Source organism: Caretta caretta, chromosome 8 (assembly GCF_965140235.1).
Source record: "Caretta caretta isolate rCarCar2 chromosome 8, rCarCar1.hap1, whole genome shotgun sequence".
Lineage (NCBI taxonomy): Eukaryota > Metazoa > Chordata > Testudines > Cheloniidae > Caretta > Caretta caretta.
Genome location: NC_134213.1, coordinates 10,866,937 through 11,120,814, shown reverse-complemented (window position 1 = coordinate 11,120,814; position 253,878 = coordinate 10,866,937). Strand labels below are relative to the sequence as shown.

Genomic DNA, 253,878 nt, shown 5'->3' with positions numbered 1-253,878 from the left:
ACTACCGTTTTGGCTGGCTCATAAAGCTGCCGGGGCATGACAGAGTGAAGTGAAAGTTTGGACAGAGGACTTTAGCCTTACAAGCTGTCAATCCAGAACTTTTCATGAGTATTAAATTCATTTAATTGTACATGAAGGGGCAACATTGGGTTACGAGATATCCTGTAGAACCAATATGTAACTTTTTGGTATGACTGAACAGATAAAAATGGCTGGTTAGTCAAAATAATTGAGCAGCTTACATGTTGCGATTGGTATAGGATTTCTAAAAGGAAACCTTGGAATTCTTGATGTTTTGCCTGAAGCTATTGGGGTTTTTTTTCCACAGTATTACAATGTAAAAGTTGTACAGTATACCTGTTGGGCAAATACTCTTGTAGTCTAGGGCTGGCAAACCCATGTGTAAATGTGTCAAGATTTTCCTAGCTTGAAATACTCTGAAAACTAATGTTTTAGTTTCCCAAACAGTGATTAGGTAGCAGTTTTCAATAAGTACAAGCCATTTTACATTTTTTTTTGCCTCAAAGAAAAGTTAGTTTGTGTGTGTTTGTTTGTTTATTTATTTATTTTGTAGTCATGAAGTTTTTCCTTACGGAGGAAACCCATTTTGAATTCAAATTGATAGACTAAACTATTGTGTTACATTGTAACTGTGCTTTCTTATGCTGTTCCAGAAATCTACTTTTATGTTTATTGCTAGCATAACCTTTATGCTTCTGTTTACACGGTAGGAAACATGTTTTTTTCATTTTACATGGTAGGAAACATGGTTTTTTTCATTTAACTCTGTTATCTTCATTTTATTAACTTTATCTTTAAAATGATTAGGTTTTGTTATGTTTTTAAAAATATTTTTTTGCATACTGCTGCCCATATTTGAATAAACATGAAAAATTCCCATTCAGAAAGGCTTTTTTCCCTGTTTTGCTCTAAATATAATTCAGCGGATGCCTCCCAGTACTTATAAATGTATGTCTATATAGGTATGTTTTAAAAAGTATAATTTGAAAGTCCTACAGGATATAATGACCCATAAACTCTTAATTATTCTTGTAATTGTCACTATTGGTGTGTTTAGTTATCTAGGTATTGCTCCTTATTGAAGTGAGAACAGGGAATTTCATTCCATAGGCAGTTTGCCTGGAACACTTGAGGCTATAATGTAGGGTTGGTTTGTATTTTTGTTTGTATTTTTTTTAAAGATTTTAATTAAAAACTTAATGTATTTGAGAATTCTTTTGTCAGCTGGATTGTGAGGTCAGTTTATTAAAACATATTAAGGTACATCACAATCACAATAACAATATTGGCTTATATGTACAATGTATTTTTGTATATCACCCACCATACTGTGGACAACGAATACCAGCAATTTGACAACAGTTGTTTGCCATCCATAAAATCTTAGCTGTACCACCTATTTAATGAGATTCTGGCAAGTAATTTTTTGAACATACGCATGGCTAGCATAACAGTCTTAAACAACCCAGCATCCTGCCTAAGCCCTGTAGAACTTGAAAGTAGTGACTGACAGCTTCCTAATGCGAAGAAGAAAACTGAGAATATTCCTTTTGAAACGGTTTCCTTAAATATTTCAATAAAACTTAATGTCAGTGTTTTTAGGATCAGAGCAACTGCCTTCATTATAGTTTGACCTGTTTTTACAAACTTTTTAAAGCAGGGGAGAAGTTAACATTCTTGTTCTAACTTCCACATTATCTTGGTAATTAGAGCAAAGAGTAATTAGAGTTTAGGGTTTTAGGGTAACACTTGGAGTGGTGAGGGGAGGACAAGTTAAGGGAAAAGTTAAAGCTTTTGTAGAATATACCCAAAGATACCTGCAACATAACATTTTTTTGCTGTGTTAATTTGGTTGTGGACGGGAGAGTTGGATTGCAAAGATCCTGAATGCTTCCTGTGAGCTCTATTCAGCAAATACAGAGGGGTGGAGGAGGTTGGGATAACTTTAATAAAGTCAAAGAAACAAGTTTTCAAATGTTTGATTTTTTGAAAACATGCCAGTTTAATAATTTTATTAAGATAGTTGAAATAAAAAGGAAAAGGTACAGAGTTCAAGCATAGAAGTTTCTGGTTATCAGGGAATGAGGTACAGATTATCAAGGGGTGCGAAATTCAGTTAGGAGCTGGTGGTGTAAGGAATACATAATCTGCAATCTCCCTGATTGGGGGTAAAAGTTTAACCAGTCAATGAACAGACCTTGAGATATGAGGTTATGTTGTCCATATAATGGCTATGTTCAGGTGTGGAGTATAATGAGCGGATATGATGATGGGGATGGATTTACCCTCATTTGGTGGGATTTAATGTTCATTGAGTTTATGGTTCCAGTTCATACGGTCCAATGGAAAAAGCCTCTCAGTCCCTTTCCCATAGTGGATGCATGATGTTGTACCGGCTCACTCCTCCTGGTACTGTCGGTGGCCGGTGATGTGTTCGATGGAGATGTCCCTGGACCATCGGATGGCGTCCGAGACCATGAGGCGCTGCATGAGCTGTGCGTAGCGTCGACCGATCCCACAGGTCCGCAGCACACGCTCGTTGCAGGGGTCCCAAGCGCCCAGGGCTCCGACGATCAGGGCATCCATCTGCACCTCGTAGCCCTTCGCTCTGAGGGTGTCGGCCAGGGGGGCGTATTTTTCCAGCTTCCAAGCTCGGGCTTCTCGGAAGGCCGGGGTCCTGTTCTCGAAGGGGACACTGATGTCAACGAGGATGATCTTTTTCTGGGCCTCGTCGGTGACTACCATGTCGGATCACAACGGGCTGTCAGTACTAAGGATGGCACAGTTCACGGCGACCTCCCCCAGGCGCGGTGCGATGGCTTTCACTAGGCGGTTCTGGATGGCGTTATGGCACAGCTGCCAGGCTCTGGAGTGGGGCCTGCAGCTGCACAGGACATGGGGCAGGGTCTCGTTGGAGCAGCCGCACTTCCTGCAATGCTTGTCTCGGTTCCCGTGGCGGACGGCTCCGTTGAGCAGGACGCAGTTGAGCCGGGCGCGGTGGATGAACCACCAGTCGGCGAAACGGATGAAGCCGCCCCCCCGGCGAGGAAGTGGTTGCTGGCGTCCCACTTGCTGGTCAGTTCGAAGGCTATACCCTGGTCCGGTTTACGCTTCAGGGCTTCCATGTATAGCGATGTAGATGGCTGCCTTCAGGGTCCTCTCCAGCATGCCCCTGGTGCTCAGGGTGATGACGGTGTTGTCCTCAGACCTGATCTGCGGCACCAGGATTCCTAGCTCCTGGCGCTTCTCGCACCACTCCCAGCGGCAGCCAATGCGCTTCCTAGAACCAAACTTTACCTAGAAATAAATGCTAATACTGGGAAAGCAGATCTAGAATATAGCTGAAACATGCATCCTTTAGCACAGTTGTTTTCAACCTGTGGCCCACGCACCCGTGGGTAGCCGTAGACAATGTCTAAGATTTCCAAAGGGGTCTGCACCTCCCTTTGAAATTTTTTAGGGGTCTGCAAATGAAAGATTGAAAACCACTGCTTTAGCGCAACACAGACTCCTCTGAGCCTTTCATAGAGTTTGACCTGATTAGCATTTTACTCTCTGAATTTATGCAGTTCTGATCATACTCAAGGGTACCCAATAATTTACAGGAAATAACAGAGAATTTATTATCAAGGTAATGTACAGAGTTACATGCTATGCCAGTCCACATAAAAGCAACAGGAGGGACCCATTATTTGATTAGTTAGTACAAAGCTGAAACAGTAGTGATGGCACTGCTTGATCTTGTCAGCACTTCCTGCTTAGGGAATTGCTGTGGGCAGGCACCAAGCTTCTTATCTTCAAGCTGCCTATGATTTTCAAAGGCTTTCTCAATTGAAAAAATTATTGGAAAAAAAATACAAAACCAAGCTGATAGCTATGAAAGTATGAGAACTGGTGTAGAAAAAATCTTGGGCATTTTTAATACCTTCACACAGCTTTCAAACTTGATAATACAATAAAATGACATTTGCTCCAGTTTCTCTCGGCTATCAGAAGTCAGGATCTGATGTTACTATACACAAAGCCAATAACAGTGCCGTTTTCTCTTCAGAAACCTTGGAGGAGTAGAGCTGGTGGAGAATTTTTCAACCTAATGTGTTCGTTGGAAAATTGCAACATTTCCCGGAAATGTACTGTTTTTCAACAAAACTTGTCTGGATGTTTTCTCACGTGCAGGATACAATTTTAGTCAAGATGAAACCCCCTCATCCCAGAATAGCCAGTAGCCCAGTAATTAAGGCACTCCCTTGGGATGTACCCTTTCCTGTCTCAACCTACATCTCCCATATCTCAGGTGAGTGCCATAACTGCTGGGCTAGTGGCTGTTCCCATTTTTTGCAAAACTTTTTGGAAGGTCTTGGTTTTGTCCTGCTGTGGATTAAAAATAAAACGTTAAAATTTTTTGCCAAACAGAATTCTTGTTTTTTAGCAAGCCCTATTAAGGAGTCTATTAAAAGGCAGTTAGAACAATGTCAGTTTGGGACAATGTACAGAAATATCAAACATCAGGGTTAAACTAAAAACAACTTTAAAAATGTCCACCTGTAATATGGTGTGGTCTTGCCATAGCTATAGCTGAGACTTGCTGTGACAGGATCCCCGGGGTGCAGCTTGGGACTGTGGGACCACTGTGTCTCATGAACCTCTCCAGCCTGGGCTGTCTCTCACAATGCCTTGCTCGTGACCAGCAGCAAAACCCTATAGGTGCTGTGATCACTCAGTGTACAACAGCATGTGGAGACCCACACCCAGCTATATTGCATGAATGCTCCCAGAGCCACTCATAAATCACACACGGAAAGGCACCAGCCAAATCCCTCCCAGCACTGTACTCCAGGAATATACCATCTTGCACTGCTTAAGATGAGCAGTGCACATTTATTAATTGGTTCACCACTTCATCAAGGGAAAGTGGACATACACCAGCCTTTGCAAACTTGAGCAGATTTGCCACACACTTCAAGCAAACTCACTGCTAAAGATAAACAGTTAAAGAAATGTATTGATTACGAAAGATAGATTTTAAGTGACAGGCAAAAAGTCAGTCAGTTACCAAATGAAAATAAAATATAAGCACGCAGTCTAAACTTCACCCTTGAAATCTGGGCCGGTCTCCTCTGCTTAAGTCTTCCCAGTGTCCTTGTTGCTTGCAGCATGGGTTGGGGCAGGAGGAAAGGCCAAGCATGAGGCCCCTGTGTTGTTTTATATCCTCAGTCCCATGTGCTTGGAGAATACAAGTCCAGGCATGTCTGGTGGGCATTGCTGAGTCCATAGGCAAGGTTGAGCAATTCCTCTGGTGTGGCCTCATGCAGGTGAGTCACTGAGTTGTAACTCCCTTGCTGGACAATGGCTGGTGATGTCTGTTCAGCAGCACCCACCCAGCTGTTGGTTACTTCCCTTGTCATTGTGTCTGTAAAGCTCGTATCTGGGCAGCTCCCAAACCCACAGTGTATTTTAGTGAAAACTGTACAATGCAATTCTTATAATTTCATATGCATTGATGATACACATATTTAGATGGGACAGTGACTTTCAGCCGATCATAACCTTTCCCCTGATGATACCTTACAAGGCATGCTTTATATGCAATATCACAATTACATAAAAATGAGGAATATGTGCGTTATAGGGTGCTCCCACAAGATATAGACTTGCTTTTGTCCCACTTCCTCCTAAAATCCTCAAAGGTCATTTCTAATTTCACATTTTACATGTATAGCTGGTGGGTAGATTTCTTTGCCCAAACGCTTGTCATTTGAGAGAGACAAGAATTTGTGGTGAGAGAGGAAGCAGTTGCTGGTTCATGTTTTGGACTTTCTTCTAATAACATGTCTTTTCATCTTTTCCCCTCACCCCCTTCCAAAAAAAAAGGGGAAAAAAAAAGCCCTAGAAAGTTCAAATAAAATTTAATTAGATCCTACTGCACAGAAACGTTTCTGAGCCAGGGGCAATTATTTTTGCAAGTGAAGAGCTAGCTTTCCAAAATAGCAATGTCAACATGGCCTCTTGGGCTCTAATGTACTTTTAAAGGGTGTCAAATGAATGAAAACCTAAGCTTTCATTTAAAAATAAAATAAAGCCTCTTCCTGGTGAAGACAGCAGTCAAATTAGAAACCTTGCTATGTAATTTGTTGCAGATCTTTATTTTTAAAAGATCGGAACCCATTTCTCTATGGTAGTTGCTCTCTTGAATGATAACCCATCACCATAACTTCAGAACTTTGGGTTACTTTTAAACTTAACCCTAACTTTAAAGTTTCAGGGATTCTAATATTAGTATCTGTAATAATTACCACCTTCTTGTAAGACTTTTTACCCTTGATTTGCTATGTTTTTCTCAAATTGCAGCTGAATAAGCTTTTGTCTGGAAAATAAGCTTTTGTCTTTAGGCTCTCTGCTACAGCTGATATTACTCTCAGTTGAAACTTATATGTTGTTAGAACAAAATGTAAAAGCTTTATTATTCCTGTCTGTTTTTTTCCTGTGAGGGAACTGTAACAATGGATACATTTCATACCTGCTCATTAATAACGATCCAACTAAACATTGCTCATGTAATAGCTTTAGTCTGAAGACAGAGCTTTAAACAAAAATACTCCACATTCTGGGTTAAGTGCCATAGTTCCTATTCTCAGTCCTAATGGAGGATGACAGCCAAATTTTCAATTGGCATATAAAATAAAAATTAAGTACTTATGAAACCAAGCTCTTAAATGTGTCTGAAGTCTTGCTTGTTTTGGCTAATCCATGTAACTTGAACACTCACATGTCAAATATATGAATACAGGTTCTCTTGAAATTTAGCTAAAACTGTCACTTATGCCTGTAGCATTTCATGTCGTGTACAGCTTACAATTTTCTATTTAGTATAAATATAAGCGACATTTAGAGTCTATTTTCTATAGCGATTTCTCTAGTTAACCCATTGGATGAAAAAGCTCACTGAGTGGAATACTGAAACAAAGAACACATGCTCAATAGCATTCTCAAATTCAGTAATGAAGGTAACACTGTCAGCTTTCTCTAAAAGGGGTTTAATTTTCTAATGCACCTTTTAAAAAGATAAAATCTATAGAATCGAAGCTTTTAGACTGTTACTAGATATCAATTTTTTGTTTGCATTGTTGAATATTCAAATTTCTGACTCGGCTTTGAAAATTTCTGCCATACTGTGCGTATTGTCAAGGAGACTAGCAGCTTCAAATACTAATCGAAAGGAACTTTTCAGAAAGTGAAACTAGTACAAAGCTGCCTGTTTCTTGAGTGCTGCAGACAATAGGGCTACAGCTAGAAATGAATCTCACCAATATGAAACTGAACAATCTGGATACCAAAGTGGAAAAAGAGTTGGCAATTAATTGAAAATAGGATTCTGTTTGTGAGAGAGAAAGAATGGGAGGACCCTTGAAAACACTTCTGTCTCTGACCCCTACCCATCTGGTGTACTCCAGATGTACCTTCTCCTATGTTCTCCTTGGGCTGACTGCCTTCTGTGAGGCAGAAGCATTAGGAAGAACTGCCCATCTAAATCCCTGTTAATATGCTAAGGTAACCAGAGCTGAGCCCTATTACATTTATAAAAGGGGGGCCCTGCTGTGTCAGTCCTATACCCATGCTCCTGTTTGCACCCCAAGGATCATGCTGTCTAGGTTTTCCCAGAGGTACCCAATACCTCTGGACTAACCTGTCTCTAGAGTCTGCATGGAAACAGAAGAGAAGAGTCACTCCGTTTTCTTATCAACGGGGCCCAAGGCTGCAACTCCCACTTAACCACAATGTTCGCTGAGGCTTTTTCTTCACTCCTAAAAAGAGCAGGGGTTTAAATTGGGGTGGCGTGTTAGCCATCCTGATGTCAAAACACAGCGAGGACAAGGCACTCTAGTTTTAATGCAAGGACAACCCCAGCCACCCATCAGACGTAAAGTGTGTATGTGTGATGTCCTGCCACAGCTGTTGCCTCTCTGGCACTGCAGCGTCTGTCCCAGCAAACGCTGAAGCAATCTTTGCTTGTACCTCCTGGCTTGGCCCTGCCACACTTGCCTTTCTTGCAAAGGTTTGTGCACTCATTTAATTTTAAGCATGTGAGTAATCCTATTTAGTTCAAGTCGACTCATGGTTTGCCTTCTCGGGACTGGGGGCTTAGATGGCCTAGGCGGTCTCTGTGCCGTGGTGCCTGTCTGTCTTTGACACGCCCGCTGCCTATCCCATTGTCACATGCCCATCCTTCAGGGCCAGCCCCAGATGCTGGCAGCATGCAGAAACCTGTTTGTGACTCATATTAAAGGGGACCCTAGGCACGTGTTCCCGCTTGCGCCCCAGGGATCAACACAGGTTTCTGTGCCCATGCAGAGTTTTGAAAATTTAGCCCTTTAGGGAAAAAAAGGTAGAAATAATGGATCAATAGTGTAACATATTAAGACACTCCAGACACGTCTTACTGAGACATTAATCTGTTGCTTGGCTTTATGCCTTAAAGCATACCTGAGGCATGTTCTAGTGAAATATATCCTGCTTTCTCTTAATCCGGCATTCAAAGATTCCCCCTTCCATAGAGAAAACAATCTTAAAAAAGCTATTCAGTAGCTATTCAGTTATTGCTCCTGCCCTTGCGTAATGGTGCCCTTTGTCTGTGGATCCATTCAGCAGGTTGCATACGCATCAGTCATGCATGTTGCGTCAGTGCACTAATTTGGGCTTTTAAAAATTTGCTTTCATGAAGAAAGCACTTTGTGTCACAGAAATGCTGGTTTTTCCATTTAACATGTCATCTTCAGTATCTCAGCCTATAAGATTTAGTATTCCATTGACAAAATATTTACAGAGCTTTATATTCATCAGGCAAAAGTTTTATGTAGAGCTAAATAATACATGCAGTCAATGCGTTTTGTCCAGAAAATGAATAAACTTCATTGCATACTTAAAATCACTGAACTTTCCATTTCCACAAGACTCTTGTGGTACGTGGTCAAGATCTGAGGTACGTGGTCACATTTTGCAAATGTGTATGGAAAAGCAGCTGCTGTGGCTCGACAGGGTCAAGAAATGTGATGAGTTAATGCAGAACCTGACCCATTGATTCTAATTTACTCTATCGTCTGCTAATACGTAGCTGAAGTCAGTCACCTTGGCCCAGAAATCAGGTATTTTGCTTTTGTTCAAAAAGAAAAGCATGTTTAGTCATCAGCCCACGCTGTGACATTGTTTTAAGGTTTAAAGGGAAACTGGAGACCATGTTAATCTTCCGATTTGGGATGCAAAGCAAGGTGTTTTCCATCTTATTCTGCTAAAATGGATTCCTGAAAAAAATCCCCAAGCAATGCAAATTCTAATTCATTTGATTAAGCCTTGGTGTATTTAAATCCTGGGTGTTACCATAATTCTAGATGAGTATTAATAGGTTAATGGATTTATCGTGTGGGTATCTTTCTTCAGGAGACAGGCAATAGTGGTTTTGGATGAGACCATTTACAATGTAACATTTAACACAAAGCATGCCAACTATTTCATGGGCAAAGATATGTACTTAGATATCATCTTGCTGGGTAGGTAACACACAGAGAAAATATACTTTTCTATTAATTATACATTAGGAATCCCCACTCCAGTCGTTGAAAATTTTTAGAGGGAGGACAAATCTTGAAGAGGAGTGGATCCCCAAGAAGAGCAGAGAGAGGGTGGCAAAAGACTTTTGAAATCTGTGATGTATCCATCCCTGGCTTTGCTCGTGTGGCTCGAGGATCAGGTGAAGCCAAAACTGAAGTGAAACTCATGGGGGTGTAAATCTCTACAATGCAAAACCACCAGCAACCCCACATGAATCAGTTTTTCATATAGCCTCATTACTTCCTCAGTCCCTTTTTTAGGCAAGCCACAACTCTGTACTTTTTTGGTGGTGGGTTGTTGATTTTTTTCCCCCTCTGCTAGCAAAGCCACTCAACCCAAATGCGGATATTTGGCACTCTGTGTTCTGGTGAGTCCCATACGTTTCACGGTCTTCTGAGTCTGCATCCCTCGTTCATAATCAGTTGCCAGCATTTACTGAAAGGAAAACTTTTCTGGGCCCGATCCAAAGCCCAGTGGAAAGACTCCCACTGCCTTCAGTGGACTTTGGAGAAGATCTTCTCAAAGGCCAGTCTTCTAGGAGGCCATATGTGGGGAGAGTTTAAGCAGCTGAGTACAAATGCCAAAAGAGAGAATGCAAATCTCAGTGCTTGTGTGTTAAGTAAGTTGTTTGATTGCACCCACAAAGAAGATCTGGCCCAAGCATTACCAATCAACACATAAAATGCCAAGAAATTAGGTCCTTCTGCACTTGACTACTCTCACCCTTTCCAGGCAGAATGCACCCACTAGCCATGTCTCGTTGAAGATACCATCCATTTGTAAAGTGTTCTACAGGGTCTCCTGCCTGAAAATTGCTACACAGCTATTAAAGAACTATATCAACACATGCACTCTTGCTGATGAAAAATGCCACAGGAAATTGGTTAGAACTGTCTAGCCTTGTATCCTTCCTCTGAATGGCCTGTATCGGATGTGTCAGCAGAAGGTGCAAGAAGCCCTGCAGTAGGCACCTATGGAATAGCCTGCTCCCAGGGACAGTGTCCTCCTAACATAAGCCAGGGAGAGGCTGCCTTATGCCCTGAAGCATAAGACCGAAATCCTAACCCTGTTGACATTAATGAGCGATTTTCCATTAACGATGATGGGACCAGGATTTTATCTTGAGGGTTTACATCCCTTGCAGAACCCTTGGATTTTAATTTTCTTTTTAGGGATTTTAAAAAAAAATCTTTACTGGATGTATCTCTGGCTGTTCTTAGTCATATCAATCTCTCGTCTTTTTTGAATCCTGATGCTATAGCATCAACCTTACTTTTGGTTAATATTTTTATTATTTGTACTGTGGGAGTGCCTAGGAACCCTGGTCGTAGACCAAGAACCCATTGTGCTAGGTGCTGGTACAAACAGAACAAAAGAAAGTTCAGCCTCCCACAGCATTTGTGGTATTTTTATTTAACGATATTTTAAAATGTAACTTTTTAAGAAAAAAGTGTCCCAGGTTTATTTTTACCCGGTTATTTTTCCGATGCCTAGGAAGCCTGACATACATTAAAAAAATATCAGGGCATGGGGGGAATTTTCTTTCCTCATTTTTAAAAGCTGAATTTCAAATGTGCAAAGAACACGCTTTATTTCCAAGACTGAATTTTTACAGCCCATTGAAACTCATTTGCGCAAATTACACAGGATACTTTTTGTACGATGCTCCGTTTCCTCTTCTGCTAAGGAGCTGATTTAAAAAATGAAGTTACTAAATTATCAAGATAGCTTTATATTGTGCGTTGGGCCCTGCTGAATTACCCGTTTGCAGGAAAACAGATCTGGAAGTGCAATGCTGTGTGTATGTGTAGAAAATACTCCAAAAATGTACAAATCTTGCATGCAATGTATTTCACACTTTCAAACTGAAACTTGCTTAAAAGCATCCAGTCGTGTAGACCACTCATAATGCCAGCTTCTTTTTGCTTGATTGAAAATGGTGCTTTTGAAGATTCAGTGAAAATAGTGAGAATCAAATAAAACACTTTTAATATATCACAAATTGCATAGTTATGTGTCATAATCTTTTAGTTAGCTAGTTAAGAATGCACCGACTTGGAGATGGTGGTGTGGTAGGAACCCTGTTCTAATATATGTAAAATAAGAAAGGTCAATTTACTACAAAATGAAGAGACAGATTTTTAACTAGTGCTTAGTATGATCGGAAGGGGAACATGGTAAATTATCCTGTATCCAGAATTTTGCTGTGCAAGGCCCAGTGCTTGTGTAGTTTTCTTATTAAATGTAACTATGTACTGACAAATAAGATAGTATATTTGACAGGTGTGGACCAGCTCTGTAATAATATATGAATACTGCCTCTTGAGTTGGTTATTGGGATGTTCACTCTGGGAATGTATTGGTTAATTTCATAGCAGGCTGTAAGAGAAACGAGCAGGATGGAAGAAGAATCGTTCAAGATAGGCCACCCCTCTGCAAAAACTTGAGGCTTGTTGCAGGGCAGTGGCAGAGCCAGAGGCCCTGAAAAGTCTTTTTGTAGGAAATTCCAATATTTCAAAAATAAGTTTTCATTCCGATTCGGAACAAAAACTAGAACATTCAAAATTTCCCGTGTCAAGGAAATTCTGAAAAATGTTCTGGAAAAATCCAAACATTTGTTTGATTTCTCTGAAACAAAATGGAGCATCTGGCTGCCCTAACTCTCAGAGACTCCTTGAGTTGCCCCGGACACCAGGAAACTCATTGGACTTCCCCTGATATAGAGCAGCTACCCAGAAGACCTTAGGGAGGCACAGGTATGCCACTATAAGGTCCGTAGCATAGACATGGTTGCACCTCCAAGGCTGTATCTTCACTAGGAAAAAGATGTGTTCTTAGCTTGGGTTAATTAGCTCAAGATACAATCCTAGTGAAGACAAGGCAGTTTGTAGTTTTCACAAGCCAGGGAAATCCCTAAGCTGCTCCATAGTCCTTATTGTGACCTGCTAACTCATGTGAAAACTACAAACTGCCTTGTCTTCACTAGGATATTACCTTGAGTTAGTTAACTCAAGTTAAGAACACACTTTTCCCCTCTAGTAAAGACAAGGCTATTCCTGTGATGAGGTAGAGATCTGAAGAATTTGGTAAAGATGGGTGTGTGATGTTTGGTTCTATTCCTTCCAAATAGGGTGACCAGATGTCCCAATTTTATAGGGACAGTCCCGATTTTTTTTATAGGGTCTTTTTCTTATATAGGCTCCTATTACCCCCCGCCCCGATTTTTCACACTTTCTGTCTGGCCACCCTACTCCCAAACAATATTTAATTCAGAGCAACTGAGGGTTATCATAGTCATCCTGTATTTCTGTTCCCTCTGTGAAACTGCCTTCATGATATCTGGAGCAGCTACAATGTTGGGTATATTGGGAATGTGCAAAGTTTTTTACCTGGCAGGTCTTGATTTTAGGGTTTTCCCCTCTAACACTCATTGGCATCACTAATATTTAAATTGGAGTAGGCAATTCTATTCTTTGTCATGCTTTCAGCATTATTAAGGCTGTTACTCGTGTGGCATGGAAAACGAACATCATACACTCACTTTTCAGGAGGTAAGGGAAAGGAATGCTGACTGTTGTTTTTCTTTAAAAAGTATGTATGTATCATTTTATGTCAACAGATATTTTGTCCTAAGGGTTAAAAACAACTGTTTTCCATTCACCTTTTGAAGGTGCAAGCCTCTTGTTGTAAACAGCACAGTTATTTTGGACACTACATAGAAATTCTCTATATAATCCAATCATTCCCATGAAGTCTTTCTTCCTAAAGTCTCTCCAAACCCAAAACATATTCTCAGGAAAATCATGAACCTCTCAAGAAAGCACTGGAGTGAGAAGATTAGTTGGATATTGCTTTGGAGTGGAGATTTTAAAGTTACTGCAAGGTAAAATGAAGCAAATACTGTAGCCTCCAAAAGCCAAATAGAGGATTAAGTCTTGCGGCTTTTTTGGTAGATTTCAAATCTTTGGCGAACAGTTCATTGCAGCTCTAAAATTATCTTATTATCAAGTCAATGGGGAAAAAACATCTCATTAAGCTTCCAATAACAGCTGCAGTTCCATCAAACACTAAGAGAAACGTAACCCTAGGAATGAACAGATCATGTTTTCAGAGAATGTTTGCTAATGGTTGCTAACACCACTTCCTGTTCCCATGCCAGGAAACAGATAGAGAAATTCCTGATGTTGCAATGAAAATAGGAATGGAAAACGAACCAGTTGCAAGGAAAGGATAAAGGTGATAACTTTCTCCCTAAGATGTTTTGTAGAGTGTGCTCTGTGTGTGTACTTTTGCATGTTAAACCAACTTCCCATAAGTTTCTTTGCATAAACCTGCAGCTTGTAAATTACTTTGTAATTTGCAGTAATTAACTTCAGGAAGGAGGGGGATGAAGCCCCCAAAGGATACACAATCCAATCACGTCTCCCTTGCACCTTTTCAGACTGATTTATTTGGCAATGTTTCCAGGTTGAATGTGCTTCTAAATACCAAACCTTTAAAATGATAGATTTTCTAAAGGTTTCTGAAAAAGAAGACTTTCATCAAAACAGCATCTCCCCCCAACACTTCAATTGTGTTTAGATCAATCCACCCACTCCTATATAAATATCGAGTCCCACTGTACAATATGTTGCTGCAGGAAATCAGGGCTCTTTCATCTTATTCAGCCTCTCCAGCTGCTCTTCATTAAAATCTGCTTTTATAAATATGGAAGCCCAGAAACAACCCCTAAGCAGCACAATTCACAAGTGACTAAACTTGGCTATTTTCAATAGTCTCTGCATTATTTACAAAAATCCCTTTTTTCATCATGCAAATTAAACTGTGGAGGAGCCTAGCTCTCTACGGTTTCCATTTTGAAGTGGTGGCTCGGGACCGGGCATTTCCTTTCCTTAGAAGACACAAAAAGATGAAATCCCAGAAGAAGTGGTACAACTACAAAATGCTGTGGCTCTGGAGGTTTGACATCCGTTCCAAGTGTATGATATCACAACTCAGTTTAGATTAATAGACACAGACACTGCATTTAACAGCCCAGAGCCTTCTCACATGTAGCTGAAATACTGAGCTGTTGTCTTTTATCCCTAGCCCTCGTATTTTGTTTTAATGACAGGCTTATGAGGCCTATGAAAGAATCTTCTCTTCCAGGTGTAAATCACAATGGCTCTATCACACAATTATCCCACTATGAGGCAAGTACTCTGCATATTTTCTTAAAAATAAATAAATAAGGATCGGGGAAGGTCTCTGATCGCAAACACCGAGCTACTCCTAGGCTGGTTGCTAATTCAGGGCTAATTAGAAGGGCAAACAGGTATCTATTTAAATTCCTAACAGGAGCTATAGGTGCCCATCCTGTGCTGTAGGCACAGATCCCATGAATCAAAATCATACACCCGTGCAAAAGAAGTGACTCCACAGCTCAGCCACTCCTCAACAAAGATGGGCACTGTAGTGTGCTTCGAATGCTAACGAACTTGGGCTCTGATAGACCAAGCTCCAGAACTAAAGGCCTCATGCAAAGATCACACTGGCGGCAGCTCCATCTTGACTATCCAGCCCAAGCACTCTCGCTGATCTGAGCTGTGGCACTGTGTCACAGGGCGAGAGGCAGTTGGTCAGGTAAGCAGGTCCCAAGCTGTAGAGGTTAAAACCAACAGCTGGAAATTAACCCAGAAGCTTTTTGGAAGCAAGTGCAGAGAGCAAGGAGTGCTGGTCCAATGTGCTTCCAATAGGTAACTCCACTTAAAAAGCAGACTGCAGCATTCTGCACCAGCTGCAGCTTTCCAATGTTCCCATTGTGTAGCCCCCTCAAGAGCGCATTACAGCAATCTAATCTTGCAGTGACAAAGGCAAGGCTAATTGTAGCAAGAGTGGCCTCAAAGATCAAAGGTGACAGTCATTTTGCCGGGGCAAGGTAGGAATACTGGATCATGTCCCTAGCTTTATAAGAAGAAGTACTCCAACCCTTTTCAGCACATAGGCTCTGAGTCACAGGGCATATAGGCATGTACTTAATTTCAGCACGGGTACCTCTATTGGAGTTAATATTCACGTACTTAAAGTTAAACATATGCTTAAGTGCCCCTCTGAATCAGGGCCATATTAATTGTTACAGAATGTGTGTCAGACTTCAGATGGTTATTAAGGACAGAAAGTCATGGCCTTTTTACAGTCCTACACCCATCTTTGATATAAAGTATAATCTCCTTTGCAGAGAAGTTGAAATTGTATTGCCACCGTGAAGCAATCATATAGGAGGCCATAGTATGTACACAAATACTATCCATATGCTTTTTTGAGCGAAGTAAGTGTGAAAAACTTGCCCAAGGAATATTTACTGTCATGCTTAACAGGAGCCGTGTGCTGACATAAGAAAACTGAATTTATGGTCAAGAATGCTTCTAAATAATCCTTTGTTGTCCCCTGTAGGTGGCCTTGCTGCCAACATTTTGGGCTTAGTAAAAGAGACTATATCTGATCGCTCCCCAACATTTGTTAAAATTGCGCTAAGACACGGGAGATGTGTAGCATCTTTGGGGGCTGATAAGAAAAATGCTGACATTCAGTCCACTGTTGTTGCTACCAAGTACCATTGTAAATCTCATTGTAAGTGAGCCATATTCTTTTGATGACCCTCCTCTTGCCATTAACCCTTTACAAATAGGATTCTGCTGTATTTTTTCTTGTGTGATGGAATATTTTAATACAAATGAATTACAGTACAATGGAAAACACACTTTAAAAGGTCTTAATTGTTGTGCCAATGGAAATTCTTAGACCAAACTTGTTACTTCTGATCAGTTAAAACAAACTATCATTGTTTAAAAGCCATTTATTGCCTAGTCTGATTACTTAATCTTTACATTTAAGATGTGTTGCGCTAAATGCAGCTCCCATATAAACGCTGCATTTACACTCAAGTGAGTCCTAGGAGTTACATCAGGGTTAAACTGGTTTACGTGAGACCAGAATTGCTCCCTGTGAAAAAAGTCAGACCTAGTTATATGGTAGCTTTGTTCTTCTCTCTGATAAAAGCATAAAGTGTTCACTACTATGAGAGCATAAAAGGATAGCTGATTTGTCAATGGTAACATTTCTTGTAAGGTAAGAGAGCTTGCAAACAGGTTACACACACACACGCATTTGGTTGTGTCTTTGTATTTATCAGCTCACTGCGTGTGTGTGTATGTGATCTGTTTGTAAGCTTTTTTCAGTTCGCTTTAGAAGACGTTACATACACACAACGTTCCCACTATACCCTGTATGTTAATGAATTGAAACATGGGTACAACTTTTGCTCTTAGTGACACCAACTGAATCCCATTTGTTTCACTTGGATTGTGCCAATGTCACCGAGAGTCGAATCTGGCCTTATGCGTCTAGATACATACACCTCTATACCTACAGCCTCGACCTTGGTGAGCCACTGCGTACGTGACGCTCGTTGACGATTAGTTGGAATGACAGTGCATACCAGTCACTGTGCAGTTTTTCCTCTGCAAAACTGGGATTACAGAATAGAAGTATGCAGTGCTCTAGTAAATCACATTTTTGTACACGTAAAGTATCAAGTCAATTAGTAAGTTTAAACAGACATTTTCATGTAGCTCTTACAACAGCACCTCATTGCTAATTAATTGCAATTTAAATTTGTCACCAGTGACCACTGCTGAGTAAATGGCACCATCCCCCACCCATGCTTCTAATTTTCCCAGCAGTATACCAAAAGCATGGGATGAAAATAATTGTTAGCATTAAAGTAACCATTCTATTAAAATTGTGATTCCTGCATTTCAATTTGTTACTCATTTTTTTGCACCAAAATGGGACTGATATTAGCCTCTCATAATTAGTTTCCATGCCACAGTGGCTTTTTTCCACCCCTAATGATCCTTTTGGTTTGATACAGTGGTTAATGCAGCTTTTTTTGTTGTCAATAAAGTTTAATCCAAGTTACCTAAGTCTTAAGTGGTCCATTTAGCAGAACTGGGGCCTGAAAATCTGACCAAGATACACTAGAGCAGTGAAACTCAGACTGTGGCTCGTGAGCCGCAAGTGGCTCTTTAAGGTGTCTCCTGCGGCTCTTAGCAGCACATGATATTGAAACACTGTGATTTAATTATTAACCAAACTAAGTTATTTACCAATCAGGATGTTTTACTATGTTATGAACAATTAAGTTATGAACTTCCACTAAGTTAATAACTTAGTTTATATATATTATTCTCACAGCAAATAAGTATTTCCCTGCCATGCTGTTTAAATATGAATAGTACTATAGTAAATGAAAGGAGGAATTAACACTACGGTGGAACTTCTGGGTAATGTTGATCACGAAGGTTTGGCTCCTGAACCACTGAGGTCTGAGAATCACTGCACTAGAATACCAAGAATGCTGGTTAAGAGAACCGCAGAAGAGATGCTAAATAAAACTAGACGCATGTTTGGCTTACAGTCTTTATCAGCAATATCTCCCATTACGTTGCCACATGGTTCTAGTAACAATAAAGCAAAATGGGTCTGTAAAGTAAATTGATTTCCTCCTTGTGGCTGTCAAGTAAATATATTAACATTTCTACATTTGCTGCCATGATTTCCCAAACACAGGCTACAGCTCCACCAGATGTACAAATTAGAGATTATTGTCAAGGCAAATGCCATTGTACCTTGATTGAATGGGTCAGTGATGAAATTTGCATACATATAGAGTTAAACAGAGGTTTCTACTATAGGCAATGCATTTCTTTTGTATGTATCTCTGTACATAAATTAAACATAATAATGCTTTGTCTTTTTAATTCATAAAAGGGCTTTTTATTTACATCTACTCTAATATACATATGGCAATTTTTTTCCCGGCAGGGAATTTTTTCTCTTAATACTGAGACTCCGAATATTATTTAAAAGGGGATTGGATCCACCTAACAGCGAATGGAAATAACATTTGATTGCACAGGTTTTCTGGCTCATGCTCGTGCTATATATCAAAGCAAAACTGTATTAAGCAAGGCTTCCCTTTTTGGTTTTAGACAGCTTGTGTCCTCCATGTACTCCTTGCTTCTCTGAGTGATCTGTCATAAGGTAGAGTAGCAAAAAAAGAATTTTTCAACTGACAGTTAATAAAGAGCACAATTATTATCACAGTCAAGAGCAGGAAGAAAAACAGAACAATGTAAGTCACCAGATCTGGCTTATTTATTTCCCCTTCTTTTAACACCCTGGCTGTTGACATATAAAACGCAGAGGAGCTTACTGATCTCTGTGTGCTGTTCAGGTAGGGTGTGTTGGTCTGAATGATTAGGTGAGCTTCAGTGGCACTGGTTGAATTTAACAATTCACTATACATGTTCTTGCTTAAATTTTCTTCCCCTGTAGGTGTATCAGAAGAGAATGAAAGTGTCAGTGTGTGGTGTGGAAAAGGAATGTTCCCATTCGTAATGGGCTGAAATCCAGCCACATTCTGTATAAACGTAAATGCAGCAATTCCGTTCACTTACATGGCTCAGTGAGTTTGCTTCTTTCAATCTCCCTGGATCACATTTACATCATTAATCCTCAAATAGAAATCAGGAAAAAAATGTGTATTTATATATATATATACCTCTTGTTCGGGCACTTGCTCTCTCAGCCAAAACCAGGGCTTATGCCCAATGGACTGGGTCTTCTGTGTGAACTGAACTGGTTATCTAGGATGAGTTGACAGGATCTTCTTCATTTTCCTGGGAGTGGAATGTGGCAGCCTCCCGTGCATAGAAAAAAAGACTCTCCTCTTTAACAAAACCCTGTACTGTAAGCCAAATAGAGAAGAAGAAGAAATGCTTTGTATAGCAGCACTTGCTTGTTTTGAAGGGAAGGCACAACAGATTTCCAGGTGATTATCTGAAGAGCGATGCACACAAATCCAGTGTTAAATAAGATCCACGTCCACCAAAAGAAGCAGCTTCCTCTTTGACATCTAGTTGAATTCCCAGTTGCAATTCCCTCCCTCAGGGGACTCCTCACTGCTGGAATGCTGGTTCTGTGTAGCATTAGTTGACTTTCTTGATCTGTTAACTGTGCACTTGCAGCTAGCACTGAGATGCTTTCGCTTTCTGGATCAGCTTTTTCAGTTGCTTTAAAGAAAAAAAAAATCTGACCAAAGCCTCCTTTGTTTAAAAGAAAAATAAGTTCTTAGTTCTTTCAAAGCCTCTTCCTCACCCCTGCTCCAGCTAAGCTGTCAGCTGGAACTGGGGTCTGGGCATAAATATGTGAAACGTGACTTTTCCCTTTAAACAGACACTCCACCACAGCGTCACTTGCTACTATGTGAAGCGAAGAATTACACAGTGGTGCTGAATGTTTCTAGAGCCTGGGATATCTTGCATGCTAAAAGGGAAGAGATCTCATGATAGAGCCTCTTGAGTGTCAAGGCTCTGGGTGCAAAGCAGGTGTGGGGGGGTGTGTGGCAAAGAAAAGGTAAATTGCATCAGAGTCTCTCTCTCTCTCTCTCTCTCTCTCTCTCAGAGTTTTATTATTAAAATGAGTCTCTCTAGGGTAAATAAGAAAATGTCTTTTTCCCCCCCTGCATAGTCCCCAGCACCCTCTACAGCCTGACAATTAGCATGTTAATTCTTTTTCATCAAATTGCTTATATACTGCCATTAGCTGCTGGCTGGCTGGCTGCCAGCTCTCCTTAGCAATCCCGCACGTCAATACATCAGATTAACATGGTTAATACTTTATTGTAACCATCAGAACTAAAAAATGGGATGTGGGGAGCAGCCAAGGGGGACGAGGGAACATTTGTTAGCTTGAGAGCGGAAACTATGAACCATTCTCCCCACCCTCAGGACATGGACAGATACAAGCAAACCTTAGAGCACCTTATGAAGATTATCACATCCCAGTTCTGGATGGTAAAGCATTTTAATGAACATAATAAAATACTTTTGCCTTAAAAGAGAGGAAATGTAAAAGGAGGAATCTTATGTACAGTGATTTTTTTAAAAAAAGTTTCTGTTCAGGAAAAGAGATTGGTTTAGGCCCTGCTGCCTTTTTGGCCAAAATATAAGAGCTAAGAAGAAGCCCGGGAGTAAGTCAGTCATGTTTTGGGCTAAAGCCAGTGAATTGAGGCTTAATTTCAAGAAGGCTAATTTGCTATAAATAAGTCCTTAATTACAAAATTAAGAGCTGATCCTTTCCCTTTATTATCCTGAAGAAGGGTCTGGTTCAAAGTCGAAATAAAGCTGTAATTTTTCCTCATTCACTCATCTCTTGTCTGGTAACATGTTTTGAATTCCCATCACTTGACAACATCAGTAGGATTCTAAAATGTCTGGAAAAGGTGCACAGATGGCATGTGTGTGGCCCCCTAACACCATTGGAGGGGTGTCTTGTTATGCTTAGCACTTTTCATCTTTAAAACTCCAAGTGCTTTATGAAGCTGGCAAAGCATTATTATCCTCAGTTTAATGGCTGGGGCAAAAGAGAACCAGCAAGGATACAAACAGGATCATGCTCCCTATGCAAAGCAGTAAGGACAAGTCGGACCACACCTCCACTCCACACTCTTGCATGACCTACCCAGATCTTGGGTGCCTGCCTATTCCTGTTCGCTCCCTCAAGAATTCCACCAATCCACTACACTCGGGCCAGAGCAGCAGACCTGGTATAGGTGGTAGCATAGGCCAGCAGCAAATTATTACCCCCTGGAGCAAGGTGCAGATGGGAGGAATCCTGACTTAGGGGTGTGGTGTCGCCTTGACTGATGCAGGTTGCAGCATGGTCTGATTGCTGCACCCTACTCCCAGGGGTGAACAAACACCTGCACAAGTAAGGCCCCTGAAATCAGTGGGACTACTCATGTGAGTAACTACTCACTAGCAGGAGTAAGGGGTTCTAAAGCTGGTCCTAAGTATTTTGCCTAAGGCACAATACAATATGTCAATGGCAGTTCTAGGAAGAGAACCCAAGTCTCCTTACTTGTGGTCCAATGCCCTAGTATTAATCAAACACTGACATGAATTATTCATAGTTTTTATAATGGAAAACAGGGATCATTCCATTTATTATGAGGGTGCTGCATCAACAGTCTCCTACTCGCTTTACAGCCTGAAAAAATAATAGTATTTGCTGTAACAATCACTCAGCCCCCACTATAAATAAACAGGACATAATCTTGGTGGGTAATGGGTCATATAGGGTACAGTCCCTTTGTGAATGGCTAGAGTCTTTCCCCAACTCTGCACTGGTGGATAGTACATGATCCACCCTTTGTGTACATATCAAGCTAAATATCAGCTGAGTGAAATGAAGAGGAAATAAAATATTAGCTTTCTCAATAATATAACCATTTACAATGTGTATTACAATCCTTCTGCTCTTAAGCGTTAACTGCAATTCAGGGGAATTGTTTCTATTAGCAGAGTAAAATGTATCGAAGCATAGGCTGTAACCGAGCACAGCCTACAAACTGCTATAATGACTCAAAATGTTATAAAAGAAAGAAAACAGAAAGGAAATAATGAGTCTATATATTTTTTTAAAAGGTCACTCTAAAGGAAAACACTTATTATCTGATGTCATAGAATCATAGAAGATTAGAGTTGGAAGAGACCTCAGGAGGTCATCCAGTCCAACCCCCTGCTCAAAGCAGGACCAACACCAACTAAATCATCCTAGCCAGGGCTTTGTCAAGCTGGGCCTTAAAAACCTCTACAGATGGAGATTCCACCGCCTCCCTAGGAAACCCATTCCAGTGCTTCACCATCCTGCTAGTGAAATTGTGTTTCCTAATATCCAGCCTAGACCTCCCCCACTGCAACTTGAGACCATTGCTCCTTGTTCTGTCATCTGCCACCACTGAGAACAGCCGATCTCCATCCTCTTTGGAACCCCCTTCAGGTAGTTGAAGACTACTATCAATTCCCCCCTCACTCTACTCTTCTGCAGACTAAATAAGCCCAGTTCCCTCAGGGTCTCGTCATAAGTCATGTGTCCCAGCCCCCTAATGTCTTTGAAATAAAAATTAATGTGCCTAAAATGAAGTCTCCAACCCAAGTTTTATGCCCCTAATCAGGCCATTTTTAATTAGGTGCCTAAATGTTCTGCCTAAAAAATATGAGCCTCATAGCTTGTGTACAACATTTAGAATGCTGCTCCAACATCAGTTTTTGCCGTGTGTATCTTCACTAAGGTATCTTGCAAGTTGCCATCAGAATGTGTGCATCACATTATGGAGTAGCTTTTTGCCAATGACGTCAAGGTGAAATTCATCCCAACACAGTGGCCATTTTGCTCTGCCAAATCCTCCCCTCTTCTCTTTGTCTGCACAGAGCCACTGATTCAGTGGTATAATTCTGTCTCCCAATGTGTCTGGAAGGAGAGGCAAGGAATACTATAAACCAGTGCAAGAGCCCTGCATGTGCTGAGGACTGTGGAGCCTGGGGGTTCCTGGCGTGGATCCTGAGGACCACAATTATATCGATCCTCTGGTTCGCCCCATCCAAAAAAATGTGGGAGACAAATACAGGAGAATAGTCAAGCCAATGGTTTGAGTAGTGGCTACAGAGTGGCTCCACTCCAGTTCTACTTGAGGGGAGGACATTCCCTTCCCTTATGCCCAAAATTACTCAAGTTGTTTGGCAGAGGCATGATTTGGCCCTTAGCAGGGGCTCCAAAATTTCAGTGTGGCGAGTTTCACCCTTAATAAGGAGAGGGGTTTTTTGAGGTGGAAATATGATCTCCTAGGTGAAAAAATAAAGCAAACTTTCCCCTATTTCTCCCAGACAATGATCAATGATTCCCCTTAAGCTGAACAAAACTGGTGTTTCCACCTCAGTAATTCTGTGTGTGTGGGTTCCTCTTGGACAAGTTATTCCATAAATGTGTGGGGGGTTTTGGGTTTTTTTTAGAAGCATTTGGTGTTAATCAAAGACAGGCAGTTTGGACTAGATTGGGCACTGCTCTAATCTGCTATGGGCAGTCTCCATGTCCTAATATTTAACCCCACAGCTTTATGAAATGGCTGCAATGTAATTTCCAGAAAGAAAACAACGGAAGAGATGCTCCCCTTCATGGGCTCTAGTGATTCTGAGCTTAGATTTGAATACCGTCATCTGGTGCCACCAACACTTTTTAATCAAGTTACAGATTAGGTAAAAGGTAATTTCTGCACTGTTCTGAATAAGCTCCTCTGTGATTCTTTGGGGCTATAAAGTAGAAAAAAAAATCTTTCCCCCTTTCATGTATCTTTTCAAGTAAAACAAATCTCTTTCCCCACTACGGCACATAATGCATCCAGACTAAATGTAACCATCTTCCTGAATGTTCCCTTGTTACACTGTAACACATCATCACACTTACTGTAATTAAATGTATGAGCTGCATTGTAGGGAAGTCTGATCACTAGGGAATAGCCTTACCACTCACCTATCCTTTATCATTCAAGACAATATCTAACTCTCGGATCACAATACTTTGTGTGAGCATTAAGGCATTGCCCTAGTTTTCCTTACCCTACTTTGCTAGCATTAGGATTTGGGGATGATGAGCAGTATTGCTAGGGGAAAACTTTACAGATCAGCCCAGGATTTTTATATCAATAGAGCATGTCTTTCCTCTGTCATTTCTTGGTTGTTTACATCCTCCTTTGTAGGCAAGATACTGCACAGTTCTGAGAAATCCAAATGGACTGGCACTTACGAATTGCGATGGATTCCGTTCCTGCTGCAGATTTAAATGATAACTTTGAACTCAAGTGTTCACATGAGTGAGCAGAGTAGAGCAGAAATCAATAGGAATGATACAAGCATTTGATGTGCCAAATAAAAAAATATCCCAGTAGATAGATGGCTTAGATGGTTGAATGCTGGATTAAAGAATCTGCAAATCTTTGCTTGAATTTAGAAATGACCTGCCTCTGGCTATGCTTATGTGCCCTTTGCATTTGTTTATTGTGAACATTCAAGTGAGCATGGTTAAGTCACATGAACACTCACAGAAAGTGCATTTTAAATCTGCACACACTTGTGCAATGGTATATTTTGTATGGCATGGGATTGTTTGATTACCACAGCAGAGGTAAGCCCCTCACTGGAGTCCTGGTGCAGCGACAATGAAACAAACTGGACAGGATCTAATGCCATCTCTCCCAGGATGGACTCTGCTAACTATGAAGGGAAGAGAGGGGGCACCTTAAATTTAAACCCTCCCTTAAACCACTAAATCTTACAGGAGTGTGTTTTTTCTATGCAAGTACACACAATGAAAGAGCAATTGTTGGGCATGAAAGATGCTGATCTGCAGGCTGCTCAGTCATTGTGTGACTTTATGGCCATATCTGCACCTGTGTGACAAGAGTTTTGTACCTCGTACAGGGCATGTATGGGACAAACCCAGCCCAGCCTCACAGGAACAAAGGACGCTGGCCTAGGCAGCAATAAAAGGATCTGTTGGACTCTTGAATGAGTCACCCCCGTTCCTTTGATCAGCTTGGGACTGTGATGAGGTAATGCTCACCTCACTCCAAAGGCGGGTGTTGGGGGGGCAAAACCAAGAGGGAAGAAAGAACATAATAAAAGGGAGAAACTTCGCCATGCTCTTCCTCTCTCGTCCACCTACATCTACAGACACCTCCACCAAGTGACTGAAGCGCTGATCAAAGGGGAGAGCCTGGCTGAAGGGCAACCAGCCAGCCTGTGGTGAGAAGCATCTAAGTTTGTAAGGGCACTGAAAGTGTTAAGAACAGCTTAGAAAGTGTTTTGATTTTATTTCATTTGACCAAATCCGACTTGTTATGCTTTGACTTATAATCACTTAAAAATCTATCTTTGTAGTTAATAAATTTGTTTGTTTATTCTACCTGAAGCAGTGTGTTTGGTTTGAAGCGTGTCAGAGACTCCCCTTGGGATAACAAGCCTCATACATATCAATTTCTTTGTTAAACTCATAAACTCATATAAGCTTGCAGTGTACAGCAGGCATAACTGGACACTGCAAGATGGAGGTTGTGCCCGGGACCAGAGACATTGGCTTGTGCCATTTGGTTGTACAATCCAAGGAGCAGATTGCATGCTAGAGGCTGTGCGTGAACAGCCCAGGAGTGGGGGTTCTCACAGCAGTGCAGGGTAAGGCTGGCTCCCATTAGGATTGGAGTGACCTCGCAGATCACCGGTCCGGATAACACCAGAGGGGAATGTCACAGCGTGCCAGATCATCTTTGCAGTAGGAGCATTGACACAGGTCAGCTTTTCAGCAGCAACACTAAAGAGAAGTGTAAGACACCCCTTACTTGAGAAAGATTACAAAACACTTCATGTGCTTGGCAACTACTTTAAGGCATATTTTATCTATGACTAAACAAAATGGAAAGACCAGTGAACATGCTATTCCTCTGCAGGCAAAGTAAAGATACCACCAGTTTAATTGTTTGTCTGCCACTTGCTAAGATGAATTGTTTTATAATTTCTAATTTGTAATGCCTAAGGGTTCAGCTCTAAAAAAATCAAATATGTGTACTTCTTCTTCCTGAAAGATCTTCCAAGTGATGAAGATGGGTGCCCACAGAAAACAAAAAGAGCATCTCTGAGCCATTGACCAAGATTCTAAAGTTTGAGTCTTATGGATTGAACTCTCTAATGTTCCAGGGTTACTAACTATTCCCATCAACATAGACAAAGGGCTGGTTTTCACTGAAAATTTACATTGGCATAGCTATGTTTCCCCGGGGTTTGAAAAATCCACACCCCTGAGAAATGTAGTTAAGCCAATGTAACTCCTAGTGTAGACAGGGCAAGGCTGATGGAAGAATTCTTCCATCACACTAGCTGCCATCTCGCGGGGAGTTGGATTAATTACAGTGATGGGAAAACTGCTCCTGTCGTGGTAGTGAGTGTTTATAGTGAAGTGCTATAGAGGTGTCACTGTAGCATTTTAAATGTCTGCATAGCCAAAATCTCCCTCCCCGGATGCTGTGGGAGGAAGTTATAAAAACTTCTGTGCCTCCTTCCTGCAAAAGTCAGGACAAGGGTGTTTCCCAGATGGACGAATTGGGAAAGCCCAACTGCCAGGCAGTGATGAAAGATGAGACACCTGCCAGGAGAGCCTGACCACCAGAAAAGGTTTGCAAAAAGGGAGATCCCCTCCTCCCTCAGTCTCTAGATTCCCAATGATAAAATGACATCACCTCCTTCTAAGGCTGGACTCTTTCCCCCATCCCTGACTTTGTGGCTCAATGACTTTGGCACACCACTACTCATCCACCAAGACTGCAGTAATTATTGTTTGTGATAACATCTCGTGATCTCAAACGAAATCAGGACCCCACTGTGCTAAGCACTGTAGGTATGCATGAGCTCCTCAAGGAGGTTACAAGCTAAATAGACAAGACAGGCAGAGAGTGGGCATGACTTTCCCAAAGTCATGCATCCGGTCACTGGTAGGGCATAGATCTCCTGATGTCCTTTCCAGAGCTCAGTCCATTAGACTCATTAACCTTTTGGTAAAAAAGAGTAGGCTGGATTCTCTTTGGATGTTTCCAGTGCCAATTCTTAATTGCCTATTGTCTCTCTCTCTCTCTCTGTGCCCCATGCAGGGCTCTCATTCTGTGCCTGCTTGGGGAGCAAGAGTCTGGGAATAAGGTCAGGGACTCATGCGTGGCATGGCTGGAGTGCAGCCACCAGGCCTGTGGCTGGAAATAAACCCAGGCATGGATCCGCAATGGGACATAGATGTGCTCTAAGCATGTCTTCCAGATTGGTGCCCACAGGCAAATTTGGTGGAGGAACATCCAGCTTCACCTGGTTTGGGCAACATGCTGGAGCTTAGGTGTGAGATATCCATCTGGCTGCCTAAAGCGAGGCAGAAACTTAGGTGCCTAGGGGATTTTTAAAGAGAAAATTCAGGCACTGAGGGATTTTGAGTGCCTACAGACAGAGGCGCTGACTTCTATTTTTCCTGGTAGGTGCTATACCCCTGCTCCGCCCCTGAGGCTCCGCTCCCACTCCACCCCTTCCCCTGAGGCCCCACCCTTGCTCCGCCTCTTCCCGCCCCAGCTCTGCCCTCTCACCCAAGACCTCCCTCGCCCGCCTCCAAGTGCCTCCCGCCAGCCACCAAACAGCTAACTGGCGGCTACACCAAACAGCTGTACCTGCTGGGTGCTGAGCCCCCATTGTTTTTTTCCTATGGGTGCTTGAGCCCCAAAGCACCCACAAAGTTGGCGCCTATGCCTACAGGTTTAGGTGGCAGCTATTTTAAGGATCTCAATGACAACTACATTTTGGTCTAAGGTGACTAAAGTGGGAAGTTAGGTTCCTATGCCCTTTTGTGGATCTGAGTCTCAGCCCTTCCTTTCCGAACCTTGTGTCCAATTTCTGCCAGTTCTGGTATTTCTAAACATAGCATGCATCTGGGTGACAGGATGATAAAACTCTGTACAAATATGGAGAAGGTGTATTCCACTTGAGCCATCCAGGACGCAAACGAGAAGACAGAGGTCACCATTTGAGGGGCAAAATAACATAAACCTGGCGAGTTTAATCTCAGAGAAACAGAGTGGTGAAAATTAATGCAATTTTCTTATGAGAAGGGGTGGCAGGGCACAGGCTTTTAAAGTTCTGCTCTTCTGATGTCTCTGCATCATACACATCAGTAATTGAGTGTCACTATTCAGCTGGTTTACAACAGTCCAGCAGGAAGGCATTCTCTTGAAAAGGCTGATTTTTAGATTGTGGATCAGCAGTCTTAACGTTCACGATTTTGCAGAATGGTGAAATTCTTTGGCCATCAGCTAAAAGAAGGAATTATAAAAATACCCTCAGGAGCATTGACATGAAACGTATGCTAATGGACTGCACTGATAAAGAAAGAAAATCTATGAACACATGAGACTGATTATACAAATAATCTAAAAATTTATTAATTCGTGAATGTCTGTGATTTAATGGAGTGAATTATTCTGGCTCCAATTTCATTGCCATCACTTGATCATGGAAATGAATTTCAAAAGGGCAGTGAGTGGTATTAGTTAGGATAACATCATTAGCCTGTTCGCCTCTGTATTAGTGGTCTAAAATGAAATCTGTATGAAATATGAGGCCAGGAGGAATAGACTACTTCAGCACTCAAAACCCCTTAAAATGTTTGCCACTAATGTCCCAGATTAGTAAAATTCCAGCTGAGATTTAACTTTAAGGAGAAAAGGCATAATAAATATACTGTAGGTTCTTTCAGGGCTATGCAGAAAGTTACTGTTGCTCAGCAAAGTAATGTCTCTGAGAAACATTTTGCTATTTTTAGACAAATAATTTCCAGTTTTATAATAATAAGGTTTGAGTATATACTTCTGCGGAGTACAGTACTGTGCTTTATTAAATTTCATACTGCATAACATAAAAACCTGGCACTATCTCTGACGACTGCCAGCCACAGGATTATTAACTTGAAATGACTGAAATGTGACTATTGCTTAACCCATTGGTAAACTTTTAAGGAGATTGCGTAAAATGAACGATTGTCATGATTATCATAAAATGATTGAATAATTGTGAATACCCATTAACTTTAAAGCATTATGTCAGCCATGAAACCTCTCAAATTGAATTTCTTACTAATTAGCAAGGGAATTTTAACAAATATAGTAGGATCTACCACATAAATTGTGTTGATTTTTTCCCTACTTTTCAGGGGGCCACACACTGAAACAGAGAGAGGCTAGTTCTTTGAGTAGCATCCCTTGGGAGCTCCACTTCAGGTGGGCATGTATTTCTTGAGGGCATGATCAGAGATTTTCAGTTAGATGAGTCTTGTCAGCCCACGCCTGTGTGCTATGCCTCCTTGTGCCAGACCCCAAGGCTATATAGAGGTGCAAACTGCCCTCAGTTCCTTTTCAACTGCCTCAGCCTGAGACGGAGCCCTAGTGTGTCCACCTTGGCATCTACTTTGGTACATCCACCATCAGTTTCACTGACCGTATCCTTGGCACCGATCCCCCATTCAGTACCACAAGCATTTAGATGTACAAAAGACCTCTTGATAATGGATGACTGGCGTCCTCGCTCCTCAAGCATCTCTGGTACTGAGACCCCGATTTCTGGACCACCCCTGAGTGTTCCCGTATCTCAATTACTGGCTGGCTACTCAAGGACTGTTTCTACAAGGTTACTGCTATCTTCCACCCAGATGGCCCTTGCTCTGTTCCAGGAGTTGGGTCTGCAACTGAATGTAAAAAAAATCCATGTTAACCCCTGTGCAGATGATAGTTTATAGGAGCGTATTTGGACTTACTGACAGCCAGAGCCTACCTTTCCTTAGATTCGTAACATTGTCAGGCCTGGCAGGGACGATTCAAAGGAGCCCTCGGACCACAATAAGGAACTGCCTTCAGCTTCTGGAGCACATGGTCCCTTGTGTCTTTGTGACCGATCACGCAAGGCTATGCCTCAGCTGCTCCGAATGACCTGTTCTCCAGTCAGAGACACCCTGGACAGACAGGTGATAGTTCCTCTACAAGCAAGGGACTCCCTCACAGGCATTTCTTTCTACCACCCAGCTCCATCAGTGACTATAACAACAGACACATCACTGTTGGGGTGGGGAGCCCACCTCAGTGCCCTTACAATTCACAGTAGATGGACAACTCAGGAAACCAGTTTTGACATCAATCGGTTGGAGCTCAGAGCTATCAGGTTTGTATACTACCCCTCATCGGGGAAAATCAGTCAGGGCCATGATGGACAGCGTATCCTGCATGTTCTATATCAACAAGCTGGGAAAAGCAAGATCACCCTCCCTATGCACCGAAGCCATGAAACTGTGGATCCGCGGAACTGGTGTATAGCTCATCAGATCCAAATCTCTGCACTCATCCTACCAGGTATTCAGAACACCATAGCCAATGTCCTCAGCAGGCATTTCTCAAAGGACTATGAATGGGAGCTAGATACCTAAGTTCTCCACAGTATATTCCTAAGAGGGGGACTGCTAGAGGTGAACCTCCCTGCCACCTCCAGAAACAGGAAGTGTCCTCTTTTCTGCTCAATAGGAGGTCTGAGACACCACTCCTTGGAAGAAGGGGTTTTTCTATGCATTTCCCCCAGTACCACTGATACTGTGATGAACAAAATCAGACAGATTAGGCCAAAATTATCGTTATGGTACTGACCTGGCCGAGACAAACTTGGTACACTTCTTTGCTTCACCTATGTGTCCAACCATCATTCAAGCTCTGGATCTGAACTTGAGCGCTCACTCCCATCTCTAGGTTTCATTTTGTTACTGTTGCTTTTATCTTTAACCCTTGCCTCACCTTCATCCTCTTCCACCTCCATCCCTGATGGTCCTTCAAAGCAATGCTACAGTTACAATTCACAATACAAATATATTCACTTAATGAACATAGGAGCTGCCAGCCTGGATCAGACCAGAGTTCATCTCATCCAGTGGCCAACACCAGATATTTCAGAGGAAGGTATAAAAATCCCTACAGTCAGCAGTTCTGGGATAACCTGTCCTTAAGGAGTTTCCTCCTAACCCCTAATAGCTAAAGGTGGTCTTTAGCCCTGAAGCATGATGGTTTAGATCTCTTCTCACCAACTGTATTATATAGTAAAACATTCTATACAGGGCTAGCTAATGTTTTGCTCTCATTTACCTTTGTTCTTTTTGGCTTGTTGTCCTCTTTTTAACAAGTATAATGATAGGTGCAGGAGGCCTAATTTCCCTCAGCATTTCTTGTTTTAAAATGTGTTGAAATCATGCACATAGTGGTATGAAGGCCTAACAATAACTCAAGGAGTCGTACATAAATGTAAAAGAAACGAGCCAAACTTGAATTCTATTAGAACAGAATGGCATGCTGACATTCCTGGAAGAGAGGCAGGGGGCTGAGTTAGCTAGCAATTCCATCAGAATCTAATTGACTCAGAAGTAATTGGCAATACTATTTGGGTGCTAGATCGGCAATTATTGCAGTAATAAAGCAAGAGGAGCTGTGAGGAGAAGGTTATAAAAGGAAGCTAGCGTAGTACAGGGGAATATTTGTACAGAAAAGATAGTTCCTCGGTGGTTTTAACAGGAAATATTTATGGTGCGTCTATGGCTCCAATTACAACGCTATGTGATCACCTCACAGTCTGTTTAATGCTTTTTAAGCCTTACAAGAGGCCTGTGAGATAGGAAAGCATTTTACAGATGGCAAGTCAAGGCACAGAGACCCAGAGCCTCAAAAGCACTTAGATGCCGAACTCCCACTGAAATCAACACACAAATCAGCATTGCAGCCCTCAAGTCCCCTTTGTGAATCCCATGTTTCGGCAAGCAACCAGAACAGCTGCAGTCCTCCACTCTTTAGAGTGGCCACTGGCCATGTACATTATCGACAGGCATCCTGGCTGATCACAGCAGATATGAAAATAAATAAGCTCTGTTCACTTATGAACAATAGTATGCAAAGCAGATTAACAGTTCTGAACTGCCTTCTAAATATTGAGTGTTCAGACCAACTTTGCGGGAGCAATTCAGAACTACAGTGTCACTCGGGCTTTTACTGGGAGTGAGGGGGGAAGCCACACTTGTGGTTCCTGACAGGTCAGCAAACTAATTCCCCGCAACGTGTACAGGGTGATTATCTTGACAATTATGGTTTTTAAATGAAATTAAAAGAAAAAATCTTAACTATGTTTCATAATGTGGTTTGAAAGGGAATTAAAGATAGAGGGTCATTTCCCACTTTTTAGAGCCCTTTGCATAACCAAGTCCCACATGTGAGGAGCTCATCTTGGGCAGCACTCTCCACAAACAGGTATGAGGATAATTAATTAGGTAATTGATGGCTGCTGAGTTAATTCCCTAACTTGTGCATTGACACCCACACAGAAATCTACATCTTCACCCACATATCAAACTCACTGACACCATCAAAGGCATGTAACACATACTGCAGCGCGAATCATGTTAAAGAAAATAAGGGCTTCTCTTCTTGTCACACGAGGGGAAAAAACGCAACTCCCTTAACCAGGGCTGGCCTTAGGGATGGGTGACATGGGTAACCACCTAGGGTGCCGTGGTCTGGGGGGTGCCATCAGTGCTTAATTTGTGCTGGGGCTTGCCAGGGCTGAGCCCCAGCACCTCCAGGCTTGGCAGTTCATAGCCCCAGCACCTCCGGGCTCCCGGCTGTTCTCTGACCACCCAACTGTAAAGTTTCAGAGTAACAGCCGTGTTAGTCTGTATTTGCAAAAAGAAGAGGAGGACTTGTGGCACCTTAGAGACTAACCAATTTATTTGAGCATAAGCTTTCGTGAGCTACAGCTCACTTCATCGGATGCATTCAGTGGAAAATACAGTGGGGAGATTTATATACACAGAGAACATGAAACAATGGGTGTTATCATACTCACTGTAAGGAGAGTGATCATTTAAGATGAGCTAATACCACCAGGAGAGCGGGGGGGGGGGGGGGGAGGAGGGCGGAGAAAACCTTTTGTAGCGATAATCAGATAATCGTTCTTGTCAACTGCTGGAAATGACCCACCTTGATTATCACTACAAAAGGTTTTCTTCCTCTCTCCCGCCCCCCCCCCCCGCTGCCCCTCTCTTTCTGGTATTAGCTCATCTTAAGTGATCACTCTGGTTACAGCGTGTACGGTAACACCCATTGTTTCATGTTCTCTGGGTATATAAATCTCCCCACTGTATTTTCCACTGAATGCATCCGATGAAGTGAGCTGTAGCTCACGGAAGCTCATGCTCAAATAAATTGGCTAGTCTCTAAGGTGCCACAAGTACTCCTTTTCTTCTTCCAACTGTAAAGGCAGCACTGGTGCCAACAGAAGCACAGATGAGGATGGCACAGGATGGTATTGCCACCCTTACTTCTGCGATGCTGCCTGCAGAGCTAGGTGCCTGGCCAGCAGCCACCGCTCTCCGGCCACCACGGTCAAGGGGAAAGGAGTGGGGATGGCCTGCGGGGTGAGGCCATGGAAGGGAGCTTGGTGCAATGAGGAGGAGGCAGCAGGGCCTGGGGGGATGGATGCGGAGGCAGTGGGGGCCGGGGGCACCAAAATACAAGTTCACCCAGGGCGCCATTTTCCCTAAGACCAGCCTTGCTCTTAACTATATAATCATTTGCTCCAAAATACATCACTCTATCTGTCTTAACACTGTCACACTCCCCGGCTTCAGTGATCTGCTTTTAATCTTCTAGGCCATTTGTGGGGAGATTTGAGGCGGGTTCTCTTCTCATTTTTCAGGGCTTCTTTGAGCTGCAAGAAGGGCAAGAGAAGCCCCTGGCATATTTGTTACCTAAATCTTGCAAAAGAGCTTGTCCACAGGTTCACTTTTGAGCCAGCCCTCTGTAGGTTACATTATTTATATAGATCTTTTTTTGAAGTACAATAGGAGATAAGAAATGAGATTAATCAAAACAATTTGAAAGGGCATTTGATGCACAGAATGATGGTCCACACTGCATGATGCTCTGGGGAGAGCTTTGTTTCAGTTTATTTTTAACTGATCTGAACCTTTAATGTTTGCTCTTTGTCAGAGAAAATAATCTCTCCTGTGAGTCTGTGGTAGACACCATATTAGACTTGGGGATCACGGTGTGGTTTCTTGGGTAGCCAGGGACACTCTCACAAATAAAGTGCTCGCTTCTGCAAGATATTGTAATTTACCAAGTATCTCCCAAATGAGCAAAGTCTTGCATCCAAACAACGAGCCCCTTCTACATCTAGTGCAATCGCTCTCCTCGCTTGGGCCATTATAAAAACACCAGGTTGACTCAGGGATTATTCCCATCTCATTTTACTTAAAATATGGATTCCATTTGGCTAAACAAAATGAATGCAACAATCATTCCAGAAGCTATGCATCTTCACAGTTTATTTTGACAATCTGCCTCTCCTGCTGAGCTATGACCCAGTTCTTTGTTTGCTCACAAATAATTCTTTCATTACTTTCCCCCAAACTCAGGATTGCAGGTGCCTCGAGAATTTCTTCAGCTCAGGAGCCCAAAGAGAAGGGTCTGGCTCTGAAAGGAACTATTTAGTATCAGTTTCCCTTGTGAGTCATTCTGTCAGACTCTGTATTAAACTGAGCCAGAGAAGAGAAATGTAGCAAAATAGGAATGACAAGAGAGAATATTTCTTGTCTCCAGCTCAGTTGAAGACTGGTGCACATAGAATTTGTATGTGTAGTTACAAATTTGCCTCATCTTCATTAGTATACCTCTCAAGAGTTAAAGCTGACTATGGAGACACAATCAGATACCCAATGAACTTTCTCCATACCTCACTGTTGGTTTTGAGAGTCAAGCTAAGCTGCAGGCATGAACTAAACAGGTCCTAGTTCTCATTAATATTGTCCTTTTCAAATAGAACTACATTAATGCAAACAAGAACCTTTTAGTTCGCGCCTGCAGCATCCACATGGGGAGTTACACGGGGAAGTTACAGCGCTTTGGTATGCACTGCCATTCACACCCTGTAGTCTGAACTGCGGGACAGTGTAGACAAGCCCTAACACTGGCTTTTTTGTGTGTGTCAAACACAACAAATATTATGATGTATAAATGATGGCCAGGGAGTCATTATTAGTGACCAGTCACCATTAAAATAAGCCTTTTGTTTAATCGTTGCTAAATTATCAGTAGTTAGTAAATTGGATTTTCTTTGTCTACCATGCTTCCTACATCACAGCCCCATCTCAAACAGTCCCCCCTACATTGTCAATCTCTCCCTATGTGTCCTTGTGTATTTTTTTCAATACTGTCACCAGCCTCATGCCAGTTTCCCAAGCCACTGGCCCCTCCTCATACGAACCTCTCTTGACCCCCCACTTCTTCCATAGTACAGATTAACTTTTTCCTTTGGTCTCGTCTACCCACGAGTTGAACCTCTTTATCTATATCGGAATAGTTACAGGGGTACAATCATATAGTTGTGAAGCTGCTTATACTGGTATAGCTATACTGGTCTCAGGGACCTTTATGGTTGTATAAGCATGTTTACCCTAGGGGCTTGTCTACACTGGCAAGTTTCTGCAGAGCAAAGCAGCTTTTTGCGCTCAAACTGCAGAGGTGTACACACTGCCAAGCCCCCACGTTGTGCGCAGAATCTTCTCAGTTGCAGCGCTGCAAAAAAACCCACCTCGACGAGAGTCGTGAGGCTATTTGCGCAGACGCTCCCGCGCTCTATTGCCAGTGTAGACACTTGATTGCTTTCTGCGCTGTAATTGGCCTCCGGAGCTGTCCCATAATGCCTCTGCTCACTGTTGTGAACTTGGCTGCCCAGGAGACATGCGCCTCTCCCCTTTCAAAGCACCAAGCCCTTGGGTGCTGTGCTGATCTGCTCCGGGACACAAAGCAAACCATAAATGGGGAATGCTCGAGCTGCTGAACACAGAAGCAGGTAGGGGTGTGTGTGTGAGTGAGTGAGTGAGAGAGATTGCTGTCCAGAGAACCCAGGGAGGGAGGCAGGGGCTGATGTCAGGGTTTCCCCGTCCCCCTGCCTGAGGACTGGTTGCTTCCTGCTGCTGTGTGAACTTACAAGACAGCATGCTGACACACTCGCTGTCCTAGAAAACACACTGTCTCTACCCCCCCCCCGCATACACACACACACACTCACTGTCACACACCCTCCCCACTTCAGTTGAAAAGCAGCTGGCAATGTAGTGGCATGCCCATGGAACAGTGGGATTGGGAAACCTGCATCACGCGATGCTGTGCCCGCCCCATGAGGCGTTGCAAACACTTCCCAAAGCACCCTGCGGCCAGTTGCACAGTGGGATAGCTACCCACAATGCACTGCTCTCTTTGCCGTTGCCAGAGCTGCTAATGTGGATGTGCTCCAGTGCCACAAGGAGCACAGTGTGGACACGCAACAGCGGTTTAACTCCAGCGGTTTAATAAAAGTGGTATAGCTTGTGGTGCAGAAACTTGCCAGTGTAGACAGACCCTAGGTTTGTACCCATATAACGGTCAGTAAAAAAAAAAATAAAAAAATCACACCCGAACCAAAATAGTTATACTGATATAAGATCTGTGTGCAGAGCAGACCGCTGGTCTCCTATCCACTCTCCTGCTTCAGGGAACTTTGTCCTACATGTAAACCAGCTGCAAACCCTCTAATGCATAGAAAAGACATGGGAGAAGTGGTGAGGCCTGGATGTGATTATAGAGAATAGCCCTCTTTTCATACTCTTGAGATGCTGATTGCTTGAGTGATTAATTAGTTCACAATGAGTGGGAGAGTAAATTACAAACCACTTTACGGTTAATTTACATTTTCTTTTTATGGTGGAAATTAGACACTGTGCCTTTAAAGTAGTTCCTTTTAGTGCTTGCTTTCTGGCACTGAAAGTTCTAACATCTCAGTTCCCTCTTGCAACACAGACAGCACATGTAAGCAAATGTCACACACACACACACAAATCGTTCCTCATCTTCAAGAGAAAATGAACGAGAGAGCCAACGTCCATCCCGAAGCACGGCTCCTAGTCCTATGGGGGTGGGTTGGGGGTCAGTTCAGCCTCCCTGTCTATTCCACCCTGGGCCTGTCGGCACAGAACTCCAGGGGAGAGTCTGCGTTTTCTAACATAGACACTTGAACTCCAGGAAGGCTCCCAGACAATCATCAGAGGTAGTGATTTACAGCCCTCTATTGAAAACCGTAGTCCTGACTCTGTGCTCTCATCTCCAGTCATCAAAATACAGACCCCCTTATGTATGTGGCCCAGTGTTTCTAAATAACGCTACTGGATGACTCCAACGCAGCTTTTCTTTTCTGCCTGAGAATCTTGCTTCAAAACTGAAGTTTCTATTCTGATCCTAGGTTTCAGAGTAGCAGCCGTGTTAGTCTGTATTCGCAAAAAGAAAAGGAGTACTTGTGGCACCTTAGAGACTAACCAATTTATTTGAGCATGAGCTTTCGTGAGCTACAGCTCACTTCATCGGATGCATACAGTGGAAACTGCAGCAGACTTTATATACACACAGAGATCATGAAACAATACCTCCTCCTTTAGATAGATCACTTTAGATAAGCTTTTACCAGCAGGACAGTGTGGTGGGAGGAGGTATTGTTTCATGATCTCTGTGTATATAAAGTCTGCTGCAGTTTCCACGGTATGCATCCGATGAAGTGAGCTGTAGCTCACGAAAACTCATGCTCAAATAAATTGGTTAGTCTCTAAGGTGCCACAAGTACTCCTTTTCTTATTCTGATCCTAGATAGTCTTCCATGCCTGAGACACAGTAGGAAGTAATACACACAACAGATCAGAGTTCATAGTTGTACCTTAATTATTATTGCATCCAGGGTGGGTGGGCTGGGTGTTGATTTGTGTAGATAAGCAGGGCATTAGAGATTAAAGGAATATACGGTACATGATACAGTTAGCAATGAATCTGTTTGTATTACATGAGACATAAAATTATGCTGCTCTACCAAAATATGTAAACAGTGTAAAATAAACTCTGATGGAAGGTGATTCTCTGTTGCCAGAAAACCCTTGTATTTTAAGATTTCCTGGATGTGCTTATAGTGCTGAAGAGAAGCCAGAAAACCTGTTTGGGGAATTAAAGTTCTTCATATAATAACTATACATAGGCTTGGAAGGATTCAATTTTTTACCCTTCAACTTTGTCATACACACCCAAACTGATGAAAAAAATATTTCCATCAATAATAATCAAAATATACAAATAGGCAAAAGAAGACAATGCTGCTTAAGAACTCACTGAAGTTTGGTTTCAGAATGTTTACTTTGTATGTTTTGAATGTGATGTTGACAATTTGTGTTTGAACAGTTACAAAGTTGAACTTTTTGAATCTCAACATTTACTGTCATTGAAGAAAGAACGAGGAGTACTTGTGGCACCTTAGAGACTAACAAATTTATTTGGGCATAAGCTTTCGTGGGCTGAAGACAACCTGGCACTGAAGACTTATCTGACCCTGCCCATAATTCTCACAACTGTGAAAAAGTGTTAAAAATAAATATTGCTATCTGTCAAAATTATAAACAATAAAAATCAAATTCTCTCACGCCTAGCTATATAGTGATTGAAGTGAGGCCAAAGGAATAGTGAAGATTTTATTATATCAGAAGGAGTTATTTGGCAGAATAAAGAAAGTTTGTAATGGAAATATTGAAGCATTCTTAGCTAAGAGCAATAGCCAACAGGGAAGGTATGTGACCATATAGGGTGGGATTGTCTAAAGCACTCAGCATTGACCCAGCTCTGCTCCCTTTGAAGTTAATGAAAGTTTCCCCATTAACTTTAACTGGCACAGAGTTAGGCCAATGCTTGAATGCTTGAAAAGCCCACCAATACTGAACAGTATAGGATGTCATCATGTGTTAAGCAACCTACTTCCCTAGGTCTGAAGCCAATTGAGTTAAGTAGAGTCACGCCAGTTGGGAATCTGGCCCATTACCATTATGTACAAAGTATACCTTCTAGTTCCCACTAGTTTTGCAAAATGTGTTCTTGCCTTTATCTTACCTCGGGCCCATCCCAGCTTCTACTGACTTGTAGAAGTTGGTTCAGGCCATTAGCAGATTCAACTATGGGGGACAGATATGCAAAAGTGTTTAGCACCCAGAAGTCCCCATTGTGACAATTATGGCCACATCCCTGAGCTCAGTTGTGGTTGCTGAGCTCTCCTGAAAATCTGCTTCTAAGTCCACAGGATTGCCCTGCAAATACCAGTGCAAATCCTTGTCTTCAATGGGAGTTGTAGCACCCAAGAATATGGCTGAATTTGGCCCAAAGAGTTTTGATTAAAATTACTCACTTACAGTTGTTGTTCTTCCTTGGTATGAAATTGATGCTGTTGAACTCAAAAAGTTGTGTTTGAATAACAGCATATCTTTTAGAATGCCATCCACTACTGATTTAAAGGCAACAAGCACTAATGAATTTACCACTTCCCTTTGTAAACATTTAATTACCCCACTGAAGTTGAGTCTTAAAAGTCAAAAGGGGCTATGACTTAAAAGTCACAAAACACCATGGTTAAGGTTGCATGTCCCTGTGTGCATATGTATTACAATAAAGAATTTAATTGTGCATTCACATACTCTAAGATACGAATCTAAGGCGATCAGAAGATATTATATTGTACTATTTGAAAATAGCATGCAATCAGGTAATTAAAGAATGAAGAAGAGGGGAGAGTTAATATGGTGGCATTATAATTGCTGAACAGTAGAACCCAAATGTTCTATTTCGTAGTATTTTGCAATGAAGTTTAATTTTCAGTGTTTTGAATGAAGTGAAGCCACATTTTGCAATACTTTTCTAGCTTTCTTTGTTTAGCATATAATGTCTCTTTTTGTTTTAAGCTTTGCCTGCTCCTTACCATAGTGCTTTGCTTGGGATTAGCAGAACTCAGTATTGCATACAGAAAGAAACTGCCTGTCCTGTATTTCTTTTAGGAATGAAATATCCTAATCCGCTGTATTCAATTTGAATAACTCTTGTACTATCTGCAGTTGCCAATATCCTTCTGGAAAACATTAGCAGACAGCCTCTTTGAAAATAATAAGGTGATTCAGTGGCAAAAATCTGCTTCAAAATTGGGGGAGATAAAGGTAACCCCCTTCCAAATGATTACCTGTCTGTGAGAAATGATGGGTCCCCTCCCGCCCCGCATCTCTGAATATTGGCCCTGGGAGATCACTCGGCACTGCCATAATCCTGATCATAATGTGACTATTTTATTTCAAAAAAATCAGTGCAAGTATAATAAACTCCTTGGCATTAGTGGGGGCCACAAATGCTGCCATTATAGTAAAACAAAACCTCTATAGGCCCAATGGTGATGTTAAGCTCAGCCCTGAGCAAGGGGTAACGTGAAAGCTGCACCAACCCAGGAGCATCACCAGGAGGCACTGTGAGTTAGAGATACCCCTCTGAGGCACAATTCTTCCCTTGCTTCGTTGCTCCCCAAGGGGTAGCAATTTACCACTGGAATAAGCCAGCAGTAAATTACTACCTACCTTTCCTTCCACCAGCTCAGCTATTCTGACCAGTGAATGGTGTGTGCGAGGGGAGCAGTACACCTTGGCAGAGTAGCTGAACCAACATGGGGTGTGTGTGTGTGTGCGTGTGGAGTCATTTAGTGCATGCTCTGCCTATTCCACACCCATTTGTTCTTGGGAGTAGCCTCTCTGAGGATATGTCTACACAGCGTTTTGGAGCTTTGAAGCCTAGGGGATGGGTCGGCTTTCAGCCTGAGCTGCAACTTCAAAATGCTGTTTACACAACTGTTCTTAGAGCACAAGCGTGAGCCCCGCTAAATTCGCTAACCTGAAGCCGTTGGCCCAGGCTGGGAAGCTCACTCCAAAATGTTGTGTGGACAGACCTTACGTGCCTGGATCCAAAATCTGGGTGGCCCATCTGAGACGCAGAAAGGGGCAAAGGGGGATCTTACAGGAGCCAGTCACTCTCTTGCATGGGAATGTAGCCAGAATCACAATCTAGCCCTACAATGGATTTATGATTCGACCTTGCTTATTCACTTTGGATTGCTCCTTACTCTGGCTTCAATGGGACCACATAGAATAAAGTACAATTTAACATAGCAAGAGAATCATACCCTCAGTTCCCAAACTGTAGTCCAAACATTTGCCCATCTCCTAAAATATTAATGTAATCTAACCACAGAGAGACTGTATCATCTTCAAAAGTTCTGCTACCTTGGGTAGCGAAGAGTTTTTTAAGAAATGAGAAATGTACCTCTAACAATAGTTCAATTTAAATACCTCATGTGTCTCAAAATGCTGCAAATTCACACTTAGGATAAGCAATTTTCATTCTATTGAATTTTTTGACGTTTGATTTTGTAAAGCATGTAATAGAAAACTGTACCCATTTACTCATTGCAGAAGCCAGAAACTTCAAAAGTTAATGCAGAATTATTTTTAGTGTGTATTTGAGTTTATTCATGCTGAAAGGTAGTACTTATCTTTTGTAATTTTACAGCAGTGATTTGAATAAAAACATGAGTATAGTTCCACTTTAAATGCCATGTGACATGTGGGAGCAAGATTAAATCTATCCCAAGATGCCAAAATATGAGATTTTTTTCACAGTTCCCCAGGGATCCACATAATATTTCTGAGTGCTCATATTTGTGATGGGACCTATACATTCATATGTGTAAAAGTGCAACTATCCAGTCATCTCCCGAGGAAGCTCGTAGAAGGAACGTAATATGAATGGGGAGAGTTCAGCTGTTGTGACCTGCACTGGATGTGCCATGTTTGTCTTTCTTCCACAGGACAGAAGCAACTTTGTCTGTACAAAATGCAAGCTGGTCTCCATATTGGAAGAGAAGGTTCAAGGTCTGGAGTAACAGGTATCGACCCTGCATTGCATAAGAGAAATTGAAGATTTCCTGGACAGACGTCAGGATATGCTTCTACGGGCAAAACGTTCTGAAGATTCAGAGCAGGTTGCACAGCGGGGACAGGAGGATGGTGAAGAAATTTGGCAGCATGTGACTTCCAGAAGAAGAAAGGGAAGCGTCCATGTGCCAGTAACCCAGATACAGGTAAGTAACTGTTTTCATGTTCTCTCCATAGGTACTAATGCGGAGAGTGGACTAGATGATACATCTGAGGGAAGGGAATAGAAGGAGACTCCGCCGATTGGAAGGCATGAGATGCACTGTCCTAGAGTTGGAGGTTCCACGACCACCGCTCCCAAGAGAAGGATGCGGGTGGTGGTGGTCAGGGACTCTCTCCTCAGGGGGACTGAGTCATCTATCTGCCGCCCTGACCGGGAAAACCGAGAAGTCTGCTGCTTGCCAGGAGCTAGGATTCACGACGTGACGGAGAGACTGCTGAGACTCATCAAGCCCCCAGATCGCTACCCCTTCCTGCTTCTCCACGTGGGCACCAATGATACTGCCAAGAATGACCTTGAGCAGATCACTGCAGACTATGTGGCTCTGTGAAGAAGGATAAAGGAGTTTGAGGTGCAAGTGGTCTTCTCGTCCATCCTCCCCGTGGAAGGAAAAGGCCTGGGTAGATACCATCGAATCATGGAAGTCAACGAATGGCTACGCAGGTGGTGTCGGAGAAAAGGCTTTGGATTCTTTGACCGTGGGATGGTGTTCCAAGAAGGAGGAGTGCTAGGCAGAGACAGGCTCCACCTAAAGAAAAGAGGGAAGAGCATCTTCACAAGCAGGCTGGCTAACCTAGTGAGGAGGGCTTTAAACTAGGTTCACCAGGGGAAGGAGACCAAAGCCCTGAGGTAAGTGGGGAAGTGGGATACCGAGAGGAAGCACAAGCAGGAGAGCGTGAGAGGGGAGGGCTCCTGCCTCATACTGAGAAAGAGAGACGGCGAGTTATCTCAAGTGCCTATACACAAATGCAAGAAGCCTGGGAAACAAGCAGAGAGAACTGGAATTCCTGGCACAGTCAAAGAATTATGATGTGATTGGAATAACAGAGACTTGGTGGGATAACTCACATGACTGGAGTACTGTCATGGATGGATATAAACTGTTCAGGAAGGAAAGGCAGAGCAGAAAAGGTGGGGGAGTTGCATTGTATGTAAGGGAGCATGCTCAGAGCTCAAGTATGAAACTGCAAAAAAACCTGAGAGTCTTTGGATTAAGTTTAGAAGTGTGAGCAACAAGGGTGATATCATGGTGGGAGTCTGCTATAGACCACCGGACCAGGGGGATGAGGTGGAAGAGGCTTTCTTCCGGCAACTCACGGAATTTACTAGTTCGCAGACCCTGGTTCTCATGGGAGACTTCAATCATCCTGATATCTGCTGGGAGAGCAATACAGCGGTGCACAGGCAATCCAGGAAGTTTTTGGAAAATGTAGGGGACAATTTCCTGGTGTAAGTGCTGCAGGAACCAACTAGGGGCAGAGCTCTTCTTGACCTGCTGCTCACAAGCCGGGAAGAATTAGTAGGGGAAGCAAAAGTGGATGGGAACCTGGGAGGCAGTGACCATGAGATGGTCGAGTTCAGGATCCTGACACAAGGAAGAAAGCAAAGCAGCAGAATACGGACCCTGGACTTCAGAAAAGCAGACTTTGACTCCCTCAGGGAACTGACGGGCAGGATCCCCTGGGAGAATAACATGAGCGGGAAAGGAGTCCAGGAGAGCTGGCTGTATTTTAAAGAATCCCTATTGAGGTTACAGGGACAAACCATCCCGATGTGTAGAAAGAATAATAAATATGGCAGGCGACCAGCTTGGCTTAACAGTGAAATCCTTGCTGATCTTAAACACAAAAAAGAAGCTTACAAGAAGTGGAAGATTGGACAAATGACCAGGGAAGAGTATAAAAATATTGCTTGGGCATGCAGGAGTGAAATCAGGAAGGCCAAATCACACCTGGAGTTGCAGCTAGCAAGAGATGTTAAGAGTAACAAGAAGGGTTTCTTCAGGTATGTTAGCAACAAGAAGAAAGTAAAAGAAAGTGTGGGCCCCTTACTGAATGAAGGAGACAACCTAGTGACAGAGGATGTGGAAAAAGCTAATGTACTCAGTGCTTTTTTTGCCTCTGTCTTCACGAACAAGGTCAGCTCCCAGACTACTCCACTAGGCAGCACAGCGTGGGGAGGAGATGACCAGCCCTCTGTGGAGAAAGAAGTGGTTAGGGACTATTTAGAAAAGCTGGACACGCACAAGTCCATGGGGCCGGATGCGTTGCATCCAAGAGTGCTAAAGGAGTTGTTGGGTGTGATTGCAGAGCCATTGGCCATTATCTTTGAAAACTCATGGCGATCGGGGGAAGTCCCAGACGATTGGAAAAAGGCTAATGTAGTGCCCATCTTTAAAAAAGGGAAGAAGGAGGATCCTGGGAACTACAGGCCAGTCAGCCTCACCTCAGTCCCTGGAAAAATCATGGAGCAGGTCCTCAAGGAATCAATTCTGAAGCATTTAGAGGAGAGGAAAGTGATCAAGAACAGTCAGCATGGATTCATCAAGGGCAAGTCATGCCTGACTAATCTAATTGCCTTCTATGATGAGATAACTGGCTCTGTGGATGAGGGGAAAGCAGTGGACACGTTATTCCTTGACTTTAGCAAAGCTTTTGGCACGGTCTCCCACAGTATTCTTGCCAGCAAGTTAAAGAGGTATGGGCTGGATGAATGGTCTATAAGGTGGATAGAAAGTTGGCTAGATTGTTGGGCTCAACGGGTAGTGATCAATGGCTCCATGTCTAGTTGGCAGCCGGTATCAAGTGGAGTGCCCCAAGGGTCGGTCCTCTGGCTGGTTTTGTTCAATATCTTCATAAATGATCTGGAGGATGGTGTGGATTGCACCCTCCGCAAGTTTGCAGATGACACTAAACTGGGAGGAGAGGTAGATACGCTGGAGGGTAGGGATAGGATACAAAGGGCCCTAGACAAATTAGAGGATTGAGCCAAAAGAAATCTGATGAGGTTCAACAAGGACAAGTGCCGAGTCCTGCACTTAGGACGGAAGAGTCCCATGCATCGCTACAGACCAGGGACCGAATGGCTCGGCAGCAGTTCTGCAGAAAAGGATCTAGGGGTTACAGTGGATGAGAAGCTGGATATGAGTCAACAGTGTGCCCCTGTTGCCAAGAAGGCCAATGGCATTTTGGGATGTATATGTAGGGGCATTTCCAGCAGATCGAGGGACGTGATCGTTCCCCTCTATTCGACATTGGTGAGGCCTCATCTGGAATACTGTGTCCAGTTTTGGGCCCCACACTACAAGAAGGATGTGGAAAAATTGGAAAACGTCCAGCGGAGGGCAACAAAAATGATTAGGGGACTGAAACACATGACTTATGAGGAGAGACTGAAGGAACTGGGATTGCTTAGTCTGCGGAAGAGAAGAATTGTAGGATTCATACAGGGTTCATGCACTTGGCAACATTCAGGGCACACCCGGAGTGTTGTGTAGGATTTGTGCACACACAGCTCCTCTCAAGGGCATGAACCTTGGAATCTCGCCCAGATGACATGAACCATGGGAAGCCTCCCAGGACTGGGCTCAAGGCCCAAGAGCAAAAAATGCGGTAAATAAAAATGTTAAACAAAGCCAATGTATTCCTTTTACCTGTTGGAGAATGTAATGCGCAGGGGGAAAAAAAGAATAAAGGGAAGGTGGAAAGCTGACAGGAAAAAGTCCGTTGGCAGACCAGCCTTTTTGCTTGCTTAAAGCTTTGTGCTGTCTTGTATTTAAACTGCAACAAAGAATGAGGGGGGATTTGATAGCTACTTTCAACTACCTGAAAGGGGGTTCCAAAGAGGATGGCTCTAGACTGTTCTCAGTGGTAGCAGATGACAGAACAAGGAGTAATGATCTCAAGTTGCCGTGTAGGTGGTTTAGGTTGGATATTAGGAAAAACTTTTTCACTAGGAGGGTGGTGAAACACTGGAATGCGTTACCTAGGGAGGTGGTGAAATCTCCTTCCTTAGAAGTTTTTAAGCTCAGACTTGACAAAGCCCTGGCTGGGATGATTTAGTTGAGGATTGGTCCTGCTTTGAGCAGGGGGTTGGACTAGATGACCTCCTGAGGTCCCTTCCAACCCTGATATTCTATGGTTCTATGATCTCCCATATGCAGAGAGGCAAAAGTAACTTCTGATCCAACACTGAGTATAACTTTCAAAAAAAAATTTAAGGAATAAATAATTTATTGTGTTTAAAAATGCTCTCTTTGGGTCCAAATGCCTCATCTGAAGTATCAGCATCAGAAATACAGAGGAGAGAACTAAGTTTTTAGGTAGAATTCTGCAGATCTCCAGTTAAATGTTTCACCTGGAGCTGAATGAATATTTTGCAGATATCTGATGAATTCAGCCTCTTTTTTTGTTCTCAGAACATCCAGGAGCAGATTGCAATTTTCTCAAATTATTTATGGCTGGTCAGATAAGTTTCATTTTTTTATTATTAATATTTTTGTAAAAAGAAAAGGAGTACTTGTGGCACCTTAGAGACTAACAAATTTATTTGAGCATAAGCTTTCGTGAGCTACAGCTCACTTCATCAGATGCATTCAGTGGAAAATACAGTGAGGAGATTTATATACACACAGAACATGAAAAAATGGGTGTTATCATACACACTGTAAGGAGAGCGATCACTTAAGATGAGCTATTACCAGCAGGAGAGCGGGGTTGGGGGGAGGGGAGAAAACCTTTTGTAGTGATAATCAAGGTGGGCCATTTCCAGCAGTTAAAAAGAATGTCTGAGGAACAGTGGGGGTGGGGGGTGGGAAATAAACATGGGGAAATAGTTTTACTTTGTGAAATGACCCATTCACTCCCAGTCTCTATTCAAGCCTAAGTTAATTGTATCCACGTATTGGACAGATACGTATATAATTGTATATACGTATTCTTTTATGTAGAGACTGTCCAGTTTGACCAATGTACATGGCAGAGGGGCATTGCTGGCACTTGGTGGCATATATCACATTGGTAGATGTGCAGGTGAATGGACAGTCTGTATGTAAAAGAATAAATGGACACAAATCAGATGTCAAGAATTATAACATTCATAAACCAGTCGGAGAACACTTCAATCTCTCTGGTCACTCGATTACAGACCTAAAAGTCGCAATATTACAACAAAAAGACTTCAAAAACAGACTCCAACAAGAGACTGATGATCTGGAATTAATTTGAAAACTGGATACAATGTAGTATAATATAATATATAGTATTATATGGATACAATGTAGTATATTATAATGTTATACTGGATAACTTAGGCTTGAATAGAGACTGGGAGTGAATGGGTCATTACACAAAGTAAAACTATTTCCCCATGTTTATTTCCCACCCCCCATCCCCACTGTTCCTCAGACATTCTTGTTAACTGCTGGAAATGGCCCACCTTGATTATCACTACAAAAGGTTTTCTCCCTTCCCCCCAAGCCCGCTCTCCTGCTGGTAATAGCTCATCTTAAGAGATCACGCTCCTTACAGTGTGTATGATAACACCCATTTTTTCCACGTTCTGTGTGTATATAAATCTCCTCACTGTATTTTCCACTGAATGCATCCGATGAAGTGAGCTGTAGCTCACGAAAACTTATGCTCAAATAAATTTGTTAGTCTCTAAGGTGCCACAAGTACTCCTTTTCTTTTTGCAAATACAGACTAACACAGCTGCTACTCTGAAACCTAATATTTTTGTGTTCACCAATGAGAAGCATTCAGAATTACAGTTTGGTTTCTGCAGACACAACTGGATTGCTTAAACACTTACAGCAAGAGAATGGGCAGGCAAATGACCAGAGCAAAATCATTTGAAAATGACAGCAAATGTGTGCAGAAAAACCTTTTGCAAAATTGCTCAGCTCCAATTTCAGCCCACAAGAATTTGCATCTAAATTTTGTACTTGGAGATAATCCAGTGTGCATCTGATGCTAGAAGGAGTTATGCTATAAAAATAATGCTAAGTGACTCATTATGCTAATGAGGCTATCGTTATGCAACAGATAAAACCTGCAACCATTTTACCTTATTTTCTTTGTATGGTTTGCAAATTGTGTATGCTGGTATTCAAGATAATATGGGTTGCCCCCACCTACGGGCCTATACTTGTATTGTTGTGGAAGGCTTTCTTATAGAGCAAAGTGTGAATTGACTTTTCAAAGTATCTGTCACAAACAAGTGTCATTAATAGTTGTGCTACATGATTCTTTTATAACAACATTTAAGGGGAAATCATTCTACAGTGTATTTCTTGTCCTAATTTATTTCCTTACTGAGAACATTTGGAAGGAGTTTTCCAGATATGTGAGTCCTAATGAATGAGCTTCTTTGCATTTGTGTGTTTACTTCACAATGAAATCTCTTAGCCTCCAAGCCAGACTTGACATTTTAAACTGTATGGTTGCTCCGGAGCTTTGGAGGGAAAGATTTACAAGGGTAATTCATTGTGGCAGAACAAATTTAGAAAGGAACAGAAAAATTTGTTTTGAGAGGCCAGTATTTACATATGATGCTTCCCTTTCAGTAGTTTATAGAAATGTGAGATTTAAAAGACCTGCCTGTGTGGCTGCAAGGTTCCTTCCCCACTCTGAACTCTAGGGTACAGATGTGGGGACCTGCATGAAAGACCCCCTAAGCTTATTCTTACCAGCTTAGGTTAAAAGCTGCCACCACCGAAGTGTTACACAAAGAACAGGGAAAGAGCCCACTTGGAAACGTCTTTCCCCACAAAATCCCCCCAAGCCCTACACCCCCTTTCCTGGGGAAGGCTTGATAAAAATCCTCACCAATTTGCATAGGTGAACACAGATCCAAACCCTTGGATTTTAAGAACAATGAAAAGCAATCAGGTTCTTAAAAGAAGAATTTTAATAGAAGAAAAAGTAAAAGAATCACCTCTGTAAAATCAGGGTGGTAAATGCCGTACAGGGTAATCAGATTCAAAACATAGAGAATCCCTCTAGGCAAAACCATAAGTTACAAAAAAACACAAAAACAGGAATATACATTCCATTCAGCACAACTTATTTTATCAGCCATTTAAACAAAACAGAATCTAACACATATCTAACTAGATTGCTTATTAGCCCTTTACAGGAGTTCTGACCTGCATTCCTGCTCTGATCCCAGCAAAAGCATCACACAGACAGAGAGGACCCTTTGTTTCCCTCCCACTCCAGCTTTGAAAGTATCTTGTCTCCTCATTGGTCATTTTGGTGCCAGCGAGGTTGTCTTAGCTTCTTAACCCTTTACAGGTGAAAGGGTTTTTCCTCTGGCCAGGAGGGATTTAAAGGTGTTTACCCTTTATATTTATGACAGGCTGTGAAAAAGATCTGCTTAGAATCTTGACCTAAAATCAGAGTGGGTTTGGATTTAGCAGGATTTGCAAATGTTGACCTCGGTCCAAGAGTATTTGTGTCTTTGTGATCTTGGACTGATGCTATTCATGGAGTTCTAGGACTGTCCAACTCCTCATCCTTCTTCCTATCAGCTAGTTGCCCTTGGCCAGGTTGCCTTACCTTAGATAGCCTGTCTATACCTCTTTGGAGTCTTCACAGTACTTTAAACAGCTGCAACCTCAGACCTTGTTGGGGCTGCCAGTTGTGAACCACTGCCAACCCCAGCATCGAATGGTCTTTGGTGGTGTCAGAAAGCAGGAAGTGGAAGCTCATAAAGGCTTTAACATTGTTTCAGTGACCTGGGGAGTATGGGTCTTCCCCTAATCCTTAGCTTGACAGGGAGATTTCAGTGGTTAATGGAATTAGTCCCTAAAATGTCATAAAGCAGAGATTCTAGGCTGAGATGAATAAAATAATTAATTAGAATGAAGCTTGGAAATATGCATAGATGGAAAGCAAAGTGAAGATTATTTTTTCTCTCTTAATTAGAGGAGTTTTTCATGCATATGTCAATGTGAAGAAGCTCTAGGAAAGTTTAAATCTCGGTACCTTTAATGTTATCAAGTGAGAAGCAAGTCTTAGGGAAATTGTTTATTTAAATGAGGGAACCATTATATGCATTCAGCTCTTAGAGATGCATATGGGAGTTTTGTATGACATATCTTCATTCCAGCTTTATGATTTCCTTGTGTTTATGTACCTTAGTCAAAGCAGATTACTATGTTTTCTATTTACTATGTATTCATAAGGAGCTCTTTGTGTTGAACTTTTATTTGATAAGGTATGGTTTTTATATTGGAATCTTCTTGTCAAAGTCCTTGCTGTATAAAGAAAAGAAGCGTAAATGACTATTGAAATGTAAAACCCAAACCCTCCTTAGAACTTCTTAGGATGATCAGGAATCCAAAAGCCCATTAAAAAAGTTATGTTCTTTGAGACAGATTGAGAGTTTATCAGCCTTGCAGAAAGGATGGTCCATAACTGCTCTCCTCAGGAGAAGCTCCAGAAAGGAATTAGAGTAGCAGCCATGTTAGTCTGTATCCGCAAAAAGAAAAGGAGGACTTGTGGCACCTTAGAGACTAACCAATTGATTTGAGCATAAGCTTTCTTGAGCTACAGCTCACTGCATCAGATGCATCCAATGAAGTGAGCTGTAGCTCACGAAAGCTTATGCTCAAATCAATTGGTTAGTCTCTAAGGTACCACAAGTCCTCCTTTTCTTTTTGTAGAAAGGAATTGTGACAGAAAGGTTGTCTACCTGCTCTGTTGCACCAGCATAAATTAAGGTGTGTTTGTAAAGTAATTCAGTTAAACCAGTGGCATAGGTTGTGTGGACACACTTACTTCAGTTTAATTTAGGGCTAGTTTACAGTGGAAAAGGAGATCGATGTAGCTGTATTGAATCAGAAATGTGAAAAAGCCATGCCCTTGAGCAACATAGCTAAGCTGACCTAAGTCTCCATGTCGGCAGTGCTGGGTCAATGGAAGAACTCCTCTGCCAACCTTGCTACCATCTTTCGGGGAGGTGGATTTTTACCACTGCCTACTCTGCATCACGACGCAGATTCAGCCTCATGGAGTGGCCATGGAGCCAGTCACTTTAATTTGTTCACCCACCAAGAGTTTTGACTGACTAGCCAGGAGGAACCCGGCTAATCACCACTCAAACGCCACCTCCAGGGGAGACATGCAGATCGAGCAATTAAGTGCTACTAGTCTCAAAAGGCGTCCATTAGGATATAGCAGAGAACATGGAATAGAGCAAAATCTGCGCTAAGTACCATCTCCAGCTGGCAAACTCCTGCCTTAAATTGACCATATGAAAGTGTGAGAATTTTCCAGTTTGGGTCTGTTGGACTTGTACCTCATAATGAGCAAGTGTTGAGAGAATGCGGAATCGGTCACTGCTACGCTCGGCCCCGGACATCGGCAATACCAGGAGGGATGAGCTGGAGTTCAGATGAGAAGTGCAGTAAGAAAAATTACTGAAATACTTCCTTGATAGATTGTACCCTAATTCTCAATTACTGAAGGACAATCTTCACTCATTGATATGTTTTGCTTCCCACAACCAACTCTCTGTACAACTTTTCACGAGTGAGATACCCAAATATTTGGATGCTAATATCTAAATTGTATTCTTAAATTTATCCGCCTAAATCTGAGTCATTGCTGATTATGCGCTGTATGTACCACATGACTTTTAAAAACAAACGTATTTGTGGATAATCTAAGCACTATACCCAGATGTACAGACACTCTTTTCTCAACCTGTGTATTATATAATTTTAACATTAGCTTTAATAACAGTTTTAAATCTGTAAAATAATAAAAGGATGCCCGGGTTTGCTATTCACTTTGTTGGTCATGTAAGACTAGATCTTTTATTTTTACATTACACTGAACTTATTTTCTAGATAAAGTGCCTCCTGGTTCTGTTGCAATTTTACATTACACTGAACTTATTTTCTAGATAAAGTGCCTCCTGGTTCTGTTGCAAAACAGTCCGACACTTTAAACAAGTAAAGAAGCACTTAATATACTAATTAGAGGAGCAGCTGTTTTCAAAATCCTGGCGTTACCTTAGAAAAATGATTCCAAGCTATTGAAAATAGCTGCTCCTCTCCTTAGTACGTTGAGCGCTTATACTATTTTCTTCTTGAAAGTATCAAGTGTCAAACTTTTTCATTACAACGCAAACAAGCCATTTCAACAAGACAATAAAATACGATGTTTCAAGCTATAATAAGTAGAAACTGCTCTTAATTTTAAAAATAAAATAGACTATTTTGACCATTATGTCATAATATGACATCATGATATGACATGACATGTCATATTATGCATTACAACTGCTGCCACCATGAAATAATGTAAAAATAATAAAAATAAAATAAAAAATTGAATCAAATTTTGTTTTAAAATGAAATTTCAAAAGTTTCCCAAACAAAAACTTTCTGAAATGAAAAAAGTTTCAAAAACTTTTTTTGTGGGAACCTGTCAAAATCAATATGATGTTGCAAAAATATTTGGTTTAATCTTAACAGAATTTTCCAAAGAAAAAGTGGACAAAACTTTTCCAACCAGCCCTACTTAAGACATGTTTCACCGGAGATCAATACAGAGCAAATAATTGTCTGCCCTGACACTCCCCTCCCCTTAACTGATATTGTTAGAAAAAGCTCATCAGCATCCTCCTTTCCTCTCTTTGTCCCTTTGTCCTGTTTCATTTTCCCTTTCCCTCTTTATTTCCTCTCTTCTTTACCTCATCGCCCACTGCAGTTTAAAAAAGTATCCTATGGCAAGGACAGCTCAGATGTTAGATCATTGGGCTACAGTACTAACTGCAGGAGGGAAGTTTAAGCTGCTGGCCGGGGAGATCATGAGAGCGAGTTATGGCAGGCACCTGCTTGCAACTGCACCAGTGGGAGTCAAACCAAACAGCACTGTGGAATGTAGGTTTTGGATTCACCTCTCAAATACTTGCATTGTCAGCATTTTTTAGCTCTGGGCACATGCTAAACTTCTATGTCTACTGCCTCATCTATCTTATCCGGCCAACTGTCCATCAAATCTATCCATCTAACGAGCGATATTTACAGATTACTAGTCAGCATAGTATCTAGGCTACATCCTACGGTTAGAGGACTCAAAACAAGGCTTTGGGTGGGACTTACCTGATGCGTAGGCTTTGTGCATGAGGGTGAATCTCAGCCCTCCCATCTGTTAGAGAAACATGTTAAGAGAAGTATCTTTTTGGATGACAGAGTTGGTTATGAAAAGCCTGTAATACATATTTGTTTTAATGTGTAAATGTAGGGCCAGATCCTGGGAACAGGTGAGCACCTGTATAGTTTTGTTGCTTCCACCAAAGTCCAGCCCCTCTCTGGGATCATCACAGAGGTGATTTGTTTTTAGGTTTATTGCACCTAGACAGCAGAGTCTAAATGCTCCTTTTATTTAAACAGTTACATGGAAGAATTCTGAACAAAATTTACCCAACTGATTCCTTGTTTAGTTATTTTTTTAAACCATTCTCCCTTCTCCCTGACTAGGGCCCAGTAGGGTGGTACAGGAATATTATCTCTCAGTCCTTCAGCCCTGCCTGTGTTAATTAAGTCTCTGTCACTTTTGTTCGCTCCAAGGAAGAAGAAAACAGTGGCTGCTGGCAATAACACTAGCTGGGTAAACTCTTATCTTCGTTGCTAATCTGTTCATGACACTAGTGAGTTATAAACTGAGTCACTCTCTCTCCCTTCCTCCCCTTTCCTTTCCACTCCTTTCTTCAAGTTCCTTCTCCTTAACCTGAGTCCCTATATGTAGCCTTTAAACACATTTCTGTCTTGTGAGCAATTACATTTCCAGCAGGGTGTATCAATTCTACATATCCTATAAGTAGAAATTTTGTTAAAATGCTTAAAGCCTCCTTTAACTGCTACCATTTGTGTTGGTTCTCTATAGTCAAATCACTTAGGCCCCGATCTTCAAAGATGTTCAGGCACTTTGAAGGATCTGGTCCTTAGTTAGCTGCATTAAGATGCCTGGTCTGCATCATCACACACCTGCATACTATCGGCCTGATTGCTATGCTCAGGTTACTCCATTTCTATGGGGGTGATTTCAAAGGTGTTACACCACCCCCAAAGCTAGAGTAACCCAGCAGTGGCTCAGGCTTAGCGTGTTGCTGGTGTTTTACTCTTCTGCTTGGCTTCTGTTCAAACATATTTCATGGAGACACGAGAGTTGTGTAACCAAAAGTAACTGAAACCTAAACTTCATAGACTAAAGCCCTGCCTGGAACAGCAGCAGAACTATATGCCCTACAGTAAATACTGTGCTTTTCTCTGGCAGGCTCCCCTCCTCCCCTTGCTTCAGTGCTTCCGACAATTTTAAGTCTGCCAAGAATGAGAGACGTTACAGGAGATACAGTAGCTTGTCTCTGGCTCAGCTATAAACATCTCACTACAATAAAGCATATTTCTAGCCTCGGCTGACTCCTAACACAACATACTCATCTGAAATTGCTGGCAGCAGGTGTGCACGGGTTCCCTGGGGGATGTGGAGCTGTATAGAACCTTATTATGTCTCTCTAGTTAGAGAAATCCATAGACCCACCAAACTTCTGCACCCGCCATACAAATGACAAGTTCTGGGGGCAGAGTTGCTGGCCCATGGATTGAGTCTTTTTTTTTTTTCTATTCCCTTTAAGCCTCAGGAGGAATGTAGTTAAGTGTTGTAATTTGTTTGTGAAATTAACATACAGTGGCTGCATAGATAGAAAAGGTCTTGGTAGCTTATCCCATTATGACTTGTGGGCAAATAATTTCATTACTGGGAAACATTAATATACAAAGTGTGTTCTAATACTACTAGCTGGATTTGTGTTCCACACGCCTTGCAGTGCCAGCTGCGGGGTTGGATAATGGACTAGGCACAGCTGTTCTCAAACCTGTGGGTCGGGACCCCAAATGGGTCGCAACCCCATTTTAATGGGGTCGCTGGGGCTGGCGTTAGGCTTGCTGGAGCCCAGGGCTGAAACCAAAGCCTGAGCCCCTCTGCCTGGGGCCAAAGCCCAAGGGATCCAGCCTGGGTGGTAGGGCTCAGATTACAGGTGCCTGCACCTGGGGCTGAAGCTACTGGGCTTCGGCTTTGGTCCCCCGACTTTGAAAGGGAGGGCTTTGGCCCCCCTGCCCAGAGCAGCAAGGCTCGGCAGGCTCAGGCTTCAGTTTGGGGTTGTGTAGTAATTTTTGTTGTCAGCGGTCAGGGGTCAGGGTCAATGTCAGGGGTCGTGGTGCAGTGAAGTTTCAGAACCCCTGGACTAGGGGTTCCAATGTTCCCCTCGGAGGCATACAGCTCCTGTTGCTGAATTTGATCTCAGGTGTCTTCAAGGTGACTCCATCTTTCCATACAGAAGGAAACGAAGGACCTGGGTGACTATTATAAGATCACATGGTTAATCAATAGGGCAGGGTTACCTTTCCACTGCTTCTTACTTCTCATAGGCAAGATGGCAGAAGGGCGTTCTTAGGAGGGATTTGAAGGAAGTGAGGATACTTCTTCATAAATAGTTTTTTTTTCCTCCTGTGTGGAACCTACATATCTCAAAATGATTCCTTTAATTCATGTGTGTTTTGGTAAATTAAGGGAGGAAATATAAATTGCTGTCTCTTTTTTTTTTGTCTTTGCAGCTGGTATTTTATCCATAAAATCCAACAAAAGATATTTTGCCAGCAACGTTATTTAAACTGCAATAGGAGGCTAGTTACTCATCTTGAAAATGCATAAGATAAACACATTTGGCATTTAATTTGTTGAGGCCAACAGGAAAATAAATCACCAGGAAGTCACTGTGAAGAAAATATTTAAGTAAGGTAGATATTTGAATCCATTGTGTATGGTCTCTCTTACACCAGGACAATATATTTTGTATGAATGGTTTATTTTATATCAGGATAAGTAAAGTGTTTGGTTCATATTGTTTGTCATACTAACTTCATTTTAAAATGGGTTTTTGCTGGGGAAGAATTTAAACATAGCGGAAGATGAAGCATCTGTCTAGCAGCTACTAGGTCAATAAACATTATTAGATATATTTGTATTAAACAGATCCCAGCCAACCCCCCTTCACTTTCCCCAGGCAGTGGATTTTAGGCTCATTAATTATCTTCAGTAAAACACACCAGGCTTAGTAGCGCATGAATAAATGACTGCTTTGTTCCAAAGCTAAGTTTATACCTAATTTATTAGAGCCACAAAGATAACAAATGAGACGGGAGAGCGGAGACAGCTGGAGTCCTGAGAACCTAATCAGCCCAAACAAGGGAGTGTCTGGAGTACAGTAGTTCAAAAAGAAAGTTGAAGTAGGATTGAGCATTAAGGAGGGGATGTAAAGGCCCTGATCAAATGCCTATGGATGTTAATGGAAAGACTTCCTATTATTTCCAATGAGTGTTGGCTCTCATGAATGGCTATCAGTGGGTCCTTATACATCCTTTACGTGATGTATAAGGTATCTATTTATGCATGAAATGTAGGAGGGCTATACATATATGCACATCGTGAAGGAAAAACTGAAAAGAAGCTGAACTGGGTACATCAGAGCACTCCATGTACTCTGTAAGTTGAGCCCCTGGATGGGAGGGATAAGAAAAACGGTTAAGTGTGTGGTAACAAACAAAGCAAGAAGGGTAATCTGTATGGAACCTCTCACCTTAGACAACAGCAAATATTCCATCCTTGATGAATCAGAGGATGATCCAACTGAGAAGAGGACAAACCATGCCAACCAGCTACTTAAAAGCAAGGACTGCAAGGGAACCAAGCTATTGAAGGAGATATGTGATTTTGATTAGTGACTTCAGGGGAGCATAGCTAGAGCGTGTTATGAGACATCCCTGAGTTACCTCTGAGCCTGCCTAAGCCTGATGAGTCATCCCTTAGCCAGAGAACGTGATGTCATTAGAGGCAGCTACCTGCAGATATTGTGATAGGCCTCATGCCATTCAAACAGGGTTCAGCCCATCCCCAGGTGAAGACCCATCCAGGTGATCCCCAGGCAGGTATATAGGCTCACATAAGGGAACCAGTCTCTTTAGTCTGTTCTAACTGTCAGAATCACCCATATACCTGTCTGGGGATGACTAATCAGGCTCTCGCTCAGAGGTAACTCTGGAAGGACTCATCAGAGAGAGAAAACATGTGCCCTGGGATTTGAAGAGATTTCAGACTCTGAGACGGAGGCGTGGCAAGGGAGGAAGGTTGATTTGTGGTTAAGGTACTGGACTGGGGCTCAGGAGTTCATAATGGGGATAATCATTTCTCTCATCCTTTATCTGTCTTATCTATTTAGACTGAAGGTTCTTCAGAGCAGGGACTCTCTCTTATGGTGTTTCTGTACGTTGCCTGGCACAACATGATCCCAGTCCCAACTGGAGCCTCTAGGTGCTATTGTAATGTAAATAATAAAGGAAATAGATGATAATAAAAATCCTAGAAATTTTTTATATAGGAATATTGTAATTTAATTGTTATTACTTCTGTTAAAGCACCCAAAGGCCTGTGAGCTTGGGTACCTATACATTTGGGGATGTATTAACAGGAGCATCGCTGGGATAAAACAGCTGGGGGTGTATTAACAGAAGTGCCATATGTAAAACATGGGAGACAATTGTCCCACTCTACTCAGCTATGGTGAGGCTTCAGCTGGAGTACTGCATCCCACTTAAAGAAAGAGGGGAACAAATTGAAGAGAGTCCAGATGAGAGTAACAAAAAGGATAAAAGGTTTAGCAGACCTGACCTGTGAGGAAAAGTTGAAAGAATTGCGAATGCTTAGTCTAGAGAACAGAAGGCAGAGTGGTGACATGATAACAGTCTTAAAATAGGTAAAATATTGTTATAAAGAGGATGGTGATCAACTGTTCTCCATGTCTACTGCGGGTAGGACAAGAAGTAATTGCCTTCGTTTGCAGCAAGGTCAGATATTAGGAAAAACTTTCTATCCATAATGATAGTTAAGCATAGAAACAGGTTACCTCGGGAGGTTGTAGAATCCCTGTCAATGGAGGTTTTGAATAACAAGTTACACAAACACCTGTCAGGGATGGTCTAGAGATATTTAATCCTACCTCAGCGCAGGGGGCGGAATGAACTAAATGACCCCTTGGGGTCCCTTTCAGCCCTACATTTTATTATTAAAATTTATTATTGCCATTTCCAATTGAAATAATAATGCATAATCAGAGACTAGGCTGGGACTGAGCAGCTCCTGTTGGAGACAGAAGATGGAACAGATGCTAGAGACTTTGGTGAGAAGATCCGATTTGACTATTTTGAATTGTGAATGCTGTAACTTTGGGAACAGGATGGGTTGGTCTAACAGAAAGGTGGCAGATGGGATGAGAGGAAGATAATTAATAGAAATGTTAGCAAGCAGCCTTGTAGTTACTCGGGGTATTTATTTTGAAACATGAATTCTGAAAATGGAAATAGTGTGAGGTTGCACAGATGGGATGATAACTGCACGGGGATGGGTACTAAAGGCTAAGACAAAGGACGAACTAAAAATACATAGAAATGCAAACACTTAAACATGCAGTCTAGGTGGGATCAGGTAGTTGGGATGGGCATAAGTGTGTGCTGGCATTGCTTGGCTGATGCGGGTGAGGTCACAAGAGAGTGAAGATGCCTATGGCTTTGTGTGGTTTTGTAAATATTAAGAATTTCAGATGTAGGCTCGGTAGGTGCTAACGAGAGATTAAAAGATTTGGCAGCGTTTTGTGCTAGACGGAACAAGAATTTTTCAGTGGTAGAAACACATAGTGGGTGTTGCAGTTGAAGAGCAGACTACAAGAGCTGCTTGGAACTTGTCTGTATTAAAAGCAAAAAAGGATCAACCACCATTTCTCTGCCTCTTCCTACCAGACACTACCCGCTAGCAGCAACAATGGCTAGAGACCTTTCAGGAAGAGGCATGTTTTATGGCACAGCTCATTTGCACAGTGATGACCTGAGGTGGTAGAGAAAAACACAGGAATGGAACACATGAAAAATGCCTACCGTTAAAGAAAAGAAGAGCAGAAAGTTCCATGAAACTCACACTCCTGTACAGTCTAAATTACTTGGTAAGTACTGAAATACCAAGAGGCACTACAGAAAACCATAAGACAGATAACTTTCAGACATATGATGAAATCATGAAGATAAGGTCTACCCAGGCGTTCTCAAACTTCATTGCACCATGACCCCCTTCTAACAAAAAAATTTCTACATGACCCCAGGAGTGGGGACGGAAGCCTGAGCCTGCCCGAGCCCTGCTGACCTGGGCGGTGGGACCAAAGCCAAAGCCCAAAGGCTTCAATCCCAGGCAGGGGCCTGTAATCTGAGCCCCACCACCCAGGGCTTCAGCCCAGGGCGGTGGAGCTCGGGCTTTGGCCCCAGGCCCCAGCAAGTCTCATTCCAGCCCTGGTAACCCCATTGAAAAGGGGTCACAACCCACTTTGGGGTCCCAAGCCACAGTTTGAGAACTGCTGAGTCTATGCTATAAAGAGCTTACAATATAAAGAGAAAACATTCAAAGGCTAGTATGCAATCAAAAGTAGCATTACATCACAGAACAAAAAGGCCTTCCTTTTCCCAAAGACATTACAATGGAAGGCAGGCAGGATTAGGCTGTCTGAATAACAGGATGTGGAGGAGAAATGTAGGTGGGCAATATATTTGTCAGAGAGTTAATAGGTTTCTAATAACAAGGCAATTTACATATAATAAAGATTAAAACCTCTCTTTGTATCAATCGAGTTGACCATCAGTTGAGTAGGTTACAAACAGCCCTGTAAAAAGAAGTGGGTTCAATGGGGGGTGGAGGAGGTGAAGTCAGGTTCGTGTTAATGGGTGGAGGGGTTACTTACAGAAATATTGCAAGTGCTTTAATTTCCATATGAGTTTTGAGTTTCAGTAGATTCTAAATCTCAGCCCAAACTGCCATGCACTGCACGATTTGGTGGCTCCATATGACTTTCACTTGAAAGCAGGCAAAACTTGGAAGCTGCCTTTGCTTTGAATTTTCGGGTTCAATGCAGAACTTAAAACAAAATTCAGGAGGTGATAACTAAACCTGAAAAAAAAAAGATGCACATGGACTGCTCTGATCCAAAATAATCTGGTTTCTCAAAACCCTATGTCACAGGAAGTGTGTAACAGAATGACAGTCTGGAAATAAGGAGGAGGAGGATAGAATGTAATAGAAGTCTGCAGGTGGGGATGAATTCATGATGAGACTGATCTACCTTTAACTTACCAGCAGGTGGCACTTTTGGATTCCTTTAAATAGTGAAACCTCTGGAAGGTCTATGTGATGCATACACAGCAGGTTAAGTAGCCAGTGCTCTTGGTATTATATTTCAGCAAACAGAGAACGTGAAAGGTACGATCATCTTGGAGATGATAAACTGATTTTAAGATAAATAATGGACATCAGTTTCTTTGCCCTGGGTACAGGAAAGCTTGCAGACTTATTCTTGGTGTCAAAAGAAGATTGTTTGGCTCAGGTGGCATGAAGCATCAGCTGCTGGATGTTAATACTAATGCACTTAGTGTCAGGAAATCTAACTCCCATCTTCTTCCAGACACGGAGGAGCGATTACTGTCAGATACAGGGCTGGTACTCGCAGGAGTGTACAATGTCAGCATAATGAAAATTCATTCCAGACCTCAGACAACATAAGCTAGTCAAAAGGCTGCTGTCATTCTGAAAAGCACAGTGTTTTTGTGAGACGTTACAAAACAAGGGAAGGGAAGTTTCCTCTATATCCTTCTGGTTGGGAGGGGAGAATGGATTTGCCCACTCTTTGGCAGAAGGAAAGAAAGGGTAAGTCCCCCAAATCAGCGTTCTCTCTGCATTAGCTCCATGGCCCTTTCCCAGTTCCATCATAACAGAACATTCCCAATGGAAAAATGCTAAGACTTCTTTACTTGTTACAGCCCCTGGCTGTCCAAAGGGTTCCTTTGTGCAGAGAGGGTGTGTGGGATGCTAGTCATTATCTTACCTCTCCAGATCAGTCTCTCTTAGTCTCATGGTCGATCTCCATGAAGCCCACAGGGGAGTTGCTTTAGAAGAGATGAGGGCAGGTTATATTAGACCAGTGGTTTTCAACCTGGGGTCCACGGACTACGTCTAAGGGGTCCGCAAAAATCTGTCAATACCATAGAAGAGTGGTGGTTTGCAACCTGTGGTCCGCGAATACCTGGGGGGGTCCACAGACAATGTTTAAGATTTCCAAAGGGCTCTGCACCTCCATTCAACATTTATAGGAGTCTGCAAACGAGAAAAGTTTGAAAACCACTGATCTAGTCAAAGTCTGCAGCATGGGAAAACAATTGTTCACTTCTCGCTCCTTTTTTCTGATGATATTCCACCCTTTCCCACTTTGCTTGTTCCAGACATTGGATGTGTGCCTGTCTGAGCCAACCTTGAACACCCCATTTACACCTGAATAGATCATCATTATCATCTCTTTACACTGTCCTGTGATCATCCTTGAAGATGAAAGCATTGGGCTCTGTAGGATACCTGTGCACTAAAGGAATTCAATGAAGATAGGAGCAGGGAAGTGCTTTACCAATGAGGGCATTACTGTGACTCCAGCACTAAAAAAATATGATCTCCACTCACGTAGAAAGGAAAGACTAGAGGTTACCAAGGAGTGTGTCTAGTGCAAGATGTAAATGCTGGTCATGAAACACTTTCTCTTTTTATTCACTCCATATCTTCTGATGACAATGGTTCTGTATCCTGGGAGGATCAGAGTTGGGTGGATACTCTAATATTTTATTTGTTGAGTATTTCTCTTTTTTCCCTCCGGTTTGTGAATTAGTCACAAAACAGGTTGAAGTTTCCTGGAATTTATTCATTCTTTGAATTTATTTGCAAATTTCTTATTTGCCAAGTGTCAGTATTTTGAAATTATTCCCCAAACTCTTGGTTGTGAGCAATTCTCCATGGCTATTTCATCTTCATAATACGAGCTGTTGTGACTGGGCACAAAAAATCACATGTCATGTTTCTGATCTCATTACTGTCAGAATTAGGATTCCCCAGTGCAAGCAGTTGTGATTATAAATTTGAAATTTGCTTGCTGTAGGATTTTCAAAGGAGTTTAAGAGTTCAGCACTTGCTTTGAAAATTCAAGCCTTAAGCTCTGCTTTTTGAGAAAACTTTTCATCTTTGCGAGAATATTTGTGCAAAGCAAATGCAGGGGGGATGAGAAAACAGTCAATGCAGATTAATTGGTATGACTGTTTGCATCTTACTATACTTGCCCAGCTCCACAGGGTCTGATCCAAGGCTTTGAAGTCAATAGGATTCCTTCCATTGACTTCAGTGGGCATTGGGTTGGGCCGGATCAGATGAAAATACAATGCATAACTCAATCACAGGAAGTCATACTCACCCAATTTCCTGAACTAGTTTAAGTTAATTGGCTTTACTTAGACCATTTGAAGTTGGGTCCTATACTACAGACTTTTCACTGTGTTCCTGTAAAGTCCTCACTATCCTGAGAGCATTCCTTCTTTGTCTTTGTTAGATTTAACTTCAGAAGAGAAGTAGTTTTTCCTCCCTAGATGGACGGATTAACCATTAGTTTGTTGAAAAATACCATCCACCAGGGTCAAGGCATTCCACTTGGATGGAATTTGACTTTGCTACGCCAATTATTAATGTATGAATTTCAAAATATGTTTTATGCTGATAAAGCTTCTTACAGTTTTTCTTCTAAAACCGTATGAAAGAAAGTGGTGCTGACATAAGTACTTTGGAATAAATAATGTGCAATAGCTTCTATTATAAATATATGCCAGTTCATTATTTTCTCTAAACTTTTAAAGTAGCTACATTGATTATTTATCTAGTTGTGAGGAAAGTCACTTGGGAATGCCATGAAATCTGAATCTGCTTGCAAAACTATTTTCTATTTTAAATCTGGTCAAACTGGAAATTATTTTTCTAGCCTAACTATCCCCTCTTCATCAGTCTGTAGTTTCACACTGTATTATCCCCCCTTTTGTATTCTGAAGTGGAATTTCTCCTTGTGAAAGGTGGCTGAATGACAGAGCTGGAATGTTTACTCTCAGGATAGGCCCAGCAGTCGTCTCCTACTAACCCTACTGGTGTGCTTCATTCCAGACTTAGAGGGACTGTTTCCAAGGATGAAAAGCTTACAAAAGAAGTTCATTCTTCCTATCCCTTCAACCGCTGACATCTTCTGAGGCTGCCAATGAATATGCCAGTTGTAGCTTTTGTGATCCATATGCTAGAACTGGAATGAGACCTCTGATGCATTTTGTGCAGGTCACTAGGCAGCTGTTAGACGATGATGGAGATGTTTGGTCATTACTGAGCTGTGCTGGATGGTGTTTCTTCTTTATGTGATCAAGTTTTTGGTTGCTAGCATGGACAACCTTCTCATCTCTCTCTTTTGAGTTGGGAATTATGTAGAAAAGGTCTGAGCAAGAAAACAAACAGAGGGCAAGTGTGGGTCAAGGAGAGCCAAACATGCATCATTTAGATTAATTTTTATGATTAGAGGCCACGTCATCTAGCAGTGAGAGACCAGAGCTGGGATTCAGGAGATCCAAGGGTGTGGTCAGGGCAGTCCTGTACCCTATCTATTCCTCAGTTGCCCGGGTCCATACAAATACAAAGAGATGGGCACAACATAGAGAAGCCTCCAGGGCTGCCTCACCCAGAATTGGGGGCTGAACTGGCTCCTAGCAGTCCCAGGACTGGGTGGGGAGGGGCAAGATGCTCCATCCCCTTCAATTCTACAGCAGGCTCAGCTCCAGCACCGGGACAAATTTGACCCAATGACTATGTGATGATTATGCTCCTTGTGGCAGTTGAATTTCCCCCTCTTCCCACTGCTTAAATTTTTACATGGCATCTTGATGAGTGAGACAGCTTTATAACCATTGTATTAGTATAAGCATCTGCCTCAGGGAGCATTTTAGTTCACAGCATTCCATAATTTTCATTCCCCTTCATAGCTGATTCGCTGCTAACCAACTTTAATAGACCTATAAAAGAAAACTACCCAATAGCTGTCAGTCTGGGAACATTTCAGAAGCCTTGGAGCAAATGATACCTTTCTCAGCCCTTCATACATTGTTAATGGAACCACTCATAGTTCAAAGATATCATGGATATCACACTGGTGACATGAAACATGCTATAGTATAATCTTGTTTATCAATTTTCTTTTGCCTGTCACGTGAATCACACAGTGTTAATTTCCTATCTGGGTTACCAGGGTCTCATGTTCCATTCAGTTTATAAAATTAGATTCCTTTGTTTAATATAGAAACCAACAGCAAATCACCTTTTCACACCAGGCATTCCTCCGTGCATTCTCTATATACATAGTGGGCATCCTAAGTCTGAACTCGAAGGATGTCTGAAGTTTCATAATGAAACATTTCCCTTATTTTTGATACCACAAATAAGTGTGCAAATTAAGTGAAGTATTCAAAGGCTGTCATCACAGGGAATATTTCAAATCAGATCTCAAACAGGGTACAACATACTCTGTTATGACAAAAGAGACATAACGGTGAAATACCTGTGAAAACAGAAAAGAGATGCCAAAAGCCACTCTGGACCCTGCATGCTAAAAGGCCTAGAAAGAGCTTGCTGCACATTTTGGTGGTTTCGGAGGAATATGGGGAAAATGTGCATGTGATTTGTTAGTTAAAAGAAGCAATTGTGGGTGAAAGAGGGGGAGATGCACTCTCCTAATTTAAAATGGATTAACTCTGAAGGCTCAGATTATTTTACTCACGGTGAGTAGCTCCATATTCCACAATTAGATGCACTGACTCCAGTGAGACTATTCAGAAATTATGGCATTCAACGTGAGTAAGGGGATCAGAATCAGGCTGGAAGTAAATGGGAACAGAGTAAGTCTGGAAACTCATCCAAATGCTGGGGAAGGGTGGAGTCGTTTTCAGTGCGTGATGCACCCAGTTTTGCCAAAGGAGATTAAAACCCAGCAACATTTATTAACATATTATTTACTGAATGATGAATCAGTTCTAATTTATTTCCATCATAAGAGGTTATGAAGCCAAGTCTGGCCCATAAATAAGGGTTACATTTTTATTGTATTGAATATCTTTATCCTATAGGAAAAATAAATCCTAGCCTCTCGTAACTATTTTTGTATTTTCTTTTCTCTTCCATCGTTTTAATTGCACGCATACATATTGCCCTGGCTTGGGTTACGCACCTTCAGTTCCTATGCAGTCATTTATGGGAAGACGACAGCATGAGCCATACTGTGCCTTCCAATCCACCCATATCCCCCAGTCTTCCAGTGAACCCCATGCGGGTGGACCTCTACACCTATGCAAAGCTTCTTTGAGATCAAGGGGGCTCCACATCATTGCAGGGGTCTGCTTGATCAGTGCCAGAAAGCCCTCTTCACATGGAGCTCAGCTATTTCTGTGCCAGTATTCCCACTCCCTTCAGACCCAGCAGAATGTTCTCGCTGCCTCCATGGTCAATGATGATAGGAGGCTGGGTGGGCCAGGGAAATGTACATCAACCCCCGCCACACACACACACACCTTTGTGCCCCACCTACCTCACTCAGAAAAGATAGCACCGCCTTAGGGTGTATTACCTTTTCCTCATGGTTCACCTACCTCTAGGGGCTGCTACAGCCACAAGTCGGCTCCAGTTACCATGGCACTAATGGATCTGTGTGCTGCCAGAGAGCAGAAGGGGGTCCCCATTTGGATCGGATCAGAGGCACAGATGCTGCAGTACCCAATGATGAATTTGGGTAGATGAGATGATAGATTAGACAGACAGAGAGGGCCTTTGTTTGGAAGGCCCTAGCCTGCCCAGCATCTTCAGAGGTCCGCCAGATTTGGGGACAAACCTCACTCATTTCCACAGGAATAGGGGCAAATCTCACTGCCCTCAGGGGACAATAGATGAGTATCTCCAGGAAAGCCGCTTCATGGAATTGCCTTGGAGATAATCTGCCTTTATATATATTTCACTAGGCATACAAACTGGGGGATTTCCTCTCTGTACCTTACGTGAATATTAATACATACATACTTGTTCAGTTATTGAATAGAACTAACCCCAGAAGACACAGAACTTCCCATTTCTGACTCATTCAATTATTTCTAATTGTCTCAACTTGGGGCATGAAGGTAAATTAACAATAGAGGTTGTAGCTGTCAGATACTGTGGTATGTGCAGTGCTGTGCCATCTACTTCCCAGCACTAACTGTCATTCGTGTTCTCTTTGTGCAGTAATGCGTGTGGCTTCATTACTATGCTGATGACGTTTACCAGGCAGATTGTCAGAAGTGATGGTTCCAACTTGAAGATGCCCAAGTCGAGAAGTGTGACATAGAACCACAATAGATTCCTGGGAGAACGGCAGGCTTGCAAATGCATCCTTCAGAAATTTCTCTTCTTCTTCTGACCGCTTGGACCACAGTGGATACAAATATTATTCTAATGATTTTAAAAACTGGAAAGCTGCTTTTTATGCACAACATTTAAGACACTGACTGGCTATTACACCTGCCTAGGAAGCAGTTTTAATTATTTATTTGGCGGGTGCAATCTGGTCAAACCAAGTCACAGCATTCTTATCAACAATGTTCAAGGCACAAAGCTCTCCAGGAAGCTGAGTCATTTTGCCATCCTCAGCAATGTGTGTCATGGTTTGTGGGTGCCCACCTTGACATAGTGGACTAAAATGTCACTGAAATTCTGCAGTACAAATTCCATGTCTGATCTGAAACCGGTTCAGAAGACTCCATTGCCTTCACAGTAAATCAAACTAGTGAGATTGGATGTTAATGGGATTTGTTTAAAAAGATTAATTTTTAATACAGTTTGGCTCCTGATGGCAGCAAGTTAATCTCTTATATTAATATTTAAGTTAATATATTATTGTGACAAACCATATATAATTTTACAATAATTCAACCACAGGCCTTGATATCCCTTCATATCTGTGTAACTGGGATGTATTTTCTGAACAGTCAACAAAGTAACATTTGATGTTGAGTGATGATAGAAATCTGACATGATACCGTGTCTCAGCTCTTAGGGATATGGCAAGTAGCCGAAGACTGATTTGAAGTTTGGAATCCAGATCTTATCTTTTAAGCATAGAAGCATAATATTAATGCTGAATCCAAGAATTTCACTTACATACATCATGCAAGAATATTAATGATCAGTGAGTTATTAGTTTTCCAATGACATGTCACATGCCGCCTTTTGGGCATATATCATGACTAGTGGGTAGGGGTAGTGAATATGTCAGGCCTGCTGACACAGAGCAGTGAACCACAAATGGGCCTCTGTATCACGATTTCCTACGACAAAGATTGAGAAATGATTGAAACCTGAGAAAAGCAGAATGGGAGTGTTGTGCATCCTTTCTGCACAAGTTTAAATGATTGCACAAGAGGCAGAGCATTGGAGAATCAGACCCAGATAACATCACTGGAGTTATGCCAGACTCACCCTAAGGTCAGAGGAGAATCAGGCCTCCAGTGTTGAAGTATTTGTGCTATTCTAGATGCCTCAAAGAAGAGAAGGACACTTTAAGGTACCTGAGTAGCCACAATGGGACAAGCCAAGAGCCTAATTGACATGCCAGGACAACCAACAACTGGTCCCAGATAGCCTGCGTATGACTGGGCCTGCTCACACCTGTGCACTGAGCCCTGCAAGACACAGCATTAGGCTGGCTACAGTGATTTGCATTCCAGCAGCATGGGAAGATGCAGCCATCAATTGCTGTGTGAGGGAAGAAGAGCCAGAGCACCAAGACTCCATTACACGGCAGAGGACAGACTGCCGGCTTCACCTGAGAAGCCAGGACTTGCAACCACTAGCACATCACTCTACCTGCAAGGCTGCTGTTTGCTCAGGGAGATACACCACAACTTTCCACCAAATGCCAACCCCACCCTCCAGTGAAAGCTTATTGGGAGACCCTGGGTCTCCTGTAGATCTGCGGGCTGTTGATTATTTGAGGCAGAGAGTGTTTGATTATTGTTATGTGATGGGTTCGTTACTCATTTGTTACCCTCGATTCACCCTGCCTTCTCCCTTTCATCCCTGGTTCCTACCTTTACCCTTTCTTTTTCATTTAATCTTCTCTTTTCCTGGAGTAAAGCATGAGTTTCTCCTCCATTGGTTCTTTTTTTTCTTTTTTCTTTGTAAAAATAATATTAGTGCCCTAGAGATCATAGGAGTTATATGTTGGTGTATTCACACAGCCATTAGGCAGAGGTACTGCACATTGAGAATCCAGGTAGGTCCAGTAACTGGCACGCTAAGATCTGACACCTACCATTAGCTTAAAGAGCACAAGAAACCTGATTCTAAGGTAGCCCTACAAAGCCACTTAGGAGAGGGAGCAATTGAACTCTACCACCCCAGAGGTGCACTAGCAGGGGCTTACATTTCATTATTTTTCACAGGTGTCATTGCTGAGGCAGTGTGAGAATCTAGATAAACAGACTGGTCATCACTGTGGGCACAATCCACCTCACTTTAAAGTAAATGGAAAGCAGAACTGACATTAACTTCAGTGATAGGTGGGTCAGGCTCTGAAGTATGACCAGATGGCTATGTTCAAGTCTAAGAGATAGGATTCTACCACGTTTATCAATCAGAAAACTAGCCACAAATATTGTAGTAAGGGCTAAGCATTCCTCTACTAGAAATTACCTTAGCAGCCAAGTAGTTTGGCTTAACAAATGCATTCATTTTTGGAATGCTAATACAGATGAGACAGGTTTACAGAGCTGGAGGGATAATTTTTTAAGGAAAAGCACAGGAATTTAAATTTTTGTAACTCTCATTATTGTCAAGTTAGAAACCCTGAAAATAATGTGTGGAAAAGAAATACAGACATAACCTTAACTACAGCTGTGTTGCCATAATTATGGCTATAATGTGCAGAACTAAGTCTGTTTTGTGATTTTTTTCTCTTCTTGGATTAATGAAAGAACCCAACAGCCCCATTGACTACACAAATCAACAGTAAATTAAGTGCATCCTGTCAGCTGAAGGTAATTTTAATGGTAGGCTAGGGGTCTCTCACTAATTAAAAGAAACATTTATTACTTGCTTCTGGGATTCGTTCCAAGAATGGAAAATACAGTTCCAAAAGGCTTTCAAAACAAATTGTTTTCCCCAATCTAGTGCCATACCTAAGACCAGCAGAAGAAAGAGTGCATGAGGGGCGAGAGAGGTGGTGAGTGGGAGAAAGAACAAAAATGAATAGAATGGACTAGTAGGGAACATACCGAAGAAAGAATAAACAACATGTCAAAGAAGAAGCAAGGGGAATTAGAAGCTTTCTATCACATTAAGCAAAGTGTCAATTCCCTCTCCCCGCACACACCGCTTCTCAAGTACAGTATCACGTATTTTGGCTATAAATCCTCTTTCACCCAACCCATAGCTTGGGCTGGTTGCTTAATGTAAATTTCTGTTTTGCAAACCACCTTGGACCCCAATCCTATAATGAGTTCTCTGCAAGCCTGGACCCGCATGAGGATTATTGCGGGATCAGGGCCTTAGGGTGAAACCTAGGTCACTGAAGTCAATGGGAGTTTTGCCACTGATGTCAATGGAGCAAGGATTTCACCCTTAGCACTGAATTGGTACAGACACATTTTCAAAAACCCTCATCTAGCTTTTTCTATCTAACCAGTTTTCAGTGTCTCCCATTTTCAGGAAGGGCTCCAAAGCTGGTGGAGCTCATCGAAAGCTTTTGAATTTTTGAAGGTTCAAACAACTGTGGGGGTTTTCTTCCCCCATGGAATTTTTTTTTAAGTTTGAAAAAATGAGTTGTTTTGACCAGTTCTGACTGGTGGTCCTCATGTCTCTGTGGGACAGAGAGCCTTCTCCGGGGTCCGGTCCAGCACTGTGGAACACACTTCCCCAGGAACTAAGAACCATCACAAACCTCCCTACCTCCTGCTCCAGGTGCAAGGTGAGGTGCACTTCTGTGACCTGCCTCCTCTAACAAACATAGAGCAACATGTAATTATATAGATCTATAAACAATTCCAAACCAAAAACACTCCACTGCACCACCTCTCCCCCTGGGGAGAGGAAGAGAGAACAAACAGAGGTAGTCATGTCACTAAGTGCACTGCTATAAGGTGCTCAGATACTACAGCAATAAGAGTGGCAGAAGAACTTATATAGAATAGGCTAGGTGGTGAGACCTGAAAACACCTGTCTGTGGGGGAAATGGAGGCACGCCTTCTAGTTTCTTGATTGGTGTTAATGGAAACGGTGGTGCTGTGGTGCCCCAGAAGCCCTGGTAACGCAGCTGGACAGAGGTGCTCCCATGCTACCACAGACAGCTCATTATTTCTTGTGCAGGTAAGTGTGGCAGGAGTGTGTCTGTGGTAACGGGTTGGGACTGAAATCAGGAAAAGACACTCTCCCCCTCCCCACCTAAGGTGAAAATTGTGCATCTCGTATGCACTATTTTGGTTGATCGCTTGGCTCGACCACAATAAACATGATTAATAATAAATATTGGTGAGCGCTTACTCACAGGAGTAGCCCCTTTGATGCCAACCAACATGAGTAAGAAGTGTTACAATCTAACCCTAAATCGTCAACCTTAACCCACAGGGCTGTACTTACAAATGTCTTGCCAGCTTCTGCAGCAGGAAAATTCTCCCCCTAGCAGGAACCAGGATTTTTAGGGCCCCTGTACATTGTGCCAGCCCTTTTTAGGCAGTGGAAAGGGGTTGGAGCGTGAATAAGGATCTCATTCCAGGTTTCTGGTCTCTTTGGGCCAAAACCAACATCAGTGTAGAGAAAGAATTAAGCTGCTTTATACATGTGTGTTTGTGTTTCACTGCTTTCAGAATGGAAAAATAAGTGTCTCTACGTGTCCTTTACAGTCTTATTTATTCAGCTTCTGCAACTAATGCCATTCTAGAAAGGTTCCTTTTGTTTGTATTGAATGTTCTAGCCCCCTCCCTTTTGTTTTTTAGTGGGGAGAGCAAGGACAAGGAGGTGGGTAGGGGATGTTTCATGTTGACAATGACTGGTCAGTGGTGAGTTTTTTGCCTTGTTTTCACTTTGCCTGCTCCAGCCACTCACTATTGTAACTATTGTGAATAGCCCCATTTTCCCTTTGCTGAAACGTCTTCTTTGTCACAATGTCATTCCATAGCCGGCCCTCTTCAAAAGAGTGATTCTATCACCTGACAGGGATTCTGCTTCTTTTGTTCAACCTCTTTGTTCTGCATGGTACCTTGTCTGTTTCCCCATCACTCATAAGATACAAGCCTGGGTTTTAACCATATTCATCACTTTCAGTTCAGTGCACAGCAGAAAAACACATCTCTTTTATATTCCCTCTCTAGGTTGGGTTGATCTGTACCTCAGTAATGGGAATGGGGGAAATGAAGCTTAAGCAGCTCTTCCATCTACCTCTGTAGATGAGGAGAAACCGGTGGAGTCGAAGAGCTGCCCATGTAGAGATCAGTGGGGATTTTGCCAGTGACTTCAATGGGAGAAGGATCTGGCACCCACAAAAAAAGTTCTTATTTGGGGGTCAGGAAGGCTAATGCACTTAATTTGTTTTGGGCTATTTTAGATGGCTTCTATTAACATTAGGATTTTTGTCATGCCTCTGCAATGCTCTCAGCAGCTGTTGGCTGGGCCATGGGAGAGACCGAGAGCAGGACATGAACTTTGATTTCCTGTGAGACTTGGCTGCCTCTAAACTGCTGAGCTAACCCAAAGCAGGATATTCCAATTAATTAGGTTACGGCTGTATTGTGTCTTTGCATGAGTCACTGGGAGCAGATTTTGCTTTGCCTGGTTGAGTCAGTACAATGGGCAGCTGCTTCCTCCATCAGGATTAGAAATGGGATGATTTGGGGTGGCTTTGTCCTTGGCAAACTATCAGTGGCATGTCTTGCCTTTTGCAAACGGAAGGCATAATCTTTCCTGGATGTCGGATTTGGATTGGCTGGTACTAGATCTGTGGGATATTTTACCCCCTCCTAAGTTCGCCTTCTCATTTGTGAGTTTCTAACTAAAATAATTTTGTTCCTCTTGAAATTGTGTTGATCCTGCTTCTAGGCTTGCTGCCGGAGGAATGAAACAAATAAAATCCATGAAGACCCCAGCATGTAGGAGCACACCGCAGAGTGATCTAATCAAGCGTACCTGTTAAACTAATGATACAAGAGCCTCAAAAGGCCTGGAGTAAACTTCAGGTGTCAGGCTGCCATGTAAACCTAACTAAATACCTTCCAGGCTCCACTGTTCATGATCCACACTCCTTTTATCAATGGGATAACATCCATTGCTTCCTAGCTGGTGCTGTGCTCTCGGTAGGGAAGTGTGGTGGATTGCTGTTCTCCTCACACCCTCAGTGTGATGGAGAGTAGCCTTGCTTTTCCTCTGGCATCTTCACCAGCTAGCTGTGCTTCACGAGCCTGGCTCTGGCCCTCCTTTTTTGTAAGCATGTTACACTTCAGACCTGCCCTAGTGGCCAGGTTTTCCCAGAGCTAAGAGAGAATCGGCATGATGAGGGGAATTGACTTTGTTTGACAATTCATGGCTATTCTCCTATGTTTCCTCTGTAATCCATGGGATCCCTCATTGCAACACCATTTGCCTAACCAGAGAACATGGATGCATAAGTTCAGCAAAAGAATGTTGTTTACATAGAACTTACATTATCTTAGGCAAGTGAAATAATAACGCTAATAATAACATAATAATTCAGCTATGAGGCTCAGTGCATCTAACAGCCGGTATGTGAAATACATCTTTTAACAAGGCGATTCCTCTACCACTATTTCACTCCAGCAGGATTTCTAAGGGAGAATCGTCATGAGCAGATGGATTCACAAAGTCTTATAAAAAGATCAGAACAAACCCAGGACTTGCACAGTGGTGGATACAGAGTTACCCTCATCTCAGGTATTTGGTTGAATGTGCTGTGCATTCTCTCCCTGTACCCCCTTCATTTGTTGGGAATACAGAGTATTCCAAATTCACTTTGAAACAATGCTAGACAATATCTCTTGTCCAAGGGGCCTGATCCTGAGAGAAGTTAGCACCTTCCGTGCGCTGCTGTGCTCCGTCAGCTCCCATTACAAGATGCATTCAGCACTTTGCAGGATGGGCCCTCTGTGTTACCATGGTACCCAGGAAACTAGCATCTGCCATGGAAACTGAGCATCTGTTTCTATTAGTAACAGCAGCTTGTGAATATGTTTAAGTGGGTGCGTGTGCCTCTTGGCTGTGGCAAATGAGGAGGAGGTAGAAAACAATGCAAGGAGCTTTCCTTTACTCATCCCACACAAGAGCTGGGACAATCTGTCCTGTAACATGCATGTATCCTTTCTACCAATGATCACTATTACTTTAAAAGCTCTTCCTATGCAATTAAACATGGGCACATGTCATTTTGCCATTAGCCGGATACCCAAGCATTATACCCCCCGTAGCCTGAGAAAAGGCTCTCTTTTTGTAAGTATGAATACCCAGAAGGTTTCTGTTGAGGTGTCAATGAAACAGGTGCAGCATCAGACAGAGAGGAAGCAGCAGCAGAAAGCTCTTTTGGGGCAGTTCTCTTTAACAACAACAGGATGTCAATTCGTGCCCGGCTGCTACATGGAGACAGCGACTATTTATCTATTAATGAATAAGTAGCCCATAAGAAGCCAAGTTATAGTCATTACCTTTTACAACCCAAAGAAATGGTCTTCCTGGATCTGTGCTTTCACTCTTCAGGCAAACTTTATGTGCTTGATCCAAAACCTATTGAAATCCACAGGAATTTTCCTATTGACTTCAGTGGTGTTTCGGTCAGGCCTCTGCTGCACAAACCTACCTGTACATCAGTGTTTGGCATGTTTTCCTGGATATCAGCATTTTGAACGCTGTGCCACGAGAGGGGGAAAAAAAGCAACACGGGGAGGAATGAAATACTCAAAAAGCAGCACAAAAATGGTGAATTGTGGATCGATGTTTGTTCTCCCCAGTCATTCCAGAGTAGCCAGGTCTCATTTGAGAGACCTGAAATTAATTTGAAGGCAGTTTTGAAAGTCTTTCCCTTCTTGACGCCATGGGGAATTTTGCTGTATGTTTCTATGAGACGTTTACAATTTCCCTCATTGAAGTAAACTCATCAGCCCTGAGAAGTGGTGTGTGAAATGAGTGCGATAATAAACGTCAATGAATGAACTTTCTCAATAAGCATATTAAAAAAATGAATATCATTCTGGGGGTAAAAAAGGTACTGGCACATATCAGTATAACCCCCTGGGGAATGCGTGTCATGGGGCCCACGCTCTGCTGATGCCCAGAGTTGGAACAGCTCGGGTCCCCGAGTAAATGGATTTTTTTAAAAATAGACAATGCTGAAGGAACATACCTTTCTCACAGTCATGATCTTGGATTCCTGCCTTGTTTTCTTCTGGTCAATACAACCAAAGTCAAAATCATTTCCCTCCCCCTCACCAGCGTTAAAATAGTTTGTTAGTGCTGCCGAGTGGGCAATATTTATGAACAACTCCTGCAATGGGTGCCCTGCTAAATAAATCGTACACCAGATGGGAGCTAAGAAAAGCACATTTGTGTGCATTCTGCTCCAAAAGAGAAGTCACAAGCCATGCATAGCTAGCTATCCGGACTGCAGGTTTCAGCAATGGAGGGCCTGACCCTGAAAAGTCTATTATATACAATATATAATTATATAGAATATACAGCCTATTTGTAACGGCACAAGTGACTTTGGAAATTTAATTATGGAGGCAATTCTTGGAGATATAGAGTGGGATTGGCCACACCGGTAATTGCATAAAGGGTTCTACCTTCTCATACGGAAGTGGCAGTCAGTCACCTCTCTCACATTGATCTCTTTGGTTAGCACCTGCCTAGGGGAATGGGGTGGACACTGGGTGGACTCAGAGTAGGGATGGCTGGGCCGGGGGTAGGACTGGGATGGATGCACATCTTTCCCTCTCTGACCTGCCAGTGAGTCCCTAGAAATGATAATATAGCTTCAGTCTGCATAATCTTTTCAGCAGAGCACTGCCCCACCCCAACCACTACCCGCTGGGATTCCAGGGACAGGCAGAGGCCCTAATAGCACACCTCCAGTGGACCCGTGCTGCTAGGAAACAGGGAATGGAGGACGTACCGCTGTCTCAGCTCTGGGACGCAGCCTCTCTTCCAGAGGTCCTGGCAGCTTCCTCTTGATTCCCTGGCATCCTCCAGGTTGGGGATGGACCCACAGACTAGTCCCCCTGAAGGGAAGGAAGCATTGCAAACCTCACTCTTGTGGGAACTACGTGAGGGGACTCTTCAGAGATTTCCCTCACACGCAGGACGCGGCACAGGACAGTCCTCTCATTGAGGAAGAGCCTGATTTTTGCCATGGCAAAAATGTCGTAAAGTTATGCTTAAAGTAAAGGCTTGGGTGTCCTATCCTCATGTCACAACGCAATTCTTTTCTGAGAGCTCTACTAGAGAGATCACTGGAGTGGTCTTCCTGTGGCCTCTGCTTCATTCTTCTGAAGATGCTTAGCCCCAGCTTCTACACATGATCTCATTGGAGAACAGAGCCTTTTATCCGAAGAGGAAAGTGGCATATTGTATGGAGAACGCATCAGCAGTGAAGAGAAACCCACCTGGATGGAAATGATCCTTGACTAAGTAAGATCATTCCTATTAATCCCAGACAAATTGTTATGAATGTATTTATAATTGTTTGCCTAATTACAGGTACTTCTCAGATGGTTTCAGCAGAATGAAATGGAAGTAAAATAACTACTGAAGCTGCAAATATAATGCAATGTATTATTACTGCTCTTATTATGTATCTGTATTAGGGTAGTGCCCAGAAGTCCCAGTTAGGAACAAGGATCCATTGTGCTAGGCACTGTGTAAACCCATAGTCAGAGTCAGCCCCTGCTCTGAAGAGCGTACAATTTAAACAGACAAGGTCGAAGAGAAAAGGCTAGATCTTAGGAATATTATGTAGCTGCAAGATTTGGATAAGGTCTGAATGTGTGAGGTAGAGACAGTGGGTGGAATTAATGAGGACACTCAGGTTAAGAGCATGAGTGACTGGGAGGGAAATGGTGTCATATGTAGAGGGGATAGACACAGCCGGTAGGAAAGCACAGATGGATGGATATTCTCCCTCTTTCAAACACACTAAGGAGAGATTCTGAGCAAGACATTTTTATGAGGGTTTTAGGATTAATTTAGAATTATGGGACTGATCTTTAATGGGGACTGCTCATAGGTGCAGGGGGCTGCCCTAGAGGAGCCATTGCAAGATGCGGATCTTACTTTGCTTTTTTCCTAGAGATAAGCAAGGTGTATTGCCAAAATGAATACAGCCCTTTAAAACTGCAGAAGAGCTGTTTTTGGGCTCTGGAGGGATGGGTACTCAGGATGCTGCCATTTGTATGAGGAATTAAAACACACTGCAGAAATACTGGTGTACCCTGAAGCAACATGATCCCCTGTCCAGTGTACTACAAGGGGAGCCCCTGTGCATGTACCATCTACAACTCAACTGGACCGGTACATTAACTTCACCAAATGAGAAAATTCTGCAGATTAGCTGTACATAATTAATATTAGTACAAATATAGGGCATGGGGTTTCATTTCAAAAATTGGAGCTTACGGGAATATAGTCAGCAGGTTTCTATTTATGGGAAGATGGGGGCTTCAGGGAGACACTGACCGTGGCAAGTATTTGGCTTGTACAATTTCAGGTAGCTGCAGAGTCTGGATAGAGTCTGGGTTTTGACAATTGAAATTGGACTGTGACTAATTTTGAGCTGTAAGTATTTTGGAAGCGAATGTGACATTTTTGTGACAGATCTTTGTTTGACTGTCAATCTTTTCGGGAAGCATATGCTAATTTTTTTAATTTGTTATTGCAGCCCCTCCAGGGTTTTTTAAAGTGTTCTCAAACAGCACATGAGCTGGTGAGTTTTCTAAAATTTGTTATTTTAAAATTCCTGATTGAACAATTTCTGCAAATATATTTCCCCTGCTGATGGTGCATGAGCAATCTATTGTGAATATTCCATATTTTAAAATTGAGCTTTATCGGTGTGTTTGGATTGGATACACAAGTCACAAAAGTGTGTTTCTCTTTCTTGATTGGATGAGCATTTTTCTTAGATTCAGTGTGGAAAGTGGGGTGGTGTTCTATCAGAACTGTTGATACTTTATCTGGATCTGTTCACCCAGCACAGATGAAGGAAGAAGCCCTTTCTGATCATCACCTAACCACTTACACTTAAGAGTCCTACCTTCCCCAGGTCTGAGGAAGAGCTCTGTGTGGCTCAGAAGCTTGTCTCTGTCATGGTCCAATAAAAGATATGACCTTACCCACCTTGTCTCTCTAATATCCTGACACTACTAATGCAACACTTCATAAGCAATGTCAGAGTGAGTAGTTTTAATGGTCCTAGCCTGCTCTCCTTTGAACGTGGAGGTTCATAGAGAGAAACAAATTGAGGCCATGTCTGCGCTACAGTGGAGCTGTCATAGTCTCGATGTTTCCTACGTCGACTGGAGGGTTTTTCTGTCAAGTAGTTAATCCATCTCTGAGTGGTGGTAGCTAAATTGATGACAGAATTCTTCTGTTGACCCAGACGTGTCTGTCTACACAGGTTTCAGAGGAACAGCCGTGTTAGTCTGTATTCGCAAAAAGAAAAGGAGTACTTGTGGCACCTTAGAGACTAACCAATTTATTTGAGCATGAGCTTTCGTGAGCTACAGCTCACTTCGGTCCACGTAACTGGCAGCGAGGACATCATTTTCCACAGGCCTGAGTGACATAGCTAGGTCGCTCTAATTTGTAAGCGTACAGGCCTAAGAGTTCCACAGACGTACAGGTTTCAGAGTAGCAGCCATGTTAGTCTGTATTCGCAAAAAGAAAAGGAGTAGTACTAGTCTGGATACTCACACATCTGCTTTGTGCTTCCAATTTCTTAGTGCCCACCTAAAGGGGACTGCTAGAAGATTTTGTGGAGACTGTGTCATTGAACCTCCTAGAGCTTACACATACAGCCAGGGACCTGTGTGTAAAGTTCAAAGTGTATGGACGCAAAGAGTGTTTTTACATTGGCTTTTAAAGATTCAGTGCTGTAAGTCAAGTCAAGGATACTAAAAGTGATAAAAGCTAACGTGTCTAAGTGACATTTGTTTCCCTGGAGTGAGGGAAGCTGATGAGCCACGAGATAGCAGGGCATATTTTCTAATATCTTTTCTCCCCATTATTTATTTTTAGTTTTGCTAAGTCTGACACTTGTCAGAGAGAGCAGAGAAAAGGAAACAGCCTGGAAAAGTCAATTTGTGCTTGGGAGAATTGTTTTGTTTTGTTTTTAAGTGTACACCAACATCAGTTAGTACTCAGGAAATAGGAGCTAGTCAAGCCGTGGCTACGCAGCGCTTTCTGCAGGGAAAACATTGCAGAATCTTATTCCATACTGACAGAGACATAATTGCATTCACATGCTTTCGGAACGCTGATGTGAGGGTTCTGTGCAAAAACCAGATCTGGTGGTTATGGTGAACCTCTCTAGCCAAATATTCCCATTGGCTCAACTGCTTTGCTTACCTGAACTAGCAACTCCAAATATGTGAATTAGCTCGGTACACTGGGCAGGCATTCAGTGTCGAATTCTTTGCTTGTATTCTTCTCATTTGAACGTTCTGACCATTGGGACAGATCTCCAACTGGTGCAAATTGGCATAGCTCCACTAAAGTCAGTCGAGAATCCAGCCTAATGTCCACGTTCAGTATTTAAGTGGCATCTCTCAGCATTCTGCCACAGGCTGCCCCTGAGAAACAAGGCTGAGATGATGCTCGGAGGAAAGAGAAGAAGGAGAAATCCTAAAAGAGGAGGTTAGTGGGCAGAGCTATTTTTATGGGTTCTACTGCTTCCGGCTCTGTGACATCACCCAGAGATCAGCGGTAGGCACCATGATTCTAGGGTGTGGCTAGCAGTCAGAAATACCCTTTGTTTAACAATGTCCGATTACCCTGAACAGAGCATATCCTTGCGCAAAGTGGTGCAAGCTCAGAGGAGGAAAGATTTTACAGATGGGCTGCTGTGTGTGCTGAAGAGTGTTCTGCACGATCGAAACATGACGGCGAGATGAGAGTATTAGAGGAACAGAAAACTACGGGAGTTCACGGTGGAATAGTTTTAATTACAGTTGTCTTTCACTCCCCAGGACATTCAAAATAGCACCAGGAAAATGCAAAGACCAATAATACAATGGTAGAGAAGGCTTGGTATAAATGCCAAAGAAATGCCTCTCACCGAGGTTTAAATAATGAAATGCAGGGAACGTACTGAAAGGCTTTACCAGGGGAATTAGAACAGATATGCTAGGGGCAGAAGAAAGGGAGAAATGGCTGTGGAAAGAGCAGTGGAAGAGCGCTAGTTTGTTTTTTCACATTTGAAAGAATAATGCCAACCATACAGGAGACAGTGACACCTAAAGAACATGTTATACATGAAGAGTTTTGGAGCCCTTAGGTGATAACTGCTATGGAAATGAAGAGAACTGTTGTTACTGATTATGCGCCCTATGTCACGTAGGCACTTACTGAGGAGGGATCCATTGTTTAATCAATTGTCCTTAGAGGCACCCGGCACTCCTTCACTGTGTCTGGTGAATTCAAATGTTCAGCTATTGCATCGTTAAAATCCCAAGGCTCTGGGCCTGGAGGAGGGACACCAGGCACTGGAACAGGAAAAAGCAAAGACCCAGAAATCTGGCTGCCATCCTAATTCAGAATCCCTTAGGGCAGTGTTTCCCAAACTTGGGATGCCACTTGTTCGGGGAAAGCCCTTGGTGGGCCAGGCCGGTTTGTTTACCTGCCAGGTCCGCAGGTTCGGCCAATTGCGGCTCCCAGTGGCCGCGGTTCACTGCTTCAGGCCAATGGGGGCTGCGGGAAGCGGCGACCAGTACGTCTCTCGGCCCGCGCCGCTTCCCATAGCCCCATTGGCCAGGCACAGCGAACCGCGCCCAGTGGGAGCCGCGATCAGCCGAACCTGCGGACACGGCTGGTAAACAAACCGGCCCGGCCCACCAGGGGCTTTCCCTGAACAAGCAGTGGACCACAGTTGAGAACCACTGATCTAAAGGATTCAGGAAGCCAAATCAATTACCTTCCTCGCCATGTATTTTAATTATGTGCCTTTTGAAATATAGAAGATTATGGCCTTACTTATTTTTCCTCAGCTAGCTATTCCTCTACAGTTTGCATACAACCTGATAACTTTCTGACATGGTTATAAAACACCTGCAAACTGTCATGTATTCTTAAATTGTCAGATTTCCTAGCACAGAAGTTCCACCTGTGTCCAGCCAATGATGGTTGTTGATAGCCTGTTAAAATGCCCTTCTCTTTCTTCTCTGACAAGTTTCGGGAAAATGAATGAAATCTGTAATCCTGCATGGGAACGCAAAGGCATTAGATGATTAATTGGTTTCAAGGGTGCTACCCAGCAGTCCTTTAGACACGGCTTGAGTTGATTAATAGGTAGTTTGCAGGGGTGGGAATCACTGCTGTATTTTGTAGTGTTGTTCTATTATTAAACTATTGAAAGAGTATTGAGCCACAGACAGCTTTATATTAAACCACCAGTTCCTGTGTTTATCTGTACTGCCTGGGGATTAGAACAGTGTCTGCCACTCTGAAACGCCAACTTCCAGGCAGGGAAGAGATAATGAATACTTCATCGAAGGATCTTTAGTTCTTCCCCTTGTGCAATAATTATAGACTGAAATATTTTCTAAACAGGAAGATTTGGCTCAGCCATTGAGAGGGAATAAACAATGTGGAGCCCTCACTCCATATGGCCAAAACAGTACTGGGATGTCCAGCCAGGTCCCTGGAGCCTAGCTCGGCTAGGGGATAGGAAGCTAGGAAGAGTTGGCCTCTCCAGCCCCTCAGAGCCCTAACTGGCTTCAGAGCTGGCAGGAAATCACACCCCTAACGCCAGTTCTCCCCACATTGGACGATGGGGATGCCGGTTGAGAAGACACGCGCAAAGTGCAGGAAAGGGCATGTGCTCCTGCAGCTGAAGGGATGCGGCAGGCTCAGAGTCTGAGCCCAGGGCTGGCAGAGAGGCATCAAAACAGAAGCAAGAGGAAAGAAAATAAACATCTAGGCAAGAACCTCAGCTGGAGCAAGCACTGAGTAGGGCTGAGACAATGATTATTCAACTGAAACACTCCCAGCTTTGAAGAAATGAGCACCTAACGTTACTCCTGAGCAACTGTTCCTGCCCATGGGAGCTATTACCGGCCTGTGTCTGTTGGAGGGAGGGCTACTGTGGGAACTTTTCAGAGTGGTGATGAGCAAAATATAGTAAATAAAAATAAAATAAAATCGGCGAGTGGGACTCCAAGAACTCCTCCCTCCCTACAGGGCCCATCAACAAGACACCAGACTTCCAAATCACTTTGTAAAACAAATCCTCCAGATGGCCTGAAGTGAAGAGCTAGCTGCCATGCTGAATAATGCATATTTTGAACACATCATGCATGTAATTTCGCTGTGTTAGTGAGTATAATTCAACACCCAGCCAAGGAGACTATATAAACATTCAGAAGCAGGAGTACCAAACCCCATTAACTCTGCTTTTTGCTCACACTTGCAAGCAGCAGCATGACAACTGGACAGCAGTGAGAACTGTTCAAAGTTGTCTAGATACTTCACCACCTACAAAGCAGGTAGGATCAGAGGGGCAAGACTGCTCTTACCTGTGCTGCTCAGATAACTAGTAGCTTGGAAAGCAGAGTGAGGGAGATCAGTAAAGCAGTGGGGCCTTTCCACCCACCCACCACCCGCTAGCTGTCTTGTCTTTCCCACTTTTTTATAGGAACAGAAACACTAATGCAGAACAAGTCCAATTATTTTATGCGAACAAAAAAACCCTCGTTTCTCCGTTTTTTGTGAGAGGGTGGAGAGGAGCGGTAGGTTTTGTCACATTCAGTGAGAAGCAAGTTATTTGACATTAGTTCTGGGGGGCAAATATGAATATCTTTTTTCAGAAATGTCTGAAGTATCCAGGATAGAGTGCAAATCAGCTTTCCAGACTGTGTTACTGTATCTTCTGCAGCCTTGTTTTTCATGGTGAACAAAGACATAAAAATACCAGCTCACTAATGGGACCACCCATACACTCATAGGTTTGGATAGGTACATTCCATCCCCCTCTGCCCAAACTAACAAGCCTGGTTAGTACATCTGCTGATATGCCGGTTCTGGGCAAAGGGCCTGTTCAATATCTTCTAAAGGGTGGCAGTGTGGCCTCGGGGATAGCACACCAGACCAGGACTTGAGACCAGCGCTCTATTCCTGGCTCTGCCACTGGCTTGCTGGGTGACCTTGTGCAAGACACGTCACCTTTGTGCCTCAATTATCCCCATTTTACAGATGGGGATAATGATACTGACCTCCTTTCTAAAAGTGCTTTGAGAGCTACTGATGACAAGCAGTGTCTAAGCGCTAGGCATTATTAATTATTATTAGTATAATCAAGGGAAGCCCCCAAACTGATGGCTATGGCCTGTGCATACTGTAGGCTTGTACAGGTAAATAGTGTAAGGGGTTTGCTGTACCACTTCATCATTGTCTGCTTCGTGTCTACAATCTTCATGTCTATACTGAAATGCCTTTGATTATAAACACATCACCACTCCACTGAAAATCTCCATGCCCATGGATGTGTTGACAGGCTCAATGGATTTAGATCAAATATCTCTAGCATTGATTTGATGTGTTTCTTGCAGGTGTCTGCTTGGAAAGTTAAAATGGGAAAATGTTTGTCCATTGCACATATTTATTTTTCTCAGGGCTGCCGGGTGTCTGGTTTTCGACCGGAATGCTCACTCAAAAAGGGGACACTGGCGGCTCCGGTCGGGACGTTAAAAGTCCCGCTGGTGGTGCTGCAGGTCTAAGGCAGGCTAGTCCCTAGCTGTCCTGGCAACACCCTGCCCCGGTCCTGAACGCAAGCTCCACACTCCCATTGGCCAGGAACTGTGGCCAGTGGGAGCTGGGAGGGGGGCGGTGCCTGCAGGCAAGAGCAGTGCACGGAGCCTCCTGGTCCCCTTCCTAGGAGCCGGACCTGCTGCTGATCGCTTCTGGGGCATAGCGCGGAGCCAGGACAGGCAGGGAGCCTGCCTTAGCCCCACTGTGCCGCCTACCGGGAGCAGCCCTAGGTAAGCCCACTCCCCAACCCCCGCCCCAGCCCTGAGCCCCCCCAAACCCAGAGCCCCCTCCTGCACCCCAAACCCTTCATTCCTGGCTCCACCCCAGAGCCTGCATCACCAAACGGAGCCTTCACCACCCCCTGCAGTCACGCCCACTGCTCCAAGTGAAGACATACCCACTGTGGGAATAAATTGAAACCTTAGGCTGTCTCTAGGAAATATTTTTTACAGAATCAGGGTAGCGTTTTTCAAGTGAATTGCTATAGGTTAATTGGTTAGGATGGTTGGCTTGAGCTCTAACAGTATAATTCCAAAATATTGTCCTTTTCCCCCCTGGCAAAAAGAAGATGAGGTCCCAGGCATGCTCCATTTATGTTATAATGGATGCAGCTGTTGCATGTGGAAAAGTTTCAGAGATTCTTTCAATTTTGAATCTGGGAAAGACAAAGACAACAGAATCTGTGGATGGTGACAGTGAAAGAAACAGTGAGAGGTTGAGAACTGGGGGCTGTTATGTTACCCTTGATTTGGGGGGTCCAATAATGTACCTTCAGATGGGCTCCACAGAGGCATATACATCAGATACAGACACGACGGCTCAGTCTTCAATCTTACAAGGCTTAAAGCAAAAAGAAAAGTAACAGAACTACGACTAAGAGAAGCGCTCTTTGCGGATGATTGTGCCCTCCTAGCATCCAGAGAGGGAGATCGCCCAGTGCATCGTAGATTGCTTTGCTGAAGCATCAAAATGGTTTGGCCTCACAATCAACCTACAGAAACCTATGGGGTTGTATCAATCATCTTCACAGCTCTGTGCCACATCCCCCAGCGTATCGCATCTCCGTTAGTGGAAACCAACTAAAGCAAGTTGACAGGTTTACTTATCTCAGCAGCAACCCAGCAGTCTCCCATGATGGATCTCTTGACAACGAGATCACGAATAGGATACAGAAAGCTTCTCAATCATTAGGAAAGTTACATAACAAAGTCCTGAAATCCCACAAAAATAATCCTCTCAACAAAAATAAAACTTTATCATGCTTTTGTGCTTACATGTCTCCTCTACGGCTGTGAGATCTGGACACCATACAAATGGCATATCAAACAGTGAGAGGCCTTCCATATGCGGTCTCTACGCACCATTATGGGGATCTGCAGGCAGGACAAAATTACCAACCTGGAGGTTCTCCAAAAGTCAAATGCCACAAGCATCGAGGCCAGGCTGATAAAAGCTCAACTACGCTGAGTTGGAGACGTCTTTAGGATGCCTGAGTATCGACTCCCCAGAAAAATTTTCTATGGAGATTTGGCACAAGGACAGCTGAATGAAGGCCATCCCAGAAAGTGCTAGAAGGACAGCATCAAAAACAGCACACACTTTGGTGCAATAAAACTGAATGATCTTGAGAAGTCTGCGTTAAATAGATCAGCAGGGCAACACACAACACTCAGAGCTTTCCAAGCCTTTGAAGAGGACAGAAATAATCGATTGTTAGCTGTCAGGGGAAAACCTCATACTACTGCTATAGCTATCAAGACGCTTACTTTGTCTGCCTGATCTGCTCACGAACATGCACGTCACGCTTTGGACTTCCAAGTCACTCCAGAATCCACAAAAAGAGAGAGCATGAAAACGTCATCGTCGAACTACACACACCATGTACCTTTGAGATTATTTGATCCATATCTTGGCTGATCCATGTCTTGGCCTTACTCTTGTTCAAGAAGCCACTGAACTATTTATCTGGGGAAAATCATCTTTTATCCTATGAAACACTATTTAGAGTTGTGGAAAGTGGCCTGGCTTAGCTGTATTGAGTACTCCACATTATTTAAACCTTTTATCCAGTTCTCAGACTGGCTCACTCATTACTGCCAAATTATCTGTATTATCAGGGATATAAACATCATTATTGAGGTTACAATTAGCTTTGCACAGAGAGATGCTCTTGACCTTTCTTCCTCTATCACATGTAACTTCTCTTAAATTACAGCTCACAGGATACATAGGTGTACTCTGCCACACTGCTAGGATTTCTGACCCGCACCTCATGCAAGAGGAATAGGAGGAAGAACTGAATTATTTGGACTTTGGGAAATTTTCATTTATTATTGAATTGTCATTTTTAATTAAGAAAAGTTTTTTGCGTCTGGAAAGATTCCTGTTTCCAGCTCTGCAGACCACATTCCAACTGCTTGAATGATGTGCATTTGAGAGATTCTCTTCTACCAGGACTAGAGGAGAGACTAGGAGAGACTGTTGGAAGGCAACCTGGTCTGCTGCTACAAAAGCTTTTGGAGTATCTCTTATGTGGGGAAAGGGCTGTGTTGTACTAGTCTAATCCATGTAAAGTGCACCCAGGTATGGCAGAGATGGACACCTCATACATGCGTGTAACAGTACTATTAACATCTGGAGGAGACATCAAGAGAACCTGCTTGTTCTGGGAGGTACCAAAGGTGTGATTCTGCTCGCCACTCCAAAAAAGTTATTCCCACTTTACCCTGGTGTGAGAAGAGAGCCAGGCCCCAGGCATTTTGCGGATGAGTCCATGCAGCAGATTCTCCACTTTTGAACCTCATGTAGTGATTTACATTTGGAAAAGTGGGTCTAAAGTCTAAAAATCCACCCCCGACCTGAGTGGCAAGTTCTGATTTGGTGGCGTTCTGTGCATGTGAAAAAGACAACACAAAGTGCAAGGCAGTGAAGGATTTGGCCAATGAGACTAAGGCATTCTCTCAGTTGCTAGCCTGACACTAACAAAACAAACAAAAAAACCCTGCTAGAAACTGCACCAGAGGCAAACGAAGCATACAAAGAAACATCAGCTCCACAGCCAACAAAAAGACATTACAATTTTTCCTAACTGCTTGATGTTAGAATACAGTTTAAAGTATTTACTAAACACTGGTCAGATTCTTGCAGCTGCATGTCTACTTAAGGCACTTTGAAGTGTTGCTACAATTAGCCAATGAAAAATCCTGCAAGAGCTGAGCGTAGAAAGAAGAGTTTTGTTTCAGGCAGCTTTGGTTTACCTTTCATAGCCCATCCTTGGGACAGGCTGAGCAGCTGCACCTCAGCTACATTACTGATTCATGCACACAACCCGCTGCAACAGAACAAAACCGAGCTTGTGCATTTGAAACTTAAGATTTCTCCTCATTCCTGTACTTCCCAGACTGACTTCTCATCTCCCTTCTGTCACTATTAGATGTTACTTTAATAAACCATACAGAAACCCCAAAGCCACTGTATATTGCATACATCCACCTGAGCCCTACTTAATCAACTTAAGTATCCAAGGTGGAATTTTCGGAAGTGCCTAAGTGCTTTAAGATTATAAATCCCATTGATAGTAAAGGGACCAGTGCTCCTACGGCTAGGCATGTCTAAAAATCCTGCCCTTAAAACACTTACCTTGCTAAAATAAGAGAGAGTGCCCATTCCTCACTCTGGCTGAGCTTGACAATCTTGTGAAAACACATGTCTATGAATGAACAGACCTACCAGTCACCCCAAGAGCAAGTCAAATAATGCAGCAAACTAATCAACAGAACAAATGAATGGGCCTCCTCCAGGGGTGAAAGTAAGTCGAGTGACTTACCGGTACTCTGGGGCCAGCTGTGGCCCCCGGAAGGGGCGGGCCCTAGGGCGGAAGGGGCGGGGTTGAGGGGGTCAGAGCCAGCCCCAGCCCACCCTGTAAGGTAAGTGCCCCCCCTCCGGGGTTGCAGCAGCAGCCCAGGACTCCGGGGGCTATTTAAAGGGCCCGGGGCTCCCCTCTTCTACCACCCTGGCCCTTTAAATAGCCGCGGGAGCCCTGGAGTAGCGGCGGCAGGGCTCCAGGGGCTATTTAAAGGGCCCGGGTGGTAGAAGCAGGGGAGCCCCAGGCCCTTTAAATAGCTGCCGGAGCCCTGCAGCCGCTACCCCAGGGCTCTGGAGGCAATTTAAAGGGCCTGGGGCTCCAGCCACTGCTGGGAGCCCCAGGCCCTTTAAATTGCCCCCTGGGGAAGCCAGGCTGCCCCAGTACGGCACACCGGCTCTTGCCGGTACGCCGTACTGGCTTACTTTCACCTCTGACCTCCTCGCAAAATCCCTACTGGAATCCCGCACCATCCCTCTGCAGCTCTGACGGAGCAAGGGGGGAAAGATGGGCCTTGCAGCTCGCACCAAAGATCAACAAACTAGGCTGTTACTGACCAAGAACAGAGGTAAGTTTCTAAGGCTCAGGGTTTTGCTGGCCACCCCTCTCCCTTTCACACAATGGGGGACTCAGGTGTATTGTGGGATTATTGCACGTGTTAGGTTAACCAATTCACTTTGATAGGCCACAGACACAACCCATCCTTGGGACACTTCCCTGGGGGGGCTAACACAGTTTCTAGGTTTGGGGTTTAGGAACTAGTTTCACCACACCCGTGAGGCCAGGGCCTTGCCAGGGCTAGGTTCCAGTCTATGTCTAGGGGGCCCTTTCTAAACTAAATAAAGCACATGGCTCAAGCAAGCCCCCACCCAACATCTTATTCTGTCCCAGTTTAAGGAACTTAAAATGTAACACACACCCTAGTCACCGTCCCAGGTGTTTCCTCCTCCCTCGGAGGCAGTCAGGAGTCTTTGGGAATACGAACCACAACCACCTTTTCTTTGAGAAAAACCCAGTAAGCACATATTTACCCCAAAATAGAAATGAGCAGAACCTAAGCAGCGCCTGAGGGGGCTGACTGGCCCAACAGTCCCCATTCTCAATTGCCCAGCTTGTTGGGGCACAGCCTGTAGTGACAAGACAAACCCCACACATCTGAAATTCACTCATAAATCCAAATTGGCTCAGTGGCGGTCGTGCTGGTTCCAGCTGCTGGCTCTCCTGTATGGATTGGCTCCTATCCAATGATGCACACCCTACCTGGTCCTGCTGCAGATTGCAACTAGCTGATCTGGCTTTGCAAAGTCAGCTCCATCTGCTTAGCTACTGCTGAGTCTGGTTCGGCTTTGCAAAGTCAACTCCAACCACTTCAGCTGCTGCCCCGATGCACTGCTACTGCTGATGGGAGTTGTAGTTCACCTGCCTCATGCACCATCCTCTTCTCTGGGTTGGGTTCCCCAACTCTACTACATTTCCCATGATGCACCAGGCCAGGGATACTCATCATGCACCTTGGTAGCACAGCAAGAGTAGAAACCATGTTGTATCGTGGGAGAGATGGGGGCCTAATCCACAGAGGAGAATGGGGCAGCCAAACTACAGCACCCTTGAGGCAATGTGATGGCATTTCCAAATCAAAAATGTTTATTTTCAGCCAAACATTTTTGGTTTTTGGCCAAAAGGTTTTGGTTCTTGGATGAAAATTTCAATTTTTGATTTTTCAATAAAAAGTTAATTTTTCCACAAACCCATCCCCCGCCTCTCCATTTTCTGACCAGTTCACAATAGATACGCATGGAGGGATTCATTAAAGAGGGATTTTTTCAGTTAAAACCTCTAGTTTATATAATACCTTTGCAGGTTTCAATTTAATCTTCATAATTAGCTTAACATACACTTGGGAGGGGGGGTTGTTTTTTTGTAAATCAGCCACTCTCGTTGGATGGGTCACTCAAAATTAAGACCTCTTGGTTGTTGCCGAAGTCTCTTTCTATTTGTGCCCCTCCATCCTGCTGGGATTATTGCTCCTGATGAGGCATCTGCTATTCGATCACCGTTGTCCTTTATCTGACGTCAATAACAGTATTTTCAGGACTCAAGTGCTGCCACATGGTGAGCGTACCACCCACTGACATACGCTTTGACCCCCGCCAGGAAGGAAATTGATGGCCTCAGTCTCAATAATGTCATACCCTAATCCATCCAGTATGCTTCATTTCTGATTGCTCTGAGAACCGTGACATGTGCCTGTGGCAACACTCAGGGATTAAAAAATAAAATGCCAAGTGAAAGTCACTAAAAAGTGAGCTCACCCAATGATCTGAAAAATGCAAATAGCTGAGATCCTCAGCGGAGCTGTCTGCTTCAGGAGATTAGGGTGGCTTTATGCATAGTTTTTTACAGTGTTCTCATTCTTTCGTGGCTGGCTTGAGATCTGATTGACAAAGTCAAGTGGTGATAAGGTGGATGAGGTAATATCTTTTACTGGACCAACTTGTGTTGGTGAGAGAGACAAGCTTTCAAGCCTCAAGATCTGAAGAAGAGCTCTGTGTGGCTTGATAGCGTGTCTCTCTCACCAACACAAGTTGGTCTAATAAAATATATTACCTCCCCCACCTTGTCTCGCTAATATCCTGGGACTGACATGGCTACAACTACACCGCACACAAAGTCAAACGGTGTCGCTTTTAAGGACACACATGAGTAGAATTTGTTTAGTTTTTCACTTTATGAAGGGACACAATCAACTCAACACCTCCTCTCTCTGCCTGGTCCCACTCCTACCTTTGCAGATCTGGCACCCTGAAAGTGAAACAGGTCATAAACAAAAGTGTAACTTCACTGAGCTTTAGCCTCCAAGTCGAAATAAGGGCAAATTAAAATTCTCTCCCTTTAAATAGTATAAGATGCTATTGAGTTTCTTTACTGTGTATGGTTTTTGTGTGTGGAGCTTTAATATGCTCCTACATTGTAGTAGTATTAATTTGTATTTTGTTAGCACAGAGGGAAGTCATAGATCAGGACCCCATTGTGTTAAGCACTGTTCAGACACAGACCAACAAGACAGCCTCTGCCCTGAGAAGTTCACAAGCTCTTTATTTATCTGCATCACACTGCGATTACATATCTTGCAGCTGATGAGGTTTTATGGTTATGGAACAAAACCAACATTGTGACTCGCAGCCTGTGTGGCCAAGCTGCAGAGTGTTTGCTGCCGTTAGCATTCTAAGATCACATGGCTAGTGCCTCAGAGAGCGCTGGGCACCACTCAGAAAGGTACAGTGAGGAGAGTGCAAAGGTACCGTTGGTCCATGGACCCCTCTGATCAATTCTGGGGCTACCCTGCCCTGATCAGGAACACAGGCAGATTAATGCACCCCAAGGCCCCTAAATGCACCACAATACAGAGATTCCTGGGACTCTCCTGCTAGGGGCCTGCACTGCACAATAGCCCCACCCCTTGTGGAGTGGCCACGGGTGTGGTGGCTCTCCCCTCCCAGACTGGTGGGGGAAGTGTCACTGGGCCCCCTTCTTCTACTCAAACAGCAGCAGTAGGACCCCTCTCAACAGATGCAGCCACTTTACCCCGCAAGACTTACCCCAGCAGCCAGGGTACCTGCTTGGCTGGGTGATCTGAGCCTGCTGCATTCTTCTTCTCTTGCCACATGCAGAGTCCTTTGCCGAGGGGGGTGTTGACAGGGCTTGTGTGTCAGGCTGTCTGCAAACTCAGGCAGCTGCTACTGCATCCGTGACACATAGTTCACATTTTCAAATATTTCTTCACTAATTTGAGGGCATTTTAAAATGAAAGCTGAGATTTTGATGTCATCAGGTGACCCCGGGAGCTGGATCTCTAGGCATCAGCAGATGGTACCTTTGCCCTAAGCTGTCACTGGTCAGGGCTGTTCCCCAGTAGAGTGTGCTGCAAAAACCCAGGGCACAGGAAAACCCCAGTCATGCCTCCCCTATGCAGCCAGCTGGTAGAGGGCTTGGCATAGAAGCCTTGTGCTGCTCAAGGAACCATGAACACAGGGGACATCTTCCGGGGGGCCGAGTCTGCTGACTCCTTTGTACCACTGCAGAAGTGCAAAGTAGCCAAAGCACAGCCCAGGTCAAGGCCATAGACGTTTAGAATGAAATTGACCCCCAGTGCCCACGGCCTCTTCAATGTCCCAGGCACCAATTAAGCCCTTAAAGCCACAGAATTAATAATTAGAAAATGACTAATTAGCGAAAGTATTAACTGACTTGTTATTTATTAATTCACATTTTAAAACCCCCCAGATCCTTCTTTACCCCGCTGATGAAGTCTGCTCAGAGGCTCATGTAACTTTATTAAATACACTTAAGCAAATACACTGTTATTAAAGCAGTTGTAGCTCCACAGTCAATCTATTTATTTTATTCCCCCTGGGTAATATCCTCCCCACCCCTCTTGGTTGGCTTTACTTTTTAATTAAAGTATACATAAGCTGGATCTCAGTGTCAATATGGGGACATAATTTTTTAAACTGTCAAACAGATTTATGTATCTGTTCCTGACATGCAAATTGATTTATGCTTGTGTTCTCCGAAGAACTTCTAGTATCTGTGCTGGACAGATGGACTGGATGTCATACCTCCAAAACATGTGCATGACCTGTAGAAAGAAACGATGGATTGTCTTATAGCTGCGGCATTGGATTGGGATTCAAGAACTGTGCGTTCAATCCCCGTTTCCTCTGAGACCTTGGGCAAATCCCTCCATTACTCTGTGCCTGAGTTCCCCATCTCTAAATTGGGGATAATAATACTTTCTTTCTCCCATCCTTTGGGAGTCTTTTCTATGAAAATCCTCAGCTCTTTGGGGCAGGGACTGTCTTATTATGCATATATCTAGTGGCAAGATCAGGGCCCCACTGTTCTAGGTTTGGGCCCCTAGCTGCTAGGGTAATGCAAATAATAAGCACAGCTAGTTACACACTAGCATGTAGATTCCAGTCATCAGCCGATGAGTCTTCCTGGTTTACTCACATCTGGGAACTCTGTAAAACGTATAAGGGATGGTATTTTTCCTACATCCTCACAGTCACTGAGGACAGAGAGAAGGTTCATTACATTGCATGATGAATATACAACTGCTACAACACGTAGGTCAGGTGCTGCCCCTTCTATGACACTTATATTTAGGTATCACTCACTTCGCAGATATTCTGCTTTCCTAGGGGATTGTGTGTGTATATCGTGGCAGAGCTCCGAGCTTGTCTCCGGGGGTCCCGCGCTTCCAGGCGGTTTAGGCTAGCTTCAGAGGCTCACTGCAACCCTTCTCTCTCTAGGGCCAGGGATACAGTCTACTGAGCCCTTTTCATCATAAGCCAGCAAGGAGGTTGGTGAGAGAATTCCCACAGTCTCTGTTGCTCCTACAGCCTCATGCCAAAACAGTTTAACCTCCTGTCCTGACAGGGGCCTGTTTTCCCCTCCCAGGAGGTTCTTCTGTAGTGGTGGGTTGGGGGGAACCCGGGCCCGCCCTCTACTCTGGGCTCTGGCCCAGGGACCCTAATGGTAGCAGCTGTTGGCAGCCAACCTTTTACTGCCAGAGTTGCTACATTTTCCTGGGCCACTTCCCCACAGCTCTCCTGCTTCTCCCTTCTTCACCCTTACCTTAGGGCTCCCTTACTAATGATTTGAGGGTGTCTTCATTAACCAGCTCTTTGGCCACACTTCCGCTCCTCTCTGCCTGACTGGAGTGAGCCCTTTTATATTATCAGAGGGGCCCTAACTAGAGTTAGTGGTCACATTAGCTTAATGGCCTCACCTGACTCTTTGCAGGTTAATTGGTGTCAGGTGTTCTCATTAGCCTGGAGCAGCCCCTGCTCTGGTCAGTCAGGGAACAGAAAACTGTTAACCCAGTGGCCAGTATATCTGCCTTCTCCTACTCTGCTGTACCCAGCTGGCCTGGGTCTATCACAATACACACACACACACACACACACACACACACACACACCTGTAGAGGAGGAAGGGAAATAAATTAATTTTACTTTGACAGGGGATAGGTCTTTATGGCCATTTTGTCTTATTGAGTTTATAGAGGATTGTGTTATCGTTATTTGTCTGTTATATTACAGCAGCTCCTGGAGGTGTCAGTCAATTGTGCTAAGCCCTGTACAAATATGTCGTACTGAGCCAGCCTCTGACCTGTGTCTAGGTTAATAACAAGATGTAATGACAGGTGGATGAAACTACACAATGGGCAGGAAGGGGGAGAGATAACAATACTAGGAACATGTGGTCACGCACACAGTGGAGTTGCTACCAGCACAGCTGTTACTGGGTTCTAGCCAGAGTACGGGCAAAATGCTTTTATGGCTGTAACAAAATCACGAGCATGCATTAAAGACTGTAGAACCCTTCGGTCTCCCTCTAAAAGACATGGGGACTTTATACAGGGCAGATTTATTGACCTTGACTGCACTGTTCCCTCTAAGCTGTGCGTGCGCACCCAGATCCTAAACCCCACGCACACGGCGAAACACCGCGCGCACAAACATTTGCACAGAAGCACAAAAATTTGCACAGGAGAAATTTTTTTGCGCACACGGCCTGTCAAAAATTAGAGAGAACATTGCTTGACTACTCCTTTCAGCCTTTTGTTGCCCAGCTACTGAGCATTCAGGGAGGTGATTCTGAGTCAAGCTGAGAGAAAGGATGAAACACCCAGCGGCTTGCTAGTGCCATTGGATTGTCTCCCATGCATAATTTCTTTCTAGAAAGGTAATTCAGAGTCTAATTGCATCTGACAGTTCAGTGCCTCTCAAACCAGCACACTGTATTGATACGGCTCTTCACTGAATAAAGCTCAGTCTCCCAGTTCCTCTTCTTATTGCATAACACAAGTGAGCTAAAGCAAATAGGCCTGGGCCAGATCCTCTCCGGCTATACATCTGCACAGCTCCATTGACTCTCCCGGTGCTCTGCTGATTGTCCCCGGTTGAGAATCCCTAAGCTCTGTGGGCAGTACGTACTGTTCCTGTAAACTTGTCAGCAACGGTCCTGTAGTTCACCAAGTATCTATTGATCAGTATGAAATCCCATGAACACTGTCTGTCTCTCAGTCAATTCCTTAATAGACTGTCTTTCTGATTTTCTTTGTTCAGGTCTGGGGCTGTCCATAATCTCTTACATTTTTTTAATTAAGCCAGTCTTCTTTGGCTCTCTGAAGATGCCTTTCTCTGGTAGATTATTTTAAATAAGCCAGGCTCTGGCTCACTTTTCTAGGCACTCGCCCATGCTGCTGTTATTGCTCTGATATGATGCTTTAGGTAGAATCATAGGCAAGGTTGCTCCTGTCTCAAGTCCAAGGGCAAAATTCACCTCAAACTAAAGATATAGTAGTAAAATATAAAGACCATATTTACCAATCTCACGTTGGGGCCTGATCCTGTGCAGCTGAAGCCAAAGCTCCCATTGACATCCATGGTACAGCGCTGAGCCATTAGAGCTGCTCAGTTCATCCTTTAGCACCCCCTAGTGGCCTGTGCCTTTTTTTTCAGTTAGTCTCACATTTAACTTGAAATTAACTACAGCTGCTTTGTTTCAGATGGAACAGAGCACTGATGTTTGTGGCAGCTTTCCTCATAAACTGCTCTTTTTTAAAAAATTAGTTGATTAGTTTAAAGAAACAGTGGGCCTTCTGATTGTGCCGTTTTTTTTAAAGTTATTTTGTTCCTTGGCAGGCATAAAAGTATAAAAGAATACAGTGATCCACTAATTGGCTAAAAGAAAAGGAGGACTTGTGGCACCTTAGAGACTAACCAATTTATTTGAGCATGAGCTTTCGTGAGCTGAATGAAGGATGAAGTGAGCTGTAGCTCACGAAAGCTTATGCTCAAATAAATTGGTTAGTCTCTAAGGTGCCACAAGTACTCCTTTTCTTTTTGCGAATACAGACTAACACGGCTGTTCCTCTGAAACCTGTCACTAATTGGCTAGTTTGTGATGCTTCAACGTTTTAATTTTGTCTCACTATTTCATTTCCAGCTTGTTTTGCCTGCAGACCTAGTAACCTACAGCAGCATCTTGCAAAGAACGAACGAGGCACCTTTGCAGAGGTGACTTTCGTTTTGTCTACTGTTACTCTGCTAGACTGGAGAGCCACGTCTAGTGGTGGGACTTCCTGTGCCACCTCCAGTCAGCGGGGGCTGAAGCATGAGCAGCCGTGGGACGCAGGGCAGCTGGTTGAGGCCCTAAGCTGGGGAATGTGGAGTGACAATGCCTAGGTTGGGGCAGGGGTGCATGACCTGTAGGGGGCAGGGGAGAACAAGTGAGGATTAAGGGGGCCAAAGGCACAAAGCAGAGGGCGGTTATTGCATGTATTCTGGCTCAACTACAACATAGTACTGGGACAGTAAAAAGAATGAGGAGTACTTGTGGCACCTTAGAGACTAACAAATTTATTTGGGCATAAGCTTTCATGAGTTAAAACCCACTTCATCAGATGCATGGAGCAGTGTTGTAGTATGTTCCAACTCAGCGCTCGCCGTGAACTGGTACAGCACTGGCCAGGTTACTGAACTAGATGGATCAGGGGTCTAATCCAGTACAAAGATTCCTATGTGCTACTCACTCATGGGGAGGAGGTGGGCGGGGGGGGGTGCGCAGCAGAGACACGCAACAACAGTAAGAGATAAGAACATGCAGCTTGTCTCTCTGATGCTTGCAATTTAGTTGCTGGAAAAATCACAATCATTCAAGACCCAGCTAACCAGGTTTGTCTTATTCTTGTAATCAGAGCTAAGAAAATGATTCTCAGAGAATAAAGTAGGTGATGCCTTTAGCTTCTCTTTCTGCTTGGGGGATGTCTGCAAATAACTTGTGATTTCCTCAGCTGTATTCCACTGTTGTCATCATGAATGACTATGAAGTGCTACTGGGAATGACAATAGATAGTCATTGGGCTGGAGAGCTAGTGAGACTGATTCTACAGCGGGTAGTTGGAACACTCACTCCTCTGGGAGAAGGGAGCCCCGCATTCCAGTTCTTGCACACCAATGAACCTAAAAAATGGAACAGCTTCAAAAGGGGAGAAGGAGCATGCTCTATCCCTGAATATCCCATAGCCTGGTGGCTAGGGCAGCATCCTGCAATGTGACAAACCCAAGTTCAGATCCCTTTTCCATATCAGGCAGAGGGGGGAATTTTGAAGTGCCATGTCCCAGGGAGTGCGCTCACGACTAGGCTAAAGGTCATAATGGAGGTGCATGCTTCTGCTGTTTTGTGACTATTTTGGCTGAAACAAAACATTTAAGTTTGTCCCAGAATTGTTCAGGCTGTTTGACTCACTGAAACATTTACAAAAATGTCATTTTCAGTTTGATCCAAAAATGAAACCTTTTTGTTTCCAATTTCTCCAAATTTGCCAGTGAACCAAAACATTTATTATTCACCCAGCTCTCCTGGGGACACAGGCTCTCGAAGGGAGGAAAAGCAGGTCCTCAACCCCTGTCAGACCTGCCGAATGATAAGTAGTAGGTATACAGAGTGTAGTGTCACCAGGATCCATCGGCGGGGGGAGGGGGAAATCCCAAGACTCAGCCCAAGATAGGTACGGGCAAAAGGGCCAAGAACTGAGAGGCCTGCACTCAGAGCAACCAGAATGGGGGCAGAGGTGCAGCTAGCCCCCATTTGTGACAACTATTAAAAAACCCCCAACAATCCTGCTTCTCCTTTCAGACAAATGCACATGGTGGGGTGGGAGAGAGGGGGAGGCACAAGGGAGAGACACAACAACAGTAAGAGATAAGAACAGGCAGCTTGTTTCTCTGACACTTGCAACGTACTCGCTGGAAAAAAAACCCACAGGCAAAGCGTATCACTCAAGACCCAGTTAACCACTATGGGACCTGGCAAACTTTTACCAGAACAAGCCACTGTTTATAGCTTTCAGAGTAGCAGCCGTGTTAGTCTGTATTCGCAAAAAGAAAAGGAGTACTTTTGGCACCTTAGAGACTAACCAATTTATTTGAGCATAAGCTATTACCAGCAGGAGAGTGGGGTGGGAGGAGGTATTTTTTCATGCTTTGTGTGTATATAATAAGATCTTCTAAACTTTCCACAGCATGCATCCGATGAAGTGAGCTGTAGCTCACGAAAGCTTATGCTCAAATAAATTGGTTAGTCTCTAAGGTGCCACAAGTACTCCTTTTCTTTTTGTTTATAGTTTGCCTTTCTGGTCACAGCAAAATGATGCAAGGTTAGATTTGTCCTGACTGGCTAATCCAGACCCTTATTAAATAGAAGACAAAAGGAAGAGAGAAAAGGGAGGGAGAAGAAGGCGAGCAAAGAAATGGAGCCACTGGGCAAGAGAAATAGCAGGAATTTCAGAGTCACATCTCAGGACAAAGCCCTGGAGATAGTGATGTCATCTAGGTCCTTCTTTTTTGTTGGTCTGGACAAAATTACAGAGGCTTCAGCAAATGGTGAGACTCTCAATGTCCAAGTGGTTCTTCAGTATAGATCCATTCCCTAGGGACCTTATTCAGGGAGACGTTCTCCACCCATATCAGTGGTAGATCTTCTGGTTCTGCTAAATCCCTGGTGATAGTGTCGAGGCCAGTGATGGTGTCATCGAGCTGTCCTTTGCCATAGCTCCAGAGCATGTGCTGCCATGTCCACTCTCAGTCAAGGAGGTTTATTTCCTTGACCAAGGTTATCAAACAAACAGGAAACAATCTTAACTCAGTCCTTGGGCCTCTGCTCCAGGCAGCTTCCCAGCCTCAGTCAGATCTCCTCCCTTCCTGGGGCAGCATCTGCAGGGCTGCTTCCCTGAGCCCTTAGCCCCTTGCTCCAGCACCCCATTACAGGGGCTAGCTCCACTCCAGCATGGTTTCTCCTCCCCAGGGCTCAGCCTGTCTCAATCCTTCCTCCTCCAGCTGCCCACTAGCAGCCCTGTAAAGGCCCAGGTGTAGCCCAACCCTCTTTAATTAGCTGGACTGGATTCACCTGATGTGGTCCAGGGGGCACTGGGCTTAATCTATTTACAGGGACCGGCTACCTTGAGACAAATGGGTGGTACTGGCCAGGAAGGTTTTGGCAAAGAGCAGACAAAGTTTCACAAACATTTACATTATTCCCCCCAGACCATGTTTTTCAACCAGCTCCTCCTAAAACACAAGAAAGAGGCTAAGTGCTTTTGGCAAAGAAGTACTGCCCCAAAGGGATGGCATTGCTATCCATCACCAACTGATTGAGACAAATGTACAGTGATCCATATACCCATCCACTTCCACTCACCTTAATGTTTAAGTTTTCAAGCATTTGCTCCTTTGCTATATTTTTCAGCCAAACCATCTGTGACAAAAAGTTTGGCTTTTGAATGAAAAGAAACTTGTTTTGATTCAATTCAAATCATATTTAAAGGAAATTTTTTTTTCTCTTCAGATCAATTGAAAGAGGATGTTTCAGTTTTGAATTGGTTCATGAAAAAAATTAAAAGTTTGGGCAATGCAAGAAGCTTTTTGTACAACTGATAAAACCCCAACCACTAAAAAAAATAATCTATTTTTTAAGAAAGCTCCATTCTGAGCCTTGTCTGACTTCTTTAGCTGCCTCTTTCAGCCAATGGCCTAACCAGGGGTTTTGAGAAACTGGTCACTTGGTTGTGTCAACTGATGTCTCCCCCCATACAAAATATCTCAAGCAGGGAGGCTTAAAAATTGCATGCCATGAGCATTCATCTGCGTAGCTCTCAATCTCTTGATAGGTCATTTAAAGTGAACACAAAAGGAATGCAATTACAACTAAATCAAATTTATTTTCAAATCTGGGTGAAGACTTGTGCGTATTTTTTTTCCAGAACTTTCCCTACCCTTCTTTTATTCTCCTCTTGAAATCTACAGTGGTATTATGATCACTTATGGGAAATTACTGCATGCAGAACAATAAGTTAACTACCTGGTTATGACAGACCTGCAACGCTGCATTTACATATCAGAAAAGCAAGTGGCAACTGAATGGAAATATGAAAGCCTCCGTGCAGAAGCACATGGTTCAACAAAGTTATTCATATTACAGCACTAATCGTCCTTGTCAGAATGTTCATTGACTGCAATTTTCATCTCTTAGAGCCTGATCCAAAGCCCATTAGAGTCAAATGAAACACTCCTATTACTGTCATTGGGTTTTGGATCAAGCCATGCAGAATTAGAATTAGAATTTAGTCTCCCAAAGGCTGTAATTCCTTGGTGCAATTTCAGCTCTTGGATTTAGTGTGCAAGCTCTGGGTGGTGTTGCTGGCCTGTGATGTACAGATCAGAGTAGATGCTGTGGTGGTCTCTTCTGGCCTAAAATTCTATAACTATGACTCTAATTGCACAATTTTAGATGTAATATAGAAGATAGAGTGGCAATCGTCTTACTGTCTGAATGCAAATGAGTATGCATGTGATTTTGCACCTGATTTCATGACAGCACTCCCTGCAATTCACAATTTTTGTCTGAAATGCACAGGGCAGTAACTGGAAGTGGTTCACGTGATATGATGGTATTATTTTGGATTATACAGAGGATTATATTCCATCATTCCAAAGTCTTTTTGAAAACCCTTTTCTTGGTAAACACGGTCTGGCTAAATCATTTCTCTTTTCAAAGTGAAAATCAAGCACTTCACATGAGCCATATTCATAGGTTTAGGCAGAGGAAAGTAGCTCAAAATAATCATGAATAGTACACGTTAAAAGAAAACCTGTTATACAGTGCTATTACGGGTTGCCTTCCTGGCGAACACCGTGCGGTGAGAATTTGATCATGATATTGCATAGCAGTTGATTGTAAAGCAAAGCCCTGTCCCTTCATTGTGAACAACAGCAGTGGAAAATGCTAATGTATACTGGCACAGTGTAACATGTCAGGTGATAGGTCAGGTCCAGGGAAGACAGCATCAGTTGTCTTTTCAGCCAATTCTTCTCTAAACTTAGTCCAAATAATGTTACCCATCTTATTTCCAACTAGAAATTCAGTAGCACAAATAGACATGACTGAAGTGATCTCATTTCTATTTTACCGTCTCAGTAGGTGTCCATGCATTCATGTATGAATCTCAACACAGTGATTTCACACTAAGTATCATCCTTATGGAGTTATTCAGAGTGGAGACTATGAAGAATTCCAGAAATTCTAGTTCTATAATTATACTATGATGCTTTTCGACTCTCCTCAGCAGTAGGCTGGTAGCATATGTAACTTTGGTCCTGCTCACACATTGTCAACAGCCAGTGAAACTTCTATTTCCTCGGCGAGTATTTAAAATATCAGACAAATATTTCACTCAAGGTGCAACAAATATTGTGAGGTAATTTTATTCCCCGCCCCCTCATTTTTAGGTAAAAATATTACAGTATACAAGATAATCTTATTAAAGGTAAAAATACATTATTTTGATTTTTTTCTCTAAACAGGTTTACCTACAGTACACTTTTTTCTTTTTATTGTTTTTGTTTTTTTTACAAATATAACTATTACTCTACTAGGCTATCTGGGTTCTCGTCTGGCACTTAAGAACTGATCACAGGTCACCTTCGGATTCTGCTTATTTTTCTTAGCTGATATCTAAATGTAATGGTCATCTCATAGGTGCACCTTGTAAACAAACAGTACAGTTTGGTGTTTCCAAAGTAATAAGGTGTGCTTTAGCAGCTTAAAACACCAAATAAACAAGCAACTGAGTTTTCAGCTGCATCATGTTCTGAAATTTTCCCTTGTAAGGGTACAACCGGAGGACTTTGTACTACTGCAGCTTGTAAATTGGTTTAATTGTTAAAACTTCTCCCTGTTTTTCTTTACTGTGCCTGAGCAAATAACTCCTAGCAAATCCTTTTTTTTTGACAAATTCCCCTTTTTGTTGACGGAAAGTCCTCAGCCAGCTTGAGGTGGGTTTTTTTTCCAAATGTATTCATAGTTTGAAACCATTCTGAAACATTCCTTGTGAATTTCATTGATGCTATTCAAAATCTGAGCTGAGTTGCCACATTGTGATTGGTCACAAGTCACATGATGTTGTTATTCTTCCTTGACTGAATGAGTTAACTCTTGAAATGAAGTTCCTAGTATAAATCCTCATAGGAAGGCAATTTGAGATCACTATATTTTAGTATGTGTTTTCACATTTGCTTTCTATTAACCTCAATGCTATTCTAACTCAATTTCATGGGTGTCCATGGAAAGCAAGCACAAAAGGAGTGCACACATCTAAGTGAAGGTGAATTTGTTTAAAAGTTTTAATGAATATTCGTGGAATATTTTTCTGCAGATCTAAGCCCAGATCTAAGCCCTAGGGGTCAGATCTCCTGTTGATATAAATCTGTTTGGCTCCATTGACTTCAATGGAACTATGCTGATTCATACTAGCTGAGGATTTGGCTGTTTGCCTTTTTTAAAAGGTGCTTTGTATCTAATATAAGCATGATTATCTTTTGGAGATGGTGCATCTATTTCTGATGTCAATGGGCTTGTTTTATACCAAAATGTCACCTTTATATCGTAAAGATATTAACTGATCGTTGGCTTTACCCAAAAACATATTCTAATGCACGGTGCCCTTACCAATATTTCTTAGGTGGCAAAAGTTGAGGGCTCAGTACCCATCTCTTGCACTGTTTTTGCTCTCTTAAAATGCTGGTTGAAATATCAAATAATGTTTAGAAAACGAGTTGTCTCTTTCTTTGATCACCGTCAAATGTCCTTATTTAAGTTCTTCCCAAACTTGTCACTCAGCTGCTGTATTAGTCTTGCTAACTCTCCAGTAGCCTCTGACTTTTCTTCTAGAAGCTCATAGCGGAGACTGGAAATATCTTGCTTAATCTCTTTAAGTTCTCCTACAATTAAAAAAAATGTTCTTGTAAATGAGACTGAATTAAACAAGTCATCACCGTGTTTTAATTCATGAGAATGAGTTCATTTGGGAACACAAACTATAGGCTTGGCACTAAATGTGTGGGAACCTCCATAGAGTAGCAGTTACACAAAATCCTCCCCCCCCCCCCACGGGCTTAATGAAACAAACTCTATTAATACTGCTAACAACAGTAATGTGCGGAGAGTTCTTGTTTTTTCCAAGCCCACTCCTTCTCCACATACAGATTTCCAAGCTACACAGCGGCTTTTTAGGATGAGATACCATTCCCTCGCCAGCATTCCCTTTTCCATATATACTGAGTGGGGAATGGCAGCGAGTCCATCCCTTCCAGCTGCAGAGGGGATAGCTCAGGCCAGTGTTTTTAAAAGGGGCTTTCTAAGGCCCATATGAATGTACAGGGTAATGTGCTGTTAAGAAGTATGGGTCTGTTGGAAAAAAGGGTGGCGTTGGCTGTATGGTGAAATGGTGCTGAAGGTGTCCTATGTAACTAAAAGATTTGTTTGTGATGTAAAGTGTAGAAAGCTTAGCAGAGATACTGGGCGGAATTCTTTCCTCTGCTCTGACCCCTGTATGCCACCGTGATGATGTACAGGGTCTAGGAAAGCCTCTTAACCAACTGGGGGAGAATTTGTCTAGTGCAGGCACTGGGTAGGACAGTTGGAAGCTGCCCTACGCAGGTCCCTTCACAAGCCCGGTGTAGGGGCTTAGCGAAGGGCTCTGAGGAAAGAGGAGGTGGGTCCATACATCATGCCACTATGGTGATTCTGGACAACTCCAAGGGTAGGTCTGTTGTAACTTAGAGAACCTCCCTAGACAACCTAAATTACACCAGAGATCATTTCAGCCCACAGAAAGGACCGAAATTGCAAGGGCAAGATGGTTTGAAGTAATCTATGCCCACCAGGGCATGCCTGTGCATGCTGCCTCTCCAGAAGCTGCCCCAGACAGTCTCACCCATCTGATTTATGATTTGACATATCAGTTTGGAACTGAATGGAGATGCATGATTTCAGCTTTAGTGATTGTAACCTCATTAATTGTAAAAGCCACTTGCCTTCATTGACTTCATCATTCTCTCGATCAACCTGAGCCTTCAGGACATATCGCTTAATAAGACGCTTCATTATTTTCTGAAAAGTGAATACAAATGGTTAAATGGTATGATATTGGGTGTCTGTAATTCTAGATCTATTATGAACAGTTTGACTGATGAAATTCTGGCTCCACTGGATCAGTCAGTTTTGCTATTGACTTCAATGGAGCCAGGATCTCACCTTTATATTTACCCACTTTGTGTTATAATAGTTGAATAACAAATATTTAATAAGCATCCCACAAGAAAGACAGATCAAAGAATACCATGGGAGACATACGAATTTGGTGGATAGCCCATAAATGCAAAGTAACTACAAATGGTTAAATATCAAACTAAGAAGTGGGATCAAGTTTAGGTTTTGGGGATATAGGTTGTTTAAAGTATTCATAAGAAAAAATCTGGATGAAAAAATAAGTTGTTTATTAATGACGTTATCAAACTCACTCATTACACTGAACTAAGTGCCTGATCCCAAATTTACTGAAGTCAATGGAAAGACTCCCACTGACTCCTGTGGGTGTTGAATCAGGGGCTAGGAGAACTAGGAAACAGGAAAACTCATTGAAGGATAGAGAGAAGAGTCAGAAAGATCCAACAACATTGGAAAAAAGCATTAAAATGAATGAGAATTACCCCAGAAAAATGGCACACATTTAATATACACAGCAAAAAAGAATACCATGTAGATGTATGAAATGTGAGATTATTGGATAGAAAGACGTACGGACATATATAGGAATGAGAGCAGACAACAAATCAGATATGAACTTGCAATGTGATGCTGTTGCAAAAGTGCTGAAGCTATGTTTATACGCAAAGGTATAAAAGAAGTCCTAAAGCAGTTTATGCTCTATACTAGGCTACAACTAGAGTCCTGTGGAGTCTTCTTCAGTATAGGGGGAAAAACATTGATAGACTGGAGATCTGAAGATGGGCAGCAAACATGACAAAAGGAGTAAAGGGAGTGACCTCCCAGGGTATGTCCATACTGCAACAAAAAAAACAACAACACAGCACCAAGAGTTAGAGCCCAGGTCAATTGACATGGGCTTGCGGGGCTAAAAATTGCAGTGTAGACATTCAGGGTTGGGCTGGGACTCAGGACCTGAGACCCCACAAGAGGGGAGGGTCTCAGAGCTCAGGCTCCAGCCTGAGCCCAACTGCTTACACTGCAATTTTTAGCTCAGCAGCCCAAGCCTTGTGAGCCCAAGTCAGCTGACCTGGGCCAGCTGTGGCCATGCCACAGGTCTTTTATTGCAGTGTAGATGGACCACAGGGGACTGCCTTTTAAGAGTCCAAAGTTAGGCATCTAAATCTATTTCTAGACACCTAAATAGCTCATTTGGGTGCCCAAATGCATGATTAATCTACATTTGAGTGTGTAAAACAGATATGGAAGTGTATGCATTCTTGCTTGGGAGGAATTTGCTCATGCAAAGTGGAGTAACGGAAGCTTATCAGGCGCCCTTGCGGGGTTCCCCCTTCTGCTCCACCAGGGGGCTGAAGTTCCCCACCATGAGGCAGCATCCAAATGGCATGACTGGGCCCAAAATGTTTTGTTTCTTGGGGGGAATTTCAACCCAACGATCAATGCAGATAGTGCTCAATCTGCAAGGAGGCTATGTCCCTGTGGGATTTGCTCTGATGATGATGCAACTCCAACCAGGATTTTTGGACCTTTTCCTGTCTAACTGAGGGATACTCTCCATCTGCCTTCAAGAAGAGCTGCATTGACATCCATTTGTCAAGCACGCAGACACTATAAAGGGAAAAGACCATCAGCGTCTACCTTCATCTTAAATCACCACAGTCCCTGCTCCTGGGAGTCGATTCATTGATTCATCGTAGGAGGCAATGATACCTCTCTTATTTACTGAGTTCACTTTGTTTGACCCTTAGATTTAGAATCTTATAAACAGCCACACAGCTGAAAAGACTTTAAGGGGAGTTACTGTGCCCAGACAACGATGTTGAGCATTAGTCACTGACGGGCACAGCCTGTGCCCAGTGCCTGACCTCCGTTACTGGGCTGGTTGCGGGGCAGATGCACAGGGACCAGGGAAGAAGACTCCGTTACCTCAGGATACAGTCCCGCTTCTGCTGCCCTTCCCCATAGGGACAAGAAAGGAGAATCCAGACAATGGCAGATACTCTAGCCCAGCTATACCTAACTCCCTTGGACTGTGCATGTCCTGTCCCCTCCTACCCCTGCCTGCTGCCATGCAAAGAGCCTCTTCCAAGCTCAGTTTTCTGTCTGCACCTTCTCAGCATGCACGCGTACACAGCCCTCTCCTTTGGTGCAGTGGGACCACACTCCCTCAGGTGCCTGGGGAACCTCCATACCCTTAAAGGCAGGACCTGGACTTGCCTTCCGGATCTTGCTCCTGCTCCCACTGAAAATCTAGGATAGGGTTAAGAAAGCTCTCATGGTCTTCTCTCTACTTACAATACTATGCCTGGCTGGGGTACGTTACCTGGCTTCTGTGTAATGATGCGAATGGCTACTCCCATTGGGACTGAAAGACACTCATTTTAAGGTGGTCTGTTGGAGCAGGTTTGTCATTTTTGGATAAAAAATGGTGGGGAACAACAGCAACTTAACATCTATCTACCTAAAGTACTCAAAGCCCCCCCCCCCATCTTAGTATCTGAGCACCTCACAATTTTTAAAATATACTGATCCTCACATCATCCCTGATAGACAGAGAAGTTCTGTCATCCCCATTTTATGAATGGGTAACTGAGACACAGGGAGTAAGTAATTTGCCTAACCTCACAGAAGTAGTCTGTTACAGAGCAGGGAACTTGACCCATGTTTCCCAAGACACTAGCTAGCATGCTAATCACAGAAGCATCCTACCCAAAAAACCTAAATTCAGGCCCATCTGCCCACTGAACAAGAAGAAATCCTGTTGCTTTAAATGTCACTGGCAATCTCCCCAAAGGTTTTGAGACACAAAACCCCCCAAACCAAACCAAACCAAAACCAAAAACATCCCACCCCTTCCTCCTGATCATTAAGTAACTAGATGTGAACTGTAGCAATAAAAAGGCAGGTGAATGACAAAAAGGGATCCAGTTATTTGTATATGTGTTATCTAGTGATGGAATGTGGAATGTTTAGGACTGTGTCTTTCTATAGAAGAAGATCTCTCTCTAACCAGGTGGGTGGTTAAGGAAATATATATGAGACACAGTGCACATACTGTATGCTGGAGATGGCCAAGGTAGTTCAATCCAGATGGAAGACGTGTTGCCACCTGAGAAAACATAAATTGAGGAACATTCTGGGGAAAGTGGGGAAATACTAGATCCCAACAGAAACAATTTTCAATATAGGAGACAAAAATAGGGAACTTGCAGGAAAACAAGGAATCAACATATAACGAACGCCATTATCTTCTTGACATTTACCATCACAGAGTATTTACCTGTGCCAGCCACAGTATTTGCTACTGCTATTTGCTGTACTGTCTATATTTACAATGAGTAGTACTCTACATGCCATGTAGCTACAGGTGGCAAAGGTCAAGATCTTCATGGTGCCAACTATACCAGATAATACACTGTTGTAAGGATACTGAACAGAAGTAATGCAAATGTGACAATTCTTTATCAAGAATCTGAGGGGTGGATGTCACTTTGCAGCCTTTGGAGACATTCCTTGCAATATCTTCAGCAATACTACTGTGTATTTTTGCCTTAATATTGTATTGTGGGTTTGCATCTCTATTGCAATCTCCCACCTCTTCTGGGTTCTTTGCTACTGTAAATAAAATGGCTTCTCAACCACATAGTTACTGGCACAATAGAGAAATATTGGCAAAGATTTCCAGAAATGTCTGTTGATTTTGGTTCCCTAATCTGAGACAACATGAAGGGGCCTGATTTCTAGAATGCACTGAGCTCCCACTTACTGAAAACTGGAGTTCAACATCTAGTTACTTCTGAAAATCTTGGACATTCATATTAATTTTCAACCCTCCAGACCTTGCTCACCCAAATAGTTCCCTTGATTTCATTGGTGTGATACTCATCTAAGAAAGGGTTCCGGTAGCAGACCTTAATTTGTAAGTTATTGCCTTCTATGCAGAAATCCATCTTCTTTATGTATTTATTGGCCCTACCTTCATATATTCTTTATCCCTTCAGTTATTCAAGTACCTTCTATAGACTTTATCTTGCTGGGCAAAGGAGAGTGAACAATAGTCTTGTGGTTAAGACACTGGAATGGGACTCAGGAGGGTCAATTTCTGGCTCTGTCACAGAGGGACATATTTTAAAAGGGTTTTAGGTGCCTAAAGATGTAGATAGATAGCTAATGGGATGTTCACTTCAGGGGAGTTAGACACCTAGTTGCTTTTGAACATCGTATTAGGAATCTATCCACATCTTTAGGCCCTGAATACCTTTAAAAATCTGGAACTTTTGAAAATGTTACCCAATATCTAGTATTTACCACACATAGTTATACTTTTTTATCCCACTAACCAATTCCTTTCCTTAACCTTGTTAACAATTTACAAATATTTGATGTCTGTAGATGTTAACCAAGTACCTGCTTAGTTGGAGATTTTGCTACTACACACATAACCCACTGCTGTCACATAAAATATGTCTACCAGAAACATAAATTCTCAGGACTGGAACTTGGTGAATAATTGATTTTTTGGTTTGGTGGCTAAACCGAAAAATTATAAAAAAAAAAAAACAAACAACATTGTTTTGAGTTAACCCAAAATGACAATTTTTCAGCTCTCTCATCAAAACAAAGAAGTTGTTTCAGGATGAATGAAATATTTCATTTGCCACAAAATGAAAGGTTTAGTTTCATTTAGAGTGGTTTTTAAAACCCTTTTTTGATTTTTTTTAAGTGAAATCTAGGTAAATTTCATAACTAATTGTAATTTTGAAATGAAAAGTCAAAGTGTTTCATTTCATAAGTGTCAAGTTGAAATATTTCAACTTTTTGAAAGCTTTTTTCCAAATTTCTAGTGGCCATATTCACCCTAACTGCCTTTTTTGGCAAATAAACTATTTGTAAGAAATATTTCACCCAGTTCTACTCAGGACCTTACAACAATGGTAATTTCACAGTGTGGGGAGAGTAAGCTGTGTCATCACGGCTCCCATAATTATTTTTGTAACAGATCACATTGCACGTCCACCTAAATAGGACAAAATATTGCCAAAGAAAGCACATGAGGGTGTTAAAGTAAAGTCTAGAGAGACAACATTGTGTCATGACAAAATGAAACACTGTCAATGAGTCTAGGATGAAGCTCTGGTGAACTTTTCTTGTATTAAGTTCAATACCAGTGAACTTTTCAATTAATTACCATGGCAATTAATTACCATGACAATCACGTTAATGTCAAATGTATTTCTGTAGCTGTTACACTGCCATGCTGCTTTAAGCAACTGTGAAACTAAAAGGTTTGGGCTCAGTCCCATAAATTACTGTGTCCTTTGATTTGGCATAGGTCACTGCTTGACACATCACAGGATGGAGCCCACTGTATAGTGACAAATCTGATCCTTGCAAATAATCCTTGTTTGCTTACAGATCTTTTTCCTTGCTCTTGATGTTCTACTGTCATTACCTGATATCTCGTGGGCTTGTTATAACCCTTCTTCACAGTAAAGTTTTCTGAATTTCGAGCGCTTGACTGAAAACGAACTTTCTGAAATTATAAAACATAATGAAACATTAAGTTTGTAACAGCTTCTTTCCCCAAACAACCTCTCCACCTCAGGCTAAACAGACTTATGCAAACATTAGAAAATGTTGCATTCTGTGAGCAGGTTGGAGATCCTGCAGAAGAAAACCAGCACTTCCATTCCCTACTTAATAATATAATTAATATCTAGCTCGTTCATAGCACTTTTCATCAGTAGATCTCGAAGTGCATCACAGAGGAGACAAGTAGGTCATCCCCATTTTACAAACAGGAAAATGGAGGCACAGAAAAGTGAAGTGACTTGCCCAAGGCCGTTCAGCAGCCCAGGGAGAGAGACACATATTGAACCCAGGTCTCCAGATACCTAGTCCAGTGCTCTATCTTCTAGGCTACATTGCCTCTGGTAGCTTATCAGAGGGTGAAGAGGGAGACAACCCATTCATTTCTTTGCCAGAATGAACAGAAGAATTATTGGATGAGAAATTCAATCTCATATCATCTAAACAAAAGGTGTTTTGACTGTATCCCTCTCACACCACTTTGAGACAGTGTTAGGAGGCGAGAGGCAGAGCTTTCTTAATTACTTCTAATTCCTGGTGATTGTGGCTGAATTTTGAAAATAGCTTTTTGAACAAAGAGAAGAGAAAATTACTCATCAGACTCAATGGATAGTATCAAGCAACTCCAATCAGCCACAAAGGCACACTGCAGATTCCAATGGCAAGCTCTGTAAAGCCCTCCTCTGCATTCCTCTCCTACATTCTTCCTTGGCCTGGTCTATACTATTCTTGCTTCAGCTCTTCCTCTTATCTCCACTCTGGCCCCTTTCTTGGGTCTGTCAGCTTCTTCTTTGGTAGCGCCTCCTGTTCTCATCCTTTCTGCATATTCCTTTGATCTCAGTCTTCTTCTCCTTCCCTCCCAGCTCAGTTCTATGCTTCTTCCCGCTTATTTGCCTCTGCTATTTTGCCAACGCAATGAATTTCTTTGGTCCCATCAGGGCAGATTCACTGCTTCTCTTCTGCTCTACATCTGTGCCCTCCAGAGCCTCTCTTCTCCTCAGCTTATGTCCTGTGAATGGCAGAAGCAGCTGACAGTTTTCAGTTCAGAGGGCCTAAAAATGTGCAATGACACCGAGAGGAAAATTTAAAAGCATGCCCTGCTGTATTAGAACATGCCCCCTGAATATTAACAAGCCCCCTGAAGCTCCTGGTGATGCTGCCTAGGAGCAGCCTCTGTCACGTGCAGCAACTGTAAACAAAGACAAAAATCCTGCACATTCGTTTAGGTCTCAGTTCCCAGTGTTGTTTTTTGTTTTAAACCCAGCTTGAGCCGAGGAAGTTAAGTGAGGGTCAGTACAGTGGAAACGAAGCTGTTTCATCACATTTTAATTTTTGCTGAGTTTGACAGTCCCGGTAAACCGCAGCTGAATGTTGGGTGAATAGCTTTGGGCGTTTTATTCCAAAACTCCGAACTAACAGAAGTGCTGCAAAGGAAAAGAATAGATCTGCCTCGGGTTTTTTGGCTTTTTAAAAAAAATCTGCTTCCTAAGAACAGTTTTGTCCCAATGACATTTCTGCAAAGAATATATTTCCACAGGATTAGCCTCTCCCCGATTACACTGACATTTCTTCAGGAACAATTCTGTTGGAAAGTGTCAGATTTTTAGGAATGTTTCTCTGTGTGTCTCATATTTTGTCATGCGCAAGCACATTGGTACTAAGGGAAAACTAACTTGCTTCTCACAAATGTGCCCATTCCAAAGTCAGAGGAGTTGTGCTTTCCCAAAGCACACATCTCTTTCAAAAGAATGAACAGATGGTGGATGAGGCAGGGCCGATCTATTACTGTGTATGATTGTCATTAGGCAGCTGAAAGCGGGGAGGTTGTTAACTGTGGCTTCAAGTTGCTGGGAAAAGTTAATATTCCCTGGTTGGAACCCGGCTTCCAATGATAAAATCAGATGTGGTATTAAATGCTGAGTTTTACATAATGGCAATAAAGTGAATTTAGGCAATACATAAAGAACGGTTTCAAGAGGCAGCATGATCCTGTGGCTAGCAACCTGGAGTAGGCGTCAGGAGACCTGCATTCTTCTATTCCCAGTTCTGCCATTAGCCTGCTTTGTGACTTCCTAGGGGAAGTCACTCCACCTGTTCCCCTTCCCAGTTCATATAGACCATAAGCTCTTTGGGGTGGGACTATCTTTCACTAGATGTCTGCACAGTGTCTAACTCAAGGAGGCCACTACCTTGGTTAGGCTCTCCAGGTGCTACTGTAATACAAATAATAAATAAAATAGAGTACAATGCTAAGCAGCTCTTTTTGCTCATCTGTGAACAAAGTAGAATTCCTTCCCTTGATGCCCACAGAGGACATGATAGTCGTTTTACATTCAGGGTGTTAAAAGGAAAGAAGCATATGACATACCCGTAGCCTGGAATTCAGCATACCCATCTCAAGATCATTTTCACAGTTTTTGGCCTTAGATTTGCAGAGTTTTATGAGGCACATTTTTATTCTCATTATGAGATAATAAAACGATTTAGGGCTTGGCACTAGGTTAAAAGGAGCAGGCAGAGTCCTTCCTTCATCAAAGTATGATAACCAGAGCTTGGCACGAGCAAATTTCCACTCCACATCTGCATCCTCCTGCCGTGGGGAAGGGAAAATGAATTGCAGAATTAGTGTTTTGAAAGGAATTGAGAAGTATTATTGCATTGGCACTCAGACAGATGCACAAAGGTGGCAAGAGTATGAACCTTGTCACTAAAGGCTACTCAACAGGAGTGTCTCTGACACAAAAGTCTTGCAGATTTCTGGCTCCCAAATCCATGTAACCTCTTTATAGTGAAATCTGGGTATTTACTTATATGCACCACCTTTTCCAACTGCTTTCAGTTGGCACACAGACAATATGCACGGCCATGTTCTGCATGTAGGACCACCCTTTTTAATTACTTGTTTTTGGGGTGTACTACCTTTCATTTCAATGTGGGGAGTCAGGTGGGATAGGTAAGGACTGTAGTGGTAGGAAAGGGAGTCCCGCAAGCAGTGGTGATACAGTATAAAGAAAAAAAAAAAGAAAAAAAAAGAAAGAAAAAGTACATATCCTGAGTCCAGTTTCCGAGCTGAGCGAACGATGATGTCAGGAAGCTGGAAGGCACTGACATACCCCCTGTACCTCCAGCTGTTGCTGTGGAGAAGGAGTGGCTGGGGGTGGGGACATCAATAATCAGTCCTCTGCCAACTCCTTCCAGATGTTGCTGTCCCTCGTGTGGAGGAAGGAGACAGGTGAGCCCAGTGCCCAGACGAGCCTGTCTCTCTCTGTCTGGTGGCGGCTAAAGATTAAATAATTATCCTTTCCAACATGTTCCCTATGCTTTGTCTGCTAAGCCTGGTGTGGTTTCCGAACGTCACAAGTTCCTAGGCTTCTCTAGGGCAACCTTGTAGTGAGCAAGATTTGAACAGAGCAGCTGGTCAGAGACCAGCAGAGAGAATGTCAGTCTTGCAGCTGGCTGAATTGAATGTCACATTCCTTCTAGCTTGGACAATGAATAAGTGACTAGAGGTGCCAATTAGGAATGGGATCACCTGTCCTTCCTTCCTTCTCCACCTGTCAAACATCCCTGGTTTGAACTTGAACTCCAGAGTTAATGAGTTCACACACACCCCCAAGAAGGGACTGCAAAAAACATAGGAGAATGGAAGAGAGAGAGAGAGAGAGAGAGAGAGAGAGAGAGAGAGAGAGAGAGAGAACGAAACCTCATGGGGGGAAAAAGCAGGTAAAGAGCAGAGCAAAATGAGACTCTGATAGGGAGCACAGATGACCAACAAAGTGCAACTGCTTTTAAGGGCCGTTACCTCTTCTCTATGATATCATTGCCACACACTAGGGACTAGACTAGACCATGGGCAAGTTAGCAGCGGCTGGACTTCTTGGACCAGTTGCATCAGGTAGCTAGATGTGCTTTAGACCTCTAGCACATCACTGTACTTGAGGGTCAAATGGCACCCCCAAATTCTGTAGGCAGTACCTGTACCAGGTGACCTGAAAAGGAGCTTGCCTTGGGCAAGCCCAGAGGGGCTGTGCTAAGTAAACAGCTGCTCTCTGCAGATTTAAAGAGTGGCTATGAGAAAACGTGATGATATTGTAGTACAAAGGAGCCCAAATCAGGGCTGACCAAGGTGGGGGGTGGGGAAGGGCGGTTTGCTCCAGGCCCCTCCAAGTGATGGAGAGGCAGCTGGGGCAAAGTTGAGTGAGTCATGTAGCAACCTGTTGCAGAGGGTGACAATGCCACTCAGGTTTGACACCTGCCATCCAGGCGACCTGGCAGGCCGAGACCCCGGTGGTAGGAGTGATGTCAGGGATAATGCTACAATCCACACAGGGAGAGGAGGGTCTGGGAGCAATTCCTTAGCTGCACACAGGGCAGAGCCACCCTATCCCTGCAGGGAGAGCAGCAGCCCTACAGGCCTGGGCCATCTTTGATCCCACCCCCCCCTTCTTAAACTCTATAATCTCCAGGATCATTTTTTGGAAGGATGGGAGGGGTTTCAGTTTTAGATTTTGCCCCCAGACCCTCAAAATCTCCATGTGGCCCTGTCCAAAATTGCCAGGTTTGTGTGGATTAGGAATTCCACAAGGTTGCAGAGAGAGTCTGAGATGTGAAGTACCCCCACTCTTTTTATTTGATCACTGAACATGGCCCTGTTTCTTCGGATGGCAAAGACATCTTCTTCGTTAAATGGAACACATACAAAAATGATCTGATATTTGGGCCTAGCTGATAAATAGATTTCAGAGGAACAGCCGTGTTAGTCTGTATTCGCAAAAAGAAAAGGAGTACTTGTGGCACCTTAGAGACTAACCAATTTATTTGAGCATGAGCTTTCGTGAGCCACAGCATGCTCAGATAAATTGGTTAGTCTCTAAGGTGCCACAAGTACTCCTTTTCTTTTTTCTGATAAATAGAGTTATCTAAGGATATATTTTCAATGCAAAGCACGAGGAAGTGGGTATGTAATTTCCATTCAAAATAAACTGTGTATCAAGTTAATCACAGCAATATTTAACTACTAGGTAATGGTTGTCATCTGATTCACTAAAAAATTCTGAACAGCAGCTTGGGCCACTTATCTCTTCTGATAATTAAAAAACTATAAGAAAATACCAGCTGATTTCCTTGTTTGTCCTATTTGTATTCATCATCATTATATCTTGGTTCTCCATCAGTCAGCACATGTCACATAAGCAAGTTCACTTCTCAGTTAAGATGATTCACCATTATTAGGTTGTCAAGGTGAGCCAAGACACCAAGAACATTTCTGAAGGTAAATGTAAGGTTAGTGCAGTCTTTATTGAACCGAGTGGCATTTATGATTTTACTCAGTACTTGTATGGTCTGACCCTTATTTCAAGATTGTTTACTGGTTGAAAAAAGACCATCTGTAGCTGCTTTACAGCTGTTTTCATTGTGGTATATATAGAAGCCAGTAGCATCAATGGGAAAATAGGTTTGCCAATAATCTGTACTCACATCTGTACTATGGTCAAATGTATAATGCAACTCGCTCATCAGTACACATCTCTGATGATTGGCAGATGTTTGGCAGAAATGGGCATATTACAAAACAGAGGCCTTGGGCCAAATTCTGCCCTCGTTTATGAAGATCCAACTTCATGGACTTCAATGGAGCAGTGCTCACTTAGCCGCTATTGACTTACTCCCGAGGGAATTCTGCGCCCCAAAAATTTAAAATTATGTGCACAATATTTTAAAATTCTGCAAATGTTATTTGTCAGTAAATATATGTGGCTCCAGCATGGGCCACTGGCTGCATTGAGGTGGGAGATCACCCTGAAGCCCCCACCTCTCGCAGTACAGAGACTGGGCAGTGAGGCAACGCCTGACCCTGACACAGTGCAAGGGCTGGGCCTGCCCCAGAAATGCCCCAGGGCCCTGTCCCTCTGCACCAGGTAGGGCTGAGCAGGCTCAACCCAACAGGATTGAAATGTGGAGGGGCTTAGTGTGTGGGGATCCAGGTGTGGGGTGAGACGTTTCTGTGTGGGGCAATCTGGGTGCGGGTGGCTCAGTGGGAAATCTGGATGCACAGAGGCTCATTTTGGGGTTCCGGGTGAAGGGGCAATGGGATTCTGCAGAGGATCCAGGTGAAGGTGGGCTGGGTGTGGGGAGATGGGGCTCAGCAGGAAGTTTGGGGTGTGGAGGGCTCCATGGGGGGATCCGGTGCTGGGGGAGGGGGGCTTGATGGGGTTGGGGTCCGGGTGCAGCTGGTTGGGGATCAGTGGGGTGGAGGTCTGGGTGTGGGGGGGTAGGGCTTGTCAGGGTGAGGGTTCGATGGGCCTGCTAATGGGGGAGCCCCAGCTCCTGATGAGTGGATGCCGCATGCTGGGCTCCTGCTTCCCTCCACAATTATCCTATCCCCTTTTCTTCTCCATCCCCCTCCCCTCACTCCCACATTCCCCCCCTGCCCTATTTCACCCCTGTTCCTTCCCAACTGCCTCTTCCCCTCAGCCCCCCACCCCCCTTACCCAGCCCCACCACAGGCACTCCCTGTTGCACAGAAGAGAAAACAGGAAGGCTCCCAGCACACAGAAGGGGAGCGCGACTGGCGCTAGGACCCAGGAGGCAGCCCTCAGCTGCGGAGTCAGAGGAGCAAAGACCCAGCCTCCTTCAGCTGGGCAGCTCTGCTCTTACACGCTTAACCCTGTGTGCCCCCCCGATGCCTCACCTCTGTTTGGAGGGAGGCAACCCCCCCACCACCACCCCCAAAAAAACCCCTGGGCCCATGGTCATCCCCCGCACGGCTTCCCTGCAGTTTTCTGCAGGCAAACACAGGAAATCTGCAGGGGTGTTTTCTGTGGGCGCACACCCCTGCAGAATCCCCCCAGGAGTATTGCCTGGATTTGAACCTTATAAAACAAAACTTAAACCTAATAACAGTAATTGGTTAACATGTTTTTACTTTTGTGTCTGGCAGAGAGATAAGAGGCTGATCAAGATGCTGGATTAGACATGAGCAGGCTGCCCCCACAAATGATGATACTTAATCACTTTTTAATAAATATCCCATCTAGAGGGACTGTCCAGCAGCGAACAGGATAACTACTTCCTGTCCACCACTGTCTCTCTTGCCAGTGCTCTGTGAAGGACAAGGTTAAAATGAGATTTTATTGTGGGTTGAGGCAGGAACAGGTTAGGTGTCTGCTGGAAGATGTAATTCACTGGACTATCACCTGTTCCAGACATTTCACCAACTATATTGACATTATGGGACATCCTATCACTGCATTTGGGAATTAAGGGCCTCCTGAACACCAAGGTAGGGCCTGAGGAGGTGTTGTGAGAAGACATGGTTATAAGTGAGACCTATGAGCTATCAAAGACATTCAACCAATATCTTATGGAATTTTTGTCACAGGAACAAGAATAACTTCTGTCACAGGTAGAAAGGGTAGGTACTTGAGCTGACAAAACTGGTTGACGTTTGTACTAAGCTACATGTGCAAATATGAAAAGTAGAGCTGGTCAAATCCCACTTATCAAATATGTTATTCAGTGAATGTTGCAGATAGTCATTGAAGACTAGACTGAGGCTTGGACTACACATCCCAGAAACGGAGTCAAGCACTGTAAGGACCGCCCCTTAGGTTTACAATTTTATTGAAGCTACCAACCCCTTCTGCCCAGCTGCACACAAGTAAATGGCACTGTTCATCCTGCTTCCTCACTGCCCAGTCAGATGTGCAAGGAGTGGCAGGGAATGGCATAGCTGAACAGGTATGGGGCGGTGTAATAATTTCCTGCTGGCATAGGCGAGCACCTTCCCTTCCCTGCCCTCCCCTAAGTAAGGGGGAAGCAGGGAGGGAATTGGGTCTCTGAATCACAGTGCCTCCTCAAGCTACTCCTGGAGTGGCGCATTTTATACACCATCCCTTTTTCTGGACAGTGCCTAAAGGTACAATCTGACCCTGAATAATTTATCTTTGTGGCATTTGATGAGCTTTGTAGCCCATCAAGTATTATTTGATGGATAAATTATTGGATGAATATCTGCTATATTCCTTGCTATGGAGAACCCCATTAACCGTTAGAGAAAGGAAAAGGAAGAATATTATACATCATCCCTATGATAAAACAAGGGGGGAAATATCTACCTCCGGTGCACATTGCACCAGACCAAATACAGTTTGATGATCTCAGAATTCTACAAGGCAGCACTGGTACAATTTGAATTATTCCCTTTTTACCAGCTACTACAAATACTGATTATGATTCTCCCACCCCATTTCCAATCATATTCTGAAATACCCCATAAGTGGTATACTAAAACTAATTCTGGTGTTTGTAGACAGAAAATGTTCAATGCTCATAAATTGGTACACACTTCCAGACCACAAATTGCTAGAGCAAACCTACCAGTTACTATATCTGAACTTTCATTATACTTGTATTCTCAGCCAAATGCAAAGCTAATATGGCCTAGTAATTCCTAGCCTACAAACAGCTGCTCTCTTTCCCCTGGCTATATAAGTACTTATATTAACAATGCCATGCAAATGTTATGTTCTAACAAAATGCAAGCAAATGTAATATTCATGCATGATTTCATTTTTTCCCTTTTTCAATACAGAGTCAACTAAAAAGTTACTCATGCTCCCTAATAAACACTCCCTTATGAAAGAGCCCCTGGTCGAGCCTTGCTTAGGTGCAGTTATTCTTTTTAGCTAAACAATTCTGTCCTAGACTTATACCCTGGGCGTTGTATGCATTGTTTGCCTTATCTACCTGGGCTTGTACTACTAATGACTGTTCCCGACTCTCTGGGACCTAATCTTCAAAAGTGTGGGTGCAAAACTACACATGCTTAGTTTAGGGGTGTATAAACAGTTATGCATGCGTGCAAACTGGCTTTGCACGGACATGTGTGCACACAAACCATGGCTTCTATGTGTGCATCAGGGTACTTGTGTGCCTAAACTGAATAAATGAAAACAACATGCACACACTTTGGAAGATCCTTTCCATGAATTGCTTAGCCTAGAGCTCTGCAGCACAGATAGCTTTACATGAGGGATTTTTGTTTTGTTTTCTTTATTTGAAAGTAGCAACCTTAGAAATATTGATGCTGAAGAGCATGCTTTCCTGCAATAACAGATAACAGCTGTAAGATGGCACTGCAAAAATGGTGGAAAGAGTTTCCTCCAAGAAAAAAGGAAGAATGCACTAGGAGGTTGAGGCCATTTGAAAGTAAGTCCCATCTCAGAGGAAGAGAAACTAACTGAGAAGCTTGATCGTAAATGTTAAGGATCTCTTGGGGAATACAACTGTGCCTTCTGAAAGCAGGGAAAGCTTTCTTGGGTAGACAGCACTATGTAAGTGTTTGCTGACATCCGTCCTGATTGCAGCAGACATAAGGCACAGGGGTATATTTTCAGCTGTGGCCTTCTGCAGAGCTGGGTTCTGAGGATAGATCAGAACAGCTAATTAATACAAATCCAACTGTAGGAATTTGACATTGAAGAAACTGGAACAAGAAAACAGAAAACACGGACAACAGTGTCCAATATTAATAACTTCCCTGGCTTTACTTTTATTAGCAGAAAGTTTCTTCTCCCAAGTATTTAGCAAATCCAGCCTGCTAATATGAACAATACAGGACACAGCCGAATCCTGGATATACATTTCTGCAACTATTCATTCAGATTCTCTAATGAGTTAGCCTCTGCTCTTCGTGGCTCTTTCGTGTTTGCTTCCTACAAACATTCTTGTCACAGAGTTTTACTTGCACAAATGCTCATGGAGAATGACTTTCAAAGCTGCCAGGCCTGAGTTTGGGGAATCTATTTAATCTAATCTATTTTTGTGACTCTAGCCTAGATAGTGAATGCTCACAAAGAACTGTTCATGGGTTTGAAAAAAATCAAGAACTACTTTCAAATAATGAATATATCTAAGGAAATTGTGATCTGCTCAGAGATATTCTACAAACAAAAGGAAGATAAATCTATCGTATAAATGGTTCATTGTGAATTATTCGCTTAGGTCTAATTCTGGGATAGAGACTTTTCAGTCGCCATAGAATTTTAAGATAAATGGCTTCTGTCATACTATGACATCTTATATAGTAGATCCTGTAATTTCCTTGTTTTTGTAACATATAACAGTAAATATATACTCTGTAATCAAATTGTTTATCTTACCTCAATTTCCTGATAAGAGTTGTTGATCATGGCTATTAACATATTGAGCAGCACCACCACCATGGTAACGTTATAAACTCCATAGAGTACATAGCCAATATTCTCAATGAACTTATGATCATACTTCAGCACCACTGATATCACTTCAGACAAGCCAAATATTGACCAGAATAAGGTTTTAAAACTTTCTTCTACCCTAAAAACAAAACAAACAATTATTTCACATTGTCGTCTCCAGATTGGCAAGCCAACATGTTAATAATAAAAATGGCGCTTGCCCAGAGTAAATATGATGTCTCTGTATAATCAGTGCAAGCCATGATCAGTCACCCTGTGGACTGCCAAGTCATATTTCCTGAACTGATAACAGTATGTGGCATCCCAAGTAAGCCATAAAACAACACTACCTCTGATCTGCCCCATCTGCTTTTTCCCAACCTCATTAACTATGAGCTAGATTGTAACTTGAACTCTGTACCCCTGGAAGGGTAGTAAAACCCCTACAAGGGCTAACTGGAACTTCAGACCTAGCTGCAGGGCTAAGTAGGGATGTTCAACCCATCCATGTATGTCCTCCCTGAAGCAGGTGGGCAGGGAACGGTTCCGGGGGGGGGGCAGGGAGTGTGGCAGAGAATGGGCAAAGGCTTGGTTCCATCCCCCTACTGGGGTTGGCCTTCTAGAGTTCAAAGATAGAATCTGTGGAGAGGCATTGTGGGTGGAAGGGAATTTGGAGCCAAAGGGTCAAGAGAGTTTTTCCAGCCGGTGGTTTCCAGGGCACATTTGAAAGTGGAGGAGATGGAGCCAGAGGAAAGGGAAAGGTTAAAGAATAGGGAGAAGAGAGGAGATAAAACAGTGTCAGAGAGGGGAAGATCTGGGAAGGGTGGGGTCAAGGTGGTAGGTAGGAGGAGAGAGCTGTCTGACTCAGAGAAGGGTGAAGCAGTAAAATATGGAAGGGAATATGAATGGCTCAAAGGGAAAAGGGGAGGATAATGAGAGACCCTGGTACAGGAACCACACTTTGCCTTTCGAGAAATCTGCTTGGCTCTTTATTCAAAGGCAAAATTACCAGGACTGACCAGTACCCATCTAATAAAAATTCAAACTATCCATTGACTTTCAGTGAATACACTCCGTTGTAAAACATTATGGCCTTTACAATTGAGACTGATGAAATGTTTCATATTGCTACGGCAGCTTAACCCTGAGAAATCACTTTATAAAGCAGATTATAGACTCATCACAAATTACCCTCAGAAAATAATAAGCTTTTACATGAACTCCAGTGTCAATTACACCTGGCAAAGCAGGAAAAGGAATTAATTACTATCATTTAAAGTATAGTAACGACCACTGGTTAGTTGCATTATGTACTGCTGCAACAACTAAGTATTATCAGTATCACAGCCCATTATACTCTCTTCTTCCACTTGCGTACAGCAGTAGTGAATTTATTAACTTTACGGGTGATGTTCTTTGGGGGAATAACTTCACTGGCTTCAGTAGTCTGCACACCCAGAGGAGTTGGACCTATGAGTTTCAAACAGATGTTACATGGGATTAGAACCTCAATAAGCACACACCTTCCTATTCTTCTGTCATGTTTCCCAAAAATTCATGTGCCTATCAATATATTATCCACCCCTTTCATTTATACTAAATGAAACCTAGAAATTATCAGAGGTTTTCTCACTTCAGGCACATGTTGGACAGAGTTTATGATTTCTGAGTCCAGTAGTTGGCACATCTTTCCAAGTTACCAAGCTATGGCACTTTTCCATATGGCAGACATTTCCTCTTGTTTTAAGACTCCCGTTTTTGCTCTTTGCATTGATCTACAGTGGTAACTGCCATTCATATGATGGAGTACTTAAATAATAGAATCCGGCCAATGCTTATTCCATTAAATAGTGCACTTTCCAGTTAAAGTGCATTTATAGAGCTTAATATTCTGTCTTAGAAGCCTGTCATCTAAGTCACTTACCCAACTAATAAAAGACTGTAACCACCAACTTTGATCCTTGCAGCACCCTGCAATTAACCTTGTTTTTTAATTTGGAGAGGTTCCACTTGTTTTCTACCCTTCAGGCAATTTTTAATACAATGTGTCAACTCTGCTCCTCTTCCGCAACTTTAGCATTAACCTCTGTGCTGGAATGTTGCCATGTTCTCTTTGAAAACTTAATTACTGGCTGTAGCAGTACAATAGATTTATGAAGAATTCTAGCAAATTAGTTATAGAAACAGAGCGTTCCTTTCCTGAGAGGGTCACAAATTGACCTAACAAAATTTGTGCATTTCCTAATTATCCTCCATAACCCTCCCCAGCAAAACATCAGTATCCAAGGTCTTGTCTTTGATATGAGAAAACAATAAGCCTGGTGCATCCCAAATGTGGATCCACTGTCTCAGTGTGGAGACGGGCATGAGTCCCTCAGACTGGATTTCAATCCAGATCCAACTTTCTCTCTCTGAAAGATCCAACTTTCTCTCTCTTCTACATACTCAGTTTTCTTTTACCTTGTTTCATTCTCTTGTGTTCAGGAATGTTCAGATGTGTGTGTGTGGGGGTGGGTTAGTTTTCCCTGTTGTAGAGAAAGGAGCAGTGACATGCTGGAGGGGGTTGTGAAAGGTTCCCAAGAGGCCCTTATTAATCCATCATTACATTTAAGAAAAGACTGCAATAACGCCTCTGTCTGTCATGTTCACTCCCTTTCAGGATGCTGCCTAACCGTATGGCTCCTCGGCCTTACCACAGCATCCGGTGAACGTTATTTTTATCGGTGCCTGTAGTTAAAATATTGGCAGCAAGTCACTGGAAAAGGGAAGTGGGGACCCAGATTCTGAATATCTCTGAGTTCAGGTGTGTTTAGATCCAGGGTTTTGGTCCAGATTTATGTTTGCATTTCTCATGGATTCTTTCGTTCCTTCCATCACTCCATGTGTTTAAAGCCCTCTTGTTATGGGGCCTACATCTCGGGAGAGAGATTCAGGGCTGAAAGAAGCAGATCCAACAAAGGGCAAATTATTAGTGCAGTTAATCCCCTTGGCTCAGCTAGTAATAACGGAGCGGAAGCTGGTGAATTGGGTGTGTGTGTGTGTGTGTGTGTGTGTTCGCAAGTATAGGTGGCACGCAACTTGAGGAGTGTTCTTACAACCTCCTTCAAAGCAAAAGCACTGAAAACACCATTCCTGCCATACCGCACCAAGGCTCTCTGTGCTTCTGGGTTAATGTCTAGCTCACTTGTCATGATTAAAACATTTTCGAAGTCATGAAAGATACTGACTGGAGTCATTCTACTTACAAAGCCTGGAAGAAGCACACCTGACTTCTGTAACCTAGCTACACAACTGTCCCCAAAAGTACTAGGCTGCAAGAAATTGCCGAATGAAAATGACAGTAAAAAAGATCCAGTGGTTATTGTGCTAGCCTGAGAACTGGGAGACTCTTGTTCATTTCTCTGCTTTGCCACAGACTTCCGGTGTGGCCTTCGGAAATGCACTTAGGGCCAGATTTTCAAAGGTCTTTAGGTGCCTAAAGACTCAGATTTAGGTGCCTAAAGACTTTAGGTGCCCATTGGAATTTTCAAAAGTGCCTAAGCGTTTGGGCTCCTAATTTCCATTGATTTCACTGTTTTGAATCCAAACCTATTGAAATCAATGGGAGTTAGAAGCCTAATCTGTTTAGCCAATTTTGAAAATCCCACTAGGTGTCTGCCTGCATCACCAGGCTCCTACACTTTGAAAATCTGGCCTTCAATTATTTGGTGCCTCAGTTCCCTATCTATAAAATAGGTGTGCCCCTACCTCACAGGATAAGTACATGAGAAATCTGATGCACTCAGATACTGTGATGTAGGTGCTTAAAAATAGGATGGTATTTTAAAGTTTTAATTCTACTCTAGTTAAGATCCAATTCTGGTTTATGTCTTTGATACATGAGTTGAAACACAAGTTCTTCCTGCCAGTAGCTGAAAGTGTTAAAAGAAGCGATGGAAAGACTATTTAAAGAAGAGTTTTAATCCAATATCTGAAGTTAAACAGAATAATACTCTGACTTTCTATATTGCCTTTGATCAGTGATCTGAATATGCTTCACTGACAGAAACTAACAAAGTCCAAGAGCCGAGCCCTGTGAGGGAGTAGGTGTTTTGTCCTCCTTACAGAAGGGAAATGTAGTGATTTACACAAATTTACATGGTCATGGCCTGAAGCAGAATCTGAAACCTAGAGAGAGCTGATTTCCTGTCTATTGCTGTAACGACTATCCTTCGCTATATTATCTCCCCTGTTTTAATGTGTTTCAATATATACTTCAATGCACTGGGGTTATTCTCCCCTCAGTGCACACCACTATTCCCTCTAAACTGTGTGCGTGTGCACGTCCCACAGATCCTAAACCCCGTGCACTCGGCGAAACACCATGTGCACAAAAATTTGCACAGAAGCACAAAAATTTGCACACACAGCCTGTCAAAAATTTGCACAGAAGAAATGTTTTGCGCACATGTCAAAAATTAGAGGGAACATTGGTGCACACATTATTTCAATGAAAGCTAAATAGAATTTTATGCTTTTGCATCAAGGGGAGACTAGAATCCATAGAATATGTTAGTTGCATGCTGACTTTGATTAAGCATTATTGTTCTTTCCATCAGAGGGGTTTCATATAAATCTCTCCTGCAGTATTCCTCTCCTGGTTAAGAAAGCTCAAGGCATCCTTTCAGACTGAGCTCTTCCCCATGAGTAGAAAGTGCTTAGCTCCTCCAACATGAAATACAGTCAATATTATATAAAATGTTGTGTTTTAATGAAAAGTCTCCAAATAATGATGAAACTGAATGAACTGAATTTCTCTTTAGGAGGTGGGGGGAAGACAAAACCCTAGGCTTAAACCTGATTTGTGATGCAGAATGCAGTATGAATGCAATCAGTCCTGCTTCCATTTCAATTTTGTTTATATATCATGCTCTCAATTATGGACTGTTTCAACAACTGTGTTCAGTATACAGCATAAAAAATGAACAGATAAACATAACTATGATCTGCAGCAACTGCAATGAAAATTCTGAAAAGGGGGAAAATTAAGCGTTTTTAAAACTATTTTGCAATTATACAGTTAGCTAAACAGACTCTGTATTTAGCAGTCTAAAATTAAGCAGGAGTAGCATACACTTTGTTCCTTCTGCAAAAGGAGTATGCACATTTCAGAGACAAGAGCACCCTTTGTATGCTACTTCTGATTCATAAACCACTGATGTAGTCAATGGTTTAGAGTGCACTGTTCTTTAGAGTACAAGACCAACAAAACTGAACATGTGGTTTGAAAAGTGCAGTAACACACAAGAAGGGGAGCACTGGAGTCACTCTGGATATTCACTAAGCACAATAATTAGTAGAGCTAAGCAAATAATTCATAGTCCTTCTTGACAAATTTAATTTATTTTTGATGCTTACAAATTGCCCACGAGAAGCTTATGATTTTCTCACATGTATGCATCATTCACTGAATAATATCACTGAATAGTTCTTGATCTGTTAAGCAATTCATTGTGGATAATCCAACTCCCATTGAATTATCATTACTATTACAGTAATGCCTAGGAGTCATGGACTAGGATCCCATTGTGCTCGGCCCCATACAAACAGAGAACAAAAAGACAGAGAAATAGGTTCGTTTTGATCTGATCTGCAGACCATGTGGTTCTTTTTCTATTTCATGACTGGGTGAACTGCACCCAGAATCCCTTAGAATCAGTTTCCAGAGCAAGCAATTGCATTTTCAAGTTCAAAATTTGCTTTTTGTAAATGTTCTATTATATTCACTTAAAATCCTCTATTTTCCCTACCTGTAAGTGCATTTGAAGAAATATTTGCACAACAACCACACAAGGGTTATGAACACAGCAAAAGGGGGAAAAAATGTTTGTTTTTCCCAGGTGAGTTTTCACAGCAGCTGTTTCAAGTAGTTGCCCAGCTGCAATAATTTGTTCCTCCCCCTCTTCATGAGTCACTTAGTGCCATTTGTGAATGCCCACCATATTCTGCCCAGAACTCACTGACAGCTCAGTAAAATATTGAAGGAAAAGTCTATGTGATACATAGTTGCCCCTATGCTAATGTATTCTTGATATGTGTAAATTAACAACATATGTTTATGACTTAACACCATAAGATTTCCAGCTTTGTGAAAGTGTCTGAAAATGGTCTAAAATGAATGTTAATCCCTGAGCTGTACGGTATATGCATTATGTAAAAAAAGACTGCACACCTCCCTTACTAAGCACATATTTCACACTCCAGGGTATTAAAATAATCTGAAACAGCAATGGGAAACCTGGAAATCTACTCTTACTAACTGTGAACAGCATTAGGAACAAAGTTGGAGGAATGTTCGCCGATGTGAATTTCCCTAACAGTGCGAATTGAAATTTGCTGGGCAAGATAACAGAATCCCTGCAATCTGACCTGCTCTGGGGCACGTTTTAGCGTGTGTGGAGCACCAGGGGGATTCATCATGGGGACATTCTCTCTGAATGGATCAGGTTGTGGGATCCAGGCCAAAAGTGCCAACGCGCTACTTCCAGTGGCATTGTCAGATGTTCAGACAGCACATACCTCTACTCTGCTGGTAAAGAATCTGCTGTCCTAAATTAGTAACCTGGTACTTTTACACCCTAATTAGAGTTTTGACTTCTCTTCCAAATTCTTACATGGCTTATTTGGGTTCTTCAGATAGGTGTTTACTAACAATACCAACTCATTACAGGGCAGATAGATGAGCATCTAGTATTTGGAATCTCCAGAGGATCTGGACTTAAGAAAGAAGAGCATTGTATTTCCCCTTTGGGCAGGTATCTCCCAACCACCCATGCTCCCTTGTTACAACTTGATCCTGCAACCTTTACAACTGGAAATAATTTTTACTCTAGGGAATAGTCACCATTTCAATCAAGGCTTGTTCATCATTCAAGTGACAATACATGCTGCAAGGTTTATAATGAGAACCTCATGGTTAGATAAGCTTGTCAGTAAATAGAAATGATACACAATGATATTGCATCAGAGATGGCCTAAAATTCATTAGCCAACTATTTTGGAAACATGCACCAATGGAGAATCATAACTGTTGGTTGTTATTCCACCAGGCAGGCAGGGGAGCTATTGACTTAGCCACTGAGTAATTCCTGTACTTCAAGGGCATAGTCTTCTATTTGTATGATTAATATGTCACCTTCTACATACTCAGTTTTCTTTTACCTTGTTATTAGAAACAGAGAAATGTATTTGCAGCCAGTCCTGGAAATCCCTCCATTAAAATGTATCGTGAGGCAACAGAAGAACCCTGGGAGACATATTTTCTTTGATTAGGAAGTTTAAACTCTGATTTATAAAGCATATGTTATGCTACACAGTGGAGTAATACAGCTGGATGCTATACGTTGGAAAGAATCTGTAGTTCCTATGAGACAGAAACTAAGTTGGGAAGGTCATTTCCTCACACTGGGGCTAACAGCAGCATTCCTCCATCCATTGTGTCATATAGTATATGAACACCACATCAAAATGCCAGGTCCTGTTTACTTTGACTTAGGGTTAGTGCTTCAGTATCAACTTACTTAAACATTTACTTAACTAAATGTCACTTCAGGGGTTGTCTTAAAGTGGCATCATTAGGTTAGACCAGGGATCTTCAACTCAAATCACCACGAGGGCCAGGTGAGGACTAGTACATTGGCCCGAGGGCCGCATGACAGGAACCTTTTCATATAAAGATACAAAAGGCCCCCTCTGCCCCCGCCGCCACTCAACCCCTTCCATGAGGCCCCACCCCACCCTGCCTCTTCCCCACCCCCATTCCAACCTCTTCCCCAAAGTCCCCACCGCAACTCCACTCCCTCCCTGTCCCTATTCCAACCCCTTCCCCAAATCCCCGCCCCGGCCCTGCCTCTTCTCTGCCTCCTCCCCTGAGTGCGCGGCTCCCTGCTCCTCCCCCATCCCTCCTGGAAAGCGCTAAGCACCACCAAACAGCTGTTTGGCGGCGGGAAGCGCCTGAAGGTAGGCAGAGGAGAAGGGACATGGCCCTCTGGGCGGGGGGGTGGCAGCGGGTGAGGGGAGCTTGACAGCCGCAGGAAATAACTCCAGGGAGGCGGGGAGCTTAGTGGGCCGCAGCAAATAACACTGCGGGCTGCGTGTTTGAGACCCCTAGGTTAGACCTACAAGGGGGAAACATTATATTGTGTTCCTCCGACTCTCCTCTGTCTTGAGTCACAGATGGGAGCACAAGCAGGGGTGGACTGGCCCCAGAACTTTTCTGAGGGAACAATGGGACAACTGTGATAAACTGCCTCTCCTCCTTGGGAGCCAATTTAATCCCATCTGTTCCTACGCTCACTGTTCAAACTCCATGGGGTATGGAACAGCTGCCGTATGAGGAGAGATTAATAAGACTGGAACTTTTCAGCTTGGAAAAGAGACGACTAAGGGGGGATATGATAGAGGTCTATAAGATCATGACTGGTGTGGAGGAGGTAAATAATAAAGTGTTATTTATTCCTCATAACACAAGAACTAGGGGTCACCAAATGAAATTAATAGGCAGCAGGTTTAAAACAAACAAAAGGAAGTATTTTTTCACACAACGCACAGTCAACCCATGGAACTCCTTGCCAAAGGATGTTGTGAAGGCCAAGACTATCAACAGGGTTCAAAAAAGAACTAGATAAATTCATGGAGGATAGGTCCATCAATGGCTATTAGCCAGGAAGAGCAGGGATGGTGCCCCTAGCCTCTGTTTGCCAGATTCTGGGAATGGGTGATAGGGGATGGATCACTTCATAGAATCAATCATAGAATATCAGAGTTGGAAGGGAGCTCAGGAGGTCATCTAGTCCAACCCCCTGCTCAAAGCAGGACCAATCCCCAATTTTTGCCCCAGTTCCCTAAATGGCCCCCTCAAGGATTGAACTCACAACCCTGGGTTTAGCAGGCCAATGCTCAAACCACTGAGCTATCCCTCCCCCCAACTTGATGATACCCGTTCTGTTCATTCCCTCTGGGACACCTGGCATTGACCACTGTTGTAAGCCAGGATACTGGGCTAGATGGACCTTTGGTCTGATCCGGTATGTATGTTCTTATGGATGAAATCCTGTCCCCACTGAAGTCAATGGCAAAACACCTGCTGATGTGAGCATTTCATTGCATGTCTTTGGGGGCCTGTCAGGGCAGACCTGGGGAATAACGTGGCCATCTCCGAGGGGAAGTGCACCAGGGAACTAACCCTAGTTGAAACATGAACTCCCACTCTGTACTTTCTGCCTCAAGGGTATATGGCTAGGGAAGCGAATAGCAGCACAACTCCGGAGGGATCCATGCTGATGATGTGTGTGCCCGGAGACAAGTGTGGAGAGGCAGCTCTCCTTGCACCCCAGTATGTATGGGGTTGGGCATGGAGTCCTGTGTGGATCCATAAGGTTTCTAGTTTGCACTTCCTACTGCCTCCAAGAGGCTCCAAACCCTTCCAAAGGGGTATCTTTTAGAAACTCAGTGCGTTCTCTCCTGTGGTGTTTTCCAAACACTGTTTCTCTTCCTGCTATTTTTGATGCTGATAGGAATACAGAGCCCACAGTTACTAGATTCTGGCATACAGGAATACTAGTTGGTTACCACATATCTAGTCTCCAAATAAGCGGTGTGATATCAAACATCTTAGCTTAGCCTGAATAAAGTCAGGCATATTTTGAGGAACCACTTCTCACTTATAGTCCTATTATTCACCCATTGCACATACTGTAGAGCCGCTCAAGGACATTATATGAGGAATGATTTGTTGCAATATTCAAGCAGTTGTAATACAGTATATACAGCAAACAACCACAAAGTGCAGACAACCTCCAGCTTCTCAAGGTTGTTGATTTATTGGATGGGCACCAGAGGGAGATCACGAGCAACCTAGTTTGCATCTTTCCTTGTATCTTGCCTATATGCTGGCAGGATATTATGCATGTCTTCACGGTGTTCTCTACTGAGAAATGCACTTGATTTAGAGAATGTAGAGCTCCCTGTCTTATATTCCCCACCGTTATTTATTTATTGTTTTTTTTTTTTAAAATGCATCAATAGCACTTTTTAAACACTTGGTTCTTCAGATACATGTTGCCTTGCATAGCAGCCACATGCAAGTGTGAAATTACTGATGCAAAACATGTGCAATTTTACTGCTTCATCATTTTACATACACTTTGGTAGAAGTAGCTTTTGAATGATAATTACGTTTAAGCCCTTCTGCGCTGATCACAAATGCAACATGGCCTGCTGTATTGACTGTTCTTCTTAAAGGTAAAAATACAAAGGGATTTCTTTTTCACTGCTGTCAATTTTATGAAAATTTCCTCTGCTCTTTCCACTCACCTCAAAAAAACATTTTCCTGCTTGTGTTTTACCCTAGAAATAACAGATTCTGAGTTATTGGGTTTCCTTTTTTGCTGACTGCACACTCTTTGAAAGAGACCTGGGTTATGACATCAAAACTGGAGGCTGTACCTACTGGTCTCCCAGCCGAAGTCTGAACCTCCCCAGTCAATTGAAGCAGTAGCCCAAGGTGCAGCTCTCCCAGGCAAACAGCAACCGAGGCAAGAATGTCAGAAGTCTGCAATAAATTCTGAGGCACCTCTGACTCTGAAATTTTAAAGCCTGCAAGCTTAGCAGTAACTGGCTTAGCAGAGACTGGTAGACTCAGTGGGCCCCCACCATAAATATAAGGTGAAGTTAAGGGGACTTGGGGAGCCAAAACAGGCCTTGTAGTGCATTGAGGGAGATAAAATACAAAGGAAAAGCATCCTGGGGAAGAGGGGAGGAACTGAGTGACTGGGTGGGTCAGAGAGGATTGGATTTAGGGGAACAGAAAAAAAGAAAAAGAAAAAAGGGCTTGGCTGGAGGGTCCTTTCTGCTTATTAAACATCGCACCAGGTTTTAGCCATGCACCTTTCATTGGCTCTAATGGACTCATGCAGTTAGAGCCCTCTTCACCACTTGGAATAATTAAACACGGCAGCAATACAGTGCAAACGACATGAGTTGCAGAAGGCATGCAGGTTACTTATGAGGCAGCCCAGAAAGGGATCCTGCTAGGTCTAGAACTATAATCTACATAGCCTCCTTTTCCTAGGTACTCACGTTGTAAATGCTGGGTTATATTTTGCACCAAGGTAGTAAGAATAAAGGTTGAACATTCCAATCATGAAGGCAACAAACACCATGATGAAGATGACCATGAATTTGAAGATATCCTTCACAGTCCTTCCCAAAGAGATCTGAAGAGGGCCAAAGCTTTCATTGGCTGGAAGAATGTAAGCAATGCGGGAGAAGCTGAGTACCACAGCTATTGCATATAGTCCTTCTGATATGATCTGAGGGTCCGAGGGAAGCCACTTGTTCCTGGCTGAAACAATACACATATATAAGGTATTAGTAAGAGACAAATGTTAGAAAGATAAATATAAATGACCCATAAAATAGGTCCAGGGTCTCAGTTCTGGCCAGGACTGGTAGGAAATGTGTAGGCATCTACTAGTAATCTGCAGGTCTCACTGTGCTGTACAAAGATGAATAGGAATGATTAGCCACATTTTTCAGCTAGAGAAACTGAGGCACAGGAAGTTTGCTGTGATTTACCCAAGGAACACTGGCAGTCAGGGGCAGAACTGGGAATCAGCACCCAGATTCCCTGACTCCCAGTCCAGTGCACCATTGTCTCCTGCTCCAACTGATGTCAATGGGAATTTTGTCATTGTGGATCAGAATCACACTGATGGGAAAATTTCCAGCTTTTAATTATTGAATTAACAGCTCCATATAAATACATAGGGTGACCACCCGTCCCATTTTTAAAGGGACAGTCCCATTTTGGGGGACTTTTTCCTTATAAAGGCACCTATTACCCCCACCCCGTGTCCCGTTTTTTTACAGTTGCTATCTCTAACCCTATAGAGACACAAAATGTAACGTAACCTGCACGGACTAAACAGCCCGTGGCAAAACCTGTCCTCATGAGATTAGACCAAAGAGGTTTGGATTTGTTCAGATAAAGCCAATTGAACCACCAAACCTTTTAATACATCTTTATTGTGTTAACGTTTTTAATTTAAAAAATCTGACAATTTTTAACAAGTTCCTTGCTGATACTATACGCATACAAATCAGTTTTCTAATCTACCTGTTGAATATGCTTTGAATATGAGTATCTAGATGTTCTTTTGCATGAACTGAGGCTCATCATTGAATACAAGGCGTCTGACCCAAAACTAAAACATGTACCATATTTAAAGACATAGGAATAAAGTTGAGTATTATTTGCATGAACCCAGATGATATGAAAAGAAGCAGAGTATTCCCTGCAGCATATCTGCAAAGTTCAGTTCTGAACTTAAAGCAAAAGGCTGGCTACATTTTTAAGTGCCTGTTTATGTTTAGTCAATATTAGGAGTGGAGGAGGGAATGTTTTCAGATTAGTTTATAGTTTGTTCTATATCAGTTTACAACCAGTTGTTACCGTATTAACCAAATTTCAGAAATTAAAATAACTAACTTTTAATACAAATATATTACTCTGGAACCAAGAATTAGCAGGGCAAAATACTGGCCCCATTGAAGTCAATGGGAATTTTTGTCATTGATTTCAATAAGGCCAAGATTTCACCTGTAGATTTTTTTTAAAAGAAATTGAAAGGAAAATATATATTATCTAATCACACTGCAGTAAACAGTTCTGATGTTGGAGAAAAAAACCCCAATGAGCTTTATTTCTCTAGTGTTTACTTGAGATAATAGATTTAGAAAAAAGAAAAGGAGTACTTGTGGCACCTTAGAGACTAACCAATTTATTTGAGCATAAGCTTTCGTGAGCTACAGCTCACTTCATCACTCTCCTTACAATGTGTATGATAATCAAGGTGGGCCATTTCCAGCACAAATCCAGGTTTTCTCTCTCGTGCGGGGTGGCGCGAACAAGGGGAAATAGGTTACCTTGCGTAATTCACCTGGATTTGTGCTGGAAATGGCCCACCTTGATTATCATACACATTGTAAGGAGAGTGATCACTTTAGATAAGCTACTACCAGCAGAAGAGTGGGGTGGGAGGAGAGAAAACCTTTTGTAGTGATAAACACCCATTTTTTCATGGTTTGTGTGTATAAAAACATCTTCTGTATTTTCCACAGTATGTATCCGATGAAGTGAGCTGTAGCTCACGAAAGCTTATGCTCAAATAAATTGGTTAGTCTCTAAGGTGCCACAAGTCCTCCTTTTCTTTTTGCACATACAGACTAACATGGCTGTTACTCTGAAACCTAGATTTAGAAAATATTTTAACACCTTTAGTTTCCATTGAAAAGCAGAAGCAAGTGGTTTTCTGAGGTTTTGTTCTTTTTCAAAGTTGGATAGTCATATAATTAACAACAACCACCAAGTAAGAAGCAAATCATCCAAGTTTGTTCATCTCCCCAGGCAAAATAAATAAATGTAGTGATTAGATTTTTTTTTTCAAAATTTCCAGGTGATAATAGATAGTTCTGTATCAAACTCCTTAAGTAAGGCATATGGCATGAGGATCAAAACAGTAGCCGAACGTAAAAAGATGCACTTAAACTTAATTGTACATATATAATAATTGAATTGTTTATGCTCAGGGTATTTCACTTCATTTTACAAGACTGCATAATACAAAATTGCAAGAAAAACAACATCTAGACGTCGCACTGCAATTTACCACGAAGCAACTAACACCCATTTTGCATGCAACCTCTATCATCAAACACTACAGCTCGAAATGTTATGACTAATCACTTGATTCTTATAATTACTTTAAAAAATGTACAATAATTGTATGTGTATTATAAAAATATAAACCACAAAAGTTTCTGTCATAACAAACAAATTAAAAGAGAACTTCAGGTATTAAAAAGCTTTTGATTATCGCACGTTATTTAAAATTTTGTTGTTTATAGTTTTTGTTAAATTTATGCTCATATTACGTGGTGAAAATTGAAAACACATAGCCTGGGAAAATCATGGTTTTCTGTAAAGCTCTTCCTAAAAGTGCTGGGTAAATAATAATCTGTGGATGGATAAACTATATAGAAACCTCCCTGGTATGTATGTGTATATATAAAATATAAAAGATCCTTCTTCAAGCACAGTGAGAAAATCTATTTGGATTAAATATCAGCCAAAGGTTATTAACTGGAAAATTCCTCCCTTCTCCCCCAGCCCTGACATTTTTTCTACAGGTTCTTCCCAAGGGTAAAAATGACAGAAGGTTTGTAAATGATAAAAAGCTTCCACAAGATGGAGCTCCTCACCATATAACAAAAGACTTTTTTACAATATTCCGGCAGCAAACCAGAAAGAAAAACGGAATGTAACAATTTCAGGCGTCATCCAATTTTGTCCGGTGAGTGAGAGAGAAGTTTATCTCCAAATATTGTGTTTGAAAATGCAATTATTTGTAAATGTTATGACTGTGCACACAGGGCTAGAACTTTTTGCTGTTGTAAATTAGCTGACTTCAATGGAGCAAGTTATCCTGATTTACACCAGCTGAGGATCTGATCCATTTTTCCATTAGTGATTTGGGTTATTTTTAGGCAGGTAATTCTAACTTTGGTAGGAAAGTGGGGGCTTGTCCCCATGCTGTGTATCCAACCCCTAACCTAAGTGCAAAGCTTTTATTCATTTTTCAAACCCAAGGAAGGGCCATTTGAATCCTAGGAAATATTTTGTCAAGTGCATATTACAGCTGTTCTCATTATTATTTAGAAAAAAGAAGACTCCAAGGTGAAGATTTCCAAAGCAGTAAAGGTGGAATCCTGACCCCGTGAAATCAATGGTAAAATGTGCACTGACTTCAGTGGGGCTAGGATTTCACGCAAAGCACAATTTAGGTGGCCAACTCCTATTGCAAGTCAGTAAGAGTTGGGCTACTAACTCCCCTTTGTGCCTTTGATGATTGCCCCCCAAATATTCAAAACCTACATTTGAGAAGTTAAAGAATAATTTTATTATTGCATGCATCTTTTCTATTACAGCTGGTCAAACATTGTTATAGATAATATTTGTTAAGGATTTAGCTCCTTTTCTGGGCAGCAAATCATTCATAAGGTTTTATTGGATACGAGTCTGTACAGAAATGCAATGTACAACTGAGGAGATCAGAGGTTACCCTCCATATTGTAGCTCACGAAAGCTCATGCTCAAATAAATTGGTTAGTCTCTAAGGTGCCACTAGTACTCCTTTTCTTTTTGACAAGAGATTGTTTCTCGGATGTGGAAATATTGGCCTGTTCTCATAAATAGTCACTGAAGAATGAAAGCAAAGGAAACTCTTGCACAGTATTTTGTTAATTGTATCCTCTTCTGAATGCACTTTCTTGCTTCCTCCTCTGCTTTTTTTTCTTAAGAGCGGAATATGTAACCTAAAGTTGTTAAATGGAGGCATGCAATATGACTAGTCTGATGTTCCATATCTAATCACCCACTGATGGGAGTGATATAAACGATACGAACTTATCCAGAATAAGACCAAAGACATATGCAGGCACGGCCACAACAACTCAAAGTAAACAGGAAGCTTTTTTCATACAAACTGTTACAAATAGGTGGTTCCTTTTCTTATACTAAAAGCCCAATCCTTGCATCTTTTCGTATGTAGACTTTCCATGACTTCAGTTGGAGTTTCACCTGCCAAATGAGAAGACCATAAAGCTGCCAGCTCACACATTTGTTAGCACAGCGTGCCTCTTATATTGGAAAAATAGAGCAGATTCCTTTATGTGTCATTTAAATTATATTCTAGTCCCTTCTGGTTTCATGATTATTAGTTGCTTGGGGTTATTTTTGCAACATACGATACGACTGAGTCTGGTCCCGGTACATGTTCAGAGACTGAGAGGAGCTTAGGTCTCAGTTCCTCTTAGCTTAGGTTAGCGGTTTACCAAGATGGCTGCAACTGGTAGGTCTGAGAAGAAGAACCAGCTTTAATTTGGAAAAACTTCATGAATGAAAAAAAAAAAGAAGAAGCAGCAAGCCGCTGCTTTCTGCATTGCCGCACACACTCGCCTGAAAGAATGGGAAGCATTAATCCTCCAAATCATCTTACCATAAGTGAAGTAAGCAATTTCAGGGGGAAGGGTGACATTACTGAGGTCATCATCCTGAACGTACTGGTCTACATATTGTTGGGCTTCAGTTGCTTTGAGAAAGGCCATGAACCTTGCAGTGAATGATGCCACAAAGATAGATAGCATCCCAAAATCCAGCAGGTTCCAAAGATGCATGACATATTCGCGTGGTCCCTCTTCCCAGATTTCTTTGCATTCTGACCATATCATACCTGAAGGAAAGACATATTTATATAGGATATTTAGACATCAAATTCTTTGCTCTATTGGCTTTCGAACAGATGTAGTTGGAAATGGAATGAGATCTTGGGATAATGAGGATTTGCAGGTTTAAAACAAATAATTTCAAACTGTAATGTTCCCCAACTCCCAAAGGGAATGAATTTTCTCAGAGTAACTGGTTTAGAGCATATTTTCTTAAGCTTGTTCTTTAAAAAATGCCAACTTTGAAAAAGATACAGTCTGGTACCTAAAAGTGTTCCATGTCCATATAGGGTAGAATTGTCCGAAATTTTCAGTACTGACCTAACTTGGCTCCTGTTGAAGGAAATGATAAAACACCCACTGGCTTCAGTTGGAGCAGAGTCAGGAGAGCACTGAGAACTTTAGAAAATCCCTCTCACAGTATACGAATGGAATTAAGTCTCATCCAACTGTTTGGGAAAAGTTATGAATTCCCAGACCTTTTCCCATTCCTAAAATGAACACAAACCCAACCTTCTGGAGGTTTCCTTTGAATTTCCCTCCTGCCCCCCCATCCCCACACAAAAAGGAAAAAAAACCACATTGTTGTAGCTTTGTACAGGTTCCAGGTTGGAAAGGGAAGCAGAACCTGTCATAATAATGTGAGAAAGTTAATTTTAGTGTGACGAGCAACAGTAAGTGCTAGATATCTCATGAGTAAGTCCGTTCTCCATGAGACTTCTTATTAAATTTATAAGTTCAGATAAACTTCTGTATGTTGGAATGCTCATCCACATGGAACTCTGATCCATAACTCACACGAGTCTTTGCTTTGATCTTCAGATGGAATTGGGGCAGTTATTACCATCATGCATCAATTCTGAATTAGAGATGGGACTGAATTGTTCATCTCAGCTTTTTTGGGAGGGGGAGGGTTGGTGGGGAAGAGATGGGGGTGTGTGGTCAGCTCATTTTATAAATTCATAGGTTGAGATGCCAGAAGGGACCAATGTGATCATATAGTAGTCTGACCTCCTGAATAACACAGCTCGTAGAATTTCCCCAAAATAATTCCTAGAGCAGATCTTTTAGAAAAGCATCCAATCTTGATTTTAAAAAGCATCAGTGATGGAGATTCCACCACAACTCTTGGTAAATTGGTCCAGTCAAAAATCCACACCTTATTTCCAGTCTGAATTTATCTAGCTTCAACTTCCAGCCATTGGATTGTGTTACACCTTTCACGACTAGATTGAAGAGCCCATTAGTAAATATTTGTTCCCCACGTAGGTATGTCGAGACCAGTGGCGGGCAACCTGTGACCCGTGAGCCACATGCTGCCCGTCAGGGTAATCTGCAGGAGGGGCCGTGAGACTGTTTGCTTACAGTGACCGTCCGCAGACACGGCCGTGGTTCGCCATTCCTGGGTTAGGATTAGTCAGGATCACTGGTAACTAAGCTACCATTAATTTTATAGTTCTGTGACCAGTTCCTTTTTCTCTGTTAGGACCAGGTCTAATAAAGAGTTTCACCAACAGCTAACAGCACTGTCAAGGTTCCTCCCCCACTCTGAACGCTCGGGTACCGACGTGGGGACCTGCATGAAACCCCCCTAAGCTTATCTTTACCAGCTCAGGTCAAAACTTCCCCAAGGTACAAAATATTCCACCCGTTGTCCTTGGACTGGCCGCTACCACCACCAAACTAATACTGGTTACTGGGGAAGAGCTGTTTGGACGCGTCTGTCCCCCCAAAATACTTCCCAAAACCCTGCACCCCACTTCCTGGGCAAGGTTTGGTAAAAAGCCTCACCAATTTGCCTAGGTGACTACAGACCCAGACCCTTGGATCTTAAGAACAATGAACAATCCTCCCAACACTTGCACCCCCCCTTTCCTGGGAAATGTTGGATAAAAAGCCTCACCAATTTGCATAGGTGACCACAGACCCAAACCCTTGGATCTGAGAACAGTGAAAAAGCATTCAGTTTTTTACAAGAAGACTTTTAATAAAAAATAGCAGTAAATAGAAATAAAGAAATCCCCCCTGTAAAATCAGGATGGTAGATATCTTACAGGGTAATTAGATTCAAAAACATAGAGAACCCCTCTAGGCAAAACCTTAAGTTACAAAAAAGATACACAGACAGAAATAGTTATTCTATTCAGCACAGTTCTTTTCTCAGCCATTTAAAGAAATCATAATCTAACACATACCTAGCTAGATTACTTACTAAAAGTTCTAAGACTCCATTCCTGTTCTGTCCCTGGCCAAGACGACTACAGACAGACCGAGACACTTTGTTTCTCTCCCTCCTCCCAGCTTTTGAAAGTATCTTGTCTCCTCATTGGTCATTTTGGTCAGGTGCCAGCGAGGTTACCTTTAGCTTCTTAACCCTTTACAGGTGAGAGGAGCTTTCCCCTGGCCAGGAGGGATTTCAAAGGGGTTTACCCTTCCCTTTATATTTATGACAAGCACAATTCAGAGCCTCTGACAACCCCATAACAAAATTCAGGCCTAGAGGGGCTTAGAATCCTGGGTCTTGGTTCTGGCCCCTCTATTCAGAATATTTACAAAGTACATTTAACACACTAAGAAGAATTTTAATTTTTTTCTGAACTACTTCATATAATAGGTGGAAGTTCACCAGCAATGCAGTCCAACTGGTCATTACTCAGCTATAGTATCACAGATGCTTGGGGAAGTTTATAACTATACCAGGATTCAGCCAATGGAATCATTCTTCCTCTTTCAGGCATAAAAGCCACCAGCTTCATCTCAATTAAAAAAAAAAGACAGTAATTAGCATTGCTGGTATGAGTCAGTCACAGCCAGTGTACCCAAGAGTCTGCTGGCATGTGTCATTAGCAGACTGGTTACTCGGTGGATGCTCTTTTTCTTTGATGGTTTTTCCTGTTACTCGTCAAATCCTTAGGGGCTTACGGAGATGCAGCTTGTCGTCTATAGGGTCCCCCACATTCCTGTATCAGGGGACAGGCTTTGTTCCAGAAGAAAGAGACAGCATGGCCCATAGATCGTACAACTACCTGGAGATCTGTAGGGATCTCAAGGATCCATGGTCGGGTGCATGTTCCTCAGCATTGAGGCTCTGTGTCTGCAGTAGCTCTGGCCCCACGTGGTTCTGGCTCTGAGCCCTGGAGGAGCTGAATTGCACTGTAAGGGACTCCCCTGAATCTGACCACTGCTGAGGAGGAGCTGCCAACTGTAATATAGCTTCTACCTTTAACAAAAGCCTGGGAGAAACCTCTCCAGGCCGCAAGAGAGGACATTGTGCATTCTCTTAACACTCCTCCCTTGGCCCACCCATTGCCTGCTCTCTCCCTCCCATGCTCAGACCCATGGAGTGTCCTTTGTAGAGTCCGTGCAAGATCCACATGTGTAGGGAACCCTCCTCACATGGATTCAAAAGGCATGACCTAGCCTTTTCACTCAGGCAGGTCTCCAGATGAAGTCAATGGCAGCTTGACTGAGCAAAATCCAAGGTCCTGATTCTGCAGCCCTTACTCATGTGGAGTAGCAATTAGTAGCAAATAGCCCCATGGAAAGGTGGAAGAACTGGGCTCTGAAAAAGGTTCTTAGGACCTGGCCCACAGTCAGGATGAAATATTAAAGAAGTGCATTTATAGCTGAAAAAATCCCACTAATTGGTGGATACTAACCCATAGGCTAGTCCATTTTGTGGATTTATATTTGTCCACCAAAGCACTTCAGGAAATATTTATTTGCAGGTTATCTTTCCATGTAAATTGCTCTGGTTTGAATATTAATTAACCCATCATAATTGGTTTCTAGTCTAGGTTAGTTAAATTATGATAAACTACAGGGATTTTGAAGTAGGAATACTTAATTTTGCACATTTCTTTCTTCATTAAGTAGAAAGAGTACAATTAGAATCATGACTACATAAAGGTATCACATTATCGACCCATGTTTTACACCAATCACTGTTGGTTGAGGATCATTCTATATAACTACATTGCCGAAAGTCCATGCAAGAGAGCAGAAGAGCGTAATGATAAATTCTGACAGGTTCACCAAAATCTTTGCTTTAGATAAAAATATTGTAGATTAATAAAAGCAGCTAGCAGATTCATGGTATGAAAAATGGTAGGATGCAATAAAAACAAGATGACCAAGATGAGAATGTGAAGGAATAGATCATTAGCAGCTAGCAGAAATTGATGGCATTTTATTCCTTTTACCATAATTGTGCTTGCTTTGGGGTCATCTGAAGTTTGTGTAAGTTAAAGGCACAGGGAAAAATTCTGCCCCAAGTTACACCCATGAAACCTCACTGAAACCAATGGGGTAGAGGAAAGAATCTGACGCATAGCTTCCACTTCTATTTTACAAATGTTCTCCCAAGGGGAAAATACATCGGAAGTACCATTTTAGACACACATATTCATTCAAGGTTCAGTAAAGAAAGGAGAGCCAGACTATAGGCACAGAAACAAGATAGTAAATATAGAGGAAGCACACAAAGGGAAGAACTATTAGCCCCCTGTACACTAGAGGGAACAGCAAGTGACTTTTGCGCTAATTATTAAATCTACTGTCTTGATACTGTACATCACCAATGATCTGATGAAGATAGTAGACAGATTTGGAGCCCTCCCAATGATTGTGATTGTGTGATTAATGAGAGCAGTTGTGTTCGGAATACATCTGTTCTGAACTTAACCTGTGCAACTGCTTTTGCTCTAGGATTTTGCTTTTCTACATAAATCCTTTTGGATTTCAGTAGGAATTGGGTACCTAACGCCCACAGCCTCCTTTGAAAATCTCAGTCTTAGGGACTTTCTTTCTCACCTGAAGACAATAAAAAGGGTGATCTTAGCTAAAACAGGCAGCAGAACAAGAGCAGTAAAGGACATGCCCCAAGAGCAAACTTGTGAGTATTGTTGGAGGCATGTACCGAAAGGGCAAAATTCTCCTCTCAGATAATCACAGTATTTCTCAGCTCTGGGAGTGTGCTTACTCTATGTGTCTGGAGCTCCCATTGATGTCACTGCACTGGTAGGACAAGCACAACTGAAATGCACTGGGCAACGTGGGTGTCAAACACTATGATTCCAATCTGATAATGTTTTACACCCAGTTTGCACTGGGGCAAATAACTATACAAGCTGCAGGGCTATGGAGAATCAAGCTCTTTGTGCATGTTTAAGAGCAGAATTTTGCACAGATGAACTGCTAACCAGCCTAAAACACTATTTTCTCTCCCTTCTTTTAAATGGTCATGTTTAGACAGTAACTATGGGATGGATCTATTGTAAATTATCACCCTCACTGTGTATAGTTGGGAACATAAGGCAGAATTCTCATCTTTGTCCAACTCTAATCTGAATTTTACTATGGATTATTTTGCTCTCAACACATGTACACTTAAGTCAAAATCTTCTGTGGATTTTGTATCTCCAGCAAGATTTCTTTGCCGGCCAGTGCCCTGGCCACCATGCTATATGTTAACAGTGTCGTATTATCACGGGATAATGCCACTTTTAACACATCTCATTATTGTACTGGATGGAAGCCAGCTAACTCAACCAGCCAATTTTCCCAAAAAGAATTAAGGCCAAGGGACCAGGAACTAATTACCTGAAAATGACTGGCTGAAGTAGGAACAAGTTATGTGTCATCAGCATTCATCATCACTGTCATAGGATGAAGGAGGAAGGAAAACAAAAACAGAAACATGGAGGATATGAGTTAAAAGCAGAGTATTACTTGTATTGTGAACTTCATTCCTGGTGGATACCTCCACAGCTCACTATGAGTACAGTAACTGTGGTATGATGACTCTGTAATGCCCTACATTTCCAGATGTGTGTATCTGGCACACAGGTGTTGGAGTTAATATACCTCAGCAGTCATATGCACTTCTCTCTCTTTTGGGAGGTGTTTCTGTGTATGCTTATGTGTGGGATCTTTATCCATAATAGTTTCATATAAAGAGATAAGGCAGTTCACCAGCTCTCCAGGTACTTCATCCTTGAAGTACAGCTCTCATTACTCTCAGATTTCCATCTAACAACTGGCTGGAGACTATTATTTTTTGACTATAATTAAATGGACACAAGTACCACAATGCTCACTCCCTCTCGATATATGAAACACTTGAAGATACTTTAGATCAAGTTAAAATAAGGCTGGCATTTATAACAGCAAATTTCTCCCAAGGACTTAAGAGTCAGTGATTGAGAAAGACAGATCACTAATGATAACAGTGTTCACACCATAGAATCATAGAATATCAGGGTTGGAAGGGACCTCAGGAGGTCATCTAGTTACTAACCCCCTGCTCAAATCAGGACCAATCCCCAATTAAATCATCCCAGCCAGGGCTTTGTCAAGCCTGACCTTAAAAACTTCTAAGGAAGGAGATTCTACCACCTCCCTAGGTAACGCATTCCAGTGTTTCACCACCCTCCTAGTGAAAAAGTTTTTCCTAATATCCAACCTAAACCTCTCCCACTGCAACTTGAGACCATTACTCCTTATCCTGTCATCTTCTAGCACTGAGAATAGTCTAGAACCATCCTCTTTGGAACCACCTCTCAGGTAGTTGAAAGCAGCTATCAAATCCCCCCTCATTCTTCTCTTCTGCAGATTAAACAATCCCAGTTCCCTCAGCCCCTCCTCATAAGTCATGTGTTCCAGACTCCTAGTCATCTTTGTTGCCCTTCATTGGACTCTCTCCAATTTTTCCACATCCTTCTTGTAGTGTGGGGCCCAAAACTGGACACAGTACTCCTGATGAGGCCTCACCAATGTCGAATAGAGGGGAACGATCACGTCCCTCGATCTGCTGGCTATGCCCCTACTTATACATCCCAAAATGCCATTGGCCTTCTTGGCAACAAGGGCACACTGTTGACTCATATTCAGCTTCTCGTCCACTGTCACCCCTAGGTCCTTTTCTGCAGAACTGCTGCCTAGCCATTCGGTCCCTAGTCTGTAGCGGTGCATTGGATTCTTCTGTCCTAAATGCAGGACCCTGCACTTATCCTTGTTGAACCTCATCAGATTTCTTTTGGCCCAATCCTCCAATTTGTCTAGGTCCCTCTGTATCCTATCCCTACCTGCCACCGTATCTACCACTCCTCCTAGTTTAGTATCATCCGCAAATTTGCTGAGAGTGCAATCCACACCATCCTCCAGATCATTTATGAAGATATTGAACAAAACTGGCCCCAGGACCGACCCTTGGGGCACTCCACTTGATACTGGGTGCCATCTAGACATGGAGCCATTGATCACTACCCGTTGAGCCCGACAATCTAGCCAACTTTCTACCCACCTTATAGTGCATTCATCCAGCCCATACTTCTTTAACTTGCTGACAAGAATACTGTGGGAGACTGTGTCAAAACCTTTGCTAAAGTCAAGAAACAATACATCCACTGCTTTCCCTTCATCCACAGACCCAGTAATCTCATCATAGAAGGCAATTAGATTAATCAGGCATGACCTTCTCTTGGTGAATCCAGGCTGACTGTTCCTGATCACTTTCCTCTCGAGTAAGTGCTTCAGGATTGATTCCTTGAGGACCTGCTCCATGATTTTTCTGGGGACTGAGGTGAGGCTGACTGGCCTGTAGTTCCCAGGATCCTCCTTCTTCCCTTTTTTAAAGATGAGCACTACATTAGCCTTTTTCCAGTCGTCCAGGACTGATCGCCATGAGTTTTCAAGGATAATGGCCAATGGCTCTGCAATCACAGCCGCCAACTCCTTTAGCACTCTCGGATGCAACACATCCGGCCCCATGGACTTGTGCACGTCCAGCTTTTCTAAATAGTCCCTAACCACTTCTTTCTCCACAGAGGGCTGGCCACCTACTCCCCATGCTATGTTGCCCAGCGCAGCAGTCTGGGAGCTGACCTTGTTCGTGAAGACAGAGGCAAAAAAAGCATTGAGTACATTAGCTTTTTCCACATCCTCTGTCACTAGGTTGCCTCCCTCATTCAGTAAGCACTGAACTTCCTTTCCTGAGGCCTAAAAGCACAAATGCCAGTGGAACTTTACATGGAAGAGGCAAAAGTCTGATAGGTTATTTTGAACTTGTATTGAGCTAGATTTTCATCTAGTGTAAATCTGTTTAGCTCCATTGATGGACCGATGCCGATTTACATGGTCTGAGAATCTATCTCACAGTTTTTAATCACTTTAATAACTAAAATCAGACCCAACTGGTAGATAGCAGTATTTTGATAGGTAGTGAGCCAGAGACACTGGATATAACTAAAACAGTGGCAGTCATAGTCCCTCTAACTGGATTTGGGTTAATATTATTATTTATAGCTAGTCAGAAAATGTTTTTCCCACCAGCGAAAATTTCCAAAAAAAAAAAAAATTCCAGTGGAAAATTTTGACTTCTTATTGAAAAAAGGCCACTTGAATATATTCCAGTTTTTGCCAGCCAATAACTAGAATATTTTCACGCCCCCCTCCCCCATTAAAAAAAAGATTTTGGGAAACACTGAAAAAACAATCAGTCGAAAACTGCTGAGCATTGAAAAACTCTTGTTGGTTTTGGCCATGAAATTTCAGGATTTGAGCTTTTGATTCTCTGATGAAAAATGTCTAGGAAATCAAACACTCTGCAAACATTTTCATTTTGTTGAAAAATCCAGTTCTCTAGGAAGAAAAATTTGGACAGAAAATGCGCAACCAGCCCTAATTACACTGCGGTAGTCCCCAGTTAATATGAGCTGATCACTTCACAAAATGGCTGAGCTATCTAAATAATTCCACCTCAGCATTTATAGCATCACCTGTGGTCATTTTAGCTGCAAATATTGAGAGAACCAAAACAAACGAGTTGTAAGGGTCCCTGCTGTAACTAGAATTTGTGGGCCTTACGCAGTGTTAATGCCTGTGAACTATTCTTTTTTAAATAATAAATAATAATAATAAAACTTTTTAAGAAAAAATGACTCATTGCCATAAAAATGGGCTGAGGCAATGAGTGCAGCGTGATGTAGTAGAGAAATAAACATTTAGTGTAGAAAATTATATTCTTAAAAGTTGTGTGACCCTGACTGATCCCAAATCCACTGATGACAAAACTTAGTGAGAGCTTTTCTATTTACATCGGTGGGCTTTGGCTCAAGTCTATAGTGAAAGTGTTGGGGTTGCACCTTTCAGTGTAGTGAAGTGTATTTCCTTACTCACCGTGCTCTGCTTTGCTACATACTGTCACTAAGCGGTAGGTGGCTTGTTGGATCCATAGAGAGGAGATGCTAGAAAAGATGGTTACCGTCACAGGTTCTTTCCAAAGTTTCCAAAGAACAAGCCCAGCAACAAATGGGATATGTGAATATGAGTTTGGCATGTTTCAGAATCTGATGATATGGTTAAATGAAAAGTGACTAGAACCACAGCAGTCAGAAAGTGCATGGTGCTAAAGGCAAGTATCCCAGTAAAGCTCTTTAACTGCCATCACCAGAAAATTCTTAATAACAATTAGAGTCCCATACCTGCTTCTGAACCCACCTAGTTTCCAACCAACTGCACTCTTTTAAGGACAATCATGTTATGAGGTGCAGGATAAGGGTAATTTGGTTATATCCTCTTGGTTTCACTGAAACAATGTGAATGGAATACGAGTGAAATGGTAGGTTCCCCCGTCCAGCGAATACAGCGCACGCTGGTGCTGGGATGTTATTCTGAGAGAATAGAGATGTAATCAAAAAATCTCATTATACCTCAGAAGTCTGTACAAAGAACCCACTTTCCTTCTCCTAAAAAATGGAAATAATTTGCTTTCAGTTAATATTTTCTTCCTACCGCAAGAAGTCAGATACCAGCAACCTATAAAAAGAATACCCTGGCCAAAACCTAATCATCTCCTCCAAACTCTTTTAATATCGCTTTAAAAATAAATTATTCATACATTATTCTGTCCAGTATGCCAGCTATTCTTTTTCTCTATCCAATATCCTGTAGGTAATTCTGCTTACTGCAAAGCCAGAGAACAATAAACTTGTGACTGGGCCAGGAGATATAAGGGGCCTGATTCTGCTCTTACACTTGTGTAATTCCAACCACTTGCATGGAACTAGGGAGCTATTTAGCCTTGATTCTTCTCTCACATCATCAACCAATATGTTGAGGAAAATAACTACTGTGAAGTCAGAATCAACAAGGTAAGCCTATTGAGACTGGTGGTCCAGGGTAATGGGGCTTGTAAGTGGTAAGTAAGCAGTAAGCAAGTAGATCAATATCTTCTCGGTCTGCAGGACTTCGAACACCACTGTAAATTTATCTGAAACTCATCAGCAGTTTAATTTATGGCTCTGTTTAAAGTCATAGAGTTTCAGGCCAGACGGGACTATCAGCTCATTTAGTCTGACCACCTGCTTGTCACAGGCCACCAACACCGCCAAGCAGGGCCGGCTCTAGGCACCAGCAAAACAAGCAGGTGTTTGGGGTGGCACATTTCTAGGGGCGGCATTCCGGCGCCGGCCATGCCGCCCCTAGAAATGTGTCCCCACCATCCCAGCTCACCTCCACTATGCCTCCGCCTGCTCCCCTGAGCGCGTCGCCACCACTCCGCTTCTCCCTCCTCCCTCCCAGGCTTGCCGCACGCAAAACAGCTGTTTGGCGCAGCAAGTCTGGGAGGGAGGGAGGGAGAAGCCGAGCAGTGGCATGCTTGGGGGACGCAGTGGTGGTGGAGCAGAGGTGAGCTGGGGTGGAGAGTGGTTCCTCTACCCCTCCCCGCCTGTTACTTCCTGCACTCCCCCCACCCTTGCTCTCCTCCATTCTGCCTGCTCCCCTGAATGCGCTGTCTCTCCCTCACCTGAGGGGGAGCAGGGAGAAGTGGAGTGGCGGCGTGTTCAGGACAGCAGGCGGAGCGGAGGTGAGCCTGGGCGGGGGGGTTGCGGTGGGGGGAGCCACAGGAAGCAATGCGGGGGGGAAATGTGACACACCCAGGGGAGGAAGCGGGGCTGGGAATTTGGGGAAGGGGTTGGGAAGGGGCGGAGTTAAGGAAGAGCTGGGGGCAGGAGGGCATGAAAAAAATGCGGGGGCGGCCAAAATTTTGTTTTGCTTGGGGCGGCAAAAATCCTAGAGCCGGCCCTGCAGCTGAGCAACTGCACGCTAAACCCAATATCCAAAATTAGACCAAAGTATTAGGGTATGTCTACACTGCAATAAAACACTCGTGGCTGGCTTGTGTCAGCTGACTCGGGCTCATGGGGCTTGTGCTGTAAAATCATAGTGCAGATGTTCAGGCTTGGGCTGGAGCCTGCGCTCTGGAACCCCATGAGTGGGGAGGTTTCCACAGGAGACCAGACGAGAGGCAGGGAATAGGAGGGACTGAGGTGCACCAATGCCTGCGGCCCCTGAAATGGCAGGGAATTGATTGAGTGAGATGTACCCACATAATCCCAATAAGTGACCTGCATCGAGTGCTACAGAGGAAGACAACCCCTCCTTCTCCTTAGCAAAGCAGATCATTGCCAACCTGGCCTGGGGGAAAATTCCTTTCCAACCCCTCATATGGTGATCAGTTAGACCCTGAGCATTATGAGCAAGAACCAGCCAGCTAAGCACATGAAAGAAAGAGAACATTCGGTGTCACTTTAGAGCACTGGCTCAGCCTGTCCAGTGTCTCATCTTCAGCCATGGCCACCTCTGATGCTTCAGAGGAAGGAGAAAAAACAAAAGAAAACAAAAATACTCACCATGGACAATACGTGTTTAACTTAATGCTTGGCAACATCATCAAAATGGATCTGCATCACTCTTTAATCATTTCAGATATAACCTATTTCAGTGCTTCACTCATCATTTGCTTTTCTTTTAAACCATTTGATTGCCAGGCTCTCATTCATTTGCTACGTTACCGTTTCTCTCAGGAAAAGGTTGTGTGTAATTTAGCAGAATTTAAACTAATAGGGTTCTATAGAAATTACTCTGAAATTGAGAAACCTGTAGAGAACTAGCATTTTCTATAAAAAGTTTCTTTTCCCCTATGGGTTGAAAGAGATGTCCCAATTAAACCAACAGAGCTGGTTTTGCCTGAGGCATTCAGAATCACTAGAATAAAGTATGCATCTGCCAGATGTTGCTCAGTGCATTCTGCAGCTGTGACCAAGACAGAGCTGTCCCCTGACCCTATTGAAGTCAATGGATTGTGCCACTGACCTCATCGGGATCCACATTTATTTCAGAGTGTTTTTCTTTGGCAGATCACCATTAACAATTCGTCCATTATTTCCTATCATGATATTCTGGCCTTCAATGGAGGATTAAAAGATGAGACAATTTTTCCTTACCTAAAACCCACTTCATGATTAGCAGTTCTGTCCATGAGAATTGAGTAGTTTTTACTCTAAATATTTGTTTGGGATGATCCGTGATGGTCTCGTTGGGAAGATTTTTCACTCCTTCAAACCGGTCTGAGGCATTCACTACTAACAGTCCAAGGAAGATTGTAAAAGAAACTGCATGTGCCACAAACTTCATGAAAGGGCTTCGGAGGATCCGTCCCAGCTGAAAAGAAAATGTGTACAAGACAAAAGTTTTATTATTATTTTCCTGGTCTAGTTCCCATGTTTTCTAGTGTTTCTCTCTAACACAGATGAGAGTATTTATACTTTGGAAGTTTGCTGAAAACTCCAGAACTGAGCTACTCTTCATGTATTAAAATAATACATAGAATCTATAGAAAGCTTGTTCTTTGCTGCTTCCAGATCATGCCCAGGGCATTATGAATTAGGCTAACTGTTCATCTTAGGATGTTACATTTCTCTCTTACTACCCACAGATGTTTGCATGATATCCAAATTGTCCTGTTCACTCTAAGGCAGAAAGGAACAAGGATATATATTTTATATATGTCTGTGTGTATTTTTATATAGATATGAAAACACAGTGCATCTTAGACTATTCTGGACCTAATTCTTCTCTCCCTCACCACAGCCTAAACTGGTATAAATCAGGCCCTGTGCTAGTATAATAAATCTCTGTGATAGCTGAGCTGTAGCTCACGAAAGCTTATACTCAAATAAATTTGTTAGTCTCTAAGGTGCCACAAGTCCTCCTTTTCTTTTTGCGGATACAGACTAACACGGCTGCTACTCTGAAACCCGTTTATCTAGTAGATCTCTCATTCAATCTCATTAGATCTCTCATTAACTTGTCTGACACAATATTTTCTATAAAAAGTTCTTTGATAACACTCTTCATATGCATCAGTATGTTAATTGTCTACTGTAATTATTACAGCATTTACTGAGTTTCTCAATATACCACAATGACCTATTTTAATACAATAAATACAGAAGTGGTGTAAGCACTGATCTGAACCAAGTTCTTTTCAGAGTAACTAAAGTTTCTCTCATCCTTATTGAGAAACACGGTTACCTAGTTGGCTAATTAGATAACCCTTATCTCTTTATGAATTTCCCCTGAATTAAGAATATATTACCCCCGAAAGAATATGTCAGAGCTAGCCGTGTGATTATTTACTCTTGGACCAATGCCTCCTTTGTATTGGAGATGAAGGGTTATTTTCACAACCTTGCTTTGTATCGAATGTTTTGATCCTTAAACAGAGAAGAGATGTGGGAAGAGTTCAGACACTAAATTCCCCTCTCTTTCTTCCCCCCTCCTAAGCAACCAATTCCTCAAGAAAGAGCTCCCTCTCTAGTCTTTGAAATGGGGTTTCAGTGGTTAAATCTCTCTACTGCTTTACTCTAGTTCATTAACTGTTTCTGTAGAGTCTGACTATAGCACAATAAGAAACCGTAAATATTTTAAAACCCAAAAAACAACTATGCCAAGATTCTTTAGCGTTAACAAAAATTAGCACTGTTCAGTTTCTTATGTCTTTCTAGTGTCCGAATTTCTAAAATTGAAAATATATCTTTTAAAAGATTGCCAAAGCTGATTAACCTGTTGAAAAATTTAGGTCAGATCAAATTTCTGAAAGAGTTTTCCAAATGTGTGAATAGAAAAATGTGATCCTTATCTCAGCCCTACTGCAGCAGAGCCTTTAAGTACTTGCTTATGTCCCATTGAGGTCAATTAGAAATACTTAAACATTGGCTTAGTGCTTTATCAAATTGAGTTCTGAATTGCCACAGCAAATGATAGCTTTGTCTAAGCTAAGAGATTTTGCAAAAGTGTCCCACTATTCCTACCGCTGATTCAGTTCCCCATCACCAGGAACAGTGGGTTGTGTTAGTATAAGAAAGCATCAGCTGCTGGTATTTTAAAGACTGTGTCCTGTACACATGCTTTATGAAGGTTTAGTACTGATATGAGGCTTATACTACCACTCCCACCATATTGCTACCACTGAGAGAGCTGAATTGCTGGTAGAAATGGCAGAAGTTTGGCAAAAATATCCTAGAGTACGTACAGCCTATGGAACCGATTGTGCAAACTCTTACTCATGTGAACCACCCTATTGACACATTGACTTCAGTGGGCCTCAATCATGTGAATAAGGGTTTACATTATATGTTGGAGTGTGCGTTGGTACCTCCTCTGAGGAAACCCCCGTGGTCTCTGATCCATTTATGAATAAATGCAGTACAAATTGTTTAAATTGGTTTCCATCTGTAATTCAGCATTCTTTTCTGTTCAGAGAACTGTCACTGAAGCTAACCAGTGTCATAAGACTATCTACTGGTTTGCAACATTTGGGCCTAGAATCTGTAGCTCTCCAGGTCTTGACCTTTCTTGTCTGGGTTCGGATCTAAAGAAATGCATTCGGTGCTTAAATGTTAAATTTGGTCAAGTTTAAGACAAGGTGAGGAAGAACACATTCGTACGACGTAGAACCCACAGAAAGCTTGCTCCAAACCTCAAAACAAAACCGAAAAGATTTGTTTTGAGGTTTCAAACAAGAGAAGTATCATTGTCCCCCCCCCCCTTACAATTCATTTTTCATCTACCCCTTCACTTCACAACAATGGAAGGAACCTGATTCTGTTTGCAATAGGTTGGGGGAGGGAAGCATTTATGAAATGCAATTTAGGAGGATTTAATGTTTCATTTTTTGATCTTTCTTGCTGTTCTGCTACTTCTCTTCCATCTGATTTTACAGAGAAAAAATGGTATAGAAAGTATGATGAATAGAGATGTGAGGCGCTACCCATTGGAGCATAGAAGTGTGGTTCTCTAGAGACTTTGTGGATGCCTCCCTTCAGGGCTGACATGCATCATTACCAAGAACTTTTTGGGAAAAATCTCTTAAAAATAGGAGTCTGATGAGTGAAAGAATGGGTGAATGAATCACCTAACCATGGTCCCAATTCAGGAAAGACCTACGCACATGCTTAAGTGCTCTCTTTCTTTCAAGACAGCCTGTAAACACATACTAAAAGTTAAGCTTGTGCTTAGCTACTGTCCTAAACAGGGATGCTTCCTGGAATCAGGACTTGTGTGAGCAGATGCATAGACAGTATGCAGGTGAATAAGTGGCTAAAAGTGGGGGTGAACAGTTCAATATGACAAGTTAGGAGGTGGCAGTAATCCTGGAGAGACAGACCCTTCTATACATAGGAGATGTTTCAAAAATTTCCCAGCACTTCTAATATTGGTTCAGTTTCACCAGAATGAGCCCTCGTGTAGACAGTTCACCTGCTGCAAATGCCATATTAAGCCCAGCCTTGTTAGATAGTTGCACACAAAGACTAGCAGACTGTTTACACTAGGACTTCCAAAGTTTTTAACACCATTGCTGGTGTTAGTAGCAGTGGGAATTTTTTGAAAATTTCTGTTAGTGTAGAGAGGGCCATAGGATAAGACTCTGGAACTATACGTCGCGTAGAATATAATTTTCATATAAACACCAGTCAGGCCAAGACAATCACAAATAAGAAAGGCCTTAAGGCGACTATGGGCATATTGATCATTGCCTGGAACTTCTTAAGAAAACTCATTTTTAATTTATATGTGCTCAGTTCTATTCTGAATTAAAAGGGGGAAGAGCGATCTCCAGTGGACTATAAATTGCCTATGAATTATTAGGTGCTCCCTTCTGCCAGTGGACCCTTAAAACAGTTATCCATTGCATTACTGAAGGAAGCTTAGTGGAGTTTTTTCCTGAAGTGCAGTTTTTCATATCTTCAAAAAATCTCATTTTTACCTGAGTGTTGCAGGAGCTGAAGTGTTGAGTGGAATCTTTTGTAGAAAACTGATGAAACATTAATTCTTTCAAATAACTCAGTGCCTTATGACAATTATATATAAGGCACAATCTAGTTAAATTCTGGGTGCATGACCTACTTGTTTGTACTATTGGCCCCATTACCTTATTGATTCAAAACATTGCTTTTCATCAGACAGAAATGCTTTCTGGAATCTGGGCTTGTGGTTGATTATCACTGGCAAAGAGGACAGCAACAATCACAGAATACAAATCGCAAAGAGTCATTTCAAAAGAATGGCTGGTTTCAGGACTGAACGTCCGTTATATATATTTTGAAAAGGAATAAAGCTAGGAAACCTATCAAAGAGAGAAAAGAAATACAAAAAGACAATATCAAATAAATAGAAGGGAAACGAAAGGTTCTAAAATAGGAAATAATTGAGTCAAAGAGGTGGGGAACAATGTAAAGAAACACACGGCTGAAGGAAAAGCATAGACTTTTTTTAATATTGAGAATGTTTTTTAAAGGGGTAGGTGAGAAAAAAGTTAACTGGGAGAAACCGTTGGGGCTAGATACTCAGCTGGTATAAATTAAAAATAGTTCCGTTGCTAGACCAGCTGAGGGTCTGGCCCTTCATTTGCAGTGCACCAATGTGTGAAAGCCACATAACAATTTGTACACTGGGAGAGAACTTTGTAAATTAGTGAGCGTAGCACTCAAAAGTGTTTGAATGATATACCAGCTTTGGTCAGCCTGGAAAATGTAGCAGTGGTAATCCTTTAAGATCCACACACAACCCAAGGTCTACCTGCTCAGGGCACCAAAATTAGGTACCACTACCAGTGGATTGGGCAGATCTTCAGAATTCCATCCTCCCTCTTCTCTCTTGCTTCGTTTGATTAGCAGTGAAATAGTTAATAATGTTGCCATAGGAATTATCATTAGGTTTAAGAATCCACAAGTCATCTAGATGCCTGGGTCAGTTCACACCTCTCAGAGCAGATATTCCAGCATTGGTTTACACTCCTTCCTAACCATAAGGGCTGGAGACTTAAACTGTTCTGTAAAGCTCAGATTTCACAGCACACAATGGCAGCCTCCAAACCATTAGCAGTTCACAAACTCATGTCAAGGCGGGCTAGTCTGACTCCTGTTAATGTACCATACTGGAATGGGATATTGTCTGTAAAGTTTGGGATAAAGTCAATAATCTGCTCCCCTTTCAGAGATAAATGAATAAAAGAGCCAGGAGCCATATTGCTTTTAGTGCCAACTGGTCTGTATAGCGGAGTGCAGAGAAGTTTTCATTTAGAGGCAAGTTCTGTTCTTCGATACACTAGCAGCAGAGTTGCTCTGATTACCCTGGAGCGTGAAATTTGGCTCCAACCAAAGACTGCAAGATTTGGCAGATACAGTTTAAGAACTGGTGTATTAGAAGCTACCCCCAGTGTTGGTCAGGACTAACTCTTGTAGTCAGCATCCCAAGTTGTTTCATAATGGAACTTATTATTGGTGTCATATTAACAGCCAGCATTGATAAAAATGTGTTTTTGATTAAATGTGATGAAATTTGATGAAAAAGTGTTCACATTCTCCATTAGCTTGAGAAATAGAAACTAATCAGTCGTTATTTTGAAGGATGTTGAGTATTAAACATCACTTATAGTCTCATCTGTTTTAGAAGCCCTACATTTTCTAGAAGATTGGTCTTTTGAAAATTATAGTCCTTTCTTAATATCCATCAGTGGATCTGTAATCTTGTGGACTTGGCAAACATAGAAAGAATTCCTTACAGGCACTTAAAGGAAATGGGACCAAAAGTTGTGAGGACTGAATCAGATAGCCATCACTTCTATTACTTTTAAGTAGGTTTGACAGGCCCTGTCCTGGAGAAACAGTGGATGATGTAGCCAACTGTTGTTCAGTAAAACATGGTCTTCTTCCCCCACCCAAAGTAGTGAAAAAGCTATTTATTGCTCATCCATAAGCACATTTATTTCCCCTTGTCTGAGCACTTTCTCTCAGGATAGAAGTTCCACCACAGAACTGGTACTGCAGGCAATTGTTCAAACTTAATGACCAACTGATGGCTGTCTCAGGTACCCTTCCCCTCTAGCTCTTCCTAATAGAACTTTCAGCAGCATTTAATACTGTCAATCGCTGGATGTCTAACACAGATACAGAACAACTTTTAATGTTTCCGCATCTTCCCCCTCCCAAGTTTTGGAGACTGGGCCATATTATGCTATTAGGTGCAGTGACTTAATCTATTCTTCTACTTGACATTCAACAATCCACCTCTAATTGTCATGGACTGCTAATTCATTTTTATGGTGTCCCATGATACCACTAACTAAAAAGAAAAATGGGAGAAAGAAATAGTAAGGCACACACACACACACACACACACACACACACACACACACAAAAGTACCCTGGCAGAGAGGAAGAAGGACAGAAAAACAGGTTAAAAATGGAAAGAGATAGGAATAAACGTTAGGATGAGCAAAGAGACAAGAAACATTTTCCCCAAGTTATCCACCCTTTCTTTTTTCTTCTCCTTCTGTATCCCATTCAAATTCTTTCACCCGTTTCCATTTTTTTCCTATTTCCATTCTTTCCTTCCCGCTTGTTTGCTCAGATTTTCCATTTCCTCCACCCCCATCTTTATTACTTTTGAAGATTAATTTCAAAGCATGCTCACTTGCTGCATTTGCAATGAGCTTGTTCTCACCCAGGGCAAATCTCAGAGGACAACATTGTTTGTGATGTTAGTTTCGAAAGACTTTTGACGTAATTCCAAGCACTGAATATAAATAACCATAAACAACATGCACCTTAACCAGTCTGTACCTTGCTGCAGGGAGCGATCCAGTATGCTATGGCGAGGAAAGGAAGGCCTACCGAGACTCCAAAGACAGCCAAGAATTTCACAGCTATAGACTGCTGACGTAAGCCTGAGAGATTTTCATACCACATGGTGAGCAGTTGCTGCTGACAGTTGGGGTGAGCAACAAACTGTAAAAAAAAAAAGTAATAATTAAAAAATAAAGGTATTTATAGCATCTCCGAAGAGCATGAGATTTCAGAAAGCAAACTGCTGTGCCTCAAACATAGACTGCAGCATGGAGATAGACAGCTGGTTGTAGTACGTTCTGCAGCCCACCAGAGCCAAGCATGGTTCATTTTTTTGTAATCAGCCAGAGCTCATAGTATAATTGTTCAGAAAATTGCAAATTAGTCTCTCTAAATATGTGCTCACCGGCAACATTTGTTCAGCCCCCATCTTCTGTTTCTCTTGAAGGGACAAACATTGCTATACTCGATCAGACCAATGGCCCATTAATCTAGTATCCTGTCTCTGACAGTGGCCTGTGCCAAAAGAGAGCTAATGTCAGGGGTGGGATTTGAACCTGAGCTTCTGGGAGGACTGCAACTTTAGCACAGCTCTATGGACTCTGCAACCGTTCCTCTTTATAATCATTACCACCATCACCATTAATAATAATAAGAAGAAAAAGGGACAAATTCTAAGGACTTCACTCATTTTTATGCTGATTCTACATTAAAGCCACTAGGATATGAAGATACATAACCACTCTAGAATTAGGGCATACAGGCCCCAATTCAACAGTCACTTAACTCCATTCACAGGCTTAAGTCCATCTCTATTCAGCAAACATCTTAAGCACATGCTTAAATGCTTTGATGAATAGGGATGGACATTTGTATGTGCTTAAGTGTTCTGCTAAACTGGGGCCATAATGAATACATCAGTTCTGGTAACCATGGCACTACCAAGTAAACCAGTTTTTATTAAAGAAAAAGGGCCATTAACAGTTTCAAAGCCATTGTTCCGATTTCATTTTCCATGTAGCAAACAATGAGGTGAAGTAAAACTTCTATTTAATCAAACCTTTGTCAAAGGCTAATGTATAGGGCAATTTTTTTGTACAAAACAAAATTAACTACCTATTAGTTTAAATGTTAAACCAGCATTAACATCTCCTTGCAAGAGGAGGTGGGGGGGGGGAAGAAATAATACATTTGGGAATATCAATTTGATATTCAATTTGAGCTTCAAAAGTGAACCGAGATGGGATCAATGCTTGAGTAAAGAGGAGCGATGAAACGTTGCTATGGACTGTGACCTAGAATAGATGATAACAAAGTTCTGTAGCTAAGTAGAATTTGTTATTCAGCACTAGTGTTAACTTGCTTCATTTACACTGACTGCTCACAGACCCAACAAGAAGGTTTCCCCTCCTCCCCCGCCATTTGCATGATTCTATTGCTTCAATATAATACAAAGTGTTAGGCTGGTCCTTGTAATTAGCAAGTGTAAACTCTTTAAAATAAATGAAAGCGCATCACTCACAGATCTGCAAAACAGTAAATGAGATACAAAATACAAAAGACTGCTCATGTACACACAGTACATATTTCTTATCACAAAATTGAGATTCTTCTTCATTCTTTCTGCACCACAGAAAAGAACATGCTAGTAGCTACAATCCAGAGACCAGTTTCCTAATGGAAGAATTACAGCACCATTGGGTCTCATGGAATCATTTTATTATAGAAGATTAAGCATCTTTAGTTCCCATCTTTCCACAGAGTGATTCAATTTACAAAATGTATACTGTGACTACTTTTTAATTATGTTTTATTATGATTAAAGATAAGGATAATTAAAAGAAAAGATAAAGGCAATATGTTACTTTTGTAGTTAATTGTGTTAGTGAGGAAGGAGTCGTCCATTTATGGGTTTCGAATGGTAATCAGTAAGAGAAGATTAAAAATATTGAATATTTCTCCAGTCTTTCCAAAATTGGGAATAAAGAAAAATGTCTGGATTTGAATGGATTCATAGTAAAATGACACCAAAAACTGAAAAGGACAGAAAGTCTAACCAGTGCTTTCATATCAACTATCTTTGTGATAACTAGCACATGGGTAAAAAAATCACACTTATATCTGTTTATAATAGATAGTTACAACTGGTTAAAATGTGTTTTTAATTGTTTCTTTATTGCTAGTGCAGATTGAAATACAACAACATGCTAATTAGGATTACTGTGAAACGGTGATTTCTGTTCTGCAAATAACAGCACTTTGATATATGTTTTTCAGTTAAAAGACAAGCTTTCGGGCCTGTCTTTGTGAAAAATAGAATTTACGAATACTGCTGAGTTGAGCTGAGCAAACAGTTCATAGTGAATAATTTATTTGATAAAACAACTTTTGCCTTTTTCTGTACACAAACTTTCCCTGGGGGAGTTCAGAATTTTCTTGAATATATGGGTTAATCTAAATTTGCAAAAATAACTAAAACAAAAAATTCTTGGTCTATAAATAATTGGTCAGCTGTTCATTGTGAGCATTTCAAATCTGAGCTTAATTGGTGACTATGGCCATCTGACTAGGAATTACAGGGGGTCCCCAGAATACATCTCCCCCTTATCCGTTGATGCTCATCAATAGGGGAACGTGTTCCGATTTACATTGGTGATCCGCATATCCGTTGTTTGCACGGATTGGGACCAACGTGAATTGGAACATGTTCCCCTGTTGTACAGTACAATACTGTACTTGAGTCTCATTCAAGGCCACATTCAAGGCTTATTACCTATGGAGGATGTTCTCCATGCTGATTTAGGAGATGGCAGGTGAAGGAAAGCCCAGTGTAAAGGAGTTCTGGAAGTCCTGCAACACCTTGAATGGCGTGGAAAACATTGATGTGTCATGGGAAGAGGTCACATTGCAATGTATGAATGGTATTTGGTGTTGTGCCTGGCCAGGTGCTGTCCACAGCTTCATGGGATTTGATGCCATTCCTGCTCTCAAGCAAGAAATTGTCAAATTGGTGAAGGATGTTGGCTTTGAGGAAGTGGAGGTGAAGGAGGAGGATGTACAGGAGTTGTTGGGGTCTGACACTGAGCAACTGACAAATGAGGAACTGACTGAGCTGGACCAACAACGGATATCTAAAGAACGCAAGGACGATGACGACGATGATGTAGGACAGGAATTCCGCCAGGAGTCTGACGACAAAGAATCTCTCCCGTTTCTTTGGTTTGCTGAATGAGATGACGGAACTCATACAGAGCAGTGATCCTTTTTGTGGATGGTCTGCCAAAGTCTCCAGGGCTCTCAATGACGCAGTGGCTTGCTACAGGAAGATCTACCATTCAAAGATTCATGCAGGAGAGCAGACGTTGATAAAATCCTTTTTTAAGACTTCTGCAACCAAAAAGCCAGCCACGGAAAAGCCAGCCCAAGAAAAGCCAGCCACCACCCCTACCTAAGTTTAGCATAATTGATGCTTTTTATACTGTATTACTGTCCTGTATTTACTGTATTAAAATGTCTTATGTGTTTGAACAGTGTTAGTAGGGTTCTACATTATTTTATTCAATGGTTTATGTGTAAAATGTGTACTGTATAGCCTGTCATTGTACAAAGGTACGCTGTTTGGGAGACAAGAGCATTGCCAGAGGTGAGTGTGGTGAAGTTGTGCGTGCACACCTCCCTTATTCCATTATTTCTTATGGGGAAAAATTCCCCTGTATACGGCATCTCGGAATCCATTGCCCTTTTCAAGAACGCAACCCCAATGTACACCGGGGACCCCCATTCACTGGGCAGTGTTTGCAGTCCAATCAATGCTATTTGGATTATTGCCTTTTTATGGCAAATAAATGAAAGTTATATCTCAAAGAAAAGCGGAACAACACTCAATTAGGCGGCAAGCTTTGCATTTAAAGTCAGTAGACCTAATGGACTGTAGGCCCTGTGCAACAGCAAAACTTTTTTCTGAATAAGTGAAAAGAATCTGTTAATTGTGTTACAAGAATTGACAGAAAAGAAGAAACTTTGTTGTCCTTGGCAGAAAGGCAGTCAAAGACTCATGCCAGCAGGCCCACTGATGGGGTGGTGGTGGGGGGAGCACAAAGGGGGCAATTGCCCAAGGGCTAAGGCGATTTAAAAGGACCCAGGGGCCCCCAGCCGCTGCCCCCCGCAGCGCAGCGGAGCTAAGGCAGGCTTGCTGCCTACTCTCACTCCGCGCTGCTCCCAGAAACGGCTGGAATGGCCCTACAGCCCCTGGCAGGGCAGTGGGCCTCCGCCCACTGCCCCACCCCGAGCGCCAACTCCGCAGCTCCAATTGGCTGGGAACTGTGGCCAATGGGAGATGTGAGGGCAGTGCCTGCAGGCAGCAGTGTGCAGAGATCCCCTGGGCCCCACACCTAGAAGCTGCAGCCAGAGGAGTGTGCTGGTTGCTTTCAGGAGCCACCCGAGGTAAGCATCGACCCCCTGACCCCCTCCCATACTCAAACTCCCTCCCAGAGACTGCACTCCCTCTTGCACCCAAACGCCCCCCCCAAAGCCCGCACCCCTCACCCCCTCCTGCACCCAAACTACCTCCTAGAGCCTGCACCCAAACTCCCTGTCAGAGCCAGAGCCCTCACGCCTTGCACCCAAACTCCCTCCCAGATCCTGCACCCCACACCCGCTCCTGCCCCCCAACCCTCTGCCACAGCCTGGTGAAAGTGAGTGAGGGTGGGGGAGAACGAGCAACAGAGGGCGGGGGGGTGGAGTGAGTAGGGGGTGGGGCCTCAGAGAAGGGGCAGGGCAGGGGTGTGGCTTCCGGGAAGGGGCGGGGCAGGGCAAGGGTCTTTGGGTTTGCCAATTAGACAGTTGGCAACCCTACCAGGCAGGCATGTGGAAGCCCTGGCTGTGCCGGAAGAGTGCGCACAGCAAGGCAGCCAGCAGCTTGCTGGGCACCAGCCAGCACAAGTGCAGCACCGCCCAAATGTCAGGGGGACCGCGTGCTTGGGGGCGTGCTTGGGGGCCCACTGACAGTTCTGCCCCGGCACCCGGAATAGCTGTCGGAGGGTTTGCATGCTAGTTCCCCTCCCAAAGAAATGGATCAGACATTTTAATCTAATTTATTGCTTCATTGTTTCCGGAAACAGCGACAATGAAAAATGAAAAAAAAAATGTGGAAAATGAGAAGAAATTGCCATAAAAACTGAATTTATTGGAACGATTTATTTTCTCCTACACAATTTAGATTGGCAATGTGTCATAAAGCCCTCATGACATTCATCTTTTTCTGACTAATATTAAAAGGAGGGAAGAATAAAATCAGAGAGGGAAGATAGCAGATTAGAATTAATTCAAGCACTCATTTTCTGATAGTACACTGCAATTTTTCTTTATGTTTGCTCCATCAGATATTAATGACATTCTCAGTGACCCCTCAGCTAATGCTAACTTTCCCTCTATGTTGATCAAAATGTCATAAATTGATCTTAGATTCTCATCAAACACTTACATTACAGATGCATTTAACTTTCCTTTCTGGAGATCAACACTGACATTAAATTAAAAGTCGACACTAAAAGCTTATTTTCTGAGCCCAGGATACCAGATAACAGAGTTCAAAACAGACCAAAGGAAGTGTGTTTTTATGGTGCCGAAGTTGTAGCAAATGAGGAATTGTGATGTATTACATTTAATTCTAGAGGGCCAAATTCTGCAGAGCTTTATCAAGCAGAACTCCCATCAACTCCTATTTGCCCAATTAAGCACCGTAGACTATTAGGAAGAAGTTATGGCTGCTGCTGTGCTGGTGTACTCGACTGAAGAAGGGGTATTAAAAAAAAACTACCTTCCCATAATGCAAATGTGCAAAGCGAAACAACAAGTTGGCTACAAGGAGTGGGGTTGTGCAGGGGAGTGAGAGGTCATTAACATTGTCAGGAGCACTAAGTGGGGGAGGTGGGGCTGTGTGGGTCGGGAAAGATAGGACTATGGACTCAGGCTCCTGGCACACATGCAGAGCTGGATTGGGTGTAAACAGTAACTAGACCCATTTAATGGCACCAGCCAGCGTTGTTGTCCTCAGAGTTGCGTAAATCAGCATTTCTCCCCTGAAGCCAATGGAGTGACACTTATTTGTGCTAACTGGCCCCACGCCTTTGAACAGCTACATAGTTTAGAAACTGCTGCAGCAACCCTCTTCCTGCTCCCCATCACACCAGTGCCTGTTAGGAGGCATCCTTTGGTTCTTATTCCACATCCGTCATTGCCATAACTCAGGATGGTTACATGGTTTAAAATAAATCATGTCTATCCAGTGGGCACCACCTGATAATTACATATATGGTACATATATACATACATATATTCCCAGACACCAGCCTACAGTGAGAACATCAGACCAAATACGGGCATCAAGGCCCCCAAAGCCAGAGTCTTGAGTTCCACAAAATGAAGTGGAACTGCAGAGCTGAGGGCCCCCTAGCTCTCTGTGCTATTGTTACCTGATAGGGGAGCTCTTATCCAATTCCTATTGAAATAAATAGACTCCCATTGACTTCACTGGGAACTGAATTGGGCCAAAGGATCATTTTCCTCACAGAATTAGTCAGGATTGTCAGAAGCTGTTATGATGATATACTATCCTGGATGTAGCTTTCCCAAATTGCTATATAATTTGATGCACGACAGCCATTTACCCTTGCTCATCATGCATGTATTGTAGGTGGATAAGTATTCCACAGTTCTCACAATAAGGGACAATGGTTTTCCCAGTAGACTAGTTAAAAATTCTCCGTTTGTCATGGATAGTTTATTATAAAGTCATGTGTCTGTAACTGTATAATAAGCTGCATTCTTCTTGTAGTTTGAGGAGATTTTAAATATATTGACACCTTCATTTTTATTTAGTACCAATTATCTGGGACAAAGGGGATATCTGGACCCAGAGTTCCTGTTGTTACTGATGCATTATTATTTGTTAGTTGAATTGTGGCAGTGGCTAGGAGCTACAGTGACTAGGGCCCTATTGTGCTAGGCACTGTACAAACACAGAACAAAAAGATGGTCTTTGCCAAAGGAATATCATCATTACCCTGGCACACATTATGTGTAATAAATGAGAAGTGTCAAGATAAGAGCATTCGCCATGTCTAGGAACTTCATAAGCATGTAAACCAATATTCATATAACACATATATAAGTAAAAAAGCCTTCTGTTTTATATAATAAGCATAAAAGCCATGAATATGTCAATGGAAACTGAGTAATTTTATGAGGATTCAGGTAAAAACAGAAATCAACTACAGACTAATAGAATGTCTCATACAGAAAAACAGAACCTCAAAGAAATGCTGCTTCCCTTCTGACATATCTACTACTACTTGCAAAGGGATTATCCACTCAGACTGGATTGTTTTGCTTTGATAATGGCACCTTTGCTCTAAATTATCAACAACTGAAGCCAAAAAGAATTCAAACACTCATCAATGCAATGTTAAATCTCTTTGAAAAAATTACGCCAAAAGTAAAATCCCAAACGCATGACTTTAGTAGCTCTTTGATGCAAACGTTCCTGTCGCTTCTCCTCAAATCCCCCTTAGCTATAAATCTTCTGACAAATGCTGGCAGAATTCAATATATACAATATGTTACTCAGATTTAAAATGGGATGTTTAATTAGCAAATTAGAATTAGAAAGGAAGCTGCCTAGATAGATTTTCAAGCTTTTTTTAGGACAAAATGTGTAATGTCCAAAGATATGACTTGCACCTGAGCCGTGTAGTATTTCTCTAGACCCTTATGTTTTCACTATGAAGCATGTATGTGTTCGGTTAACTTATTGCTTCTCTAAACCTACCATTAACTTTGACTAACTCATTTTAAACAGCTAGCGAACTCCTGAAACCCTCACTCAGAGGAATAGTGCCTAGAATGCCGAAGACCCCACTGAAGATGATGGGACTCCTCTGACGAGCACCCCCATGAGCGACTGCAAGATTGTGCCTTTAAACACTAAAGGAAAATATGTAGGTGCCAAATGGTTTTCATCTCTGTATTTATCCACTTTGAACTGGTGCACTGTCCAGGATTAGGGCAGAAACTCCCTGAACCCATGGGAGGGATTCTCTCTCCTACCATGTCCTACCTAGACAGTGCTGCTGCAGCAGCAGCAGCAGGAAGAGCCTGGAAAAGCACACGAGGAGCATGTAACCTGCTTTCCCCAGCACACCGTCCTGCCCTGTGCAGATAAGTACAGCCATGGCCCCACTTCCTCTCATCTCCTATGGAGTCACGTGAGTCCTCGGGTTTATGCGGAGATGTCAGTGTTTGTATTTCCCCAGGAGCTGAGACTGCAATTGTGCCTGGCCCTTGGCTGGGGCTTGCAAAGGACGGAAGACTCCTTGTGCCCTCTCCTAATACATTTATGAGCATGGAGGCCAGTTACTGTCTGGCCTCTATCTCTAAAGTGCCTTGAAAATATGAACGCTACGTAAATGTTAAGTCCAAAATGTAGATAGAAAAGTTTCCTGGCAATTTTGTATGACTTACAGAGGTATTCAGATAACTGCATAGCTCTTTCTCAAGAAATCCTATTGCAGATGCGTAGTAATTCTAAACGAACAACGATAAGTTTGTGAACGGGCCACAGTTAGCCCTGGTGTATTGTGATCCATCATGTATCCCTCACTCTGTTTGGTTTCAAACGTTTGATGTCCTTAAAATTGAATTGGATTAAAATTGAGCCTTTCCCAGTAATTTAGGAGTTGGATATGCATTTGATGAATATGCCCCCTTTCATTAGGCAAATGAGCATAATGATTAAGACTAGCATTTGGGATCACATTTAGGATTTGAGCACTTAGCTCCTTTAGGCTCCTTAGAAAACCCAACCTAGAGCAAACTATTTTCCATTATGTAGTTCTGCCAAATACTCAGTCAAGATTTCTGCAATAAAATCCTGGCGGCACTAAACTCAATGGCAAACTCCCATTTACTTCAGTGGAGCCAAAATTCCATCCCTGGTTTCTCTTCCCACTTTGCCATTGACTGGTTGCAAGACCTAAACAAGTTGTCTTAACATTTCTGTGCATCTGTTTCCTCATCTGTAAGATGAATATACTGATACATACCTACCATATAGGGTCATTATCTTAATTCATATTCTTTAAATGCTTCAATATTCGAGGATGGAAGATGCTAGACAAATATAAAGTATGACTAATAACCACCTCATCCAGTCTCCTGCAGTTCAGTTCTTCTCAAACTGCTGCACGCCGGTGCATATCATCTTCACCTCATGCAAAATGCAGCTCCACGTTTTTTAAGTAGTTAAAAAAAATAGCAACCCAAAGCACGGTCTCCAATCATGGGTTGTCTGCACTAGAAATCTGTCTCCTGCACATTATTTTTGTAATATTATTATTTACTTTTCAGTTGACCTCAGCATTTGCTTGTTGTGATTTTACACAAAGAAACCTGCTCTTTACTTATATTCAGATTTGTATCTGTTAGCTCAGGTTCTGATCCTGCAAATTCTTAGGCATGTGAGTAATTTTATGTATGTTGAGTAGTGTCACTGAAATCAGCAGGGCCAAATTCTGCTCCGATTTTCATCCCCCCGCCTCATTCGCTGTAGTTGGGTCACAGAGATGTAAATGGCAGCAGAATTTTATGGATCATTTTCTCTATTTGGATTAGATAGAAAAATCAATACATTAAAGTCCAGTCTTATTGGTAGAAATACTCATCTGCAGCTTGCCAAATGCACCACTGGCAATGGGGAAGCGCAGATGTAAGTGAAGGACTGTTTTGTCCTGAAGAATCCTTATTACCAGTTGATGCATGAGAAGGGGAAGAACAAAAGCTTGTTTCTTACAGCCCAGGCTGAGGGTTTGTAAACCGGTAGTTGGAGGCTGGGGGTGTGTGTGAAACTATTTTAATTGTAAACTCAGCATATTTTACCTGGAATCATTGAGATGCAAGGAACCTGAACCCCATGATGCCAGTTTCAGAGTTACCTTTCAGGGTACGACCAAACTTTAAGTCTTAAGATTTTAAAAAGCCATTACCCCTTTTGTAAAACTATCCACAGGCTTCTTTATCATCCATATGGTAATAAGTAGACAGCTTTCATGGTAGAGCAGGTAAAAATGATCCAAGACCAAACCCCTTGATCCTAATATTCCCAAACTTTAGAGAGGTCCAGATCTGAATCTACACTTGTTGGATTGTTCCTATCACCATTGTGATCTGCAAACAAACCCTGGATTTGAATGGCCATTTCCAGCCCAACTTGATTATCATACACATTGTAATGAGAGTGATCACTTTAGATAAGCTATTACCAGCAGGAGAGTGGGGTGGGAGGAGGTATTTTTTCATGCTTTGTGTGTATATAATAAGATCTTCTAAACTTTCCACAGTATGCATCCAATGAAGTGAGCTGTAGCTCACGAAAGCTTATGCTCAAATAAATTGGTTAGTCTCTAATTTGCCACAAGTACTCCTTTTCTTTTTGCGAATACAGACTAACACGGCTGTTACTCTGAAACCTGTCATTGGAGAACCAAATGTCCTCAATGCATTGTAGAATTCAAGATAAGGTGCTGGGGTGCTCTTTTAAAATAACCAGTGTGAATTATAAGCAGTGATTGAGCCAGGCAGCAGAAGTAAAATATGTACAAAACTGTTGCCTTCTTTAATATTTTTTTAAAAGAAGAAAACACCAATTAGTAAAATAGAAAGAAAAAATGATGGAATAGATAAAACTGCCAGGACCATTTCAAATCTATTCTATTCCAACAGGTATGTGCACTCAAGCACCATATGAAAAACAGAATTTTAATAACCATTTTGGTAACAGATCTGGGAATAAATGATTTGTCTGGGTTTTTTATTTACATTAGAAAACTAAATTAAGCCTAATATTCTTGAAATGCAAACCAGATAATGCCAAGGTTACATGAACACTGTAGCCATGCAGTGAATGCAAATTTTAATTAATATTTTTGTCAGTTTCTGTACATTTCTCCTGCACTGAGGGCAGGGCTTGGGCTGTCTCTGATGGCTTATTTGTAATCTTATTTGTAATCTATAGTCTTTTTTGCTAAGCATTTTTCTGCAGCCTGTTGGCTAAGGTGGTTGGTTCTGCTTTACAGAAAACAGGGGGTTTGTATTCTGGTGGGATGTGTGTTTGTTGGAAGTTTTTATTGCTAATATCCATTTTCCCCTTTTTGTGAATGCATGAATAAATCCTTAACTCTTAATTATTCATCTAAAATCAAGCTAGAAAACAGAACGTCCCAGCATTGATTCTAAATAGAGCTAGAAAGACAAAAAATCTTTGATACCTGTATAGAACCAAACCTACTAGAAAATCTTCTCATAAAAACCTTAAATGGTGAAACATATTTTTCCTTGAGGTTTTGTACTTACCTCATTCTAACAGCATACGCTCCCCACCTCCCCCGAAAAAAAGAAAACACACAGTAGCAGGTCTACTGCTTCCTGAAAGATAGATGAAGCCAAAATTGGGAGCCTCCAGGGTCAGATTTATAGCAGAACGTATTAATTGCTCTTTTAACAAAATAATTTTAATTTTAATAAAGATACTTTTTATTTTGTCTCTTGCCTCATACAAGGGTTTTGATTCTGCCCCTTCCCTCCGCCCCCGACAGTATAAGACTGTATGGTAGTTTGCCAATGAAATTAATTAAATGTGCAGATTACAGTAAATTGGGAAGTGTTACAAACCACCAGAGATGACTAAGAAATAATTCATCGACACCTGGAGAGGTTGAATGTATGGAGAGGAAATAAAATGAGATTCAAACTGGAAAAAAAAATCCAGGCTAATGCATCTGGGAGGGGGAAAATAATCAGAACCACAGATATTCAATGGGGAAGCAGTAATACTGAAAGAAACCTAGAGATGCTAGGGCACAGCAAAAATATATCCACATGTGTTTGCAATGTGATTTCGCACCAGAATGGAAATGTGATTTTGCATGCATATCTTGGAGAAAGGAACTCAGGCCCAGAATCTTCAATGGAAATTAGCAGCCTAAATACCTTGTTCAGCTATGGTGAGAGCACACGTGGAATACCTCCATTCATGCTGTAGAAAGATGTACACAAAATAGAGAACATTGAGTGTTGAAAAAAAAATCATCAAGATGCTTTAGGGGTTGAGTTAAAAGGAATTAGAAGAGTTACATTTGACCACTATATCCTAAGCTTGACAATGACTAAGGAGAGAGCATCTAACAAACATTTCTGAGACTTCATCAAGACCTCCAGCTTAACTTGGGATAACTTTACTTCATATCTCTGATATTTATGAAAACAAACAGGGGAAAATACTTTTTGGCCCTTTTTGTGCAAAATAGAGAAGCTGAAAAGGGCAGAAAGGCAACTCTATAAAAACTTTTTAAGGTTTCAATTCAGTCCTGCAGCATAGACTCCATTTGTGAAACCTGGTGTTTTATATAAATTCTCCTCTTTGGGGTCTCGGTTCAGGTTGGTGCTTATGCACATTAGAGCTGGTTGAGAAATCAGAATTTCTGCCCCTCAGGAAATTCTAATATTTCTAAATTTGTTTTTGCTCTCAAACAGTACAAAAAGTCCAAATACAGAATTTTTTCACAGAATGGACATTTCAGAAAGATTTCAGTTTACAACTCTTTTAGAGTTGAATAGAATAGAATAGAAATGAATAGAAATGTTCATTTTGTTTTGATGAACTGAATCAAAGCATTTTGATTCAGCACCGTGTCCCCCTGAGATGCCTCATGGGAGTTGTAAATCAGCTGATTTATGTCTGCCTTCTCTTCTATGGGTCAGGCTTCCCAGCTAGCCTACATCTCCCATGATACACTGTGGTCACATAATTCCCACAATGTACCACATCTGTTCAACCAGAGGGGAGGTCATGAGTCCAGAAACTCCAGAGTTTAAATTGAACTTTCAAAGATAACAAGCTCTAAGATACAACCGCATTTACTCCAATCCCTCAGACAGACACAAACACCTACAAGATCTCTATCAAGCATTCTTAAAACTATAATACCCACCTGCTGAAGTGAAAAAACAGATTGACAGAGCCAGAAGAGTACCCAGAAGTCACCTACGACAGGACAGGCCCAACAGAGAAAATAACAGAACACCACTAGCCATCACCTTCAGCTCCCAACTAAAACCTCTCCAACGCATCATCAAAGATTTACAACCTATCCTGAAAAATGATCCCTCACTCTCACAGATCTTGGGAGACAGACCAGTCCTCGTTTACAGACAGCCCCCCAACCTGAAGCAAATACTCTCCAGCAACCACACACCACACAACAAAAACACTAACCCAGAAACCTATCCTTCCAACAAAGCCCGATGCCAACTCTGTCCACATATCTATTCAAGTGACACCATCATAGGACCTAATCACGTCAGCCACGCCATCAGGGGCTCATTCACCTGCACATCACCAATGTGATACATGCCATCATGTGCCAGCAATGCCCCTCTGCCATGTACATTGGCCAAACCAGACAGTCTCTATGCAAAAATGGACACAAATCTGACATCAGGAATCATAACATTCAAAAACTGGTAGGAGAACACTTCAACCTCTCTGGCCACTCAGTAAAAGATTTAAGGGTGGTAATTTTGCAACAGAAAAGCTTCAAAAATGGACTCCAGTGAGAAACTGCTGAGCTTGAATCAATATGCAAACTAGATGCCATTAACTTGAGTTTGAATAGAGATTGGGAGTGGCTGGGTCATTACATAAATTGTAATACACAAATCTTTCCCTATGTTAAGTATCCTCACACCTTCTTGTCAACTGTCTAAATCTGCAATCTTGATTATCACTAAAGTTTTTTTCTCCTGCTGATAATAGCTCATCTTAATTAATTAGCCTCTTACAGTTTGTATGGCAACTTCGACCTTCTCTGCAGGTATATATCTTCTTACTATATGTTCCATTCTATGCATCCGATGAAGTGAGCTGTAGCCCACGAAAGCTTATGCTCTTATAAATTTGTTTGTCTCTAAGGTGCCACAAGTACTCCTGTTCTTTTTGCAGATACAGGCTAACACAGCTGCTACTGTGAAACCAAAGATAACATTGCATTTCCTGTCCTTTGAGGACTTGTTTTCTGAACTTTAACTGAAAGTTATCACTGGTGTAAATCTGAAGTAACTTCATTGACATCAATGAAGTTAGTCTGGATTGACATCAGTATAACTCTGAGCAGAATTTGGCCTCGAATTTTCTAACATGTCCTATGGATGAAAGTCATTGACCTCCATGATTCTAAAGTTTTCATAGTCTTGTTCCAACCTCCCACAAAGATGGACTTTGTCTTTCTCTCTGTGTCACCTTACTGCTCCCAATCTTCCCTGCCCCTTCACTTAATCTGGCCACACCTAATGTGAGTTCACTGTGCTCTGCAACCTCTGCTATCTGGAACAGACTTCCAGCAATGCTCCAGCTCCCTGACTCTCCATTTCAAAACTCCATCTGTGAACATATGTTTTCATCATTCGGTCACTTCTTCATTTTTCTCTCCCTTGGCTACAGTGCTTTAATGCTACAACACTCTCGTTATTTAACTCTGTGAAGCAATTTGTGTGAAAGACATCAGACACAATCAGATTGCATCCTCTGTATAAATAAATCAGGGCCTCAGATTATCTCAGCAGTTCCTGAGAGTTGGGCTTCATATACCCTTGAGTACCTGAGCTCTGTGACCAATGCAGTGAAAAAATATAATTTAATGCAACAGCCAACATTCTGTTTGGAGCATCTTCCAAATGTTAATTATTAATAATGCAATTATGAGGAAAAGTTCCTGTACCATCTCTGTATTAAATAGAATTTGCACAGCCATCTGGTGTTCTGTTTAATTCTTATTAATTTTTTCCCCAAATCTAATTTGTATGTCTTGCTGTTAATTAAATTAAATCCTGTGACAGAGAGGTGGTCTGGCTTTGTGATGGCCAGGAACCATACTGCCTGGGAAACTGGAGCCGGGCACTCGACATCTGCAATTAAAGGCAGTGGGGTGATGATGCGCCCAGCATCTGGAAAGAAGGGGGATGAATGTCAGCTCCCGCAGAGAGACACCGGCTTTAGAAACTGAAGGAAAATGTTGGCCTTATCAGATCCCTACCAACGTTAAAGGATAACGGGGAAAGAGTGTGATAATGAGAACAGAAGAGATAATTGAAAGATATTGCATAGATCTCTAAAGCAGGGGAACTGATTAATAAGTGAAATGGTATTCCAGTGATATAGCAAGAAGCAATGTGCATTCCTTCACTGGGACTCATCTACAGGTTGGCTGCAGTTCTGAGCAAGCTCAGCATTAACTCCTGGGCAGAGTACATGTCCTAAGCAAGGATATCTGAACTGGTACAGAGGAAATAAAAATCTTCCCTGCCTCTGTACCTCCACCCTGTGAACTTTTGCTCCCATTTAGAAATAAATCCATTCATGGGATAACTTTGGTACATCTTTGGTAACTGGGATCAGAACTGTGTGATTGAAATGATTCAGGAAAGTCTGTTTCTGTGTCATTTCTGCATACATCATTAAATTAGGCTTGAATAAAGACTGGGAGTGGATGGGTCATTACACAAAGTAAAAACTATTTCCCCATCTAATTTTTGCCCCTACTGTTACCCACACCTTCTTGTCAACTGTTTGAAAAGGGCCATCCTGATTATCACTACAAAAGATTTTTTTTCCTCCTGCTGATAATAGCCCGCTTTAATCGAAGGGTCTCGTTATAGTGCATATGGCAACACGCATTTTTTCATGTTCTCTGTGTATATCTATCTATCTTCCTACTGTATTTTCTACTGCATGCATCCGATTAAGTGGGTTTTAGCCCACGAAAGCTTATGCCCAAATAAATTTGTTAGTCTCTAAGGTGCCACAAGTACTCCTCGGGTTTTTTGCTGATACAGATTAACATGGCAACCACTCAAAAACCTTTATTTATTATACACTTACACAATGATTGGATCTGTAGAAAAAAAAATCGGTCCTGAGGAGCTTTCACAGTTAGGGCTGTAGGAAAGGTGGGACTAGATCTAGGTCTCTGTCATGCATTTGTCTTTATTTTTAATTGTATTTGGTTTTTTTCTTAATTTACAAAGATGACTTAAGTAACCATGAGATCTGGTATCCTGGTCCACTTTTCAGCTTCTGACCATGGAAATACTAAGAAAATAGTAGACTTTGCATTATTATGGCCCTATAAATGGTTTCCTGTGACTTGCACACAGTGACGGCTTCTCTGGCCTCACCCCTCATCTAGCGTCTCCAGAGACACAATGCAGCTTGCCCTTCTGTACCCATCCATCCAACGTCCTGTACAGCAGAACTATACCAGTTCCTTTGCAGCAGGGTTCTCCACAGCTAGAGTGGAAAGGGCTTATTTTCCCACTGTGCATACAAACACTAATCATAGTCTAAGAACAGTCATAGTAGGTAAGAGCAATGGTCCATCTAGCCCAGTATCCTGTCTTCTGACAGTGGCCTGTGCGAGATACTTCAGAGGGAGTGAACAGAACAGGGCAATTTATCGAGTGATCCATCCCCTGTCGTCCAGTCCCAGCCTTGTGCTAATTAATATCATCACGAGAGTCTTTCGATACACCAGTCAAAGGTGTCAAACCTTTTTGGAAGGTTTCCAGCACTTATGCAATACCTAGGTTTTTGCATGATGTTTTCTCTACTCCAGCAGCTTGATTATTTCACTACTTGACAAAATATTGGGATTGTAATTTTCAGAACGATTCTCAGGAAATGACAAATGAGGTGACAAAATGTGCAACCAGCTAAATAATTTGAAGAGTCAGGGTGACTCTGGGAACTTTGAATGAAGAGTGTACAATTATAAACGTGTGATAGCTATTGGGGCACTTGTGTTAGTTCCTCTGGGATAGGCAGAGTTTGAAAAGAATTAGTCTCAGTTAGAGTTTTAAAGATCAGTTTATAGCAATCAGCTTTGGTAACTGGTGTCATTTTATCTTCCTTCTGGCTGTAAAGTATGTATGGAACAGAGCTTTTAATTCCATGATTACCTTCTATATTGGGCATTTCATTATACTGTAGAAAGTTAAACTGTCATGTTTTGTTGCCAACATTACTGAAGTAGTTGGCTCTCTTTTTATTTAAAAAAAAATAAGAGAACCATTTTAAAAAACATTAAGTTCGGCACTTCTGATGCTTTGCCAGAACTGCTTTCCAAGATTCAACTTGAGAATCTGAAAGTACTAATAAAAAACCCAAGATACTGATCAATAAAACTGCCTGCTTTCAACTGAACCATGAATTGCATATTGGAGTAATAAATGAGTGAAGTTAATAGAGGCTTTTTGTGTAAATTATCAACAAATATCAAAGAAAAATTGATTTACAGCTCACTGAACCAAAAATTGAACCAAAGCTCCCTGAACTCAGCAGACAGATTCCCATTGATGTCAATGGACTTTGGAGCAGGTCCCTGAACTGGTCTTAGAAAATGGAGATACCAAAAACATGGCCCCATTTCTGGTTACACCTTATTAGGGAGCACAACAGGAAAGAAAATTTAAGATTAAGAAGATACTGTATCTGAACTAAAATGAGCTTTATGAGCTTTTAAACTGTGTGTGTAGGATTAATGTTTCCTTATACTGTAATATCCCTGATCCAGGGGAAGGAGGAAAGATGACAGAGCTGCTTTTAAAACTCTCGAAGTGTTTGATTTGGTGACCTCATTTAACAGTGCCTGCTTCTTTTACAGTAGCCTGGTGGACAAGAGTAAAATGTTGCTTCTCAGCCTCCATTTCAAAACAGTATTATTTCCTTCTCTTTCACTCCTGTGGTGCACTGTCTGATGGCCGTCAAGGGGACTGATCATTTAGCAGCTGTGAAATTAAGGAAATGTGCAAATTTTTAATAGCTCATTTTTCTGAGTTGGTGGCTGCAATGTAAGAGGGACTATGAAGTAATAGGGTTAATAAGTGGAAAAGAATAAAAGGGGGAAGATTGAAGAAATGTCTAAAGGCCTGGCAGAGACCCTTAACCCCATCAGATAATCCTGCCTTAGCCTGGGGTCCCTTGCCATCTCTCTCAGACTGTGGAAAGGATAAGATAGCAAAATATTGCCGGAGGCATCAGCTGAAAAACTAAAATCAGGACCACTAAATAAAGATTGGCAAAATAAATTATTCTGTGAGAACTTCCATCAGGGAAAGCCTACCTTAGGCAGTTAGATAGCTAATAGGAAGACATGAATCCAGAAGCAGAATGGTAGAAGGAGATAGAATATCAAATACTCATTAAAACTTTGAATCCAAATGAGTGTTCATCATTGAAACTCCAACTTGATGAAAAACTATAATATTTCATATATATTTTAATTACAGCCGTCAATCACTAGCCCCTAAATGGGTGACTTAGTTACTAAGATCCTTCTTGACATCCACTGAAACAACACAATATAGAACATTTCAGGCTCTGTCCTATCTAAGTGCAATTATGTCAGAATACCTTTATTTCTCTCTACCACTTACATCTTCGTGGGCTGAAGAATGCAAAAACCAACAGAGCAAATTTCAGGCTACTAATAATAGCAGGACAGACCCTCAACTGGAGTAAATCAGTGCAGCTTCATTAAAAGCAATCTTATATAATGTACCCAAAATAACATTTGGTCTAAAAAGAGCAAAAACGAATGGGAATTCAGTGAATGATTTGGCCCAGAATGTTGGAAGCAGAAAGCCAAGTGGGAGCTGGGAAGGACAGTTCTGTAGTAGCTGATAGAATGCCGAGGCAGCTGCTGGCATGGGTAGGGGATGTGAATACTGAATTTGCCAGCAGCAGTGCCATTCCCAGACAGCCTAATATTGCTGAAATATCATAATTTGCACCTTGAGAGCAGTGATCTCCCTCCACCCAAGTACACACCAGGGCATCTCAGTCCCAGGGCGCAGTCCAAAGCTGGAAACTTGAGCAGCAGCGCAGTGCATTTCGGGTTCCGCTGCTGTAGGGTTGCAGTGTGGGTAGTGTTCACCCAGCCGTAACTCGGAAGACATTTGCACCTTGAATTTGCCAAAGGCAGGGAGGACTGTCATACATAAATCAGCCTGATGGCTAGACTTCCCCATTTGTGGGTTAGTGATTTTGGTGCTTCAGGTGGGGGATGGAGGTCAAGCAGCATTCCTTCACAGAGCTGTCTTTTACATTTTGAGGGCCAGATGCCGATCTCAATTTCACCTATATAAATATTGTGTAATTTGACCGGTTTTGATCATGTTACTCTGATGTAAATCAGAGTAACGAGATCCGGAATCCATCCATAAAAAAACAAACAAACAGACAAAAAAACCCATGCACACAATATATGATTTCCTTAAGTTGGAAATAAGTTTCAAAGTGAAAGTTTATATACACACATGTCAAATGCCTTTATACCTCAAAGTCTCTTTCCACTGAAGGAAGTCATTACTAGTGTATTTTCATCACTACGTTTTTCTATCGAGATTGTTCATCCATTTAGCAATAGAGTGTATGATAAATATCAACCTGCTACCATAAGTCACTGCCAATAATGAAAGAGCCCATTATTAAATATTTGTTCTCCAAGTAGGTACTTATAGACTGTAATAAAGTTGACCCCTAACCTTTTCTGTGTTAAGCTAAATAGACTCAATGAGCTCAATCTATCACTATAAGGCAGGTTTTCTAATCATTCTCATGGCTCTTCTTTGAAAACCCTCTGAAAATTTTTCCACATCCTTCTTGAATTTTGGACACCAGAACTGCACAGAATATTAGCAGCAGCCTCACCAGTGGCAAAAACAGAGGTAAAACAACCTCTCTACTGCTACTCATGATTCCTCTGATTATTCATCCATTAGCCCTTTTGTCCACAGCATCACACTGGAAGCTCATGTCCAGCTGATTATCCACTATGACCCCAAACCTTTTTCAGTCACCGCTTCTTAGGATAGAGTTCCCCATCCTGTAAGCATGGCCTACATTCTTTGTTCCCTGATATAGTTAGCCATATTAACACACATATTGTTTGCTTATGCGCAGCTTAAGAGTGATCCAAACCCCCCTCTGTCAATGGTCTGTTCTCTTCATTATTTACCACACCCCCAATTTGTGTGCCATCTGTAAACTTTATAAGTGATGATTTTATGTTTTCTTCCAAATCAATGATAAGAATGTTAAATAGTATACGGTCAAACATTAATCCCTGCGGGACTCTACTGGAAACACACCAGCTCAATGACAATTCCTTGTTTACAATTACATTTTGAGACCTGTCAGTTGGCCATCTTTTCATCTGTTTAATGTGTGCCATATTCATTGTATTGTTTTACTTTTTTAATCACAATGTTGTGCAGTACCAAGTCAAACACCTTACAGAAGTCTTAGTATATTATGCCAACACTATTACTTTTATCAACAAAACTTACAATCTCATAAAAAAGATATCAAGTTAGTCTAACAGGATCTACTTTTCATAAACCCTTGATGATTGGCATTAATTATATTACCCTTCTTTAATTCCTTATTAATTGAGTCCAGGATCAGCTGCTCTCTAGCCTGCCTAGGACCACTATCAGAATATATACAATAGAAATATGGAGAGAGAAATATAGAAAAGAACAGACTGCGAAATGTTACACAGAGAACCAACACAAGATTTACTGAAGACGGTATTCATATGTTATGTAATTGATCTAGTAGATAAAATAAATGATGCCCAAAGCGTTCCTCTGCTCTATAAAGGGATGATGAGTTTTGAAGAATATATTTTGTAAGAGAAGGAGAACTGCATACGACAAAGCAGAACACAGGTTTTTGGATTCATCGGATGCTGCAGAACTGGCAAGTCCATAGGGAAGCTGTGGGCATGCATTATGAAACAATGCACTCGCTAGAGATGAGCCTATGAAAACGAGCTGGCTAAAGAGCTGATGGAACAGGCATACTGAAGGCAGTGCAATGATTGACACGGCAGGTCAGCTACATCTTGTCAGACCCACAGTTTCAAAGTTCTCTGTACCTAAGAGATGAGTACAGTACTCGTGAGAAGGAACAGAGAATGAAAGCAAGCAGTGCAGAGGACTCGATGTGCTCAGCAAAAGTGTCTGGAGTTCTCAAAAGCATCGCAATAGCTATTGCCTTGTTAGTCTTCTAGGGATCATTCTTTGATGATCCAGTACAAGGGTATTTCAGACTAGTCAGCCTTCTAAAGGGACACCAGGGCAAATTCGGTTCTGAGTTACAACCGTACAAGCCCACAGAAGTCAATGAGCTGGCACCTGTTCAAGGCACAGAATTTGGCCCAATTTGTTTAAGGGAGTTCAACTGGGGATGGCTGGAGTCTTGATACTAAGCTCCGAGTATGGGACAGTGCATAGCTGCACCAGCCTGGGAAGAATAATTTGTTCAGCTCCTTTCTGTTATACAGACTAGCTCCACACCATTTGTTCCTGTATGAAAGTATTTAAATTAAGAGTTAAGTTTCTCTTTAATTAATTGCTTCCATAACAGGACAGCGGAAGAGGGAGACCGAAGTAAGCAGGTGGTATGGGGAGGAGATAGCAGATGTTAGCTGGAGGCAGCAGTAAGCAGGTGGTGGGGGAAGGAGGTAGCAGATGTTAGCTGGAAAATTTGGAACAACTCTTTAAGCCCAGTTATAGGAGCCCAATTTCCATCAAAGCACATTGTTGAAATCATTCATCTGCACCTCCCAGACCCAGTATTTGCCAGAACCAAATTTTCCATTCAGAGCATGCTTCCATAAAGCAGAACATCTTAAATATTTTTCTAAAACTAAACCACTTCCTTCTCTCTTTTGCTGCTTTTAAAATATATTCTTTATGCTCAGACGACCAGTTTTGATAATCCCCTTTCATACATCCTATCTGTTCCGCTAATTAAGTTATCTTACTGTAACATCAATGCAGAAGTTACCTTTAAAAATGTGACCTGATCAAATGAGTGATTGAACGTTGGCACTTACTTTTGGAAAAGTGGAAGAAGAGGTCCTAGAATATCTTTTTAATATTGATTTATTTTTCTATACATTAATGAAGCAGAGCTAGGGGAGAGACATAGCTAACTCTTGCACACTCTACTTCAACAGAGTGGGTGGGATTGATGCAGTGTCTATTTCAAAATTAGTTTGCTGTGATCAATAAAACACTTAACTCTTGAATGAATTTGGCCGGTATAATCAGAAAGGAACAACAGCTCCAAGAAACCAGGGTTATAAGAACATAAGAACAGCCATACTGGGTAGGACCAAAGGTCCATCTAGCCAACTATCCTGTCTTCTGACAGTGGCCAATGCCAGGTGCCCCAGAGGGAATGAACAGAACAGGTATCATCAAATGATCCATCCCCTGTTGCCCATTCCCAGCTTCTGGCAAACAAAGGCTGAGGACACCATCTCTGAACATCCTAACTAATAGCCATTGATGGACCTATCCTCCATGAACTTATCTAGTTCTTTTTTGAACCCTGTGATAGTCTTGGCCTTCACAACATCCTCTGGCAAGGAGTTCCACGGGTTGACTGTGCGTTGTGTGAAAAGATACTTCCTTTTGTTTGTTTTAAACCTGCTGCCTATTAATTTCATTTGGTGACCCCTAGTTCTTGTGTTATGAGAAGGAGTAAATAACACTTCCTTGTTTACTTTCTCCACCCCAGTCATGATTTTATAGACCTCTATTATATCCCCCTTTAGTCATCTCCTTTCCAATCTGAAAAGTCCCAGTCTTATTAATCTCTCCTCATACGGAAGCTGTCCCATACCCCTAATCATTTTTGTTGCCCTTTTCTGAACCTTTTCCAATTCCAATACATTTTTTTGAGATGTGGCGACCACATGCAGTATTCAAGATGTGGGCGTACCATGGAGTTATATAGAGGCAATATGATATTTATATAGAGGCAATATGATATTTTCTGTTTTATTATCCATCCCTTTCTTAATGATTCCCAAGATTCTGTTCACTTTGACTGCCACTGCATCCGATGAAGTGAGCTGTAGATCATGAAAGCTTATGCTCAAATAAATTTGTTAGTCTCTAAGGTGCCACAAGTCCTCCTTTTCTTTTTGTGGATACAGACTAACACGGCTGCTACTCTGAAAACTGCACATTGAGTGGATGTTTTCAGAGAACTATCCACAATGACTCCAGATCTCTTTCTTGAGGTTAAATGACACAGGAGTATTTTAGTCTGATCAGCATTTGCTAAAACGCCTTAAGTCTAACTTCTGGATATTCAGTCAAAAAAATCAGAAAATACTTTCTCATGAATTAAATTTATTTCCTGCCACATCAGCACTCATTCTCTCAATGGTATTAGAGAGGGATTTTCAAAAGCATTCTGTGTCAGCCTAACTGCTTTCACTGAAGCCTGTAAGAGTTTTGCTTATGACTTCAAAGGGAACATTGTGTTGAATAGGAGTGGAGTTAGGGAAACCCTTAGTTGCTTAATTTCTTTTTTACTGCTCATGAAATGTGACAGATTGAGAGCCCTGAAGACTGACATCCTCTCTTTATCCAAAGAATACATACACAGACTTCTCCATATTGTACCATTCATGGTTCTCAGTCCTTTCCTGGAGGGTGAACCTCGAGGATGAGTATGGAATTATGGGTACATCAACAATTCCACTGGCATTGCACTAGTGCAGACAGTCTCATGAAAACCATGATCCGATTCCTGACTCAAATGGTGCTTACACCATTGCTGATCTCGGTGTTGCCGCATCATTGCTGGAAAATGGCATATGTAGACTGTCAGGAATGCCAATTTTAGTATGTGGGAATATATAATTTAGGACCATGTGTAAGAGAGAACCAACACCTTCAGATCCATTGTCAAAATACACCTCTTTCACAATGTGTACACCCCTTCAGATTTGCATTATTACCTGCCCATTAATCTGCCAGTTCCTTGTGTCAGGGTAGCGCGGTTCAGAAATTTTCCAGCAGAACATTTTTTTCAATCGGAGAATGCCGATTTCTTAAAATAGAAACATTCAATGGGACAGTGTTGATTTCAATGACATTTTGATGGAAACCAAGCAGGTTTCCGACAGCTTGCCCATGTCCCCAGAAGTCCTGAGATCCTTGACTCCCAAACTCCCCAGTAGCTTTCCAGGCAATTGGCAAACCCACCAGGGAGGTTGCTGAGGACCCCAGGCTACCAGGCCTCTTGAGTCCTTGACAGTCCATTTGACTGGGAAACTTGGGCCCCCAAACCCTCATTGGGGAAGTCCAGGTTCTCCAGTAGCCTACTGTGTGAACTGGTGGGGTGCTTGGAATCCAGGAAGCTGACTGAAATTGACAATTCTTGTTAGCTTCCCTATGGCTGAATAGCAGCCATAAAACTGATCAGACAGTTGTTAATTTCACTCAGCAGCTCCTAGCTGTGAGCAATAGCAGGGGTAGGGTATTGGGGTTTCCATTTTTTGTTGAGGGGGATCTTCTATAGGTAATCCCAGTACCTGCCTACTTGGCAGGGTAGAGGGGAGCTTGGTCACTCAGGCTCCATGGCTCCTGTGGCTCCCAGGCTTTTGGCTCTTTGGCAGCCTGTTAGCAGGGGATCTCGGGGAACATTTTACAAACGGTGAAACATGCCTGCCAGGGGAACATTTCAACTCCCCAAAACAGACTATTACAGAATTCAAGTTCTGTGAAGGTTTCAGAGTAGCAGCTGTGTTAGTCTGTATCCGCAAAAAGAAAAGGAGGACTTGTGTCACCTTAGAGACTAACGAATTTATTTGAGCATAAGCTTTTGTGAGCTACAGCTCACTTCATCGGATGCATGCAGTGGAAAATACAGTGGGGAGATTTTATATACACAGAGAACATGAAACAACGGGTGTTACCATACACACTGTAACAAGAGTGATCAGGTAAGGTGAGCTAGCTGTTACCAGCAGGAGAGCGGAGGGAGCGGGGGGAACCTTTTGTACCGATAACCAAGGTGGGCCATTTCCAGCAGTTGACAAGAACATCTGAGGAACAGTAGGGGGGGTGGAAAATAAATATGCCAAAATAGTTTTACTTTGTGTACTGACAGATCCACTCCCAGTCTTTATTCAAGCCTAAGTTAATTGTATCCAGTTTGCAAATTAATTCCAATTCAGCAGTCTCTCATTGGAGTCTGTTTTTCAAGTTTTTTTGTTGAAGAATTGCAACTTTTAGGTCTGTAATGGAGTGACCAGAGAGATTGAAGTGTTCTCCAACTTGTTTTTGAATGTTATAATTCTTGACGTCTGATTTGTGTCCATTTATTCTTTTACGTAGAGACTGTCCAGTTTGGCCAATGTACATGGCAGAGGAGGATTGCTGGCACATGATGGCATATATCACACTGGTAGATGTGCAGGTGAACGAGCCTCTGATAGTGTGGCTGATGTGATTAGGCCCTATGATGATGTCCCCTGAATAGATATGTGGACACAGTTGGCAACGGGCTTTGTTGCAAGGATAGGTTCCTGGGTTAGTGTTTTTGTTGTGTGGTGTGTGGTTGCTGTGAAGAATGTCAAGGTTTTGTCTTTTTGTCCTGATGTGGGCCAATTCTCCCCCACCCTCCAAAAAAAACTAAATTTTTTTTGAGGATTCGGAATTCTGTTTTCTCACCAGATCCTGGGGCATGGATTAGAGCTCTCTGGCTGAAGCTCAGTCTGGATAAGACCGAAAGTGATGCCTGAAAGTTTGCAAAACAACCGGGTGATCTTACGAGATTGGTATCTCCCTCTAAGCGTATGTCTACTCAGCAAAAAACGATCCAGTGCAGCAAGTCTTGGGCCAACTATGGCTTGTGCTGAGGGGCTAAAAATTGCAGTGTAGATGTCTGAGCTCAGGCCAGAGCCTGGGCTCTGAAACGTGGTGGTGGGGGAAGGTATTGGAGTCCAGGCACCAGCACAAGCCTCCATGTCTATACTGCTATTTCTAGCTCTGCAGTGTGAGACCCGGGAGTGCTTAGACCTGGGCTATAAAACTCGCTGCCATGAGGGGGGTTTTTTTGTGCTATGTAGATGTATCCCTTAGACTGAGGGTGTGCTCCCGACATTTGTTAGTGGGTTTGCAATCTGGGGGTTGTATTGAACCCCCAGCTACTCTTCCATAAGACAAGCTATCAAGCTCACACAGAGCTCTTCAGGTCTTATCTCTCTCATCAACATAAGATGGTCCAATAAGAGATATTACTTCGCCCACCTTGTCTCTCCAATATCCTGGCACTCACATGGTTACAACAACACCGCATATTGCAATGGCAGTGACTTGTGACTGCGACCAAACTTTTCCACATTCGCACTTGTGTAACCTACCCTAGAGATGAGAGGTCCCTATACAATTTTACCAATCCCTTGATCCATCCAACCTTCCTTTTAACATTGTAAAAGCACCACTATATCCATAATAATTAACAGTGTAATGGTAACGTCTTCCATATTAAAATGTGCAACCATCCTGCACATAAAGCCATAGAAAAGCTAAATTACAAGGGTTAACCCTGGGCTCACTGAAAGGAACGGGTGTTTTACCATTGATTTCAATGGAAGCAGAATCTGGCTTGTAAAATGTAGTGACAAGGCAACTAAAGGAAAAATCTTACCTTTTTGACCTCATATTTAATGGCAAGTTTAATTCTGCTCAGGCTTGGGCGGTGATGCTCAGGCCACACTTTTATGTTCACATCTCCATTTAGAATAGCCTCCACTTCTTCTGTATCCCTGCAGAGATCCAGTACACCCACAACAAAATCCTTGCATTGCATAGATAACTTCCTGTAATCATTCTAATGAAACAAAGAGAAACAAAAGTCATTTATTGTTGTGACCTGAAAACACGTTTCTAAAAGAACTCCAGTTCAGGCTGAAGTTCAGGATTTATCCATGTAAAACCTTTTGCTGGCTGGAGGCTGAAGCTGTGAGGTTTGAGTTGGGGCATATTTACGTTTTCACAAGTATTAGTGAATTTCTTCCATAATAAACTAGTACCATCTCCATCAGTTAATGTTGCTTTTTATGGCGAAAGGGCAAAACTCTGTTCATATAGGTCAGGTAGTATGGTGATATGGGCAAAATGAATGATAGACAGACAATCATTAGTTTTCACAAATTTGCCCCCACATTTTGGCACTCCTCCCCTCTTTTTAAAGTGAAAGGACAACTCTACTGTCCTGGAGGGGAGTTTTCATTTTCACCCTTGATTTTAAGTGAACACAAACAATATTTTGCTTTGGCAAAATTCCACATATAATTTGTTTCCTTCCTTCTAGTCCACATCATATCCCCAGGAGAGCAAAAAGTATTTCCCCCATGGTTCTGCTATTAATCAATTTAGAAATTATACAAAAAGTAAATGCAGTTTGAAAATATTTTATTAAACAGATAGATCTGGCTTTAGGAATGTCCAGCCCACATGATTTATTTACATATACTGACACCAAAATGGGTTAAGACACAAATGTATTCAGTGAATTCAATGTAATTCAGTTGAATTACAAGAAAAACTCCCATCTCTTTTGTGTTCTTTAATTACATTTCTTAGGTTTTTTCTCCACAAAGTACAGAGGAGATTCTTAATTCCATTTCAACCAGATTATTGGGTACTAAGATATAATCAGTCCCAAGAGAGCCTTCAATGCAACATGTATACCCCCAAATTAAACAACATAGTAAGAGAACGAAAAAGTGCCACCATGGTTAAACAAAGTACAAGAAGCAGTGAGAGGCAAAAAGGCATCCTTTAAAAAGTGGAAGTTAAATCCTAGTGAGGAAAATAGAAAGGAGCATAAACTCTGGCAAATGAAGTGTAAAATATAATTAGGAAGGCCAAAAAAGAATTTGAGGAACAGATAGCCAAAGACACAAAATGTAATAGCAAAAAAAAAATTTTAAGCACACCAGAACCAGGAAGCCTGCTAAACAACCAGTGGGGCACTGGACAATTGAGATGCTAAAGGAGCACTCAAGGACGATAAGGCCATTGCGCAGAAACTAAATGAATTCTTTGCATTGGTCTTCATGGCTGAGGCTGTGAGGAAGATTCCCAAACCTGAGCCATTCTTTTTAAGTGACAAATCTGAGGAACTGTCCCAGATTGAGGTGTCTTTAGAGGAGGTTTTGGAACAAATTGATAACCTAAACAGTAATAAGTCACCAGGACCAGATGATATTCACTCAAGAGTTCTGAAGGAACTCAAATGTGAAATTGAAGGACTACTAACTGTGGTTTGTAACCTATCTTTTAAATCAGCTTCAGTACTAAATGCCTGGAGGATAGCTAATGTGATGCTAATATTTAAAAAGGGCTCCAGAGGTGATCCCGGCAACTACAGGCCGATAAGCCGAACTTCAGTCCCAGGCAAACAGGTTGAAACTATAGTAAAGAACAAAATTGTCAGACACATAGATGAACACAATTTGTTGGGGAAGAGTCAACATGGTTTTTGCAAAGGGAAATCATGCCTCACCAATCTACTAGAATTCTTTGAAGGGGTCATCAAGCATGTGGACAAGGGGGATCCAGTGGATATAGTGTACTTAGATTTTCAAAAAGCCTTTGACAAGGTCCCTCACACCAAAGGCTCTTAAGCAAAGTAAGCTGTCATGGCATAAGAGGGAAGATCCTCTCATTGATCAGTAACTGGTTAAAAGATAGGAAACAAAGGGTAGGAATAAATGGTCAGTTTTAAGAATGGAGAGAGGTAAATAGTGGTGTCCCCCAGGGGTCTGTAAGGAGACCAGTACTTTTCAACATATTCATAAATGATCTGAGAAAAGGGGTAAACAGTGAGATGGCAAAATTTGAAGATGATACAAAACTACTCAAGATAGTTAAGTCCAAAACAGACTGCGAAGAGTTACAAAGGGATCTCACAAAACTGGGTGACTGGGCAACAAAATGACAGATGAAATTCAGTGTTGATAAATGCAAAGTAACATAACTGGAAAACATAATCCCAGCTATACATATAAAATGATGGGGTCTAAATTAGCTGTTACCACTCAAGAAAGAGATCTTGGAGTCATTGTGGAGAGTTCTCTTAAAACACTCACTCAGTGTGCAGCGGCAGTTCAAAAAGCGAACAGAATGTTGGGAATCATTAAGAAAGGGATAGATAAGACAGAAAATATCATATTGCCTCTATGTAAATCCATGGTATGCCCACATCTTTAATACTGCATGCAGATATGGTCATCCCATCTCAAAAAAGATATATTGGACTTGGAAAAGGTTCAGAAAAGGGCAACAAAAATGATTAGGGGTATGGAACAGCTTCTATATCAGAAGAGATTAATAAGATTGGGACTTTTCAGCTTGGAGAAGAGACGACTCAGGGGGAATATGATAGAAGTCTATAAAATCATGATTGGTGCGGAGAAAGTAAACAAGGAAGTGTTATTTACTCCTTCTCATAACACAAGAACAAGGGGTCACCAAATGAAATTAATAAGCAGCAGGTTAAAAACAAAAGGAATTATTTTTTTCACACAAAGCACAGTCAACCTGTGGAACTCCTAGCTAGAGGATGTTGTGAAGGCCAAGACTATAACAGGGTTCAAAAAAGAACTAGATAAGTTCATGGAGGATAGGTCCATCAATGGCTATTAGCTAGGATGTGCAGAGATGGTGTCATCAGCCTCTGTTTTCCAAAAGCTGGGAATAGGTGAAAGGGGATAGATCACTTGATAATTGGCTGTTCTGTTCATTCCCCATGGGGCACCTGGCACTGGCCCCTTTTGGAAGACAGGATACTGGGGTACATGGACCTTTGGTCTGGCCCAGGATGGCCGTTCTTATGTTCAAACATGTTTGTTGAAATACTACTCCAGGAAACATGGCTCCAGAAACTCAACATGAATCCCTATGAAGTAATTTCACCTCACCACCAGATTTAGGCTGTGCTTGTGAGGATAGGGGTGAAATTTAGTTAACTTGGTAAGAATCATTTCACTGAAAGCCCTTATTCTAAATCAAACAGTAATTGATTTACACATGGTGGGAGAAGAAAAAAGAAAAAGAAACGACTACCATTGAAACTGACCAAATGCAATTAAAACCAAACAAAATTAAGGCTGCTGTTAACACAATAACAAAACCATGCATAGACCCAAAGCAACAAATACAAATAGATACAAGCTCTTACAGCCTCAAGAGATCTTTTCAAATTAGTTTTGATGAATTAATTCAATTCAGTTGCTCACCAAATTAAGCAATCAACCTAAAACTAAGATAGCATTTCATCAAAGACAGGTTTAACTAAGAGTCACTTGGTGTTGTATTCCTGCATTTTCTAAATTATTGTATCTAACATTAGACATAACATGTTGCAGGACCATAACATCTCTTAGCCTAAGATCTCAAAGCGCTGTACAAACATTATTTAAGAAGCACATCAATCTGTGAACTAGATGTTATTATATCCACTTTAATGGGGAACAAACAAAGGGACTCAGGAAAGATTTACAGAGGTATTTAGATGCCTAAAGAGTCACACAGACACCTAATGTTGGATTTACAGAAGTGTCTAACCTCTTAGGGTATGTCTACACTGCTACGTAAACCCAGGGTTAGAACTCGGACTCAAGCCTAATTCCCCTTCTGTCTATACACATCACGCCAAACCAGGGTCCCAGGAGAGTGGAGGGTCTGAAAATGAGTCAAACCAGGACCATGAGTTCAAGCCTCACTGCAGATGGACTCAGTCTGAGAGTCTGCCAAAAAGTATTTCACAATCCCATGGGTCAACTTTCTTTGTTCTCTGGACAGTCAAGTTTGGTGGACAGTCAAATTTTCCCACACTGCACTATGAATAAAGAGCTAGAGTGGCCATATTTGGGGAGGAGCTAGGAAGCCTGGGATATGGGTAGTTGGACTCAGGCCCACATAATGCAGTATAGATGCAGGCACTCCAGGTCTGGACTCAGGATTCAACAATTTCAAACCTGCAGTTACAAATGTTTGTAGACGCTCAAACCCTAGGTTAATACACCCAGAGTCTGCTAACTCAAGTTCTACTAAACGTGAGCTTACATTAGTGTAGACGTGCTCTTAGGCATTTTTGTAAATCCAGAGTACATCCTTATGTGTCTAAATACCTTTGTAAATCTGACCCAGAGACATTAAGAGACTTGCCCAGAGTCACATGAGGAGTTAGTGACAGAGGTGGGTAGAGGCCCCTTTCTCTTTTCCCCACAGCCAGATCTCTCACAGGAGCGGCTGCAACATCATGTATAATGGAGGCTTTAAAAAGTTATGGTAGAATACTGTGCAATAGGAGCTGCTGGAGGTGTGCATCTTAATACCGTGTTAATGGGGGGTGGGGGAGAGATGAAATTGAACAGAAATCACAGGCACTGACTTTTGCTTGTGGGTGCTCCTCTCCATCCCCTCCCCCTGTGCAAGTGGTGGGAGGGGGTCTCAGGAGGAACAGGCTGAGTGGCGGTGGTGCTTCAGGATGGAGTAGCAGACAGAGTCTTGGCGGGGAAGAGACCGAGCCGGGGCAGGGCCTTGGGCTGGAGCGAGGGGCAAGGCCATAGTCCGAGTGCCAGAGCCCACCAAAGATTAATCTGGCCCTGTGGGTGCTGAGCACCCTATTTTTTTTTCAGTGCATGCTTGAGACCCAGAGCACCCCTGGAGTCGGCACCTCTGACAGGAATCATATGGAGGATTTTGTCAAATAAAGAAGCAGAGTAAATGCTGAGATCTGACTTCAAGACAGGCTGTTCTTTATGGGAGGTTTCCTGATCCCACTGAGATTTAAGCAGACTTATCCCCCACAATCAATTTGAGGATCTCTTCTGAATTTAGTCCTATGCTTTGGTCTTTGTTACAACAAGATAGGTTACAATCATTAAGAAACTTGTAGGTCACAATAAAAAAAGGTTTCTAAACAAGAGTCTGGTCCTACATTGAATTGCAAAAATCATTAAAATAGGAAGATATGAAAATAGAAGGGAGTTGGGAATGAAATACCAAACTGCCCCAGGTCACGCAGACACTTACTTAGCCTGGCACTTTAAAAAAAAAAAAAAAAAAAAAGAGTGAGACCTTTGCAAAGCTTTCATGAGATTCTCTATTTATAAACTTCTTGCAAGGTTCTCAAACATCACTCTTGGTAGGTTTATTTTAAGCAACTTTCATCAGCATTTCCACGTCATCTAACCAGCTAGAATGTGTGTCAGCTCAAAGTACCTTTTCCTCTTCAGATGTCTAAGGCGAGAACACACACTACACAAGTGTCTCTAGAGAGACAAGTAATCTAACTTGTGCGACTGTGCTCCTGCAGGCAAGCTCAGCAGACATGTAGACTCATAGCAATGTTTGTGCTCTGGTGAATGACTATGACACATTCTTGGAGACAGCATGGATGAATTTTATGTTCAAAGCTATTTTGCCTTTTAAGTGGAAAGAAGCATTGAAAGCTAAACACAAGCTGGGTAAGCCAAAACCCACAAACAAACAACCCTCTAGCCAACCAGCAATCATGCAGGCGGGACAGCAACCTGGTGCCATAATGATAGCCTCCTACAGGTATTAATATAGAGTTTGAGGGCTGGGAATTCTCCAAATAGAGCATAATTACAAGCACACCTGTTGTGAGTTTCTGTACGATGATCGACTGTGAGAACGACCTTCAAAATGAAAATGTGTGTCTAGATGACAGGATGAGCGACTAGTTGTATTTAAGCTGCAGCATGAAGTGTGGAGAGGCCCTCGTTCAAGTTCTTTTTGGGTAACTCTTTTTTGGCTACCCATAATCTATGTTTCTTTACTAAACGGAGCATTATAACACATGGGATGGCTTGTTTCCATCAGGCTCTAATCAGGGTTTGCAGTCAATTGCTTTAGAGATACTCACTCTGTCACACAGAATACTGAACCAGAGGCAATCTTAAGGAACCATCTTAAATAGAAAGGTGGTAAGCAGTACAATGGGTATATGAACGGTACTGTTAGTCTGGATACAAGTTTATACTGTCTGTACATGTCAATACTGTATAAGCTGCATATTTACCATGTGTCTGGGAATGTCTAATATCTGGTGTACCATATGGCCAGACAGAACACAGTGGCTTGTGGGGCTGTTTGAGACAGCTGTAGTCTGCAGAAGCACAAGAGATAGTGCTATGCTTCTCAAGGGACTGGAGGACTCAGGCTTAGAACAACAGCGTGGAGCCAGTGATCAAAGGAGAAATGTGAAAGGCAAGCAGAGAGGACTTTTCATAATGTTTCCACTTTCCATTTTGACTCAGTTGTGTGTGCTCACTCGCTGAAGTTTGGATCGGGTGACCTTAGGTGCACTTAGCCAGGAGCGACATTTTTAGCTTGAGCCCCAGAAAAGTAATGCATCATGGATGCAAGGACTAGAGCCAGTCAGGAAGAGAGCAAAGCAGACTAACCCTGTTCAGCTATATTCGTTATGCTGTATACATTATGTGTCTAGTTGATGGCAATAATCTGAGCCTTTCACCCATAAATGCTCCCTATACATCTAATATTATAGGCATTTTAAGGCTATGAGGTTGGTGAAATGGACAGAACTATTTAGCAGTGAAAATACATTACTCACAGATACCTGAGGTTTAATCCTGCAAGGCACTGAATGCACTAACTCTTGGTGAAGACAGAATTTGAGAGCTCTGCAGAATTGGGCTCTAGGGAAGTAACCACATGCTGAGAAGTATTAAACCTCATATAATCCCTATAGAGGAGTAGATTATCTTCCATAGACAGATAGAGTGCATAATGAGAAATCAGAATAGTTTTTTAGACACTTACAGCAACATTTTTAAAAACCCTAGAACCTAATAAAAGGCTTCTAAATTAGTCTTTTCCTGCTTCTCCTGACCCTGTTGTGCATGTGGAGATAAAAAATGTCTCATTTTCCTGTTTTGAAAAGGCTGATGGCACTTGCCATTCACTGCTATTTCGCTGAGTACCCTGTTATTATCTGTTGATTATGTACTAAATGAACTCTGTCATGTCTCTACATCTGTTCAAAACCACCCAAGCTTCCTCAGAAAGGAGCTGTTCAGTTCAAGGGGATGCAGTCACAGTTAAAGTTAAAAAAACAAACCAAAAAAAAAAACACCAGAATATCACAAGAGTAGCCAAACCATCCTATTTAGTAAATAAAATGCCTTTCCCCTTCTCCCCTACCACAAGCTTCATTTGAAAACCAAGTGAAGGGCTATCATAGGAAATAGTTTTTAAAGCTGATGCTTCCTCTTGGGAATGTTTACTTGTCAGCTGTTAACATTTTTCCAGTAGTATCTCTGACTGCAGGTTAGGAAACTTATCCTTGATCCTGAATGTGATGAGCTGCCCTGTGTGGAACTGAGCACCCTCCACGGCCTTCCATGGGAGTTGCAGGTGCTCAGCACTGCATAGGAGTGCTCAGCAACTTGCAGGACTGAGGCCCCTTGTTTACAAAACAAAGAAACCTTCTGAAATTACTCGTCAATTTTGTGTTCCACAGCTCTCAGGCCCCAGTGCAGGAAAGCACTTAAGTGAGTGCTTAAGTCCCACTGATTTCAAGGGGACTTAAGCATATGCCTAAGGGCTTTGCTGAGTCAATCTTCTTTCCTGAATCAAGAACTGAGTTGCATCCGATGAAGTGAGCTGTAGCTCATGAAAGCTTATGCTCAAATAAATTTGTTAGTCTCTAAGGTGCCACAAGTACTCCTTTGCTTTTTGCGAATACAGACTAACACGGCTGCTACTCTGAAACCTGTCAGTGTAGAATATGGCATACAAATACATAAGCAAGATGTGTTATCATGAGCAACACACTCAACATGCTATCATTTAGGACAATTAAATTCTTATTAATAACTGCTTCAGAATAATTAATGAGCCAGGCAAGCCCCATAGCCTATTGCTACTTATTATAACCACAAATAATTCCAAGATTATTTCTATGTATCTGCCATCTTGCATCCAATGAATTGTCCTATTAACCTTCACTATATCCACTAAGTCACCATGACCATGAAAAACAAATTTCACAAATGAATTTACATTTGGCTGTATAACTACGTGTTTATATCAGAACCAAATGAAAGTACAGATTCTTCTAGAAAAAAATAGCAGGGATTTTAGGCTACATTATAGTAGTATTCTGCAAAGATTCTCATGGTTCATGCTGTTACTGGGAATGTATATATGTATTTGCCCACTAAAAGTTAATTAAAATTGACAGAGTCCAGCATCCACAGACTGTAATATTGTTGTAATAATGTTGTAATATTCCACAGCCAGAAAAATCAACTAAGACAGGTAAAACAAAGACAGAATTCTGTAACAATGATCAGAAAATCCCAAAAGTGAAAAACAAACATGTTAGAGAGAGAAAGCAAAAAGGTAGAATTATGCCCTAGATTGCAGGGCCAGCTTTCAAAGGAACCATCATTTCAAATACTCAGAGTACTTACAAATATTTACCAAGCAGCCTTTTGGTGAAATACGCTAGATTTATTTCATACATGTGGGCCAAATTGGATTTCCTTCTGGATATTTATATTTTCTATGGCTTGCCATATGCTTAGGAAAGAAGGAAACCATTGGGTATGTGAGAGGGAGGGTACACGAGGGAAGCAGTTCAGTAAAGGGGCTACCAGCATTACTCACAGTATAATTATGCTTTAATGTATTCAGAATAAATTATATTAGAGACAAATCAACATGCTGGGAATTAGCCATGTGATGCTCAAGAATGACAAACCCCCTTGCAGTGACTTCGGTAGGTTTCTGTCATCTGTTTGCAGAGTTGTCACTATTTTTGAATAAATTTGCTTGTATTTCTTTAATTTCCAGATGACAGACCTAGTGTACGACTCCTGCCAATTCAGATTTAAAATTATGCATTTATTTTTGTCTGCTAGTTTTCAGACTAGCACATCATGTGGTCTTGGGGGTCTTTCTCCCCCCCATCCAAAGTGACAACAAAATCAGTGACATTAGGAATTTCAGGTGTTTGTCTATAATTCACTGGGCATATTTCTAAAAAAGTTCAGTGTTCATTTTAACATTTCACTGCCCAGTTGTGCATCATTGCATGTTTTTAGGCTTTGTAACAGATGCCTCCAGCATCTTCTTTGATAAGCCATATCTTCACTTCTTCACCCCCGATGAGTATGCTATAACAAACAAGCTGTTCTAATACAAGTAGTTGACATTTTAAAACTGTGTCTCTGTTCCCATCCAGAGTCCTTGAGCCCTTCTAAATGGAGCAACAGAAAGCATAGAAACTGCTCATTCGCTGTGGTGTGGACTGTCGCAGTGCAGCTATACAGAGGAGAAATACTTTTCTAGAGGAGAAGCTTTTTGAAAAATAAGACAAAGAATCAGTAGACAACTCATACAATGCAGTAGCAAGAGGACAAAGCTGATATTGCAGTCTATATTTATGCAGTGGTTTTCAGCCAGAGGATCCCAGAGGAATGCTGGGCGGAGTGGACTGTTTATTAGAATTCAGCAGGGGACCCAAATACCCCAGTAAAAAAACAAACCCATATCTGGGTTTGTGTGTTAAAGGTTTGGGTTTTTTCAGGTCTCAGTGAGCCATTTGTGGGCTGAGTATGGAAGGTCTGGCCTTCCCAAAGTAATTCCCCCACCCAGGAACAAAAATACAGTGGTTTACACCAACAAATCAAAATTTGCAAATAACTAGCACACAGTGGTAACTGAGAATATCAGTTTCTTTGTAAGAGTATCCACGGTAAGCCAATGGGAATGGTTGGCAAATGTTGACCTATTAATAGCTTCCACTGCACCATGAAAAGACTGGGCCTAGCATCGCTTAAGAACTTAAAGTTGCTCCCTATGACATGAATAGTAGGGCTGGTCAGAAATATTCCATCAAAACTGTGTTTTATCCCCTCCTGCTTCTCCATGGACTGAGCTCCCCAACTGGACTTCATCTCCTCAGATCCATCACAGCCGTACAACTGCCCCGGTGCCCTACCTTCCCTTACCAAGAGGGTAGACTGTAATGCATCACAGGAGATGTAGTCCAACCAAGGAGCATATCCTATTAAAGGAAAATGGGAGCACTAAAAACACCCACGAAGCATCATGGTGGCATTTCAGAATCATAATATTTCATTTGTGATGTTTCCCTGAAAACACAAAATTTTCTCTGGAAAAAAAAATCTGTCATCCCTACAAGCTATTCATTGACAATCACAAAGGAAATTTTATATATATTATATACACACACACAGAGTCACCAGGACTATCAGAACCTACATCATGTACCTGCCACAGCCCCTTCCTTTCCTCATTCTCCCACATACGAGGCAGACAATGTGGGTAACTATGCTGCTTGAGCAGGGTGAGAACCATAGTTTCCACTCTTCTGTTAAAATCTCTCCCATTTCTTCTTGATCTGAGTGGTGAGAGCTCCCATCTTGGTTCAATCTACTTTGACCAGTGCACATACAGTATAATGCAGACAGGGATTCCCCCAGCAAAGTAGCGTTTGAATCCTTTGGGTGAATTTTCTCTTCCTCAGACTCTACCTATGTGCAAGTCTTGCGTATTTTAACCTTTTATTTGCAGTATATCTTGCATCGAGAGGCAATGTTGTCCACTTAATAAGGTACAACTTGGGAGTTAGAAAACAGATTGTATTCCTGGTCCTGCTCCTGACTCACTGCATGGCCTTGGGCAAGTCAACTTAATAGCTCTGTGCCTCAGTTTTCCCACCTGTAAATTGAGGCTAATGATATTTAACCCTGTGTGTAAAGTGTGCTCTACAAGTGCTGAATATTATTTCAGGGGACCTAGTAATTTTTACGGTGTTAGAGAAATAAAGCAGCATCTAAGAGTCTTTATATTTCATGGCACTAATTTTCACTAAATGACTCCCTCAGACAAAATGGATCAGATTCATCCCTGGGGCATTTCAAATGAGATTTAAGGCACATTTCAGAGACCTAGCATATAGGGTCATAGATGTTTAGGCCGTTATGGTCATCTAGTGTCACAAACTGCATAACAGAGACCATAGAGTTTCACCCAGTAATTCGAGTATCCAGTCCTATACCTTTGGTACCCCAAATTCTTGAGGATAGTAAAAGACAAACACTAATTTCCCTACCTTTGATACAAATACCATGTGGTCTGAAATCATTTAAAAAAGAATTAATTTATTTTTCAACATTTTTACTGTTTGTTCATTGCACTTCACTTGGAGAATGAACATTAGTCAAGTTCCCATGCACTAAAACAGTACTGCAGTGTCCACATACAAGTCAATCTTTAATTTAAAGGTAGGGTTGAAGCAACACTCAGATCCAAACACCCCACAATGGTGCTCAAGATCCAGATCTTAACATGTGGCTTCAGCTCTCTGCATTTTATTCCCCATTTAGGGGGGAAAAAAAAGATTTGTGCTGATTTAAAAATATATATCACATTTTGACTCACATATCTATTAGCAGCATATTTTACAAAGCTTTTCTTCTTTTTTAAACAATATCTAAATTCTGGACCTAAACTGCCTAGTCATGACCCTTTAAGCTAGGTCTAGTGCCTTGCCAATGGCCTTTTAGAGAAACAGTAAGCAGCTTTCCATTTAATGGCAGAAAAAGTATGTACTAAATCACGTGACATTATTTGGATTAGTGCTTTTTAACCCCACAAAGCCAACAAAGCTGCAAGTGTACTGTCTTGGTATTCACTTCCTGCTTACACACTACAGTATATACAATACATACACAGCATGTTAGACCACTGAGAAACCTAGTATTCCATTGTACCTGCTTTGCAGCGACTGTAAAGCTAAGTCCTTGCTGGTATATTCATCAGCACATTAGATGTGTTCTACCTGCAATTTTCAGTCAGTCTATGAAGTTTCAGTCTTTAAAATCTTTTATTTTATGTATATAACTGAGAACCTTAATATTTTTGAGCATAGTTTTAGTTTAATTAACATTTAGCTCTTTCTTTTCTGTGCCACAAGAATTAAATGATACGATAATTTGCAGGTGACGTGCCCATAAGGATTTAAGGCTTCTCTATGGGACTGTTAGTGGCCCCATTAAAATTTAACTCAGTTTTGAAACTGCACTTTCACAGCATTCCCTACAAACCTGGCAACGAGAGTGAATTTTAATAGTCGCACAGCATCTCAAGTATACAAATATAACATGGCATGTGTAAATCTGAATGTTGAGTCTGATGTATTTGCACTTACTATGTACCCAGTCATACAATAAGCTGATTATAGAGTCACAATAGTGAATACACAGTAAAAATCATTATGAAAAGTAATTACGAGATATGAAGAAAAGCCGCTTTTTAATTATTGCTGAATAAGCTAGATTCAGACTTGTTCTGAAAAAAGAAAGGAGTACTTGTGGCACAAGTACTCCTTTTCTTTTTGCGAATACAGACTAACACGGCTGTTCCTCTGAGACTTGTTCTGTTGATTTAATGGATTGTCGGAAGCATCACAGAGGACAGAGTGGAGAGTTAAGAACCAACAGTGAAAGCAGGAAAAAAATAATCAAAAATTTGGCCATTGGACCGGAGGCAAAAATATCCCCTCCGTGCATTGTTGTGCACTACGTTATCTGTCACCCTGAATCTCAGAACACGCTTTTAATGTATCTGTTTCATTGTATTAATCTAATACCTACCATTGTTTAGTGCACAAACTGTACAAATGTGTGCTGAAAATCTACAACACAGCGTATAAATAATGCTACATTCTGATTCCATGTGGGTAGTGAAATATTCACATTTAGAACAGAAATTATATTTCTTGACAATAGTTTTTAAATTGGAATATTTAAAATCCGAAGCTTGGCAAGGTAGCTTCTCAGTATAGGATGGTACTTGTCTGTTAATTTATTTCGCTTTCTTATAATTTCAGCTGGTTTTCAATCTCACCTCACAACTAAGCCACATGCTTTTGATTCTGAGAGTAATTAAAATGTTTTTCCCTGCTTCTTGCTGATTTCCTCAAGCTCATTTGAATGTTTATGCTGAAACACCTGTTTCTGGCAGATAAAATAGAGAGTCCCTGGCTGTCACACTTAAACAGAATTGACTTCAGAGAGGTATTAGATAAATTCTTTGGTATGTGAAGTGCAAGAAAATATATATATTCAGTGAAAGAGGGAGTCTTACTCCTCATGTCTTGTCAAGTGCTTCTCTTTACTAAATACAGACTAATGTCTTTCAAAAGAATATTCTGCTAATTCGCCTGGTGAAAAAGGCCTAATGGTTCATTAATGCCCCAGGCAAAAAGAAGCTCATCATCATGCAGAACAACACTGCCAGCTCCATGACATTAGTTTCAAATATTTGCATTACTCCTAGTAAGAATGCATTCCATTGAGAGATTCTATTATTTTAAAAGGAACAAACCCACTTTCCATTAGAGGATCCTTTAATTCTATGTTAATGGACCCTATTTGTGTAAAAATAATTCATTTTATATCCCACGTGCCTTACACAATGGCGGGAATACAATGCAGCATTACTGAGGTTTTGTGTCTCAGTCAACCCATCTGTGTTTTAAGATGCATCTCTGCATTGTTTGCAAGCTACAGAAGAATGTGCAGTAAGTGTGTGTGTGTGTGTGTGTGTGTGTGTGTGTGAGTGAGAGGGAGAGAGAGAGAGAAGAGTCTACTAAAAAAGATTAGATCCAAAATGTTTGCTCTGTGCATATGTGCGCATGGATGCTCCTACGACCAATCATCCTGCATTTCACATCTACCCTAGGGTCTCCCTCCATGGCATCTCTCCTAGTGTGTTATCTGCCATGCTTTTTGCATAATTCTGTTCACGCCTTTTACATAAGACTGCGTGGGTGGTTTAGCTCCCATAAACTGTTTACCCTTTAGCACCTATCCTCCTTTTCTTTTCTCCTTTGGGACAATCTGCCTGAAACACCCACACAACGGGAAAATTTCCTAATATAAGATTTGAGAGATTTTCTCTCTTAAAAACAGAAAGAAAATGGATTTAAATCAAAAGAAGCTGTTTACTAAACATATTGTGGTTTATACTTCTCATAAGCTGAGCTAGATAAGGTATTCTCAGTCTGATCACAGAACAGAAATGAAAATCTTACATGTTTAATGCTACTTGGCCACTTTGAAATCCATGGATGAAAAGTGCTATATAATAGCTAAGTATTAATTAATTATCATCATTAAAGATCAGGTCATGGCTCTGACCTCTCATCAGAGTCCCAGCCCCAAACTGTATCCAGAAAGAAATAAAGAGAGACCCTTCCTAAATTTAGCCTGATTTTCAATTCTTAGGCTAAGTCTTTACTATCAAAAAGGTGGGGTTTCACAGCAAGATAACTCTCTTGCATTAGCTATCTCACTGTAAAATCCCACAAGAGACGCACAGGTAGCTTCTACTTCTATGTGGCTAGTCAAAGTCAACCCAAGGTGAGGGTATGGTGTTGACCTTGGCCAGCTACACGGAGGTAAAAACTAGCTGTGCCTTGTGTTTCCTGCAGGATTTTGCAACGAGTTAGTGATCTCATTCTAAAAACTTTTTTGGCAGTGAAGACATAGCCAAGGTGCTAGAATTCATTACCATATTAGGTAAGGTAACCGTTAATCTCCAAAACTTTACTCTTTGGGATTTAGAATGGCAATAATGCTAGGTTTTCAGTTCTTGATATTCGCTGACATTCTGTTTTCTCAGGCATTTATTTACATTTTAATAGAGTCATCATCACTTCGGAGTGTGTAGTAATAAGAGGCTCAATATCATTGAAGATTCCTATGATTTTTCCAGTTTGCACAAGCCTTGGAAGAGAAGAGGAAGAGATACTGGTCCTGTGAGAGGCACTACAGCATCATACCACCAGTCACAACCAGTCCTTTCCATTTGCCACCCTTTCACCCTCCCGCTCACCAACCAATCAAAAACATGAACTCCACTGGGCAAAACTTGCAGAACTGACTAGGAAGTGGCGAACACATAAATATCACCTTTCCTTCAACCGTTCCCCTTGGAAAATTCCCACTTCTCTTTGGTCTTCTTGCTCCTGCTGTGAATCAGACCAACTCTTACTAGGCTGGGTAGAGATTGAGGAAAGTGTAGATTCAGAAACTCATGCTCAGATATTTATTCATGACCCCCAAAATTAGCAACAAATAACAATGTCATATTGTGAGAAGTCGACAATGTTGTCTGATAATGTATAGAGATCCAGAAGTGAGAAAATGTTCCCAGCTGCCACTGCATCACTGTGTAACCTTTGAATAAGTTCTTCCTACGTCTGTGCCTTGCTTTTGCCATATGTGAAAATGGGATAACTCACCTTTGTAATGTGTTTTGAGACCACCGGATGAAGTATGCTTTATGCCTATGGCTAGATGCTGTTACTCTAACTCCTGGGCATTTAAGTTACTACTTGAGTAGCACCATTAAAACCAGTGGCACTGTTCATGGAGTAAAGTACTACTCTACATAAGTAAAGGTAGGACCATCTGGCCCATACCAAGTATCTGAATAGCAAACAGGAAATAGCTAATAACTGAAAATACTAGGTCCAATCTTGTCTCATGTACAACATTGTAAACCTGGAGTAACCACTGTCTTCAGCAACAACAATTACACCTTGCCTTCAACAGAGTAATTTCAGATTTAAATAGATATAATGGAGGACAGAATTTGCCCAGAACGGATGCTTAAAAGTATCCGTTTTACAACAGATGGTACCACATAATTTATTTTTATAATATTGGAAGAATTGTGCAGGTCAAGCCCTAGTTGTGTCTGGGTGCGGGTGGAGGGAACCATGGAAGAGAATCAACTAAGTGGAAATATATAAAATTGGGGAATCAGTGCATTACAGTTAATGTAGCATTACTTCTCATAGCATATAGACCAGACAAGATTGTCAAAAGAGCTCAGCTCCCATTTAGACCCCCAAATAAGACCTCAGTCCTGCAAACATTGACACAAATGCTTAACTTTTGAAAATCTCCCCTTTATATTAAGTCCTAAATAGCAGCTGAGCTTTTTCAAAAAGCTGTCCTGCAATTGTGGACACCAAGTACTAGACTATCTGGCCCTAACTGCATCATTCTTTTAAATATATATATATATATATATATATATATTCAAATGTGAAAAAAGTGATTAATTACATGTTTCTGTTCTGAAGTGAGTCCGACACCTGAGGCTCTGAGAGTTGCAAAATGACACACTTGGCCATGATTTTGAGTCATTTCCATACTGCACTGGTGTAAAATTATCTCCAGCAAATTACATCCCAGGAAATTGCAAATTACATTCCAGAAACCAAGGTCTTAATTATTACAAAGAATTTAAAGTATCCAGGACCCATTTTTGTAGTAATGAAAAATAGATTGTATGCTACTGACATTCATCCACAATCAAGGGCATAGTCTGCCCAAATGCCATGGGGATGGGTTCATTAGAATTATCTACAACAACTACAACTAACAACATAATTATGAATATTGCAAATGATTTCCCATCTGCATCCACTTTTAGCTTGAACTTCAGACCCTCCACCTCATTGAGTTATTTTGTTTACATTCAGTAATACAGTGTTAATTCCCTCCAGTATCTAGGATAGATAGAGGGGAGAATGAAGAAAGGTATGTCTGCTGAACTACTGTTCTTGTTCTGTCCAGGACAATATTTCCAATTATACTCATTTTTAATTCCAGTAGACCTCCTTGCCACTCAGAATATAGGACCACAAGAAAGCAACTAGCATTATCAGTTTCTTATTATTTCAAGTGACCCCTCCCCCACTGCCAATGCTGGTATCAGTGGTAAACCAAGAGTAGTGTTAATAATTAAAAACAAAGAATATCAATATTGCATTAAGCTGGCATTCTAGTAGCAGCTACACCATTTCCTCTTTGTTTTCCTCAGCAATAATTTGATTCCCTCATTCTGAGAAATGACATGGCCTTTGTCTGCCTACTTTATCCACTCTTGAGCCTCTGTTTATTGCCAAGGAAACAGAGGGGCAATTATATTAGCACCTCATTGTATACCACTTTAAGGAAAATTCATTGAGATGAATGTCTGTGGTAATCCAGGTCTAATAAGGGCTTGTTCAAAGTTCTATGGCAAGGATAAACTCTGGCTTCTCCTGCACAAGAAGGGAAGAAAACGATGAGCGTGTCCTTTCCCTGCTCCCAGCACAGCAGAATGCAGAACTAGCCTCCCCACCGCCCCGCCGTAACTGCACTAGTGAAAGGAACCACATTCCACCCGTTGTAGTAATGGTGCAATCACTAGCATAGACAGGGCTCCTCGGGCCTTAGAAGCAAGTTTAAAAAGGCCTGAGCCCTGTGAATGCTCGTGACTGAGCACCTGTGTAGCTGCACTGTTACTGGAATAAAAGTTACTAATTTTGCCTGGAGTGCTAGGCAGGGGGAGCGTAAACTGCCTAGCCGTGCAGTGCTCTGTAGCTTCAAGGAAGCGTGGGCAAATTCCCGTCCTATCCCCATCCCTCAGACTCCTGCCAGCAACTGGCAGCAAGCTCTTCCTGAAGTGTCAGCAAGGGCAGCAGCTGAGCTCATTCCCAGGAAGGTCTGTTCAGTCAAGCAGCTTCCATCTGTTCTGCACAGGCAGACTGGCTCGGGAACCTAAGCCGTTACCACTCTGTTTCCACCCTAGCATGGCTCCAAGGGGGACCAACAGAATTTGCCCAATTCTCTTCCCCTTTCAGAGACACAAAGAAATTGGTCTCTTGCTGTGGTCTCGTACAAAGGAGACGTTAAGGACAGCAAGCCTCTGGGAAAGGGCCAATGGAAAAGAATAAGTTAGACCTGTGTGTCACAGACCAGTGTAATTACACTCTAAATTAAGAACTGAATCCATACATTTGGGTCTGAACAAAAGAGCCTGTATTCCTGCTCGATTACAAGTGAATGGCAATAAATTTCCAATAAATGGTTCCTTGCCATTAAATCTATTCTCCTCAAGCTCCTTGCATTAATCAAGATCTACACCTTGTGGCAGTGTTTGAAGTCTAATTGAGTTGATTAGTTTGCTGTGATATATGTATTAAACAAAAACATGACAGGTTATTTGTAAGAAATACAGTTACTTCCAGAGAGGCACCTATCAAGCTGTAGGCATCATCAGACTTGATCAATAAAATTACCCCACAAACAAAACAAACAAACAAAAACACAGTCCAGTCCAGTCTCCTCCACCCCCACTAATGGCTCTTTAAAAGACTGAGGGTGAAATCCTGGCTTCACAGAGATCAGTGGGTGTTTTGCGATTGACTTCATTGAGCTGGCAATCGCAACCCTAGCTCCAAGTGTAGGTGTAGCCTATGTCTCAAAGGCTAGAATCCTAACCTGGCAGCGTTTTCAACCCACTTTGCACAGGCCTAAAGCATTACAACAAGCTGCCAGGCAGTGAAGAAGAAATCCCTTTGTTTTAAAAAATGAACGAACAGGGTTGGGCAAAAACAAACACACACACAAGCAAACAAACAAACGAAAAGCACCCCACCCTCCTGTGCAAAAGCCAAACCGGGAAAACGTCAGATCCAAAATAGAAGATTGGAATGCAAACTGTTATTGTACCTTAATCACCAGTTTCTTTCGTTCCCACCACAATACAAGACCTTTGTGCATATGCGATCATTACTGCTCCATGATTCTAATTATGGTCTAACAATGCAGACAAAAAGTCTGTGATGAACAAGCTTTGTTCTTCATCCGGGATTCATCACTACATGGAAACCAGGTTTAAGAATGACAAGTAGTTTTGAGTTTGGATTAGCTGAGTGGTATCTAGACAATTGCATGGCCATGTAGGAGGCTCTGTCATGCACTAATGGTGGATTTATATGTTTTAGGGCCTCTTTTTGCCCCACAAGTGGGTGATTCTGCTGGTGGAGAGTGGAGATTTAATGCCAAACAGACTAATTAGCATGTAATACACAGAGTAAAATGCCTAAAAAAGAGCAGCTTCTCCTCATTCCACAAAAGTGCTGTTATCAGGCACTAATTCTGGATAAAGCTCAGAATCCTGCTTTCTTGAACTGGACACAAGAAGTAGGCGAGGAAATGGAAACACTGGACATGAGTGGGCGAGGGTGAGGAAGAGACTAGGGGAGGGTAGAACCAAGACTATGCCCATTCATTGCCCCTTCCAACCCAACTGTTTCAAGGAGGGAATAGGCAAATGCATATTACTTCAGCCTCCCCAGAGACCTAATTTCTAGGTTGTCTGCATAGCAGTATAAGGGACAGATGAGGGGTTTTCTTATTCCTTTTGACTCGTTTGTCTGCACACATAATCCAGGTAACAATCTAGCCCTTAAAATTTTATATTCAAAACTAATTAAGTTCTCTTTCTAAAACTGCTTTATAGTGTAATTAAAAAGTTCCCAGATGTACTGATAATTGAATTCTATACTTACAGTTACTTTTCATGCCCTGGCCTGTTGAGAAAACAATGCTTAGCTTTTTTAGCCCTCTACCTGCCACGTGAAATACTCCTGAAGCACACGGTGATTTAATTAAGTCCCTCCAGGAATCTTACAAGTTCAGAATTTCTCTCAAGGGTTGTGTTCTCCATTTTGTGCACCACAGGAGTGGAGAACAGACCCCATACTTATTTATCTACGGGTTATAAACACTCTTCGTTCAGGTTTCAGAGTAGCAGCCGTGTTAGTCTGTATTCGCAAAAAGAAAAGGAGGACTTGTGGCACCTTAGAGACTAACCAATTTATTTGAGCATGAGCTTTCGTGAGCATCCGATGAAGTGAGCTGTAGCTCACGAAAGCTTCTGCTCAAATAAACTGGTTAGTCTCTAAGGTGCCACAAGTACTCCTGTTCTTTTTACTCTTCGTTCAGATTATCTGTAAGGGAAAAATATCCACAAATCCAATCAAATTTTAATTCAGACTGGTGCTGCTTGCTTAACATGTACTGTTACAGAAAGCAACAGGAGCTCTAATTTTTAATACTGCTGCTGTTTCCTTGCTCCCATGGCTAGTTCACTTTTAATCTTTGTCTATGATTAGACCATAACACATGGCGGAAAACAGGAAGAGAAGTTCACAGTAGGTCCTGACCCAATGGCTACCAAAGCCAGTGGGCGACTTTGCGTTCACTTTAATGGAAGTTGATAAGACCCCACCCCCAATTTCAAAAGTTATTGCCACACCTGTACGTGGGCTCAGATAGTCAAAGATGCCGAGTGGATTTAAACCAGAAGTCACTGAAGTTAGTAGCTAAATCCCCTAGTTGACTTGGAAAATCTCAACCATAAATCCTGCATGCAAAAATGCCCAGTGAGCAACTATTTTAGGGAGCCACTTTTGAAACCTGGGACCAGCGTGAAGGTTGGCTTGACAAATTGCAACTGCTCTGCCAATGCTATAGGCTATGCTCAAGTAACTAACGCTACGTCTGCACTCCAAGAAATGGGAATCACACCCCTACCATGTACACATACTCACACCAGCTCTCATCTGAGCTAGTATGGAATCCTCTTCTCTAAATCTACGGGCAGGGTGCAGAACTTCTATACAGGTGGAACATATCTGTAACTAGAGCCTGTAGCTGACTCATCAGCCCCGCCTCTTCCCCAAACTGCCTGCTCATCCACAATCCCATGGACAGAGCCACCATCAAATTTCTCTCTCGACCATGCAAAGAGCTGCAGAGGAGCCTTGGGTGACCTGTGTGCTTCCATACCACTGACTGCAGTAGTTCTGCAACATGTTCCCTCCATGGCAACAGAGAGGTAGCCGATTTCAGCCTACGAACCCCCATGATTATCTTTACGAAGTGTAATTTCATTCAGCGTGGTAGCAAGCAGAGGAATAGGTTATAATGATACTATCTCCAATGCAGCAATACATCCAGAGACAAAAATCTCTCCATTAACAAAAAAGCTCTCACCGTCTTTCCAAATGTCATGCTGTTGTCTTATCACTATTCATTATTAGTTTGGTAGTACTCCTTTCCCCCCAGCCTCACAGAAACAGTCCTGCATGTCTATTTGATTCTGTTTGTGTAGCTCATTTCTATTGATTTTTTTCCTCCAAGCGTAGCTGCTATTGTTCATATCAAAATAACTCCCAAGCATGGCTATGGAGCTCAGCTTTTGCAATCAATGATTTTATTCAAGCTTTTAAAAACAATTCAAATCATTTGACTTTTTACTCGTGGGGTTTTTTACATTTATTATTTCCTCAGCAACTTTCTCACAAGTTTATAAACAAAAACTATTTAGTGTTTTCTATTTGAAGAGTTAAACTCTTTAGAAGATTATATGAAATTTAATTTTATTAATCCCTCTAAGGTACATATATGGCCCTGTGATAGGGCCTTCAGTGGCCAGGTGGCCTAGTGGCTAGATCATTATTCAGCGGGAATGGTAGGGGGACCAGAGCCCACCCTCTCCACCAGGTCCCAGTCCAGGGCCCTGTATAGTTCAACCCCTAAACAGGGGAGATGATTCTCCCTCCTGGCAGGGTGGGGTCAAGACTAGTTTCCCTGGATTACTTTCTACTAAAGTCCTTTAGTTTGGGTGTGGCCCCTGCTAGTCCAGTTGCCCCACAGTTGGGGCTTATCTGCCTACTCCCCTTCACGGGGGAAGGCTTACTTGCCTCCAGTGCCTACGATGGCTGGCAGGTCGCTGATCCGTCCCTTCAGGAAGGCAAACAAAGAGCTCCTGTCTCCTCACCAGTCAGCTCCCAACTGAGCCAGGCTTCCTTCTTTTCTCCCGCCTCCAGGCTTGGCATTGGCTGCAGGTGTAATAGGGCGGGGCTAGCCGAACACGAAGCTTTTCTTTAACCCCTGCTGTGCCAAGTGGTAGTTTCTCTGCTCCATCACAGGCCCATATGACAATGGTATCTGAGTACCTCAGAATATTTAATGTATTTATCCTCACAATAGAGAGTGCTATTTCCCAATTTTACAGATGGGGAACTAAGACACAGAAACTAAGTGACTAGCCCAGGATCATATCAGAAGGCTATGTCAGGGTGGGGGAATTAAATGGAGGCTTCCCCTATCCAAGGGTATCACCCTTAACCACTGGGCCATCTTTCCTCCAAAGTGGTAATGTCAATCCAGTTGCTACTTGACAGATACCACAGAATACCATTCATACAAGTGTCGCAGCTAACACTAACGGACACCTTTGTTGCCATTCTCGAGGACCGGCTGAGGGTGGGAACTGAACTGAGCCATCTCTCCCCAACACCAACAGGTGTTGCATCTAGAGCCAACCTGAAGAACCTGAGTAAAAGTAGTGGAGTTACAGAGAGCACTTTCCATTGCCACTATCCAAGCTGTAACTGTTTTGTGAGTAAACAGCGAAATTCATCTCACAGGGTTATCACCCTGGGACATTTCACAAGCTCTAAATTAACTTTAAAAATATTGAAGCCACATGTTAAAGATCATCCCCATCTCACTCATTGCAATAGCATCCTCTGTAAACTGCATCAGGCCATTGCAATCAATCATTTTTCTGCTATAAGAAGACAATAGCAATAATATGACACGGTGTAAAAGTGATTTTTTTTTATTTTTTTTTTAAATCATCTTCATAGCCATAAGGAAATGTAAGGGCCAGAGCAAGCATGGAATCTGGAGAGAAGTGGGTCAATAATCTGTCTTGGGCAAATTACTGATATTCCCACACTCTTTCCACTTACACTTTTCGAGATCAGGAGCCTTCCTTATAAATCACAAATTGTATGCTGTGGGCCCACATCGTGATGGTGATTCATCCACGAGAACTGCTGTAATTGCCTCTTTTACATTTAAATCACAATAAAAAGAGCCAGACAAAGTCTTTAGCAATCCATGCCAAGTATATCGTTTAATGGGATCACAGGGGTGCCAGGTCCAGATCTTTGGCTACAGCTGAGAAACACACAGCTTAGTCTCAGGAGTGAGTATGCAAAGGAGCCTTTTGTGGAACCGCAACCTTGGCCCACTACATGCTGAGCTGGTCCAACCAGCATTACTTAGAGCAACCAGAAGACTGCTCTAATTTATGCCAATTGTTAATGGACCCAAAGAGCCCACATGGCAGCCAGAGATTTCCCCAGTCATCCTCCCTTTCCCTGCTTACACCACCTATGCTGAGCACAGGGGAACACATAAGAGTTGTTTCAGAGTAACAGCCGTGTTAGTCTGTATTCGCAAAAAGAAAAGGAGTACTTGTGGCACCTTAGAGACTAACCAATTTATTTGAGCATGAGCTTTCATGAGCTACAGCTCACTTCATCAGATGTTTACCGTGGAAACTGCAGCAGACTTTATATACACACAGAGAGAATATGAAACAATACCTCCTCCCACCCCACTGTCCTGCTATATACACACAGAGAGAATATGAAACAATACCTCCTCCCACCCCACTGTCCTGCTATATATACACACAGAGAGAATATGAAACAGGACAGTGGGGTGGGAGGAGGTATTGTTTCATATTCTCTCTGTGTGTATATAGCAGGACAGTGGGGTGGGAGGAGGTATTGTTTCATATTCTCTCTGTGTGTATATAGCAGGACAGTGGGGTGGGAGGAGGTATTGTTTCATATTCTCTCTGTGTGTATATAGCAGGACAGTGGGGTGGGAGGAGGTATTGTTTCATATTCTCTCTGTGTGTATATAAAGTCTGCTGCAGTTTCCACGGTATGCATCCGATGAAGTGAGCTGTAGCTCACGAAAGCTCATGCTCAAATAAATTGGTTAGTCTCTAAGGTGCCACAAGTACTCCTTTTCTTTTTACATAAGAGTTGCAATATCTACTTATCTGGTCACAGGAAGACTGACTTTAGGGTCACAGCGTTAGTGGCATAGTGGCCCCATCAGAGTGCAGAATGTGACCCCGAGTCTTCATTTGTGTAAAGTAAATCCAGGCAATACTGGGGGAGTTTAGAATGTTAATTCCCTTAAAAACTTTACTTCAATTATGTTATAGAAGTTAAGCCATACACACCAGATTAGAAAAACTATGGGAATAGGATTTTTAGTGGAAAAGTTATTAGGCTAGATAATATAGGAAAACTTCCTGTACTATGTGCACTTGCAATTTTGCACTCCCATTTGATAGCAGGAGATATCTGTGGGCGCCTTTAATTGTGACTATAAACATTTAGGGGCCAGCTGGTGCAAATGAGTGTGACTCCATTGACATGAGCCCTGATTTACACCTGTTGTGGATATGGCCATGGCTGTCCAGTGACTTGATTTGCTGTTGCAAATGTCATTGGAGCCCACAAATCAGGTAGTCAGCCATCTGCAAATGGCTGAACTCACAAGACTCTGTCCCAGGTCCAAAATAGCAGGTGCAAAGTTAGATTGTGGGTTTGGGTCCTTCTGAACAGTTGTTCCATTATTTTTCAAAGATCTGTAAATATACAGGGCAACAGGTAGAGCAGCAATGGAAGCCAGTGGGGGATGAGTTAAAGAAAAATATGTTCCTGTATTAACTGAAGTAGAGGAATTGACAACGCTGGCAGGATTAATAAACAAGGACCATGCACCATGTGTGTTCCAGACGGTGGCTTTGATCATATCTGCAGTAACATTTTAATCAATGTGAATGGAGAGCTTATTATAACACTTCTGATTGGTGAGATCTTTTCATATCCTCCTTTGCCACCCTGTAATTTAATTTGCTTAGATTGCTATATGGAATGATTTGGATGATGCTGTCTTTATCACAAAGGACATTTAGTGATTCCAAAGCATGCAGCTTGAATGCTATTTAGGGAGAATGCAGTGATCTAAAAGACACCTGCCTTTAATATGGGATCTCAGTAGAAGAAAAGGGGGAGAGGGTATCCCAGAGGAGAAGAGAGAGTAAACAGTTAGGTAAAGGCCAGTTTGTGTTGCATTTCCCTCACCATTTTCACAACTTGTATACAGTAGTATAAAAGGAGTTTGATATTTATGTCAAAGCTATCCACAAGGGCATTGCCATCAAAATGTTTGCTAAAATATAATCATCTAAAGAGATCCATGAGCCTATAGCCAATTTTTATACGGACTCTACTCTTGAATATTCCACTTTCCAATTTAAGAAAGCAACCTTGTTGCTTGCAGATGGTACTTGTGAAGAAATTTACATATTGCATTATATGAAGGTGACATTTAAAACGGTTTTCACTAGACACATCCAGCTTTCAGGTACATGAGTGCAACTCCCATTGACCTGTATCCACAGGATGGGACAAATACTGCAAACTTTATTCTTGCTAGAAGTGACTTTAACAGCACTACTTGCGTGCATAAGAGAAGCAGGATGTAGCCTGTAGGTTAGCACAGATTTTTCCCTATTATGACTAAAGGCCACATGCTGCCACCCTTCATTTAAATGGGAATACCTTCACAGTAAAGTATTTCTCAACATGAGTAAGTAGCGGTACCAGACTGTCAGTATATGTGATTACTATTTAACGTTATAAATTATAGTGCATTCTTAATACAAAATAATATAAACCCATGCAAATTAATTACATTAAAATTTGGTCTGTTTGATAACATATTAAGCTGCAATGTGTCTAAATTCTAGGGTGGAATCTCATTATACAGTATCATTCTGCAAGTTGTAACTTGCTGTTCTTAATTATTTGCTTTTGCAATTCTTGATATCGTAGGGCTTCATTCTGCAATACATTATAAACCAGTTAAAAGTTTGATACATAATTTATAACCTCTTCCTTTCTTTGGTTAAGATGCTCATTTATGAGTAGTTAGCTACCTAGGAGCATCAACATTTTAAAATAAGAGAACGATTAAGTGTTTTGCTTAGAGGGAAGTTCAGCTCTTAAAAGGTAACTTGATATAAGAGGCAGCATGAGGTTCCATGTCTCAACATATAGCAGGGCTCCAGGGAAGCATCAACCCAACCCTAGCCCTTACCATATTCTGAAGCTAATTCTGAATTTATCCAGCACCTGATATAAATTAGAGCAGTCTCAGGGGTGCTTTTAGTCATGCTTGGCCCCACAAAACCCTGTTGCGTCAGCAGAGAACAGAGAGAGAACAAGTGCTCCAGCTACACACAGCCCACCTGGGCCCCCAGCATGCCGTCCACCCTGCGAGCCATGAGAGTAGGGCAATAGAGAACTGGCTACACCATCACTACATTGTCAGAGGAAGCCCCTATAGTAGAGGTACAACCCAGAGGGAGAGCTGCTGCTTTTACATAAGTGGCCACGTGGCAATGCAGTATCGGCCCCACTGATGTCAGTTCAATTACTCCCAGAAGCAGACCAGAAGGGGTATGTGCTCTAGATTGTTGAAGCATACAAACGTGAATACTTTGCTCACAGAGCTTTTGCTTGGAAGGAGTGATATTCTCCCCGCCCCTGCCAAATCTGCTTATAAACCATGCATAAATGCCCCACGAGCACTCCCTGTGACTCAGCCCTCTACTTCTACCTTTCATAAACTTTCAAAAACCCACATTTGTAATGATTTTTTCCTTGCCAGGCTAGTCACCAAGTCCTTTAATGGAACTACAGCGTGAGCCTGCTCGAGGCAGGCAAGAGAATTTTCAGTACAAACAACCAGTTTAACATTTTCATTGCATATATTTTGCTTTTCTTAATTCAGTAATTTCATTTCAGAACCATGCAGCTGCATCTCAAACAGCTTTCTTTTCCTTTAGCATTAATAAGGGAGCTTTTTTTGCAAGACATTGGAGCTGCATAAGCCTAAGGAAGGTCATGAAACACAAAAGCAGTCCAATACCATTAATATTGCTATCTGTCACATGTCTTTTTTCAGGCCTTATTCATCAATAAACCTTGCGAGGCAAACAGTCGCTTCCCATATCATCTGAAGCAATGCTGGATCCATCCTATTTGCATTCATTCTAATTAGTGGCCATGATCCTCAGCTGGTGTGAATTGATATACTTCCATTGGCTTCAGTGGAGCTACATTGATTTACACCAGCTGAATATCTGAGCCAGTATGTATATTACTATTCATTGTTCTGTCAGTTTCAATCTGCCTCCTGCAAATCTTCATTCTGATACCTCTACTTAATATCTAGGAAGCAACATGACAACAGACTATCCTGATCTTGCTAGTGAACCAAACTAAAAAAAAACCCATAGAGTTCAATGGGGGAGTTTATAGTGACAATGGAAGGTATGTAAAATGCAAAGAATGAGATAACTTCATCCGTAGCTATCAGAGACTGAGCTTGTCCTCTCAAATCTATGTGTAGGCTCCCTGGGACCAAAGAGTTGCTCTACAGTGTGAATCTGCCACATTGCAGTTTGATCTATTGTCTGTGTCCCACTGTGTATTGTAATTTAAGGCAAATTTGGCTGAGAGTTAGCCATGCAGTTCCCATTGTTGTAAATGGGAATTGATAATAAATTCTCACCCAGCTATGAGCTAATCTTACATGCTGAATACCATTATTGTATAAAATATACTTGGTGTTGTGAAAACTTAGTGAAAAGAGGTAAAAATAGGCACATATTTATTATCTCCTTATGCTGAGAATCTTCAAAAGGAGGAAAAAATAACCTCACTGCTGATTATCTGCCTGCCACCATCTTTAAAAGTTACATCATGCACTTCAGTTGGAGGTAATGTTTCCATCTACTGTCAAGTATGTTCTGCAAGACAGTGTGCTACTGAGGTTGTATGAATATAATAATAATCCAGAGGGTAAGGAGTTTGGATTTTAGATGGTTCGTAAGTACAGAATGTCCATATTGGCAAAAAAAGTCAAAAGTTGAGTAACAATTCTTTTTTTCCAAGATTGAGAAATGTTATTAAAAACTTGCCTGATTTCATTATTTTGTAGATTTGCTATCAGTATACGAGTCTCACCAGGACCTTTTTTAAAAAAAAAAAAACTTTCAGCAATCAAAAATTTCTTCTGTCACCCATGGAAAGTGGGAGCTTTTTTTACCTTCTTTCACAAATCCCAATGCTGCCTTCTGTAAACATTTAAAATTAGCTCTATTAGTACCTAATTGTGTGTCCCATCTATAAGGTTAAGGCAAGAAAATTGAGAAATGAGAAAATATATAGATTCCTACATTATACGTGTGTTTGAAGTCCTTGAAACCTTGCATGGTACTGACTCTAGAGGCTAAATTAAAAGATTATGGAAATGTGAAATAAACTATCAGTAATGTTTTCTAGATATTTCCATGTGATTCAGAGGGCCTTCCACAAAGAGACAGGAAAGGGAAACCCATCACAAACAAACATGAGTGGAGATGATGGAAAGTTTCATAACACCTTATATCCCTGTCTGTCTATAGCTATCTCATAATCTCAGGTGTTTCTAAAGTATCCAACCCCGTCGTATCTTATCTCCTTTTTGTTGGTAACTTCAGGAGGATTCCTTCACGTGGTAGAGTTGGTCTAGAGCAAGAACCAGGTTCTGGTAAAAATATAGTTACAGTTAAGCATAGAGAGCCTTATCAGAGCTGCCAGCCATGTAATGCTGAAAGATGTTGATGCCCCTTAAATGAAATAGCATGCCATTTTCTCCTGGATGGGAGCTGGAACATTAATGAGATACTAATACTGCTAACTGTGAGTTTGATCCTACAGTTTTTCCTCATGAAGGTAGTCTCATTGAAATTAATGGGACTGCTTATGTATGGACTGCTTCCACGAGTAAGTGTTGCATGACTGGACCCCCATGCAAGTAAATCTCCCTTTTTACATTTTAACACTGTTGTGTTGGAATCCGATCCTGCAATTCCTTATTCTCATGGGTAAAAGTTTGCAGGATCTGGCTCTTAATTTTATTTCCAAAGGGGGATCAGTCATCTTGCCAGTATAATAATGTTCCTAGTTAATTTAGAAGGCAACTCTTGAAAAGATATATAGCTCTTGTCACTTCTAATTCAGAGAATGCCTGGTGAGGAATTCTGAAAACGATACTTGAACACTTGAATGGTTTTTCAAATTAAAAATAATAATGGATTCCTAGCTGGCATCCTACCCCAATTTACTGACAACCTAGACTTTTATTGCATTTTTGTTACTGACCAGAGTTGTAGCTGCATATTAGCCAAAAAACTTTCGTAAACTGGTGACTGGGCCATAGAAATTGAGTTTTTATGCCCAATTTATTTTAGCCTGGAAGATCGCAAATTCTTGAACCACTCTACTGATTTAGCAAAATGTTGCAAATATCATAGGACATTTACAATCTCATCCTCATAATGGTGATGTTGAGTAACTTGCAGGAGAGAGAGTTAAGAAGTTTACAAAGCAGCAAAATATAATAGTCTTAGAGGAACTTTTCAGAATTACCTCCTTGTGTTCCCCACCCCACCCATGACTACTCTTCATCTAGAGAAGCAGATCTCAAGATTTAAAATTAAGAGTGCAATATCTGAAGAGTAAAAAGTACTTGATGTGCCACCTTTGTAATTTGAATCAGAGTCGTTATAATGGATTCTTAATCTGATAAACCAACCTCTATATATACACCTCAGATACTTACTTGGCACCCATCACTGTAGTTAACTGAGCTTCTCATTCTTTAAATATCTTTATTCTCACAACGTCTCAGAAAGATGGGGAAGTCCCCATTTTACAGAGGGGAACTGAGGCACACAGAGGCTAAGTGACTTGCTAAAGACACACAGGAAGGATGTAGCAGAGCAGGCAATTGAAACTGGGTCTCCCAAGTCCTGAAGTAGCACCCTAACCACTGGGCCATCTACTTCTGTGTGGAAATCACTGATTTAGATTGCTACCAGACAAGTTAGACCATCCTTCAGCACAAGAGATAGGAGCTTTTGCTTTTGGAGCAGGAAAATCCACCTTTCAACCCTTCTGCCACCATGAAGTTCTGATGTGCAATGTACAAGTTCTGGGTAGCTGGGGGTTCTCTTACAATATGTTAAAAGGTGAAGGTGGCTTCATCTTAGCTTTCAAAAACAGAGAGTTATGAATTTCAGAAGCAGTATGTTACCAATCATATGTAGTTAACACATTTTAAATGCTGTGAATATTCAGAACTCCTGTGCCCTTTCACCTATATCTTAATGCCTATACAAGATAAAACAGTTGCAAATGGACAGGTAAAGAGTTGAAATAGGCTACTGAGAAGAATACAAGGCATGAAGTCTTGCTATCTCTCTCTCTCATCAAAATTAGAGATGAGTTAATAATTTACTTTTTTGGTTCAGTGAATGAACTGAAAAATCTGGGGAGGAAATTGGTTTGTTTTGACCCAAAACTGATTTTTGTTTTTTTTTTTTTTTCCCTGCTCACCCAAATGAATAACCAAAAATATTTTGTTTGGGTTGAACAAAATGTTTCAAACTTTGTTCCAAACTGCCATTTCCTAAATGAAATTGCATTTCTAAAATGTCATTTCCAAACAAAAATGTTTTAATGGTTTATTTTGAAAATGTCAAAATGAAGCTTTTCAACATTTCTGAAAAAAATGTTCACCGCAAACATTGGCCAAATTTGACCCAAATTCAGAAATAGTTTTTGTTCCCCAATACTTACTAATTGCTTAATATACTTATCATTACACCAGCCGTACTATTTACTGAAAAAGATTTGCCCAGTTCTATGCAAATATGTAGGAATTTAGGAGATAATGACATTTCCGTAGGGACTTAAAATGGATGCTTTGCCCTCACTTTTTTAAATACAACATGGTGCTGGTGAAGAGAGAAGGGGTGAATCAGATTTTCCAGTTGTCCTCTCTAACACAGTAAATCACCTAATATGTAAATACTTGAACTTTAATGCCTGGCTTTCAGAGTAAAATAGCACTTCTTAGATTCTAGTGGATTGTCACTTCTAGAAACGGGGGGAAAAATCTGTTTGAGTTTTTTCTCATAATGGTAGGAGAACTGGTAGCATTTTTGTCTTCTGAAAGGCACGTATCATATTTCACATTTCTGATGGAAGCTCTACTTGAATCTAAATACTGACCAAGATTTCCCTTAATCTGAGGCTGACCTAGAATTTGATTCTTCGCTTTGAATTTTCAGGATGTGCTTTCTGAACCCTGATTTTCTGACCAACACTCTTTCATATGCAAAATATATGCCACTATTAACACATTTAGATGAAGGAAAACCTTGTAGGTTGAATTACCTTAAATTCAGTTTCAATGTTGGCTAGTCTTGCCAATTCATTGCTTAGTTCTAAAGCAGTAAGAACGGGGTCTTCACTGGAAAGAGACAAATAAGCGGCACTTGCTAATCCTTTGTAGGCATTCATTCTCGATCGAGAGTGACTGAAGGAATCTTTCCTCTGCTTCTCGGCACATTCATTGCACTTGCAGAAGTAGTCATGGGGCCTTTCTATCCGTGCCCCTTTCAGAAGCAAGATATGAACAATTTCATACTCTTGGCAATGAGCAGCGAGTATTATGGGGGTGATGTCATGAGAAAACCGAGTTCCATCTTCATCATAAGCATAAAAATCATCATCACGTAGTTCCTGCTCAAGGGGGCTTAGTGTGAGACGCTGCCCTTGTGCAAAGGCTGGATGGTTCAATATTGCTTCCACAATGCGCACATATCCCTTACTGATGGCCAACAGCAGTGCATCTCCAACTCGAGCCAGATTCTCCTTTTTCAGAAGGAGTTCAGTCACTTCCAAATGCTCATTCCCCACCGCTAACTGCAAGGCATTCTGTCCCATGTAATCAACACAATTAAAGTTCAGGGTTTTGGACTCTTCCAGCATTTTCCGCACCACGGGGATGTTGCCATATTCCGCAGAATCCAGGAAGCGTTCTTCCTCCGCGGTCAGGCTGGTGCCCTTCTCGTTAAACATGTAGGCTGGGCCTCGGATAGCCTGTCTCCGACCTTTCTCCCGAAGGGTTGTGTGTCTTCGATGCATGTTTTTAGAGTTGCTGTTTCCCAACCTGCACAAAGACAGGAAGGAAGCTTGATTATCCTCTCAGCCATTTTTAACCTGAGGTAACCTGAAAATAATGTTGAAAATGTTCCGTTGTTATAAGACCTTGTATTTAACATGGTTTAAAATGGTTTAGGATACATGCCGGATAATGCAAATTACTTTACTGAATAAGTGCCAAAAAATTAGGCTCCTAAGTCACCTAGACTCTTTTGAAAATTTTATACCCAAGACATAACAAGTAGCTGAAACCAAAAAACAAGTGGTGATGCTTTGTTGGCAACACACTATTCATCCTTCATGCCAGTCAGTGATCTAGGGCTGAATATTGCCCACCCAGCACGTGGATCCACTGCAATTGTTTGTTTGGTGTGGAGGAGTTTCACATAAGGAAAAAAAGAAGAAAGATTTTCATGGCAGGAAATTTGTTGGGTTGATTTGTCATTTTTAAATGGTACTGTTGGAAGCAGGGCAGAGGTTTGGAATGCTAGAAGCAGTATTAGCAGGAGCTGGCCCATTATCTAGTCTCCTGTTTTTAAAAAAAAAAAAACTATGGCCTATATAGTCTTTTAATTATTATTGTCCTGCGGGCTTTTTTGTTTCATTGTTTGTTTGTTTGTATTTTAGAAAAAGTATCAGTCCTGATGTTATTTCCCAATCCACAAATGAGAACAATTAGTTATTCTATTGGTAGAAAGAAAGCAAGAACATAAGAATGGCCATATGGGTCAGAGCACTGGTCCATCTAGCCCATTATCCTGTCTTCCAACCGTGGCCAGTGCCAGTTGCTTCAGAGGGAGTGAACAGAACAGGGCACTTTAATAAGTGTCATCCAGACCCAGCTTCTAGTAGTCAGAGATTTAGGGACACCCAGAGCATAGGGTTGTGTCCCTGACCATCTTGACTAATAGCTATTGATGGATCTATCCTTCATAAACTTATCTAACTGCTGCTCTATAGTCTTTCTTGTCCTCTTTTTTTCACCCCAGACACTGGCAAAGCGAATCTAAGGCTATATACCAAGGGCCCAGTTCTTTGAGTTTTGCCTGAGAAAGAAGGTTAGGGTTTGGTCAAGAATTATTTACATACGTATAATATATAAGTAAGTAACTCTCCAAAATGATGAACAATAACATTGCTTTTTCTCACTGTCTCTAATTAAAAGTAGACACCGGTTTTCCACTCCATTCTAACATCAACAGTAAGAATGGTCGGTGCAGAAGCAGAATACTATTCAAATAAAACTTCCCACCAAACATAACTAATATAAAAAATTAAGCACCTTAAAATACTGTAGAGAAGGATTAGCAGAACAAATGACATTTATGGTGAAGGCACTCTAACTCATGGAAGCCTTCACCTCTGATGAGTTATGGCCCCAATCTTATTCACGAACACTGAAGATTAGTATTTCAGCTTCCTTGCTTTATCATTTTTCTACATATAGTGGGACAAATAGAAAATTATTCCCTTATCTTTGAATACTTTCATAAGAAAAACTCAGCTATCACTTCACATTTTAAAAGTTAGTTACAATGATGTTTGACCTAAGCTCTGAATTATGATGGAATAGTGACAATGCAAAGAGATATATATATGTAATAACAGAAGATCTTGGAAACTCAGCCATACCCATGTCACATGATTCTGCGTGATGCCTTGTTCTGCACCAGTTGTACAGACAATTTTCAAACTAATCATACATACTGAGCTTGTGTAATGTGTTCTCTTGAAAAAGTGTAATTGTAACTTGATTGCAGGTATCTTAACATTTTTGTTTGAAGGTGCTCTGCATTTAAATGACTGTATTTGCATATGTTATTGAGACAGCTAGTGATCAAACTCAGAGATTGCAATTAAAATTTTGTGTTTTTCTAGGAATGCATGCTTTGACATTCCATGTCCTTGGAAAGAAATCTTCTGTGGAAAGGCAAAACCTTGGGCCAAATCCTGACTCCAGGGGGACTTCTGCCTGAGTACGGGCCTGCTGCTGCAAGATGTTGACCACCCACAACATCTCTGGAAGTCCTTAGGAGTTGAGAGCCCTTGGCACTTTGGAGGAGGTACACAGCACTTTGTGGGATTTGTCCCTAAAGCACTACGGGGTTTCACTCTATATGTTGACATAGGGATGCTTGCTTAGGCTAAAGTCCTCTACCCAGCAGTTGGACTGGGTTAGCTGGGCTGGGTGCTGGGAGTAAGGGGCTAAGAAGAATTCTCTCCCACAAAGCACTTGTGGTTCCTAACGTTGTAGCCTACTCCAGCCAGTGTCCTGCCTGTCACCCACTTCCTTTCTGCCACTACACATGGGGTTTGTACAGAGCTCATGCCCATGCCATTCTGTACCCTCTGTGTGGGCACACACATTCAGCTCCCACATTGCTGCACTGTGAGAATACACCTGCAAAGATAGAAGTGGCATTTGGAATTTAGATTTAGAGCAAAATTTTCAGATGGACCTAAGGATCCTAAGTCCCATTTTCAAAAATGACTTAGGGGCCAATTTTTAGAGCTATTTGGTTGGGTAAAGATGCCAAAGAAACTAATAGGATTTTCAAAAGATCCTTGGCACCTACCTCCCATTATCTTTCAATAAGACAAGATCCTACAGCCCAGATCCTCAAAGGTATTCATGCTCCTAACTCCAAATATCAGTGGGAATTAGGCACCTAAATATCTTTAAAGATCTGTGACTAAGTGCCCAAATAATTTTTGAAAATGGAATTTAGGCATCTAAGTTTCTTGGGTGACATTTTCAAAAGCACCTTTTATGCTCTAAAGCCTCATCCTGTAATCCTTGTTTAGGCAAAAATGAAATTCAAGATGGGGATGTAATGGGAGTGAAGAACTGCAGGATCAGCCCCTAACTTGCTACTTCTCTTTTCCTGCAATGATTTCAGCTATTTTCAGAGGGATTCAGGAAAGATAGGCACTAAAATAGCATTAAAACTCTGTTTGGCCTGTTTAAAATGTTCACTCTCTGTCTCAATCAAAAATGTCACTATTCAAAACATTGCAACTATGAACAAAAATGAAGGAAATGAGACTCTACAGACGTGAATCAATAAAGAAATGACTGCAATGAAAAGAAGACAGAAAAAAAAGCTCTTCGCCAAAATATTTGTCTGCAGAATTTCGTATGTTTCATTTATTTAAAAGAAAAGGAAAAAAGGGGGACAACATTTTTTAGCAGAATCACGGCTTAAAGGCACAGTATGAGAAAGCGTGAGGGGATAAATTATACATTTATGGAAGCACAGACTGAATTTTAAGTATACAAGTGCTCCATCTTGTCTGCTAATGCTTCAGAGACTTCTCCAGTATTCCAACTTCCAACCTGCCCCATATTATTTGCTTTCTTATATCAGGTTTATCTCCATTAACAAAACACTTTTTAAAAATATTTCACCATCATCCCAGAGAGGAAACATTAATCGAGTAGAAAGTTGACTAAGATAAAAGTTTCACTGGAGTCCATTTTCAGTTGCTTCCTATTTGCTGAATATACAGCTTAAGTATTATTTGGGATATTAGTTTTAATAAATAGCAACTTTTCCAGCATTAACCAGCAAAGCAGCATGCCAGGGAAGTAGCAAGAAGTATTCCCTCCTATGGTATGAATAAGATAAAAGGTCATTCAAGTTCAAACTTTGAAATAGGCTGCCTCCCTTTTGTGGGTGTGCTGAGCAGAAACTAAATCGGCACCTGCGACTATATTTCAAGCACAACTCTGAATGCTCATACCTCTAATTACTGGATCGTAGGTACAATCCAGGTGACTAGACATGCTTCTACTGAGGTTGGCAACTGACTTCACTGAGCTGGTTGCAAAAATTCCAGCACTGGTTTTGCAGATACAAACTGCATGGGTAAAAAATGAAGTCAGCCTTCATCCCTTTGGAAAATGTACCCATGAGGGTGAAGTACCTTCATCCACATCGACAAGGCCATTCATGTAAGACCTATGATACAGCTGCTGCTGGTGGCAAGGGGGTAAAGATGGGGAGCAAACATAGTACATGACCCATGGCCCTTGAGCGGGGTGAAGGGATGTTTGACACCAGGCTCAAATAGTCCAGCCTAGTGGTGCTGGGAAGCCAGGGGAGGGACTCTTAGATCCAGAAGCCTAGACCTTAATGAATAAGGATCACCCCTAAATGGTTGCTGGAAAAATAGCCAAGAAAAGGGTATATGGCATCCCTGCAGCCTGCCCATTGGTTTTAGCAGAGAAGCAGATTCTGTCATCCATTACCCCTTACAAAAAACGAACTACCCTGGGTTTCTTATGGAATGCTGGGGTGAAGTTCACCCTGAAGGCAATTGGTTGATGTATGTTTGCATCACTGTTGCATTTCAGAGGACCAAATTATTGCTAGGGTGCAAGTCTGCACAGCATCCGGACTTAGTATTTGCCAGATATGTTGGCAGGAGTGCATATACTGTACTGAATGCCACATTGTGTAGCCTTTATGCATTGGCATCAATGGCCAAGATATTTTAAATCGACTAGTGATTTGGGGTGAAAATCAGGCCCCTTGAAAGAAATATCAAGAAGGGCACCCAATCACCCACACATCCAAAATCATTTTTTTTTAAATTCACTTTTTTAAAATCTTGGGCTATAGGATTTTACCAAAATCAGAACCCCAAGATTTTGCCCAATTATTATTATTATTATTTAAATCTACAGAAATCTTTTGCTGTCGTTTTGTTTTGTTTCTTTCTTTGTTTCAATTAATATAGCTAAACCTCAAACATTTATAACCCAATCCTACCCAAAGCTATACACATTACTTTTAGAGTAAAAGATAATTAAAAATAATAGAACTGATCCCTGCATTCATTTCTTTTTCTCTTGCTTTGATCCTTATATCTACTACTCTGTTTTTTACATTCAGAACTCTAAGGATGACTAAAGGAAATACATATTGAAATGATTCCTAAAATATGTGATGGATATTTGTACCAATAAGCTGTTTGGAACCTATGTTACTCTTATATTGTCTATCTTTTGACAGGCTCATGTGAAAGTTTTCTGTATTGTAAAGTACAGATCATCAGACCCTCTCTATTCTCTGTTTAGTATCAGTTAAACAATGTGTTTGCGGAACATGTGTTTTGAACGTTGAGTAAAATAATAGTTCTCAAAATTAATGGTTGTGTAACCCTAATCCTGGTCCCGGAACATAATTTTCTGAGTATAATTTATCCTGTCTGTAGAAGAACACTCAGAATTAGCTTTAGCTCATAACCATAATATGCCATGTGAACAATATACATGTTCATTCACAAATTTTGCTATTTTTTATTATTTATTATTATTTTTATTTTTATAATTTTTCTTTCTTTCCCCAGCAGGCGGCAGCATAACTCTGGATTACACCAAGCAGCAATTCCACTCTACCTGCTTCCAGAACCGAGTTTCTAGCTCTCTGCAAACAAATCCTTGATTCTTGGTTCGCGGATTGAGCCTACTTTAATTGGCAACGTTACTTAACAGTGATTTACAATCTCGAAAAAAAGGACAGCGAACCCCATCTTTAGACCCACCAGCTCCAACAGGGCTACTCTCAATTAAGCACACCTGGCATTGTGTGTATGTCTCCCCCTTTTCCATAGCATACATAGTCTTTCTAACAAGAAAAGGAGGACTTGTGGCACCTTAGAGACTAACCAATTTATTTGAGCATAAGCTTTGGTGAGCTACAGCTCACTTCATCGGATGCATACTGTGGAGAATACAGAAGATGTTACTCTGAAATTCTTTCTAACGTGTCAACGGCATGCAGCTCAACCCAGAGCCATGGGAGCAGACCTAAAACACGCTGTTCATGGTAAACCCAGCGCTGACGGACTATTTAAAATGGATTTGCAACAATGATCAATATATAATTAAATTGACACCCAAACATTTAACATTGCCCCCCCCCAAAAAAAAACAACAAAACCCCAACAGATTTATATAAAGGGCTTCCTTGCAGAGTTTCAATAAACAACAACAAAACCCCACTTCGCTGGGCGTAACTGGGAGCTCGGGATTTGGGCCAGAGCTAATAATCTGAGGAGGCAAGTTTAGTTTCACCTACTTAAAAAACACACCATCCGCCGCGGATCCCCTACACAGCAGAGAATCAGTAGCTTATTTGCAGCGCAAGGGGCTCGGGTCCGTTGCCCTCTAGACGTTTGCAGTCCCAGGCTGAGCGGCAGGCGCAGGAGGCCGCATGGTCGCCGGTCCGGCCGGTGAAGCGCTGTCTATGGTGCTGAAATCGGGACCAGAGCTGGGAGCCGCTGGCTAGTTAGTGGCAGGAGCGGCGGGGCGGGGAGCCGGCTGGCTCCGCGGCTCTGTCCCCGGTGCTGCAAGAGTCAGCTGAGCTTCCGAGACAGAGCCCCATCCCTGTCGCTGGGCGGTGGGAAATTTCCCAGGGACCATTAGGGATGCATTTACTGGAGGAAGATCCCGGGGCCAGACTGGCTCAGGATCCCAGAGACAGGCGGCAGGAGAGCCCCCCGGTCAAGCCCTGGCGATCTCCTGCACGCTTTTCCATCCAGGCTTCCCTCCCCACGCCTGGAGCCTTCGCGGCAAGTTTTCTAGCCCACCTGAGCCCAGCGGGCTAATTCAAGCGGGTGGGGGCCAGGCGGAGAGAGGCTCTGTCCGTCTCCCGAATCTACCGCCCGACTGTCGCCAAAAGCTCCCTCCCCGGCTTGGTCCCACCAGGGAAGCATCTGCTACAACTTCAGTCTCGCCTCGTGAACCTCCCCCTGTCTGGAACGCTCCAGATCAAGGTCCCCTAAAGTGACCCGGGACTGCCCGCTCCGCTTCCAGAGTCCCAGGCTCTTCTCATTTTCCCGGCGTCTCATTCACAAGGCATCGCCACAAAGGAAACCGTCCCCGGCGCTCCGAGCCCGCGATCTTGCCCCTGTCCTCTGCCCTGGCCCCTTTCAACGCCCTCGAAGCCCGCTCCTTGTTATTGGGGAAACTGAGTTGGTCCAAAAGAAACCGACATCCTTTTACAAGTGATTCTGCATTCACAGACCCGGGATTAAAGGCTTCCTGGAGATGACATGCAGAATGCAGTCGCTGCTCTATCGCCGTGACGAGTTCGGTCATGCAGCGGTGCGAGTCTCAGAGAAATAAGATCAGGGTCTCTCCCAAGCCCGTCAGTGCCCTACAAGGAGGACATGAGCCACCACATCCTCCTCTCCCTCCCACCCCCTCCTCCAATGTTCGGAAAGATTTAATTGGTTAACAAGAGGTTTTCGCCAGCTTTTCTCCTGGAGTTGATCTGTTTAGAATTGGGAATAGATTTGCTAACTAAGCACCTGGGAGAAATCCGGTCAATCCTGTTTCCAGAGACCAGTGTAAATGTAGGGAGGCTGGGCGGTGTTGGGATATTTACTGAGCCATAGGGAGCGGCGCCCGAGCAAGAGGGGATCTGCAAAATATTTATGGCAGGTCTACCCTGTTCCCTATCAGGCCACCAACCAGGCAGTGTGCAGAGCCAGAGCATCTGTACCAGCTTTTCCCCAGGTCTTGAGCCTTAGGGAGGAGGTTGTATTGCCAGGTGGTGCTAAATGGTGGGGGGAGGCGTATAAAAGAATGTCTGACCTTTCAGGGGGAGACACTACACACCGCCGATGGGACTAGTCTGCGGAAAAGGACCTAGGGGTGATAGTGGACGAGAAGCTGGATATGAGTCAGCAGTGTGCCCTTGTTGCCAAGAAGGCCAATGGCATTTTGGGATGTATAAGTAGGGGCATAGCGAGCAGATCGAGGGACGTGATCGTTCCCCTCTATTCGACATTGGTGAGGCCTCATCTGGAGTACTGTGTCCAGTTTTGGGCCCCACACTTCAAGAATGATGTGGATAAATTGGAGAGAGTCCAGCGAAGGGCAACAAAAATGATTAGGGGTCTGGAACACATGACTTATGAGGAGAGGCTGAGGGAGCTGGGATTGTTTAGCCTGCAGAAGAGAAGAATGAGGGGGGATTTGATAGCTGCTTTCAACTACCTGAAAGGGGGTTCCAAAGAGGATGGCTCTAGACTGTTCTCAATGGTATCAGATGACAGAACGAGGAGTAATGGTCTCAAGCTGCAGTGGGGGAGGTTTAGATTGGATATTAGGAAAAACTTTTTCACTAAGAGGGTGGTGAAACACTGGAATGCGTTACCTAGGGAGGTGGTAGAATCTCCTTCCTTAGAGGTTTTTAAGGTCAGGCTTGACAAAGCCCTGGCTGGGATGATTTAACTGGGAATTGGTCCTGCTTCGAGCAGGGGGTTGGACTAGATGACCTTCTGGGGTCCCTTCCAACCCTTATATTCTATGATTCTATGATTCTAGTCTAAAACTTCCCTGAAGATCTGCCCATTGCTAAGCGCACAAGGTCACATACAACTCTCTGTCCAGGGGATATTTCGTATGTCATAGTTACAAGGGCACTGACTCCATATAATTACGCAGGTTACTTTAAATATAGACCCAACATTGCATTTGAAATCACATTTATAGGAATTATTCGACCAGGGATATACTCTCCTCTCAGACCTAGACATGTTTAAGAGACAGACAGCAGTCATTCACTTTAGACCCACTTTTTCTACTGGGAAAAAAGGTCAGATCTCCAGCGCCTTATGTCCTTTGATTTTTCACCCAAAACAATTACTTTAATGTTATGCCATCCAGTAGCTGGCTTTCATCTTCACGAACCAACAGACGAAACAATTCGTATATAAAATCTTCACAGATGAAGAACAGCCTGCATGAAAACTATAACAATTACCAACACCAAAACACCAGGTAGAAATACTCTTCAAGGTGATAGATAGTTCAACCGATTCATAATTTTTCAAATCTGCTGGATGGGAAAATGACTCCAACCTAAAGCCAGCCATTTTTATTTGCTTATCAGTAGCAAATATTACCAGATCTTCAGAAGAATACTCAACCTAGAATGAACGAGTGATTTCACCATTTAGAGCCATTTTTTCTCCTAATCTACTGCATGAAAAATGAAGACGTGGTGACAATGTATTGTGACGGGGCAAGGCCAGATGGCTATAGAAAAGTAATAGGAGATAGATATATTAGCTCCAGGCTAAACAAATCCCTGGTACCAGGTTAAGTGAAATGGAAGCTGCTCCAGGTCAGTTAAGACACCTGGGGCCAACTAAGAACTTTCCAGAAGGCAGGGAGAAGGCTAGGTTGATTGGGACACCTGAAGCCAATCAAGGGCTGGCTGAAACTAGTTAAAAGCCTCTCAGTTAGTCAGGTGGGTGTGCGTGTCAGGAGCTGTGGGAGGAAGTTGTGCTGGTGGAGAGGCTGAGTAGTGCACACTGTATCAGGCACAAGGAAGGAGGCCCTGAGGTAAGGGTGAAGTGGAGCTTGAGGAAGTGAGGGCTGCTGTGGGGGAAGTAGCCCAGGGAATTGTACATGTTATGTTTCTAAAGGGTCAGCTACCATAGCTGATACTATTAAGGTCCCTGGGCTGAAGCCCAGAGAAGAGGGTGGGCCTGGGCTCCCCCCCACCTTTGCCCCCTGATTAATCACTGAGACTGGGAGACAACAGAGACTGTGCAAGGAAGGATAACTTCTCCTCACCTCCCTTGCTGGCTTATGATGAAAATGGCTCAGACTGTGACCCTTGTCTCTAGAGAAAGAAGGGTTATGTGGAGGGTCACAGTGAGCCTCTGAGGCTAGCGAAAGCCACCAGGAAAAGTGGGACCCATGAAGGCAAGGACAGAGCTTTGTTACAGTATTTAATTCAGTAGGCATGATTCACACTCCTGAGCCTTCCCAGTTATAATGTAAATAGGAAGTTCTCTGTCCACATGTATTTTACCCACTTCTTTTATCTAGGTAAAAAATTAAAGATCAAACAGTATCTAGCACTCAGAGATAGCACATGGATCTTTCTGGAAAATTTGTATCCAGAAATTAAAAAACAGATTATGCCTCTCCGTAAATGTAGTTTCCATCTGAAGCCAATAAAATATTGACAATGTTATCAATTGAACTTAATTATTCCAGATCCCCCTATGTAAAAGGATACAATAGAATGGGAAAATTGCTTGTGAAAGACATGAGAAAGAGTTGGAGAAATCTGTGGTCTACAGCATATATATCAGTGGAGTGAGAAATATTTCATATGATTATTGAGGGTCACCACTGCTGGCTTGTAACATCTCCCAATGTTGGTGGAATGCGGCAAGCTGGAAAGCCAATACGTGGCATGTCTTGCACTTCCCAAGCATGCCATCTACCACAAAATTCTGCAACTTCTGAATTTTGCAATTAGTATTGAGATGTATTTTGTTATTGTAATAATTACACTTACATGAGAATTGAGGCAACTATATTGTTGTTTTCACTATTTAAAAATACTCTAGGCTCTTTTGACTTAAGCCTTATTGATCTCAGAGTTAAATGAAGGCTTGTCTCTTTCATATTTCACATGATCTGAATGCACAACATTGGAATAGTTATTATTGCGGGTATGTGAATGGGTGCAGAGTCAAAAGACCTCCTATTGCTGCTATTACAACTGTTGTGTTATTTGTGTTGGTTGAATGCTGAAAATGTGCTCAGCATTGCACACAACTTAGACTAAAACTTGTTGCCTCCTTTCCTTCCCCCCACCCCAAAAAAAAAAACCCTTACTCTCTAAGGGCATGTCTACCCAGAAACACTCAAAGTTAAATCCAAGATAGCACATATTAGCGCCACCCCATGTGGATGCTTTCATTCAAGAGTAAAGTGATCTTAGTTCATTGTAACTTAATCCCCTTCCAATAAGAAACCTAGAAAACAAGCAAACTTTAGAAGCTGCAGAATTTTGTTGTAAGAAACTTGCCTCTCTCAAAGAGTTTCTTACAACAAAATTCTGAAAATTAAGCCAAGAGTCCCAAGGGTTTCCATCAATATGAGCAAAGAGTCTAACAATCTCTTCATTGCAGCCACCCCTTGCCTAGAGATTTATTTAAAGTTACTTGTGACCTTGACTCAACCCTTACTTCAAATACACCTAGAATTAAACATCAACATTTCAAATAACTGAAACATCAAAAGCAGCTGTACTAGCATCAATCCAAGAAAGGTAACTAATCATATACCCAACTGCTCTAACCACACTATTATAGACAACTAAGTGGAAGCATGTAGTCCTTCTATAGAGCTTCATAATTCTTTAAATGTTCAAAACCACACGTTAACAAGTACAGAGGGAAATTACAGTAAATACTTTTAATTGTTCCTCTTATGGGCCCATTTTGAACCAGATATGAAAGACAATATATTACCTTACCAGTTCTATGAATTAACCATTCTCTGGAACACTTGGATAGGAGGACTGACAGCTTACAAACCTATTCATGAATAGTAATCACCATTGGCTGTATCATCAGATCTAATATTATTCCATCCAAAAGAAGTGTCCTCTCATTTGGCAATATAGTAGATCAAATTCATTTTCATTATTCTCTGGGTGCCCAGGCCTGCAACCACTGTGTTCAAGAGCAGTCCCATTCACTTCAATGATCTTACCAGTTGTTTATGCCACTTGTGTTTCACTTTAATGTAGTTTCTTCAACTGCTGCCATGGGTGAGCAAAATTGTAATAACTTTATCGAGGCTCGCACAGTCTGTTATCCATCAGCATGAACTTGGCCCAGAAGCAAAGGGTCATCTTAAATTAGAAGAGCAGTAGGGAAGAGTCAGAGTGATGGATTCATTTAACAAGACACAAACAGCAAAGGGGCTAGTCTGAAAAGCAGCGATTTCTTTTAACCCACTTTTATTTTGAAAGCAATTTATATGATAATCAGATTTTGCACAAATTCTTCATGTAAAGAAAAGGAAAGCTATCCTTTCATGTCAACAAAGGAGTATTTCTCTGTCCCACATAAAAAGGGGGATATAACATTTGACCAAAATACATTCTGGTACACAAATCAATGATGGGTTTTTTTAAAACAAGGGATCCAATACCAACTATATGTTTAACTTAAACATAAAGAACAAGGAAATATTTATTCACTTTACTTACAAGTTCATGAGAGAGCAATTCATGACACAATCTGAATTTTAAAATGGAAAGAGGTAACACCTATCCGTTTCTTAGACTTAACTGATTTACTCCATAACACCTCTTCCTCCAATGACATATCCAACTCCCTTTTAAAATGACGTCTAATAGTCTCTCTTGGTAGTATTGGTAATGGAATTTCTATACATCTCATGGTGATTACGACTATGTACTTAGATTCCTTTGAAGTTCTTTTTAACTTCAGTTTACTGTGGCGAGCACTGTGTAGCTCTTTTGTTGTGTGAGACATTTCCTGAAGCTATGCCTATGTTTAAAACACTACAGTGGCCCAGCTGTAGCCACGCAGCTGTAGTGCGTCCATGTAGACACTCACTACAGCAACAGGAGGGGTTCTCCACTGCTGAAGGTAATCATCTCCCCAAGAGGTGGTAGCTAGAATTCTTCCATTGACCTAGCGCTGTCTACACTGGGGGTTAGGTTGATGCAGCCGTGTCTCAGAAGCGTGGATTTTTTCACACCCCTGAGAGAAGTAGCTATGCTGACATAAGTTTCGTGTGTAGACCAGTCCTGAGATTATAGCCTCTCTACTGGTTTTAAAAATGTGCATGTACATCTCAGCTATTTCTTTTCCAGTGTAATGCTGTAGCCTTGCAAACCTTTGTAAATAACTTAGAGATTGAAGTCCAAATTTCATTATGTTGCCTTAGGCCCCAATTCAGCAAAGAAATGAAGCACCTACTTAACTTTAAGAACACGGTGAAGTTCATCTCTCTTCAGCAAACCACTTTTATGCCAGTGCTTAAAATGAAGCATGTACTTAAGTCCTGTCAAATCAATCTCCTACATCCTAAGGCCAGACCCTCGGGATAATGCAGATGCTTTGCACTGCACCGCCACTGGTTTGGACAGTAAACTTTCCTACACTGCCCAGATAGAATCGCCATACAGCAAGGGTGACGCTGCAGTGATGAATGGCTGATGAAGGAGTTTATATACCACAACCTTTCCTGCAGCTGCCATAGTTAGGAAAAGGGGCATGGTCAGTGAAAAGGAGTGTGGTCAGAGCACTCCTATGCCATGTTGAGCCTGGGCTATGTCTTCAACTTCTTATGGCCCTAGAGGCTTTAGTAAAGGAGAATGGCGTACACAGAACTGACAGTGCAGAGGGGATGATACTAACAAAGAAAGCAGCACTAGGATCAGGCTGGCCATTGTAAAGGAATTCTCAGCCATTCGATTGCACCTTGAGTATTTCAGACCTACCTAAAGATATGGTGCTGAAAAAAGACAAGATGTCTAAGACTTAGACATACTAACAGAATTTTCATGCTGACAAGCATTGTGCATGATATTTCAAAGATACTTCATTAATTTCTAGTAACAGGAGGTCTCCTAACTAGAGCTTTGTGGAACTGCTAGCTTTCACTTTGCCTGCAAAAGCTGGTATTTTCACCATTTGGTTTTATCTAGAGATGTTCCACTAAGTTCATCTGATGGAAGTAGCATTTCCATCACTTCTCTCAGTATATCTCATGCACACTTCTTTTGTCACTTTCTTCACAAGTCTAGAATTGACCTCAGCTGACACTTAAGGCTTGCCAATTTTTTGTCTTCAGATTATGCTAATTTCCTTTCACATTTTTCATGCTGCTTGTCCTGTCTTGGTTTACCATCCCTCCTATGAAGCTAATTAAAGAGTGCCAGATCATGGATGTTGCCTCTCCTTTGGGGAAGGGAACCAGCTACCTCTGAGGCACTCTCTTTTTTTAGGACTCTATGGGGCAGTCTGCAGGCTTGGGATCTTCAGGAAGTAAAAGGGAGGGGCTGTCAGGAGGACAGAGTTGGCATGGAGTCACAGGCCCTAAGCATGGATAGCACTGGTGTCATAAATATAAAGGGAAGGGTAAACCCCTTTGAAATCCCTCCTGGCCAGGGGAAAGCTCCTCTCACCTGTAAAGGGTCAAGAAGCTAAAGGTAACCTTGCTGGCACCTGACCAAAATGACCAATGAGGAGACAAGATACTTTCAAAAGCTGGGAGGAGGGAGAGAAACAAAGGGTCTGTGTGTCTGTCTATATGCTGGTTTCTGCTGGGGATAGACCAGGAATGGAGTCTTAGAACTTTTAGTAAGTAATCTAGCTAGGTATGTGTTAGATTATGATTTCTTTAAATGGCTGAGAAAAAAACTGTGCTGAATAGAATGACTATTTCTGTCTGTGTATCTTTTTTGTAACTTAAGGTTTTGCCTAGAGGGGTTCTCTATGTTTTTGAATCTAATTACCCTGTAAGATATCTACCATCCTGATTTTACAGGGGGGATTTCTTTATTTCTATTTACTTCTATTTTTATTAAAAGTCTTCTTGTAAGAAACTGAATGCTTTTTCACTGTTCTCAGATCCAAGGGTTTGGGTCTGTGGTCACCTATGCAAATTGGTGAGGCTTTTTATCCAACATTTCCCAGGAAAGGGGGGGTGCAAGTGTTGGGAGGATTGTTCATTGTTCTTAAGATCCAAGGATCTGGGTCTGTAGTCACCTAGGCAAATTGGTGAGGCTTTTTACCAAACCTTGCCCAGGAAGTGGGGTGCAAGGTTTGGGAAGTATTCTGGGGGGAAAGACGCGTCCAAACAGCTCTTCCCCAGTAACCACTATTAGTTTGGTGGTGGTAGCGGCCAATCCAAGGACAACGGGTGGAATATTTTGTACCTTGGGGAAGTTTTGACCTAAGCTGGTAAAGATAAGCTTAGGAGGTTTTTCATGCAGGTCCCCACATCTGTACCCTAGAGTTCAGAGTGGGGGAGGAACCTTGACAACTGGCCTCTAGAGTTAGTTAGAAAATGGATTTTCCATCATGGGGGCAGGGGGAGATATCTATTTTCATCCCAAACTGGGACAAAATGCCAAAATTTCGAAGTTGTTTGTGAAATTAAATTCAGATTTTTTTATGTTGGGTCAATCAAAACTCTTCATTTTGATATATTCAGAATACTTCATATTGATTTCTACCATTTTAAAATGGCCTTTAATATTTTTATACAAAAAAGCAAATTTCTAAACAGAAGAGTAGTTTTGAAATGAAAAACCAAAACCTTCCATTCAAGAAGTGTTAAAAGAGGACATTTTGAAATCTTCTCTTGCCAATTTTTTTTTAAAATTATTTCATAAAAGATCAGTTTTGTCAAAACAGCATTTTCTGTTGGAAAAACGTTGCAACAAAATGTTTTCAGCTGGGCTCTTGCTGATCCCCCAAAATCTGTGCAGGTTTGTAGGGATCCTCTAGGTCAGAATCACAGCTCATTTCCATGTCAGTTGGGCTGGGGAACCAAACACTGCCTCCCCATAGGGCATTTTCTCCCTCTCACATTTTACCAAAGGCGGTGGTGATTTGGCCCTGATGTTTGGCAATGTCTAAATGTTCTAGCAACAAATGACCTGTGCTATTCTTTAGAGGCCAAGCTTTCTCCCAATGAGCTCTCACTCTGCACGTGCTTCCAGATGTCTTATTAACCTTGTCTTAGTACAACTCTTTTCTTTCTTTTCCTTCATACTTCATTCAGCTTTACTGTACTTCATTTTATTGTCACCTTCCTAGAGCCCCTCTTATTGTCCTTACCTTGTATATAATCATTCATTGCTTTTGATGATTTTTGCACTTTCTTTTTGCATCCAAACAGTTGTTTCCCTTCTCCCAGTGTGCAGATTCTGTATGTATTGCCAGATGGTCACTATTACTCTTGGGCACAAATTAATTTAGTTTTGAACACTTTCCATTTCTCTTCTGCATCCTTTCCCTCCATTGGTTTTTCTAATCTGATTTTATGCAACACTTCCCGCTTTCTTCCAAAATATGCTTTTCTGAAAACTTTGCAGCCATATTTCCCCACAACACCACCTCCTCTTGGATTTCACTTTAATTATACTTGAAAGATGCACCATATCTCTCATTCTTGCCAAGATGTCCCATATTAACATCTCCACAGAGGTCCCCTGAATTATCCAAATCTCAGTTAAATATTACTCCTACTAGAATTGCCTCCTCAGGATTTGGCCCATTGCATAATACTTAAAAATTTACTCTGGCTAATTTTAAGCCAATGACCTTGCATAAGGAATGAGTAACAATGGAGGTGCAATTACAAGCGTTGGGTCTTCTGTTTACAGAATTGTTGCTTGGTCCAGGTCAAATAACTTATTTGTTCTACGAGTTTGTTTCTCTCAGACCTTTTTGATTTTTATATATATTTTTTATTCATCATCTTGCTCCTTTGTATAAGTACTCTCTAGTGGAATTGCTACAAATTGGAGGGAAAATGACTATGCCCAAATTGTAGTGCAGCCAAGATCTCATCTCTGATACATTCAAATCTTCCTCGACGTAGTAAAATGAATAATTATGGGAAAGAACTTCATAGGTTGCAAAACTGCATAGGATTGAATTACTACTACAAATAGCATCAACACACATTCATTGGATTTTCTGGATCTCTTTTCTAGAAATACTCTAATGAACAAGTTTACTGGCAGGACTGCTCCCTAAGCCATTCAAATGCCTTGTGGAAAGCGAAAATTTTTCATTCCTATTCATGAGAATTCAGACATACACACAAATAGTTCCAGTAGTTGCACTCTGATGATCAGAGAACAAAAGTATATCATCTGACCTGTAGAATCAAAATAGCAAATATTCAAAGCAAATAGCTAGGGAGTAATCCGTAGGCAGAATTTTGATCACATGTAATTTTGGTGTGATTTCCAACAGGCTCCACCCCCCTGGCTCCAAACACTACATCAAACTGCCCCTGTTACAGCCCCACCCCCCAACATTACTAGAAATGTGTGGGCATCAGAATTTCTATTTTGCAGGAAATTCTGTGATTTAAAAATCTGTTTTCATTCAAGCTGAATCAGAACACCAATAAAATATGAAATTTCCTGTGAAATGAAATTTTCAAAACAAAAACCAACAACTAGCCTTTGGTTCCATCAATAGAAACATCATTTAGATAAACTCAATGATTCATTTTGAATTAGACTGTATTTTAGAGTTATAATATAAAATAAAATTCTAAATGAAAAGTAGTTTCACAGTGAAAAATCAAAACCTTCCAAAGCACTTCAGTTCAGTTTTTCCCCCCAACTGAATTTCATCAAAAAATGAACACATTCCTGCAGAATGTTTCAATTTCAATAAATCAACATTCCATTAATTTTTTCAGCCAGCTCTAATGGTTACCTAGAAGTGCTACGTTTTAATGAATGCTACAAATACAATATCCACTGCAAGTTACGTAGAGAAGACATATGCATGCTCTGGCACCCTTCAATCCTCAATCACTGCAGGAAAGCTTCCCCTATTTCTACCAAGCAGAAATTACAGAAATCAGAAACTAAACACCTTCAGTACAGACCCCTGCTGTTACAATAACATTTACCATTTCCAAATTGCTCCTGCCTGAAAAATAAAATATGGGTCAGGAATAGTCTTTTTTTTTTTTTTGCAAAATGTAAATGTTATCCAGAAAACTCTGTCAAAGCAGACTTGAACTTCAAAGCACAGAAAAAGAGCAACCATAGTTTAAACCCTCTCTTCTTTTGCTAGATATTTCCATTTTTCAGATTTGTTGATACTGTGTCTTCAATATTTTATTGCTTCTGCCATTGGCAATACTAAGAGTTTTACTGCAATGAACAAAAAGCCAGGCTCCAGGGATTGCCTCCTGTCAGTGCTGTATTTTGAGTCTGTTATATTACAGTCAGGGAGGCAGTAATTTAAGCTCTGATTCAAATTCTGAAAATAGTCAGTTTGACTTTCCAAATATGTATTTCACCAGAAAAAAAGAGAGAATTTAACATGTATAAATACACTGTGTACATTTATGATGCTATAGAGTTGGGCATAAATATTAATCTTAAGAATAGCAAGCCAGATCCTCAGTTCTCCCACATTTATACTCAAAGCACCATGATCACCCCAGCTGCACTAAGCCACCTTTTAACTCCTCCAGTCTTGGGCCAGTGTAAATAAAACAGGCTAAGGGGCTGCTCCATGTTACCCCTGCTACAGAATTCCAGTTATGACTCTGCACTGGCTGAGGATCAGGTGGAAAATCATGAGTTCTACCCTACCTCCTACAGCCATTTTTCACCCACTGGGAAGCGGACAGGATAGGGTCGGCTACACTGTCTCTACACTACTCAAGGATTTCTGTTTTTCAGGGGAATTCTGAGCTAACAGAGGGCAGCTCAGTGGAGGGCAACTTTCCAGCTCCTTGGTGCACCTGAAGCAAAGCAGCTGGGGCCAAGAAACTGGCTCAATATATTTTATCTACACCTTTTTATCCAAAAGTATAACTGGGTTCAAAGAATTAGATAAGCTCATGGAGGATAGATCCTTCAATGGCTATTCGCCAAGATGGTGAAAGATGCAGCCCAGTGCTCTGGATATCCCTAAACCTCTGACTGCCAGAAGCTGGGACTGGACAATCAAAGGGATCACTCAATAATTGTCCTGTTCTGTTCATTCCCTCTGAAGCAGCTGGCATTGGCCAGTGTCAGAAGATGGGACACTGGGCTAGAGGAACAATTGGTCTGACCAGTATGACCATTCTTATGTTTTAAAAGCCTGTGTATTTGAAATGATAAATAACAGCTCTAAAGTTTTGTGGGACTTCCTGCTGCCCTTATTCAGGTGAGATCAAGACCTTGTCCTCTGATTATTTATTGGCAGTGTTTTGCCTCTTGACTATTCCTCTAGCTAAAAGTATCTCGCTGTGCAGCAGTGTTGCGAGATCAAAAAAGGGAGTCAGGGGCTGGTGCATTATTGTGCCAACCCACCAGCCATTCAGTGAAGAAATAACCTAGCTGAGATACATTTTTAAAGTAGAATGGATGGCAAGAAAACATAAATGGATATCTAACCAAAAACTAAGGAAATGCCAACGTTATTGCTGATATGGAGATGTGAAATTTAACAAGATAGATTTACATGAATTTCCATAAAGCTACAGATCTGGAAAGTTAATTTTGAGGTTGTCACTTATCATAACATTAATATTTGCAGTAAAATAAAAATATGCAATGGATATCAACAGTGGCAAATTTACTGCAGTCACTCTTTTCATGTAACATATAAACAGTCTTTACAGAGCTTTGCCATCTTATCCCACTTTCACCATGGTTTTCCTTATTAATCCCCTCACTTCATTTTTCTTTTTCATTTCAATTTTTTTATGTACCCTGTATGTTTAAATAACTTATTTATGACTGTTACTTTACTGGTCAGATAGGCAGTCAGATGGGAAGAAAGGTGAAAGTTTAAATAAAAGAAAGCAGATTGATTTCTTAAAATCAGATCTTGACATAGTTCCAAACATTTAGTTGTTAGATAACGAATGAACTGAAAGTATAAAGAGAGCAGAAACATTCATTGTCCCCTTACCACGATTTAAGTGGTCTGATCCCATTAAGCCATATGCTAGAGCATTCCATTACCTGTAGATGATACCCCCTATTTCTAGACAGATCTTTGGTATCAAGGACTCAATCGTGCCAGGTGATAAGCAGTCCGATGAGCATCCTCTAACCCCGTAGGCCCCAAACCAGCAAAGTACTTTTACAATATGATATATACAACGTGTTACAGGTGAGCATGTTTTAGACCAACCATGCCAAAAGATGGCAAAGATGCAGCACACTAAATTCTCAAGTCAGGAAGGGGTTAAAGAGAGAAGCCAGCAGCCTTCAGAACTGACCCCTAGGAAGGCAATATTGGAAATGTCAGAAAAGCACTAACAGCAGAACAAGAGTTTTCAGGCACTTTCAGTATTCAAAAGCATCCACTAATATGTGGCCTCTAGCAAAAGCAAAGATTTTCCCTTAGGAAATCTTCCTCTAAAAGGCTGTTTCACACCCATAGTGTCATAGAGGAGGGGGAAGTGGATAACTCATACATGGTCTGAGAGGAGAAAACACTATCCAAGATCCTGTCAGTTTTGCTGTGTACACCAGCTGAATAGTGATGCACGTAATTGGAAAAATAAGGCAGATGTTACCGGTGGTACATCTACGTTTAGGCTGTAACACTGTAGGAAGAGCTTTCAAAAAAGATCACACTGAAGTCAATGTGTCTTGGCATTCCAGTTGTTCAATGTGATCCTTACTCCTTTGATCCCTCATCCCAATTACTTTCATCCCAGATTTTTTTTTTAGCTAATATGAAACCTACAAAAGGAACCCACAATACAGTATCATGCCATGCATGCAGCTCAGATTTGCTTATCCCTGGCTCCCAATCTTATTCTTAAACACTGAAAACATATGAAGGTGGGCAAAAGCAGCTGTTCAACCACAGTTAAAATGCAGTGGCTCAGCAATTTATCAGAACAAGTGAAGCACCAAGTTGCAACCCACTCAAGCTCTTTATGAATACCCAAGAGACTTTCAGGGGAGGACAAAGCTGTGTGTGCAGGTTTGAAAAAAACCTGACAATGCTGCTAATGTTGGGCTAAATTGGAAGCAATCACATAGCTATTGGGGTCGATGAGGTACTTGCAAGAAAAGCATTGGGCCTGTCTTTGAAGTGCTGATTCAAACATAGGCTCATATGAATATCTCCCCTGCATTTTCCACATGGAGGAAAACAACAGGCACGCTGAAGGTAGGGAGAGAAAAAGCCCAAGTAACAAAGACCCCTTTTTCTTCAGAAGTTCTTTCATGCTAACCTTCTTGGGTTGGGGCTCCAGGAGTTTTGTGGGGACATGACTAAGAGGTCACACGTGAGGTAGGGATGACAACACTGTACAGCAGCATCCTACTCCAAACCCACAGAAGTCCTTGTAAAAAGAAAAGGAGGACTTGTGGCACCTTAGAGACTAACAAATTTATTTGAGCATAAGCTTTTGTGAGCTACAGCTTCATCCAATGAAGTGAGCTGTAGCTCACGAAAGCTTATGCTCAAATTTGTTAGTCTCTAAGGTGCCACAAGTCCTCCTTTTCTTTTTGCAGATACAGACTAACACGGCTGCTACTCTGAAAGAAGTCTTTGTGGAATTTCTCACAGGAAATCACATTGCTTTGATATAATGGCACATTCCTGCAAACACTTAGGGGAGGGCTTCACTGCAAAGTTAGCTCCTTCCTAATGTTACCTCGGTTTTGCTTCTAACCCATCTCCTATCCACACACAAACCTCTCATCTGAGTTTAGAGATGATTTCAGTCTGGCCTGACTGGCAGTGTGGGTTAGAGGCAAGATTCTGGTTTCACTTGGGCTGGTAAGTCACCCACACTTTGCAGTGAGGATGCAGGTTAAATCACTGAAGTGATTATAGATTCATAGGGTTAAAGGTCAGAAGGGACCATCATGATCTTCTACTCTGACTTCCTACACACTGAAGGCCACAGAACCTTGTCCACTCACTCCTATAATAAACCCCTAACCTCTGGCTGAGTTACTGAAGTCCTCAAATCATGGTTAAAAGACCAAGTTACAGAGAATCCACCATTTACACTAGTTTAAACCTGCAAGTTTTACCCATACCCCATGCTGCAGAGGAAGGTGAAAACCCCCCTGGGTCTCTGCCAATCTGATCCAGGGGGAAATTCCTTCCCAACTCCAAATATGGAAATCAGTTAGACCATGAGCTTGTGGGCAAGACCCAGGACACAGAACAAGCAGGAGAATGACAGTATTGCCTCTGGGGACAGTGATTTAACTGTGAGGACAGGAATCAAGTTACGAGCATGGAAGTCACTATTCAGATGAGATAATGTAATATGACTAATGAAATACTTATGTTATGCTTCAGAGCATACTCAGTGTGAACTAAAACATTTCCAAAAACCTGAGCAGATGCTCACTGATCTGAGTGATTATACAGTGAATTAAAGACTGCCTTTCCTCCTGACAAACCCAAGACTGGAGTTTGTTACTAAACATTGCCAACACCATGAAGATACAGCCACAGCTGTGTTTTGTCCTCAAAAAAGATTTTTTAAAAAAAACCTACTTGTTTTTAAAAATTAATTAATCCTCACAAGTTTATTTGAGTAATTGATTTAGATACAGGATAAGCCCATTCAGCACCTGATTCAGCAAGCCGTACTGATCTTCCAAGTGAGTTTATTTGGCCAATAAGGTAACTCATACCCATTCTGGAACACACACACAGCCATCTGGAGACCATTTTACACAGTTAGCATTATTAGATCTGTTAGCTGGCTGTTAACATTTAATACTACTACATGTTGTAGTGACGCATGACTCAGATATGGGGTCAGGTGGCCAAAGTTCGCATTACTACCACAATGAAAGCTTTACGATTGTTTGCTAAAGGTTGAAAGTAGCTGAAAAGGTAATTCAGTGCCTGAAAGCCGTATCTGACTTTTATCATAAAGCAGTTAATAAGCTTTACATTTACAAGAAAGGAAGAATAGTAATATATTATTTCATTTGCCTCATCTCTTGTGTAATACTCTCTCTCTCTGATTCCATAAACATCTCTCATCACTGAATCATGTCACTCTAGAATGGGATATCATCTGAAGGGAACCAGGAGATGATAGTTTTAAGATAATAATGGGATTTGATTTTTTTTATTACAATGTCAGAATTATTACAGTCTTTATCAGAAATATAATATATGCCTTTCCCACTGTGCTCCATGAATCAGATAGCATTCTGCAGTATTTAATTTTCTTTTTCTATTTTATTCCAAACGCTCATAATGCTGCGGGGCTCACCACAAGGAACCTACCCATGGGGCAGCGCACCGTGGCATGCAGAAGTTACAAACAAGCTTCAGGCCTCTGTACTAGAAATGTTACATCTCTCATCCAGATGCATAAGATTGAGCAGAAGTTGCTTTGTTCCATCCTGTCTTTTCGCACATAACATACCATGTCACATCTTTTTCCCCCCCAACAGCTTTGTGTGAGGAGTTTTGCCCCTGCAGGGCCTGATTTAGCAGTCATGCTGAATCATGCATTGACTGCAGTGGGGTTGCTCCTGCTCTGCAGGCCTCTCATGTCCGTCTACCATGGGGATAAAGTGTTTAAATATCACATAATTTCCTTAGACATCAGGCTGACAAGAGGTCAATAAAATATAACAAACAATGCTAGGCCAGAACATCACCTCATGTAAATCAGCATAACTCCACTGAGTTTAGATCCCCTTCTGTCCAATTATACTTACTATCTTTATTGTGTTTCTTGTTTGTTCATTTGCCGGGATCACACTTTTTATTGTATATCATTCTGGAAGTTGAGCTTTGTGACAATCTCCAAAGTGTGTTTCACACGCACAATACATTTTAAAAAGGAGCAGCACTTGTCTGTCTTTAAAGATGCACATTGAACTGCATAATGAAAACAGAATGTCAATGCTCTCACCTTTGGGAGTCCGGGGAGTTGTCTTTCATTTCACAATGTCAAGCGGAACAGCATAATTCACTGAAGAAAGCTATCTGTGATCCCTCCATTTAGTGATGAAAGAGGCCAAGAGATCAGATTTAACAACAAAAAAGACAGACCAAAATTGTTGCAAAATGGGAAAAGAATAAAATGTCTCTTTGGTACGGTCCAGAATTTTGGGAAATCTCTTATGCCTCTCAAATTGAGGATTTCACCTTATTTCTTTTGCCCCCAATCTCTTCACTGAGGCTGTTCAAGCTGGTGTGGACAGGGTGATATAGGTACTAGGAGTACTTTGTTTATGTTGTGATGTTCCTATAACAGGAAAATCACCTAGAGTACTGGATGGCCATCTATAGTTGTATTTCAAAAATTCAATTGCAGACATAAATAAAAATAAATATACTGAAAAAAATTCTCACCCAAATTCATTTTGCTTATACAGAGCATAAAGCCTTACTCCTAGTTAAATCATGCTCCCTATACAGTCACATGTAAACCAAATGACACAACTCATGTAAATAAATGAGCATGATTTGCCCCTTCCCTCCCACATGACTTGTGAAAAACTAATGAAGTATTCATTGGCAAATGCATGCCTCTACACATGTGAAGGGACAGAGGAAGCAAAGATAAAAGCTTTAAATAGAAACTGGTGATGCCTTGTTTCAGAGTAACAGCCGTGTTAGTCTGTATTCGCAAAAAGAAAAGGAGTACTTGTGGCACCTTAGAGACTAACCAATTTATTTGAGCATGAGCTTTTGTGAAAATTTCGACTCGTGCTTTTAATAGTCACTAAAGTAAGGTGTGAAAAAATAGGTATGTTTTAGAACTGCATTGGGGCTCTTATATTTTTACTTCCACTAATTGTCATAAGCTTTGTTCTGTCCGCTAGCATTACCCTTGAGTCACGGCCTACCCTTGAGCTCACTGACCTCCAGAATTAATTCCATTGAATAACGGAGTACTTTTTATAAAAGAGGTGCTTTCCTGCAGGACAGGCTGAATTCTGAAGGATCAGGATGTGATAATTCAACATAGCCCAGCTGCAGCCTCTGTTTGTTACACCCTTATTGAGCACCAACAGAAATGAACACTACCCTTCTACAATAGAACTGTTCTGGGATGGAGGCAGTATACCTAAGGGGCGAATCTCCTTAAGTGAAGTGGGTCCCCATGACAATAATGTATATCACTTTGCCAGTCATGATGGGTTTAGCCCAATGATTTCAGACATGACAATAGAGGGGTAAATAAAATGTGGTTTGGTAAGCTCAAAACAAAGATGGAGGGAGGGGGGGAATGAGAAAAAACAACCCAAATAACAGTCGGAAAAAGACTAGTGGCAGTTTCACCAAGAAATAGAGCTGATCTCAGAAAAGCTTTAAATTGAAAGCACCTTTTAGAGAACCTGTACTAGATGGTCTAGATTTGTGTTATTTTATGCCTCCCTAGTTAATCAGGTGAAACTCCTAGTGTGTGTAGCTATCTAGGGAAAAGAGCATTGCCAGTCACCATAAGAAGAATTAGAAATGTCAAGAGTAAAAACACAGTGCACAAAGTGTTTGGGGGGAAGATTATAAATATGGAACATTTAGTTCAGCACTATATTTAGTTCAGAAGCACCTTTCTGCTTCTGGCAGGGTCATCCTCAGGAAAGGAAAGAAATTAATTCTCAGCCTTTCCCTTTAAAATAGCTATAATGCCATCTAAATGTCTTTGTGCAGTAATGTAATGTCTTAAACTCTGAGCCACCCCAGCTCCAGCAGGTTGGGCAGATGTGAGGCATAAGCATGTGATCTGAGGGTTGGTTTTCTGCAGTGAACTTTTGAAGTGGCATATTTTCAAAGAGCAGAAATCATCACATTGAGCCAGCTCTGCTTAGGCAACAGTGACATAACTTTGAATGCTCTGACTATATTTGATTCTTTTAATTATGTCCACGGAGTTTGGGAGCTCCTTCAATAAAAGCACTGAGACTTAGCATGAGATTTATGGGTCATATGAATTGCATGGGTATTCACACAGCACTGAATACCATCCCCACCTCAGCTGGTCCTGTTCCAATATGCACTGTGCTCATTGTAGTGAGGAGTGGCTTTTTTAGGTTGTTCAGAAGTACTGCTCAGGTGTCTGGAGGGTGATCCCCCCAGCATGTTACATCTTTATTCAAACACCTCAGAATGTATCTTTTTACTTACTTGTGATGTATTCTGTGCTACTTATTAGTTGTAATTCTAATATTTTCAGGGCCTCTCCCTAGTCATTGTTCTGCGGAGTGCAGCCAACACTGAGAATTTCCCTTGCTTTGTATATTGCAGTGCCATTGTCCACATCATCATATAGTTCACGGTTGTAATGTGAATATGCGATTTCCCTGTCATTGTCACAGATTGTACTGACTTCCTTCCTCCATGAGTTTTTCTGTCATCAGGAAATATCATCATCTTGTGGCACGCTCTAGTTTCAGATCATGGCTTTAAAGTGAACACAACTGGATCTACAATACAAACATCAGGGACATACAATAGAATTTTCCTTCCACTCCGAATTGCTTACCATACTAAGGCCTTCCAACAATATCTGTGGAAATAAAATGTCCCATTTTTTAAAAACAAAAGATGATAGCAAGGTACACACATTTGGTATGTCCAGACATCAGAAATACTGGAACTGATTCTGATCTCATTTACATGAGTGTAAATCAGGAGTAACTACACTGAAGTCAATGGAGCTACACAAGTAGAAAAACCAGGGTAACTGAGATCAGAATCAGGGCACTGACAGGCTGACAATGAGTTAGTAATACACCACAACATACCTCATTTAAACTCAGCTGGTGTGAGACTTCACTGCATAAATACACATACTTCCATAAGTAGGTTAATTACAGTATTACAAAACTGATTGCTATGCAGATTCTATTACCATTGCTGTCTATTTCACAGCTTCCCATCACCTTGTAACCTACAGCTCTATGACTAATTTTATATTTAAATATGTAGCAGGCTGGATCTTTTCCTTATCAGAAGCCCATAAGAATGATGAGTAGGTGGAATTCACTTGGTATAAAAAAAAAATCCAAGTTACTCCCAAAATTAGATTAGGCCAGATCTAGAAGACCATTCATGTCTATATTAAAAAGTTTATTTAAAAAAAAAAACTGATGGCTGTTTATGTGATAAGAACCTTCAGATGCTCCCTCTTAAGTTTTCAGGTTTGAGAAAAATAACTGCTATTTGTAGTAAAACTAATTATAGGAAGAACTATTTTAAGCAGATTAAATGTGCACTTGCTATACTTGTCATAATCATGAGAGAGGAGAAAGGTTGATTGGCTTGTTCAGTTGTTTGAAGTGCATTTGTTCTCTCATTTGCAGAGGACTGGCATACAGCAAAGATAAATTGCCTGTCATTGTCTGCTGGGTTCTCTCCTTTTTATTATTGAAAATTATCAGGTAGCTATCACGGATATAAAAATGGTGAAGGACCTTAAGAGACATTAGAAATATTTGGACAGCGTCTTTTGTTTGTTAAGGGAATGTAGGGTCAAATTTAGTTCTCAATTACATTGGAGTAAATCCCTGAATGGGCCTTGGCTGTAAATATTTATTTTATATTAATATTTAGTCTTTCAGGGACCAAATGTGTAGTTCTTATTCAAATAAAATTCCCATTGGCATCAACAGGGGTTTTCCTGAGTAACAAGAAGACTAGGTATTGAGTATGCAAGTCATTCCTTTGACCTATGTAGCAGATACAGTTTAAGAGTAACTGTAACCCGTGTCAGAGTAGCAGCCGTGTTAGTCTGTATTCGCAAAAAGAAAAAGGAGGACTTGTGGCACCTTAGAGACTAACCAATTTATTTGAGCATAAGCTTTCGTGAGCTACAGCTCACTTCATCGGATGCATACTGTGGAAAGTGTAGAAGATCTTTTTATATACACACAAAGCATGAAAAAATAACTCCTCCCACCCCACTCTCCTGCCGGTAATAGCTTATCTAAAGTGATCACTCTCCTTTTTTCATGCTTTGTGTGTATATAAAAAGATCTTCTACACTTTCCAAAGTATGCATCCGATGAAGTGAGCTGTAGCTCACGAAAGCTCATGCTCAAATAAATTGGTTAGTCTCTAAGGTGCCACAAGTCCTCCTTTTCTTTTTGTAACCTGTGTGACTGTTCTGCCTCCATCATGCCTCAGGTTCATCTCAGAAACTGATAGGAAAAGTGGGGAGTGAAAGGGGGTGTAAAACATTCCCTAAAAATGTGATATTTATTGTATTATTTTCACTACACTTGTATTTTAGATCCAACTCCAGTTTCCCCAGTTTTGCAGCCTGTTTAGCCACTGGGACCATCTGCAACACTTTTACAGACTCTTGAGTTTGGTTTCAGCTCTCTATGAAGAGTTTGCATTTCTGTGTTTGCAATGATATCGAACAAACAAAAGCAGAGAAAAATATGTAGACCGATACTTCTAATTTATACAAGGTATCATATCAGTCTAAAATTGAACAGGACCCCCACCCTATTGTGAGGATCACGCCAAGAGGGTAATTCACAGGGCAGTTATCTCCTTGCAGTGGATGGTGAAAACACTACCTCCATGACCCAGAATTACCAGAGAAGGGTTTTGATTCTCAATTACACTGAGGCCCTTCACACAACTCTGGCAATGTAGAAGGGCCATAATGTAAAACAGTCTTAGGGTAAATGAGAAATAGGTCCAGGGTTTTTTCCCCCCTCCTCTAATTTTTATAGATGTGTGAAAAATTACTAACTGCAGAGGATACTGTACCTGCACAGCTAATGGTTTAGTAGCTGTTTGTTACTTAGTGCTACTCAAATCTTTCATTCAAATATTTGTTATATAGGATAGTGATCAGCCATAGTTATACAAATGAATAGGCCTTGCTACTGTAAACACACACTCAGTTCAGTGGGAATACTTTTGTACAAATAGTTATACACATGCGTGTTTTCTAGATCAGAGGCAGTTTTTATTCATTATAACGAACAATAAGAAGTCACTACACTATTAAGATTTTATAATGTCAATGTAATATTATTTGTGTTCCAAAACAGGAAAGTTTAGCTCAGTCACCTTTTTAAAATGCAGATATTTTCAAAGATGGTTTCTATGAAATATTGCCAGATATTACTTTTGTCTTTTGTTTGGCAAAAGCTGGCAGTGGAGTTCAATTTTCCAGGTAATTTTAAGCTCTTGTATTTGACACTATTGAATAGTACTGTAGACAGAAATGCCCTCAGAGACAGTGTCTTTAATTATGAAGGTTTATCACTGAGAATCAGTTTACTGGTAAAGCCACCCTGCGTTTTCCATTGCCTGTACTATGCATAATAAGCATTCCTGAGGATTTTCCCCCCCATTATTTCTTGAAGGGATAAGCTTTTCATCATACTGCTTTACATCCTTATGACATACTGGCCATAAAAATCATATGGAATAATTGTATTGACCACCCTTGCCATGTAATCATATATATATATATAGATAAAATTTGTACCTTAAGGCCCTTATATCCTGGTAACCCTTGTGTACCATGCTTAACTTTGAAGCATTTGAGGAGTGACATCAGTGGGAGGTGCTTAACCTTTAGCATGTGCACAAGTATTTGCAGGATCAAAGCCTAACTTAGCATTGATTGGATTCCTTGTCGTTTACATTATCACTGAATTATATACACAGCATTTAGGTTATGGAGATACTAACTGCACTATTGCTATGACTGCAGTTGGGAGCTACAGTGCATCCACCTCTGAAAAATCACCACGGATTTCGGTACCTAGCTTTGGGCAGCCAAGTTAGAAAATTTCGACTCGTGCTTTTAATAGTCACTAAAGTAAGGTGTGAAAAAATAGGTATGTTTTAGAACTGCATTGGGGCTCTTATATTTTTATTTCCACTAATTGTGATAAGCTTTGTTCTGTCCGCTAGCATTACCCTTGAGTCACGGCCTACCCTATAACGTGCCTTACAGCTAAGAATAGGAACTCAGGCGCTGACTCAGAAGCTATTCTGTATGGTAGATTACACTTTAATTGCAGATATATTTATCAGAACATTTGACTAGGTAAAGAGCAGTTCCCAAGAATGGAGTAGTTGTATTTGTTAGGGATGTGGTTGCTGCATGTTTATCCATGTAGTCTCCTAGTGATGACCAGGACAAGGTGTATTAACAGAAAATCCTCTTTTCAATTATCATTTACATAATGGAGCCAGCAAATTCTTTCAATCTTGGACCTGCTTATTCCTCCACTGAAGTCAATGGGAATTTTGCCTCTAATTTCACTGCGATAAGGACTCAGCCAACAGTAAACTTTGAATTGAAATGAGATGAATTTTGTCCCTTCCCCCAAACAAGCTATATCAGAAATGATACAGGTTGGTGATTATTGTGATGGCAACTAAAGTGTAGTGTGCAGTCTTGCAGGCTGTCTCAAGTCCCGCCTGTGTAAGTAGAAGCCATTGTTTCCATAGGAAACAAAACCAAGTGATTATACTAATTCTTGGGATGATGTTAGAACAGGTGGAATCCTCGTGTGCTACTCTTTTTTTTAAATGGGTTGAAAACATCTTTGACACAATCCACTGATATCATTGGAGTTACAGCATAGAATGTAGCCCAGAATGTCATTTTCAAAAGAAATTATATGCATGCATCTCATATCATGCAAAACTAAGTAGGCAGCATATTTCACATACGTATCTGGCAATGGTTGTAGCATTCAGGAAGGTGCTTTACAAAAGTGAGCTTGGAACAAATACTAAATCTGTGCAGACTGTATTGTCTAATTTCTTAACAGTCTACCACTGTAAGTGGGCATGTATTTACATAAGCTTGTTTGTCTCAGGATCTGTGGAAAGTCAGTGGCAACAGGATTCTGGGGCAGGATCTGTGGTACTAACAAAATATCAGACAGAAATAAGGGAGAAATGAATTAACTTCAGCCTCACAGAACAAGTTAGCCAAATTCTGTATAGCTTTGACCTTAAAAAGACATGTCCCTCCAAGCAATAAAAGCAGCAACAAAAATCTAGAGAATACTTCTTGTTCCTTCTATGCACTCAGCCTACAACTGATTCTGAAATCTAGGTAAAGAGACCTTATCTCCCATAAACATATGTGGATGTTATCAATAAGGGATGAGTCATGCTAGATGACTGTCATTTCGTGTCCTAGTGGGACACTGGAAGGGCAGAATGGTGGAAGTTGGAAAGGTTTGCAAAAAAGATAATAGGGATTCTTCCCCTCCCCCCCCACCTTTTAATGGAAACCTAGCAGGATTTCCTTATCCACTTTACAATTTAAACAACTAGTTCTTGTGATCATTTGTGGATTCATCTAGTTACTATAGACAAGGGGGCAAATCCTGACTCCCTTGGGATCAATGGGAGTTTTGCTGTTGACTTCAACGGGACAAGGATATGGCTACGGGCCTGATGTACAGCCCATTGCGATCAATGAAAAGACTCCCATTGAATTCACTGGGCTTTGTATCAGGTCCATAGTCAGCAATTCCTACAGTCTGGAGCGAATTGTGCAACTCCTGAGAATATTCTTTTTATCATTTCTCCTAGAACAGAGAAATTTAGGAGAACACTAAAATGACTTAGAGACACAAGTATTTATGTAGTTTGCTTGAGCCAGATTTCAGCCCAATGCTACGTTTTACATTTTAATGCTACTTTTTAAAGACACTGATTGCTACTAAAGAGGTTCAGTCTTATTCCTAATAGTCGTCCTTCAGATACTTTAATAATTTTTTATTACTCATCACATGGAGGTGTCCAGAGGCCCCAGTCAGGATGGATCCTCTGTTTCGCCAGGTGCTGTACAAACACAGAGGTAAACATTATCCTTCCCCAAAGAGATGACAACCTAAGAAGTTGGGAAATATAACTATTGTGTTGCAAATAAGTTACCTGACCAATTTGGGCACTTTTTTCAAATACATAATATGCAAATACATTTCTTTTCATTCCTCAGCCAGCTGTATGGATAGCCAGATATTATTTGGGTCCTGACTGCTTTCTCAGTTTGCACCATAAGACTGGTGTAGAGAGACCTTACAAGCTCCCTTAAAGCAGCAGCTGAGGATTTTCCAAATATGAGGGAATCCTCAGATGGTGTAGACCGAACAGAGACAAGCTCTACACAGGTCCATCCCGACTCTCCTTTCATAAGGAGTCACAAAGGGGTGGTTGGGGAGAAAGAGCTAAATCCACCATACTCCAACAATTCTTACTGGTTTAATAGCCCTGTCCTAGGGCAACTTCTCCAGGAGCACCCTTTATGGCAGACTGCCTCAGTTCCCCTTTCAGGTAACCCAAGAATTCCACTTCAAGCTCTCTTGCCTCAACTGTGCCCATCCTTGGGGCCAGTTTATTATCAAACCTAAGTTCCAAAACATAAGCTCACTTATCACCCCAAGTAGTCCCTAAAATCATATGTGCTCTTTGCCATTGATGTAACACATACCACATTCTGGCATCTTCCACCATACCTAGATTTTTCCCTCCTTCTTGTCCCTCTGTCAGGACAGCCACTCAAGAACTGCCAGTTGGACTTCAGCTTCCCAACAGCAACCCCCACAGCCCCTCTGTGCTAAGAGATCTTCACCCAGGGAGCATCCCTCACTCCTGCAATCCTCTCCAGGCTCCTCTGGGTCTACCTGCCCAGCCCAGGAGACCTCAAAGCCCCTCCACTTCTATCAGCCCTTTCCAGCCCCAACTTAGAGGAAACCAACAACACCCAATGCTGCTCCGCATACCTTAAGTCCTATGGTCCTGGCTTGGGGACACCAGCCAGCAAATACTTTTTACCTTCTGCTTTCATTCTTCTCCCAGCTCCCAAACATGAGGCCTCTGACAGCTCTCATCTCCTGCTTTTGTCTCCCCAGCTATCTCTGAATCACTGGGTCAACCCCTCACCAGATCTATCCCAGTAGGCTCCTACTGCCTCCCCTCCCCGAGACCTTTCCACTTCGGGCTCATCTCCCGATTCCTTGGGAAGCTAGCAGAGAGAGCCCCATCTCCTCTCTCTACCCATTTCTTGAATAGCACTCAGGCCTGATTCACCAAGGCTTCCCCTCCTTTCATTACACCTTTCTCTTACTGGGTTTCCCTCCTCTAGGCCTCAGGTATCCTCTTTTAAGCCCAGTTGGAGTGAACTGATGAGACACAGGTGCACTGGCCTTGCTCCCTCTTAAAAGGCCAGCGCCATCCTCTCCCAGCCCCACTAAGGCCCAGATTAAAGTAATCTTCAGGCTGCTGTAACTGGCACTAAGATACAGTTCAGTTTCTAGCCAGCACCAGGGTCAGGATGATAGTGAGTAGCCTGGAGCCATCTTTGGTGCCTCAGCCTCTGCTCTGGCGAGGCTGGGCTTTGTACTTTCAGTGAATAATTTATCCGGCAAATGTTTTCTATAAGTTTCTGTGTAATTACTTGTAAATAACTGTTTTATTTCAGCTCTGCTTTTAAATATGTGGTTTTAAAGGCAGGAGAACTGACAGCGGTTTGCATGTTATTCATTCCCAGGACTACTCCGCCTTTTCATTCATTTGTGCCTACATTTAGGATGTTTCAAACGATTCCCTTTCAGGCAGACAGAGTGTGTGCCCAGTCAGCCACCTAAAAATGACTCTGAACCATTTATACAGTCAGCAAGCGCAGGGGCACTTTTGTACTTTCCTTCCATTTTCAATATTCAGAAAATGAGCATCCTTGCTGCTTCTTCAGGCTGCTTCCTTAAATGTGTCATGACAAGGAGTGATGACTTTGTGTCGCAGCTGACACTGAAAACTGAAATAAGAGGAAGATTTCTGTTCTGTATGTCTACATGATTGTGCAGCAAAGTAGTTCCTCTTATCCATTTTAAATAGGCAACAGGAGAACAAATACTGGCTCTGAGAAATGCAGAGGAATTAGCAAGATTACAGGGACACTTCTGCATGTTGAAACAGTAGGAGAGTAAGAAAACCAAGATAAAAAAGGGTAAAACTCTTTGAAGTGCAGTATTGGGCTAGGTCCTTGCTGGAGCCATTTTGCTTTAGTCTGTCAATATAAAGTAGCTACAAACCAGTTTAACCAGCTCTATGTGATTTCCTTGATGTAAGGGAATCCCAAGTTATTATATAACGTGCATAGCAGTTTACTCATCTCCCCCATGCTGATACCCAAAGTAAGGGGTGTCCTGGGGGAAAAATAGATGTCTATGGAGTGGCTACATTCAGCCACCTTGACTTCAATGGGACTACCAATCTACTTAAACTTAAGCAGATGCTTAAATGTTTTGCTGGATTGGGACTCTAGGACCCAACATTAGTATATGTAATGGAGAGTTCCCGGTTGGTAAAGGCATCTGTTTCCAGATGAGAAAGCCTTGAGTTCTATTCCCAGTCATGATGACTGGGCAGTCTGAGAGGCCTGAAAGTTGATGACTATGAAGTCTTGGGTTCTATCACAGAGCAAATCTTTACTCTTGCACTACGGATACTCCCCACTCCCTCACTATCCCTGTTATGTGGATAAAACAGGGGTTCAGCCTTAAGGGATGGCAACCTCGCTTTTTTTCCCCCCTTGAATTCAGTCTACTAAAATGACCAAAAGAAAAACCAGACTTCAGTATCTTCTTGGGGAAGGGACTCTGCCCCAGCCTGCTAGCAGCAGATCTGGGTGAAGTATGTTCCACGGGAAAGGAAGCTGGCATATATTAATGGTTGCCTAGTCAGTGAAAAATGAAATTGACCCCTTTTGTTTTCAACATAGGTGGGTGTTGGGGGCTGGAAAGTCATGAATAAAGAGAATTTAAACAGAGTTGGTGAAGGAAATCGGTCTGGGAGAAGCAATGGGAAGAAGCAATGCCGACAGGATTGAGCAGAAATTACACAAGAGGAAAAAGTCAAATTAAATTGGAGTCTCTTGGTGAAGGTAAGGTCATTATCTGGGCAAAGAGAAGACAGCATATTTATTAAAAGGACTTGAAGGGGGATTTAGAATGTTATATGGGGGGGGAGGGGGTCTGTGGATTTTCATTCTTTAAAAGAAAAATACGTACGTTTGCCCTGTAAATCTGTAGCTGAGTGAAAATCAACAGCCAGAGCTTGCATGTGGCATGAAACTCTCATGCTAACTGGATAGGTTGTGTCGGCTGCAATATTGCATCAGCATTTTGACTGATGATGGTGAACGTGACCACTCGGGCAGTGACTGCCTCACTGGTGCCTGTACAGGCCCAGGGTTCTGCCCAGGGAGATGCAATTGCAGGGTCCGGCTGTATGAATACCTGCCTGAATTGATGTTTTTAAAGGTGTAATTTACTTTTCAAACCATTTCCTCCTCATGCTAAGCACCATCAGGGCAATGGGAAGCTTCAAGAAGGCACTACAGGGTATTTTTGTTATTAAAAAGTAAAACCTTCATCAAATGGAAATTAGATTTTTTTTTGTACAGTATTGAATTACAGTATTAATATCGGGAAGAGTACCTGGAGCACTGGTGATGGGTTGAATTTCATCTCTCTTTACAGCTATTTCAGTTTCATAGATATTAAGGTCAGAAGGGACCATTATGATCATCTAGTCTGACCTCCTGCACAAGGCAGGCCACAGAATCTCATCCACCCACTCCTGCGAAAAACCTCTCACCTACGTCTGAGCCATTGAAGTCCTCAAATCGTGGTTTAAAGACTTCAAGGAGCAGAGAATCCTCCAACAAGTGACCCGTACCCCATGCTACAGAGGAAGGTTAATGATTCTCATAGATTTAAAGTTACCAGATACAAACTTTTCTCTCAGCACAGAAGTTTGGGAGTACGATGCTGCTGAAATGAGGGTGAGATTGTGCCTGGCCTTGGCACAGAGGCTCTGGGGGGTTCACAAGCAGCCTTCTTGCAGTTATACTCCCAACTCCCTGCCCACCCCTTACAAAAACACACACACACACACACACAGCAGACAAAGTTTCATTCCCTGTGATCCCCCAAGCTCAGGGGTTCCTCTTGATGGCATGACATGGAGCACTAGCTACTTCAAAGGGTAGGTCTACACTGCAAAACAAAAACAAGCAAAAAAAAAAAAAAAAACCCCACACATGACAGTGAGTTTCAGAGCCCAGGTCTACGGATTTGGGCTTGTGCAATGATGCTAAAAATAACAGTGTAGACCTTCCTGCTCGGGATCTGAGATCCCCCCTCACTGGATGGAGGGGTAGAAGGAGATGGGGTGGCACACTCTCCACCCTCAGTAGGTGTAGTTCCTCTGGCACACTCTGGAGCCTTGTGTGCTAAGGTTACTTTGCATCACAACCTGCTTGCCATTACCCCCGATCCCACATTCCATCTGAGTTCTCAGAGTGGATGTAAGCAGAGTCAGGATGAGCTCCACCCTGACACCTGGTGGTGAGGTGTGGCAAGTTGTGGAAAAGAACTTCAGGGGCCGATCCCATTTGCATAGGCACACCCACCCCGCCTAGAATGAGGCCATAGCTGCCCAAATGGTCACTTTGGCTGCTGTGGGATCCCCAGTGTCTCTGTTATTGGGACAGGAAGAATAAATTGTTATTACCCTGATTATGGGAACTGTGCTTGGAACTGTACTTGGCCTTTTGTTATGATGGAGGGACTCGCCATCAACTAAGTCGCACTCGCTAGGCAAGGGTCATGGGTTCCAAAATTCTGTGAATTGAGAAAGACTGGGGGACAGGTATTAATACTTGGTGGCATGGGCCCCCTAGTGAGGGCCTTACATGCTAATTGCACTTCCTCCTCTCTCTACTGTGGAATATCAGAGCTAATTTTGATTCTGTTAGGAGTCTTAGTTACAGGCTGCTGAGCTCACTTTGGGCTAATGGTGCACCAGCACTGAGGCTCCCCTACTACAAGCTGAATTCACAAAAGAGCTGAACTGACTAAGAGCTGAAATCACTGAGTGTTGTGTTAAGTAGTGGGGGAGCCTGAAGTATATTGGAGCAGTTTGTGGGACGGCTAGAGCACCTTGTGGACTGGCTGTTGGAGCAGTTCATAGGACGGCGGGAGCTGCTTGTGGGATGCAGAGCGGAGCAGTTCATGGGACGGCGGGAGCTGCTTGTGGGATGCAGAGCGGAGCAGTTCATAGGACGGCGGGAGCTGCTTGTGGGCCGCGGAGCGGAGCCAAGCGAAGCAGTTCGAGGGGCGGCTGGTGGAGCGGAGTGGAGTGAAGCAGAGCGAAGCCCTGCGGAGCTGCGGGGCGGTCAGCTTCAGATCATGTAAGGTGCCCCTTACCTCTCTCTCTCCCCCGCATCTCCACCCAGGTTGGGAGGTAAAGCTCTGCAGATAAACTTTCGAACTCTGGGGCTGCCGTGACCAGGGACAGAGACTTTTGGGTCATTGGACTTTTGGGACTTTGGGTGATTTGGGGTTGCGGGACTCAAGAACCAAAGGGAAAGGGCATGCCCCAATTTGCTTGGGGTGGGTTTTTGCTCATGGGTTGTGTTATGAATCCTGCTGGTGGTGTTTCCCCAACAGAATGCCACATTGTTTCTCTCTGTTATTAAAAGGCTTTTTGCTACACTCAGACTCTGTTTGCGAGAGGGGAAGTATTGCCTTTTGGAGGCGCCCAGCGGGGGGTGGTATATATTTGTCCCAGGTCACTGGGTGGGGGCTCGAGCCGCTTGTGCATTGTGTTATTGGAATGGATCCCCTAGATACTGAACCCAGCCCTTGTTGCTGCCAACTCTGACGGGCAGAAGGGTTACATGAAGAAGAAAGGCCAGTGTGCCTCTCCCTATGGCAAAATAATTCCCAGGATTTCTCCCTGGGATGATGCAGCTACAGATTGCCACTGTTGCAGGCCTGTGCCTTAACAGCTTTGCTATATAATTTGTTGCTGTTGCAGAAAATGGATGCGGGGTGTGTGTATATATATACACATACATATATATATATAAATATAAAACTTACAAGGAATATAAATTTTGTTATTGACTTCAGTGGGAGCAGGAGAGAGCTCCAGACACAAATGCCATATGGCAGCTTAGTCGCAAAAAATAATTAAGCATTAGCTTGAACATGATATCGAAAAGGTGCTTAGAGCTGTTTGGACTGCTATGATACTTGCATTTAATGCTGAATAGAGGTGCACACATTGCAGTCAGGATGGAACAACCGAGGATCCTTGGCAGAGTGTCATAACAACAGACAAGTGATAATGCAAACACATAAATAAATAAAATAATGGCACATCAGATTGTGCTAAAATAAGGTCTCTAGAAAGTCACCAGCTAACTTTGTCTGTCCTTTAGAGAACTATTTAAACTACACAAAAGGGAAATAAGCCTTTATGGCACTTGAGTCTGTTGTTTTTCTTTTTCTAAACTGTTAGCAGTGTGAAGCTTTAATAGAAAATTAAAGGGGCAAAGTCATTAAGTCCCTTCATTTCCAAATACTACCAATAGTTCTTTATTCTTTGGATGTTGTTTTATCTGAGGAGATTCTGAGCCATACTGTATAATTACCATCAGTGACGAAGAAATTGAAATAGTTTTTTTCAAAATGTTCACTAAATTTACTGTTGTAAGGGCATTGTTTACAGGTAATTTTCATCTGTTCATTAAACCAACTCAAATATCACTGGAGAGAATGCTTTGAGAAAGATTCCCTAATGGGAGGTACCATATAAAGAATAGGACTCTTGCATTCCAAAGTTATAGATAGGTTATAAATTACTATTATAACTTGAAAAAATCTGAAAGGGTCGAACAGAAGGGGCTTCAACTCTTACTCTACTCTGACATATAAATAGAATGCTACTCATGTGGGTAATGGTTTGTAGGATCAGGCCTTTATATACCAGATGTATGCCTAATTGTACAAACAGTTCCTCACTTGAGTAGTTCTTAGGAAAAAAAGAGAACAAGGGATCAGATCTTATTACACAGATGCTGGATCAGACAAAACTCCATTGATGTCACTGGCAGCAGGATTGGGCCCAATGAATGGCAGAAATAAACAAGAGAAGTAGTAGTGGGGTGACTGATCATACTTTATTGGATGTATAAAAGATTAAATTTGCCATGATGAAATCTATATATAATCATCCATTCTACTATCGCAGCCCAAAAAAACCAAATGAAATGGGGTCAGAATTAATGGCCATGCTTCAAAAGCTTTTTTTTCATAATGATCACATCTAAGGCTATGGAACTAAATCAAACTAAATATTGACTCCACTCTTATTGTTTACAAAATCCAAGAAGGAATATCATGAAAATGGGAATTAACCATATGGTAGTAACTGAAAATCAGTCAACTTTGCTCATTCCTCTCATACTAAAAAGCTTTAAATTTTCTTCTTTAGGCCTTATGAGCCTTGAAGCATTAAGTATGAGAATCTAAGACAGAGGCAGTTCCAAAGAAAGGGGAAAATCTCCCATGATGGGAAGAAGTTTCAAGACTGACAAATCTCTGTCAGCTCCCCATACCAGCGGATTTTCGAATCAAGCTGTTTCTTTCTGTTGAGCTGCCAAATGACTCAGTGATAAATGGAGGATCTTGCAATGCAGCAAAAGGAAAAGCTCTTCCCTATTACATACTAATACAGGAAATTATGTACAATAATCTGTGTATGAAGACACAGTAAGGTTGACAGAATTAAGGTTTTTCTTGCAACCCTAATTCAACCTTCTTGTGCTCCTGCATTTTCACATTCTCGCCAGACATCACATAGGAAGTATGAAACAGAGCCCAGCTCTTTTTGGGCCACAGTCCAGAATATGAACCATATGAGCATCCTCTTTTCTTACAATGGCCTTCCTTAATCATTGTCCAACCTATGGACTGAATGAGGCAGGGGTCCCATAACAGAAATAATACGTGATCATGTAATTAAAGGCTGTATCATAACTCAGACACACAATGGAAATTAATTCTGGTGTTATCTAATTTTTGAGTGCTTGAGTTCTTTTATCCTGGTTTTTGTATTGTAATTTCCTATGTTTTTTTTTAAATAAAGCAAACTAACTCTCTGCCCCTCCCACCTAAAATTTGACCCATGATCAGATTCCATATTGATCACCTGAACGGATCCATCCACTGGGTTGGACCTCAGGGGTGAAATCCTAGCCCTATTAAAGTCAATGGCAAAACTCCCATTTATTTAAATATGGTCAGGAATTCAGATCAACAGCACAGTCTTCTACCACTTGAGCTAAAGGAGCAATCTGTTATTCTGTCTCAGTAGTTCTCAAACTGTAGGTCGGAACCCCAAGGAGGGTTGCAATCCCATTTTAATGGGGTCACCAGGACCAGCATTAGACTTGCTGGGACCCAGGGCTGAATCTGAAGCCTGAGCTCCACCCCCACCTGGGGCTGCAGGGCTTGGGCTCTGACCCAACCCTCCCTCTCCCAGGATCATGGAGTAATTTTGTTGTCAGAAGGGGGTCATGGTGCAATGAAGTTTGAGAACTGCTGTGATCTGGACAAATCACTAGAGGGTGATGCAATACATGCTTTACCAGTGGCTTACACAACTATTTTCTAGACCTCAGAGGAATATTAGGAATGAGGAGCCCTGGATTATATTTCTGGCTCCAGCAAGACATGTGGTGGAGTGGCTACAAGCAGTCCAGCCAGCTTCATAGATCTGGCACATTTGGTATGGTATGGCTGATATCAAAGAGTTTTTCTTTTTTCCATCTCTGTCAAAAGTGGACTTGTGCAACCTATCAGTTAGCTTATTTGTAAAACTGAACGATGCATGTAGGTCCTTATATGGCCCCATCACCACTGAGTGCCTCACACTCTGTTTTGTTGTACGCCGTGTGGTAGTAGCTTTGTTGGTACCAGGAGATTAGCGAGACAAGGTGGGTGAGGTAATATCTGTTATGGGGCCAACTTCTACTGGTCAGAGAGTCAAGCTTTCCAGCTGACAGAGCTGACCTGAAGAAGAGCTGTGTAAGCTTGAAAGCTTTTCAGAAGTTGGGCCAATAAAAAATATAACCTCACCCACCTTTAATGTATTTATCCCCAGTCTGAACGCAACATTTTTCTTTAAAGAGCTAGATTTCTCTCTCTTTATACTGAAAGCCAGATACTAACCCTGAATTTAACAAACAACTCCCCTCCTGGCAAATTACTTACAAGCAAAAAATAATCTGAAACAAAGTGCAAGTTTTTTTTTCCAATATGAGTTAATAGATGAAAGTTAAATGAGCTAATAAAGTGTTTAATGCATACAATATTACAAAAACCATATACATCAAATTTCATTAGGGAAATGGGTTGTGTTAATAGATTTCCTTTAAAAATAGCCAAGAAGGAAATTAAAATGGTCTAAAAATAGAACTTGAAAACCTTACTATAATGTCAAAAAACAGGCTAGTCCATCTGATATCTGAAATACCAATGA

At 41.9% G+C, this 253,878-nt stretch overlaps 2 protein-coding genes across 6 annotated transcripts; both read right to left on the bottom strand.

Moving 5' to 3' along the window:
- Nucleotides 1-16,444: 16,444 nt before the first annotated feature.
- On the bottom strand, nucleotides 16,445-20,195 carry SMIM32 (small integral membrane protein 32). Its single transcript, XM_048862013.2, has 2 exons — nucleotides 19,229-20,195; nucleotides 16,445-18,996 (listed from the first exon to the last, which is right to left on the bottom strand). The coding sequence occupies exon 2, from the start codon at nucleotides 18,971-18,973 to the stop codon at nucleotides 18,653-18,655; it is 321 nt and encodes a 106-aa protein (XP_048717970.1). The 5' UTR covers nucleotides 18,974-18,996; nucleotides 19,229-20,195; the 3' UTR covers nucleotides 16,445-18,652.
- An 80,031-nt stretch (nucleotides 20,196-100,226) lies between these two features.
- Nucleotides 100,227-220,426, bottom strand: TRPC7 (transient receptor potential cation channel subfamily C member 7). 5 transcript variants are annotated; one of them, XM_048861914.2, is made up of 13 exons: nucleotides 219,108-220,426; nucleotides 212,251-213,088; nucleotides 180,775-180,957; nucleotides 154,143-154,307; nucleotides 147,462-147,678; nucleotides 134,952-135,185; nucleotides 129,973-130,237; nucleotides 118,798-118,993; nucleotides 111,003-111,224; nucleotides 108,498-108,578; nucleotides 106,101-106,154; nucleotides 102,853-102,928; nucleotides 100,227-101,757 (listed from the first exon to the last, which is right to left on the bottom strand). In XM_048861914.2, exons 2-13 carry the CDS (start codon nucleotides 213,001-213,003, stop codon nucleotides 101,615-101,617), a joined length of 2,589 nt encoding a protein of 862 aa, XP_048717871.1. In that variant the 5' UTR covers nucleotides 213,004-213,088; nucleotides 219,108-220,426; the 3' UTR covers nucleotides 100,227-101,614. The 5 variants fall into 5 exon arrangements, with proteins under 5 accessions (XP_048717871.1, XP_048717870.1, XP_048717872.1 ...); XM_048861913.2 differs by having other exon boundaries at nucleotides 212,251-213,028; XM_048861915.2 differs by lacking the exon at nucleotides 106,101-106,154 and having other exon boundaries at nucleotides 212,251-213,028.
- Nucleotides 220,427-253,878: the final 33,452 nt, after the last annotated feature.

Bases quoted from the DNA above. Each gene is read 5' to 3' on its own strand.
- SMIM32 (XM_048862013.2), bottom strand. From the start codon at position 18,973: ATGTATAGTGAATTGTTAAATTCAACCAGTGCCACTGAAGCTCACCTA.
- TRPC7 (XM_048861914.2), bottom strand. From the start codon at position 213,003: ATGCATCGAAGACACACAACCCTTCGGGAGAAAGGTCGGAGACAGGCT. The intron at 118,994-129,972 runs GTGAGTACCTAG...TTTTGTTTTTAG, and splicing joins TATAACCCAGCATTTACAAC to GGTAGAAGAAAGTTTTAAAA. The intron at 108,579-111,002 runs GTATGTCATATG...TTATAATTTCAG, and splicing joins TGCTGAATTCCAGGCTACGG to AAAGTTCGTTTTCAGTCAAG.